This window comes from Cimex lectularius, unplaced genomic scaffold, assembly GCF_000648675.2.
Source record: "Cimex lectularius strain Harlan isolate CLEC.00 unplaced genomic scaffold, Clec_2.1 scaffold73, whole genome shotgun sequence".
NCBI lineage: Eukaryota > Metazoa > Arthropoda > Insecta > Hemiptera > Cimicidae > Cimex > Cimex lectularius.
The window spans coordinates 986,026-1,267,133 of NW_019392632.1; the positions used below are offsets into that span (position 1 = coordinate 986,026).

Here is a 281,108-nt window from a genome sequence, read left to right on the forward strand (position 1 = left end):
TCTCGGACGCAACCTATGACTATGATTTTCTATTTGATTTTTTTCTTTTATTTTCATCTTAACTAATAATAATTACAATTAATCTTAAATACAATCATTAAATGGTCAGTCTGGTTAATTACCTTTTTTTAATAATATATAAAGGTGAATAATTTTTCCGTATAACACACACAGACGTTGTCAGTGAGGATTATCTTTAAATGCCTTTTGCCTCATTGCACCACATGTTGTGGAACAGGAGCCAATTATTTACAGACAAGCTCACCATAAAATTACAATAAAAGCGCATTAGGCAGATGAAGACAACCCATAACGGAATAAGAAATGAAGAATGGCTAGGGGAGAATAGATAACGAAGCATTGTTTTAATATTGGATGTCCCGAAACTAGATTCCCCTGGCCAACTGTCTGCTCGGGATAATAGATAAAAAATCGTTTCTCATCTGATTAGCATTCCCTTTTGATCTGACCCCTTCTTGGGCCGAACGCCGTATTTTAAGGGGTATCAAATTACAGCGCCCTTCACGGCCCCACCCCTTTTTTCAAAAGCTAAACAAATTGCTGAATCAATAAGACAAATTAGTCATATTATTTAACACATGTTGTGCCTGGCGTGGGTTCGTGTTATTTACGCTATTTGGCACGGCACTGCATCATACGAACATCGTACGACTAACGTGCAAACCGACTGACATTAAGGCGCTAAGCTTGACAGGTACATACCACATATGCTCAGTTATTTGCATGTCTAATGGCGTTCGGAATCTCGATTCCGGCGGCACGCCATGTTTACATATTAAAACTGCTCCATTTCTACGGATAAGACCTAAATCAAACAAACGTTTAATATTGACTGCGGGAGACGTTAAAATACAGTCAAAGATAAGCAATAGTCGGCATACATTGCATTTTGCTCATTCAGAATAATTAAGACTAAATACCCAAACTTACCCAATGCCATTGTATTTAAAAAAGCACAAAAACTCTAAGTATTTCTAATTTTTCTATAATTGAATGTAACAATTTTTTCCAAACTACCCTCTCAAAATGCATCTATCAAGATACATGCAAGCGTTTATATTTTGTATATTTTGCTTTTTCCGTGTTAAAAATTATTCTACTTAGGTATTTGGCTACACCCGGTGTAGTCGTGGGATATGTTCTTCGTGTCTACAGATTGCCATCCGTCACGGTCAGTACAAAGATATTTCAAGGAAAATCCCTATCGTGCAGACATCAATAAGCTTTTAGAATGATGAAAGTTATTAATAAAAACAAAAAACTCCGAAGTGAATATTGATTTTTTTTAAATCAGTCATTTAATAACGATTAAAATATCAAAAATTAACAGCCTTATATTTAATCTATTTCAAAGATACTAGAAATAAAAAATAAAAAAATTCCGACTGCATTGGACTTGAATGGCATGAGTGAGTACAAATCTCATTAAATATATTGAAACTCAAATTGTGATATCTCCTGTATAATTTATTTTTTATCTTGATCCAATCTATTTCATAAACGGAGACAACCAAAAACACACTTTTATTTAAAATAAAGTATTTATTTAGAAAAAATATTGATTTCGGGGAGATCAATAGAAAAAATAAATTTTAATAACAACAATATTATCTGCGAATAGGCCACACTAGACTGACGCATGGTCATCTCTTGGCAAGGAAAAGTCCACGGAGATGCCCATTGTGCGGCGCACAAATAACTGTTAAACATTTACTAACCGAATGCGAACTACTGGCGCCGCACAGAACAAAGTGTGGCCTTTCCTGGAGCTTGAAAGAGGTTTTGCAACACAGCAATGACAACAGCAAGAAAGTAATCAAATATCTGAAGCAAATAAATGCATATGGTCGCCTTTAAGGCTTCTCCACACGTGGTTTCATTTTCCCTTCCGTGAGGCCGGGTGAATAACGGTGGACATACGCAAGTTTCGTGCAAATGTCACAGGTAGAAGACAGCCTCTTCTCTAAGTTCCCGCCAGGGACGTCACCACAAGCCACTACGAATCCATTCCCAGTGTAACAGGGGCTGGGTTTTGGAACATTTCTGTTACCCCGTAGTTCAGATGGTTATGCACCATCCCCCGTGTGTGCATAACCGACCCGCGGCCGACGCGAGTACAGCTTGTGCTTTAGAGAGGTTGCCAGGCCCTCTGGGCTACACCTTTATTTTGCGCCCGGACACCCCCGCTTGTCACCAAGGGTTGGGAAGGGGTCATAGGATAGAATGAAGGAACCTGGATTGAGAAAGGGACGTGGATGAAGACTCGAGGTGGGCCGTTTCGGGGTCTCGATCCTCAACCACACTACCACCCGTCGTCGCTGTAGTTCCACATTGAGAGGGCCACAACTCCCTGGGTGGGTAAAACCAAACCCTAAATCCCTAACCATCTATAACCTTCCCCAAAAATATGGGACAGCGAGTCCCTAGATGAGAAGATCAATTTGAATGCTGTGTTTACTGATGAGTCGCGATTCTGTCTGTATAGAGATAGCTGGCGCCGAGGAGTCTATTGAGAACAAGGGATGCGTACAATGCCCCAGTTCCTGCTCCCTTCAGTTTGGAGGAAGCTGTGTAATGGTCTGGGCTGGGATTTGGCTGGAGGACGAACTGGACTCAATACTGTTGAAGGCAACCTCACCGCAGTCAGTTAGGTTCAAGATAACTTTAAGAAATTATCGAGGTATACATTCCTCAAACCAGGGATCTCATTGGCGATCGATTTGCCCATTCTTTAGTAATTTCATCATTCATAGTAATTTCATTTTGATTTGTTATGTCTCCACGCAAAATACATTATTTTAAACCGTAAAATTCTACGTTTTTTCCAGTTGTTTTGCCATGTAATGTTGCATCTTATGAAGTAAATTTATGTATTAGTTATTGTCTTCTTTCAATATATTAATACTAAATATAATTGATTTAGAGAACCATTCAACATTTGGAAACCTGATCAACATAACTAAAATTGTAAAATTCAATTATGCGTTGTAACTTCTTTCGGTTTTTTTACCTTGGATATTAATTAAATTTATATAATAATCATTGTTTTCTTTCTACTAGATGATTATTTCCTACATTGACCACAAAGTTCCCTTCTTGAGAACGTGATATATAATTATAATTTAAAATTTGTTCTCTACATTGTTACATCATGTTTTTACTATAGCATATAAAGATATCGTTATTATTAGTTATTATTATATTATTGCTAAGTTTGTTCACTGTCTCCTCATAGAAAAGCTTGGCGGTCAATGATTTTAATTCGTGAAAGGTGATTCCGTCCGTGTCCGGTTTATGCCATGTTCGTTATATCGGAGGGTGTCATATCTACTTTTCGTCTGTTGCTTGTACGTGCGTGTGTGTGATAGATAAAAAAACAAGAGAGATAGAGAGAGAGAGAGAGATTGCGTGAAAGAGAATGGACTGAATGCTGAAATATGCTTTAATATGTGTAATAATTTTTGTAAAATTTTCACAATTCTGTTTTTTTCTGAATCGGCTTAGACTTATAAATGATTTAGTTTTCATAAAAGAACAACAGTTTAGGCTTGGCCCTAGTTGGAAGACCAGATGATAAATCCTACATTTTTGCCGTTCTGCTGGACCGTAGCCGATTCAGTAGCCGGCAGCTTTGCTTCATTTAAGCCCGCCCTTTGTCCGGAAAGGAAGTGAAGTCGGTCAAAGTAAGAGTGAAAGACATTAGGGCCTACGCAGCTTATTGAATGGAAAGACAATCGGTTGCCGGCTTCGTACAAAGGGAGCCCCGCGGCCACAATGCCCAGTCCAATTACCGCCAGACACGTGTCATTAGAATGCGCGTTAAATATTCACGCTTCTATGACCGCCCTGTTTCAAACAAAAGGGCCTAACCTTTTGTCGAAATACCTAACGACTAGTGTACAACAAATAACTATTTTCCACTTGTCGATATCGCCTGAGCAGTCCTGACAACTTGCAATCGAAATCTTTAATCACAACTCGTTATTTTTACGTTTGACATCATTTCCTTTGTAATGACATTCACACCAGTGTACTGGTAACATAAGAACCAACAAAGATGGTCGGCTTTTCCTCGGTTAATGCCATTTACACACGTCTGGGAAACTTTCATATTAACAAGTTGCTGAAAGGTGTTAACGCCGAGCGGGTAATGTTCCAACTTGATTTTTACAGGGTTTTTGTGGGGAAATTTTATAAATCTCGTATAAAAGTGAGGCCCTGAACGACAACTGGATTATCACCGGACTCTCTTCCTCCCAGATAACGCCCACTTCGCCAAACGAGAACGAGTCCCTTTAAGAGTGTAAACTGTCTGTGTGTGTAAAAGCCACGCTCCATTCTTGTTTTATAAGTTTTATTGTTAAGAAAAATAATTAATTCTTTAAAAACTTTTCTACCTTAAAAATTTAAAAATACCTAGTTTTTCTTTTACGGAATATAGGCTAATAAGTACATTTTGTTCTGTCTAATTTGTAGGAAGTAGCAGTTCTAACATATAGCCACTCATTTCCTTGATACACTCATCTGACATTGGTGTGCTGTGTCAATGGTACTTTATTACAACAGCAAAAAATTACTTTCCGTGATAGAGAGACATTACTCAGAAAATAAACCAAGGGGGAACCAAGTTGGTCATTACCACCAGCTGACAGTTATTCCATGGAGCATCAATAAGAAAAGCATTGCTGCATCTTTTTTTGTAATCTGATTATTTAGAAATAATCAAACCTACGAAATCATTCATCGGTCATTATATATCTCTTCATCCACTCGTTTTTTTTTCTTTTTTTACATTTGGTTTGATTACAAAAACAATCATCAAAAAAGAATCTGTCAATTTTTAAAATACAATATACAAATAACTATTTACTTTATAAATGATTCCTTCATGCGAACTAGCACAAAATTGCTATTTTAAAGCGTATTATATTTTACACTTTTTACGAAACCAAAAACTAACTATTATTGACTGTTGACTTATTAAACTGGTCCGTTCTTATTCCTTTTTTTGATAATTCACTCAATCATCATACCTCTCAATTTGTATAATGCAATATCGAAATAACGATCACTTTTCCAAGAAAAATTATTTATGTTTCCTATTGTTGATCTTATCTTCTTCCTGTAATGTCCAAAATCCGCGAAAGACTGCTTTTAAAAAGGTTAATGCCCTCCTAAATTCCCACAAAATCATTCCTCCTCAACCATTCGACATCCGTTTCCATCATTCCACGATCCTGCAAGGTTTCAAATTTATTGGCACCGCTTCCTCGAGAGAATAACGGGTCCGTTCTTGGTTTTGGCTCTGGCTTTTGATACGGTCTGTCACACAGGCATCTTTTATAAACGTAAACGATTGTTACCCACTCATTATTAGTTTTTTCTGGAATTATATTTCACTGCTGATTTAGAGTGAGGCGCGGTAAAAAGTACTAAATGTATGAGTACACGACTCGCTCAAGGGGACATGCTTACTCTCATCCTGTTACCATATACTTCTGATTTTCCTTTCCCTCCAACACCATCAACACCTACGTGGATGAAACCGCAATTTTGTTTTCAAACCAGAATCCTATCCGACCGCTAATATCCAAACACCTTGAGCGTATCGAAAACTGGTGTAAAAAATGGAGGAAAACTGAACAAGAAAAAATATACTCGGTTTACGTTTACGCTGAAAAGGCAGGTTTGCCCTCCAATGTACATCAATAACAAAATGTTCAACCGACTTCCACTCAAGTCAGATACTTAAGTATATACCTAGGTACGTTGAATCCCCACACAAAACTTAAGACACAACAACTTAACAGAAGACCTCAAAGACTTTTAGTACCAAAATTTTTTTAACCGTTAAATCTCAATTAGCTTTATATTAGGCGTTACTGGGAGCCCATTTGGGCATACAGAGTAGTCAGATTGTGCCCACTGTTTCTCTTTAATTTTCCTCTCCAAGCAATAATCAGATAAAATAGGCTATATTTTTTAAATATAACGTTGTGACAGCTATCAGCAGATTTTTGGGTGTTTAAAGTATTCTTTTACTTATTTCATGACGTAAAAACATTAAACATAAACATAACATTAAAATAAAAAATTTAAAAACATTGCATATTAAACTATACTCTTTGGTTACGACCAGTGGCGGATTCAAGGGGGGTGTAAAAGGTGTTACCCCCCCGCCGGAGCGAAGTGAAGATGTTATATGTTATTTATAATATGTCTTAGTTTAGTTTTAATTAAGAGAAGAGGCTTATATTTCAGGATTATACAAACCTTGATCTGTTACCTCTGATAAACCTTCACTAAATTAAATCAGTTTCTTCTTAACTTGTCACGCTATGGCTTTTTTGTCTCCCGGTTCGATACATCGATCACTGAATTTGATATCAAGAAACATGTATGATGATGTTAAATTTTATGTAGATTTCTTTCAAAAATCTAGCGCTCTCTAGAGGTCGCATTTTGATCACATATCAATGAAATGGGGCAGGATATAGGCGATTAAAATTAAAAAAATCATTCAAAATTTTTCTCGCGTTTTCTCCGCTTTCCAGCTTGGTTTTTTAACTTCACTTCTTCCTAGCTCCGTCCCTCATTATTGGATTTTGGCATTTTTGGTACCGTTTTTAAGCTGGATTCTTCCTATAACTTTTACGCCCGGTTTGGCTCAAATCCAAGCAGTATTTTAAAAGTTGTCATAATTTGAAAAAATGCCATTTGTAATAAGGATTTTTTCTCAAATACGGTACTTTCAACCTAAATTCTTTTGTTTAAAAGCTCAATTAATTTATTTTTTATAATAAAATGAAACCGTAGGCGTTTCTTCATTTTTCGTTACCAAATATTCCAAAATTTATTTTAAGTTAACAGAGAAATCACGGTGAAAAGCAAAAGTTCTTAAAATTATGTATATTATTATAAAAATGGTGTGGACACCACACGTCTTTTTACGTAAATCTAACATTGTTACCAAAAAGTAAAAGTGAAGTTACACAGGAAAATAATTAATTACATAGCTTAAATAATAAAATAGCTAAAATTTCAAATTATGTAGTTAACTAGTAAACCATTATTTTATTTTCATTATTTTCAGTAGTCTAGGAAAAATGGCCCGAATCTAGTTTAGTTTAACGCCAGCTGTTAATAAGAAACAAAAATATTTGGCTAATTTTTTTATCCTATTGCAATATGTTTATGATGTTACGTTTTGTTTAAAATAAATAATAATATATACCCATTGTTTTCAACTTATTCTATAATTTTTAAAGTAGCAAATTTTTAGCACCGCTGGATTAATTTCGCGAAAGAAAGAAGTCCACCTCTCACTCCTTACTGCCGTGAGGGTTTTTTTGTTCGTTTATTGTTTATGCTAAAAAATTACATTTTAGACTATGATTTTTTTCGTGATTAGACATGTCCTTCTGTTGCTCTTTTGATTTCTGCCTCTAATCTTCTTGTTCGAACTCTTGATGTGATAACCTCTAAGTTGGCGTTAAATTTTTTATATTCGTTAATATTGGTGACTAAAAACATCTAAATTGCAGACTATGACGGAAAAACACTTTGGGAACTTATGAAAATTATGTACTTTTTTGAAATTAAACTATTGAACCATTTAAATAAAGTGTTTTTCCCTTTGAATGAGGAGAAAGTGTTGCGTTCTGACGAAAAACGATGTGTAGAGTTTTCTCTCAAATTGGATGTTTTTAGTTCCCCTGCAAAAAATAAATTTGACACCCCCCTCCCCGATGACCAACCTGGATCCGCCCTTCGTTACGACATGAAGACAGTCATTGAGGCATCTCAAACTAAAATTATTATGTTAAAGGGTTGGGGGGGGACTTAATGTACATTGCTTTATTAATTTTTTTCTTCGTGTTTATTCATACATATCGGTTCCAGATATGTTTACCCTCACGTTTCATTAACACCCATGTTGTTCCTTTACCATTACAGAAATGTACGCCTATTGCAATCATATTGCTGACAATAATTGAACGATCCGTCAGAATACAAAATCGTTTTATGAATTTCGTCCGTGTTCCCTGCTCGTTCCGTTGAGTACGCTTTTGGATAAGCGTGATAATTGTGGCCGGGTTTTGGGACGTTTGTCGGTAACAGAGCTCGTTTCGGGCTTCTTGTGTACGTGGTCTGCTTGGTTATTCCGTTCATCGGTTGGTCACGTTTTATGGATTGTACAGGTTTTAATGGGAAAAAAGGGGCGGTACGTATTTATCTGCGAGCTTTTTTTTAGCGTTGCGATGTATATTTGTACATTTTCTGGAATGTGTGACTTTCGGTTGTAGAGTAATTTCGCTTCTATCGGATAAAATATGTTAATTTTTATTTTTGAATAAAGCAAGCATAATTCTCAATTATCTATTTGATCAAGTTTATGTTGTTTTTAGAGAAAGTGCATGCAATTTTTGCTTATATTTTTTTAAATCATTGAGTTTTTTTTTAAACAGTGCTTTTAAGAAATTCAAAGGCTGTTTTATTAAAAGCAAGTCATGTGAGTATCATACTCTTGGGCGCAATCTAAAAGAAGCTACTTTGAAATTGTTTATCCCAGCAGTTTATTTATTTAAAAACTAAACTTTATCGCTCAAATTTATTGTTTTTTTTTAAATTCTTTTATAATCGTCCACTAGGGAACGTTATCCACCCTAGTCCATGGATATTCGTTAATATCCGGAGTGATTTTTACACGAGAAGGATCGAATATCATTTTCCAATTAACACATCATGCGTAATTTTCTAAATGGGCCAACCGTACTCGTTCAGGAATGATTATCTGGCCGGAGTTCGCTTCATAAAAGCCCCTACCTGTCGGCCGTTCATAATGGGGGCTGTTAAGGCGTCCAAATAACAAATCTATTGCCCGAGATAAGAACTCAATCTACGAGAATCGATTTATCACCACACTCTGCTGGTTTAAAACATAGTCGATACTCGGGTACGGTTTTGGGGAAAACAGATATACACGAGGGTGAACAAAAATAAATGTCAAATCAAGCATACACGTTAGAAATTCAATCGTAAAATATCTCAATCCTTCCTAAGTTAACGCCATGTAAAAGGAACATTTATCACATCCTCTATGTTTTTATTGAAAGATTTTTTGTATTTTATTATTTTAATGAAATATTTTTCAGAAAATTCATGGTGTCCGTGTAACTTAAGGGGCGCACGAACCCCCAATTTATGAAATCACGTCTTGCCGCATTCAAACTTTTTTTTCGCCAAAAATGATTTTTCATTATTTTAATTTTATTCTGTATTTATTACTGATATTTATTTTAAAATTTTATTTAGAAAAAGTAAAAATTACAGATTATTACGGAGATCGTGAGATGCGGTCTGGTGTGACGGAGGTTTAGAAAAACATTTTCTTTATCGTGCCAACGTTTCGATCTTTATTGAGATCATCTTCAGGACCTTGTTTTGCCTGCATTTCTACAAAAAGGTTCTCTGATTGATAGCAGATGCAAGTTTCTTTTAATTGCTAGCGATGTCCTTCAGAATACTCTTTGCTTGGTGTCCATGTGTAGTTGAAATCTGTGCACAGAATCCCATGTTGTTCTTCGTTTTTCTCGTGTAGAAATGTGAGGTGTTTAATGACCGTTGATTAATGATTATTTGGATATCGTGAGATTATTAAAAATTACAGTTACGAAAGTTTAAAGAAGAACGAGGTCCAAAAACCTTGACAGTACGGTCCTTTTCAGGTACATTTTCCAGAGGGTCTATTGAAGATGTACAAAAAAAAAAATTTCCCACTTCATTTTTAAAAGTTCTTACCATATTTTGACAACTGGGTGAAATTTTGGTAAAAAATGGTTACCTTTTTAATGCTTTTCTAGAGTTGCTATATACTCGCACTTATTATATTTCATCAATACCTTCAGATTTTAATCGAAGAAAGTTTTAAAAATTAGGTCAATAGAGTGAACAGGGGAAAAATAACGAGATAATTAGAACATTCTTGTGACGTCCCTTCTAAACTTATTCAGGAGAGGTTATTAGTCTTTAATGTGAATTATTCATCTATTTTATGTAATTACTTTACCTTAATCTAATTTATAAACATATATGTAATTTTTTTTAAATTGTGATATTATTTATTATTGTGTACTTATTGGGCGAGAGATAACTTGTAATATCTACTCTTCTCAAATGTGAACACTCGGAAACTGGTTTGTCCTCATAAAAAATTTTTTGAAAGAAAATTCCTAAAACATAAGCCTTACAATATTTATATTTAAATGACCAGAAGACTGTAAGGAATTTTTGAGAATCAAAATTAATTTTTTTTTAATTTATGAGGTAAGGTCTCCTCTTGAACATGCCCGGATTTATGCCTAAATTTCTTAAATAAAAATGAAAAAGAGTACAGTTGCAATTGCACAAATCATCCAAATATAGAACACCTGTGGAAAATTGTGTGTTTTGCCTTTAAAAGGGATAGCATTCGATAACATTTCTGATTTACAATTTTGTTCATCCTGCGATAATGAGAAAAATATTTAAAATGCAAATTTTTATCCCAAATTTAGTCGAACGAATATATCATTCGGATCAATGATATTCCAAAAAACTGTTCCTCGCTTCTAGCATGTAACAAACTAGGATAATTACAAGGTAAAGGATGATGACGCTTCAGGCCTAGAACGATTGTGCTGGACTGTTTTCTGAAGAAATACTAAAATTTTGTAGGTCACTGGTAGTTAGCAACTTTTTCGAAATCGTCATTCACAAGCTATATTTATTATATTATTTATGATTTCAATTACAATATGAAACGTTTATTTTAACGTGTGAAAGGCTATTATAATTTACATTACGCTATACTGAGGTGATTAGATTGTATTTACACATGTGCATATTTTGTTTTGCATGGTTTTAAAACCGAGTCAGGCATCTTCCCTGCAAGACCAAGTTATGTGTAACCCACTTCGAAGTACAACTCGGTTTCTCAAGCTGAAATACATGTTATTAATGATTCTGCCAAATAAAATCTTAAAAAGGTAAACAAAAATGATTCAAAGATCAGATAGCTAATCGTTCTTAAAAACATTATGATGTATCACATCCAATTTAATTATTGCATACACAAAAATCAGGCAAAACAAATCTAATAATGTCGTGGCTGGCCGAGTAAAGCGAATTTTGAGTGATAGGCAAGCAGATAGACTGGCCAGAAGGGAACAAGGATCGCAAGACTATTTATAAGTCCAGAATTTATATTAAGGATAACAAGGTCAACTGCAAAACATATCCTCTTTTTCAAAGGGATTCCACATAGCATTTATTCATATCATTTATTATAATAAGAAATGGACAAACGCTAGCAGTGCAAGAAGAGTAAATTTATGGCTAAAAACTCCTCGTCAAAACTAGCATAAATAAATTTCATATACATACAAACTGTGTGTATGCATTCACAACCGCTTTGACATGCTAAAACAAAAAACTAACAATATCATGGATGTCAAGGCCCAACAAGAATTTTCGGTAGTGAACAAGCTGACAGACTGGCCAGAGCTTTCTCTGCAGACCGTTTAAATAATTAGAACTTAACTTTGAACTACTTGATCAAACATAGACTCTCCCTTCTCGGAAGGGTTTACACGAAGCAAAACTGTGTAAACTTTAGTTGTGCCGACACGGTTCCAGTTATGCAGAATAAAACTCAATTTTGAGGTTATATACTCGTCACTGGCATCTCAGAAAACACATAGAGAACATGATTCCATTTGTAGATTATGCAATGAGAAGAAAGAAGTTGCTGCCACCCATCTCATCTTCTAATGCTAAACCACTGCTTAATCGAGACATAATCGAGGTTACCAAGACGACCGGGGAAAAATAATTGCTATTGTCTAGTATGGTAAAAGAAAAGTGATAGCGCTGGACACTGGCATCAGGGAAAAGACGTAAAATGAGTCCATTTTACAATGAACATATTCGTAGGTTATGCGGAGGAGGAGGAAACTGCCATTCATCTTCGAATGTGAAGCAACTAAGCATTGGAGATATCCAATAAGGTACCAACAGGACCTAGGAAAAGAAAGAAGAATTGCAGAAATAAGGTAGCTAGCTAACCTAACTGAACAACGAAACGAGGAAAACTGCAATAACCCATATGGTTACAGTGCTTATGATAATATTTCTCGCTTGTTTTATTAGTCTGATTTCCAATTTAACCATATTTGGTAGTTTGTGCGTAAGTATAGCAGTATTATACTTCTAACTAGCATGATTGTCTTCAAATAATCTGCCTACTCTCGCTTGCTTTGACATATGCGTTTGACAGTTTGCCATCTTACAGGGTTGGTCTGCCCGTTTTTCTCTTTTTTATGAATTCGATTGGTCGGCAGAATTGTAGGTGAAACATCAACTTTTACATATAACTTGCTGGTTATCCTTGAACTGCCGATTCTTCTTGCTTTGTCAGAAACATGTCAGCATTTCTGTGCCTGTGCTATGTGGGTTTCCATGTGTGTATCTCATTTTTATAGATCCCAATGGTTGTGAAAATTATAGACGAAACATTTACCATAAGACAGTAACTTGCTAGTTATCTTGGGTCTGCCATTCGTCCTGGTTTTATGAGTCGCGTTTCAGTATATCAACCCATAAATATTGTCCGTACAATGGTAAGATTTGTCTACAATAAACCAAAAAAGCCTTAAAGCAATACAAAAAGAGGTAATTTTGAGTGGATTCGCTAGGGGGCATTTTTTTATACCCGATATCCGATGTTTCACTAAAAATTCAAACCACCAGTGGATTATATCAAGTTGTGTTTTGGAAGTTCACTTTTTTCGAATTGTCAACAATGTTTATATTTTATTATCATTCAAAATGAGAAAAATAAGATTGAAATTATCTAAATATCAAACGTTTTATTTTATACGTTCTTCCAGATGGTTGACAAAATTACGACTAATTTTCTGCTTATTAACTAACTGTGCCTTGTTATGTAGTTATTCTAAGTCCGCCGATTCTTCCTAGTTTTGTCAGACTTGTTTCACCATTTCAATCCCGTTTCCTCTTTGGGTACCGCTTTACACGATACGTTTCCAAATTGCTGAACGCGTCTGTCAGACAAAGGAGAACAGGATGATCGGCGACAATCACCTTATAAACCTTATAACTTAAGAAGTTTAATAGGGGGGTTTATAATATTTAATTTGAATTTTTTAGGAAGTTCTTTTATTTATAAATAAAGCAAATTGAATATGTTCTAAACAATGTTAGATTGTTTCCTTGGTTTGAGACAATGGATTTTGGATCACCCTCGGTTTGAACTGCTGATATTGGCGTGAGGATGTTTCCAAGTTTCTATGTAAACAAGGAACCGAGTCGGCACTTATGTGAATAAGCACTTGACAACTGCTGTGTACATCGATCCAACTAATTTGCAGTAATAACAGGTCGATTGAATTCATCTATGTTGAACTGGTTCAAAACCGTTTCTAGGTATAACGGAAGCGTACTAAATTCCCGGTACGCCTCCCCGAATCTCCGGATCGAATCGGCAGCCCGTTGGGGGCCAGGACAAACGGTTTATTTTCAATAAATGTGCGACTGATGTGCCATGACAAGCAGCCCTTCTTTTCAATTCGTCTCGCTATTTGGGGCCAGTATAAAGGTAGGAGCAGGGGAGGAAGGGATTTGGTATTTTTTGGTTTGCATTGAGCCATGAGGAAAAAGATAATCCAAGCTTTCCGACAATCCTTCTTCCAACAAAGCAAAATTACACAAAATATATATTTTTTTATTGTTTTGTACACTTAGATCCTATATTTTTAGAGCAAAATTGAATATTCTACTTATCAATATCAAAAGAATTATTGCTGTGAACATAAAGTACATTTAATCTAATTCGTCGTAAAGATAAGTCTGTATCGTTTTTTATGTAAATCTGATGAATATTTCAGGTACTTGTAAACAAATTTAATAAAGAGTATATTATCCATTTTGCTCCTCTTCCAGTTGCGGTCTTCCATGTAACTTTGTAATACCCTCCTTACAGACCTTATCAGGTTTTTGAGCGATAAGCACTGTGATGATTTTTCTGTAATCCTGAGGTGAAGTAAAGTTTTTCGCGAAAGTTAAAAATCTGAATGAGTAATATCAACTGAATACTGTGTGTAAGATAGCATATCCTAGCTAAGGATTTTCCGAATTACTGTGCTCTATAAAGTAGAATTAACGGTTTGGTTGGGAATAAAAAGCTCTTACTGAAGTCTTCTCTTCCAATTCCACCAAATGAACAATATTATTTTCTTGGGATGAAAACCTGCTTTTGGAGTTGTTAACGCTAGGTCGCTGCGTTTTCCCCAAGATTTTCTCTTTGAATATAGTTGTAAAGAAACTTGAGATGGGAAATTTCGCACTTTTTAAGGACCAGACCACCACTCACTCAGTGGAATGCATCAGTTTTTTCATGGCTCTCCGCTCGCGTTCACCGAATTTATCTTATCCATAAAGCCTTGCGTAAGCTTTGGCTGGTTTTTAAATTTCGGTTTACCAGCTCCAGTGCCAGTAGGGGATGATTGTCTGAATTTTAAACAGGGTTTTATATGAAAGAAATGACGAACTTTTCAAACTTTTTCTATTGTTGCCAATATTAAAATTCCATAAAAAAGCGAATAATTAAAAGAAGAAGGTTGAACAATTCGTCATCCTGTAGTTTTATTACCTTTTGCTTGTGAACGAGTGAATAAGACAAAAATCAAAATATTATAAACAAATGTAGCGATTAATAATGAAAATAAATATTAAAACTCGTATAATGATAATAATAATAATAATAATATCTTTATTAATGGCTTTCGCCAAAACAAAAAAATACAGATTATGTAATAAATAACAATAATTTGTTCTTAAAACTATTAAATGAATTATCGAACCAATTTATATCGTATTTATTCATGAGCCTACATGCTGTTATGATTGATGATGATGATCATGATATAAATAATTCCAGTTACAAAATGGTATAAAAATCGATAATAATTTCTGGTATCTTTTTTGTGGAACATTTAACAATACTTATTTAGAAATCGTGAGATGCGGTCTGGTGTGATGTAGGTTTCAGAAAAACATTTTCTTTATCATGCCAACGTTTCGATCTTTATTGAGATCATCTTCAGGGCTCAAAGTGTTTGTCTTCTGTGTAATTGTGCCATTCTTTGTCGTGTCGAAACGTTGGCACGATTAAAAAAATGTTTTTCTGAAACCTACATCACACCAGACCGCATCTCACGATTTCTAAATAAATATCGATTAACGGTCACTAATCACCACACATTTAACAATACTATTTTTAACAAATCTGGGCTATCTATAAGGCTATTAAGTAAATTATATAAAAAATAAAATATCGTTTATATCAATTTTTTTTAGAAAGAGAGTCAACTGACCATTCAGCTCTCAGTGCAGCATAACTTACATCTTAAGCTTTTGTAAATGATCTATATGCTAAGTATTTTAATATCATATTCTGATTTTTTTTTCAGTTTTATTTATATTTTTAAACAATACAGTGACCAGATTGGTAAAATGAATTCCAGGATAGGTCTAATAAAAGAAAGGAATTTTTATACAACCGATGTTGCTGAGTTCACTAGCATTTCATTTGAATTCTAATAATTTTAAGGCTTTGATTATAATCATGTCATTGAATGTTAATGATGAATGAAACAAAATCCCTAGGTCTTTGATAGATTTAGTTATCTCGAGTTCAGAACTGTTTCACTTTTCATATTTTTCTTTATTAACTCGTATCCACGATTTGCATTGCATGGGGTTTTTGGAAAATAGTTGGGATTAGACTAAGTGGCTTTGCTTGGGTATAGTTTGATCCTTTTACTTCTCTCCATCTTCGATCCACCTGTGTAACATATTCGGGCCCCTTCCTGAAATTTGGGACTACCTACCTTCTAAAGATCTGTATTAGCTATGATCACTTAGAAGGTCTGTCAAAGTTGACTTTTTCTCTCATTTTGTCAGGCTCCATCTCATTTATTTTAATTCTCTCGGAGAGGCTCCTCCTTATATCTGGCTTTATTTCCTTGCATCTCTGTTGGTACTCTCAAAGGCCACATTTTGTACATAAATATCTCCGGGGGAAATGTCGAGTCTATTTCAATTGCTACAGTGGTGCAGATATGCAAACCCATACCATATTTAGACACGCTAGTCATTGTAGACCCAGTCACTTGTTTCATCCACCTTGTTCAGAGTTTTTGGTCACCAAACTAGAACTCCATATGTGACCAAGGGTCTGACCGTTGAAGCGAATAACAAATTATTCCCCAGTTTTTGCTTTATAATCTCTGCCCAATGCTTAGAAGAGGTTACCTTTATGCAGAATGTTGCCTATGTATTTTCTCTATTTAAGCCTTTGGTCAAGGTACTTGGTTTATATTATATACTTTTTTTTTTTTTTTTTTTTTTTTTTGAGAAAGTTAAAGCTTCATCTTTTATAGTGCGTATGATGTAAAAGATATGAAATATTTTTTCCTACGTTTTATGTTTCAACCCATTATCTCGTGGCCAATACTGAAATAGTAAGGCAAAAAAAAAAAAAAAAAAAAAACATTTTCTTACACCATCTTCCTATAATATTTTAGGAATTTTGCATGTGATTAGACATCGAATATCCTTTTTATGATTGTTACTAGGTGATCTGCCTAATCTATGGGATGGTATCCTAGTCGTAAATACATAGGTGTGCTGTTGTTTGTACATTACATCCACAATAATAAGTGAATCAATTAAACTTCTACAAAATTTAACTTAAAGAAAGCTAAAGAACAATAATTATAATATTAATGATTTGATTTATGGAAGATAAGATTCAAAACTCTAAGCGTAACTTCTTTTACATTATAATTTTGTAGTCGACTGGATTGTTAGTTTTAATAAATTTTCTTTGTGTCTGCCACCAAGAATGCCTTTAATAAATATTAATTAATAAATGAGATTTCATTATTTTATTCATACTCATGAAGACGAGCCGGAAGCATACATACATTCAATGTTGCCGCATGAGGCGTTTCAAGGAAATGTTCCGTGCACAAATTACCATAATTACACAACTTTCATTCTTAATCTTCCTAATGCTTTTACTCAAGAGATTCAATATTGATTTTTTATTTTAGTTTTGAAGTAAATTCCGATAATCTGTTTGGACAAACGTTCTTCAAAAATAATCTGCATGAACGGTTCGAAATATTGAAACAGTATCAATAATTAAACGATTTTTTTTTTAATGTTCAATATACATCAATGCCAGTTAAATTAGCATGATGTGATAGAACATGTTTTTTTGTGTTTTATGTCGTTACCATGCCTAATTGTTTCATATGCATAAAATTATACGAATTACAAACCAATTATCAAATATGTTCTGCCATAATGATCAAAGAGATTTAATATTAAAATGTCTCTCATTCTAATAAATTATAAATGAATAATTATATATCTCTACCGACTTAACATATTTATAAATAAAATCTTTTGAACTGTAAGGCCTGAAATTGGTTTGTACAAATATATTTATTTAAACATCGATAACAATATTTATTTTTTGAATTTGTGATTTTAATATTGCAAAATTAACGTCGACCATAATTATAAATAGTATTAATGTTTAAATTCTAGAAGTACACATTAAAATTACTATTTTATTGTTTTTTTAATCATGTCACAAATATATGTGATATACTGTTAGTGAGATTCAATGGTGTGAGTAAATGTGTGGCGTAAGTAAAAGGAATCAACCCACTTCACATATTTCCAATATCAAGAAATGTGTTGTGAGTAAAAAGTAGGGAATTATCGATAACGATACCAAATACTGGCTATAGGTAAAAACGTCGTATCGGCATTTTTCCGTTTGTTTACTGATACTTTATACGGATACCCGACTAAAAGAAGAAAGCGTATATTCGTCCGACTTACCAGTTCCCCGTCCGATAAAACACAGAACAATTTATATTTATAAGTATTAGTAAAAAAAAATCCGTTTAAAAACCCAAATTTATAACGAATTTCCTTAAAATTATTTTGTTTCGAAAGGCCCCTAGCTACAGCTCCTGTTTGATTTTTATTGAAAAAATCCCTCCAATATGAGAAACGTATTTTCCTTCTGGAATTGTTTAATTTTTAGAGAGATTTAGTGTAAAGAACTAATGAGTTGGTGGGCTAGAAGTTAGATTGTATTAAGAAAACATTGAAACTAATCATAACTAAATCATATTCATAAAAAAATCTATTGAAATGACACATCACTTGACAAAAGTTCGCATGAAAGGCCAAGGGCAAAAACGTTTCTGGAGTCTATAGATTGTAATTCAGAACCCTATTTGCTTTGCAGGTCGAAAAGAATATTGCCGATATTCAAGATATCGGACAAAAACGTGCACCCAGAGCCAAACACAAAACCCTATGGGACCTCAAGGAGAGGCTTAAATTTATTAACGCCTAACTTAGTAATTTAATTAACTTATTTAATTAACTTACTTATTTTAATATATTTATTTTCTTTGTGTGTATATAATTTATTTATTCATGTATTTATGTATATATTTATTACTACCTATTTATTCTAAGTTTTGTTATAAAAATATGTAGGTATGTATTGTATATATATATGTGTGTGTATGTATGTGTGCATATGTATTTGTACGTATTTATATTTATTTTATATGTATTTATATTTATTATTGATTTAATTAATTAAATACACTAGGTACGTATCACAATAAATATTAGTCGTAGGGTTTTTTTTTAATTTTTCCCCAGCAGTGTATATAGATAACTACCAATGACAACAAAGTTGGCAATAAATTGCGTGGAGAATAAAGGTATTGTGCTGGGGTCACTATGCATACAGTTGTATTTGTTTCTTAAAATAAAATAAAATTAAAAAAAAAAAAAAAAGAATATTGCAGGGTGTTGTTTCATCCAAAAATTCGTTATTCTCCTTAACCTCAAGGATGTAAGTCATTCCTCGGAAAAGGTACACTGAACTTGCAACTTAAGTTGTATCATCAAAGATACATTTTTTCTGCATACCATAACGCAATCCAAAACTCATGGAAGTGGGTTTGTCCATTCAATTGCCAGATTCTACTTAAACCAGATGATTTTTGCTTTGCAGGTCGGTGAATGTTCAGCATTCTTTCAGTCGAGTACCGGAAGGATCATCGGCGGACGCAACGGTATATTTCTGTAAGGTAAAAGTGCTGGGTTCGAATACAGTGGCCGTGCATTCTTACCCGACATACTTACAAATGAGCTTCTTTTTTTCCAAAAAAACCTGTACCCCAAGGGATCATATAACCTTGTACCTGGTAAAAAAACATAACGTATAGATGGTTTTAATATAAACCTGATTCCATCTAATACAGACCGGGTTTGCTTTGCAGGTAGAATATGATATAAAAGGGTTGTAGAAACCAATATTCTTCCTTTCATTTCATTCACATCAATTCATAAAAGGCTTTTATTCCTTATACTAATCCTCAAAAGGATGTGAGTCATGGTTTGGAAGAGGTGGTAGGGTGAAGGTGCGAGGTAAATGACTATACAGCGGCTGTGGTACAAACCTGATACCATTTAATTCAGAACGTATTTACTTTGATAGTAAGAAATTATACAGGAAAGGTTGTCTCGTAGAAACTAAACGTATTTTGTGCATCTAAGTTTTTACTTTAATAAACCTCAAGGAAGTGGGTCATGTCTTGGAAGACGTATTGTAGGTGCCAGTAAATGACTGCAGGGTGGTTGCGGAACAACCTAGTTACTTTGCATAGTCAAAAATAGTAGATTGTTGCAATCTTTCGTTGGGTGAACACTTTCCATCTATAGAGCCTGCTATCGAATCAAGAAGCACAAGCTTAATTGAAAGTCCTTCAGGAACAAGCTCGCCGTTTTCTATAGCAAATTGACTCGACAAAATGTCATGTTCATCACTTTTATTAGGACAAAACATCATTCCAAACAAGTTGATTTGTCATGATCAACAAGCTTAAAAATTGAGGATTTGTGGAAATTCTCCGGTTATTAGGTTTTATTATGCATTTAATTAAAAACAATTCATCAAATCACAAAAAAATATTAGGCGTGTTCAAGCCAAATCCAAAATGCTAACAATTATTCAACAACTTACTGATAGCAATCACCGTTAGCTAATTACTAGCCCCTTGCTACAAATTAACGTGATTACATAATTTCTTAGCGTTTAAAAATCTAATGATTATTCAATTAACCTGGTTGGATTTTCGGATTATACTTTCTGTGGCTTGGGAAGCTTCATCCATCAAGCAATCCTCTGTCTAAAACAATTAGTAATAAAGACCTAAGATGGTCAATTTTACCAATTGATTGGGGATCCGGGGGAAAAGCACCTGAATAATTCACGTTGAACCTTTTCCAATTCTTCCAGTTATCCCAGCGGCCGAATTTCACTCGCGTAAAGGGCCGTAGCCGCAATTATTGTTTCCAACAGTCGAACTTTGGTATCGCACGAGTCGGACTTTCCTTTTCCGAGGATTTTCCTTTCTTTCTAAAGCCTCTTTACGATATTTCTAAGTTTCATTGAATTTCCCGATGGTTGCTGCTGTTCATATAAAATAACTTTAAGTTCAACTAAAAGCAAATCTTTTTTTCATCCGTGTTCTTCTTCTGGAACAAACGAACAAATGAGTTGTAATTTTTGTTCCTGTTAAAATTTAATTTCATCTCCAGCAACCCCCGAATCATATTTTACGATCCAAAGTAAACTCACTCAGTAAGCTCAAAATCACGTGATTATCGTCAAATATGTTATAGGTTGATTGTTCTGACAGCTTTTAATTATACATTTTATTCCTTTTTTATTGCTTCCGATTTCCACCTCAAAATTAATAAAATACCTCAAAATTAGGTTAAATAAAAAGAAACAAAAAGAAAAAGTTAATTTTAAAAACAATAGTTGCTTTGAATTAGCGGTAATAATGTTTACAGTCCGCCACATGCAAAAATTATCTTTCACATACCATTCATTATCATTCACATACATTTTATTATGCTGGCAATTATATATTATTAATAATATTGGTTCTCCGTCGTTTCCACTACGTCTGAAAGGAAGAAAATAAATTGGGGTGTAGGAGACAAGGTTTACGTAGTTGGTTAATGTTTACTCTGACGCTTTGGGGTGTAATAACAGACCAATCATCATTTACAGAAGAGAAACTAAATTTGGCGAAATGAAAATAAAACTGTCTTGGCTATTATTTAACTGTATCCATTTGCCTGGTTAGTTTAGTAAGGTCTGTATTTTAGCTTTCTCATAGATACTATTGGAACTAAACCCGTATCCGTAGGCGACACCTGAGAAATTAGTGGTTGGAAGTAATCGGGCCATCGCAGTTTGGCATCGTTTTGCTTTAGACGTTTCATTTATGCAATGGCAGCCGTTCAGATCTACATATTAACCTTTGGTGATCGATGATGCTGAAAATAACCCAGGATTTGAACGGTAAAATGAGCTAACTTGATGGCATAAACGCTTATGTTTTATTAAGCAATTCAAAATATCACTTTGAATGATCACCTCAAGCGATGAAAATCGGATATTTTACAAAGAAAAAACCATATCATGGATATCGATTCTCTTGACGTAAGATATGGGTTGAAAGTGATTGATTTGGCCATTGAGCGTTTTTCATCATACTGTCTCCCTGTTGCTTTGAACACACGAGGAACGCATAGTTATCGTAACTCTCATAACTTGGGGATGAGTAAGTTGGATCTTTCTGAACATATTGGTACTGGAAACACTTATGGATTTCTTCTAAATTGGATAAAAGGCAATCAAACACTGCTCAGCTGAAGTTCAGTTCTCACATAAATTCGCATTTCTACTTGTTCTATGTAAGTGTTATAACTTTAAACACCCTCCAGGACAATGGTCGAATAAGCTTTCTAAAAACGTCGAACACATACACATACGAGCTCAGGCTCATAAATAGGGTACCGTGTGTCAACCTCAAATTGTCAGAATTTCATAGAAACCACACTGGTAAGCAATACTTTCTATATGATGGTTTTCACCACTTTTTCCTTTTCGTCCAAACGCAAATATACGGAGTTAAGAACAATCAAGCCCAAGATTGGAAAGCTGTTGTACATGAGGATTAGATATTTTGTAAAAGGAATATTTAGGTTTTTATAGATGTTGTGGTTGTAAACATAGAATGGGACATTAACACTGGTTCCAATCGTTTCGTGATTGTAAAGTCTGGATTATGTAGAGATTGGAAGGTTTGGTTGAATCCCATAGTTATGTCCACATTGTTTTCAGTAAATTCACTAATTTCGTGGTCCGCTTGACCAATTAATATATTACAATTAATTAAGGCTTTTAGTTGAGATAAAAAAGTCAATGGCACGAGCGGGATTCGAACCAACGATCTTCGGCTAGATACGCGGCTGCTCTACCACTTGAGCTATCGTGACCTCGATCCACTCGGACACTAACTTCCCATCTCAACCCCACCTTATGAGTTTTCCCTCCTTTTGCCATTTTTCAAATGTCGTGTAATCGGATTGGATTCTCGAGGACAAATGAAATGGCCACGGAGAGCTTTAGTGAAGTATACTTCATTTTAAATCATTAAATTCACTAATTTCGTTGTCCGCTTGACCAATTAATTGTTTTCAGTGTTGAGCTGTGTCTGAGTATATGTTGTGTTTCCATGAAAGAATTTACACTTTATAGCAATCGTATCGCCGGTTCAGTTCTGTCCTTCATGTTGTTCCTAGTAGAATGTGAAGAGGATATAATAGATGTATAATAGAGGTAGCTTAGTAAAGGGTCAATGTTATTTTTGAGACTTTATGGTGTAAAGTTTGATTCGCCATTTTTTGAACCAAGGGTAATTGGAATTTAGGTATGTCTGGACAGTTCGGTAAGGTATAACGGTGGAGCTGTACTGCGTGAAGCAATATGTACTGAGTACAGTCAAGGGGTGAGAATACTACTCAAAGTGTCGCCCGCGTCCGCCATTTACAAAAGAGAATGAGAGGATACGTCCTAACTCTAAAGTTAAGAGGGTAGAATATCTTGAGTTTACGAAGTAAACCGTGGTTCCAGACTCGAGCGCAAGCCTGTTCTCCATAGAAAAAGACCCCAGAGCTTCATTCGAGTGAAGACGGACTCATGAATGCGGTTCAGCATGAGTTCACCGACTCGGAAACCTACACCCAGCATCAACTCCAATGAATGATCTGTTGTCTGGGCCCCAAGAACATAGGATTGGAGGGAAACGAAGAGTGTGACAGACCAGTTCCAGTAGGATCCTACCATATGAAATATAGATTGTTGAATGGAACAACAAGGCCGAGGCAGGCAATAGTTTTTAAATAAAAACCTACAGACATACTCAAAAAGCAGTTCTTGGGAATCTAAATTCTAAAAATCCCTTTCATTACAGCCTAAACCCTTTAAGCTTAACATCCGGTACAAACCTCAATAATCCTCACGTGATGTAAGAACGGCAATCGCCTAGTGACCTTAGGGCAGTGAAACCTACTCGTTATTAGAAGGTTCACTAGTGGGTGATTCTTCGCACCATAATGCCAGATTATTTTTTGTTAGTTACTTAAAGCATATAAAAACAAATACTGTTGTACAATAAAAATAAATACAGATACAATCCGCTAGATAGACAGTGAGCTGTAATGACGAAATGTGCAATAGCCCAGATTGATTGATGCAGTGCATAATACTTTTTATCCACATCAAACAAATTTATCTGTATTATTTGGAGATAGTGAGGTGCGGTCTGATGTGACGTAGGTTTAGAAAAACATTTTCATCAGGATTCAATAAAGATCGAAACTTTGGCACGATAAAGAAAATGTTTTCTAAACCTACGTCACACCAGACCGCATCTCACGATCTCCAAATAATCATTAATTAACGGTTACTAAATACCACACACATCTATCTGCATTGATACATGAGCTCTGGTAGGGACTATTGTCCTGTTCACAAGTGTCTTCTGAGGATCGATCAGATTTTAATGCATTTTGCTAATTTTGTGGCAGTCCGACGTGAGCAGATTAATTCTTCCCTAGGTAGAAAAGGAAAATGAACATTCATCAATACTAAATCCATTATGTTTAGTGGTCTGATTGACCAAATTACTTCTTATAATTATTTATTCTTTTTATAAGGTCTTGGTTGCAATGGAAAAGTTAATAATAATATTCATTAGTATCTCAAGATTACATTTCAGTATACTTGATTTCCTAATATATTTTTCGTCTACGTAATTTAAAAAAAGTAAATTTCATGTCTTTCTTATTTATTTGAAGAATTATTTTTTATGCGGCAAGTTATGTTATAAACAAAATTTTAGTAGATGGCGTGGTAAATTTTAGAAGGTCAGACTAATTAGTTTGTTAATTAGGTATAACAACTTTACAAAGACCCGTCAAGTTTTATAAGTTTCTCCAACTAAGGCGTATAAGGCACGGAAGAACATGGCCCTCTCTTGATACTTTTGTTTAGAAAAAATTAGAATTTTTTTATCGTTCGGAACAGTGCTTACTCAATTTTCCTAAACGGCCTTCTAGCGAAGTCCGAAGATGGCAGGATAAAAGCACCGGGCGTACTTTGTGCTTGGGCCACGCGCCTTGGCGTCCGTCCCCACTCGGCGGGCCGACCGCAACGCTCGGGGCGCCCTTCAGTCCCAATCAGACCTTCGCCCTGTTCGCACCCCGATCGGTCCGTTTCAGTCAGTTTTCGAATACGCAAGCTCCGAAATCTTCTTGCCGGAGGAAAAAGGCAGGATTTTTGTTTTTTAAGAGCAAAGTAAGTGGAACAGAAAAAAACAAAATTGCTGTATTCTGGCAAAAAAATAATATTGTTTTTTGCGAAATTAAAAGCACAAAATCAATAAAATTATTCAAAACAAAACCGTACATTTTAATTTTAATCAAATAGCTTTTAGTTTACATTGTACACTATGTTACGTTATATCAAAGCTCAATATTTTTTTTTTAAATAGAAGCTCGAAAATAGAAAAGGAACAGAAAATTCTTCTGTGCTGTTTCTAAATTATAATATATCCACACACTACTAATTAGTTTTATAAATAAATTAGTTTACAGTTTAACTTGCAAAAGTCATGTTTTTTTAATAAGAAATTTAATACAATCTTAAATTTTTTTTTTAATTTATAAGACAAAATGAAAATATTAAGGGACTTGTTTGGTGCAATATATAAAATTTACATTTGTGAATTTTTTTCAAACTCGTATTATCTCTAGTTATAATGTGTTCCCGATATTTTTTAACAAAATATAAACAATACCCATGTCAGATTTTTTGAATAGTGACCAAATGAAAAGATCAAATTTGTTCAAATCAAAATTGTAAAAGAGTAAAATAAATGGTACCAATAAGTAGCCCAAAATCGTATTTTTCAAAAGATTAATAATTGGAAATTTTTAAATATATATATTTTTGACTTAATGATTTAATTTAATATTCTTGGGTCACAATTATTTTACCGTTGGTGTTTCGAGAGAAATAACTAAATTGGGGCATTCTAGCAATTTTTTAGTCCAGAAATATCGAATTTTTTAAAAGATTAATTACGCAATGTTTTTCAATTTATAATATTTTTCCATTTATTAAATAATTTTACATAATAACATTAAATAATAATTTTAATAAGTGTTTTAATTTGATTTTTTTTAAATACACATTTTTGTATTTAAAAATATAACCAAAGAAATATTGTTGTTTTTGCATAAAAATATAAAAATATATCCATTATCGACAATGTTTATTAATTACTGGTTTGCAATTGTTTTACCGTGTGTTTCGACTGAAACTAAAAAAAGCACAACTAATTCTAGTAATTTATTCTCCAATATCTAACTAAAATTTATATCAAATGAGGGTTTCTGTGTTGTTTCGATAGTCTTTAACGAATTCGCACACACAGTTTTTTAATTATGACTAAATGAAAATTACAAACTGCCAGACCTAGATATTATATATGAATAAATTGTTTGCGAATTTTTATTTCGACCTCGTATTATTCCAGTTTTTGGGTTTTTAATAACTGCCAACACACATGACAGACTTGTTGAATTGTGACCAAAGGAAAAGTATTTTACCCTGATTTGTTACTTAATAATATATGTAAATAGAACCAAAAAATTAAAACTGGGTAATCTGACACCAAAAATATATGCTTTTTCTTGCAGAATTAAAAATACAGAATAAATAGTAAAATGTTTCAAAACAAGACAATATATTTTTATTTCATTCATCTAACTTCGGATTGACATATTACAATATATTGTATCGAACCATAACTAATATTTATTTACAGGAAGTATAAATTACAAAAAATATTTATGAATTATTGATATACAATTGTTTTGTCGTGTGTGTGTGTCTCGAGTGAAGCTGACAACGGCACAAAAATTCTAGCAAATATTTTCCAATAGCTAATAATAAAAAGTTATATTATGGCAACCATATGGCATTACATATGGCAATTAAAATACTTTATGGCAAACATGTTATGAACGTTACAAAATATAATTAATATTTAGTTTCAATTTATGTTGCAACCGTGTATTTTTTCAATTTTCTGTTTTGTTCCGAAAATATATGATGACAAACGTTGAATTTATTTTACAGTTCAATAAATTCAATGTGTGTCAGTATATATTTTCGGAAAAACACAATAGAAAATATTAAATTGCTAAACTAAATTCAAAATTAAATTATATTGTTCGAATATTTGAATTTTAAAAGTGTATTTTTCAAATGGTCCTTGTTTTCCTATAGTTCTTAACGAATGACAAACAAGTCTATAACAACAATAAAACTACTTAGGAATAGAGTTAACAATTCTCGCAGATTTTGGCAAAAAAATTAACTCATTTTCCCAAACCCTTCAGTTGTTTTCATTCAATCTTTATTTTCATTTTAATCTTTAGTGTTCAGTTTTTCATGTAATTTTGTTATCAATACGAATCAAATGGTACTAATTTTTTTCTACCACACTCCTTTAAGAAAGAATGTACTCATCCAACCACGCATACCATTCGAAAGCTTATTAAATTAAGCAATGCTTTGAAGTTTGCAAATCTGTAGGATATTTGGTAAAGGCGTAATGAATTTTTGAAATTCTTCAAATATATTCCAATGTTTAAACCTAAATGTTTGTTTAATTTTTAAAATTAAATGTTTGTGCCAGTGGAACGTGTATCAACTGAATTGAAAAGGCTCCGTGGAAGACATATTCTTTAGGCAGTTTAACGTGGATTTTAAAAAAGACCTCAACTTTGGTGAAAAATCATAGGTAACGAAGAAAAAGAATTTATCGGGACAAGTTCGTTTTTTCAGAGAAAATTAAATTAAAAGTCGAATCTTATTTGCCATTTATACGACATTTTCCTTCATTTACAGAACTAAACTTGTCGAATTTTATTTTATTTATATTATTCGAATTTTATTCAAGAATCAAACGTTACTGTTTGTGAATTAATGTTAGATGTGTTTGACACTATGGCTTAACATTTTCGAGAAAGACAGATAGATTTTAACAAATTTATTGGACAATGATTATATATATATATATATATATATTATATTATTATTATTAAGTTATTGTAAATTATTGAAGATGCCATTCTTGTTTTCAATTTATTATGAATGCATTTTAGGTTATACCATACCATGCTATCAGCAATAAACAAATACCACCAAAAATGTTTGTGCAAAGTAAAGGCACGGAACTAACAATAGAATGATACAAAATATAGCGTTAATTTTAATTTCAATCAACTAACGTTGATTTTACATTTTCCGTACTATTATAGTTTATCTCACAAGCTGAAAAGATAGAGAGAGACAGTGAGAAAACAGAAAATATTTCTATGCGGTTTCTAGATTATAATACATATATCAATATACTATTAACTAATTGGATAAATAAATTCATCTATTGTTAATAATATATTTTATTAATATATATTAATATTGTTAATATATATTTTAAATTTAAACACTACAGAAAATTATTACGCAAATTAACTCAAAATTGAGAGATTATTCAGAAATCGTGAGATGCGATCTGGTGTGATGTAGGTTTCAGAAAAACATTTTCTTTATCGTGCCAACGTTTCGAGATCATCTTCAGGACCTGGGATTTACAAACATTGTTTAAATTTAACAAATACATGTAGTATATGGAAAAAACATGTATTTGTTAAATTAAAACAATGTTTGTAAATCCCAGGCCCTGAAGATGATCTCAATAAAGATCGAAACGTTGCACGATAAAGAAAATATTTTTCTGAAACCTACATCACACCACCGCATCTCACAATTTCCGAATAATCATCGATTAACAGTCACTAGTCACCACACATTTCAAAATTGAGTTTTGCAAAAAAATTACAAGGTCATGTTATTTCAATTGGAAATTAAAAAAAAAATTACGAATAACCTTTGCAGTATGAGAAACACTGTCTAATTAACCAAATCAAGGGGAGAGAGAAAGTGAGAGTGAGTGAGAGAGAGAGTGAGAGAGAGAGGGAGAGTGAGTGAGCATGAAATTCTTCTTTTTTTTCAAAACTCAACATATCTACCTACTCCTAACTAATTTTACATAAATATTTTTTTTAAATTTTAGAACGCACTTAAAATTTCTTTAAATTTGACCAAAAGCGAAATGCCAAATACAATGTATGAATTTTTTTTTTCAAATTTATATTTCAAAAGGTTATTTTTATTAACCAAATCATGGTGAGAAAAAAACTGAGATAAACAAAATCATAAACAAAGAGCCGAATTTTAATCAGTTAACACCGATTTTTTTGGTAAATTAGTAAGGAATGAAAATTGTGAAACTTTATTGTACTTTCGATGGCTAAACTTAGTGTTTCGTATCAATACTTTCCAACAAATATCAAACAATTGAAGTGAAATTAATGGACTAACGTGTATGAATTATTAGTTGACCAGAGTTTTAATATCGTGTTCCTACATCTGGGACTAGGTCGAAACGTAAACAAAACAGGTCCAATTTTTGTCTCATTGCCTTCGACATCGACAGGAGTAATATTAATTATTCATAAGGGCTTTTACAAAATTATATTTGAACACATCTCGTCCCTACACTTTTGAAAAGACTAGATGAAAAATGTTTGTCTAATATGATTACAGAATGTAATCAGAGGAATAGCCGAGTTAATCGATTTTAGACGAATATTTTTAAAATGTGGCAACCGGTTTATAAAACTCATTGGCTTGATGGTAAAGCCACTTTAGAACCACCATCACTACTTTATATGAATACATGCTCATAAAATTAACGAAAATGGTTTAGTTTAAAAAAAATATTTAAAAAAACATTTTTAAAATCTTCTTTGTGTGCCTGAAATATATATATTAAATGAACTCTTAAGCCTCCAACAAATTTAAACTCGCCAATTAAAAAAAAATTAAATTTTTATTAAGAAAACGTACTCTAATAGGCCCTTCTTTTATTTTCTTTATAACAGAAAGAAGTCGAATCGTTTAAAAAATTTAAAATTCCATTTTAGTTGCAAAAATTTGTGTTTAGATAAAACTAAAAATTTTGCAAAAATTTAATTACTAATGCGCTTATCAAATGTTTACTCATGTTTGCGATTACAGCTTAAATTGGATGAGAAATTTAAGCAAGAATGTGAAAAAAGGCTAGGCATCGTGGGAAAGGTTCGGAGGGTTTGGATCAACTGGTAATCCACAAGCCCTCACAATCCTTTTAAAATTTCAATTCATTAACCTAGCGACAAAGGAAAGCGGAATCCTTTGTTTTTCTTCCTTTTCGATTTCTTTCTCGGTGCCTATAATACGAGCACGTTCCCTCAGTCCATTTAAATGTACCTAGTTTGTCCAATTTCATGAACAGCCTTTGGATTGTTGTATTTAAACCGATGTCTCAAACTACACGTATTTCTTGTTCTTTCCTTGAAAAAAAAAGAAACTTTTGCGTTCTATTTTGTGTGAGGAAACACCTCCTGATGTTTGCCGCATTATTCATGAATCACCTTGAATATATCTCTTCAATATATTTTACATATTTTTTAAACCACCAATTTCACTTTTGTTTGCATACATGTTTACAAATTAATACCCAGAAGAATTTATCATATATACAGAATAACAATTATAAAAGGAAAATAGTTAAAACAGTTTATAAGTTTTATTTTAATACCACAAGTTGTAATAAAAAAAATATTTATAAGCATTTTTCACAGTATCACTCTTCGTCCGGTTTGATCAACGGTCGAAATCGGTCACTTGGTATAAATAATTCACTATTTTTTGTGGTCCGCTTGACCAATTAATAACATTCAATTAATTAAGGTTTTAAGTTGAGATAAAAAGTCAGTGTCACGAGCGGGATTCGAACCCACGACCTTCGGCTTGATACGCCGTTACTCTACCACTTGAGCTATCATGACTTCGATCCCCTCGGGCACTAACTTCCCATCTCAACCCCACCTTTTGAATTTTCCCTCCTTTTTGCTATTTTTCAAATGTCGTGTAATCGGATTGGATTCTCGACAACAAATGAAATGGGTTCGAATACCGCCCGTGACACTGACTTTTTTATCCTTAATAAACCTTACTTAATTGAATGGTATAAATAATGCTTAAAAATTGTTATTATAATGCAGATTTAAAATTTAATTATTAATACAGTACTTGCAAACCGAACATATTGTAGTTAAACTTTTTCAACATTCGATATCAATATAAACCAAACTGCGATTTTGAAGTTTGATTTGACTTTTAAGCCAGTTTTCTGATCTTTCAGGATCTGATCGTGTATCTTTGATTGTGTTAATTTGTTAAAGTCATGAGGAGCGGTCAAGAATGAGGTGGTTTAGAAAATCACCTTTTTAATTTCTTTTGCCGGCGTTTCAACCTTTATTCGGGTCATCTTCAGGGCCTGGGTAAATTACAAAACATATGTTGGTTGGAGAAAATACAATTTAAGATGTAAATATAAATTTTGAACCGAGTATTTCATACATAAAGTACGGTCCTATTCGTGTGGTGTCATATTGGTTGATGAACGTGAAACGTGAATTTCACACAAAACCAATATGACACACCACAAAAAAATAGCATCGTACTTTATGTGAGTAAAATATTTGGTTCAAAATTTATATTTATAACTTAAATTCTATTTTTCTAATCAACATTTACATTGTAATTGATCCAGGCACTGAAGACGACCAGAATAAAGGTCGAAACGCCGGCGAAAGAAATGAAAAACGTGTTTTTCTAAATTACCTCATTCTTGACCGATCCTCACTATTCCAACAAACTATGAAACAACAGATCAGTCAAGAAACACACATTTGATTTTTTTATTCATTCGATTTTCATTATTTTTATTTTGCACTTCAAAAAAGACAATAAATAACAATATGCAGTAGAAATTAGAGTTGATGCTAGGAGTTGTCTATGTGTCCGGTGAACTCAGAGTGCTTATTGAACTTAAGGAATTCCTCTCTGAAGATGGCGCAATCCGAAACGCGTTTGTTTAGTACAAACGCGCGTGAAGACGGCCCCAATAAGTGACCCTTAGTCTGTTCATCGCAGTAGAAATTTAACTTATAGAACCAAGGGACTTAAAACTTGCTTTTTATAATGTACATAACTCTTATTAACATAGAAATGAAAGTAATGTATAAGGTTTAAGAATAAACACAAACAAACCAAAAACTGATCAATAAATTTATANATATATATATATGTTTACAAACTTCCGAAAAAATAACAATACATGTCACATTATTGTGTAAAAAAATAGGAATTCCTTTGTTTAACTTTTTGTAAATAAAAGAATTTTTCAATTTCATGCCAAGTTGATTGACATTTTCTAATCGACTCCTTCGCAAAATCATTATTGCAACCCAAAGATTTATTAATAATTTCAGCGCTGTAACTACTTCTTTTATACTTGGGAAAGAAAATTTGTTAGAATGATTTTCACTGGCATTCTCGTCAACGTTATTTTCTCTGCCGGAAACATTTCAACAATTCCTTCATCCGTTACATTCCCATGAGTTGTATGATTCAAGTCTATGTTTTCGAATCGCAGAACATCCTGCCCAGTTGGCAAAGCTCGAGCACAGTCTTGTAGCGATTTTTCACTAACGTCATGAATTTGAGTGGAAGGATTTGACAATCCTGAATCGAGCATTGAAGGCATAACATAAGCCAAGCCTTTTCTTCACATCCCTCTTTTTCATTGTCGTCATTTACATTTTAAAACTAAATGTTTATGAAATTGATTTTCAATGATTTTATCACTCCTTGGTCCTTAGGTTGTAACACACAGTTCGAACAGTCCTGAGCCCACAATCCTTGTTTAAATTACTTTTTTGGAAACAATCAGTGTTACAACATTACTACAACGAACTATTTAGACATTTATATGAAAATGGGTAGAGAATTAGCAATCACGTTCTTTTAAACGATGTATTTTTACAATCGAAGTTCTAAACGATTTCTACTGTAACTGTTTTTTGTCTATAAATATCAACAGATAAATAAAATCCAATTAGTTGAATGAAAAACCTAACCCCTTTTATAATTTTCATTTTCTATTTTATCAGATGTTTCCACATTTTCACTTTTAGTAAATTAATACTCCAGAGGGGGTTTTCTCGTGGACTATATCGTCTATTAAAATCTACATACTCCCTGCGTACGCATTAAACGTATACAGGCAGCATGTCCTAATGCGTTACATGTCCGTACATAATTCATGTGCTATTAGTTATTATTTAAACAACAGTTCGTTGTTAAGCCTTTAAAAATAGATATTTTAAAACAAAGCTTTTTCAACAGTTTTGAATTGTTAATGCACCTTGTAATTTTTATTTTTCAATCAGTTAAAAAGAGGTATCGCCTTCATTCGTTTTAAATATTGATTTAAATTAAATATTCCTACATAGGAGTTGATTCTATATGTTTATTTTTATTCATTTATTTTGTAAAATCAATACCGATGCATTAGAAAAATAAAAGTTTTTGATGTTGAACTGGGCCCGGGGTACCCTGTATAATTTGTCTTCAAAAAAAGGTAAACATTTGAAACTAGACTAAAAAATATTAAACAGGTATTTTTTGTTTCTCCGATAGGGTCATTGGTTCAAGAGAAATTCAGAATTTAAAAAAAATATATATGTATATATATGTATGTATGTATGTATATATAAATTCATAAATAAATTCATTTGCAGAAATGCAAATATAATATGTTATGTTACTTAAACTATTGTTGTAATTACATTCATTTTACGTTTAAACGGTTCAAGGAACAAACAGATGCATTTACACGATAAAAAAAGGTGGTCCTAGTAAGTTGAGGTATTTGTAACATTTTTCAAATTTACTGGTTAGCTGTTTTCTGAGAAGTTAATACTCTTTATTAAAGGACGTTTAATCGGAAAATAAAGCCAAATCCCAGTTTGACTCTAGTTTATACAGGTAATTTATAAAGTTGTTAAACAAGATAGGACACAACATTGACCCTTGGGGACATTTACATTCCACAGTCAGGATATAAACGTATTTATTTTGAAAAATGTTTTCCTGTTAGACAGACAATATTGATATAATAAATATTTAGGAAATTTGTTGAAGAATTACAAGATTATTCACTTTGCCAAATATAATCGAATGCCCTTTATACATTAATAAGCACCATCCCCACATGCTTTTTCATATTAAAATTATGACCAATCATGTCTGCAACTATGATAAGAAGTAAGATGGTGAAATCTTGGGCTTAAAACATTCGTGCCATTATTATGTTATTTACATTTAAAAACTTTCTTATTCTAGTCAAAATTGCTTTCTCTGCAACTTTGGAGAGGCTACTAAGGTGCGAGATAGGGCGGTAGTTACAATACTTTATTGTATTTGGGAACTGAAACAACTTTAGCTTCTTTTAAAATAGGCAAGATAAACGTATGATTCAATAAAATAGTGAAATAAATTAAAGCTTTCCTTGAGAGGATTTGAGCAATAATGTGAGCAATGTTATTATCTCCGGGGGTTTGTTTTTAATTTTTAGATTTTTAATTGTTTTTGAAATTTATTATTTCTTTATGGGACTTTTTTTGTAAAATAAAATACACAGTGGTTTTTATTCATAGAGTGAACTTCTTCAAAATTTCAAGCAGGACATCTGCCTGTTTGGAATGGTCTTTTGCTAAACTGTTAAGTTAATCTGAGCTTATTACGATAGAATGAATTCTTTCATAGCACTTATTTTGTGGATTTGATGGTTTTATAGAGTATTGGGTCTCCAACTGATAAAGAAACCGGAAGCTTACTTTATTTACGTATTGGAAATTGGTGTGAGTATTTAGTGTAAATTCATTAAAATTTTAAATATTTTATAAGACCTTTTTTTGTTTGGTTTTAAGGAGAATCATTAGCTTGCAATAGCACTTGTTGAAATGTTCTGTCACCACTAGGTCCACTTATCGCGAGGAGGGGGATCTTGGAGATCAAGTGTTTTGGCTCATTAACGTCCACAGGAAAAATGCCTAGAGCGGTTGTGTCTAAAAACTTTTCAATTTTTTTCTCAAACATTTTCCCGAAACAAAGAAAAAGTGGCTACTCCGACTCCACTGATTCAGAGGAATCCTCAGAGTCACAATTTTTTGGGAGTACGAGGTATACTTACGTTTGGGAAAATTTGTCCTGCGTCAAAGCTACTACCATTCAAAAATATATTAATAATCCATTATATTTCGTGATCCGATTTACCAAACAACTTCTTTCAATTAATTAATCTTTGTGTAAGGTATTGGTTGAAATGAAAAAGCTAGTGTTACGAGCGAGATTCGAACCCACGACATTCGGCTCAATACACCGCTGCTCTAACTACTTATGCTATCGTAACTTCGATCCACTCGGACACCAACTCCCTATCTCAGCCTAACTTTCTTATTTTACCTCCTTTTTTTGGCATTTTTCAAATGTGTAATCAGGATTCGATTCTCGCCGACAAATGAAATGGCCACGGAGAGCTCTTAGTGAAGATACACTTCGTTTACGTATTAAATCCATTATATTTCGTGGTCCGATTGACCAAACAACTTCTTTTAATTAACTTATCTTTATATAAGGTATTGGTTGAAATTGAAAAATAGCAAAAAGGATGGAAAATTCGAAATGTAGGTTGAGATGTAATACCTTACATAAAGATTATTATTAATAATGTTAAACCTAGATTAAAGCAACAATCAATACAGAAATCAATTGACACGTTAGGCATTTAACGTTTCTTTAGGAATGCTTAATCATCAGGGTGTACAATGCCGAGTTACGGGTTAAATATTCACATGAACACAGAAAATACAGAGGTAATTATAAAGAGCCAAATTTTGCCAGATTTTTACTTGTGTCATTTTTTTTCTGAATTTTTCAAAATGTTTACTGTTTCTTTTGCAGGGAATTTTTCGATCGCCAATAGATATCCACAAGATGTCACAGAAAGAACAAACTTGTTTGTCTAAGGCGATTCATCAATTAGGGTGAAGCTAATCCGAAGTTTTTTGTTTTTTTTACTTTTTCCTCGGATGGACAAAATTTGTATAGTAATTTGTCAATATTCACCAAATCTGATCCGTACATTCTTGCGGTTTGAAAAGCTCAAGAAACGTCAGTCGGATTAAAGCCGTCATCATTTTCGCGAGGTTTCCTCGTCTGATTCCTTTACAAAACGGAAAGCACCACAATGGCAGAAATTGTGGCTCATTTTCGTAAAACAAGCGGATGCTAAATCTCTCACTGTTGATATTGTATCAATTATTGATTTTTATCATAATCTTCTAATTTATGCGCATAGAACTGTATTTGTTTTGAAAATTATTTTATTAAGTTGATCATAACAAGACTAATCTTTTAATTAAAAGAAATGGAATTAGTACAGTTTTTGTTTTTAATTTAGTCAATTAAAAGGTTGGGTAATTTATCAATAAATTTATGAGTTGCTGTCTCAGGCGGTGAAACTATTAAACACATTTGCTGTAACAGATTGAGGGTTTTTTCATAAAGAAAAAATATCTATTATCAGTATTTTGTAAATCTAACACTCTTTTGAAATGACCTTTATGCTTTTAAATATAATCTTTCATATTTATTAATTTTACGAATATATCATTCCAAGACATGAAAAAATAGATTAACGTTATGACTTGAAGAATTATTGATGTTTTCTCACTATAGGCAAAATAAATTATTGCAATTGTTGCTAAAATAGTTAGAAAAATGTGAATGTTCTCTCGAAATCTTTTGTATACAAGTTTAACTTAATTGCTAAATCGACCTGAGAGGAAGTAACTGTTAAAGAATTTCTTTCATTTTCACCAAATTATTTTAATAACATTTTGATTAGGAAAGTACTTTTAAGTGATTTTTCTAAATTTATTTATTCTTTTTACCTCGAATCTGCTTTTTCGTTGGGAAATTTCAGTCAATTCTGAAAGGTACTAATGTTTTTGGGAAATTTTAAAAAATCGTTCCCCTCAATGCACAGGTTGTTAGGGAAGACGGGCATCGTCCGACAGAGCTTTAACCTAGAATCGAATGTGGGTGTGCCAGAGGTGTTTTGCCAACTTCAGAACAGATTTTTCACTGGGAGCCAAAGAGCTTAGTATGGCCCGCATAAAGCTTTTAAAACACTTACTATATGCTATACACATAAACCTTAAAGAAAGAAGTTCAATTTATATGAAAGTGTAATTTTACATTTACGAACAAAAAGAAAGTGATTTACTTTCGATTATTTTAAACCTTGGAGTGTGTTGTTATTTAAAAACAACTTATTCAGAATAAATTTTGAAGTAGAATAAATTTTTAGTGAGAAGAAAGTCAAGTGCTGGACTTATAGCGATCGAGTTATCACATATTCAGAGTGTGTAGCCAACTTACAGGTTGTGAACAACACACATAGAACTATTAACTAGTCTGGAAATGCCTAAATGGCCGAATGGCCCCAGAAACCATAACAAGGTATGGAAGGAAATAACAGGTTGACCACTAGCCAATAAAAGGCAGCCTTCTTACCATAGCACCAAAACCAACATCTAGGTGCACCGGTGTGTGCTTAAACTGGAGCGGGAAAAATGAATTGAGAAAGAAAAACCTAAACACTGGACAAAATCACCGAATATGAGACAAGCTAATAGATATATAAAACTCTCAAAATAAAAGGAAGAAAATGAAGTTCTTTCATACTCTAAGCTGGCAAGATTTGAGAAATATGCCTCTATGCCGGCACCCGGAAAGGGTCGTAATGCCAGGAAGAAAATAAATCCAGCCACTGCCTCATTAATTACCTCTAAAGAATATGGTCAAAGCAGAGAATGAACAACCATTCAGTGAAACTCTTCTGTCATTATTGATCATTAAATATTTTTGGTTCTGAAAAATTAAGCATACGTCGTAATCAAGAAATGGTGCTAACTCGTTTTAGTTGCTACACCTCCAACCATTATAACCTATAATTGGGACATACACGTGGATACGCACAAACCATTAAGTCAAAACTAGGGAGAATGGGCGGACACGACATCAACAAATCATAAATTTTTTACTATGTTTATTTTATGGTTTACTTTCTGAAATGTGGTATGTATTATTTATGGGCCCACAAACATCAAGGGGTCATCGGCTGCCCTTTGCACTTTAAACCGCATATTTCTCAATGTCTTTTGTCTTTTGTTTTCTTAACTTGCAAAACTCTCGAAGATACCTCATGTTGTCAAATTACTATTAAAAGAACAACAAAGCACAATCACATAACATAAACATTTTCACGCTTCCCACCTTTCCGGCTAGGAAGCCCTGCTCCCTGGCTGAAACAGCCTGGACAGGGCGTAGAAAACGCCCAGCAATTTTCCTGTGAAAATCTGGAAGCCAATCCGCAGATTCTGATGATTCCGATGACCGTAATAACCTTTCTCCTCCCATAACAGGATATGTCTGGTCACATTCACTCCTCCAGAGTATTCGATATGCCTCAAGGCGGGTTTAAACCGTCCATTCACGCTGATAAATTATTTTCACTCCTTATACAACACACTCTATTCCATATAATCCCACACATCACACTGCTTCTGTATCCACCTGGCTCGATCTTATGGTTGTGGATTCCGCCGATAAAATTCTATCCTCCTCCCAACACCCTATTTCCTTTCTCTTCTCCCACGACTTGATCCAAATCACATATAATATTATTGCCCCACGTCCCGCACCCAAAACCATAAGGTTCCGTCAACTTAATACCCTTTCATTCGAGGTTTTGAGGCCAGATCTGGAGTCGGTCGACTGGGCCAACGTTTACCTTGGCTCATTCATCGATTCTATGGTCGGCTTCCTGACCTCCAATCTCCTCAATATCCTTAACAAACATGCCCCCCTAAAAACCCACACTATCCGTCGTCCTCCTGCTCCCTGGTTAAACGACGAAATTAGAGCCCTAATTAAAAGTCGGGAAGCGGCAAGAGGGCGCTTTCGTCGAACCAAACTTACTGAAGACCACTCTTCATTCCGAGCCCTTCGCAATAAAACCCAATCCTATAGCCGTCGGGCCAAAGCCCTTCATTGCCAAGAGGCACTCTCCACCACTCCTGATCCTAGAGCAAAATGGATACTCCTTCGTAACATTGGCATATGTCGCCCACCCAACTCACCATCTTCCTATCCTGTCTCCCCTGAAGAATTAAACACCCACTTTGTCTCGCCCAACTCTTCTTCATCAATGCCTGGCGCCCTGCCCGCTCTCCCTGCGCCCTCATTCAGTTCGTCTAACTTCTTTCTCCTATTTAACCCCTGCCGAACTCCTCGAGGCCATAACCAAATCCCACTCCAATGCCATTGGAGTTGATGGCATCCCTATCCATTTGCTTAAACTCTGCCTCCCAATATTACTAGCTGTTCTACTTCACATCTATAACTACTCACTCCAAAACTCTGTTTTTCCGACAGCCTGGCAAAACGACCTTGTCCACCCTGTCAATAAAAACACCCAATCCATCAATACTTGACTACCGTCTCATATCCATCCTCTCAAACCTGTCCAAGCCACTAGAAAGATTAGTCCAAGCACAAGTCTCTAGGCACCTTGAACTGTCCCATCTTCTCAACCCCCTCCGCTTCCGCCAAGGTTATTCCACCCAATCAGCACTAATAAAAATCACCAGTGACCTCCACGTAGCAATGGACCAACGGAAAGTTACTATACTTGTCCTTCTTGATTGTTCCAAAGTCTTCGATTCTGACCCTCACTCTTCTCTCCTCTCTAAACTCGAATCTTTTTCCTTCTTCGCCAGCACCATCGTTGGTACCAATCGCCACCAAGCTGTCTCCCTTTCCAATGGCCTTACTTCCTCCTTCCTCCCTCTAAAATCTTGGGTGCCCCAAGGCTCTAGCATCTCTCCTATCCTTTTTTCCATTTTTCTCAATGACCTGCCCGACTCCATCCAGTACTGTAACTATCACCTATATGCCGATGACCAAATATACATATCCTTCCACCATTCTCAAGATCCAAAAAAACCTAAACTCCATCAACGAATGGGCCCATAAAAATTCCGTAGTTCTCAATCAGTTCAAATCCACCGCCATAATTATCGGGTCCAGGCAACTCCTCAATTCCCTCCCTAGCATCCCACCTCTCATGCTAAATAACCATCCCATCCCCTTCTGCTCTTCGGTTAAAAACCTAGGAGTAGTCTTTGACCAAAACCTTTCCTGGCATCCACACATTTCCCAAATTTCCCGCCATTCCATTGCCTCCCGCAGCCTGTTTCATCGGTCCTGGCTTCTCTTACCTTTCTCCACCCGCAAACTCCTTGTATCTTCCCTTATATTTCCCTTCTTCGATTATAGCTGTTTGGCATACGGTAGCCTCTCGGACGGGGAGAACGCGGGATTGAAGAGTATTATGAATTGTTGCGCAAGATTTGTTTACGGCACCCGACGGGGATCCCAGGTGTCGGGGTTGTTTTCCCAACTTTCCTGGCTATTCCCCTCCTTCCGTGCACAGTATTTCCTAGGTTGCTTTTCCAGTCCATTCCCACTCGTCGTCCTCTTTACATCATCCAATCCCTCCAATTCAACTCCTCACATCTCACTCGTAAGACCCGCTCATCCCCAGTCGACCTTATCCTTCCGCAACATACAACCCATACCTTCGAAAGAACCTTTCTGATCCGAGCCCCTAAACACTGGAACTCCCTTCCCCTTTCTATTCGTCACGCTGCCTCCTTTTCCTCCTTTAAATCGCACCTGTATTATCACCTCCTCTCCCTCCAAGCAGAGACCTCACGTTAACATTTGTTATTTTTGTTTAATATTCTCGTAATTTTCACTTCTGGCCTGCCTTACTGGTATACATTGTGCCAAGATTTCTATTTTTTTTACTTTTAACTTCATAGGAGGAACTTCCTTTATTTATTTCATGTAAGTTATTCTTATGGGACACCAGTCCCAGAATAAAGTTATTTTTCTTCTTCTTCTTCTCACTCTCACCTAAGAATACTCGATATTCCTCGGGGTGAGGATAATTTCCTCATTCACGATAATAATTTACATTCACAATAACTCATAACACACAACACATAAACACATACTATTTAATAAAAATTTCTAGAGTCCTGAGGTGATCTGTGCCCGTTGCCTTTCACTATTGGTCTGCATGACCTCCATAGCTAATCTTGCATGCTTGTACTTTTCTTCATTGTAAAATATGCACAATGCTTAATTCTTTCTGAAAATATTTAAAATTTGGTCTTAAAATTTCAAAATCGGACTGCGTGAACAAATTAAATCGAGCTAACTACCAGACTTAGCTAATAGAGACGTTGGAATCTAATAAAACCATCCTGAATTATTTCGCGAATAAGAAAGAAATTTCCAAGAAGGAAAGTAATTATATTTTTGAAATATTAAACATAAATGTCGATTTTAAAATTGCTAAGTGAAAATTATTCTTTTTTTTATATTAAGCGGGAATATTTTCATCCTTTACTGTAGCACTATGAAAAAGAGGTCTACTGTTAAAATCTCCTTTAACCTTTAAAATCTCTACTTTCATTTCAACAATTTGTACACGTTTCTCGCGTGTTTCGTTTAAATTTAAAAATAAAAATATTCATTTTTAAATAATTATTAAAAAGGAGTGGCTGGAAATAAAAATAAAACGATTTAAAGTTTTCAGTTAGTTCGCCCTTTTGGAAATGCTTTGAAAGTTTCTCTTTCATGATGGAAGACGGGATCGAGTCTGACGTCATCACCGCTACAAAATTTTGATACCGAATAATGCTAAATATATTCAGAAGATTCGATATGTTTCAAGCTGTCAAGTTGGGAAAAATCCCTTTTGTCCCCGGGACAATGGCCTTAAAAAGGCCGTTCAAAAAGATGTCTCATTGAAAGCTATGCGGGCCCATTAGAGCCTTATTGTCGAAGAGGGATAAAAAAGAGTTTTGAAATTTTATGTTGAGAAAAAATCTATTCTCGGATTTATATTTTTGATTGTTAATCAATTGCACATAGTCCGTTTATAGTGCTGAGGTTAAAGCTATTTTTAGGTTTATAGATTCAATGCCTCGCAAACCTCACCAGAACAACTTTTGGTTTAATTTAATGTGTAATTTTGCTTTATAAGGTAAGATGTATAAAAAAAGACGAGTATAAATTTCTGTTAAATTTTTAATCAATCTCAAGCAAAATATTTTTCCTTAGGCCAAGAAGTTTTATCTGTTTTTTTTTTTTTTTTTCTGAAGACTAAATGTCCGTTAGGAACCTTCTCAAAGTGAATAACACAGTCAGAATTTGTTCAGATGTCCGTTTTGCCAAACCTTTGATTCGAGGAAGAACTTCCATGGCGGTATCTACTGTTTAGTAGGTTGATTAAATAAAGTTTTCGTTTTATCTTTCATTCTATTTGTCGAAGTTCAACACACTGCTTCCAGAACATTATTGTTAATCCAATTAATTATTCTTTTTATCTAAAGTTTTTGGTTGAGATGAAAAATTTTGTCAGGAGCGGGATTCGAACCAACGACCTTCGGCTCAATTCGCCCCTGCTCTAACCACTTGAGCTATCGTGATTTCGATCCCTCGGACACCAACTTCCCATCTCTAATTAGAATGGTCAATTATGACCTCTAAACAAATATGGATTGTTGTTAAACCAAACTAATCGTAGATAGTCATGTTACATTTTTCTAACTTAAACAAATCCGTCAAGAATCAACAAAAATGGGCCAAAAAATAAATACTGGTTATTTATATTTTGTTTTAAATAATACGTACAACTTTGTTGTCTTTGAAATTTTATGTTATAACTATATCAGGTTGGAGAAGAAATTCATTAAATTTGCTCCTATCCCAGCACTTCACTTTATTTTGAGTCTGTCGGCAAATGTTTGAAGGATTTTGAACTGAAGTTGGATTTTTCAACCACACAATTTGGTTCCGTACGTCCAGCTTGGTTATAATGATGTATATTTGTTATAAGTTGTTGTAAGTTTTGGTCTGTTGTCGAGCAATCTTTTGAGTACTACTGTTAAGTTCTAGTCTTTTAAGTAGAGTGTGGGCTTTGCAATAAGTCTTTTTTCGATGTAACGTTCTAAAAATCAAACGACATTGGTTACTGGACCAAGAGTTAGAGATTGGAGTAATGGTGAAGGTTAATTGCTAGGATTGATTTGCTATGATTGAGTCTGATCCTCCATTTCTTGAACTATTCTTCCAAATAGAAAAAACGGTCCTGGATTATGAAGTAAACCGAAAATATTTTTTTTAATATTAGAATGTGAAAAATCTGATTTTAAACTTGTAGTTATATTTTAACCATTTTCTTTATTTCATTTTCTAATTATCTAATATTTTCTAATGTATGCATGCTAATACAATCTTTACTTTTTTTTACTTTCAAAATTTCGATAGTTTAAATAATAATATGCTTGGTGGCATAGATGGTAATCTGAAAGGACTGGAGGCAACAGGAGGTACCTCGGCTATCTTTATTTGTATCTCTCACGATAAATATTGTATATATTACATTAACATACACACTGCATTTTGTTTTTGATTAAAATTTTAATTTTCTAATTTAAAAAATATATTTTTTGAATCATGTTGTCCCTTTGATTGAACACTTCGCTATGAAAGGGACAGATTTTGCCGACAGGTTAGAATATCACCATTTAACAAAATAAAATGTAGATAAAAATATATCTTTTTATTGGATATTATTTCTGTATTAATTTTAAATAAAATAGGAAGGAAAAAATAGCTTTTTAACCCAAGGTAAGAAGAACAATTATTCATTTATTACATAGTTTTAAAGAGGGACGCAGCCGCAAAATAGAAGTGTCAAAATATAACCGTAATAATAATAATAATAACCGTAATAATAACATTAAGTAAAAACAGTTTATAAAACATAAACAAACATGACAACAGTCGAAAACACATATGTAAATAGAAAGTCCGAAAATCAAAGATTAAATTTCACAGCAGTTCAAGAGTAACAACCACATTATTCCTTAAAAACTCAAATATCTCTTCTTTTAAAGTCTTGACGGTGAACAAATGGATCTTTGCATGGCATATTCAAAGAACGGGAAATTCTAAAAACACATTTCGTGGATGAGAGATTGGTTCTCCAAGAGGAAATGTAAAACGGTCACTCGTAAACTCCGGGTGGGCTGAGTTAGCATCAATGAAGCCATTGAAAATCTTCCATCCGAATAGCGAAAAAGTAGCACGACGACGAGTGACCAAGGAGTCTATTTCCAATGCCTTTAAAGTCGCGGATTAAGTAGTGAAGTTAAGACCAGATGTAAACATTAGGTATTTAGTAGCTTTGTAATAAATAATTTGGTTTACAAATCACCCCAACCAAATACTGATACAATATTTTTAATTATAAACACTTGTAAAGTTAGACGTCATACGTTTAATGAAACCCAAGTTTCTGTATGCCCTATTGATCATGTACAAATAATGATCCTCAAAGTACACTTCTTATTAGTGACCACCCCTAAATCAGTAATCAAGTAGACCTCCTTAAAAGGGACATCACCAATGGATACTGATACAGAATACTGTTCTAAGAAAGGAATATTTTTTGCAGAAAAAGAAATGTAATGGCATTTAAGTAGATTAATCAAAAGCCTGTTGAGAGTGCACCAGTCATGATAAGCAAAAATATCTTTTTGTAACAACAAACAATCATTAAACGAAGAGTTGCATTTCTAGGGTCTTAGGTCTTCATTCAATAAAGACACTTTAGACAATTTAATTGAACTAGTAAATCCATTAAAGAAAATATTAAACAAGATTTACCCCGAATGTTATCCCTGAGGGACTTCCGACCCATTGGATAACTCTTCGCGATCAACCAAACAGAAAAGGACGGATCCACTCAACACTGATTCACTTCAACCCCGGATAACTTGTGAATAAAAAAAAAAACAATTTTGCCTATTGTTTTATTCAATTTATAGCAGTTGAATTACAACTCTCTGTTTAAAATTTAGCATTGATTATTCAATTTAATAAGATAAAAATATAAAAAGCGGATAATAATTTTTTTTGTCGCCTTGTGATCAAATAAAATGACTTAAGAAGATTAACAAACTCATAAAATTCAAGGAATGAACAATCCAATGGAACTAATCAAGCTAACAATTTATGTATTTAGAAATCGTGAGATGCGGTCTGGTGTGATGTAGGTTTCAGAAAAACATTTTCTTTATCGTGCCAACGTTTCGATCTTTATTGAGATCATCTTCAGGGCCTGGGATTGATAAACATTGTTTAAATTTAACAAATACATGTAGGATATGGAAAAAAGTGAATTTATACAATGCAAAATATATTTTTTTTATATATTAAATCAAAGTATTTCTACTCACTTATCACCACACATTTCTAACAATTTATCCTCGCTTTTTATATCTAACCGTTTAAAAATAAATATTTTGTTTAACGATGATTTGCAACAGCAGAAGTTATATCAACCCTCGGGGTGCCGGTGTTTTTGAACAAAAGTTCATTTGTAAGTATGTCGGGTTCGAATGCAGGGCCGCTGGATTCGAACTCGGGACCGTTATCTTATGAGCGACGTCTCAACGGCTAAACCGTTGCGGCCGCCGACGCCCCCTAAAAATAAATATTCCTCTAGTGAAATTTATGAATTGTAAGAAGCCGAAATCGTCTAGTCGTACTTTCGGCATGAAACAACTGTTACAGATGTTTGTCAGGGAGCGCACCTCAAACTAAGAGGGCACAAATCTTTCTCAAAGGTGGTTGGTTCAAACAGTTCAAACACTATTAAAACCAGAACATAACATCAAAAGAAAAGACAATGATGAAGCCCACAAACCGAAAGGAACAAACACATACAATACAACAAATATACTGTGAAATAAAATCGGGGCTTGCAAGGATAGGCTACGAAAGTGGGATCACCGATTTGGATGCAACTTTTGTTTTGCGAAATGGGCCTTAATAGCCGAGAAAACAATATTTTCAATAATTTTATCGACATATTTTTTTTAAATATCATTGTTTTTGTTGTGCATTATTTCAGTGTATTTGGTGTTTACCTATGGTAAGAAATTAATGGACGGGATCATTCAAAATAAGATTTAGTTGTTGCAAAAGAAATAAAAATGAAAAATCTCTTATAGAAAAGTACACCAAAACATCGTTTCTAAAAAAAAAGGAACTCGATTTCTATTTAAGCACCCTTTAAAACCCTTAAATTCGAGTTTTTATACCAAAGAAAAATATAAATTTTTGGGCTGGATCAGCTGGGGACATTTTTTTCTCTGATGACCTCTTTTGCGCTTAAATATTCATAACCCCTCTTGATTTTATCAAATGTCCAAGGTATTACAACCGTTTGAAAGCAGCATTGTTCTTTTTTTCTGCCACTGTAAGCGAGAAAATATGAATGAAATGAACCAAAAACTCTCTAAAGTATTATTTTATATCTCCAGTTCAGATTTATTTACAGAGGCCACATTTGTGCCACTACGTTTGGCATAATACAAAAATATTTATTTAGAAATTGTGAGATGCGGTCTGGTGTGATGTAGGTTTCAGAAAAACATTTTTTTTATCGTGCCAACATTTCGATCTTTATTGAGCCCTGAAGCTGATCTCAATAAAGATCGAAACGTTGGCACGATGAAGAAAATGTTTTTACTTATGTTATTTTTGTTTTGGGGGTGTAAATTTATTATGTAAGAGACAATCAAGGGAAATTTAAAAAACTTCTCAAATATTTTATTTTATTTCTCGGTTCTAACTTATTTACAGAGGCGATGTTTGGGTGGTTACGTGTAATTTATAAGGTTCTTTGGGCTTGTGAAGTCCTCCTCCAGGAATGTTAGATCAGTGGAGACGTATCAAAATTAAACCCCATTATTGAGGTTTTGGAAAAAATCGGAGTTATTTGGAAGACGACATTTTTATGTAAAACAAATTATTTATTTTACCAAAAAAAAGTGCAGCTCGATTAAAATTATTTCGTACATTTCACAGCTTCCCATAACATTGTTAGTATCATACAAAATTTGGGAGAAAAATATTTTAACAAATTTTGCGCTTTCCAAACGCCTCCGAATCATGGCAACTTTGAAACGACTCCCCTTATCAACGGGAAACAATAGGTGGTTTAGAATCTTACAATGTACACGTAATATTGGGTTGTCCGGAAAATAATGCAGGATTTTAAGTTTTCATTAAAAAAAATCTATATAAAATATTCTGTTTACGTTTACAGGATTACTCATTTGTATGNGATTAAAGAACATTGCTTTAAAGTAACTAGTTTCTTTTTTTTTGTTTAATACCAAAATCCTGCATTATTTTCCGGACAACCCAATAGCTTAAACCGGCGGGATGAAAAAATAAAACGTTTGGCATGTTTATGTTGATTTCATTCTTATTGTTCTTATTTAGAATGTTATAATGTAGTTGTTGATATAGGCTGAAAGTAGAACAATCCAGTGGTTGTCATAACGTTGAATTTTGATCAAATCAGGAGTTATGAATTTTTAAGTGGAACCACAGGACACCTGATCAAAAAATGGCTCGGGCTAATCCAGCGCAAAAACGTCTACTTTTTGCCATAAAAAGTGGGCTTAAAGGATGGTTAAAATGAATCAATGTAGGCTTCAAAAAATATTTCTTTGATATACATTACAGGTAGCGTCTTTTTGTTTTTGTAACGTTTTATGTATTTAATCTCGCTAAATACGACCTTTATTTTCTTATCTTACGTAAAAAACCAAATGATATAATCTTGAGATACATACATTGTTAGCTAATAAAATTATAGGCTCTTAGGGCCCATTGATAAGAAGTTTGGACAAGTGTATAAAATTTTTTAATGTATTATCACCAAAAAAATTTCACTAAAACCGGTGAATACACGACAAGTAGGCTCTCCTTTTAAGTAGTTAATTTTTGCACCAAACGGAGACTGTTTATAATAATTAAATTTAACTTGTATTTTGTTTGTCGGTTGGTACAAATTGTCGTTTTTGAATTGAATTTTTAGTCTGTCTGGTAAAATTCCTACGCGTCTTGTATTAAGTATGTAATATAAACATCGATTAAACTTTTGTTATTTGTTTGTTCTTAATCAGTTTTATGAAAATTGAAGGTTTAGTGTATTATATGTGATATCAAGGAAGAATTGAATAACGGAAAGACAAACAAGCCCATTCAGCCGGTATAAATTACACCCTTCTTCTGTTGCCCGGGAGAAATTTAGTGCAAACCCCTCCCTCTCCAAAAAATCCCCTTTCCCAAAATGACAACTTAATAAAGTTGGGAAAAAAAGAAAAATATTGCTTTCCTGCGCCTGGCCCGGTGAGGCTATAGTGGAAAGATACGGCCGTACCCCTTGCAATCCATCTCCGGAAAGCCGTGCAGAACAAAAAGAGAAAAAAAAACAGTTTCCACCAACTTTTATATATAGAATTTTTCGGTATTTTTAGGTGTGTCGCTTTTGAATGACCGGTTCCGGTCACAGCCTGGGGCAATAGTAGATTACTGTGTTTAGGCCGGTCTTCGCGCTCTCCTTAGTGACCCTTGGGCGGTACACGCTTCGGATACAAATTCGTAAAAAATAAGCCATTCCGAATGTTCACATGTAAATCTCTGACGACGCGGGGGATGAAGTATCGTGAGTCGAAGGGGGTAAATCACGCAAGCCGGGGTGGCCGACTGAAGCCAAATTAGGATAAATCACCGCTCGCCATTAAACGTCAATTTTTTTCGTTCCTATTATATATTTAAATATATTTATCTTCCTTAAAAGCCCTTTCAAATTTATTATTAACAATTCATAATACATTACATTCGTTTGCATAATTATATAGAAGTTACTTTTCATTCAACTTCAATATTTCATTTATCCTTTAAATCTGATTTATACAGTTTTATAATTTTTTAATAAATATATAACAAAATAAGTTTTCTTTCTTTATTTAATTGGTNATATATATATACACGTGTACAGGAATGGAATTTTATACATACTACTCGTGGATATTAGTAAAATTTAAAAGAAATTTTCTGTAATCTAGAAATCAAAATTTCAGTTTACCAACTTTTCTCAAAATAATTAAAAGATTATTTATGCGAATTAAAACTTAAATATTAAATAATGAATTATTGTTATATCAAAAACAGCAATTCCTACTTTCATCAACAACAAAAAAACTACAACACCCAATTTATTATTCAAAAGCAAGCTATGCCTCGAAAAATGAGAAGGAACATGAAATATTCACGCCATGGGTAAATTTCAAGGGCTGTTATTTCGCATTCATGTCTGTGCCGGTAGGAATTATCCGACTAATGCACCTAGCGACAACCCCTTCTCTCAAGTATCCTTCCCCCCACGAAGCCTTTCGCCTCAATTTTCCCTTCACCGCATTCGACTTTCAAATGTTTACAATGTTGCCAAAATAATATTTTTTTTTTTTTCTTACAAAGACTCACCGAAATCGACATATGCGTCTGATGTTGAAATTTCATGTCCTTTCGTTATTTGAACAAATCCCAAAAGTATTTTGTCCCACACGGCAAGTTTAACAATTTTTATTGCACTCAAAAATATTAAAAATTTAGAGTTATTCATTTCGCACTATTCCGACACGATGTGGAATACAAAACCCCCGCTTCTTATCCAATATTTCTCTAGTATTTATCATCATCATCATAGCAGTAAATACAGTCAATTACGTACTTCTTCTTAAAAGAATGTTGGAGTCAATTGAGATAGAAACTTGCGAAAGGAGGAACTGCTATACGAATTAAAGGCTCGGAGTCTATAATCAGTATAACAAGATCAAACATAGAATTCTATATCTCAGAATGGATAACACTAAACGAAAGCAAAAGGGGCAAATTCTAATGGCTTCAGACATAGACATCCTACTTTAATGGACTCTCGTCAAAAGGGCAAAAGGGGCTAGCAAGCACATTGCTACAGTTAATTATTAGTTATGCAGTCACTATGAAGAAGCACCGTGTTATCTTCGAATGAGAAGCTACCTTTTAAAGGAGACATAATCTAGGGTAACAAGATGACCAGGAATAAGAATTTCAGAAACGACAGTCAAAGAATTCGACTTCGTAAAAGAAGAATCGAGTCAATTGAACTAAACTTAAAATCTTACAATTAATTAAGGTTTTCAGTTGAGATAAAAAAGTCAATGGCACGAGCGGGATTCGAACCCAAGATCTTCGGCTTGATACGCTACCACTTGAGCTATCGTAACCTCGATCCACTCGGACACCAACCTCCCATCTCAACCACACCTTTTGAATTTTCCATCCTTTTTGCCATTTTCCAAATGTCGAGTAATCAATTTGATTCTCGGCGACAAATTAAATGGCCACGGAGAGGTTTAGTGAAGTATACTTATACGTATACGTCTCCGAATCTTGTGCTTACCGCTTGTTTTGACTATTAGACGGGTGTCGACGTTGTGCCACTTTACTGATGGGTCTGACCATTTGCCGTATGTATCTCGTTTTTATAGATTCCAATGGTTGGCGGAGTTAGGTCAAACAGCTACTTCTGACCAGCTTTCTAATAATCCTGGTTCTGCCAATTTTCCTTGTTTCCTCTGACGCTTTGGAGCATTTCAACATCTCCAGTGTTCTGTGGGTATCACCATGTGTATCTCGGTTTAATAGATCCCAATGGTTGAAAAAATTATAGATTAAACATCTACTTCTAACTGTAACTTGCTAGTTATCCTGGTTCTGCCAATTTGAGCATTTCAATATATTCAGTGGTCTGTGCGTTTCCCCGTGTGGATCTCGTGACTGTAACTTGCTAGTTTTCCTGAGTATGCTGATTCTTCCAAAACGGTTCAATTCAGCATCAACACTTTGATAACATACAGAAAATCTTTTGTTAGTTTCATTTATTGATTGTAAAAATAAAGATGCTTATGTTCTTATTTTTGATAGTTTTTACAATAGTAAAATTATAGTTTGGTGAAACAGTAAAACGCAGACATTTAGACGGAAATATTTGTTGGTCAGTATTGAAAGGCGAAACTTGTTCCCTATTTATTAGTGTAAGTCGGCCACAACAAGATACAGGGAAATGTTTAGGGGAGGTACAAGGGGTAGTATTGTCTCGGAGAAAGGGAAGGAAACACGGGTTGGAGGATACACAGTTTACCCAACTATCATTACATTCAACTAAATTTTATTCAAATACTATATTGAAAATTTACCCACACAATCATAGTAAAATTATATCTAAATTAATCCGGCCGGTAATTTAGTTCTCTAAGCTTAGGCAAACTCCAGGCACTTACCTGTATACAGCATCAACATCGTACTCTCGTTCGTCCTTCTTACGTTTCTTATGACGTTCCCAACACGACTGTCCTCAAAAAATTCATTGTTTTTAAAATATAAATCTCCGTCGCTGGGAACGGGGGGAAACGGCCCCTCTGTCAGCAGAAAGACGGCCGTAGCCCAGACCCCGAGCCTACTGAATTTGTTTAAACCTATTTACATATTTCGTACTGCCTGTCTGGAGGCGTTTGGAAAGCGCAAAATTTTTTAAAATATTTTTTCCCTAAATTTTATACGATAGCCATCCCTAACCATGTTATGGGAAGCTGTCATATGTACAATATAATCTTTTCAATTAATTAATCTTTATGAAAGGTAGTAAATACACCGCTGCTCTACCACTTGAGCTATCGTGGTAGGGCAGCTGCGTATTTAGCCGAAGGTCGTGGGTTCAAATCCCGCTCGTGACACTGACTTTTTTATCTCAACCAATACCTTTCATAAAGATTAATTAATTGAAAAGAAGTTATTTGGAAAATCGGACCACGAACTCTAATGACTACAATATCGAATTTTAATCGAGATGCACTTTATTTTTGTAATTTTAATAAATAATTTGTTTGTTTAACGACGTCTTCCTAATAACTCCGATTTTTTCCAAAACCTCAATAGTGGAGTTAATTATTACACGACTCCAGTGATCTAATTTACCATGAGGGGGACTTCACGGCGCTAAGAACCTTATAAATTACACGTAACCACCCAAACATCTTTTTTAAAATTTCCCCCTTGTTTGTCTCATATATAATAAGTTTAAACATACCCTAAAAGTAAAAATAATCTGCGTTATAGCTTTTACTTCGGATAAAACTCAGAGGAGTTATGGTTTTAAAGTCGTAAGTATGTATGTATGTCGTATGTAAGTAAAACATCGGACATACGGGAGAAAAAAATTATCTTCTGCCAATCCAGTCTAAAAATGTGTACTTATTTCATTGCTATGAAAACGCTTATTCAAATTATATTGCGCTGGATTAGCCCGTGCCATTTTTTGATCAGGTGTCCTGTGGTTCCACTTAAAAATTCATAACTCCTCCCGTTTTGATCAAAATTCAACGTTATGACAACCACTGGAAAGCTGGATTGTTCTACTTTCAGCCTATATCAACAACGACATTATAACATTCTAAATAAGAACAATAAGGATGGAATCAACATAAACATGCCAAAAGTTTTATTTTTTCATCCCGCCGGTTTAAGCTATTACGTGTACATTGTAAGATTCTAAACCACCTATTGTTTCCCGTTGATAAGGGGAGTCGTTTCAAAGTTGCCACGATTGTTCTGATTTTCGAAAAAAAAATCGGAGGCGTTTGGAAAGCGCAAAATTTGTTAAAATATTTTTCCCCTAAATTTTGTATGGTACTAACAATGTTATGGGAAGCTGTGAAATGTACGATATAATTTTAATCGAGCTGCACTTTTCTTTTTGTAAAATAAATAATTCGTTTTACATAAAAATGTCGTCTTCCAAATAACTCCGAGTTTTTCCAAAACCTCAATAATGGGGTTAATTTTGATACGTCTCCACTGATCTAACATTCCTGGAGGAGGACTTCATAGGCCCGAAGAACCTTATTCTTCTTTGTACATTGTAAGAATATAAATTGCACGTAACCACCCAAACATCGCCTCTGTAAATAAATTAGAACCGAGAAATAAAATAAAATATTTGAGAGGTTTTTTTAAATTTCCCTTGATTGTCTCTTATATAATAAGTTTACACATACCCTAAAAGTAAAAATAATCTGCTTTATAGCTTTTACTTTTGATAAAATTCAGACGAGTTATGGGTTTAAAGTAAAACATCGGACATATGGGAGAAAAAATTATCTTCGGCCAATCCAGTCCAAAAATGTGTACTTATTTCATTGCTATGAAAATGCTTATTCTAATTACAAAAAGGTAATTTAAAAAAAGGGTTTTGAATTTTACTGGTGACGTACTTAATACGTAATAAATCTGAACTGGAGATATAAAATAAAACTTCAGAGAGTTTTTGTTCATTTCATTAATATTTTTTCGCTTAAAGTGGCAGAAAAAAAGAACAATGCAGCTTTCGAATGGTTGTAACACCTTGGACATTCGATAAAATCCAGAGGGGTTATGAATATTTAAGAGGAACAGAGGACATCAGAGAAAAACATTCCCCCACCTGATCCAGCCCAAAAATTTCTATTTTTCTTAGCTGTTAAAACTCGAATATAATGGCTTTAAAGGGTGCTTAAATAGAAACCGAATGCTTTTTTCGAGAAACAATGTTTTGGTATACTTTTCTATAACAGATTTCTCATTTTTGTTTTGATACAACTATATCTGATTTTATATGATCCTGTCCATTAATTTCTTACCATAGGTAAAAACCAAATACATTGAAATAATGCACAACAAAGGCAATAATATTTTTAAAAAAATTATCTTGATAAAATTTTTGAAAATATTGTTTTCTCGGCTATTAAGGCCCATTTTTCAACCAAGTTTGGCCAAAATAAAACGTGCATCCAAATCGGTGATCCCACGTCGGTAGCCTCCTCTTATAAGCCTAGGCCAATCCGTACATTAGTTTAAATTTATTGTGCTGGCTTTCGACCAAAGATAAATATTCAAGTACATATGTTAAATTAACCTAGCGTGAAATGAACTGAATCGTGTGTTGTAGAGTCAATGTTGTTGGACTAACTGGTTTTCAACACTTGTAATTTATAGCTTACTGGTTGTAAGGCCGTTATGGTTTAGTACACGTAGATTTCCCTGAGAAATTACAATCCTATTAACGGATGAGCGGTCGGAGCACACACCCGCACGACTTGCATGCACACACGAGCCTGTTAAAACGTGTGGACGAGTCCATCGGAATGGCAAAAATGTCAATATGTTTTACTTCTCCTAGGGGGGTCGCAAACATGATTTATATTCCCCCTGCCGCTTTGTTCTCCCGCTTCTACATTCATTTCGAAACCGGTCGTCCGGGCTTCGCTTCTTTGTTTCTCTTCCAACGCAAACACCGATCTCATTTTCAGAGTGTTATTGCTTCTCTATTTGTCCCTGTCTCGAATTCAATTGATTCCTTTGAGTGAAACGCGGAGTTCAAAAGTGGCTCCGAAAAGTGAAGAGTCTTAAACTGGGCGGAATGCAATTTAGACGGAGCGTGATCGAATTGACTCAAGGCCGGCAAACGGAGAACACCGATGAAAGCTCGTCTTCAAGAAATGAATTCCCTAGCCAGAAGAAAACCCAAAACAATGTCAATATTAGGCCTATGCAACAGGAACTGGAGACAGACCGGTTGAAATATTCAAAAACACTTTCGGTCCTAATAAATTTTCCGTTTCTCCTCCCAGCTGATATTGAATTTCGTCTTGTAAAAAAAGGAAAAGAAAATTCTTTGGAAGTTCGAGGGAGGGGTTTTTAAAATCGCGAAGTGTTGTTCTCCGAGACCCATTATTTATGTTATTAAGAAAAGCTAATAAAAGCCCTTAGAGGGTAATAGAAAGGCCGCCCCTAAGGAAACACATCCCCACCATGAAAATACTTCTCTTTAACCGAGTTTTTTGGGGCCCACCAAGTTTAATTAATTTTAAAGCTTGAGAGCTTCGGGGTCGCTTATAAAACTTGGCGCGTTTTTAAAGGTACTTTATTAAAAGCTTAGTCTTGACCACGTACTACCAGCCCATAAAGCTGTAAAAAAACTGTACGCGTATTCATTTTTTTTATTTTCCACCTGATTAAAAGACAAGCCCTATCTCAATAATAATTTTATTAATGGAAAAATCCTTTCAGACAAAAATGTACTATTTTTTACTATTACAAGTAATTGGCGATAAATGAGCAACATAGATGTTTTAATACTGACAACTTATCACTGATTTATATAACCTCAAATCTGCACATACACGTGCACACATACATGGTTTAGATGAGGTCATGTACAAACGAGATTTGTAGGTCGTATGGCTAGTATGATTTGAAATATAAAAGTCCATTTATAATTTTAATGGAAAATATTAGATTGCATTGATTGAAGACGTTGGGAATTGGAATTTTTGGTTGAGGCTTCACACCACTTCACGACCGTACTCCTTGAGGGTTTGATCATTGTCTTGTATATTAAAAAATTGTTTTCAATATCCAATTTTGATCGTGTGTCAAGTAGTCTTTATAATAGTTTATAACGTCGGCCATTTCTCGATGAAAAGCCCAAGATAACGCAATAGGTCGGTGGTAGGTAATGGGATTCCATTTATACTCAACTGAGGAACCGATACTTTTATACAGGGTAAAATTCATCTCTGCGGTGTTGTTTTTTCGTTTGGTTTATTTTAATTCTCCACTTTGTGAACATACTGATAATTTATTTTCGTTTTGTAAATGTTGAGAGTTGTTGACCGAATTACGTGTAAAATCGCTGTATCATCAGCGAATGTATGTGTGTACATTAAAAATAGAAATGGGCCAAGTATGCACTCCTGAGAAACACACGCTTTAATGCATACATCAGGTCAAAAACAGTTCCCTGCCTGGCTCAATAATGCTTATGATAAACTTTGAATAAAACGTATTTATTAGAGTTTTCATTTGTATCTTGCAATTTGATGCGTTTTGTGCTAAACATGATACATAACACTGGCAATCCGAAGCAAAAGACAAACGCCTTAATTTTGCAATAATAAATCCAGCAATATTTATTCTAAAGGCCTTAATGTTTATAACCTACTACTGTAAGTCAACGTGAAGCTCATGTTTGTTTGTTAATTATTTTATAAACACAAAAGTAAAACAACAAGCGTAGGGTAAAAGTTGAACAAGAAACAGTCAACTGACATGTTTACATATTTCAAGTCATGTTTCAACTTAAAAGTAATAATTCATTTGACTGGTTCAAACTTAAGTTGACCGAAAATTCTCAAGGTAGATTTTGTTGAATTTTGGTCGTTGAACAACAAAAGTTGATCGCGAGAATTTCTTAAGACTTTTGATGACGTGATAATTTTTGCCCTGTTTCTACAAGTACAATTTGATACGACAGTTGGCATAAAAGTTACTCGAAAATATATTTCAATAATAATAATAAATGTGTTTATGGAATAAATATATTATTACAAAATTAATTTATTAAACTAAAAGCAGTCCGACAATACTCTTGGCCCGTAATCCACCTGAGGAGTTTTCCGTGTTATTTTTAATATTATACTTTATTATACTACGTAAACCGAATTAAAAAATTTTCTAAAAACATAAATACACCTTTGATTCACTTTGAACCACTGTTTAAAAACAAAAACTTTTTTATTATTAAATTCTATAATTACTAGTTTATTAATAGTTTAATAGTTAAATAAATTATAAATTAATAGTTTATAAAGTTTGTCCGATACTTGCCGTCAAAATAATTTTAAAAATCCAATTCGCTTAACGTCTTCTTAATGGAATATCTAAGATTGAATTCTTAAAAATTAGAGCAAACCGCTATAACATGTAAACCATTTTCCACTCTATTTTCCAAATAACACAAAGATCACAGTTCAATTTCATTATGGAAAGTGTATTTATTAAGACAGAACCTCTAGCCCTGAGAAATCAGCTAATTGACTTACAGTTATACAGAAATTAATCTCGTATATGGGGTTCGAGGTGGCCATTGGTAAGGGTTTCCGATTCGTATTTGCCCCGATTTCGGTTCTGGGTTCGAATGGTGGCTATTAATTGGTAATGATATGAAAAATGAATTTTAAAGTGGTTTGACCCATCATCCTCGACATCCAACCGTTAGTGGACGTTAAGCCCTCCTGTTTGATAGGAATTATTTTATTTACTTAAGCTCGTAAAGAACAAATTTTTTGTTAGCAAACTGAAGCTGTGAAATGAGTCTTAATTGGTTAATATGAATATTTAATATTAAATTTCATTTAAATTAAAGTTATAAAAAAACGATAAGCATTAATAAGTAAATGATAATTATAATTGATAATTAGTATTATACCGGATTTTAGGACAGACTCTACATCTAGACTAATTTTTTAATATCAAGCAATCGAATTTTCATAATTTTCCTCCTGTTCATGTCCAGTATGTAAGATATAATCTCTGAGTTTCTTACGCACTTGTAAGAGATATCATTGTTATCTGTTAAGCCAAAAAGTTTTCGATAACGTTATTGGTTAAGTGTTGGCTCGGTCTTATAAAAATTGTCTGCGAACAACCAAGTATTCTTTTAAATACCTTCAATTTGGAATGAATCCTTCCACGTGGCGGGAATATTCCTTGGAAATGTTAAATTTGTTAAAGAACTTGAGGTTTTCAATTTCGTTAGTGGATTTCTGTGTCCAAATCCCCGGGGTGTTCGGTAGCACACTTTCCTACATAGAGTTTGTATCCCACTTTTACTCTAGTTTAATAATCCCACGACTAACTGGATCGCTATACTATTTTTCCTTAAAAAATGTAAACTGGCTTGTGAAAATTTAGTTAACGTAGAAAACACAATACCCATGTAATAAAAAAAATTATAAAAACAACCATTTCCATACACAAAACTTTTTTTTTTAACAGAGTGCCCAGATTTAATGAACTCCGTCGAAAATGAACTAGTCAGAGTCTTACCACACCTTGCTTATACCCTGACATCATACTAAGCTTTTTCCAGGTCAATGGCACATTTTTTGAAACTGGGATCATCTAGCCTTAAAATATCAGGAGTGGTACGATAGTATTATTAAAATTAAGGCTGAACAATTAGCGAAAATTATAGTTCTGGGTTTCACAAAACTGTGGTCCGCGGCGAACTTCGTGAATAATTAATAATTACAAAACTAAACGTTCTTTTAGTTCAAATTTGCGTTTTCCCTGATTTTTTAAGTAAAAAAGTAATAATGTACTTAATGCTATACCCGCTCCATATCATTCCACCCCTTGTTTGAAATTCTTTCGAAACAATTTTAAAAAACAGCAAAAAATAATAAATAATAAAATACTATAAATAATTCCATTAGAGTTCGTGGTCCGATTGACGAAATAACTTCTTTTCAATTAATTAATCTTTATGTAAGGTATTGGTTGAGTCTACCGTCTCTTGCAGCGGCGTATTTAGCCGAAATTCGTGAGTTCGAATCCCGCTCGTGACGCTAACTTTTTTATCTCAACCAATACTTTACATAAAGATTAATCAATCTATAAATAATAATTATTTATTTAATGTTACGCCAATTTCTTTTTTCTGTCTAAAAGTCTTTTGAAATAGTACATATATTTTGGTTTAATCAGGTTTTCATGACTAAAATTAACATAACTGAACTAATTCACACTTAATGAAATAAAACTTTATTATGATTGTTATGATTGACTTGAAGTACACTTAAGTGTGTCAAAAAGTCTATATTTCGATATATTTTTCTAACGATGGACGAAAGTACTTAGTGTTTTTCTTTTCTTTCAAATTTGCCTTAACCCTGATTATTTTTTATTACAAAATAATAATTTATTTAATGATTCACCTATTTCTCTTCGTGCTGAAATTCTTGCAAACTATTACATGTATTTGTTTTTCATCGTGTTTTCTCAACTAACATTAATTTAACTGGTAGAAATGATAAATGATGGAGTGAGTGTGGTGTTCAATCCTTTTTAAAAAGATAGGTCCTACTCACAGTAAGTTGTTTTGCAACGATCCGGATTTCGAGCCTNGAGACGTGGTTGTAGAAGTCCTTCAACCTGATGATGAGCTAAAAGGCTCGAAATCCGGATCGTTGCAAAACAACTTACGATGAGTTGGAACTATCTTTTTAAAAAGGTTTAAAAAGGATTATTTTAACTGTACCAGTTTAGACTTAATTCAATAGTATTTTATGATATCGTCAGACATTTTAACTACATATTAAATAAATAAAACCAATTTAAGAAAATCAAACTCTTTCGAGTAAAGTTAATTGTCTTTTCATTCAAATCGGACGAGACCCAGACAATTTCTGTTAACGATTCGCCAAAACTCCAGTCTCGAAGGGGCAAAAAGTTTCTTCGGGCGAAAAAACTCGGCCTGGATAAAAAGGGTACGCCCTTGCCAAAAGTTCATTAATTAATCCCTGACCTAATCAGTTTCGATAACATTGAGCGCAATTCGCAGGGAAAAATTAAAAAAACATTTTACGGTATCGCAGAAGCTCAAAGTGTATAACTAATTAATGCGTCTTCGATTTAAAACGGATCCAACCGAACGACCTGATCGTTACTTTTTATCACACGTTAATCATTGACTGTCCTATTTGCAATTTGTTTCATTTACACGTGAATTGGTCACGCGAACATTTAATCGCCTATAATTTGTTAAGTCTGACACGAGATTTATTCATTTATTACCAGAAGTCGAGCTACAAAGCCATTTCATATATAAAACAAGCATCTGACAACAAACAAGGTGCGATGATAAGTGAACAAGGGGAAAAATTTGTAAATAGATCTCACTATAATACAATCGTTAGATGCTCATAACCTCCCAGAACTTTAGTTTTGCTGTGTTCATCAAGAGCATGTGCGGAGTAGGATAAGATGATGACGATACAAGGAATTGGGATATTAGTACCATAAGTACCTCAGCTTTTTAGGGTCCTATACTGTTCCTAGTTCCTTAGTTCAGTTCTATTCTTCTGTTAACCAGGAAACGGTCGTTGATTATTTTGAGTACAGTTTTTTCTAGTAGGTCTTCTTGGTACAGTAGGTCATCTCTCCATTGCGCAGATGCTTCTCATTTGAAAATAATATCAGTAGCAGTTTCTTACTCCTATGTTTGATCTTGTTGCCTCGATTAATAGGCTCTGGGCTATGTTGGTCTAGCTGATTCTTCTCTGATCCGTTTGACATCTCAATTGAATCGATCTGTCTTTAAAGTAGTAGGTCATTGACTGTTATTGCTGCCATGGTGACGATGATGATAAGGGAAATACTAGAAAGCGGGGATTTGTGTTCCACAAGGCGCGGGCTGCAGAAACGTCTGGCTTATTGTATTTTTCTTTCTCTTCCTTCTGTTAAGAAGTAGTAGGTCATTGCTGTAATTCTTTTTCCGAGGTCTTCTTGGTACCGAGGTAATATCTCTATTGATATGTTGCTTTAAATTCGAAAATGGAATGGGTAACAAGGAGCTTCCTCCTTCTCATCGCATAACTTATAAATTGGGTCATAATACCCCTTACGTTGTGAATATGTTTTCACAGATATCAGTGACCGCTATATCCATAAGTTGAGTTTGACTATGTCTAACTGTTCCAATGTTGTCAGTTTTGGTTAGCGTTCTTTAATAATGACATTACTTTGTCTGGCAATTCTGGAGTTCGGCCACTTTAGTTTCTGTTGGATCCAGTTTTAGGTTTTTGAATGAGAGTTTTTGAAATACAGGGGTTTGTTTGATCTTAAATAGTGGTTCTGGATTCTCTTTTAGTCAGTTTATTAGCTCGTTCATTACCCAAAATTATTTTTGTGCCCTGGCACTCAGATATTGTTAGGTTCGTGTTGAATAGGCACACGGCCACTGTCTGTTTTTTTGTATGAGTTATTCAAACCGTTTCGGCATTGCGCCATCCTAGGAACTCCTGAAGGTTACTCACTGAAGATGTCGCAATGGCAAAACGCGTGTGCTGAGTTCACCCCGACACGCAGACCAAAACACATCATCTACCATATTGTTAGGTTGTTAAGATGTCTCATATTAAATGGTTATGGATGGATTTGCCGACTATTTTTTAATATTTGCTAGTTTTGATGACCTATAAATGGTCTTGCACATCTTGTCTAATAAGTCCCTTGTGCCTGGCACGCGTGGTATCATTTGACTATTGTTTCGCCATATTTTTGTAAGATGCATTCACTAGTGTTCATGCGATTTCTTTACGTGCTAATGCTCTTAAGGCTAACAACCCCTTTTCCGATTTGCTACGCACCACCATCTTGAAATGTGGGCTTCAGAAGTGAGTTTAATTGCTGATAATTAATACTGCTTGCTCATTAATTTCCTAAATTAATATTCCCTTGTGCCCATATGTACCTTGCACGTAAGTATTAACGAGTATTCGCGATGTCTGCCATTGATGTGGGCCAGGTGATAAACCAGTATTTAGGTCGTTCCATATCATTTTGGTCCGAATTTTGAAAAATATTTTATTGTTTTATTCGTTGTATAAACCCAACAGTGAAAAGCCTATACAGCTTAGATTGGCGGAACAAAATGATGTGTTACCACAGTGTACCAGGAATAATCAAGTTAAAAACTGTTAATGAGGGTGCGAACTGAGACGGGTTGCTTAATTGATGGGTTCGTTTAATAAGGTCGCATTTCAGAAACAGTTACGGCGATTTAGTCGGAACACCCGACACCACGGTAAACAGGAAGCTGTTCAACTATTAAGCTGGATGTCTGGCACAGTAAGTGTCTTGTTTCTCAGTTGTAGGGGATACGGGCGGACCCTTTGAGAGTTTCGCTGCTAATTCCCTCAGTGGCAGAATCCGGCCGCGATTCAAATATTCAGAGGGTCTGCAATTATATTAAGAGACCTATTAAACGTCGAGGGAATGGAATGAATAAGCGCAGACAGATGAACAACTTTATCTCATGGCCTTGTTTCAACAATACCGTGAATAAAAGACGGATAAGTGGATTTTCCTATATTAATTTCGAAAGTTTACGAACTTCTTGTTTAAAAGTTACTTTTTAAAATTTAATTTTCTAACATTCAAAGCAAGTACGACGTGCTACATACTCAACTAAGTGCTATGTAGAGTTAATTTTTTTCCGTTGCAATTTAATCAGTTTAATTTTTTTAAAAGTGACATTTTATCTTAAGAAATCGTGAGATGCGGTCTGGTGTGATGTAGGTTTCAGAAAAACATTTTCTTTATCGTGCCAACGTTTCGATCTTTATTGAGATCATCTTCAAGGCCTCGGATTTACAAACATTGTTTACATTTAACAAATACATTTAGGATGTGAAAAAGTGAATTTATACAAGGCAAAATATATTTTTTATATTCAATCAAAGTATTTCTACTCACTCAAAGTGTTTGTCTTCTGTGTAATTGTGCCATTGTTGCGTGTCGTGTTGAGAGTGCCAGTGAGACTTGTTGTTGTTTCTGAAACCTACATCACACCAGACCGCATCTCACGATTTCTGAATAATTATCGATTAACGGTCACTAATCACCACACATTTTATCTTACGATCGTGTTCAGGCACTTTGCCACCTTTACTGTTAGTCCATTTACGTTTTAGTGGTCAATTGAACAAGTTACTTCTTTCAATTAATTATTCTTTCTGTGTAAGGTCTTGGTTGAGATAAAAAAGTCAGTGTCACGCGCGGGATTCGAACCCACGACCTTCGGCTAAATACGCCGCAACGCTACCGCTTGAGCTATCGTGACCTCGATCCACTCGGACAAAAACTTCCCATCTCGCCCTACAACTGTTCGAATTTTCCCTCTTTTTGCCATTTTCGAAGTCGTGTAAGCAGGGTTGGATTCTCAGCGACTTATGAATTCGCTTCTTTACTTTTAGTTATGTGCATTTATTTACCGTTTGTACGCCCAGAGCAAAGCCGGTGATGATTGAAACAAATTGTTTTTGGAAGGTTTTAAACAATTTGAAGAGGTTCATCAGATTATTTGTTATACGTTTGATGTTAATTTAGGTGAATAATACGGAAGAATGGCTTAACAAGTGCTGGGAAGTAGTAGTTTTATTGCTGTCTTATTTTAAGTTCTAAAACCCAGATGAGATTTGCTTTTGTAATCGATTTGATCCTTCTGTTAATAGGTTACCGATAATAGGTTTACGCTGGTGGTTCATACGCACAGATAATACGCAATAAAAGAGCCCAGAGCGTGTCAATCCGAGTACTCACGAAAACCTGGTTTGTGTTTGGATTAAATCAAAGGGATATCTGCGTGCCAGTACCTTGACATTGCCCGAATCGCGTGCCTAAAACCCCCATTCAATAAATCCCTCCCCCCCACCTAAATAGCAAACAACAATACTAAACGAGTCCTATTTCCGAACTCGGATTCCTTTGATAGTTTACCGATCCGTCAAAAGTATAGCCGCGGTTTTAAACTTCGATTGATATCGCATCTGCGCTTTTATCAAATTCGATAACGTTATATTTCGGCTAGGTACATACATTTCCGACGAAACTTTTCCGCAAAGCAAATCGAACTTTTAAATTGGGTCACGGAACCTCAGTTCAAAACTTCTTTTTCGTGATCATTGAGATTTTTTTAACCGTTGGAATAAAACAAACCCGCGTTACTCGCTGAACTGAAAACTTTAACCAGACCGTAGATCATCAGTTCATCACGATTCTATACTCCATGCGATTATTTACTTTTTTCGCGTAACTTTTATCCCCTGGACATACCGCAGGGATTTGATCGGATATACCACGAGGGCTTGCTGCAGAACCCTTCAACCTTATTTCTTGAATCTTCAAATTAACTCTCAAAAAATAATACTTCCAGGTCGTCCAAGGTACCTATTCCTCTTCCACTCACGAAAATTTTACATGGCCAGCTCTAAAAAAACATAATAGCTCTTTTATACTAAAAAATTTACATATCTACATTCCAACATATTAACATTCACAAATGCTGACGAGGCACTTCAATCCCTCCGAACCCTTCAAATCTTCATGTCTTAGAACCGACAATTGAGAATCAGTGAACCTACAAGAAAGAAAGAACAGAAATTTACATACATATATACATTGAACACAATAGTGTAGTAGAAAATTCCCTACAGTTGGTTAAGTTACAATAAAATTACTGTTATGTCATATTATGTATCTTTGGGGAAAATATTAGACCAAACACCCCAGCTATCTTTATTCTCCTCTGCACGTATTTTTAATCTAAACTATAGTTATTTAGTTGGCAACAGATTGTACTGGTACTGGCCTCGCATTGCATAAAAAATATAATGTTTACTCTCTCTGAGTATCTGGTGTGTTCCAAGATGCAACTCCTTCTTTTCTTTCGGTTGTTATAGAATTCATCATGTGAAAGATCTATTTATTGAACTTTACAACCTCTGTCTTACTTTTATTGCGTATTTCAGGACCGCTGCCGTCCGTCCAGGCCGTTTCAATGCTCGGAACATAGTATCTGGCTCTGTGGTATATCCCAGCATCATCAAAGTGTTTGTCATACTGTCCAGCTGTTGATGCGTACGTCATATCAAGGCAAGCCTGGCACAAGCCTAATAAACTTGTTCTGTACAACTTGCTACCTGCTGACATTAGTCCTTCATGTGAGATTCCAGGAGGGCACGGATATAGAAGCTTTCGATCTGACCACCTCCTTGTACAGAAGAAGTTTGACAGATGACAGAGTTGAATTCATGCCGCAGTGGCAAATTTGTATGTTGCCGGTTAAATCGACCCACCAGATATATATATACATACAATATTTGTATATTTCGTTGTTTAATTACTCTTGCTTTTGTGTAAAAGAACACTCGGTTACAAAAGGTTCATCCATTTTCGTGGCTGTTTTTGATCTTATTTCATGATTTTAACGCTCAGAGTCAGTGATTCCTAGTATGGTAATGATTGTCGCCTCTGTTAGATTTAATCCTCGATAAAATGAGAGATAAAAGAGCTGTTAACTGTTAACCCAATGCGAGGGCCCTGTATGCCAACAAATTAAAGATAGCGACAAGCGCGCTTCATGAATTTCAGGAACTTTGCTCTCAGCGTCCCGGGAGTGTTTCTTATGCAAATCGTCTTCCTTCCCTCGGGATGTGAACAATACGTAGAAGACTGGAATTCATAAAGGTTGATTTTCTCAACGAGAAAAAGGGATTGGGCGTTCGGAGGATTATTCTGTTTTCCGCCCGTATAGATTTATACTCGAAATGAACGAAATTTCATCGGAGAGAAAAGAAGCGGAACGGTTTTTCAATAACAGGAGGCTATCATAAAAGAGGATGCATTAAACGAACAGAAGGTGGAGCAAAACGGTAAAACAGTTTTAAAAGAACGAAGGGGAATTTCTCTCTTATTTAGAATAGGGTTCGTTCCTTTTTGCGGTCGACTTTTGATCTGGAATTAATTAGGTTTTCTCCCTTTTTGGACCCTCGTGGGTAACAATATTTCTAGAAAACCATTTTAAACTTGCTACTTAACCAATAAGTACAGACCGTTTTCTGTCTCTACAACATAGCAACCACAATTCCGATTCTTATTCATTCTTCCAAAATCCTTCCAACTAAATTTAACATTTATTTCTCTCTTTTACAATTTGATTCACCTATTATAGTTTCTCGAAAATAAAATAACCACATAATCCCTAAGTTTTAATCCCTTGTTAGTACTTTATTATTTATTTATTTTAGAATTAATTACGATAACAGGTAAATGCCCAAACGGTAATACAAAACAATATAATATAAATATAAACACATCAACTCATAATTACAAATAAAACATAGAAAACAATATATTATAAATATAAACATATTAACTTATTTTTTAGAATATCAAATACCTACTATTCAGAACCCTACTACTACGGATATTATTAATATCATTGGAACCATTAAATGAATTCATTACCGGCAACTTTTTTTTTTTTTTTTTTTTTATAGTACATTACAACTACCTTCCTTCAAGTAGGTAACAAATAACAATGAGCAAGGTAATATATACAAAATTAAAAACAAGAGTCGAAAAAATAACATACGGTGTCACACGTGTTGGAGTGGTGTCGCAGCTTGGCCCAGTATAAACTAAATGGAATACCGCCGGACTATAGAAGAATGGCAGCGAGGTTAAAGAATTTTTTTTAGGTTTTTGAGAGATATTGAGTTTATGTTAGAGTAGGGGTGCTGCATATCATCTCAAGGCTCCACCGCTGCTCCGCCGGGTCGGGGTGGAATATCCAGTAACCCCCGACCCGGATTCTAGACAGAGGATATGCAAGTGTGATTGGGTTTTATATAGGAAAATAAATGTATGTATTTATTGTATAAGTGAGTGTGGGAATGACTAGTTTTAGGAACATAAGGGCGCCGAAATGACCAAAGAAGTCGATGGCACCCCATCAGAGCCCAACCTCGGAGTCTCTCAGGCACCAAGGTGGGTGACTCCCCCTGATCCATCCTAGGATGTCCTCCTATTTCCTCGTAATTCTAATTGTGGAGAAAATATCTATCGGTATTACTCCAATGTTACTAAAATATTGTCTGTTTAATTGATACTTGCGTCATTATTACTTTCGATATAATCACCATCACATCCTAGGAGATTTCGCGGCCATTGTCTCTTCAGTGGGCGGGGAGGATTTGAGGGGATTCGTGGGATGCGATGTTTCTGAAGTGTTGATTTACAATAGTTGGGAGGGTTTTGTGAACTTTGCGGTCACGGGAACGGATTTAATCCTGAACGAAGGATCTGTATGTGTAGTTAGGTTCGATATATATAAAATGGAGCATATAGTATTTTTCGTAGGATTAAGGATTGGGCAGTTTACATGCGGCGAATGTTGGAATGCTTGGCTGAATCACGCACATCCAGTCCGCAAATTCATACCGGCTTAACTATGGTGTTGTAAAGCATTCTTTTATTTTTGAGAGGTAAATTAGAAAGTTTGTCAAGAAGTCGTACAATAAGCTCTACATCGTACCATAATCTCCTGACGTTTCACTCGTGTGTGAGGATTCCACATCAGGCGTTTGTCGATGTACAGTCCGAGGCACCGCACCTTGTCCGCAGTTGGGAGAAGGATATTATGTAAGAAAACAGGAGGGGATTTGTCTTTGTTAAATTGTATCGTTTTTTTACACCAAGACTCTGGTAGGTGTTGTTGGACGTTTCGAGGGGAAATGACAAGATCGGAGTAGCTAGAGGGAAGTGCTGTATCGTCTGCAAATGTGAATGGTTTCGGGATGTGACGGCATGTCAGCAGTGAACAATTGGCGTAGTGTGGGGCCAGAACGCTACCCTAAGGAACACCAGCATGGATATGCAGATGACTTGGAAAAATCGGTCAATGAGTAACTGTGCAGTATGATATAGTATGTGGATGGAAGGATGTCCCTGAGCATAACAGCAAGCCCGGGTACCAAACTCGATCAAAAGCTTGGCTTACGCCTGTACTGACAACAAACGTGAGAAAGAAATCTTCATTACATAAGTTGTTCTATGGAAGGGTAACTCACTACTTGCTTTTGTTCGTGTTTATTGTTAGGTATGCGATATCCAATTAAACCTAGTAAATCCGGACAATATGATTGTGATTATGGAACAGTTTCCAAGTAAAGATATCTACAAATAGTTTCATCTTGGATTCAGGAGTAACAGAGAGAAATGGAATGGAAATGGTTTTTTTCTAATAATTCATTTTCTTTCTATTATAAGGGTGTCTCTAATGTTTCGGTATTAATTCGGGTGTTCCACATGACTCATGCCCCGGATCTTATTTTAGATCTTTTTTTAGTAATGTCACGAGGGTTATCAAAAGTAGTGATATAACGCTGCTTGCTGAAGATTTGAAGAATATGAAAAGGTGGACTGTGTGAGTGAGTGTGGTCTTCATGCGGATCTGACTGCATTTGAAAGCTGGGGCTGTTTAAATGGGTTCTCACCATTGTGAGAGCGACTTTAAATTTTTTTCTCATACGTTTCATTTATCGTTGATCTATATTTGATACCCAAACCATTAAATGTCCTTCGTTATATATGGTTCTGCCTAAATTTTGTTTTCCAATCAGTCAAATAGTAATTCAGGCCATTTCCATTTCTTTAATAATTGATCTCAACGCATTTTCTAATGGATATTTATTTATATTCATAGGACGTGTCATCATTAGGCCTTGGGCTTCAAAAATCATAAATTTCGACTACTTTTGTGCCAAAGACGTAGCATTGCCTGGTAGTCCGAGGCAAAAGGCAAACGTCTTAATTTTGCAATAATAAGTCAAGCAATTTTCATTTCTTTGACAATAGACCCAAAGCATTTTTCTCTACCATGTATTTTTTGTATATAAGTCGGTGATCTAACAGGAAGTAATTATTATGATGTGCGGTTATAAAATTGGCCATAATTTTCGTGTCAAAGACACTTCACAGCATTGTCTGTATTAGAGATCGGGCTCCGCCTGCGAGTTGATCAAAAGAGTTACTTTACTGAGCGAGCGATGAACCGGCCTGAAAAAAAAAGGTGGTAGCTCTTAAAATCCCTACCAACCCTTCACCGATTGCCAGTCAATTTCGATTGTATTTACCTTATTTAACTTGACAAGTAACTTCACCCCGTTTGCCACCAGCTCCAGGCGCTTTTAACTCCAGCCGCTCTTCGCTCACCAGATTCATATCTCCCGACTGTCCGCAGTCCTGAGCTCTGAACAACTCTTAAAAAATACGTGTTAAATTCTTTTTGTTTTATGTTTAATAAAAATGTTTTCAATTAATTAATCTATATATAAGGTATTGGTTGAGATAAAAAAGTCGTGTCACGAGCGAGAATTTAATAAATTTATTGTGAATTTAATAAAAATATTTATTTGTTGTTCTTTATATTACTATTAATTTTTTTTAAAGGTTAATAAAATTAAACGTTCTTAATTGTTATGTGAACAAAATGACGAACTGTTAAACCTTCTTCTTTTTCTACTTGTAGTAGTGAGGTGCTTTCAGGAATGATGTATTTTAGATTAACACCTTTTTCATTTTTTTCCGACGTTTGGACCTTTATTCGGGTCATCTTCAGGGCCTAGGTGAACCACAAAACATGTTGACTAAAAAAATAATTATAAAATACTGATGTAAATAAATTTTGAACCAAGAATTTCATACTCACATAAAGGTGCCTTTTTACACTCACACTCTTATGGTGTCATGTTTGTTTCGTGTGATAATGTTGATAAACATCTTTCACTTTGGAAAAATGTGTGTTTGAAAAAAAAAAAAACAGAAAACAGTACAAACACCTTTCTCTTTCCTTCGTTATCGTCCATCACAATTAACTAATTATTCAGAAATCGTGAGATACAGTCTGGTGTGATGTAGGTTTCAGAAAAACATTTTCTTTATCGTGCCAACGTTTCGATCTTTGTTGAGATCATCTTCAGGGCCTGGGATTTACAAACATTGTTTACATTTCACAAATACATTTAGGATGTGGAAAATGCAAAATATATTTATTGCTAAGTTTCGCTGTGCTGTCGGATGGTGTTGCTGATGAGGAAATCAACGCAAAATATATTTTTTTATATTCAATCAAAGTATTTCTACTCACTCAGTGTCACGATTTCTGAATAATTATCGATTAACGGTCACTAATCACCACACATCATAATTAATTTTCTTTTCAGTATTCGTAACAGTGCTGATTGAATAAATCCCGAATCACAAATCCAATCAGGAAAATCCCCATTCTCGACTTCCTTTGAGTTACAAAAACCGCCTATGATCAAAGAAATTTTCCCAGATTTACCGCGTTCCTCACCCTGTCACAATTAAATAAAAACAGCAGAATACTACTCGTTTTATGTTGATTGCAAAAAAATAATTATACAATACGTTAAATAATATAAATTTTGAACCAAGTATTTCATGCTCATATAACATGTGGTGCTATTCTTGTGTGTCATGTTGGTTTCGTGTTGCAAACAATTGCAATGAAACGTGAATTTCGATTCATTTCACTGAGTGAGCGGTGTTGATCCGATCCTTAAAAACAGCGGTTTTTCTATCTTCAAAACTTATTTTTAATTTTAATTTAATTTGCAATAATAAATCCGGTAATGCCAGGCGTAATACTTACGATAAAATTCTAATAATTTTAGCATCACACTCTAAACTTGAGGCTCATTTTCGTTTTTTATTATAATATAAAAAAAAAAAGTCAAACCACACGCACGATACAAAATTGAACAAGTAACGGTCAACTGAGGTGTTCACATATTTCAAATCATGTTTCCACTTGAAAGGAATGATACGGAGTTTTGAGTCTTTATTTGAACGACAAAATTAATTGATCAACCGTAGTTAAACAACAAAAGTTGAATTGTGAGAACATGCAAAATGATATACGAGATACGATATTTTGAATTTTAGATGTTAATGGTGTAAAGCATAACTCTATCTTCTCCAACCGTAGAGCTGCAGTTCCAGTATTGCTAAGTTTCGCTGTGCTGTTGGATGGTGTTGCTGATGAGGAAGTCAAAAATATTTCCGATCTTAAGATTATTTTTTAATCCAACTGCGATTTTCGAAATCAATTTGATGCCATAACGAAAAAGCCAACGGGACCTCGGTCTTACTTAGCTAAGGACTTCAATATTCCGTTCGCAATCACACTACTTTATCACCTGGTTAGAAGTCAGTGTATGCATCCAAAATCTCCAAAACCTGGGGAAACACAACAACCTGATGATATCTTGGGTGCCAGGGCACAGAGGAATTTTGGGTAACGAGAAAGCAGACAGACTGGCCAGAGGAGGATCCACAAAACCATACATAGGCCCCGAACCTATACTTGGGATAAAAACAACAAATATACAATCCTCCATCCCAGAATGGATCAAAACAAAACAAAAGGAGAAATGTCACCCTCACAAAGACTGGCAAAATCACTGCTGCAACTGGAGAGGGCTAAACTCAGAGCAGTGGTAGGGCTACTAACCGGTCACTGGTATCTGAGAAAACATCTACCCAACATGGGCATATACAACGATGATCCCATCTACAGATTATTAATGAAGAGGAGGAAACAGCTACCCATATCATCTTCGATACGAAGCAACAGCTCAACTGAGATTTAACCTAACTAATTATTCCGAAATCGTGAGATGCGGTCTGGTGTGATGTAGGTTTCAGAAAAACATTTTCTTTATCGTGCCAACGTTTCGATCTTTATTGAGAGCATCTTCAGGGCCTGGGATTTAAAAACATTGTTTACATTTAACAAATACATGTAGGATGTGGAAAAAAGTGAATTTATACAATGCAAAATATATATTTTTTTTTTATATTCAATCAAAGTATTTCTACTCACTCAAAGTGAGTAGAAATACAAAATACTACTACTAAATTATTACAATTAATTAAGGTTTTTAGTTGAGATGAAAAAAAGTTAATGGCACGAGCGGGACTACTACTAAATAAATATCGCACTGGCACTCTCAACACGACACGCAAGAATGGCACAATTACACAGAAGACAAACCCTTTGAGTGAATAGAAATACTTTGATTGAATTTTTAAAAAAATATATATTTTGCATTGTATAAATTCACTTTTTTCCACATCTTAAATGTATTTTTTAAATGTAAACAATGTTTGTAAATCTCAGGCTCTGAAGATGATCTCAATAAAGATCGAAACGTTGGCACGATAAAGAAAATGTTTTTCTGAAACCTACATCACTCCAGACCGCATCTCACGATATCGGAATAATTACTGATTAACGGTCACTAGTAATCACCACACATTTAACCTAACATAAAAAAACTTAAGGAATGAAGTTGTAGCAGCGACAGTCAATGACCTAATATTTCTGAGGAGAAGGATTGAGTCTATTGCACTGAACTAAGGAACTAGTTAGGTACAATAAGCCAGAAGGCCTACAGTACCTGGTATACCATAGCATACCATACCTGGTTAGAAGCCATTTGGAGTCAACCAGTGTTGATTAGTTTCTTGTCGATGAGTGTGATGTGAATAGACATGAAAGTGTACAACCATAAGAAGTGCAATACTTGATGCTCAAGTGCGGTTATCGTCATCGCAAAACATAAAGCCGTAGACCTGGTGAAACTTCACACACAGTTGCTAGTATTTCATATTTTGTGGCCACTTTTTTTTGCCAAATTTCAATTTCTTCCATCTATGTTCAAGTGATGAATTTAGAAAATCTCGTTTATCATAGAAATTACAATTGGGTTTATTTATAAAGTTGTCCTATCTTTATTTATTTTCAATTCATCAATTTTTTTATTAATTAAGAAAACACAGTGCATGTAAATTTTATGCAAATTAACTTAAAAAATGCACTAAACAATCGATTTAATGTGTCAAAATAAATTTTGTACACCCTAGATTACAATGGTAATAATAATGAAGACATGGCAATACACATTTTACTTTTGTTAGACCTTCTTTTTATTTCATCTTATACTTTATATTAATATTACTTATTGTTATATATTATTTATACTTTTTTTCTGAAAGATATAAACATAAAATTACAAACCAAAACTAGAGGGAAACATAAAACATAAATGTTATATAAAGTTGTATAAACCTCCTATTATTTTTATGCGATTTTAAAACAGAAACTTGAGTCTGGGTTATTCCCTTTATCCTCAAACATTGGCATTTTATTATGAGATATTATGCTATTGTCTGCCTGGTGATAAATCTGATGCTTCATCGTTTCCAATGACCCTGTATATACTGACAGTACTCGATATTTCAGCAGCATTCTTAAAAAAGGACCTACACGTGGGGAAATGCACAGACCAACCATTTCAAATGGCGAAATGCATATCGCAGACAAAACTAGATACACTGGATTGATTGAGGGTGATCGGAAACGATCACGTTATATATTTGATTGGTATCATTTTGAGAATAAACATCGCCAGACCTGTAAGAAAAAATCAATAATGTATCAATCTTTCAGTTTTATTTAATGCAAATCGGATAAATATTTGTGATAAAAGCGATTTAGTTACCCGCCGGTTTTATGTGAAGAATATAGCTCTTTTTTCGTTAAGTATCAGGCATGAGGACTGCAAAAAGAAAAACATATTGACGACTTGTAAGGTTTTTGGTTGTAAATAATGATTTCCTCAAGTCTTTGCATTCAAAATTTGTTGTTGAAACAATGTAGCACCTCGATAAGTTAAGTTAGCCCAAAAGTTCCGGTTGTCTTTTTGGTTAATTAACTTCGTGTTGGTAGGCTCAGGTTGGTGTTGTAATTTTGATTTTATGCGGCCGAATGTGCAATTTAATTAAACAAGGGTGATATTGCAATATCTAAACACCCTCATCGCTCTTGTAACGCAGTGTTTACAATTTTCTCATGGATACCGCCAGATTGTAAGGAGGCGTTTGGTAGATATTACGGTGTTTACATGTTATTCTTATTCATTTATGCTGAACCGTGTTTTAAAGTCATCGATCTCGACAGTAGTGTTCTTTATACAAAAAATTGAATCGAAGCGACCGCCGAGTGTTGAAAAAGGTAATTACAAAGTCTGTGATAATTCGCGTTTCTTTTAAATTAAAGTTCTCTTGTCCATCTCTTTTCGAGGTTTTCCAATCTCAATATTGCCATATATTGAACCGTAGAAGGAAAAAGAGCACCAGGGTGCAAAACAGAAATCGTGTGTTTATATCTTAGATAAGGCCGGTAAAGCAGTTGTCTGAATACGCCACTCTATACCCTCGTTTGGTAGCTTTACCGATTTAATTTCTTTTTTATTCGTCCGAGTCGAAGTCTTTTATGACCGATAAAAATGAAAGCATAGCCGTTTTGTTCTGCTATTCCCCTTTACTTTTAAAAATACTGCAGTTTTAAGTCTCTCTTGCTATTTGCACACTGCGCACTTATTCACCGTTAATTCAATAATTCTCATAAGATCGATATCAAGAATGAAGCAAAATTCCAACACAAAGTAATGACTCCTTCAAAATATTTTGTTGAACTATTTCTAATCAAACTGCAAACCAACTAATCACCATTACTACCTCAGGATAGACAAACCATAATAATTATGAGCGTCTATTACCATGTTCATATGATCTTCATTATCTGTTGTATAAAATCCATCTTAATCTTTTACTTTCGTCTGTACAACTATTTTACAAGAAAGTTTTAATTGGTAATGATATGGTTGGACGATAAGCCTTCCCTTATGACAGAAATTACTTTACTTACCTTACTATTACCGTCTTATTATTGAATCTATAAGTTCTTAGATTATATTCAACGATATTCGCATATAAATATTTAACTACTGTACACTTCTATTTTATCAAAAAGTGAGTTGAGGTGGTGTGACATTTCACAGTCTTAAACCAGTAGAAATCACCAGTTTTTTGAATAATTTTGAAAATTGTAAAATATTTATGTAAGGTTTTGGTTGAAATGAAAAAGTTAGTGTCACGAGCCTTCTCTGCTCGCTAGCCGCTGCTCTAACCACTTGAGCTATCGTGACTTCGATCCACTCGGACACCAAGTCCCATCTCAACCACACCTTTTGAATTTTCCCTCTTTTTGCCATTTTTCAAATGCCGTGTAATTAGATTTCGATTCTCGGCGACAAATGAAATGGCCACGGAGAGCTTTACTGAAGACATACTTCGTTTTAATTATTTAATCCATTATATTTCGTGGTCCGATTGACCAAATAACTTCTTTTAATTAATTAATCTTTACGTAAGGTATTGGTTGAAATAAAAAAGCCAGTGTCACGAGCGGTATTCGAACCCACGACCTCCGGCTAAATACACCGCTGCTCTACCACTTGAACTATCGTGACTTCGATCGAAAATCGTGGGTTCGAACCTCGCTCATGACACTGGATTTTTTATTTAAACCAATACCTTACATAAAGATTAATTAATTGACACAAGTTAATAAGGATTTACTGCTGCTCTATTAATTAATTTAATTATATTAAATTGGCTTTATGGGTTATGTTGGCTGATATAAAATGATTATTTAACAAAATTGACAAGAAAGAAAATTTTTTTGGACATACTTCCCCTCTAACACAATTCCTTATTTTTCCTGTTTTTTTTTCTTAACACGAGTTCTAAGAGTAATAGGAATTAAAAATTCGATTAGCAGTAAATAATCTAATTTGATTATTATGTAGTGCGTTAAAAATCAAATGTGAAACCATGCGATGATTTTTATAAATATTTGTACCTGCATCTAGACAAGCAACAAACAGATGCTTGATGGTGATCTAAAATTGATTTATAATGCGGTTTTTAATACTTTCATTATGTATTACAATTATATTTCAATCCCCATTACTTGTTGAACAATATTTTCTGTAGATTTTACAAGAGGACCTCACGAAACTTCCCAACAAATACGCCCAGCGGATCTCAAGTTATTAATTTCAAATACAATAAAAGAAGAATGGTAAAACCGCTGGGCTCGGCAAAATAGGAATAACCCTGCCAGACTGTGGCAGGTTAAGAAAGACGTCGGTCCCTGGTCCACGGAAAATGGGTCAAAAGGGAAAAGGTCATACTGACAAGACTACGCATAGGTCATACAAGGATTACACACGGGCACATTCTAGCAGGAAAGCGACCGCAAAGGTGCCCATTATGCAAAGATAGAGTAACAGTCGAGCACCTTTTCAACTGTAGAAGGCTCGACGTTTATAGGCAATATTTTGGAATATCATCGGACCTGTGCGTAGTCTTGGGGCACGGCAGCGGGCACAAATCGCTACACCGGTACCTCAGGGCTATAGGGATCTTCAAATGTATATAGTTTATGTGTGTTTGTGCTGTGCTTGTGTTGTGTCCGAAGTGTTTGTGTGGTGTTTCACCCCAATGCTTTCGAACTTTTATGGTCAACTCCCAAAAACCCCATGAAGAGTCACTTGTTGGTAATTACAGGGCAGTGCATACTTGTCTCATAACAGGGATGGAAACTGAATTCGAAGTCTAACACAGTTATGTACAAAAGATGGCTTTCGACAGAGCTAACAGATTCTTCCATCTAAGGAGAAGCCGTCACAAAATTCTTGAGAAAATTTAAAAGTCTATAAAAGTACCTGAAAATGAGAAGAACATCCAACTTTGATGCCAATTGTGTTTGCTGTTCAGAGCTGCTTATGCGTGATTTGTTAAATAACTTACTTATTTGGTACGTTTCCATATATGTTTTGTGCTTTATTTTTATATGGTTTTGTTTCCTATTTTCTTGATTTTTTTTATTGTAACCGTTGTTGTTTGCTGATTTTATTGTATTCAATTTATTTTTTGTTCTCTGTTAGTTGTACTTTTTTCGTCTGTAAGTCATGTACTTTAATGCGACCATTTTGTGTCGCCGAGGGTCATCAGTTGCCGGTGGTTTTCTGTATTGCCAGTTTTTGTGACAGAAAGTTCATTTCGTTGTTGTTTTTTAGTTTTTCAGAGAATATTAGTTTTTGTAAGAAGTTCTTATATAATATGATGGAACTTCCATGCCAAAAAACCCGTACTTGACAGACTATTCGCCAAGTCCATAGTCGTCGACATCCACTTCTGAACTTATAAGAATGTAGAAAACCGTCAAACCATTTCATATAAAAACAAGTCATTGAAGATGCTCTATATTAGACCGAAACGCGTCTGATGTAATAAATGCCTATTGTGGAAAAGACATTTTATTTCCTGCCCATAATTTTATTACGGAGTTCTACAAAATCAAGCTGACACCATAAAAAAATTGAGTTCGTATATGCTAATATTCGTTTTATGTTGTAGTTGTTTACTATGGTCCATAAATTCGTGGAAATATTTTTTTTTTTAACCTTGAACAATTTATGGGCTTCTAAACATTTTATAATTCAGTGATCAGGTTTGTAAAAAATGGAACAATAACAGCAAGCTTTCTTACATATATCGAACATATTTAGTTAAAGTTGGTGAAAGTGAACGCTGAAGAGGTGATGTGTGAGCCCCGAAATATAATCCTTATATGCACAAAGGAGCTGGATATTATTGTTCCATGATTTAACAAACCTGACCGCTGATTACATGAACAACCAGGTAAAAAATGGATAAATTTGTTTTTAGTGAAATAAATGACTTATAATACTGTTTTAAATATTAATTTTAGTCCCCGGCAACAGAATAGCTTTTAGGGTCGACTGATGTACTGGTAGTAATTACTAATCCAGAGAGTTTAAACAAATACTCCGTCGGCAGAGGGGTAATGCCTGGTGTAACAAAGAGACTGTCAGTAGAGCGGATCCAGATTGATTTAAATTGCTAACTCTAATCCTTCATCAGAGCCGAGAGCCCCCTAAATACTGTCAAATATAACAACTCCTCTGATCCCCTCGTTTCTCAAGGGGTTACGATATGGACTCGCTTTAATTGCTCGCTCTCTTTGACAATTCTGCCCTAATATAGGTAGGGTCGGTTACTAATAAGGGCTGTAGTGTTTACTTGTGGGACAATTGTTCAGTAATACGTTGTAAATATATATACAGGGTGAATTGCTACTCGTGCTACAAACTTCTCCAGTAGATTCTTCACCCTAAAATGAACAAAAAAGTTCATATTGTCCATGGTCCGATTCTCAACCATTTCAGAGTAATTTCGCTTTTTATCGATTTTGAAAGATATCACGTCCTGGCGTCGGAAAATCGTGATATCTTTTAATCTAAACATTTCTCTGAAAATNTCTTTTAGATCGTCTAAGGTTTCTTCTAGTTCAGCCATCGTTATTGGTCGGTTGTACTCTTCCTCGTTTTCGCTAGTAAAGTCCAGTACAAGCTGGTCATCGCCGGCCCTCCGCGTGTATTCCTTCTCTTTCCTGTCTTTCTCGCGTATTTTGTATTGAACTGCAGCCATTTGAGCATCTCGATCTCGTTACTGACTCTCTGCTTTTACTTGTATATTACGTCGTTATTTTAAAAAGCTAGCCTCATGTCAGTACCTCAAGTTGTCAATTTAAGAATAGATACACAACATACAATACATAACATATATATCGCCACAAACATAGAAGTCTGGCCACATTCACTCCCCCAGAGTACTCGATATTCCTCGGGGCGGGGTTGAACCCACTCCACTCGCGCTAATAACTTACTTTTACTCTCCAGGCGTCACACACTCACCCCAGAGTACTTGATATTCCTCGGGGCGGGTTGAATAACCCCTTCCTTTCACGCAGATAAATTACATTCATTCTAATTAATTATAAATCATCAAACATCATTAGAAAAACGTCGATATTTTTATATGAAATAAGGATAGTCACATTTATTCAGCAAGAACTGGGCCAGCTATTTTATTGGTGAATTATCATCTTCCTAATCATCCTTCACTTGATCATTTTTTGGGAGCTGTTGAAATGGGCGATAACCATCGATGATCGATGGTACTGGGCAGATCGACATCCAATGTTCGATAGTATTGACACATCTAGCTTTTATATAAATTATGTAAAATTTAGTTACGGAAGTAACTGACCGAGCGACTTTACTGGCCTGCTGGAAGGTGTTCATTGACTATACTATAGCTCCTAGATTGAGTGGCTTGGTACACAAATTATCATTGTTTGATTGTTTTTGTTTGATTTCTTTTTAGGAGATATTTAATTGATATTTGATAATCGATACTCGATAAAGTCCATGTTTGACATCGATTGTCATCATTGAACATCAACAGCATGTTGGAAACTAACCAAAACAATTGCCATCTTTAGTTCCTATTTTTTTTCTCCTTATTTCTTTCTATAAGTTAATCACTTCATAACTTTTTCTGGTAGCCGGTAATGAAGATATCAAAGTCGACGTTGTAATTTTATGACGCATACTTTCGGAAGAGAGTGATTAGGCATGGGGTTCAAGTCCGCTCACGCTCTCTTATCGATTTATGTCAATACTATTATTACTATGTAATTACATTTCCACAATAACCACTTGAAACTTTTTAATCGCTCTTTGATAGGTTTCTGAAAATCAGGCACATTGTGTTATTAATTACATCCCACTAAATAAATTTAGATAAATTCCGTATGAATGTTAATCAAGAACTAATGGATCGTTGTTGATTAAATTAGGTAACGTTATAGCTTTGTAGTTGGGAAAGTTTAAATGAATATAATCACTGTTCACTAAGTCTTGTAAACAGAAGCTTCTAATAGGGAGTCTTGATAGTTACGTAGTTTACTTATCAGCCCAGATCTAAATAATTGCAATGGTAAATCAAGCAGCGGAGCGGGGTTTTTTAAAGGATATTAAATCCATTATATTTCGTGGTCCGATTGACCAAATAACTTCTTTCAATTGATTAATCTTTATATGGAAGGTATTGGTTGAAATGAAAAAGCTAGTGTCACGAGGGGAATTCGAACGCACGATTTTCGGCTCAATACGCCATTGCTCTAACCAATTGAGCTATCGTGACTTCGATCCGCTCGGACACCAACTCTCCATCTCAACTTACCTTTCGAATTTTCCCTCCTTTTTGCCATTTTATTTCAACCAATACCTTACATAAAAATTCAAAAGGTCGGTTGGGATGGGGAGTTGGTGTCCGAGTGGATCGAAGTCACGATAGCTCAAGTGGTGGCGCAGCGGCGTATTTAGCCGAAGGTCGTGGGTTCGAATCCCGCTCGTGACACTAACTTATTCATTTCAAACAATACCTTACATAAATATTAAATAATTAAAGGATATTATTATTTTAACTCACATTGGTAGTTATAACAAAAAATACAACACCCTCAGGCAGCAAAATGCCGCTTTTTACCTCCCTGGCGTTGTATGGAATCGAATCAAATAGAAAACGCAATTTTTCGAAAAAGGCGATTAAACGGGCAGAAGGACGGTCTTAAATAGCAAAAGGGATGGCCGCAATCCGGATCTTAATTAAGAATCGGGTCAGAAAAACGTGTTTTATTCCAGGTGTTATTAAACCAGTAGTGGGATTTAAAAATAAAAAAACAAAAAACCGTCGAGTTGGGATAGGGGCTTTGGTGAAGGCGTGGCATAAATAAAATTGACAATAGGATCGTCCATACAGAATTCTTTCTACTATCTCTTTACTTCATTTTTTCTCTAAAGTATTACTCTTTTGGAAGGAATTGTTATACATCGGCGTTGCAATTGTGGTTAATTTAAGAGGGTTAGAACTATAAATAAATTTCAATGAATTATTAATTTTTGGAGTTTAGGGGTACTAGAAAACCTTTCTGTACGCTATTTTTAAGGCATAAAACGTAGATGAAAGTTTTTTGCATTAAATCGAAAAAATTCGGTAACTTTTTAAAATTCTCTTGAATGACGCGCAACATCTAAATCATATTTAAAATTCTTTGCCGAAAGGTTCGATATACAATTAAAGTTGGGCGGTTAGAAATAACATATTTTTAAACGAAATATAACAATGAGAATTACTGTTGTACAAGCTTATTCAACGAGACCAAAAGCTACACTTCAATAGCGCCTGTAACTTACAGAAAAATAACTTTATCGTTGTATGAACCATTAAACAATTGTTACAACACTAAAAAAAAAGCATTCAATAAGAAACGATTGATGAAAGGTTTACGAATCCGGGTCACACCTATTTTTCGTAAAAATACATTTTATGGATTTTCTACTGCCAATTTTTACTTGATTGCCAATGAAGAGCAATGCCTAATGTCTTTTGAAGTAGCTATAAAATTTGTTATGTACCGGTTTGACCCTACTTTATGGTCAGTTGGAGCTTAAACTCCTGTTTATTTTATCGAGCCTTAAAATAGCACCTCACTTTGCTTGGAATAAATGTACAATAGTGCCGACAAAACTGTTACAATTGGTCGTTAGAAAAGCCTTGGATTTATTATTTACAAAAGTAGAAACAATTTGAGAGTCAGTTTTACAGAAACGAATCCGATTTACGTCCTGTTTCGCAATATTATGCTAGTAGATATTCGATTATTTATATTTTTTAATCAAACTGTTTTGATTTGTTGGAGATAAAAGATTGTCGCCCAGTTGAAATATTATACTATAGAACTTATTGATGATTTGTTTAAATTTGCTCCTGTACTATGTCTTCTAAAGCATTATTTGCAATGATTATTCGGAGATTGTGAGATGCGGTTTGGTGTGACGTAGGTTTTAGAAAAACATTTTCTTTATCGTACCAACGTTTCGATTTTTATTGAGATCATCTTCAGGGCTTAAACTGTTTGTTTTCTGTGTAGGTGTGTCATTACTGTGTGTCGTTCATTCTCAACACGACAAGCAATAATGATACATCTGCGCAAAAAACAAACACTTTGAGCCCTGAAGATGATATCAATAAAGATCGAAAGTTGACACGATAAAGAAAATGTTTTTCTAAAACCTGCGTCACACCAGACCGCATCTCACGATCTCCGAATAATCATTGACTAACGCTCACTAAACACCACACATTAAACATAAAGAAAAAACGTCTCCATTAAGTAAATTTTACCTAAAACAAAAATGTTATAATAAATATACTCAGTGCAGTGTACTGACTTGGGATCAACGATTGTAATGGATCAAACGTTTGGTTATCCTACTTCGAAAAATATTATACAGAAATAAAATGTATTAAATAATTCAAATATTATTCTTTAATATCAACTGTGTCGTTGATGTGCAAGTATATCAAGATTATATGAATGGATGTGGAATAAGAAAATGATGTGTGTTATCGTAATATTTTGCTTAATAATACTAATATTTGGCTAAACTAATAATTATTTCTTAATTATCTATATGCACTATTAAATGAGATTAGATAATATATAAATTGTTACTAAAACTAAAAGACTAATGAAAAAGTTCAGATTCGTTAAATGTCGTTAAAGTACTATTATAACACTGGTCACTAAACATCACACATTATTTGCAATTATTAAATTTTTACGTATAATTAATTATTACTTATTCGTTATCAGTATCTAGGAAAACCAGTAAGTTTGTTTGGTTGTTTTTTCGTTCATATTCTGTTATTTGTCACGTTATAAATAATGGTATTTTGTTCGACAAATTCAGTGTTTGGTCAATGCGTTTTTCTATTTATATTAAGAGCAAAAACGTGTAATCGGAGTAACCGCGAGAATAGGCGACCAGGATGATCAATGATTTTGTCCACCTTGCTAACTTCGTTTTACAAAAGGTGATAAACTTTGGGATCCGTAATTTGGTCCTTGCCGATCATCTTGGTCTGCTTATCTCTCTGGGTATGACAGACCAAATGACGGGCTCATAAACCCGCAGACCACAGGAGAAAATCTCACGATTTACTTTTGAAGTCTACAAAAATAGCAAAATCTGACAAAGCATCCACTATTTCCCATCAAAATTTAATATTTATATTTAGCCAGAATATTATAAACAGTAGAGTGAATTTAATCTACATGGTTTATAGCTGACGATCAAACAATTGGATTCCCATGTAAACATAGCCGGAATTATCATAATACGTCAGACAAATCTTAAACCATGAAATTTCCGCCGCTATAAATTGATGATAGGCACTAAAAGGGACCGTTGATATCGATTATAGCAGTTGTGAAACACGCGGAGGGGCTGTAAGACTTAGTTGTGCAGGAAATGAATAGGAAATGACGCACACCCCACCCTTTCAGAGGAAATTAACCTGATGCAATATTTAAATTAAAAGTTTATAGATTTTCTTTTTGATCCGTTTCGTAATTTACAAATCCCGAATCTCAATAAATCCGTGGGTGATTGGTTAATGAAGGGACTTGGACAACGTCGTCGTGTGGTTGAAGGGGACGAGAGGTACTTTGTATTCATGGCATAAGCCGTATGATTGGCCATAAGGCTCCTCCCCGAAATAGATACCTTATACACGCGCAAATACACAAACTATGTTATTGCATCAACAGTCTAGAAACTATTTACGTGTCCCAAGTTTTGATTGAATAAACGGATGGCATCGTGAACTACCGAAACTTCAACGTAGTTCAGCCGAAAGCTTACCCCCTCCGATGAAAATTATTCACTCTGATTTATGCATCTTCATTATTTACAATGATCAATGGACAAGAACGCATACAAAGGATGGGGAATTTGAGTTTAAGGGAAGCCGAAGACTCCTAAAGCCCCAATTTACCCTAGAGGAAGTCGTTAAATTCAAACTTAGTTTATTATGTATGAATAGCACACCGATATAAAATTATTATTGTTCCGATGAAGTTGAATGTGCAAACACTTGTTAACGGACAAGTCTTATCACGGGATAAAACGCAAAAAAAAAAGTAAAAATCTCTCGTAAAATATCAATACAATGTCACTTTTAAATAAAACCGAGGTTTTGGTATTCAAATATTTTTATTCGATTAACTTCCACTTCAAAAGTGCATAGGCAGGGATTGAATTTCCAACATTCAATTTTGCGTTGAAAGCAAATTAAAACTGACATAAATTTAACAGCTCCACCTTTAAATAAACGTTCCGAATATTCCCAGAGTTTATATGATCCTTCCAATGGGAGAAGTGGATTTCCTTATACAAAATGTATTCCCCCTGCTCTTATTTTTCTTTCTCATTCCATTCCCATAAAGTGGCACCGCGTAGATTTTTAAAGGCTGTCAACGTCAATCCGTCACGCCGGAAAAAACCTACTTTTCACGTTGCCGCATAACCATAAGTCAATGGGGTTGGATGGCATATGGAAAATACCAACAGCTTTGTTAACAACTATTCTCAAACGGATTTATGTTTAAGCTTTTTTTATACTACTAAAATAATCATTATTACAAGCTCTTGTCCTGCCTATTCTTGCTAATTTCCTTTCACTACTCACAAGGAATTTTGCTATCATCGCAAGCTCATCGCGTTTTCATCGTGTATCCCCTATCTATATTTTTTTACACGTAAAAATATGTAACATCATATCGTCACCGTCAAATGGCAAATAATTTTATTTACTTGTTAAAATAAATCTAAAGAAAACAGTACGCTTACAAGCTCGAAGTCAATAGGTTCACAGTTCACTGAATACAGCAAAAAGCTAAAAATATAACAAAACTAATTATTAAAGAAGAAGGTTAATAAAATTAAATTATAAAAAGATATAGATGATCCAAGGATGCTGGAATGCGTATTTTCAGTCGGTTTGTTTCTCAAATTCCGTACAGCATTTTGCCTTAATAGGTCTGTGCGCTGTTCTCTCTGTGTTTGTCCTTTTTTTTAGCTTCTGGGGGTTAGAAAAAGGCTAAACGTACTTGTCAGGCAAAACCAATTAGAAAATGAAATCAGGAAAGTCGGAGATTAATTCATAGTTGAAAAATGTTGCCTTAAGGAGAACCCCCTTTAAAGCTGCCCCTTTTCGAAGTTTTCTTGGTGGCCGGTTTCAACTGCTCCTAAATTATCAAGCCCATTATGGTCCTTTTTTTAAGAGATTGCCAATTTTAATTATTTTATGTTTTATAAATACCCATTTTTGAAAAAATGTTGAGTATAAACTTAAGAAATTTTGTGCGCTTCGAAAAATTTTTAGGAACTTTTTTCCAAAAGTTGTCCATACATTTTTATTTTTATTTAGTCATATACTTAATAATACAGATATACTCTTAATTTTATAAATGATAGTTAAAATAGTCCTTTATGAAGTATACATTTTGTGCTGAGGTCTGAGGTTGCTAAATAATAATTAAATTATCAAAAGATAAAAAATAGTAGATTTGTGCCTTTCATCCAAAGTTTTAGCCAAAAATAATAATAGAATATAATTTTTTTTAAAATTTTATATATATTACCACCTGTAATATTTTTAAATAAAATTATCTTTTAAAATAATGTTTGAAATGGATTTTTTAAATTTGTGGAGATTAGGAAGTTTTTAAGCTAATCTCAATGCAGCAATTGATGATTGATTAAAATAATGCGCAATTCTAAATTTAAGTATAATCAAATTCCAACATTTGTACATTATTTGATGTGATAAATTTCAGTTTCTCTTGTGATGTGTGAAAAGGAATGTTTAAAACATGTTTTGTCGTTTTGGTTTATTGGTCAAATGTTTGAACAATTTTTGTCATCTTGTGAAATAAAAGGTCTTTTTTTGAGATTTCAAAAAAGATTCCCACAGAATACAAATGTATTAAAACGAATAAGATATTACTCAATTGGTCTTTTCAGAATTGTAATAAAAATATTTGAAGTAAATTTGTTGCATAATGCCTGAGAAAAATGTTCCTAAAGATCAAACCACGCAACTTTACAGAGAGTGATTCTCTTTTCTGGACCTCAGAACATCGTTTTCCTTACAAGATTGAGCTTTAACGTCTGTCAATTTCCTAGTTTCTATTTAATTTCTAGTCTTTTGTTCACGTTTTAACACTGTATATCGAGTTTTCCCGTCAGCCTGACCTGAAGAACTCTACCCTATTTTCCGAGTTCTTTCTCGCTCGAAAATTAAAACCAACTAATTATACTAATTAAAAATAATTAAACTTAAACTAATTAAAAAATAATGATCGATCCCGACACAGCGGGAAATAACTACTTCAAGGAAAACGGTTTTATATGTGCTCATACCTTCTTTATTCATATTTCTACCTAATAACCCAAGTATCTCAGATTGTTTATTATAAAACATTTTTTAAATGGACTTTGTGAATTTCAACCTTCGTATATATCAAAATTATTAGGATGAGTTTTAGGTTGTTTTAAGCAGACAAGTATGTACAGCAATATGGAATTCCATGAGACTTTGTACCACGACGTAGAAAAATATGACAAGACAAAACTACTCCTAGGACTCTCTAATTTAACCCATGACATACCACAAGTGGGTATCTCAGGAAAAATGCCTGCTCGTCGAACCTAACTAAAAATTTGATCACCAATCCAGTGGTGAACAAGAACAACTAAGCAGGGCAGAAACCCCAGGCTTACACGGTGTGTTAAGTAAAAAAGACGTGTCGGGCTGGCTTTTGATCTCCTAATCTCTGTAAAAAAATTTGGCTTAACGACGACTAGCTGGCTCAAAATTATCAAGAATTTGATTCCGATAAATATCATGCTACTTCCTGTACGTATGCTCTGCAATGGGGAATCTCTTGTACTATCACATAAAAGAATAGGAGAGACTGCTAGAACTTTCCGATTTAAATCATGGCCTACTGTACAACTGGGTATTACAGCTAAAACGGCTGTCCGTCGAACCTAACAATGACCCAATGGCGAATATTGAACAGGGCAGAAAGATTCTTTTGCCTAATTTTGAAAGTATGTTGCGTAAAGAAGACATGCTTCGGGCTCCTACTTCTTTCACACAGTCTGTCATGGCTGATCAATACTCCTTCTACCTGGCATTCTCGGGAATGAGAAAAAGGTTTTGGTTACATAAAATGTCATGCTACTTCCCGTACAGGTATGCTCTGCAATATGGAAACCTCTGACACCCTATACCATTACGTATTGGAATACGACAGACTGGTAGAACTCTTCAATTGGTCAACGTATGTTCTATGACATATTTCACAAATAAGTATCACAGCTAAACGGATAGCTTTTCAAACATAACTGTAGAAATAAATCTCTGGTCAAATGGCGAACTTTTCAATCAAAAGGACGGCAAACGCAACTACTCTTCTGCACATCTAGGCATTTTGAAATAATTCAATGCAGCAAATATTTCCCGAAATTTACTACCAGTTTTTATATATTGTATTTACATAACTGATGATTATTTTCTTTGGTGATTGATCAGCCTTCTCAGTTTAAATATACTTTCCTAAAGGTAGATTGGGGATGAGGCCAGGAAGACAGAAACAACATTTATTTTCTTGTCGAGCTTTCGGCAGAATATATCGCCTTCATCAATCTGTATTAACAAATTAACATAAGTAAATTTACAATTATACAATTTTTAAATTTTCCTTAATTACTAACTCGAAAAAAATCGTTATATTATATGAACAGGTACATGTGTGTGGATGACGGATAGCCGGTAGAGCCCACCTTCGATAAACGAAGGTAATAAATATTTCTAACGCGACAGTATTGCCAACAGGCTCAATCTTCAATCTATAAAATATTTCCTAACATTTTGGTTTCAAATATCACAAATCAGGCGATATATTCTGCCTAAAGTTCGACAAGAAAATAAATGTTGTTTCTGTCTTCCTGGCCTCATCCCCAATCTACCTTTAGGAAAGTATATAACTGATGAAGTTTTTTATTACTTAAATTTCCTTGGTAAACAAAATCCTGATTTCTGATAGACTCATTCAATTATCTTGTAGTGTCTAACAGTGTGTACATACTGTCAACCTAAACTTTCTTGTCAATGTTTAAATAGGACAGCAATTACTGAAATTAGTCGGCTAGTGTTAGTATAACTTGCTTATAAGATAATTCTAATATTTTTCTTTCAGGACTCATTTAAAATATAGTAACTTTTTTTACTTTGTTGACTATGACGGTGTTGTTTGTTAAATTCATCTCGGAATCTAGTTAAAGTTTGTTGCGGATGAAGGGGGAAATACAGGGACGTCAAGAAGTGTAAGAAACTGCTTTAAATTCATATTACACACTCTCATCTAGAATAATCTTTTCTTTTTAAATTTACCCCCTTTTTTCCTTTTCGTTTCCGTGGTAATTCTGAAAGGCGGACGGCATTTCCCTCCCTTTGAGAAGAAAACTAAATGAATTTTTCCAGTTTATTTTACATATTTTTTATTAAAGTTTTTCATGCCGTCAATTTTCCCTCGAGTAATCAGCGTGCATTTGTAGAACTTTGAATTTATTCTTTCACTTCGTATAATGTTTTTCTGGTTTTGTTTTGAAATCAATTTTCGACAGCGGTTTTGACCTGACCAAATCTTTCGTTTTATAAATCCCTGTGAAACTAGAGATAAAAACTTTCGATAGAGCAATAGCGAGAGACCCGGAAATGACCCAATTTAGATCAATTTGCTATCAACCATTCGCCTATTCGCAGATCAAACATGCAACTCCTTATTAATTCAAATGATTAATTATCATGTCGTGGGAAATCGTTTAAAGCCAAGAGCAGCAATCAAAATTGAAAAACAGTTTTGTAAACGCCCTTAAACGTATACTTGATTAAGGCGATAAGACAATGCGCGATTTTACTATTGATCAGAGTCGACTGAGGAAAGATAGCAGCAACTATAAATTAAATCCCTCCATTAATATTGCTATCTATTCCTAACGTTGTTTAACCTTTAACGGCTCTTTTTATCAGAAAAAAGGATTCGAAATATATAAGCTAGAACAAATAATCGTAAAGAAGAGGTATAATTAAGATAAAAGTTCGTTTTTTCTTTAAAACTAATGTAAAAACAAACCTAAAATGGTAATTTAAATTAAGGATTGTACTGTTTCAAAAGGAATCCAAGGTTTCGATATTACAATTCACGCTTATCTAAAAGACTTATTGTCATTACAACAATGCAAATTCAAAATAGAAACGGGTATTGTTATAAGGGTAATAAGTCTTTGGAACCCCTCCATTTATTCTGTTAATGTTTTGAGACTGCATGATAATGGTTTAATTAAACGTTCATGTAGATCATGAATCATGATTTGGAGCGAGATGATTGATGGGCCAGGACGCGATCCGTCATAACACCTGCTCGCAGCCGGGAAGATTTAATTTGGCTTGGTGGAAAAAGCTAAAAGGAAAGCTTTAACGAGGGTCTGTTGCCAATCTGAAAAAACGCCTGGATAGGTTTGTGTGTGTGGGTCTTCCGTGTTCTTTAAACTTTAATAGTAACGTTTCAAGAATTAGAGGCACTAAGATATCGTTTAGACTTGAAAGTTGTATTTTAAAGGAAATCGTTGTGATTAGCAGTGCATTAAGATACAATAAGACAGATAATTAAACCCGTCTTTGTACACATTGGTTTTCCTAATCAAAAATAAAGTAATATCTGCAATAGGACGTTTAATCAGTTAGCACGCTGTGTCAAGATGACCAGGTACTTTTTTCTTGAACAGTGAAAGTTGTAAATAGCATGGTGGGTTACAATGTGGCCATTCTGACCGAAAGCCGACAACAATGGCCAGGATTTACCACCGTACAGCTTTAATCTCTACTGACACCGTTAATTCACGACGGTGACGAAAAAAATTTCCAGGGTTTGAAAACTATTTCACCTATCTAGCTTTTAAGCCCTGCTAAATTACCATGGCGCTGGAAATACTAACTTCATTAACGGTTCTACAAAAATAAAAAGTTTACATTCTCCGTTCAGGGCTATCGCGTGCCTCGCACACCTTTGGGAGGCTCAAGTAGTTGTTATTAACACAGTGCTGACTCACCCGGAGATTCCGTGATCCGAACTCTAAATTAAGTACCTTAGTTTAATCTCCCTCCCCTGTCATGCTATCTCTAATGAATTAGCTCTGACGACAGTATAACAAAGACCACTCTTCATAGGCCATTACCCATGCTTTATAATATAATTCGGGTCCCACCCTTCCAAATAAAACAAAAAACAAGCTCAATAAACATAAAGAGCACTTACCAATCTCACCCTCTCTCTCTCTCTTTCTCTCTCCCTGTCACTCACTTCATTGTGTGTATAGGTGTATTCGCTATATCTGTAATCTACACTATTATTCCGAAATATTATAATTTATCCATTTTAAAATTTGACGATTTGTCAAAATAAAAATTTTCACTATTTTCCATGACATAATAACACACCAAAACCATTATCCTAATTGACATTGTTTCTCATTTTAAAGTTTAAAAAAACCTACTTTTACATTCTCAAACTGCATTTAAAATGCCGTTGTGTCGAACACACTGTTTTCATAGTTCATTCATTCCATAAAAGCTTAAGATAATTTGCCAATGTTATAGAATCATAGAAACCTAACCATACTTATAAGCAACTTCTAAAAGCCGTTTTCTCTCATTAGATTATGTTCAACCATACGCTGTTCAACACCAGTAATATTTTTTCAATTAATTAATCTGCACGTTAGTTATTGGTTGAGATAAAAAGTCAGTGTGACGAGCAGGATTCGAACTCAAGACCTTCGGCTAAATACGCCGCTGCTCTTCCACTTGAGCTATCATGGCTTCGATCCACACGGTCACCAACTTACATAAAGATTAATTAATTGCAAAAAGTTATTCGGTCAATCGGACCACGAACTCGAATGGATTTAATCAATAAAATGAAGTATATCTTCACTAAAGCTATCCGAGGTCATTTCATTTGTCGCCGAGAATCGAATAGATTACACGACATTTGAAAAATGGAAAATAGGAGGGAAAATTCGAAAGGTGGGAAGTTGGCGTCCGAGTGGATCGAAGTGATAGCTCAATTGGTAGAGCAGCGGTGTATTTAGCCGAAGGTCGTGGGTTCGAATCTCGCTCGTGACACTGACGTGAACCAATACCTTACATAAAAATTAATTAATTGCAAAAAGTTATTCAATCGGTCAATCGGACCATGAACTCTAATGGATTTAATCGATTTAATCAGTAATATTTAAAAATATATGTAGACAGAAAAAAAATTTGTATTATACTTGTTTTGTATTTTGAATAATGTAAATTTTATTTGTACGTTCATATATTCATTCATTCTCTCTCTCTCTCTCTCTCTCTCTCTCTCCCTCTCTCTCTCTCTCTCTCTCTCTCTCTCTCTCTCTTTCTCTCTCTCAAAATCGAATCTCGAAATAATAGAACTAATGCTAAGCGATTACGTGATGCAAACCAATTCCCATAACATTTGACAGGTAGAAAATAACTAATTCGACAGGTAGGAAAACCCATATTAACTTTAAACCACTCAACGAGGATCAAAATAATTATAATAAATTCAAATCTCATAACTACCGAAAAGCAGGATAGATATAGAATAGATTTCACTTAAATCAGTACGGTCGGAAAGAGCAGATTTACTGCTAAGTGAGAACCAATATGGTATAATTGCACTAGAAAGAATAAATTCCAGCCGATAATTACTAATCTATTTAACATACAGAATTATATGGTATGAACCAATCGTTATTACTCCTGAGGAGTGAGCAACAATGTTTCCGCAAATAAACCATTGTGAGGTAAAAAATATAGTTTTTTTTGCAGTAGTAAGTAGTTGCCTAAACCAATCAAGTAGGAAGAAAAATAATTGTAAAATTGTAAAAATAAAAAATATGTTAATTTGTTTTTAATTATCAGGGGAACACTAAGAGAGTGAAATGATCGATTTTAATTAAATCATTTTTGGCGATACCAGGTCAAAAAAATAGATAATTTTTCTAGCGTTCTTGCCAATGGGCCCTAGTAGCCGAGGAAATATTTTAAATAATTTTTAAAAAATATGATTTTCTGCATTTGTTGAAAAGTTATTTCAAGTATATTACCGATATGTCATTCCATTTTTTAACCCAGGATAAAAAATAATAACAATTTTTATGTGAGGTGATTAGTGACCGTTAATCGATATTTATTTAGAAATCGTGAGGTGCGGTCTGGTGTGATGTAGGTTTCAGAAAAACATTTTCTTTATCGTGCCAACGTTTCGATCTTTATTGAGATCATCTTCAGGACCTGGGATTTACAAACATTGTTTACATATTACAATTATTGTTACAATTGTTATTACGTTTTTCTGAAACCTACATCACACCAGACCGCATCTCACGATTTCTAAATAAACAATTTTTATGATAAACTAGAAATAAACAATTCTTGGTTTTTTCATTCAGCATTCTGTTATTGAACACAAAAATCTTCTCTGGATGTTATACAAATTAAACATTTGTACAACCATTGAAAAGCAGAATGTTTCTTCTTTCGGGCAGGGTCGACCACGTTTTGATTGTAAAAGTTTTTTTAAATAACTAGAACTATCAACCCAAAAAAATGTCTATTCCCTTCATTTGTACTAAAAAATCGTATTTATGATTTTTTCATTTTTTAACGTTTTTTGTTTTTTTGAAACTTTTTATATATCTAATCTCGTTTAGTAAAATGTAGCATACAACTATTATCTTACGTAAAAATGATATCCTTGAAATGAATGCACAGCAAAGACAAAAAAACTTATTTTATAAACTGTGTAAATTATTTTAATTCTTTTTTTTTAATTTCAGCACCAGGGGCCCCATACACAGGAATATTTTGTTCATTTCAGCTTTATTTTTCTGACTTATAATGACAGACAAACTGAACGTTGTTAATTTAACCTGAAAGAAGGGGACTTTTTGTATCTAACTGTTGTATAAATGCTCAATTTGAATAAAATCCAGAGGAGTTATACAATTTTATGTTGAACTAGTGACACTGAGAAAAAATTCGCGCTCTCCACCTAAAACCTGTCTAGTTTTAGTTAATCAGAAAATTCGTTTTTATGTTCTTGAAAGGGTGTATTTTTAGCCTACTTTTTTGAAAGACTTAGTAACTTTTATATATTTATTTTCATTTCATCCTGCATAATAATTTCTTATCCTAAGTAAAAAAAAGACCGCTTGATATATCATAGCCTTAAAATCCAGAAAAACAAATTTTAAAATTCAAAATAGTGATAAATATTTATTTTTTAACATTGGTATTTCAACTAGGAGGTTGTATGAACTCTCGTGGTGCCGGTGTTTTTGAAAAAAAACAGCCCATTTCTGAGTATATCGGCTTCGAATTCCGAAAGCCGCTGAATTCGAACACGGGACTTTTACCTTACAGTGAAGAAGCGCCGTGTCAATGCCTGAACTTTTGCAGCTACCGACGCCCCTTTATTTAAGTTAAGTAATAAAAATGAATAAATATTTTTAAAAAATTCGATCTGGTGTCACCAAAAAATATCTCCTTCTAAGTATGGGCTGGAACCACTTCCACTTTTAGGTTTATCACTTTCCTATCTTTAACATTTTTTTCCCTTGAGCTTTATATATTTATGTTTAATTTTTCTTGTCAACAGGTGGATGTGATGGGTCGATACTTGCTCCTCACTGTGGTGTCGTGTGTCGTCCTGGCCACCCCAGGCCTAAGCCGCTATGAAGACAGGAGGAGGCCGAGGACAGAGCATTCTACCAGTGAAGGTGAACTGAACGTCTGCAACCTTCTTTCTGAACAGCAGATCAACATGTTTTGTTACTGTGAGAATCAAGACATGGCAGGTAACGCGACGAGCGCCAACTGCTGGCTGTTCAACACCGGCGAGCCGGAGAACTCCAGCGTCTGGACGGCGTTTAAGTCTCAAAGGTCACTTACCAAGCTCACATTCCACATCCGGGCTGTGAGCAGTCTGCCGTACGTCCCGACCCGCGCGTTCAAACACTTGCCGAAGCTGAAAGCCATCGAAATAGTCTACGCCAACATCGAAACTGTCGAGCCGTTCGCCTTCGCCAATTTGACCCTTCTCCAGGATCTCGCTCTTATCAGGAACAAAATCGTCAATCTCAAAAAGTTCAGCATATCATTCTTACCCGATCTCAAAGTGATTACATTAGGGGAGAACAGGATAAGCGAGTTGAACCGAGAGGTCTTCGTGTCGTTGCCATCACTAAGAAAACTTTACATTGATCGTAATAACCTCAGCTTGATACACGAAGGAGCTTTCGCGTCGCTTTATTCTCTAGAAGAACTGGAACTCCACGGCAACCAGCTCACTGTCGTCACGAGAGACACTTTCCGCGGATTGACCCGGCTTCGTCGGTTGGACCTCAGCTTAAACATGCTCACTTACATCGCAGAAGGTACCTTCGGAGAAATGACAGCCCTTGAAGAACTTCTGCTCGAAAGGAACTCGATCGAAGCTCTAGACCCGGGTGCACTAATAGACCTTCAGTTTCTTGGCAAAGTTTACTTGGCCCGAAACAACCTGAGGACCCTGCCACCTGGATTATTCGAAGACACGACCTCTCTCAGATTTCTCAACGTGCGCAACAATTCCCTCCACACTCTTAACTTCCAGGTCTTCGCCCCTATCATGCACAACTTGGTCAACCAGACAGCCTATCTGATAATTGAAGGTAAGCACGTTTCACATGGTAATTAGAACATTACTTTTTTCTATAAACAAATAAATAGTCAACAATTCAAGACCTTTTGAGGTTAATTTGATGACTGTATGTCATTAATGAAAGACATATTGAAGTCTTGATCGTTTGGGCATCGTCATTATCCCGACTTAGAATCTTTTCTTGAATATACATCGCAGGCAGTCATTTTCACAACAGCGGTTCTGGGCCGTAATTCAGCATTGTTACTAAAATTTTCTTTTAGGATTTTCACTAAAGAATCATTTGAAAAAAGCATAGTAAAGAGGCAAAGTGGACGAGAAACGAGTTAATGAGTAGTTTGTGCGTAAAGACGTCCTGTATGACAAAAATATCATTACTTTATGTGCTATGCACAGAAGCATCAGACAGCAGAGATATGATTTACTACTTTCTATTTTTTCAAATCTTCAAGTGTCTATTTCTCTCCAGCCCTTTTATAAGCAGGTACGATAAAATACAGACACGACAGAATGTAGCAGAAAATTAAATCACTAGTTATCAGCTCTCCCTATTCCGACGAGTTGCTAGTGGTTTAATTAAAGTCGAATAATTAAAGAGTATTGTCCCCCACGGAGTCGAAAGGCTAGGCAGTTAATTAATTTCCGGTTTATTGAAAGACAGTCTTTTTCGCCTTGAGCACGATAGTAGTCATTTGTCACGGACTGGTTCAATTCTCAGATTAGTTTTTGAACATAATTTCTCAAGGGCTTGTCAAATAATCCTAATACAATCCGGTAGATTGAGAATAGAAAATTGTTAAATGAGCCGTTACCGGTTTGGGCCCTTTTGCGAATCGTTTTCGGTATTAAATGATCCATTTCGATTTATTGTATTATAAACTATAGAACTTTAAGCCTCTGTTCCTTTTCCTAATTGCACATAGTTTATGACGAAAATTTTACTGATTTATATAGGTTTGCTCATTGGTAAAATTTATTTTAGTACATATTAGTTTGCAGTGAGTAATATGGGATGATACTCTTGAGTGTCCTTTCATCTTCTTATGGAGAAAGTTTCCTCAAAGGTCCAAGTATATTTTACGTCTCTTGTAACTTCGTTGGTATTTTCAGTATTTTATTTTCATCTACACATCAAACAGGTAGTCCTTTCACCAGCCAACAATAACATATAAAAATATTTAAGACTAAAATATATTTTGTAAAAATCTTGAAAGTTAACAAAAAAAAATAGAAATATTCAATTGTCATCGATTTGATTTAAATATTGATTGAATAAGTTCATTTTTTAAAACCGGCCCGTTTCAAATATTGAATAGCGAGATCTACATGCGAAATATAAAATGGGGCAATTAGTGAAAAATTGACTCGGCGTTGATTAAGAGATGTAAATTGCTTTTCCTCGTTAAATATAAATGGAAACAATTTGGAGGGAAAAGAGTTATACACAATAAAAAAAATCCTATATTGCAGGTTTACGATTTACATTTAAAATGGTTGTTTATCCAATAAAAGTCGTTTCTGGCCTTGTTAAATTTCTATTAGCGGCTCACGTTAGAGGACAAAATATCCAGGTGTATGAGTACCCCGTCATAGAGAAGAGCAAACAGACATTTTGCATAATTTATAAATGTAAATCCGGCTTTGTATAATTGTAAAACATAGTAAATCATTGTTGTACGAATTAGGAAAAAGCTAATATTTACAAAAAAAATTTATGCAACACATCAACAAAATGTGCAAAAAAATTGTCATACATCATTTATTTATTAGAAAAATTGGGATTTGAAAAATGGCTTTTGTAAAGAGAAAAACATAATCCATTATGTGTGGTGATTAGTGACCGTTAATCGATAATTATTTAGAAATCGTGAGATGCGGTCTGGTACAACGTTTCGATCTTTATTGAGATCATCTTCAGGTCTCAAAGTGTTTGTCTTCTGTGTAATTGTGCCATTCTTGCGTGTCGTGTTGAGAGTGCCACCAGACCGCATTTCACGATTTATGATTAATAATCCATTATATTTCGTGGTCCGATTGACCAAATAACTTCTTTCAATTAATTAATCTATATGTAATGTATTGCTTGAAATAAAGAAGCTAGTGTCATAAGCGGGATTCGAACCCACGACCTTCGGCTAAATACGCCGCTGCTCTACCACTTGAGCTATCGTGACTTAGATCCACTGATTACACGACATTTGAAAAATGGCAAAAAGGAGGGAAAATTCGAAAGGTAGGTTGAGATGGGAAGTTGGAGTCCAAGTGGATCGTAGTCACGATAGCTCAAGTGGTAGAGCAGCGGCGTATTTAGCGGAAGGTTGTAGGTTCGAATCCCTCTCGTGACACTGACTTTTTTTATCTCAATCAATACCTTACATAAATAATATATAAATATAGTTAACATAATAATTATGCTAACGGTGGCCGGAACGGTTTGCGCCTTGACACGTCGACTCATAAGACTGTTGGAATCTCAGCACCCATTTATTTTTTTAATGCCTGGATCCCTGAAATTGTTATGATCTTTGTAGTTGCGAACCCTCGTAGAACAAAATGAGCTAACAAAGCATTATTTGAAATTATATTAAACAATAAATTACATTGAACTTGCATTTGTCATGCTAGTCAGGGTTCAATTCCCAGCACAGCCCTTGGAATTTTAATCAGTAATAAATATTTAAAAGACATTATAAAGTGGTGTAAACCCATCGTCCATAACATCCAACAGGTTAAACGTTAACTCTCTGCATGGCAGGAATTACTTTTACTGTTATTTTATTATTATTGAATTGATCAGGTCTTCAATTATATCGAACGGTCATAGATATCTAACTCCTTTAGCCCTCAATTTTGTCAAAATGTGCAATATTGTGTTTTGACATTTCACCATCATAAATCAACTATTTTCGGAATAGTTTATAAAATTGGGAAATGTTATGTTATGAACCCCCATCATTTCCAATTATTAGAACTGCAGAAAGGGCATAGTTTTCTATTGAAATGATCAGGGATGTGGCCAGTTGAAAAGAAAACTTTTTTTTTTGTTCCTTCGTGGAGTTGCTGAAACCTCCGTAGATTTTGGAATTTTAAGTTAATACTTTAAAAAGGCAACAAATATAAAAATCTATTACTACATTTATAGCCTATGGAAAAATTCTAGTCTTCAGTCATTTTCGATAGTTTTGGTTTGTATATCCTTGCTTTTTTGGTCTGTCAGTCGAGTTTTGGGTGGTCCGTGCTCTTATCAGTGTCCCTTTTAACGGGTGACTGACCAAAATGGCTCTTACGATATACTTGCATCTGGTATCTAAGCTCAGGAAAAACAAGGTAACTAAATATTAGGTAGCGCGCAAACTATGCTAAACAGGGACAATGGCAACAACCTTTAGCTTTTGAAATGATAAGCTTTAGAAATGATATTAAACTGGCATCCATTGAAAATAATTAACCAAGAAGCTCATATAGATTCCGATAAATAGATGAAGACTAAATATTTCGGGCATTCCAAATAACACTTAAAATAAGACTTGTAAATCTTGTAAATGATTGCATTTATATTTATTTAATCTGTCAGTTCTTCAATTCTATTGAACGATTATTATAATTCTTCAACTTCTTTGCTTATATATAACGTCCCATATATTAGAACTGCGGAAAGGGCATAGTTTTCCATTAAAAAATCATCAGCGATAAGGCCAATTGTAAACAAAGCACTTAGTTTCTTCGTTAGAGAATTTGAGGAATACACCCTCTTCAAAACTTGATTTTGAAACTTTGATTAATAATGTGAAAAGTTAACAAATGCAAAGATTTAATAATAAATTTGAGAGATATGTGTATTATGGTACGTTGGTCATTTCCGAAAGTGTTAGTTTGCGTATCCTTTCTGTTTTGATCTGACAGACTTTATTATATGGTATACATATGAATCCAAACCCAGTAAGGGTCCCGGGTTAGGAATTTTGTTGGGTAAGACCAAATTATGAGCATTCAAACTAGTTTGGGAAGCACACTTAGGGTTTTCAAGCTGAAATTAATGCTATTGATAATTGGGCCTTTGAAAATCTTAAAAGACCAGCAGGCATGGAGAAGGAATCTCGTTATAATCTCAATACTAATATTCTCTTTTTTACTCTCCTTCAGGGCGTTTACAAAAAATCTTTAATTAAACTAAAACTAAACTATAACAATTACTAGATGGATGCCAGGGCGCTTTGAAATTCTGGGTAATGAACATACAAATCGAATTATCAGCAATTGAACTCACATGATATTAATTTTATTGCTGTTATAAGTACACCTTGGTTTTTCAAGCTAAAATAAATGCTATTAATGTTTGTGCATAGAAAATCCTAGACGAGTTTCCATTGGCAAAAAATCCTCATAAGAACAGGTAGCCAATCATGAGGGCGTAAAAACACCATGTGTAATTTTCTATTGTAGAAATGTGTGATGTTTAGTGGCCATTAATTAATGATTATTTGGAGATCGTGAGTTGCGGTCTGGTGTGACGTTGGTGTAGAAAAAAATTTATCGTACCAACGTTTCGATTTTTATTGAGATCATCTTCAGGGCATAAACTGTTCGTTTTCTGTGTAGGTGGGTCATTACTGTGTGTCGTTCATTCTCAACACGACAAGCAATAATGATACATCTGCGCAAAAAACAAACACTTTGAGCCCTGAAGATGATATCAATAAAGATCGAAACGTTCGGTAAGAAAACGTTTTTCTAAACCTACGTCACACCAGACGCATCTTACGATCTCCAAATAATCATAATTTTCTATGGTGAATTTACGGTAGGGTAGTCATTCTCGAAAGGTTGTTTGCAGATCGAGTCGTTTTGGTCTATCAGACAGGATTTAGCTTTTCGTTGTCTTGTGGTTGGTCTGTGTGTTTACCAATGTGTACGTGTGTTTGAACATTCGATAAGCATGTCACAATATCTGGAGAATTGCTAACTTCTTAACATGAATTCAAGTTATATACAAACAATAAACTCTTTACTGTTTTCTTCTCGATATAATAGAATTTTTAAAAAATACTACTCTAGGAGGATATATTTGTAGTGGACTTCAGTGTTTGAGTGGTTAAAATAGCCGACGCGTATTTGCTATGCTGCATTTCTTGGTTTGAATCTTAGCGTAGTGCATGATTTTTTATTGATAATTACGTGATAAAAGAACTGTAAATCGGTTTGACCCAACTTCCACGACAATTCGGGTGGATGGATGTTAAGCTCTCTAGTAAAAAAAAAAAAATAATAATAACATAAAATGGTCAGAGATATAAAAAAGTGGTTAATATTTTACATCCTTATTAAAGTCAATTTTTAGTAGCGAAGAGATGAAAAGTACGTTTTATTACAACTGCTAATAAGTGCTTGGAGAAGCACACTGCCCTGGCTAAATGACTAATTAAACGTAGTGCATATTATAGGCGAATTTAGTAGTCTCTTTGCTCCAGTTGGAACAGTGTTTTCGTGAAAGATGAGTAGAGATTCTACCAAAAGGAAAATTGGAAGGACATTAATTTAAAAGAGCTAAATGTCCGGGAATAAACAAGCAGTTAATAAATAATGACACGAAAGCTTTATACTGCTCATAATGAACATGTCTTACTAGCTAAATATTAGATTAATATGATTATCGTTAGAAATTGGCTTCAAGTTTAAAGAAATAATGAAATAGTTTTGGGATTAAATTTTGTTAGGTAAGATTTAAAAACAATCGGATAGTAACATATAAAGTTTAAATCTTTAAACCACAAACAAGCAAAAAATACTCGGTTTTGCCTCCAGAATGGAATTTTGGCCGGACGATGGATTGTTAATTGTTCGTTTTATGAAACAATTACGATGCCACAGTAAGATAACAATAGAGCTGTTCAAACCCGTCTATATACCTTACATACTTCTGAAAGGTAGGCCACTATGAACTACGACCATACCGTAATAGACCAATCCATTTCATATATTTCCAGGAAGAACATAATTGCTGCTAAACCACCACGCCCAGTTCTGATTCATATATGCGTAACAGTCCAAAATTGGTATAAACAATTTTAGAAAAAGTAGAACTAAATAGAATTAGAACTAACCCACAATATGGTACATATGGTATATTCTAATTTTCATGCTACTTGACAGGTCTGTGTATGTGGTATTTTTCCTTGGTCCTTCTGACAAGTTGAAAATAACAGATTGCCTTATAAACATTTATATTCATCCAGTCAGATAGCAAACTATATGAACATTTTTCAATACCATTATGTTGTATAACCCAATTATAATATATTACTACAGTATGACACAATAAACCTTCTAGTAATCCATAACATGTGATGTTAGTTATTATGTCTACAGGCATGTAGAAAAGAAACCTCATCTAAACCATTATGTGGTATAGCCCACTTTCACAAATTAAACCTGCTCACAGGAAGAAAACCTACCTCAAAACTATGGTTAAACTAATGCTCATACCTCTCCACGAGTTGAAAATTACAGACAAAAACATAGTTATATCTAATAATTTTGTGGCATGAACAACATCCATAATACATCATCAGAGGAAGAAAACCGGCCGAATGTGGTTAAAACAATGTTCATACCTTTTCACAACTTGAAAACGACAGGCTGCCTTCTAAAGCTTTACGTGGCATAAACCGTTTTCTATTGATCCAGCCAGATAGAAAACAGTACAAACAGTACTCTACCTTTATGTAGTATATACCTATTTGGATATATTTTGACATGTACGAAACAATGAAACATCTGGTAATCCATAACATGCCATAACTAATTTGTCTGTCTCCTGACAGGTAGATATGAGTAGAGGTATACCTAGACCATTGTGTGGTATAACCACTTCCATAAATTATACACTCTGACAGTAAGAAAACCTAACTCTATACTGCTAACTCAGACAATGGAATATCTTACGATGCCTTCTGAAACACTTCATTCTCGTAGGTCGATACTAATCTCATTCTATACCATTATGTGATATAATTCTCCTATCAAGTAGAATTCTACGCAATAATTTAAATACCATTATCTGATGTAAACCAATTTTCGTGGATTATTTTTTGAGAATGTGGCACAATGAAACTACTACTAAACCAAAATATGGTATAGCTCAATTGTCTTGCGATTTGTCAGGGATACAACTGCCTTTGTACCTACTGTACTAATAAAATAATAAAACTTTATAATTCATAACACGGTATAACCAAATCCTTATTCCTCCTGAAAGATAGAAAAGACTGGTTACTTATAGTTGTTTAAACCGCTATTTCTTTCTGATAGGTTGGGAAAACAAATCTCTATTCAATCCATTATGTGGTATTATTTTCCAGTCATCCAACCATTTTGGAAACGTCAGGACTGTTCAAAACCATTGTTCTTTATTAAACAATTCTCATATAATTTGCCTGTAGTTAACCATTAAACTATTCTATATCATAATGAGCTGTCATTACAAGTTAGTATTGGCAAAACCTCTCGAAATAAAGCAGGATGTAGCACGCGCTTGAAAGAGAAAGAGAGAGAGAGTGTGTGTGTGAGAGAGAGAGAGAGTGTGTGTGTGAGAGAGAGAGAGAGAAAGAGAGAGAGTGAGTGAGGGAGGGAGGGAGAAAAAAGTGAGTGAGTGAGAGAGAAAGAAAGAGTTTATAATAACCAATTATTCTCCTATTTTGATAGTTTGACAGCTGTAGCCATTGAAATTTATGAGTTCATGAACATTGGCCGAGTACGCCTCCTAATTAAGCCGGCACCTGAAAAAAGGATTTAAAGCGAGAACAGTTTGATAGCGGAAACGTCGTGGAGGAATGTGACGTTTAATTTGTCAAAGTTGGATGCTGCGAAAGACAAAAGGCAACTTTCTTTTATATTTTTCTTCCTGACATTTTAATTAAGTTTCAAATTGTGGGTAACTCGGAGCAGTTTCATGCTCGAAGCAAGCAGTTTTTCCTGTTGTAAAATCTTCCGAGGAACTTTTAAGGGAAAAGTATTTTCACTGTTTTTAACATCCATTCCATGAAACCGAGATGGTTTGTTATTTCTAAAAGTAATATTTGCATTTTGAAGTATGTTATAAATATACCGAGTTGATCATGAATTATGGGGATATTCTAAAAGTTGTGAGTAGATGACCCTCTTTGTAGAATTTGAAGAAAATGAAGGACAAATTTGGTTAGCTTGGAAGGTTTAAACATGCGTCTTTCTAATTTGTTCACTTTGCCGTAGTGCGTTGTACGTCGTTTCCAAAGTTGCGTCTTAAATGAATGAACCAATTTGCTTTCAAAGGTTAGACACACGAAAATCTATTCACGTCCATGACAAGAGAACGGGTATTGTTCACATTAAATACATTTGCATAGTAATGAACCGCTGAATGGTGCTAATCTGTGTGTTTCTGCTGAGTAACAGACGCGAAAAATAAATCTTAATAGTCGAATACGTTTTCAAAGTAATTTTTTAACGAACCAAGATAGACGAGAATTGACTCTCACCGTTTAACGAAAGACGCCCCTTGGGATGGGAGAATCGACCGACTAATTATCCCCATTGGTCCTGGATTTCATTTTGGCCAAACGAATGTGAATCCGTCTGCCATTCATCAGGGATTATACGAATATAGTTCTCCTTTTAATGTTTCAAAGTTCAATTTTCGGCCCTTGAATTATTTCCCAACGACTCCGTTTTTCCTTTTCGTCCTAGAACTGTTTAAAATTAAAGCTGTAATTGAAATCCTTCGTTTCATCTTACATTCCTCTCGTTTTATCCGTGTCTTAATATTACATTGTGTTTTACTCAAGTTTGTGATTTCGTCTTAAATTGTGGGGAAAATTAAACAAGAATATGAAAAAGTTGACAGTGATTTGGGATTAACTACTGATCCCAGCCATTCTGAACGTGTGGAAGAAGGATAAAGTTTCAGTGAAAAAAGGAAAAAGATTTATATTGAACTGATATTGTAATATACAATTTTTTATTGTCATTTTGCCATATTTATGTGTAAAACTTTCGAGCCTTGAATTATACCAAGAAAATTGCTCATTTCAGTTTTCAACATCCATAATTTTATTAAGAAAATAATCACATAAACAATTTAATTATTTTAATAGGAACGGTTTGGAAAAGTGAGTTGGAGCTGTTTGGAATTGTAGCCGGCGTTTGATGAAGAGGCGATGCCTCCAGCCAGCTAGGATCCATCCTGATTGAATTATTCGTGAACAGCTCTTGTCCAGTCGAGACCGCTCTGTTTATCTTTTCATCGCCAATTTGCTAAATGGTTACAGTTGGCAAACATCAACCGCTGCTCTGGGGTTGGCTTGGCTAATTCCTCTTAATCCTTGAGCCCGACTAGGGTTTCACTATTCATGCGAAACCTATGTTTCCTCTCCCCTTCCACTAATTACGGCAGAAGTCCTATTACTCATTCTCGCTGTTATGTCAGCTCGCGAAGTGGTTAATGCGTCTGAACCAGCCTACAAATGAGATCAAACCTTGTTCAAAAATTGAACCAACAACATTGGTAGACCCGGTAGTTGAGAGGTACTCAGTCAAATAAGATGTGAAGTAGGTTACCAACTTTGATTTTTAACCTGTTCCTTTGTGGAGTTCTCTTTCTGCATGAATAGTGTAATGATTATCGATATGAGGGTTTATTTTTCCTCCTATTAAAAGTTGGCTAAGAATACACACTTTCCAACCATTTTTGAACTTATCAACAAAATAACCCTCAGACAATAGTTATTAATTAAAACAATGCACCGTGGGATTCTACAAAAAGAGCATAAACACGGGGTACGGTCCAAACAAATCAATGAATTCTGAAACATTTCTGACAGATCGAAGCACCCCAATGATCAAACTACTCTATTTGTACCTGTACCTTAATCTTCTCCGATTTTTTTTCCTGTCTATTCTAGACTTGGCCGGCTTAGATTAGAGACAACAATAAGTCTACGGTCACGAGTACAGACGGATCCCTGAATATGGCACAATACTAAAACTCATCGTACAGACAAAACGTGCCAAAAAGTCAGACCAGAGGGCCGAAAATTATTCATTTTTGCAAATTGCCAAATATAAAACAAATCTTTAAATATAAATATTTATTGCATAAATTATTAATGTAGATAATTACTGGAAATAGTCATTGTTCAAAGTGATCATCTTGGTATAAGTAACGAGTAAAGGTTGTACCAGAGCTCATGGAAATACCAGATATAATGAAGTATGATATGTGGTGAACAAGTATCTCGATCGAGAAACATTGAAATCTTTAAAAAGGAAAAAGGACAGACACATGAGTAAACGCACAGACCAACCGATGAAGATAATTGCCAAAACTAATTTTACAGGTACATAACTGAGATTTAAAAAAAAACCTCAACTCAATATTTCAAGATTTTTTTTTAAGTAGAATTTTATTTATAATTGACTTGGTTTAGGACTTGAACGGTCTTAAATGGGCCTTGGCTGAAATTGGCTTTAATGTGCCATTATATTTAGTGGTCTATTGATCAAATTACTTGTTTCAATTACTTAATCTTTTTACGTAAGGTTTTGGTTGAAATGAAAAAGATAGTGTCACGAGCGGAATTCGAACCCACGGCCTTCGGCTAAATACGCCGCTGCTCTAACCACTTGAGTATCGTGACGTGAAAAATGGCAAAAAGATGGAAAATTCGAATGTAGGTTGAGATGGGGAGTTGGTGTCCGAGTGGATCGAAGTCACGATAGCTCAAGTGGTAGAGCAGCGGCGGATTTAACCGAAGGTCGTGGGTTCGAATCCCGCTCGTGACACTAATTTTTTCATTTCAACTTTAAAACTTACATAAAAAGATTAAAAGTAATTGAAAGAAATTTTATTAAAGTCGATCATAAGGTGTAAATGATGACAAACGTGTTTGTTCCTTCTTTAAAAATCATCCAGGAACAGGAGAATGCTTATTAAATAACCCAGAAAGTTAATACTCATGTTTGCTTGTTATATGAATTCACCTAAAAAAATTCTAATCTTAGTTAATCAGATTGAGTAATAGACTATTCAAAGTTTATTTATTTTAATATACAAAAAACCCAAACGAAGAATTAATTATACCTGGCAAAGGAAACAAGGGAAAGTCTAAATGTGCCTCAATATTTCGACCAAGGCTATAAAATTTATATTTATACTGCTTTGAAATAGCGTGCGCATTAGACATATGAATACAATAAGACAGTGGTAATAGAACAATAAAAAATTTTCAACTGAGGCGGAAACTGGCCGTGATAGTTTTGGATGTCGGATAATAAAAAAGTTTCCATTCAAAAGGGCTGAAGAGTTTAAACAAGATGTGTGCTTTGTACATTCCTTCCTTTAAAGTTAAAAAAGAAGTATGGAACGAAGCACGTCTGTTTGCCAATGTAGCGTCGATATCCATTACACGTGTTTGTTGCATTAGCGAAGCAACAAGGCGACGCCGGTTAAACCCCGCTGAAAGGATTAAATCCAAGGAGTGGATTAAACGAGACTGAAATCCCGGGGTGGGATGATAACGTCGAAACCGGTCGAGTCTACACCCCACACCCGATACCTCGTGAAACGCGGTTTGTATAAAACCGCACCGACCAGATTTTTTCAACCACTCCTTGGGTTGAATGACTAGAAGTAAACATCTGCAGTGATTGAATTGAAGTATTGACACGACGGGGAGGGTTGAATTAACCCTCGATCCCCTTTTTGTTGACGATGCGCCACGAGTGTTTGTTCACCTCGGACAGGGGGATTAAGGTATAGAAGAGATTAAGCCAAAGAATGGCAACAATAAAGGCCGAAAATTTTATTATTTTCACAAGAGAGAAAAGTATATTGATTGAATTAATACATGAGCGACATGTATTAATTCTTTAAAAATCTGACAAAAAAGCTGACAAAAAAATCGGCTAATCGATTTCAATTAAATATTAATTGAATCACCCGCAATTTCCTGTCAGGTACGAAACGTGTCATTATTCATGAGGTATGGAATTTAAAGATTTTTCAAAAGGTTAATGAACTTATAAATGCAAAAATCATTACTAAGTCCATATAAATTCCAGGGTCCTTGGTGAGTGAGATATAGAGAGTGAGAAAAAAGAAAATCATAAAGAAAAATAGTACCAGGAGAAAGAGAAAGATAGAGATAGATAGATAGTTCAGTGGTTGGTTTAGTCATTTCTCTGTGTGTTTGTCCTGGCGAAATGTTCTGACCGTTAAAACCGGAGTTTCTGGATTTTTAAATGTCACCCTGTTCACTGAGACGTCGATCTAATAAGTTAATTAATTCCAAGCCTTTTTCTCTTAATAATAAACATGGTAATATCACATGTTCAATTTACATAAAATTCGCTAATATTGTACACACATACAACTATAATTTATCCGATGTAATTGTGTGATTTTACCCTAATACAATATTAGCAATGGCTCAAGAAACCGTCTGCGCCTGAATCCAGATTGTAAATATTAATTGTCACTTTTTGAGTAATGAATTAAACATGAGTAATTAGAAGATTAACCAAGATATACATGCATTTACCGACCACGGCAGACCGCACCATGAACAAACAAATATATATTTTATAATATAAATATACAAAGAGCTACAATATAAGATATAAATAATTGCAATTATTACTTTGCTAATTGAATTATGAACCACTAGAGCTGTTCTGTAAGCCCAGGAGAGCTTATTGTGGAAAACGTTTTTCTTCTTTTTCAACAACTTAATTTTTTTGTTCTTATTATTTATTATGTTCAATAGGCATGCTTTGGTCTTTGCATATAAATTTGGATTATGCGCCAAGCAACAATCGATTTTAAGCAAACCTGTAGAAATTTTGTAGGTCATATATCACCCATCTTACATTTATGCCACGTACGACCGGAATATTCGATAGACAAGTATTCTGCAAAAGAGGGTAGTACAAACAAGGATGTTATTAGTACAAAAGTGGTACTTATACGCACTTATTCAATTAACATTAAAAAAGAATTGAAACAAATTTCTTAACAGCAAGGATGTACTATCAAACGTGGTGATCTAAATTCAGCCAAAGTCAATCATTCAGCGACTGAATGAAAATCTTCTGCCGGCATGTTACAGAGACAGCATAGATTTGAGTGGGGATATGGTTTTATAGTTAAAATAGTAGGAAAGCTGTTTTATTGTACCCTAAGGCTTCACAATAACCTAATACGTGTTCTTATGTCTTCTACTTTGACAAAGCGGCCAATTTTCTGTCTCAGCTTTAATTTTCTGAAATTATGTTTCAATGGTTTATGCGCCTTCTTCTGCTTTTCTCTCTGAAGCGCGAGTGCTTCTTTAGCGATGAAGCCTCAGAATTTACAGAATCCTAAAGATTTTTTGGGGTTCTCCTTGAGTGTTTTTGCTTCTATCATTGGAGATACGTTAAGCACATAACTAGAAGCTAAATGAATGGATTATCTAAGCACCTTTAATTCACTTTTAGGAGGCTGAGTTCAACTTTAATGACGATTGATGGAATAGTCCCGGGAGTTAGGGAGAAATTTAGCTATTTTAACCCAGATCCCTTCAGGGTTTCTTGTTTATTCATTCCTTTTAAATTAATGACTTTGGTTCTTCCAGAAATATCAGGATTCCAGTACGGTTTTCAAATGTTCTGTCAACGTTAATGTATTTCATAAACTAGATTGAGTTATTGAAGATTATTAAACCGACTGTTGGAATTTCAGTGTTTTTTTAAGAAGATATAATAGAACTGTTTTTACCGAATGCCCACTATGACGCTAAAATCATATGTTAAATAAAATCTTTTTTTATATTCTGATATGATTGAAACAAAAAATGCAACTCGTCGAGCATTTTCCAAAGCATAATTGGAATTCCAAGAGGAGAAAAAAGGGAGGGATGTTTGTTTAATAAATGTAATACGGAATGCAAACGTTGCCAGGAGGAATGTCTTATTAAGTTCATTCGAAAAACCTAAATGTCCATTGTCTTTAAAAACGAAACATGACTAAATATCAAATGAACAAACGTTCACGATCAACAGACCTGTACAAAATAACAAAAACGTGTTGTCTCAAAGAAAATAGGATATCTTACAATAATTTCATCCTTCCCGCATTTATTACAAAGTAATTTTTAAAAAAGTGGTATTCTGTTTCATTTTACAAATATTCTTTCGGTGTTTAAAGAAAATGATATTACAAGTACGTTTAAAATTCAATTTTTTTCTGATTTTGTTTTGGTGTTTTCGTTATTAGCATTGTGTAAATAGGCAATTAGATCCTGCCAGGGGATTTTCTATTCGGGGATTTGTGAATATGGTACTTTACTTCAGAAGGATGAAAAGGGTTGAGAGGGTGATGAAGAGGAAGTGGTATACTAATGATATGCATTACCTATTGTGCGCGAGGGGCATCATTTATGTCTTGATGAAGAGTAAAAGTGGATTCTAAATGGGTTGCGAATAGGTTACCTCGAATAAGAAAATAATTTGCAGGATCGTATTAAATGAGATTACAGATATGAAAAGTTTAAAAACTACAAGTAAAATTTCTAGTAAAGTAGTTTTTTAACAAAATAAAAACTAATCGGATTGGTTTTAAGCACTTTTTAAAGCCTTTACATTTTTTACCAAACTATATGTTTTTATGCAAGATTCGCCGGGGGAATTTTTTTCTACGATGACTGATGGTCCGATAAAAAAATTTTCACCATATAAAGCTTGTAAGGCAGCATTTCATCTCTTTGACCCTATGTCAACAATATGTACGTTTTAGGAATAATAAAATTAAGGGAAAAATCATCAGAAACTTTCCAAACGGTTTATTTCATACCTTCGAGTCTGATTTATTTACAGAGGCTAAGTTTATGCCATTATGTTAATTCTTTTAAACTGATCAACAGTTTTGAGATTATTGTGGAAAAACATTATTTAAATTTCAATTAATTATTTTTTTTATGTAAGGTTGACATAAAAAAGTCAGTGTCACGAGCGAGATTCGAACCCATGACCTTCGGCTAAATACGTCGCTACTCTAACCACTTGCGCTATCGTGATTTCGATCCTCTCGGGCACCAACTCTCCATCTCAACGTACAACCGTTCGAACTTTCCCGCTTTTCCATTTTCAAATGTCGTGTAATCAGGATTCGATTCTCAGCGTCTTATGAAGTGGCCACGGGGAGCTGTTTGTGAAGAGATTTTTATCTTAACAAAGACCTTACATAAAAAGAATAATTAATTGAAAGAAGTAACTTGGTCAATTGACCACTAAAACATAAAAGGATTATTATTTAAATTTTTTATAGTGATTAAAAGCACTACAGACAACAAGCCAAAGAAATGGCATAATATCGCCTTCCGTAAATAACATAAAAACTAAACTTTCTCGATTTAAAGAAGAAATGCAGCTTTACAACAGTCATAATACCATGAACATTGGTTGCCATAGAAGTTATGAATTTTTAAGTGGAACACCAAACACTGGAGAAAAAATTCCCCTTGCTGATCCTGCCCAAAAAAGTTTATTTTGAGTTGTACAATTCATATTTAAGGGGTTTAAGGAATGTTTAAAACAAAAAGACTGATATTAACAACCTGGAACTAATATGCTGCTACACATAAAAAAAATGTTAGAAAATTATTTACATTACCTAAAATATTTTTTTCTCGGCTTCTGGGAGCGTTGGCAAGAAAGCTCGGACAAATGTTTGATATTTCTTAACCTAGTATTACGAAAAAAAGTTTAACCGAAATTGGTGCCCAGGTAGCCTCCCAAATACCGAATATCAAAGACCGAACGACTTGGCAAAGTAGGTTAACACATTTGTTAGAAAGAAACAAAATTAATATTAGTTTTTACCATCCAAAAATTCTTAGTTTAGTACAACCGCACAGTTGAACTTAATCAATGGTGATCGTCGGAATATGGGCCAATTTTATATTTTTAAATGTGCCAATTTGAGCTCATTGAGTTTAATTCTCCAAACTTTTTGACAAATTTTTTGGAAGAAGGTTGATACTCAGCCCTAGCGATTTACCGCAATTTTGACGCTAACAATCAATCGCTCCTATTTTGGAAGTAAAATATTGTAACATGTGTGCTCCCGTGGGGTATTCTCGGAATAATAAATATTTTTCTTAGCTCTCAGCATTGATCTTCTTGTGACTGTAAATGTCTGTGGGTTAAGTTGGAAGTTATAATATCTACATATTGCTTTGGTAGCATCCCTTCTAGTTTATAAGTCCTTCATGGCAGACCTTGTCGAAATCAAGGAAGTTTTTTTATTACTCGATGAATTTAGTCTATTATTGAATTTTTGATTAGAATCTATTAATGATCTTGAATAGTTTTCTTTTTCTTCTACGATGGATTTTATCATTTTCGAAACGCTTAGAGATTGTCGATAGTAGCAATATGGGATTGATAAGATTTGGCCTGGTTTGGCTTTTTCCCGATTCGTGAAGATTTCTGGAAACTTCCAGATATTGGCTACATATTTTATTCTGATTGCAACATTAAATAGACAGTTTAGTTTAATTAACCCCTTTTTAGATCACATTCGTATATATTTTTTCAATGATAATGTCATATCCTGGAGTTTTTTTAACAGGTCTGTTATCGATTTCTTGCGCTATTTTTTTGTAAGCTTTATATTTTCTTCTTCCAAAATTGTCGTTATTTCTTAAACCCTGCTACTAATGTTTTCTATTTGTTTGAAAATTATTACAAATTGACTGACGAAAACGTTGATTTTTTTCTCTGCTATCTTTTGTTTGTGTACCGTCCTCATATTTTCATTCAGAAATATTGGGTAATTTTCCTGTTTTTTAATTTTTGTGTGCCTTCCATAAGAGGTAATCAGTGGCTTCTACTGGTTTAGATCTTTTAGTTAATGTGATCTAGTCTTCCCGTGGTTTGTTTTGCTCTTTTAAGGTGTTGAGCCATATTGTTAAATACATTTATGTTTAGTGGTCTAATTGACCAATTTAATTATTTCAATTAGTTATTCTTTTTATGTAAGGGCTTGGTTGAGATGAAAAAGTTAGTGTCATGAGCTGGATTCGAACCCACGCCTTTCGGCTCACCAATCTCATGATAGCTCAAGTGGTAGAGCAGTGGTGTATTGAGCTGAAGGTCGTGGTTTCGAATCCCGCTCGTGACACTAACTTTTTATCTCGACCAAGACCTTACATAAAAAGAATAATTACCTGAAATTGTTAAATGCATTGAACATTTACACATCACAATAATAAAATGTTGGTAGAAAGATTTTGTGAATCGCAATGCCTCTGTTTCTGTTTTATCATTAATTCCCTATCATTTTTATTAAATTGAAATGTTGAAAATAATACGAAGATTAAAATTTGAAAAGGAAAGTTTGCTAATCTTACATAATTTTTTTAAAATATAAAAATCGTTATCACCGTTTTCTTTGCTATCACGTCAAATCCTATTTTCAGGCAAATTGATGAGACCCCTTATCTAATTTAATTTGGAAAATAGCTGGGCGTATTAGATTTTCCCCGGAGGAAAGAGTTTGGTTTTAAGGTGGCCAGAGCCGAAATAGGGTTACAGTAGGTTACGAGACAGTTTCCAATAAAGGGCATTCCTCAGCTAAGGGTGAAGGATAAAAAAAGCGAACAAGAAGACAGGTATCACTCGTTCAGAATTCCCAGGCGGCGTTTATTACATTACGCCTTTTCTTCAGGCGATTCCATTAAGAAAGAATAAACAGTCGCAAGAGCCGGTCACATGTGATTGTAGGGTCGGCAGTTAATATGATTGCTGTCTTCTTGTTTGTTCCATTGACCTCGAGATGAACACGCACGTCTTCCGTTCACAACCGTTATCAAAGCACGCACCGGTTATGTTTCTACCCGACGATTGAGTGTACGAATTTACTATCTTCCTGCTGTAGAATTTAATCCTACCAATCCAAAGAAAGCGCTCTCCCCTAAGAAATTTGGGCACTTTTCTACGTACCGCTTCAAAAATTACATTGGTACTTTTATTGCCTTTCTAAAGATGCTTTTTCTTGTTAATTAAGCAAATTCTTCAGCATACTCATGGTTTTAAGATGGCAATTTAGGAGACAACGGCCATTTAAATTCCATCGAAATTTCTGCATGTTGAAGAGCTAATTTGAGCAATAACTATGTTCATTTGCGATTATCTTTTTTCTCTAGCCATTTGTTTCAGTCATTCCTTAAGCATATAAGGGCTTATAAGGCATGCTTGGTTTTAGTTCTATTCGGAGAGCGCATGAATGCAGCAGTGCTTTATACCAATTGGTCGGCTTACCTACTTTCGTTTTCCGCATCATTGCAGATTGTCACTTCCAGTACACCTTGGAGCTGAAAATGTACGAAGATAAAGTTCTGCCTGAGCAGTTCTTGTCAATTAAATGGACCCCAGGTTAGAAAACTGGTAGGTTTCTTTTTCGGGGCCACTGGGGTCGCAAAGTCTTTTAACATTGAGGTTCTTTAGCGTGCGCACCAGTCAGGCCTTATCACAAGTTTAGCTTCTCAAGTTAGGAGCGAGACTCACCTCCGCGCACGGAAAATCTGCTTCTTCCGTGAGGTTCGGTGTAAAAGCCCTCAAATCCACAAATTAATCGACAGACATGCTGACTTATCCCGGTTGCCCCTTCCGAGGAGGTGGGATAACGTTGTGCACTTAACCAGTGCCGCGCGTAAAGGATACCCAAAAAGTGGTCGAAATGCATCGGCCAAGTCTCCTCCCACGCACTCACTAAATAGAGACAACTCTATCTCCCTGGGTGTAGGGGCTCCGCTAGCGTCGAAACCTCCGGATGCGCTCCGGCCGCGGTTTCGATTTTAGTGGAATCTCTAACCACCCCCTAGAGGAGTCCATGCCTACGATAAAGGCAGCCCAGACAGCCGTCACCGACAAGTACCCGCTACCGTCCACCATTCCTCACGCATTCGAGGGACGCCGTCAGCGTAGTCATAGCTCCTCGCTGGCTATACGCTCTCGGCAATCCGATTCATCCGATTCCCACGAGGTCGGGAGGTATTTCGGTGGTCATACGCAAGTACTACGGTCCACGGCCACGAATGAAACACAGCCTGTTCTCTAGGTACCTGCCAGGGGTCTCACCACTCAGCCACTGCGAGTCCTTACCCTTGCAGCTGGGCTTGAACTTGAAACGAAAATACGCTGCCCCGCAGTTCAGAATCTTTTCGGGTCCATCAGTTTGTTCCTCCGGAAGTTAGTGCGTACTTTAGAAGAGGCAGTGAAAATTAAGCTCAAGTAAACGTTTTTTTGTTTGAAGTAAATATGTACTTTTAGACTGTTAGATTTCCTGCTGCAGTCTGAGGGGTAAAGAACCTGTAATTTGTGCCTTACCGATCATCTTGGTCTATTTATCTTCGCTGGATCGTCTGTCAGAAGAATTTCGACGCACTGAAGACGGCGATATGACGAAATGCATCTAGCAGAGCAAAACGGTGAAGATAGACAAACTAAGATGATCAACAAGGGTTGTTTTAAGCCTAGTATTTGTTTTTAGCGTCAGAGTTTTTCCCCTCCACCTATTTGTTTTCTAGTACACTCCGCGGTGTGCTTGATTGTGGTTCTGCTACACCTTTTTATTTTCTTGTCATGCCCAGACGGTCACGCTAGTGACTTTGTTTTTTCCATCTTCTCAAGCTAAAAATAAATAAGAATAATGATTTTTAAGCTGCTGCCTATCTGTCTGCATAGTTCTGCATTGATGGTTCACTTGTTACTTAGAGAAAGAAGACGTGACGTAGAGGCTATGCCAGGTAGCATCCGAGGTATGCTTAATTTTATCGGACCAGGGCGATAGACATGAAGTTTATGTACTGGTATACCTTTGATTCGCCTTATTCTTTTCCCAGTCATTGTATTACTCGCAGTCCAGCTTGTAACTAAAAAGATATGAGCGTGATGCTTTCATGGAATATAAGAGAGTACATTTTTTCGTTCCTGTTTGAGCAATTCTTGTGAACGGAATTCAATCATATGGATGCCAGGTTTGAAGACTGAGTTTGGGCTCTTTTTTTCCTAGGTGATTTTTAGGAACAATCAGTTTGTTACTTTCGAAAATTATTGGATATTTTAGAAGAGGTAGTCTAATTGAGCGTCTTAAGTGTTGAAGCAGTTACGTACTTTTTAATGGTGAGATTTCCTCCTCCTCAATATAATCCTTGACGATCATCTTGGTCTTTCTATTGACCTGTCAGCGAAGATATGCAAACCAAGGTAATTGGCAAGGATTAAATTTTATTCCAACAGTTCAAGCTTGCGGTAAACTTATCTTATTGTTTGAAATAGTTCTGTACGAAACATAGGGATTGTTTAACCTTCTTGGCCTGACAGTCTGCAGAACTCTACAAACATTCATGATGCACCTCAGTTTCATAGATAGAGAAAACGTGTCTTAAAGGTTTTGCCAGAGAGCAATTTAATCCTTTTACCCTTGATTCCACCCCTTTTAAGACCCCCCCTTTTAAATTTATGAGTTCAGTGTTTATATTATCCTTTTTATTACTGTCCTTATGTTTCATTTACCCATAGCATAACTCTGCAAATACATAATGGCATAAGCGCCACTCTCAGAATGTTACTAACTGCTAATTGTAATATTGCTTCTGTGAGCGCATTTTCTCTGTGATATTGAAAAAGGCTAATCCTTATAGTTTGCCCGTTCCTTACTGAATATGCCGTAAAGCCGAAACGCGTTGGAAAAAATCTAAACCCGCGAGAAAGTACACAAGTGTCAATCAATTTTCCTTTAATTTCCCCTGTCAATAGTACAAATAAAAACCCTGGAATTGCTATCCTGCATGTCTATTTGAATATTCATTGGTTTAACAACAGTATTATTACTACATTCTAGTCTTTTGTTTTTTATTTATGACATTCTTTATTTTTTATATCGATGGTTGACGCATTTGCCGATTGAATATAAAAGACTTTGCCGGGTTTTCTTATTTTTTAAAGTTGGAAATTTGTAATGTTATTGTCGCTAATGTTAATTTGATAGGTTCTAGACGACAGCAGTCTCATTATGTATGCACATAGCAAACGTATTTTATTGTTTCTCTGATCGTACTGTCAGTCTGGATGACAGTTATCAAGTCAGCATATTCGCCCTTGTTGAACTAACTAAGCAGACTTCCTGACATTTGAGAAAGTTTGTAACAGCTAAGATGTAAATCTTTATTATAAACAAAAAATTCATAAGGTGTCAGGGTCATCGTTAACTGATTGACCCAATAATCCCCTGACATTCTCCCTTATCATTGAGGCCTGCCCACGGATTGTTCTAGGAAAAATAAATAAGGAGAGTAAGCTGGACATCCGTGTAGGAAGGTGGTCTCTTTTTTCAGATTAAGGATAGGGTGAGAGAAATTATTTTATTAACCCTCTAATTTTTCATACGGCCTCGAATAGTTTACCTCCTTATAAAATTTTAATTAGTTTTAATCAATGGTTAATTTTGCTCAATAAACTTTTAAAAAAAAAGAAGAATTGATTTGAGTTTATTTTTATTTTTAAAAAACCTGGTTTAAACAGGGAACCTTGTTACAAAGGTCTTTCTAAAACTTAACGAAATTTAAAATTTAAAAAAGTATTTGTGGTAAAAAGTCGTTGTAGATATCAAATCCCACGAATTTTCCGGCAACAATCTAAATACAACAATCTAACTTTATGTAGTTTAAAAAAAACAAAAAACAGATTTAATAATAATAATTTTGGTTATAAAAGAAGCTATACAAAATTGCAGCCTTTGGGTTCATCAGATCGATTAAGAAATTATAATTCTGAAACATCTACTTATGAAAACCGTTCACTAAAAATTTCAAATATTAGCTACAATGTCCCTTATTGATTTTCAAACATATTTTCAAGAGCGATTCTATCAGAATCAGATATATCGTTCCCAAAGGGGAAATGTTACTGATATTCAATTTACAAATGCACAGCACCACTTCTTAGTTATGAATGATTCCTTTTATATAAAATCTCAGAAGGTTTAGGTTTCAGTGATCCAGATAGATGTAGAGGGGTGAATATTTATTATCCATGTACACTGATGAATGATCTATTCGGTTGTTTCGGAAATCTGGTTGCCAACTTGGTCGATAGCTACACATGGTTTGACATTTATCAGAATCTACATTAAAATCTTGAATTTACGTCTGTTATATTAAAAAATAGTGACTTAAAGTGGTCAATTATTTTAAGTTACAAACAAAGAAAATTGGCACAAAATGTGGTCTCCATATTATCTTTGTTTTAATAATGTGGACAATGAAAGTTTTGCAGTTTCAAGTTTTGTTTTATTAAGGGGAGTTAGTGTTTTAACCCAGCTTTTCCCATAATTCTCGTTCTGTTTTAGCAGTGGTTAATAGCTAGAGATGCGTGATATTTACTATTTAAAACTTTTTAACTAAACGTGTTTAAACAAATCATTTCTAGAGGAAACTGTTGGTTTTTATTTATTTTTTTGTTTTAATGTGATTTAATTGAAGTCAAACCTCAAAATTTGAATCGACCTATGTGACTGACCGCAAATACGGTGAGAATTCGATGAAAACGTTTACGGCACTAATCCAGCAAGGAAGGGGTTCGGATGTGTGGTTGATGCGACATCCAACAAATTCCCTTTACAATGCCGACCCGGCCACAAGCAAGGGTCGCCTGGGGATGGGCAAGAGTTCTGCCCCTGGCATTGCGAAAAACAGAGTTCAATTCAAGTCTGGAAGAGCCTTTTAAGAAAGCTTAAAACGAATCCAAAATTGTCTGTCCGAAGACAATTTTTTTTGATAGGCCAACAAGTAGTACTCGAACCCACTTTTAGGGTTTATAACTTTGTCACGTCGTATCTCATTTATTACAATCGTTATTCATGAGTTTATTTTGTACTTATTGTACTTATTTTCTTGTAGTATCTTGAAATTCATGCATAAAAATGACAGAAACCCATATAAAATTTAAATTACTTAATTTTTTATCGGTTTTTAGGGATGATTAGGGTAGGTTTTTGGCCCATTGACCAGAACGTGTGTAATATTTTTCGGCCTAGTATGTTGTTTATTACAATCAGTGATCCCACTTTCATCGCCTTCACTCGTAGTGATAGTGATAGAGATGGACACTAGGAAGTGGGGATTTGTGCTCTCCAAGTCCTGCAGCCTTATGGCTTGTAATTTTCCTAGTTCCTTATTTCAGTCCAACTAACTCGATCCTTCTCTTAAAACGTATTAAATCATTGAGTGTCATTGCTGCAGGTCTTTTCCCAGGGGACTTCTTGATATGCTAAGTTATGTCTCCGTTGAGCTGTTGCTTCAGATTCAAAGAAAATATGGGAGATAGTTTTGTCCTCATCTTTGTATAACCTACAAATGTGGTTATCTATAAATTTACCTATGATGTATAAATGTTTTCACAGATTCCTGGGATAGGTATATAGTCTTATCACAGCACTGAGATTTACCCTCTACAGCTTCCTAACACTCACAGTTACCCTAAACCATAATGACTTTATTTCTTCATTAAAAACTTACCTCTTCAAATACTAGGATAATAAGAAAAATGCCTACCTCGAAATGAAATAGCAAGACAATAGTTTTTTAAAAGTTCTCCTAAGGGCTGCTGGGAGATAAACCTGTAGTTTGGTTGTTCCTTATTATTTTTGTTCTCAGGGCTCACATAGGCTAATGGTGAGGAAAAAGTCTCAATAATTCATCTGTACTTCGCCATTCACTACTAGCTCTTGTATCATAGCTACAAATGAAGTGAACGTCTGAATATAGCCATCTTCCATGAGAACCTGAAATTGCCTAGGGGGGTCAGAGTGTACCGTGAAGAATCATCTTCTAGCCAACAAAACTTAATCCAAAGTGGAGAATTATGTTTTGAACAGTTTGGTAATTTTCCGAACATCGGCGTGACAGGCTGTCTTCTATGTTGGAGCAATAGTGTCATTCTGTAACTTTAAAAGTCAATTTGATAATAACAGGCTTTCGTGTTCCGCCTGTAGGAAAGTAAGTGATCTAAGGAAGTCAATAAGCACAGGGTAGATTCGTTGCGCAGTTTGTGCATTTAGCAGATTTTTGCCCCATAGAACGTAAGATAAACATGTACATCATTTTCTGCTAATACAACATTTATAGTTAGAGCAAAAGAAAGTCAACAACTTCCTCTGTGATATCCATTAGAGCCGAAGTCCCTAAAGGCTGATACTTAAGACTATAAAACTCATGCATGTAGATGATTCCACTGTGAGACCAAAATGATGCAAATCAACATTTCTTAATAGTGGAAACAGCCCTGCAAAATTTCTATTTTTTTAATACATAAACATGAATGGATTGACACCACGAACGACTTTTAGAACCAATATATGTAGTAATAAAAGCTACTCAAAGCCACCTGAGTCTCATGTCTCTCCGTTGTGGTAGAAGTTAGCACTTTAATTTATCTACATACAGTTCAATTTTAAAAAAGCTTAATTAATCTTAAATGTGATATTCAAATGTACCTGAACTGAAAAAAAGTAATTTAAAAAAAAGAGGCATGTACTTATATGTATATTTTAACCTTAAGCTTCACCTCATTTTAAATAAATCACTATTTTCGTGGTTCGCTTGACCAATTAATACTTTACAATTAATTAAGGTTTTTAGTTGAGATGAAAAAAAGTTAATGGCACGAGAGGGATTCGAACCCACGACCTTCGGNTCAATAAAAGATCGAAACGTTGGCACGATAAAGAAAATGTTTTTCTGAAACCTACATCACACCCGACCGCATCTCACGATATCTGAATAATTAACACTTACGTTTAAATGACCCAATCTATGTCATTCAGAGACCAGTAGACTAGTGCTGCAGAATTGAAATTTTCAGTTCGCCCTGGGAAAAGTTAAGCCGACTCTAAAAGGAAATTTTTGTTTCTTGTCATGTCAAAATGCATGGTCTTAGGCAGTGGAAGGAGCGTAGCAAGTGTTTTGATTCAATTTGGCACAGGTGAGACCATGTACGAGGATAATGAAGAACGCGTAGAGGGGCCTTGTTTACTCATAATAGGAGGCCTGGGTGTGATTAACTCAAACAGGAATAAAATATGGCCCTTGGGGTGAAATCGGCTAACCTTTGAAACTGCGTGAAGCACATTTGCTCCATTAGTGTATCCCTTGTTATTCAAATTCCACTGCGACGTACGAACGTCACATTATTTACAATTAATACCATCCAAATGGGGGAGCTTATCTTTGTCTTTGGTTATACATTATTTTTACTGTTGTTAAATATGCCTCGCAATTTATCTTCGTTTTGGGCTTTAATTAGCTGCTTTTATCTTCTTAACAACTTTACTCGAATTTATTACCACGGCAGTGACAATTTGATTTAATTACTATTTACCTTATTAAAACCGTTGTTCTTAATATGTTGGTTTAATCCGCTAAATAAACTCTCAATGTTTATAACAGAAATGAATTTTAAAAAATTCCCTTTTAACAATTAATTGCTTGTTTGTATCAAGTTTGGTTTTGCTCGGAACAAAAGTGGTCCTTCGCGTTTATACGTTTTCACTTTAATTTTTATCTGTTTGGCCAAATAGTAATTAGGGGGCTTTCAGAGTACCGTTTGTTAAAAAGTATCGGACTGTATTTCATGTTGTGCCACAGAGGAATGAAAATGTATTAAGGCTTTACGCTAAATTTATTTTTAATTTTATTTAATTATTTTCGTTTGTTATGGGAGAAAGAAGCATTTGGTGGTTATTTCCAACAGACGGGCATATCGGAGAATGAAATATGTGGTTCACATCAAGTTTATCACAGTTACTTTTTTAGTGCTTGATTGAAATATTTCAAAAATTTAAAAGGTTAAAATGTAATTTAAAATATTTTACATGGCGTGTTTGTGTTATTTTCCCCTCAACGCAATACACCCTCCTCTAACCCAATTTATTATCCACGCTCCAATATAAAATTAAAATAAATTAAACGTATTATTTCCAATCAAATCAAAATTCTTATTCTGAATAAGTCTGAAAACTATATATTACAGTTCTTTACAAGCAAGAAGACCATTTTCCACCGGTTAAGACCTTTCTTTACCTCACGAACACAGGGCAGTCATGTAGTCTAGCAAAAAGTCCTATTCAAAACGTAGATCATTTCCAGGCCGAAGCTATGAACATAGACAGAATTTTTTTCCATGAACTGTCATTATTTGAGTTTCTTTACATACGGAAAAACATGCCTTAACAAATTAAAGCTAGAAAAATCTGCTGTATATTCCTGTGTTTTCTAACTGTTCTTGTTGTGCTGACTTCACACTCTGATGTGTTTGACCATGGATACCAAATAAAAATGAGCCTATGACAGAATAAATTGTGTTTTTTAAATCACAACACAGGAATGAACCTATAATTTGGTCATTCTGATATGGAAAAAACCGGTCACTTTTTTTTAAAAGGTCCTCCGAACAACATTTGTATAGAGTAAAATGTGCGAAAACATGACGGTTCGAAATTTATGCATTCTTGAAAATCGGGAGAGTGATCTGTTTTTTCAACGAGTACTTAAAAAAGCATGTTTTTGTCCAAAAATCGCGAATAACTCGAAAACGGTTGAGAAATCGGGGAAAGTGGAAGGTGAAGCTTATTAAAATTTCCTATCGGTTGCTAAAGGACGTAGCTCCAGATTTCCTGGCCCACAGCTCAATTTGAAGTTTTCGTAAAATATGCAAAAATTAACACGTTCCCGAATGTTTGAAATTAGTGATGAATGACTGAAGCTGGGAATACATTTAAAAAGCAACTTTGTTCAGCGCGAAATTTTATAAAAAATTAGACCTAGGTCGGTGACATCTGAGAAAATATGTATTTCAAAAGTTGGCCATTTTTTCGTACAAAAACCATGTGTCTGTTTTCCCCCTTTGACGGACACTTGTTGCTTTTAAGAAAATGCGAAATTTTTGAGCCTTCCGGAAGCGCAATCCGAAAAGGTGGGTACCGTTAGAAAATAATTGAATGGAGAACTTTATGGTAATTTGCAAAGCTACAAGAGTTTATAGTTATTAACAGTTACCATTCCAACATTTTCAAAAACTTCCCAATTTAAACATATTTGGTTTTTCCGAATTTTGCGTGCATCGTTATAAGAAAATTTTATCTTGACGGAACACAATTGTGAACATTCCACATGGAAAACAATCTGGCTCGCAAGCCCCAAAACGGAGGACTAATCCATTTACAGCTTTTAAATTTGTCAAGAGACAATCTACTGGCGGGGTTTCTAAAGCGGATCCGTTCAAGAACTGATTTACCACCAGAATAACAGGATTTGAACTTCTATGAAAAGAACTGTTTATAAGAGTCTAAACAAAACCTGTTTATAAGAGATAGGACGCTGAACTAAACACTTATCTCTGAAGAAAGTTTAACGCGGGAGAGCCATATTGTGACTTTATAGACCGCTTAAAACAGATTAACAAATAAAAATTTTCACGTTTTTTTTCATTTTCTTTTTATATATTAGACTGTACTTCTGACCATAACTTAGGTATTCATGAAACCGTTGTATGTATCCTACTTGATTTTTGTGTCACCATCATTACTCACGAACACTCTGGATCAAGGAGGTATAGTCTTGAAGAAGAAAGCAAATTCATTTCTTACTGCCAAGATATCGTCCTATTTTAAGGTCATCATCAGGGCAAAATAATCTTACATATGTCTATAGATTGACATATTTAAGTTTTTTGCAATCCTGTTGCTCCTTGGCAATGTTGAGACTGAGTCGGTATTCAAGGATATTTGAGATCGTCTTTAAAAAAATCTCCAATGATTCAGAGTGTATATACAATATATTAATATTAATTGCAACAATATATTTTAAGGCCATCATCAGGGCAAAACATTCATAAATATGCCTGCAGATTGACATATTTAAGTTTTTTACAGGCAATCTCAAATATCCTCGGAGACCGATTCAGTCTTAACATTGCCAAGGACAGCAACAGGATTGCAAAAAATTTAAATAAATCGATCTGTAGAACATTTAAGAATGTTTTGCCCTGATGATGGCCTTAAAATATATTGTTGGCAGTAACAAGTGAATCTTTTTCAAGACCAGACATGATCCAGAGGATGCTGAGTGAAAAAGTGGTATAATACTGAAAATCACCATTACTAGTTACATCTTACGTCTGAACGTTTTTGTTTAAACATTTTAAGTCTCTTCCCCACAGATTATGCACAACGAACTATTTTTAATTCGATCGTCATCTATTAAATCTATTAAACTTAATCTATAAATCTCTTAAACGTAATCTATTAAAAAACTTTATATACAGTGCTATTAATATTTTTGAACGCCCTTATTGAGATTTTCTTCTTTTAATTTCTTGTCCGTGATTAAATACGATTAATTCATTTTTGTTATCCCATAGATAATTAAAAAGGCAGAGCTGATGGATTATCAGTTTAAAAGTTCCGTGAAGTTCGCTCGATGAAATTAATTTTCATTAAATCCGCCTTTCTCTTTTTTGTCTCAACTTGTTTCATCCTTTCTGATTCTTTTGTAAACACTTCCATTATAAGCCTTATCTTAAAAAAGCCGAGAAAATAGCACGAGTTAACTGACCCCAGATTGCTATGGTCAGGCCTATTTGTTCCAAAATAGAACATTTACGTCACAACACCTCCAGACTATAATGCACACTATGCCTGATTACCCCTATTTTGTACTATTAACAAAGATTTAAAATAAAACGATTTACAAACCTCAAGAGATAAAGACTTACTTTTAACATGATTTTTTTTTGTTTTTTTTAAGTTGAGAGAATTTGCAAGTTCAAATGCTCACTTTTAAATACTTATACGCTCGAAGTTTTTCTTTAATAATGGACGTTTTAATGCTTATAAAATTTAAAATTTTTATTGGATGTCGCATTTTGTACAAACCTCAAGAGATAAAGACTTACTTTTCTACGTGACTTATTTTTTTAAGTTAAGAGAATTTGCAAGTCCAAATGCTCACTTTTAAAAACTTATACGCTCAAGGTTTTATTTAATAATTGTAGTTTTAATGCTTATACAATTTAATTTTTTTTATTGGATGTCGCATTTTTTACAAATCTCAAGAGATAAAGAATTACTATTGTACGTGATTTTTTTTTGTTTTTGGTTTTTTTTCAGTTGAGAGAATTTGCGAATCCAAATGGTCACTTTTAAATCCTGATATGCTCAAAGTTTTTATTTAATAATTGTAGTTTTAATGCTTATACAATTTAAATTTTTTTATTGGATTTTGCCTTTTGTGCAAACGTCAAGAGATAAAGAATTACTTTTATACGAGATTTTTTTTTTTAAGTTATTTGCAAGACCAAATGCTTACTTTTAAATACTTACACGCTCAAGGTTTTATTTAATAATTGTAGTTTTAATGCTTATACTAATTAAATGTTTTACTGGATGTCGCATTTTGTACAAATCTCAAGAGATAAAGAATTACTTTTGTACGTGATTTTTTTTTCAGTTCAGAGAATTTGCAAGTCCAATTGCTCACTTTTAACTACTTATACGCTCAAGGTTTTATTTAATAATTGTAGTTTTAATGCTTACACAATTTAAATTTTTTTATTGGATGTCGCATTTTGTACAAATCTCAAGAGATAAAGAATTACTTTTGTACGTGATTTTTTTTTCAGTTCAGAGAATTTCCAAGTCCAATTGCTCACTTTTAAATACTTATACGCTCAAGGTTTTATTTAATAATTGTAGTTTTAATGCTTATACAATTTAATTTTTTTTACTGGATGTCGCATTTTTTACAAATCTCAAGAGATAAAGAATTACTTTTGTACGTGATTTTTTTTCAGTTCAGAGAATTTGCAAGTCCAATTGCTCACTTTTAAATACTTATACGCTCAAGGTTTTATTTAATAATTGTAGTTTTAATGCTTATACAATTTAATTTTTTTATTGGATGTCGCATTTTTTACAAATCTCAAGAGATAAAGAATTACTTTTATACGAGATTTTTTTAAAAGTTATTTGCAAGACCAAATGCTTACTTTTAAATACTTATACGCTCAAATTTTTTCTTTAATAATTGTAGTTTTAATGCTTATACTAATTAAATTTTTTACTGGATGTCGCATTTTGTACATATCTCAAGAGATAAAGAATTACTTTTGTACGTGATTTTTTTTAAAGTTATTTGCAAGACCAAATGCTTACTTTTAAATACTTATACGATCAAATTTTTTCTTTAATAATTGTATTTTAAATGCTTATACTAATTAAATTTTTTATCGGATGTCGCATTTTGAATTAATAAAATGACAAGGTGGTTGAAAGGTCAATTTTGTTACTTTACAAAGTTCTGTACAATAATGCCCTTACAGTACAGGTACAGATAAGAAAAAGGAAAGGAACGTCAAACCTGAAAAAATTTCATGAAATTGTTATTCCTTGGTAGAGAAACCACTGTAATAACTTCCAATCGATTTATCACCTGCGTTATTCCGAAGCCATCCGTCGGATTTAAGGCGAGCTAGACGTCTAACGTACACTATTAAAATGCGATTCGTGTCTCAGTTTTGATTGGACCGGCATCAATCTTCCGATTTCTCGTCTCTATTGGAGGAGAACAATACCCCAAGGGGCGAAAACACGTTTCTCATCAACTCGGAAACGTTATTTCTATTGTTGCAATTTTAAAATGCCCGTTCGGAAACGATTTTATTCGACGGATTTGTCTGCCTCGAGTTGTTGGTCTTTCTTGCGAACTCATATCTTATCGCAGTCGGAATAAGGTCATAGTAACATCCGTTTCTTATTTTAACTTTGTAACATACCAACATCTTAAAATATTTGCCCAATTATTTACTTTGTACGTTACCAGATATTTTCCCCAACGTGATATACATTGCACATTAATATTGTCCGAAAAAAATTTCCGTAGTTCCGTAGTGTTACAACCGTTTTTATCAGTTAATTGTCCTAACACTAATTAACCGTTGGATCGATAAATCAATAACTTTATTCGTTACTATTACCTGACACTTAGTGTAATATTTCGGTTTTAAATGTTTTATGCATAGCTGAACTGATACAATTATTCAGTGTGAACTCAATAATAGCAAATATATACTTTATTAAGTGGTTGGTCCCAACTGGAAATGTTTAAAATATAAAGCTTCACACGGCCTCTTTCTATTGAGTATAGCTGGTCATACTCGATTTCTAATTTCAACTGGTCATTTCCCTAGTTAAATTAGTTATTCCCTACATTAAATTTACTTTATTTACGTCTTAATGTATGAAACTTTTTTTCATTAAGGTAGACTACCATTTCTCGGAAGAATTGGTAGTCTGAAGGGACCAGAATAATAGGGTGTCTTCGGTAAAACCGATAACACTTATTGAAAGGTTTTTTTCTTTGCAATTCGGGAAATGTAGTTCATTAATCATATCCTAGTTTCAACTGTTCATTATTGTAAAGAAAGGCTGTGGCTCGTAAGATGGTGCAGTGTAAAGGAGTAGGGTCAGTACTATAGGGAACTGTGCGGAGTAGTAGTAACTCAATTTACTCTTTCTATCAAGGAAAGCCTGGTAATCCACTTAAAAATCCCTAATGAAATATGCCTTTGGTCAGAAGAGATGATAGGATCGAGACGTTAAATACTCTAATTACGGCAAAAATTCGATTCCATTCATTCCCCAAATGTTTTTCATGTTCATCATCAGACTCCAATACAATCGTTCCGAAAAGGAGAGTATAATTTACCATTAGTCTAATATCGTCTTCAGAAAACCTTAGGAGCTGAGACTAAAGAAGGGTGGCGGTGGCGAAAGTTATAACAAGATTTTCTTCCTGCTCACCACCCCTAGTTGTCCCTTTTTATAAGTCCCCTTATAATCCGACCGGTGTAGTATCGGAAGAAGAGACAGTCTGAAGTCAAAAGGTCATAACTACAGCAAGGATTATAGGGAATTCATGGTTAATGCCAAAATTTTCTTCCTACTCTCCCGACACTGATATATCTTGTTAAATGCCTTAAAAATGTTGGAAAGAGATGTAGTTTGAAGTAGAAAGGTAAAGAATATAGTAACGGTAGAATCGCGATGTTATCTGTATACATATGTTTTTGGTGTGTATTTTTGGAAATTCACTAATGTATTTAACCTAGACTACGACGTTATTCAAAACATAAGACTTAATGGTAAGAGGAGTGATGATCTTTATTATTAGTCTACTATCATCTCCTCCATATCAGAAAGATGAGGTAGTGCGGTGGTCATGGTAAAAGTTGAACAACATTTTCTTCTCTCTCCCCTTTATCTCACCAAAGCTTAGTAGTCAGTGTCACGAGCGGGACACACTGACTTTTTTATCTCAACTAAAATCTTAATTAATTGAAACATATTAATTGGCCAAGCGGACCACGAAAACTAATGAATTTAATAAGTTAAAATGAAGTATACCTTCACTAAAGCTCTCCGTGGCCATTTCATTTGTCGCCGGGAATCAAATAGATTACACGACATTTGAAATAGCCGAAGATCGTGGGTTCGAATCCCTCTCGTGACACGGACTTTTTTATATATTTATTACCTTTCTTTTATTTATGTGTTCCCTGGGAACTATTCACCGCGTATTTCTCCAAATTTACTGATTTGTTCTAAATAAAAGACAATGTTAAGAAGAGAGGTGGTATCTTAGCTTAGCTTGGTATCTTCTATACAAAATCTTAAGTCCACACTTGTCTGAAGGAGAATGGTGATGATTATAGGGGGATCAAGCTAAACGTTCAACAAAACTGTATTTCTTACTCACTAAAACCTGATATCCTTTTCTAAATACGTACCATCAATATAAAGAGATAGTCTATAGCAAAGCAATATTTTGTATATGTATGCTTGAACCATTCACAGAGTAGTTCTCCAAAATTAAAAAGTTGTTCTAAATAAAGATAAAAGTCGGTATTTTAGCATTAGCCTGTTATTTATCCAAAACCTAAAGATCCATTGGTCTGAAAGAGCATGGTCATGACAATTTGGTAAAAGTAAAAGGCATGGTAAAAGGTTAACCATATGTGTGTGGTGATTAGTGACCGTTAATCGATAATTATTCAGAAATCGTGAGATGCGGTCTGGTGTGATAGGTTTCAGAAAAACATTTTCTTTATCGTGCCAACGTTTCGATCTTTATTGAGATAATCTTCAGGGCCTTGTGTTGTCTGCATTTCAGCAAAAAAGTTCTCTGGTTGATAGACGATGCGAGTTTCTTCTCATTGTTGGCGATGTCCTTCAGAATACTTTTAGCTGCGCGTCCATATGTAATTGAAATTTGTTCATAGAATCCCATGTTCATCGTTCTTCTCGTGTAGAAATGTGTGGTGATTAGTCACCGTTAATCGATAATTATTCAGAAATCCCCTGAAGATGATCTCAATAAAGATCGAAACGTTGGCACGATAAAGAAAATGTTTTTCTGAAACGTATCACACCAGACTGCACGAGTTCTGAATAATTGTTCAACCATACATTGTTCTTTCGGTTGGAATAGGTTATAGATTAAAGAGAGAAGGTCAGGACTGAAATATGTGTGCAATAGAGAAGTTCAATACCATCACTTCCAGAATGTTTTTGCTTTATATTAGACAAGTCAGTGGCTGATCGTTGCCAATCCTTGTAACTAACTAAACTTTCATCATATTCAACTACTATCTCCTTTACTAAAATCCTAAGAAAGAATTCCATCGGTCGGAAGCAGTAGGCTGCAGTATCACCGTCGGGTTTGCAGGTCTATTATAGTCAAAATTTCATCAATTTCCGAATGTTTTTGGTGTAGATGTGTAGACTCTCACGAACAACATGGTTATTCCAAATAGAAGTCAGAATTAACCGAACGTTCTGCTAAAAGAAGGTCATAGTCCATAACTATTTCAAATTACCTTGCACAAAAAACAAGAAGAAAGTATTGCCTTATTTTTCCTGTATAGGAAGAAGACCTGAGTAAAGATTATGCCTATTTTGGAGAATGGTATTTCTTTGGATATATTATTCGTAGCTAGTATTTCAAATGAGGATCTGATGACCTTTAGGCTGCTGAGGAGAAAGTTCATGTAAAAAATGAACATACCCAATGTACTTTTCTTAACTTGTTTTTATGTTCTAAGTTTGGCTGTAAGAAACTTGATATTTTGATAGTTGACTAGTGCTTTTTGTGTTATCTGCAACAACTGCAACAAGTGGCTCAATTTGTAATGCAAGGTTGTTCGTTACAGGCTTCCGTGCACTTTACACCCTTTTCAAGCTTGTATCGCAAAAACTGAGCAAAAATAGTGTCATTATCTTTACTAAAATATTCAATATAGTAAAGCATAGCAGCATAAATAACAATAAGAGCGGAAAAACGTAGGGAACGAATTGAACGAACCATTAGAAAAGTCGAAAACGTTCATTCCTTTAACCCTACAAAAAAAATTCAAATATTCATAAAATTGACTCAAGACTCGATCTTATGATACTTGATATTTCCGTTAGGAACAACTTTATTTCTTTACCGGCTTACAGATCGTTTGAAGAAGGTTTACTATCGTCTCGAGTAGGATGGACCTCCTTAAATTAAACCCTCGAGAAAATAAAACGATACAGATCGCGTTTCTCTCAATTTACACTATGTTATTTCTTAAACAGGTCTATTTGAACAATCACTAAAATTTAAAGATTATTAATCAAAACTATGGATACTCCCGGCTATTGTATTTGTACGCTTATTTACTTCAAGGGTACATTCGTGTCTGAAGTTTGTTTTCTGTTGTCCTGGTCCGCTTATTCCCGTGTACATTACAGGCAAAACAAACTTTAGTTGTCTGTTGTTGAAGAGAAATGCCGCAACGCGTTTAACAAATGTTTACAATTTTAGACCGTAGAGTTTCTTGATAAGTTTGCAGGTGAAAAAAAATTCAACTTGGCAACGTGTTAGATCGCTTTCAATTTTACAGAATGTTTCTTTCTGTAAGAGAAACTAACTGGTCGACGGAGATTATTTCTAAGGACGGTCTTCCCCCTTGGGACATGACAAAGCAAGATATGAAACCATTTTGTCGACATGTTGAAAATTGTTGCACATATATTTATTAAAAATCAAATTCCGCTCTTCAAATGTTAAATTGTTTAAATATTAAGTAAAAACTTATATTTTTAAATGTAAATTAAACATGTAACTAATTGGTTGAACGTAGCATATATAAGATGCAAAATATCATTTTCAAAAGTTTTCTGAAGTGGCGAGGATAATGAACTCAACCTTTTCTTTTATTTTCCTCTTATTTTTTCCTTTATAAACAACTCCAACTCAACTATTTTCTAAAATGTTCAAGAAAGTGTGACATTGTTCGGAAAATATGGTAGTTTACTATGTTTTCTAGAATACTTGAAAAACCTTTGTATATATAGTAGTATGAAGGCAAGGTCAGATTCAAAAATCTGTGGATGCAGATAATCTGTGTACAGAATCCATATACCACCATTTCGGCCATATTGCGCTTTTGAAACACGTAAAAAGTGACTTCATATTGACTTTTGTTAAAACGTTTTATTAAACAAATTAGGACCACTAAAAACCTTCCGAAGTTGTAGTAAGAAAGAGCAAGGAGGTGGATGTGCAAGAAACAGTGGCCAGGTCCAAATAATACGTTTAGTACTTTGAAGTACTAAGTTTAGTAAAAATTCTAGAAAACAGGTTGGACGATCTCGATTTCATCCGTTTCTGGATATTGTTGCAAGTCTGTCAAGGGCTGAACTTTATTGATAACCTGACAAAAATTGTTTTTATGTGAAATTTATTGCAGATCAAAAGGTTTTATTTACTTTTAAATTTAAAATTTTTAGAACTTACAGGACAAAATCCGCAGAAATTCGTTTAAATATAACAGCTTTCACGCTGAAAAGATAAGTAAAAACTGTTTGAGTATTTAACAATATAAATTTTTATAATATTATTTGAAAGTAGGCACGAAGTTGATATTGGCATTATTTATAGTTTCATGTATTAATATGACTGATTCAATCACATCATTTTTTAACTGTTGCTTGTATGAAAAAGCGTTTTTAAGATAAATGAAAACAATTTGTGTCAAGTCTCTCCCCAGAGAGAAATGGAAATATCAAAATTGTGGGAAAAGGAGTCGACTGCACGGTGGTACATTAATTATTATTTTACGTAATCCGCTTTCACGCTTTCGAGCCTGCCAACGAAAATGAGAGGATGAGTTTATTACAGCAGGGTTTAATCTAACAGGAAATTCACTGGACTTAAATAAAACAACCAGAAGCGTGAAAATTTGTAAATTGCCTTTAATGGGTATGGAGTTAGTGCTGTTGGTTCAAGCTAAAAACTTCACTTAGAATTGGAAGGGAAAACAAAGGATAAAAAATATAATAATTTGATGTAGATAAATGGCAATATGTCATTTTGATCAATTGCCTTTAGAATAAATGATACAAAAGGGGTTGAAATGGAGTTTGCGGGTATGTCCTGTTGCACAGATTTGAAGCCACCATTCGACCATTGTGCTCCGCCCGGACCTGCCATTTTGCCGGTTGGATCGCTTGGAGAACAATAGAATGCTATTCACTTTGCTCAAATGAGGACAGTCGAGTGATGTATGTTCTTCACGGTTTGGGTGTTAAAATTCACATTTTAACAGCGATCCGTAACTTTATACGTTTCTCATTCTTTTACGGGCAAAATTAACCTTGCCCAAAGTACAAAAGTGACGTCTCTCCTTCTTAAAACTCCATCAGGTTATTGGCTCGGGGTCGATGAGGATCAAATCCATTCAAGACAAGTCATCCTTAGGTTCGGTGACACTTTGCCTGATGAGCCGATGTGCAAACTCCGAACTCCCATTTTCCTGATTGTTAGCCGGATCGGCAGGACAACTTTCGCTTAATTTGGGTCATACTGGATATAAATTATTAAGCTGACATAATGCCTCATCGAAATAGTATTGTTCGATAGCTGGAATTGGCCCGTTTGTAACTGGTCTGCTTATTCTTGTTTGCTTGTTGACGGACGAGTTTCCCATCATTTGGTGATATTCATTGGTAAAACCTTCATTTTAACGTAAAGACAAAACTAAGAATGTGCAAAAGTTTAGTCTAACATGAAAAATTGGCGCGAATGGCCTGATCAGGAGTTCCAGATACGATCAATCTTCGATAATACAAAAATGAAGACTAGCGCACAGTTTTCTTTTTTCCCCGTTTATCTTTGACGAGTCGTTGAATCTGGAGTTTTTCCATAATCTGGCCATTTATGGTTTTCATCGGTTTTCTTTTCATTTTAAATGTAATGTTTTTTTATGTTTGAATTGTTCTTCAGTAAGGTAACATCGGTATTGTCTTGTATATTATATAAGTCATGTTATATAATGTAACAATTTCACACAAAACCAATAATAGTACGATACTTAATGCCCTGAAGATGACACGAATAAAGGTCGAAACGACGGCAAAAAAGGAAAAAGGTGTTTTTCTAAACTACCTCATTCTTGACCGCTCCTCAACACGACTTCAACAAAATATTACCTATATAACTTTGCATTGCGTTGGCTAGGTAGAGGCCCGTGAGTTATGTTAAGTTAGGTAGTGTTAGATTAAGTAAGGTTATGTTAGGGTTTAGGCCAAGGTTAGCGTTAGAGTTATGATTAGGGAAAGGTAGGTCAGAAAGATTTAGTGTTAGAGCGAGGCAAGGGATAGGTTAGGGTTAGGTCAGATTAAGGATATTGGGGATAGGTTAGGTATATTTAGGGTAAATTAAGGGAAGAGAAAGATAAGGAAAAACGAAAAAATATTGAACAATGCTATACAGTTATGCCTTTTTTTGTGTAAGAGTAAAATAAACATTACGGCATTGCATAGCCATCTCCCCAAGTGTTCTTTCTAAATTCATTAAGGACCGAGCAGATGGAAAATAATTAACGTTGTCCTCTTCTTATTCGTTTGCACATCCGAGCACTTTACCTGCATGTCTCTATCATACGTTTTGGCGTTTAAATTTAAGGCTGCCCTCAAGCCGAAGATCCCACCAAGTTGAGATCTACTCCCGCAACGTTTTCTAGACTTGCACACCTGGTTAGGGTTAAGGACGGGTTAGGTTAAATATACACATTTCAAAGTTTTTCCGAGAAGTAGAGAAAATAAATGCCTGCAAATGGCGTGCTTTAAAAGTCCGAAGTCATCCCCAATGTCGCCGAAGATTTTTTTCCCCCAACAAGATTATTGTTAGGCTCTGTTGTGTCCCATCTCTACGTGGAGTTTTCTAAAAGAGTGTGGCAATTTCCATAGAGCAACTTGTATGAATTGTTGAAGATTCACTTTCTGTGCCAGGTTAGACTCCAAGACTGTCCCACACTGATCTGATATATTCCTTACTATTTTTGATGTTCTCTCATTTATTAATCTTTCTGTCCTTGCAGTTAATTATACCCGGTTTAAAACAAAAGGTTAATCGTCAATAATTTGTCTCGGCGTAGTACTTTTTTTATTTATGTGAATGTATTCATTTAATGTCTACTTCTATGTTGTTTTGTTTCATTGCATGTCCAGGTACCTATTCATGTACACTGATAATCAAAAAATTCCGCCCACTTGTAATATAATTTTGATTTGTACATATATTTTTATATATTAATCCAAGTTTCACGTTTTTTTACGTTTAATAATTGAATCTTTGTCTAAAAAAGAAAACAAAAATTGCTAAGGAAAATGAAAAATTAAAAAAAGACGGACAGTTAAAATTTATTTTAATGTTGTTTTACATTTTTAATTAACATTTCAATATCGCGTATTTCCTCCTCTTGCCTTAATTACATCTCGAAGACGCCACTGCATACTTTCTAACAGTTTGGAAATGTGTCTTCTCGGAGAGTTCATTCAAGATCGTCGAGTGTATCAGGAAGTGATGGACGTGCTCTTGTTCGTCTTTTGAGGTTATTCCATAAATGCTTGATGGGATTCAAGTCTGGAGAACGGGATGGCCAGGTTAAGACCCTGATGTCATGATGTTGAAGGTACGTTTGTACTATGTGAGCGACATGTGGACGGTCATTATCGTGCATTAGGATTGTCGCTGATTTCATCGAGGATAGGCAACGCATGATGTTCCAAAATTGCAGCCACATAGAGAGTGGCCGTCAAAGACCCTCCCCGAACGACAACCGACTCTGTGCGACTCTCCATTGAAATTCCCGTTCACACTATCACTGAGGTACGTAGAAAAGGTTGGCTCTGGAAAAAGTTACAGGATTTGTACCTTTCATTTCTCCTTCTCTACACTCTTACACGACCATGTGGAGATCGTAGAGCAAATTTACAATCATCTAAAAAGCACAGCAGACCAAACGTTTTAAGATCAATGGCTCTGTTCTCGAGCAAATGGGAGCCGTGCAACTCTGTGAGTTCTGGTCGATTCTGGTCCTCTTACGGGACGAAAACCCATCAGTCCATACTGATTTAATCTTCTTCGAGCAGTGCGTTCAAAAATTTGGACACCTCGAACTTCCTGGAACTGATGAATCGCTTGAACAACAGTAAGGTGCAGTTTCGCAAAAATCTCAAAGTCAAAAAACGGCCATCCTGTGGTTCTGTTTCCCTAGAGCGACCAGACCCGGGCCCTCTATGGTGGGACCCAGTTTCTCGAAAAGTTCTCCCAGAATTTCGCAGGGGTCTCCGATGGCAATAGCCGCATAACTGATGGAACGTCCATCATCAATAAGGCCACACCACGCGCATCATCCTCAGCACTAACTGGCATTTTTAAGTTTAAAAATTGAAACTAAGACAACAAAGATAAAACCTAAACAGCTTATTACTTCAAAATTCAAATGAGACTGAATAAACATGTTAAATTACGTAAAAATTAAATATAGAGAAATCCTATATCCTTGTTTTGGATTAAGGATTAAGTGTGTTTACGTCTAATTGATATCCCAATTTAAAATTTAGCATAAACAAATATTGATTGATAAAAACAATGAGACAAATTAAGGGCAGAATTTTCTTTTATCGAGAAAACGAAAAAATCAGTTGGGTGGAATTTTTTGCCTGCCAGTGTATTGTTGTCATTGTAAGTTTTTTTTCCAATTTAAACAAAGTACAAATAAGATTTTATTGTGTGATAGTTCAATGAGGTCGCAGAAGCGAGAGACTTCGAACTGAGAATTCTTTCATGAATAAAGAAATGGATTCTACAGAATCCCTAGAATTTATACAGATAGGAACAAAAACGTTTGTGTATGTAATGTAGATTTCTCTCTCGTGGAAAAACGTTCAATATTGAAAGGAGTGCATAGTTGATGTCGGTGTATTTGTTCTTAAAACAAACAGAAGCAATTGTTTGAGTTGGGCCACATTGTTCGCGATGTCTGTTGAAATCTTCTGGGGCTCGAGACGATCCGCTGGCTCAGAGGTGGACCAGGGGTCTTGAAATATTCAATCGGTCTGGTCTGGTCTCTTGCCGACGGTCCATAGATCTTACGACGTTCACGCGGATCCTGAGCAATGGCTCTCCCCCGTGGACCGACTATGGCGGTGGAGAGAAAAAAAACCAGGACCGACATCGCGCTATAATCCTTCATTATTTCACAATCCCCTCGTCGGGGCATTTCTTTCAAAAAGTCAACCTCGAAATATAAATCCCGCGACGAATGGTGCTCGGTCGGGTCCTGAGGGACTCTAGATGACGGCGTCGGTTGCGAACCTAACAATTTATTACCCCACTAGGTCTCGAGCTAGCTTTTTCCTCAAGACGAGGTTCATAGTGTAAAATTTAAAGAATTAAAACAAAAACCATATCAAAAACTAACACAAAACCTAAAAATATCACTAAACTTAAGATTCATAATTAAATTTCTGATCTTTCAAGATTAATGTGGAGACATAATCTTAGGCAATTATTGTTTGGCCAAGGGAATTTAATTTGGATGAATGTTAGTCTCATTCATTGAAAAACTGATGCTAATGATGGGCAAAAGTTGCAATAACGGCTTTGCAACTAAGTTTTGAATTCATTTGCCGTTTATGCCCATCGCCCCCAACTATGAAGTACTGTTCCTTTAGAGTGTACTTAAATATTATTAGTGTTAAATGTAGAAATTTCATTGTTTTGTTGAAGTATTTGCTTAAATGTCTAGTAATGCTAATTGAGTTGTACCTCCGGGGAACTGAGAAGTTTGTGACCGCTATGTTTGAAACAAAGGGTTATGGCTTTCAGCGTTTTAACTAGGTGCGAGTTCAATGGTTGTTAAGACATAAGTTGCCCTGATATAGTTGATTAGAAAAAAANTATATATATATAAAACCTCATGTTGAGTACTACATATTATGGTGAATTCACTAAACCGCTTTGAAAGCAAATAAATTCATCTAACTAGAAAAAAAATCCTTCCTATTGTATATTTAATAATCCTGGAAATATAATGTTAATTGTTAGTTTTTGTAGTTCATATTTTACCCTTTTGGGTTATCAGTACGTAACAAACGCGTTATGCTTTCTAGACATTATGCGGTAGGCTTAATAAGTTTTTACGCCCCTTTGAACAAATCTAACCAGTTATATTTCTGCCAGATATATATTTTACGCGGGCTTTGTCTCCGAAGTTAGCCGAGGCGTGAATATCGTCTGAGACGTGAATCCTTTACGGTAGCGTTAAAGCAAATATGACTTAACTACTTAACTGTCCAATAATAAAAAATAAAAAAGGGACTTATTTTACAGGAAAGAGTTTATTACGACGATAATTCAAACCGCCAAACGAGGTTAATAAAGCGCACACTAAGGTGTAAACGTTAAATTTAAATTGTCGGTTTTATTTGGTCCCCATGTAAATATATAACAAGTGAAGTAATATTACCTGTTTCTAAAAGTATGCGTTCATTATTATAGATTCGAATTATCAAAGAAAATTGTAAAGAACTTAATTCGTCTCAAACACACAGTTCAGAGCACACAAGCATAAGCATTTAAACATAGTCACAATATTAAGCACATTTCTCTTGTCCGATAACTTCAAAAATGATAAAACAATTGAAACACTTTTTTCCAAAATTAAAGATCCCACACCAATAACAAATAAATCTGACGTAATCTACAAGATCAACTGTTTAAACTGTCCGGCAACTTACATCGGTCTTACATCCCAATATCTGGACAAGAGAGTAAAGCAACATATCTATGATTGCAAAAAACCTAAGCAAAATCCTACAGCACTCGCTACCCACCATCTTGAACACCAACACAATTTCGACTTCAAAAATCCAAAAGTATTACACACAGAACAAAACAAACATAAACGTAATTTCTTAGAAATGGTTTATATCAACAGAGATAAACACAGCATCAATTACAGAACAGATACATGTAAACTCAGTCGCAGCTACGCCAATATCATTAATCAAATTCAATACAGATAACATACCTATATAATCACATTACATTCCACACATCAAATATTTTTCACATAGTCTAATTTTCCAACAATTTAGCTTTCCTTTTCCTATTTATCCCTTTCTATATAATCCTGAAAGGATAATCTGGCCGAACCATTACCAACACATTTTTTCCCTTCGTCGGCTCCTTTCACCTCAAAGAAGCCGACGCCTTATACAAAAATGTCTTTTCTATACCGACATCCATCCCCACCCCTTCAAAATCCAACGTATATAAACACAAAATAGCAAAATCTCACTGGCACTCTCGACACGACACCCAGGAATGGCACAAATACACAGAAGACAAACACTTTGAGTGAGTAGAAATACTTTGATTTAATATATAAATTGCATTGTATAAATTCACTTTTTTCCACATCCTACACGCATTTGTTAAATGTAAACAATGTTTGTAAATCCCAGGCCCTGAAGATGATCTCAATAAAGACCGAAACGTTGGCACGATAAAGAAAATGTTTTTCTGAAACCTACATCACACCAGACCGCATCTCACGATTTCTAAATAAATAAAAGTCACTAAGGAATATCCTAATGCTCTAAGCACAAAGAAACCAACAAGTGAACAAAAGCAAAGTAAGAAGTTGTGAGTAATAAAAGCATAGCTTTTTAAACCTTTTATGTTTTGGACAAGAGTTGTTTTCTTAAAAAATTGTTAGTAGTATTAAAAGTAACATAAATTAATGTTCAAGACAACTAAAAAACTGACAGGTATACGTTCAAGACTTACTTATTCACACCTACAATATTTTACACCGCTCTACTAGCTCCTATTTGGACTTACTGGAAATGTACGGAACTGCTAAAATATCAAAGAGGATACAATTCCTTCAATCAAAAATACTCAAATTTTACCAAATTCCGATACATCAAATTATCCCTTCATTCTAGATTATTTCGGTAGGGCTAGGGTAAGGTTAGAGTTAGGTCAGGTTAGAAATAAGGCTAGGAAAGGTTAAGTTAGGTAGATTTTGCTTAGGGACAGGTAAGATTAGGGTTAGACTTTGACACGTCATTCATGTTTCCTTGTAACCTATCTCCTTATTGCATAAGCTTTTGTAAATTAACAATAAAATCAGGAAAAAGTAATATTGTTGTCACACGCCCAGTAGGGCCTAAATCACATTATCACGGCGTAAATAGGGGTGCCGAGGTGCGAGAGAGATTCCGAGAAATGAGGACTGCGTAAAAGGATTACATTTTTAAATTAATACATTTATTTTATTTTATCGTTGGTGGAGTTTTTCTTGATACTGTTTTATTGCCAATTTTATTCTGTTTTAAAATTTTGTTGAAAAGTTATTTATTTAAAATCCATGGAGGAACATTTTCTTTTTTAAATCTTTTTATCTTGACCCGACCTGACAATTAATTGCTTGTGAACTTTGTTACAAATTTAGAACTAGTGGTTACAAAACTGGTACCAGAGAAATAGTCTTTTTCATAGAGAAGTTCCCAATCCGGTAAATTTTCTTCAGAAAGAAAACCGATCCACAAGAAAACGTATTTTCATTCGTTTCGTATCTAATAACAAAATTTTTGATTTAATTTAATATATTTCAATTAAATCATTGAATGTTGAACACGGGTATTACATTTGTATTTATACCTACATTACGCGTTTTTTATCCGTATTTTAAACCATCGGTCCATTTCCTTTGATTTCCAGCATAGTATACGACTAACGCCATTTTTATGTTCCTTAAACACCTTTCGGCTTTACTGGGGTTGGGGTAATGCCTGATTAAGTAATGAGGATTAACTCCATGCTCAAACAGAGATTCGTTGTTTTTTTTCCTAAATGAAAAGTAAGCGCGTTATCTGAATAACTTTCAACCAGTATCCCACATTTACAAAAATATCCTGCAATTTAGTTATAACCGAATCTGCAATCGCCTATTTAAGTGGGCCTAGAATCATAAACTGTAAAAAATCGACCGCTGTAATAAAAATGTACCGAAAACCTTTGCTAAGTGGCAATGGACCGGCCAAGTCAATAAATCGCCTCTTTGCGGGTCTTTCGGCTTCATGTTTAACCACCCTCCAGGTAAAGTTTTAACTAATTTTGCTTTTGAACATGATAAACACTTTTTCACATTTTCAATAAATAGACGTTTCACGTTAGGAAAATAAAATGAAAAAATTCGAATTTTGTTTATCGTTGTGCTAAGATGGCCTCTGTCAAACCAAGTATGATAATATTTAAAAATTATATCCCACAATGATTGCCCCCGATATTTATTTTTCCTGCATTGTTCAATAAATATTTTATTTTTTAAATCAAAATGTTTCTTTTGCCACACCTTGTTTTGTTTTATTTATTATAACACTTAAGTCCGGGTCCTTTTGTTGTTCCAGCTTAAACAAGTTCTTAAAGGTTTTGGGGGTTACACAAATATAAACCTTCTAGTTGTATTTGGAGATCGTGAGATGCTGTCTTGTGTGATGTAGGTTTAGAAAAGTATTTTCTTTGTGTGTGTTAACGTTTCGATCTTTATTTAGACCATCTTCAGAGTTCAAAGTGCCTGTTTTCTTGGTAGGTGTATCACGGTTGTGTTCACTGTCCTAGGAGTCTTCGTAGTTGTCCAAGTCTTCTGCTAAGTTGTCTTTGAGGGGCGTCGGTGGCCGCAACGGTTTAGGCGTTCACACGGTGTTCATCACTGAACGGTAAAGGTCAGCAGAGGCTACTGTTGCGACAAAAAAAAGAGTTGTCTTTTAAGTGTAAGTCGGTACTTCAAGTTACATAAAATCTATGTGATTTTTAACATTGATTCCATTAGGATTCAATGCATATGAGAAATCCACTATTGATCACAAATTTCAAACTAAATATTACAATTTACTGTACGCCCTCCATATTCATCTCTCTATATCAAGACAGTTGAGGTAATGAACCTGAATATCATTACATCCAAAAAGGGGCATTAATCCGGGATGTCGTTATCCTGGTAATTGGTTCAAAGCAAATTTGCGGTATAAAATGCGTGCGAGCAACAAAGGGAGACCGCCCTAATGCCCCACAGACGTGGCAACGTTTAAGGGATTAACGTCGTCATCACTAGGCCGTTTGATGTGGAGAAATTCAGAGAAGAAGCATCTGCCAGATTTTGACAAATGTTTGAATTCAATTCCATTCAAAGCACGCCGGATAAAATTAAAAAAAAAGCGATGGGAGTATATTATTTATCCATCCGGGACTGAATGTTTACTTTTTTAAATTTTTAATAAAGGTCAGAAGCCCCTGGAGGTTTCTTAAAAAATAATTTCTCTCTTGCTTTCTATTCATGTAATTATTGCTTTAACAAAGGAAAATCTTGTCGCCCTTAATACTCTTTCCTCTCTGAGTTTATAATACAGGGTGTACCAAGTTAAAAGCAAAACTGTTTTCTCGGACAAACAAAACAAACAAATTTATTTAAACGACGTTTTGTCCCAATTAACAAAAAAACTCGGATTTTTAAATAAAACTCCATAAAAATCTGAGGAATATAAAAAACATTTGTGGGGTTTTTCTGCTGAAGACACTAGCAGTGCTGAAGTGACTTTACTGACAGATAAGTTTTCGGATATCGGATCATTGGAGTTTCCGCGATACTTCAGATAAGAAATGCCGAAGAAACTTAAAGTTAATGCTTTTGCTATCAGATAAAGGGTTAGAAGGGTAGAAATAGAGCAGACCCTCGTACTCTTTGAGTTAACAATGAAATAAAAAAAGAAAAGAAGTTATTTCTCGGAACAAGGTGCTACTTTTACGAGGTATGGAAATGTTGATGGCGCTCTCAAATAAAACTGTACATGCACACGAAATGCAAACTGTAACCCTTTGCGAGAAAGTAGAATTATTTTACCTAAAAGAATGAGTAGAAAAATAAAAACGGTATATTTAAAATTCTCCCAGATAAGATTATTTTAAATTTAAAAGACTTTTTTAACTACATACTTAAATATTGTTTTTAATTGAAGTCCGTTCGTGAAATATAGCCAATCTTAAACTAAGATTAATTACCCACTCTGAGGTTACTTTAATATTAATAGCGTTAATTAATTAGTTAGCCCTCCTTGGATTTTAATAGAAAAACGTTGTCTACTACAGTTAGCTATTGATCGGAAGAGGTGGTAGTCTGAAGATGCAAGGTCAGAACTGTAGGGCCGATCGGTAGCTGAATCCATTGTTGAAAGTTTGTGGCTTCTATGATGGGAACTGCGTTGCCTTAAATATTCACTAAAGCCTGGAATTCACTTCATATTGCTCGGGAGGGATTTCGGGTATAGGTTACAGGTTCAATCTGATAAAGTTTGTCTTTTGTATGATGGGAACTGTGTAGCTTAAAAAACTGAAAATGAGAGTATAGTCATTTTAAACGATCATTAAATACCTTCTTAGAGGTTTGTACAGTTATCTGACGTTAGAACTCTGGATTTTAACCGAAAAACGTTGTCTACTCCAGTTAGCTATTGAACGGAATGGGTGGTAGTCTGAAGATGCAAGGTCAGAACTGTAGGGCTGATTCGGTAGCTGAATCCATTGTTGAAAGTTTTTGGTTTCTATGGTGGGAACTGTGTTGCCTTGAATATTCACTAAAGCCTGGAATCCACTTCATATTGCTCGGAAAGGATAGTATTCTAGGTATAGGTTACAGAATCCATCTAGGAAAGTTGTCTTTTTATGACGGGAACTGTGCAGCTTTGAAATTGCTCGGATAAAGTATCTCAGGGGGCAATATTAAGACTAAACAGTAAATAAAATAAAGACGAGAACTTTGGAAGCGAGGCTTCGTTGCAGCAAAACAATGGTCTTCCTATTGACCAAATCCCGGTATTGCCAGTACAAAGCCATCATATATCGGATTCACTTAATTCATTGCCTCACTTTTTTAAATGATTTTATAGACGTTATTGACATCAAGCTTTGATGAATAGGAAGAGAAATTTGCCTCGACAAAACGTCGCCTGGCCGTAAATTGCTGTGAAAGCAGACTGATTTATTTAAACAATTTGAAACCGAGGAAGTACATTTTGATCTCTAATAAATTATTTGTAACAGTTTTGGCCAATCTCAACTCTCGAAAGAGAATTAATACAATAAGTATAAATTACAAATATCCCTATTCAGTTTTGAGCAGTTTGGAATAGGTTGTACTTAGACTTATATTAATTTATTTTAATTTAACGGCTTTTTAAGGCCAGAACTTTTTTATTGCAGAGTTATACGAAATACAATGTAAATATACAAACACATTTTTTTCAGAACATGAATCAGTAATGACTGTTCTAAAATGTTTTGAAGGCAGTTGTGCTACAGCATGATATATTTTACAGCATGGATATATATGGTGGATGAAGGGCCTTAATTTGTTTAGCTTTTTTATTTAGCGAAATGTTTTCTGAGAGAGAAAACCTAGAGATTGAATTTGTGAAAAATGACCCGGTGGTAGTCGTTGCGGCGTGTAGGAGAAGGGCATGGCGGTGTATTTCTTTATCGGGCTACGTTCGGTCCCGGGGCCGGGAGAGGGCGGAGGCAAGCTAGACTAATGTCCGGGCAAAGCTTCTAAACCCCGGTGAACTCCAGGCTAAACTGAAGTAAAAGGCCCTAAACGGCATTAGAAGGAGATTTATACGTTTTTCTCCCCCACTCAAACCTCTTAACTCCACTTCCAGAATGCTCGGCAATCCTTTATTTATGTGATATCGAGAGAGGGCCAACGGTCTGAAGAGAACTGTCATCAAGGGCCGTTTGACATTATTCAGTATATAATGGCAGTTTTAATAAATGGGAAATTAATTATTTGGTCAACTTATTTTGACAAACACACTTCTCAAAGACCACGACATAAAAACAAAGACCTGATGAATTTTTTCAATAGATGGCGTGCAGAGATCAAGGCCCATCTCTTCATTTCGACATTCTTGTACTTACTTAATATAAATTTCTTAAAATAACCTCACCCTATTGCGTGTTAACATTTTAAAAATAATTTATGTACATGCAATTCACGCGGGGTTCCTTTTGGCTATTTCGTAACAGTTTAGTAGAACGGCCGATCCAAGATCTGGTTCGATAACCATTGACACACCGGTTGGTGCAAAATTAACGCAGGTTTTGAAAAATGTTTTATTTTCGCAGGTGCTTGTTATGTAAACAAAGCTAAATCCTCAAATCTAAATAATCATTAATTAACGGTCACTAGATACAACGCATTTTCGGATTATGAATACTTTTAACAGTTATCTTTTATACAAAACATTTTAGTTCATATTGAATTGTATAAGAGTGAGGTCCTGCGAAATTAAATTAGCCCCAAACTAGATTTTCGTCAAATTTATTTGTACGAATTTAAACTAGGGCGAATTGCGATCCAAACCGCGCGTCATCAAAGCGGTTTGGGCGGAGGGAAGCGTTAACGAATGCACGGGGCTGCAATGGTTTCAGACATTTCGTCTTGAGATTTCGATCATGAAGACAGTGAAGGTCGCGGTAAGCCTTCCGTTGTGGACGACGATCGGCTTAAATCATTAACTAAATAATACAGAAGACAACACGGGAAATTGAGGAAGAGCTTAGTATTGGCCACTCAACAACTGGAGCAAGTTGGTAAAGTAAAGAAGCTCGACAAGCACCGCAAGAACTAATCGAAGCCCGAAGAAAAAGACGTTTTGAAATTTGCATTTAAACTGGGGCGAAGTGCGACCCAAACCGCACGTCTGTTGCACCACCAAAATGATCCATTCATCAAGTGCGATGAGCAATGGATTCTGCACCATAACAGATCAGTGGTTGGACAAGGATGAAGAGCCAAAACATTTCCCGAAACCCAATCTGCACCCAAAAAAAAGGTTGTGGTGACTGTATGGTGGCGTACTGCTGGGGTTGTTTATTATAATTTCCTGAATTATGGTGAAACTAACACAGCAGAGAATTATAGCCAAGAAATTAACAAAATGCACGAGATATGGCAACGTCTTTGTCCAGCAGCCGTAAGAGGCCCATTCTTCTTCATGATAACCCCAGGTCACATGTCAATGCCAACCCTGCGGAAACATAGACTTCGGATATGAAACCTTACCGCAAACTACATATTCACCCGACCTCTCGCCTGCAGACTTCCACTTTTTTACGTATTTTGATCACTTCTTGAGAGAAAATTTTTAAAGAACGGGTGAAGCTGAAAACGCTTTGCAAAACTTTAATATGATTTGAAATTTTCATCATTCAATTTCAAAATTCAAAATTTCGATTTACTGGTTAGTGGAATGAAAGCGCTTATTACACGTTGAAAAAGATGTATAGATTGTGATGGAAAATATTTCGATTAAATTTTCTTTATTTTATCAAAATTAAAAATAATTTTAACAGCCTTTTCAAAACCTGCATTATTTTTGCACCAGACCAATAGAACCATTTATAAAAATAATTTATCTCTCAAAGACCAAATTGGCACGAATTGGTCGACCAGGATAATCAGTAACGACCAAACTTCATTAAGTTCATCACCGGCCTAGTCTTATATTAGCATACACGATTACATTCATAAGTATTTTGGGTTATTAATGTTATATTAACAGTTCAAAATGTTGTTGTGCTATGAAAAATATACTAATATACGTGAAAGACTTTTCGAGATTTTCATCTGCTAAACGTGCTCTACAGGATGTTTATTCATTGATTTTCAGATACGTTGTGGTACTTCTGGTTCGTGATTCATGAAAAATTAATTTTCTTTATAAATGGTTGACATAAGTAAAATTTTGGCCATTTTTTATCTTTCCTTTCCCGATCTGATTTATTTATTAATTTATGATTATTTTGTGACTTCCATTATAAATAATTAACTCGTGGCTTAACCTTAAAGGCTCTTGTTTTTAATTGAAGTCCGTTCATAGAGCTTTTTTAAACAATGATTAACTACACAGTTAGAGGTTTCTTTAAATATCTGACGTTAGCACACTTTGGATTTTGATCGAAAAACGTTGTCTTCTCCAGTTAGCTATTGAACGGAAGGGGTGGTAGTCTGAAGATGCAAGGACAGAACTGTAGGGCCGATTCGGTAGCCGGACCCATTGTTGAAAGTTTGTGGTTTCTATGATGGGAACTGCGTTGCCTTAAATATTCACTAAAGCCTGGAATTCACGTAATATTGCTCGGGAGGGATTTCGGGTATAGATTACAGGCTCCATCTGATAAAGTTTGTCTTTTGTTTGATGGGAACTGTAGCTTAAAAAACTGAAAATGAGAGTGTAGTCATTTTAAACGATGAGTAAATACCTTCTTAGAGGTTCGTTCAGTTATCTGACGTTAGAACTCTGGATTTTAATCGAAAAACGTTGTCTACTCCAGTTAGTAGTTGGTCGGAAGGGGTGGTATTCAAAATCTTTATGTTTAGATTCCGGCATGTTGAAAGTTTGGGTTTTATATGATGGGAAGTGTGTAGCCTAGAATATTCACTAAAGCCTGGAATCCAATTCAAAAATCCTGAACAGCCGTTGATGAAACTGTAGTCTGTGTTGGAGCAAAAGAGATGGAAAATAAATTACCTACTACAAAAAAATCCTTGTTTTTCTTAGATATATACATCCCCCAGGTACATTAATATTTTTTTTGTTTTTCGTTACTTTTCATTCAAATTTAATTATTAGTTCTACTGGTATATAATGTTGTTAGTTAATTTCAATTATTGTTTTCTCTGGGTTGTTAGAAGTTTAACACACCACAAATCAGGAGGGGGTTGTAAGTGGGATTTTACGTCTATTTCTATTCCAAAGGAATATATAAGAAAGCCGTACCCAGAGAGTATTTATTGCAATGACATCCTGGTTCGAAGCTCCTTTAAAGGACCCTGGGGGATCCTGTACCCGCTGAAGACGTACTAGGAAGGGACGGAAGCTGTTTTCTGTAAAAAATTGCGACCACGCCTGCGATCTTGGATCATCCACCCGGACCTTTTTGTCATCTACCTTTGAATCAGGTCGGACGTAAACATTATTCTTGCTTCGCGGAGGGAATAAGAATAATGTTTATGGCCCCGTTGATACGAAGGTGGCGAAGGGAGAGAAAGACAAGGATAATCAGGGGCTAAGTCCCATATGCTCAGGGCCAGTGCAACCCTCATTTTCTAACGGCGAAATCTTACACCCTAGAAAATTGGGTTTGTGTCTATACGGAATAGAAGACCTACCAAGCAATATTTGGTCACCATTAACATATTGTTTTATTTTATTAGAATGATGTTATAAAAGTAACCTGTTGTAACCAGCCACAAATTGAGCAAGTACAGTGTTAACACTATGTAAACTGCTCGAAAACGAATACGGACATTTTTGTAGTATTTACTTTCCCTATTGTTTGATTACAAATTTCATTAAAATTTATTAGAAGTTATTATGGTTTTTTAATGAAGGAAAATTTAATTAAAGGATTTTGAAAAATAATAAATGAAAGTGTGTGGTGATTAGTGACCATCAGACGATGATTATTCGGAAATCGTGAGATGCGGTCTGGTGTGATGTAAGTTTCAGAAAAACATTTTCTTTATCGTGCCAACGTTTCGATCTTTATTGAGATCATCTTCAGGGCCTGGGATTTACAAACATTGTTTAAATTTAACAAATGCGTGTAGGATGTGGAAAAAAGTGAATTTATACAACGCAAAAAATATTTTTTATATTCAATCAAAGTATTTTTTAGCAGAAAACAAACACTGAGTGAGTAGAAATATTTTAATTGAATATAAAATATATGTTTTGCATTGTATAAATTCACTTTTTTCCACATCCTACATGTAACTGTTAAATTTAAACAATGTTTGCAAATCCCAGACCCTGAAGATGATCTCAATAAAGATCGAAACGTTGGCACGATAAAGAAAATGTTTTGCTAAAAACATCACACCAGACCGCATGTCTCGATTTCCGAATAATAAATTAAAAGGTTTTAATTCCATAATTTTGTTTATGGGAACCTCTTCGATATTATATGGTATAACAACGGTTTATTACAGCAAAACATCATATGTTTCTGATGACAGTGAAGGAAGAAGTCGCCATAGATTTTCCATACTGTCAAAAAATCGATTTTTTCCATCGATGTTTGTACATTGATGTCAAATTGCTAGATACTACTTGGCCGTAGATATTCAAATACTACCAAAACATCGAAATCTTTCTGTCGATATTTGTCCACCGATTTCAATTGCTTGATAGTATAGATGAATATCAATATTCGATACTAGCAAAACATCGATCTTTTTCTGTTGGTATTTGTCTATTGATATTAAATTGGTTAATACTAGTTGATTTTTAGTTTACTTACTAGGCGATTGACTATTGCTGTTGCATGACCATCGTGTCAAGGTACCCTATACCACGGATGGCCTTTGGATTTTTTTTTTCTGTTGATGTTTAATGTTTGTCAGTCGTTAACCAGATGTCCTAATTAAAGATGGTATTGATGTTTGGTGGTATCGAAACGGTGTTTGGTTGTGCAATTGTGATCAGATTCTCGTGGGTTTGGATGACACTCAAACGCGTTTCAGTTTGCGCCATCGTCAGTGAGTGTCTATAAAAATGGAGGCAGACTGAACAACCGCCAACTTTAATTTTGATAAGCTGTTTGATCATAAGCATATCTATTTTTTTAGTGTATAGATAAATCGTATTTTGCTTGTCCATTAGCGTTAAATTAATAAACGTTAGTTGTTTTTTATTTGATGTTTATTCACTCATTTCAAACTGCCCGACATCAAAACATCCATGTTCTGCTATTGAAATTTGTTATTTTGCTGATGTGTCGATGAACCAACGATGTTAAGTCGGCCGATATAAGGATCGAATCCATTGCACTGAACTAAGGAGCAAGGAAGGTACAACTGCCATTTGTTAACTGCTATCGAAACAAACATGTTTTTCTGTTGTTTTGTTCATCAATGTCGAACTGCACTCTACTATAAAAGCATAGAGGTTTTGCGGTAGAAGTTGGTTATTCGTCGATTGAAGCATCGATTTCAAGCCTCCCGTTGTTGTAATCAATATTTTGAATTAAGGCAAAAATTTGATTACCATCTCCCCTATTGCTCTAAAATACTTAATACACGTGGTTCTCAACGACCGGCAACGTCACGACTTTTATTTGAAGAGGGCGGAAGGACAGAGTGAACACAAATAGGGAAGATAGACCCTATGGCGAGGAATCGTTAATCGGCTTACTTGATGTGAGGAGGGGTGAGCATTATTCTCGCTAGCACGAGAAAAGGGAACTGACAGGCCCTGTCACTTGACCGGCCTCTGTTGTTAACATCTGCTCATTCTGTAAACATTACAAAACCGTTCATGCGTATCTGCCTTACACGGCTTTTCCCTCCGTGTTGTCGTCTAATTTGAAACACCATTAATGTTACTTAGTTAATTTTGACACGACATTGTTGTTGGTTTTTATTATTGTTATTTATGTAAATTAGTGTTTGTCTTCATGTCAACAAACCTGTCGCGCATTGAACAATAAAATTGTAAAATTTCAATAATTAACAAAGATGAATCAATTACTACAGTGGAATTACTACAAGTGGAACCGGGGACTTAAAGCAAACCCTCCAAAGCGAGGTGCGAAGCTGACCTAGTACATCTTAGAAGAAGGATCGAATCAATTGCACTGAACTAAGGAGCAAAGAAGGTGCGATTAGCCAGAAGGCTGCACTGCCTGGAGAGCACAAACTCCCCTTTGTAGTAACCATCACTATCATCATACGTGCTGGCGACGGATGTAGTATCACCGATTGTTATAAAAACATTTTGGTGATACTAGGTCGAAAAATAAACTCACGTTCTAGCCAAAGGCACCAGGAACCGATAAAAAAAATTTAAATATTTTTTACAGGTTTCTGTCATTGTTCTGCAAGAATTTGAAGATAGTACAAGAACTATAAGCACTGTAATTAAATAATGTGCATGAATAATGATCGTAATAAATAAGATTAGATGTGTATATTCAAAGTTATCAACACCTTATGTCCGTTCCAGTAAAGCCTGCGAAAAAAAATTTTCTTTGCAGAAAACATTTTGGATTCGTTTTAAGGTTTCTTTAAAGCTCTTAAATGCGAGAATGAAGGAAAAGAAATTTTTATGAGAAACAAATATTTGGGCAGGATTACCTGTGTTCATTTTTTTCTCTCTAGTGTTCCCCACACAAAGATTTATAACACGTCTTAATTTTATTCATTGACCAGGGGATTTCAGTTAATGGATTGTATTGACTTATTTTCATTGAGCTTATGACAACAAGATTTCTTTTGTTATTATAAATGAGAAAGATATGAATTAAATCAACAAAAACACCTCAAATATTTTAAGTTGAGTTTATTTACGGAGACCATGTTTGCACCCTTGCCTACAGTTAGTGTATCGGATTTTAATACCCTATTTTTAGTGGATCAGTAGTGTTGTTTTAAAGCTATTACAACATTTGTGATTTTCTAAAAAAAATTACAGGCTTTTATTTGAAAGGCTAAAAATTTTACTTTCCCAAAAATGTAAACCCAGGGGTTTTTCGAGTGAAAAGAAACTAAAATCAACTTTGTTTCATATTTTTAAAAAGCAATTTACAGCTACGTCGCTCGGTCAGAAATTATGTATGTGCATATTTCAATATCTACGATATCCATTCAATGGCTAGTTGCCAAAACCATTTTTACGCATTGACAGAGTGGATGTATATAACTGAAAAATATTCACTACAGGGACAGAAAACTACATTTACAAGGCTACTTCAAATATTTGTGTAATGTTGATTTCTTCTTTATTTTTTCCACTCATGATGACATAAAATCTAAACCTCGATGTAGGCTGAAAGAAAGGATATGTAGCTTTCCATCAATTTTAATCCCCAGGTTTTTTTTATTGGGCCTACTTTAGAGGAAGCGTCTATTGATGTTTATAAATTTTAATATATCTAATCTCATTTAATATTATCCTGCATATTATTGTTTAATTGTTGTGTAAAAAAAAATATCCTCTCTAGTTTATGTCAGCTAATTCTGGTAAAAGACGGGATCTAAAACGCTGCGAAACTCCAGGTTTTATAGGATGCTATGGATGTAAAATAATGCCAGGGACCAGACGTGTTTTTTACTAAAAAATTATATTTTAAAAAATTAGAACACGCGAAACTCACTGATGAATCTAGTATATATCGTCAAAAGAAAACAGAATAACGAAACCCATAAGCCGACAGGGGCAAACGTAGTGGAACGTACAATATAAACAAACATACTCCGGAAAAAACCTAGACTTTCAAGGGAAAGCTACGGACTTGGGATTACCGATTTTATGAAACTTTTTGTGGGGATACTAGGTCGAAAAATATTGGACATGTGTCCCAACGTTATTGCCATTGGGCCTAGAATCCGAGAAAAATATTTTAAATAATTTTATCGACATATGTAATTTATTTAAATATCGTTGCCTTTATCGTGCATTTATTTCCTTGTTTTTATATTATAGTCGATTTGTTTGTTACCTAGGATAAAGGAAATATATGCAGGATCGTATTGAATCAGATTAAATATATAAAAGTTACAAAAACGAAAAAACGCTTCCAGTAAAGTAGGCCCAATATTTTTGTTAACAAAAATATAAAACAATTCGGTTTTGTTTTAAACACCTTTTAAAACAATTGTTGGCCCTCTGGGACCATCGGAAAGAATTGCTCACATGTCTCATATTTTTCGTAGTATCACTCAAAAAAAGCTTCATTAAAATCGGTGATCCCACGTCCGTAGCCTCCCCTTTTTAATCTGCATTATATAAACATGTCGAAAGACTATAAAAGAACACATGTCCAAATAATGCAAATATGAACTATTGAAGATGACGGGTTTCGAGTAGGTAGCTTTTATCAAACAAAACCATTTGCACCAGAGTGTCTAATGACGCTCAACTTATTAAAACAAATTAAATTATATTTCCCTCAATTAAAAATGGTTTATTCACTAATACTACCCCAACGTTTTGTACGATTGATGGCCTTTCTTAAGGATTTTTTTTTAAATAATTGACTTCATTCCGGCCATGATGTCATGAACCTAATTGAATTTCTCTTTCGGACACCCGGAAGGCTTTGAAAGTAGTTAGGGAGTGGGCGTTTAAAAAGGAGCCGGATGCCGGAGAGGGAACGTCATCAAGATCAGAATGGAACTGTCTGGAGCATGGCCAATTTGATAATTACACTATTCGACGTGATAAATTACAACGTGATATTTAATTACAAACCGTCTGAATTCAAAACGTATCCTTAAGATAAGTTTAATAGTTTTGTTAATGAGAGAAACGACGTAAGTACAAGCTGGTAAGCAATTATAACTAACTTAACAAAAATTTTAATCTGAAGCCCTATTACGCATTTATTTCAACTTTGGATTATTTCAAATTATACTTTTGAGTATTAAAAGGTATGGCATATTGAGCTCATTTAAAAAGCAGAAAACAGTATTATAAAAATTATTTTTTGATATGATAAAATTAGTATCAGTAAAAATATGTTTATGAGGCAGGCTGGATATAATATTCCCGTTTTATAGGGTGTAACACCTATCATAAAGGAAAGTGGTCGTATGAGAGATCTTGAAAGTTTAATCCAAGTACAGGGGACCATATTTTTGAAAAGTTTAATCCTGGTTTTCTAGGAAAAGTACAGGGTCGCCCGTATACCTTTAGTGTGTATTTATTTTAAGTGTTTTTTACAAAATGGAAACCTAATTGGAAAGATGTATTTGTAAAAAGGTTATTGTTGTTTATCTTTCATTGGGACATATATTTTTCAAGGTGTACAATGAAAACAGGGCCGGCGGAATTCCGAGGTTTATTTAAAAGCGAAATCTTGGTAATTTATGGTCTGAATTTGTGTTTTACAGGATGTCTTCAGAGTTCCACAGGCAGCCGGCAAGATCAACAAGAGTGGAACACTGTAAAAACCGGTCGTAAATCAGTCGTGGGCAAATGGGATTATCCCTGAAAATAGACTTTTTTCAAGAGAGAATCGGGATGTTAGAGGGGGGAAAAAAGGAAAGAACTCTTACCAACATGTAAATCCGTACCGGTTGCGAATGTTTTCGAATTAATGTCATTCGTGGGAAGACAGTTATTCCAATGGTTCGGAAATACGGGGATTGGAACGATATCCACTTTGATGTAGCGCCCTCTTTGCGCCGACCTTTTTGGAAAATCTCCAGCTAAGTTCAGAGTGATTGAATTACAACAGCGTTTCCTTACTCTTTTCCTCATTTTCTTTGTAAAAATTAAGTGTAATTTAATCGGTCGGCTAAAGGCCCTTGAAGGGGTGAAAGGGCTTTGAAAGATAATTTTAAACTCACGTTAAATTGAAAACATTTTTTTTTCTGTATTTTATTTTGTAATTCACAAATCGCGGGAAATTGAACCGTTTAAACAGTAATAATTTTCAACCACCCCACAATAAAAGGTTTATGGTGAGTGAAAAATTGTCGGTTTCCTCCTAATATTCGCGTCCAGCCTGTCATTATCAGTAGATCTATTTGCGATATTGCCCAATGTTCCGAATGTAACGGTTTTGTTTGATGAAACCGCTAAAATTCATTATATCTGCGTGAGAAAGCAGAATTATGAAAATGATTCTGACAAAAAAATCAATAAAAGCCGTGATTTGCAATTGGACAATTACAATACATTGTTTAATTAAGACAAAAATTATACATTAAAAAAATAATAATCCAACGTTAATACTTAGTAATGTGTGGTGTATAGTGACCGTTAGTTAATGATTATTTGGAGATCATGAGATGCGTTCTGGTGTGAAGTAGGTTTTAGAAAAACATTTTCTTTATCGTGCCAACTTTCGGTCTTTTTTGAGATCATCTTCAGGGCTCAATGTGTTTGTTTTCCGTGTAGATGTGTCATTCGTTTGTGTCGTGTTTAGAGGATCTACACGGAAAACAAACACTTTGAGCCCTGAAGATGCTCTCAATAAAGATCAAAACGTTTGCACGATAAAGAAAATGTTTTTCTAAAACCTACGTCACACCAGACCGCATCTCACGATCTCCAAGCAATCATAAATACTTACTAATTTGAGTTTAGAAGAAACGAAAATAAGAGGATTTACGGCTATTCAGCAAAGCATAATGACAGACATTCAAACATTGCAAAACGTAGTCGGGAAACAATCATTTCAATCGTGGCACAAAGATTCTACTGTTCATCATCTCTCTTATCAGATACCGAGTTCAACTATAAGTTATTACATACGTTACAACAATGTTTATGCACATGTATAGTGGCTTTAACTTTAGTGCCCCTTCAAGTTTTAACAAAAACTACTCAACATAGAAAAACATATTTAACAGTTTTTTTTTCTAAAAAAGTTAAAAAATTAAATTTTGTTTTCCAAGGTAACTTGCATTTTCATTTGCGGAATGATCGAGTCAATTCGATTTAATGAAAAATGGCGAAACTATTTAAAAATCTGTTCATAAAAATCTTAGACATACATGGTGCCTACTTACTAGTACCCCCTGGTTTTCTCAAAAACTTCTCAACCTAGAAAAAAAGTTTGACGTTTTATTATAATAAACTCAACTTTCTAACCTTGCAATAATCTAAGTTTTTTCATTTCTTTAATATAGCGAAAAAATGCAATTATTAGATCAAGTTATACTGTAGATAGAAGTTCATAAATGGAACCTGTTCATAAATTTTATTCTCATATTTGAACTATCCATTCAATAGTGCAAACTGTAGCTTGAATGTTTTCTAAAGCTAGATCAGATATCAGTGATATTTTCTAATTATTTTTTTTCTTTTTTTTAATATGTAGAGTATTTTCATTTCTTAAATATTACAAAAAACAATGCAATTATTACATTTACTAACACTGAAGATAGAAGTTCATAAATGGAACCTGTTCATAAATTTAATTCTCATATTTGAACTATCCATTCAATAGCGCAAACTATAGCTTGAATGTTTTCTATGCTAGATCAGATATCAGCGATATTTTCTATTAATTTTTTCTTCTTTTTAATATGTAGAATATTTTCATTTCTTAAATATTTCAAAAAAATGCAATTATTAAATAAACTGATACGGTAGATAGAAGTTCTTAAAGGAACCTGTTCATAAATTTTTTTCCTCATATTTAAACTATCCATTACAAATAGTAGCTTGAGAGTTTTCTAAAACTATATCAGATATCAATGATATTTCCCAATTAATTTTTCTTCTTTTTAATATGAAGGATATTTTCATTTTTTAAATATTGCAAAAAAATGCAATTATTAGATCAACTGATACGGTAGAAAAAGTTCATAAAAGGAACCTGTTCATAAATTTTATCCTCATATTTCTATGCATTACAAACTGTAGCTTGAAGGTTTTCTAAAACTGGATCAGATATCAATGATATTTTCTTATTAATTTTTTCTTCTTTTTAACATTTAGGATATTTTCATTTCTTAAATATTGCAAAAAAATGCAATTATTAGATCAACTGATACAGTAGAAAAAAAGTTCATAAAAGGAACCTGTTCATAACTTTTGTCCTCATATTTGCAACATCCATTACAAACTGTAGCTTGAAGGTTTTCTAAAACTAGATCAGATGTCAATATTTTCTTCTTTTTTTGTAATATGAAGGTTATTTGTGACTCATGTTATAGTTAATTAGTTATTTTTCGTTAAATGAAGATCATTTTTTTTTATATTGTCATTTTTGTATTGTCACATTTTTGTTTGTATCAAGCTTGTAAATGGAGTTTTTTTTATGAATTTTGATTGTGCTATACCTCGGGAGTTGATACATGAAAATAAAGGTCTATCTTGAGAAATCTTCTTTGTGAAAGTTTGGTATTCAGTATGTTCTTGGAGCTGTAGCATTATGTATTTTCATTTGCCGTTAATTTCTTGCGATTTTTCTGTAATTGGCAATCAGGTTTTCCCAGCCAAAAAAGATGTTAATCCATGATAAATTGGTTAGATGGTGTAGAAAACGTTTAGAAATCACGGCTCACATTCCAAAAATTCGCCAAAATCATCACAAACATGTAATTTACAACGCTAAGCTGGTAATGCTGGTGTTCGTTATAAATGATAAAGTGTATAAACGAAACAACATGTGTCACATTATAAATCTTTGTAAAATATTAACAATTTCTTTTATCCTTGACGTCCTTTTCTACACTTTTGTGTTCGTGTGCGTTTACATTACACAGGAAAACCGTCATGGTTTCGTGCTGTAAAAGGTTGTCATGTTCTCGCAGACATTGATACCTTCGCAAGCAGAAGTAATTCTTGCAGAATTGATTCGATTCTGGAGAAAACGTTTGAAAACGTCGTCTCACATTCCAGAGAATCGACAAATTGACTCGTGTTGCAATAATTTCAGTCGCACCTTTCTACTGATACATTTATTGTCCAACATCAACTATCAAATCGAAATATATTAATATTCAGGGTTAATCAATTATATTATTTTATTAAATAACATATTATTAATTATTCGATTTTTCTAGACGGTTTGTGTTAATGCTACCTGAAAAAATACCAAATAAACAAGGTGTCAAAAAGTTCTGTAAGATGTTGTCAGGTTGTCCAGGTGTTTGTATCCTTGCAAGCTGAGGTAATCCCTGCTGAATCCAATATCGTTAATAACGACGATTCGATTGGGTAACAAGCGTTGAACTCGCAGCGCTAAAGTTCTCCTGCTACAGTCCTACAATTATAAACCATCAAGTCTAAAAGCTTAAGTTGGGCGTAATTAGATTTTTTTTATTGTTAATGTAAAACCGCATCAATTTATGCAATAAGCTGATAAGATACTTGACAAATAAAAGGCTTGTTAAAATGTGAATGCGGCTACCCATCGATGACCAATATAAGTTAGTCTCTCTTTTATGATCCTGTCATTTTTATTGTTTCATCGACTTACATAATAGACGACATAGGTCCGCATGGTTTTTCTTGAGCAAAAGGCTTTTACATACCTTACAACTTAACCTAACCTCTAAGGAGAGTTAGTAAGTGATAGTGGAATGAATCAAATTCTAAAGAAATATGCAAAACCATCTAAAATTTTATTATGTATTTGATTTTTTTTATTGCTTCTAACTTATTGAATTGTATTTGCTGATATTCCGTAAGACAAATATTCTCGACATTTGTGGTGGTTAATGACCGTTAATCGATAATTATTCAGAAATCGTGAGATGCGGTCTGGTGTGATGTAGGTTTCAGAAAAACATTTTCTTTATCGTGCCAACGTTTCGATCTTTATTGAGGTCATCTTCAGGGCCTGGGATTTACAAACATTGATTACATTTAACAAATACATGTAGGATGTGGAAAAGAACAATTTAGCTTTCCTTTTCCTAATTATCCCCTTCTATATAATCCTGAAAGGATAATATTGCGTTTTTTCCCTTCGTCAGCTCTTTTCATCTCAAAGAAGCCGACGCCTTATACAAAAATGTCTTTTCTATACCGACTTCCTTCCCCACCCCTTTAAAATCCAAAATATCTAAACATAAAACAGCAAAATCTCACTGGCACTGATTGTCAATTGGTGTGATTGAATATAAAAAATATATTCTCTAATTTCGTGGTCCGCTTGACCAATTAATACATACAGATAAACATTTTCTTTATCGTGCCAACGTTTCGATCTTTATTGAGGGCACTCTATACACGACACTCAAGAATGGCACAATTACACAGAAGACAAACACTTTGAGTCCTGAAGATGACCTCAATAAAGATCGAAACGTTGGCACTATAAAGAAAATGTTTTTCTGAAACCTACATCACACCAGACCGCATCTCACGATTTCTGAATAATTCTCGACATTAGCAAATCCCACTATGATAAAAATTTTTGAAAGCTAGAGTTTATAAATAAAATTATAATTACTAACTTTTCTTGTTTAATTTGTATGCTCTGTAAGCTAGTAGAGTTGATAGATTCTGCAGGAAACGTGGGATAATCTGTACAAGATGTACAAGTCATTTTGTCAATTTGAGGACGAAAAGCGCTGCTAATAAGGACTCTTGTCCGAAGGAAAGAACTTCATAATTTATTTGGTTCATTACTGCTCGGTGAGCTAAGGATGATTCTCGTTAGTTGCGGTGAGGTTCGCTATAATGGATTCGGGACGTCAAGGGCTGTTGAATCTATTAGGTTCCAAACCAAGAAACCGGGCTGAGGTAAACCAGGGCAATTCTAATTTCAAAACGAGTACCAAATTGAATTTTCTTACCTCGACACCGTTTAACCCCTGAATTTATTTATTCATATGTCTAACACTCGTCTCTTCCGTATTTAAAAAATGTATTTTTTATACATAAAGCCAAATAATGAACTTTTCCATCTTTAGAGATTGGTGATTCTTCCTGAAACTTGCAGTATCTAAATATTCCTTTGCTTTCGGCAGATTTCTAGGGCAATGCCGAGAATAGAATATTCGTACGAAACAAGCAAGAATGCTGTTTGTTAAGAATGTTAACGCAGATTCTACGTCGATCAAGATTAATCGAAAGCTTTTAGAAAAACACGCATGTTGATCTGAGAATTTACAGAAGATGTTGAGATTTGACAGATCGGGAAAGACAAGGGTCAAGATTCTTGTCAACATGTTAGTTCCACCATGTTATCTGAAACTTTTATAACATTTCTGATGTAAAATCTAATTCATTGAAAAACATCCTACATAAATATATTCGTTTCGGATCAACCTGCGTCAACAGAATTTTTCGTTAAAATTGCCGTGAAACCTTCGACAATATCTTTCTTAAAACCTTATTACATTCTGTTGGTGCAAGGGTTGGCTATTTTGTACAGTCAGGACGTGCTCACTGAAGTTGTTATCATTAGGAAGGGTATTGTGAAATTATTTATTACCCCACCAGTTAGGATTATGCCCACACAATAGTATCAATACTTGTTTACACGCCTCCTACCTCTACACTTATACTAATACTGCTCGATAACAAGTATATTCCATTATAATTCAAATATTCAAACTACAGTCCTCTCTCTCTTTCTATCTATCTATCTATCTATCTCTATCTATTTATCTACCTCTTTCTTTCTTTTTTTTTCTCTTTCTTTGTCTCGACCTATCTATTTTCTCTTGTCTTTTCTCTCTGTCTTGTTTTATATGTAGGAGTCTTGAATGATCAATAAATAAATCATTCATTCTCTCTCTATTTGACTTTCTTTCATCTGCTTTATTTTCTCTCTCTCTTTCTTTTCTTTCTCTCTCTCTCTTCCGACCTATCTATTTTCTCTTGTCTTTTCTCTCTAATTTCTTACTCTCTCCTTCTCCAAATTGAAAATGTTATTAATTTTAAAAACAAATTCGAAATAAAATCAAATTTCTTGCAATGTTGGGCTTGAAACCGTTTCTGTCAACTGGCTTAATTTTGAGTTTTCTTTCGAAACCAATATAGATTTGTAGAACTTTTGTTCAATTGTACGAATTTGAGAAAAATTTAAAACAGACAAAATGAAAGGCTTGATCTTATCACTCATGTAAAATGGGGTTGAAATCGAAATACGTCTTTTGGCCAGGGATGGAACTACAAATTTTTGATTATCCGGATAAATATATTCTTATATTTATTATATATGTTATTCTTATATATTTTTTCATTCTTGTTTAACCAAAATCCTTCAAATTAAGCCATTTTACTGTTTAAAACGTGATTTTAAAATATGTTTTTTGATGGCTATTATTACCTACTTTTTCTTTGGTAATGTCATAAAATAATTTATAGGTTTACATTATGGTTCTTATAGTTATATATCCTTCTATTATATATGTAACTTTTTTTGGCCAGTAAGTCTTGGCAGATGAACGTACACTATTGTAAATATTTGCATAATGCGTTCTTTGAAGAGAAACTTCTTTGAAAAGGTGGGATTTTTTTTTAAGGATAAATATTTATTCAAAAGTGACCAAGAGTTTAATTTATCTTAACATCGGATAATCAAATGCCGCTTTTCACACATTAAAGAGGATGGACTCGAAAAAAACTTTTTACACAATTCAATATACTTTTAGAAAATCTCTAGTTAATACTTTTTGATGACGAAATGGTGATTTCCTTTGTTAATTTGGGCTTTTGGATCTTCCAGGAAAACTCTATTACCGGCGTTAATCCAGAAGCGCTATCTCTCTCACTCCCGCCGGGCCCAAGTCGCAACTTTGCTGTTTTTCTTTGACGCCTCCAACTCCTCTCGACCCCACCCCCGGAGAAACACATACACTAGTCCTCCCAGCCGCCCCCAGTCGACAACCGACGCCCGTTCTATCTCCCAGATTAGAAACTTTGTGGCCGTCCCCAGGGGCTTCTCCGGCAACCCTTTCTACCTCTCACTCAAATCCACTAATCCCTCTACAACAACAAACTTCCTACAGCTCTCATACCCGGTTCACAAACCTTCTCTCTCTTAACAGTGTTAACTATCACGAAACGCTGATTTCGAATTCAAAATAAAACGGTCCAAGATTCCGTTTATTCACCTTGCAAGTATAAACTATTACAATATTTGAAAATTCAATGTACATTGCTTTTCCCAAATATCTTTATTAATGCATCAGCCAGATTTTCCACCCCTTCTTTTACATTTTTTTTCCAGTTAGGATTCTAAATGGTTTCTATATTTATCTGCCATTCTGCAAACTAGAGCAAAAGATCAGCTCATGGTTAGGGCATCCACGTCCTAAAAGCATTGTGTCTGACCAGTCTAGTTTTTAATGCATCTTCATTTCTTTTGCCATATAAATCTTACCTCCCCAACAATACCATCTGCACTCTTGTCCAGCATGTTTTACCTCTTCATTTCAATCCTAGTATGCAAAACAACTTCTATCTTTGCTTGGTTTTCAACTTCTAGCTATTCCATATCAAAGTTATTACTTTCCTTTCTTTAAGAGCCTTAAAAATAAATTTACAGAATACCTAATCTCTTTGTAGGTTTATCTGCCATTCTGTATACAAGAGGCATGATATGCCAAATTCCAACACCAATAAGTTTTTCCTCAATTTAGATTCTACTCCTACTGAACTATTTTCGTCATCTAGCTTATACCGCATCCAATCAAGAAGTCTACTCCTTTCCAGAAGCCTATCTGTATTTTGTTCATTAGGTTATCCTCTTATTTTTAATCCAAGGTAGATCTTTGGGGGGGGTTTTCAAGCTCTAGCTAATCCATACCAAAGTTATTACTTTCCTTTCTTTAAGAGCCTTAGAAATAATTTTACATTTTTAATAATTAAGAAGTCTACTCCTTTCCAAAAGCCTGTCTGAACTCTTGTTTATTGTATTATCTGCTTTTTAATCCAAGTATACAAATCTGGGTAGATCTTTGGGTGGTTTTCAGTCTCTAGCTAATCCATATCTATGTTTTTGCTTTTTCCTAAGTTTAAGAGCCTTGCAAATCCAATCTTTTGTATGTTTGTCTGCCATTCTCCTGACCCATAAACCCTGTTTTCGCCTCTTTTTGTCATCTAGCTTTTTCAGTTCCCAATTAAAAAGACAAACTATCCCCTGATCTCAAATAATGACTATTAACTTCTGCCAGTCTATCTAAACAGTTTGGGTTCCATATTCACAATCCAGATCTTCCTTATCCAGATTCATATTTTTACCTTAACTTGACATCAACAGACTTACGTTTACAACATGTACGATCTTTTTGTGATTTCGCTTTTTCGTTTTCTTCCTAATGGCTTTTACAAACGTTCTTTTTTTCTCGGTTTGGAGGGTTTCACACTCACATTCTGGTCTGCCCATTTACGGGATCTCATCTGAACTAATTTTATCCATTCGATTTTGTCTTTTCCTTTCAGCCCTAGTATCCAAAGCCCCATGGGCCCTCGGGTGGTTTTCAGTCTCTATCTAAAACTCAGTTCATCCGTGTCTTAAAGATATAGCGTGGTTGAATTACCAGTATGTTTTCTTGTCTTTAAAGAGTTTATCAAAGATTCTACTCCAACTACAGTTGTTTGGACATCTCGAGTATACTGTTTTCTTCCCAATGACTTCCGCTGTTTGTTTTTTGTTTGGGTTGCCGTAGGTCAGCACATAACCAAAATTCCACAAGAACTCTTTTTCTCCCATACGCTCCAGCCCTTTTTTCAATTCAAGTTTTCAAGACAATCAGGATCTTTGGCAAGCTTTCATCTTCTTGTCAATAAGTTTTAATGGCACAGTATTTGTGACAGAGTATGTTCCTTCTGTTCATTCTTTAGAAAATTTAAAATACTTAAAAAACATTTAGCCAATACCGTTTTCTTTACAATGACTTCGTAGTTTATATGCTATTCTGCAGGTCAATGACTTTTCTATCTCCAGGATCTGCACTCTTTTTGTCTACTCGGTTCTGTCTGTTCTTGTCACTCCGAATCTTTTTTAAGATACCTTCCGCTCTTAAACTGGAGATTTTTTGACTTTTCTAAACAAAAACATTGCTGAGCCTGCACTCTTCTTGTTTAGCAGCCTTTTTATTTATTTTTTATTTACGGAATCAACTTAAAAGTATTGAGTACTGTGCCCTTGACAGTAGTGAAGAGTGCATCTCTCTATTTAACACTTTTCTAGATTTCGAAAGTAGCCATTTTTGTACAACACAGTACTTGCTAAATCGTCGAGCTGTTTTACATCGATATTCAAACTTCCTAAATCTACAGGAAAACATCAAAATTTTGAAGCCGCTAACGTCGATATTGCCATCGATGTTCGATAGTACCACTACCACGAATGCAAAATAAATTGTTATTTATAACACCGGTTCATTGTTTATTGACTGTTTGAGTGCACGAATGTTTGATATTTTAGAAAAAACTTGTTATTCAACCGGTCGCTGGTTTACTAGGGTGTGTTTTTTCTCTTTTTTTCCTGTCCAACTCTGGTAAACCTGCATTCTGTTTATGTATGTTGTTTTCTCGTCACAAACACCGCTCGGCATTAATCTCCGAGTATAGCATTAATCACTTTTTGTCAAAGTTTAAACAAAGATGTTCTGTCTGTGACTGACGTTTGTTAATGGTATCTCTCTTAAAGAAATTTAATTATATTTATTTACCTTAATTACAGAACCAATTTTTTTTTTTTTTTAAATAAAGCAGGCGTCATCCGATAAAAAGTAATTCTGTTTTATAAAGGCATTAATCAGTGGTATAATTTAGCGAGTAAATACCGAGATTATATTTATTTTCAAGAGCAGTTTCTTTCTTTCATTTAATAAGGGGAAATAAGTTACTTTTAAAGGAGCGCCGGAACCAGGACCAAATAAACCATTTGTCTTTCTGGCCCGGCTAAGGAACAATTCATAGAAAATATATTCGCCCGATCCTCTACTTCGCTTAGCTTTATTACTTTCCTCGAAAACTCTCTCGAACAAATTTGTAAGGAGGATCGGAAGGATTGTCTGGAAGCCAACGACTCGACAAGGCCCAATTCAATCATAACGTGTCAACAAAGGAAAGCTCAAAATTACTTCGAATTATAATAATTTCCTGGGAAAGAAAAGACCTAACGGCCCATTTTTAATGAGAAACTCTCCCTTTTAAGCCATCTATCGAATTAAGAATTACAAGTTATATAATTAGATTGAGAAGAAGCAACAAATTACCATCCATGTTTTGTTTTTGTTTTTTTAAGAAGAAGTTTTATTTCAATTAAAATAAAACCTTCTTCAATTTGATTTTTGTAATGTTGTAATTACCATAATACATCGCTATTACATGTCTATCTTCAAAATTACATTTTACAAAAACTACATACACATATTCTTTTAACTTCGTTGAAGTAAATGAAACACCTTTTAAACCACAAATAAACTCCAGTACATGCATAACGAAGTTTAAACTAAAATTTTTACACTTTTATTCTCAGACTCTTTGGTTTAATTTTGCTCGTTAATCTCACTATATGTTAGTGAGAGATGAGTCACATTGACTAAAACGATTGATCAATTGATTCTTGGATCAGGATATGGACGGTCAATTACATCTTATTTGTCCAACAGGTCCAACTTGCTGAAATTATTTCCTTGATGAGACTCTTATTATATAAAGTGGAAGGTTTATGGGCCGACAAACAGCTGAGGTCATCGCCGGNGTCTTTCTTAACCTGCCACAGTTTGGCAGGGTTATTCCTATTTTGCCGAGCCCAGCGGTTTTTCCATTCTTCTTTTAATGTATTTGAAATTAATAACTTGAGATCCGCTGGGCGTATTTGTTGGGAAGCGTCGTGGGGTCCTCTGGCTGCTTCTTTGGCCGCCCTTTTGGTCGTATTGGTGTGGGTTCCCGGCCACATAGGGATAGCCGGGAACGAAGCAGCAGAGACTCTTATTATTATGGATATTTTATATATTAAAGGAAACAAGGTTTTCTCAGGCTTTTTCTCGGTCAATTTTACGTTTTAACTTGTTTTTAAACTTTATACGAAATAATTGTTTTTAAACAACAAAAGTGAGTTTTAATAAATTAATAATTTATAATATATTCTCTTAATTTATAATATATTACTTAAGGGAAAACGGGATTTTTTTTCAGCTTTTTTTTCCACAGCTGGTCGGAGCTCGTCGTTCTTAGTGTTCACGTTTTTAATTATATATTTAAATTAAATACCGTTTGAATAATTTGATATAACTTCTTTCAATTTATTAATCTTTTTATGTAAGGTCTTGGTTGAAATGAAAAGTCAGTGACACGAGCGGGATTCAAACCTTCGGCTAAATACGCAGCTATATACCGATCCACTCGGACACCAACTCCCCATCTCAACCTACAGTCTTTCGAATTTTCCCTCCTTTTTGCCATTTTCCAAATGCCGTGTAATCAGGATTCGATTACCTTACATAAAAAGATTAATTGATTGAAAGAAGTTATGTGGTCAATCGGACCACGAAATATAATGTATTTGATATAACATTGGAAGGTGGCGCGTTTCGTTAAAAGTGAAAAAGGTTTCGAGCAATAAAATGATCCGGTAAAACGGGTTTAAACCCTGCATTCACGCTAATAAATTATTTTCACTATCCAGATTACACAATTTCACCCCAAAATACTCGAAATTCCTTGGGAAGGGATAATCCCCTCATTCATGCTAATAATTTACATTCACACCAAGACATAAAACCCAACACATAAACAAGCACTATATACATTTAAAAACTCTTTTAGCCCTGAAGTACTGAAACAGCGATACGTGCCCCCTGCCGTGCAATAGTGCCACGCATGGGTCAGCAGGAACTCCGTATCATATCCAGCAGGCTTCTAGTTTTCTACATTGTAAAATATGTTCAACGCTTAATCTTTCGGTGCGTAATGGGACCAACGCGGTCTCGTTAACCTGATCAATGTGGCTCTTTCCCTTCCCGACCCGGCCTCCGTGGACGAGGGGCACGTGTTATTCTTTATCTGCAGTAATTTGACAGAAGCCTGTGCTTTTTTCCTATTTATCTTTTACGTTATTCTTCATTATTCTTAACACATCTGCTGGGAGGACAGGATGGGGTGGTCCGTGCATTGGCGCGGGCCCCTAAACGCTTTGGATGCTTCTTCAGTCCCGGCTATCCCTTTATGTCCAGGAATCCAGACCTGTACGATCTTCTTCCCATCGTAGGGGTTTTTGAAGAAAAATTTTTAGGCTGATCATCGCCACTGATTATCATGGCCCGCTTGTTCTCGCTATGTTGTAATTATCCTTTGCTTTATTGCGTTAAAGAAAAATCATTCGGGCAAATCTGGAAAGAGTACTGGATTTTCATTGAACATTTGAGGGTTTTATTCCAAGATTTGAAAACAATATCTTACATTTTTCCTTAAACCTCGTTGTATTCAACATTGAACATTGAAATGTTGAAGAAACAACGTCACTTTCTATTATTATGGTTCTAGATTGGAAAAAAATGGAATAGAATGGAAAAGTGTTTTACTATTACATATCAAAAAATTTTCTTATAAAATAAAGATAATTGTTAAACTAAGAAACGTAAAAATCAATTAACATGAGCAGTGAACGTCAGCTGAGTTGGCTTAATATCTATGTAATAAACTATGTATGGTGAGAGTGCCCTCTCAACACGGCACGCAAGAATGGCACAATTACGCAGAAAACAAACACTTTGAGCCCTGAAGATGATCTCAATAAAAATCGAAACTTTGGCACGATAAAGAAAATGTTTTTCTGAAACCTACATCACACCAGACCGCATCTCACGAATCCTAGTAATAAACTATCCTATTTTAACAATTTTATTATTTCTGTAGGGACATTATATGCATAAAAGTTTTTTTATAAATATAAATTTAAGTAAGGTTTTTTGTTTAGATAAAAAAGTTGGTGTCACGAGCGGGATTCGAACCCACGACCTTCGGCTAGATACGCCGCTGCGCCACCACTTGAGCTATCGTGACAACGGTGGTAGAGTAGCGGCGTATCTAGCGGAAGGTCGTGAGTTCGAATCCCGCTCGTGACACTGACTTTTTTATCTCAACTAAAAACCTTAATTAATTGAAAAATATTAATCGATCAAGCGGACCACGAAAACTAGTGAATTTAAATATATCATAAGTGTGCGGTGATTAGTGTGGTGATTAGTGACCGTTAATTGAGTGCCCTCTCAACACGAAACGCAAGAATGGCACAATTACACAGAAGACAAACACTTTGAGTGAGTAGAAATACTTTGATCGAATATAAAAAATATATTTTGCATTGTATAAATTCACTTTTCCACATCCTAAATGCATTTGTTAAATGTAAACAATGTTTGTAAATCCCAGGCCCTGAAGATGATCTCAATAAAGATCGAAACGTCGGCACGATAAAGAAAATGTTTTTCTGAAACCTATCACACCAGACCGCATCTCACGATTTCTAAATAATATATCATAAGTAATATCAACAAAGGTGACAATAAATCTTAAGACAAATTATAACACAACTGAAAAATATCCAATATACTATCTTAATTTAAAAATTTTATAATTTGGTATAGAAACTGTATTTGCACATAAGTTATAAATAAAACAATAAATTTTTAACAGGGTTTTGAACAAGGCTTCAAAATTCAATTGTATTCCTTGAACTCCCATAAAAACGATTTAAATGATTCAGAAAAATAAAACAAGAATTGAAAATGACTAAATTAATAAATACAATACATCCTTTGTAAATTTCTACTTCCCTCCGAGTTGTTTTTACACTTGGCAACAAAACGTAATTGCCCCATCCCACTAAACAATTTGCCCAACAAAGTTTCATCGGTCGGTCTACTAGTGTTTGAACCTTTGTTTGATCATCATCCCAATTGGTCTGCATCTTGTTGGGCTTGCATCTGACACTGTAATTTGTTATATACACGTACACAACTTATAATTTGATTGGGCTTCCAGGAATTAAATAATATAAACAAGTTGTACTATATTAATAGTCTATTTATTATTTGAAATTGCGCTAATGAACGAATATATCTTGTCCTATCGGAAATTATCTTGTCAATTGAACACAATATAATTCAGCTAGATTATTTCAAAAAATGATTTTTTTTGTACGAATATTAATTTCTTTACATACTTTCTATGTATGTCTGTTTGTTATATGTATTGTATATAAGATAAGGGTGGATTGTATACATCAAAACAATTTTCAAGCGATTAAGTTTCAAAACTGAACGAAACTCCACTTGTCAGAGTGGACTATACCTAAATGCCGTATGATTGAACTAAAAGCTTTTATTGTAAACTGCCTCCTAAGAAGAAACAACCGAGAAACTTCGTAAAGTACAGCCTGAAAAGGCGTACGTGTTGGTAAATAGAAACAGAGTTCTGAATTTTCCGCTGTTTGCAACGTAAGGCCTCCCTCCTATATATACTTGGGCTGGCACGTGCTACCTTGCAAAAAACAATCGACAAATCATTTCTGTCGAATACTGTTTCACGCAAGTTTATAAGGAAAACAATATATTTCCTCTACTTTAAAGGGTTAAGAGCGATAAATTCAATTCAATTTTATTCTACTCGATAAATTCAATAAAGTCGGATGGCTCAAAAGAACCCGGGATATATTAACGTCCATATTAATTCATAACGATCTTTAAAGAAAGTGTTTCCATGTTTTTTGAAATATAGACGAATTTTGATTCCATTTGTATTTTGAAAAAGGATATATTAATTTCTTCTTAAGCTTAGGGGAGGAGCTTTTTATGCTCGCCTATTTCTTACGTAACACTCATTTTAGATTCGCGCCATCTACAATGAGAAACTGTTTCTTCTTATTATATCCTTTAACATATTCTACCTTCCGAAATGCGTTAGAACCTATCAATTATGATTCAATGATGTTGGGATTGATAGGTATAATAATAACTATGCGATCGACTAGCCTTTATTATGCAATAGAGACTCGTGAATTAGGCTTGTGATCAGAAAAACAACTAATGCTTTTATACCAACGCTGAGCTTTCGAATATTTCGTCTTCTTGAGAGTAGGCACGTAGTCAAAACTTACGTTGATTAATGTTAAATAACAAAAAATCTCAATCTTCGCTACTACTTTAAATGTATGAAAGTAACATAACTGTAATAATAAATATTCAGAAATCGTGCGATACGGTCTGATGTGATGTAGGTTTCACAACAACATTGCCTTTATCTTGCCAACGTTTCGATCTTTATAGAGATCATCTTCAGGGCCTGGGATTTACAAACATTGTTTACATTTAACAAATACATGTAGGATGTGGAAAAAATTGAATTTATACAATGCAAAATATATATATATATATATATATTTTTTTTTTTTTTTTCGTTATGAACTATGCATATTAGCCATGTGACAAATTCGTATATGTGTGTTCAAATTTGGGGGGTTATTGGGAAAAAAGGGCCAGGGGCAACGGTGGGAATCGAACCCATGACCGCGGCGTGAGATTCTCTCATGCTAACCACTCGGCTACCGCGGTCCCCAAGGTTTTTAGTTGAGATGAAAAAAAAAAAGTTAATGGCACGAGCGGGATTCGAACCCACCATCTTCGGCTGATCGGCACTAATCACCACACATTTCTAATAATAAATGAATACATAATAAAAACATATTATACATATATTAGACTTACGTTACTTAATACGTTAAAATAGTAGTGAAGATGGATTTTTTTGAATTTTCCATCCTTTTTGCCATTTTTCATAAGGTGGGGTTGAGACAGGAAGTTGATGTCCGAGAGGATCGAGGTCACGATAGCTCAAGTGGTAGAGCAGCGGCGTATCTAGCCGAAGATCATGGGTTCGAATCCCGCTCGTGCCATTAGCTTTTTTTCATCTCAACTAAAAACCTTAATTAATTGTAATGTATTAATTGGTCAAGCGGACCACGAAATTAGCGAATATATTTTTTATATTCAATCACACCAATTGACAATCAGTGCCAGTGAGATTTTGCTGTTTTATGTTTAGATATGTTGGATTTTAAAGGGGTGGGGAAGGAAGTCGGTATAGAAAAGACATTTTTGTATAAGGCGTCGGCTTCTTTGAGATGAAAAGAGCTGACGAAGGGAAAAAACGCAATATTATCCTTTCAGGATTATATAGAAGAGGATAATTAGGAAAAGGAAAGCTAAATTGTTCTTTTCCACATCCTACATGTATTTGTTAAATGTAATCAATGTTTGTAAATCCCAGGCCCTGAAGATGACCTCAATAAAGATCGAAACGTTGGCACGATAAAGAAAATGTTTTTCTGAAACCTACATCACACCAGACCGCATCTCACGATTTCTGAATAATTATCAAATAACGGTCACTAATCACCACACATTTCTAATAATAAATGAATACATAATAAAAACACATTATACATATATTAGACTTACGTTACTTAATACGTTAAAATAGTAGTGAAGATGGATTTTTTTATTATTGTTTAACATGTGTAAACGTTATTAAATTTTGACTACTGAAGAAAGCGAATTATATATCGAAGGCTCGGGATTGGTTCAAAAGCATTATTTGTTTTTATGACCACAACCCTAACGCGACTAATACATTGAGAAGTAAAAAAGAAGATAAATATGCGCTATTTATATACAATATTATTAATTTATAAGAAATTAAATAATTACACTGTGTATAAGATAAGTGTGGATCTAGAATTAAATAAATTACATAACAAGATGCTTAAAAAAGTATGTTAAACATTTTTGAAAATAAATAATCAAGATTTGTTCAGGTGTTGAGTTTATAGACATTTCTACATTCAACAGTTGAAGATAAAACAAAAAACCGTTGGGTGTCATCATCATATGAACAAATTTCTTCCGTACATTCACGTAAAAAAAGATCCAATGATTAAAGCTTTATTCAAAAAATCTCGCTCACTTGTATGAGCTCACAATCAAATTCACTCAAGGTTATTTGGGATCACATTCTAACATATTGTTTTTAACATGGTAACATGCATCAAACTAAAATTCGATTTAAGATGAAACATTCATTCAATTTTTTTAAATATTTCGTAAGAGTTGTCCAAGCTGGTTACACAAGACTTATTTTCTTTGGCGTTATTAATAGTAGGGACTTTAGTTTTTGTGAGGAACATCGCATGAGGGTTTATGAGTTATTTCAGGGACAAAAAGTTGTATTAACAAAATATGTTCTCGTGCAGAGAGTGAAAGAGTGGAGCGAGGGGTAAGAAGAGAGGTATTGAGCGCTATATTAAACTTTCTTTCTACAAAAGCTCCACGCAATTTTTCGAATTTATTGCTGGTTTGGAATTATTTTAATTTTATGTATTATAAGATAAAAAATTGAAACTTGATAGGGGATGCACATGTAGTTTTTATTGTTTTCGAATCGAAGGGATTTCGTCCTTATGCTTCGTTTATTGTGTCATAGTGTTTTATATTTCCAAACATCTCCAAACCATAAATTCCATTGTTTCTGTCTTCCATATGCACAATTATTGGACATCTGTAGATTGTCTCATTTTCTAAGTTGTATTTTACAAAAGTATGCTCGTAAATATACGTTTGAGAATTTTAGGACCTTTCTAAATTCCATTTTTCCCATTAGGTAGTTTTAACAAGGAGTCTTTTTGCTTGTCTCATGCCTGTCACGCTTTCCCAATATTTGTTGTGTCCTTTAGTGACCCAAGATTCCAGTTCTTTTTTAGACCCACCACGGCACCACACACTACAGACTACACACTACTTTTTGTCGGCCGACTGTTTGTTTCTTATTCAGCATTAAAGTTTTACGTGAGTGCGCACACCCAGATGCAAACAGATGGATAAGCTGCGCGATTCACTTTCAAACTGAAAAGAAAACCAACTTTGAGAGTGCGATGTAATTTATGCCGCAGAAGGGATTGGTCCTAAGTATTATTTTTCCAAGGTTCCTTTTGTGGCTAAGATACTGCAGTCTCGTTTCCTTAAATTTCCCCATAACTCTCCTGTTATCAGGCCAAATAGGTCTGTTCCTAATACCTAGGAACGACCTTAGCGTTAGGCTATTTGTAGATCCCAGCACTTCTAGCTTGTTCATCTATAATCAGTTTATCTGCCTACCCATGGTGTGTTTTTGTAACTCAGCATTTTTTCCGTGGTTGATCTGTGCGTTTTTCTTTGTTTTGACCATGTTTATAGGTTCTATTAGTTAGAGATTTCTGTGAGGCATTGAGAAATAAAATTAGCAATAACACACAATCGACTATGATCAAAATCCAACAAACTACAAAAAGACCGTTGGGATTATTGTTAATTTATTATTAATTATTAATTTTAGTTTAAAAAAACTTTTACTGTTCCAATGAACTTTGATGATAAATCAATAATCTATTAACATAAAATATTTTATTTTACCTAATGCACTTGATTTTGGACTCAATTTGGCTTATTCAAAAATAAAATAAAAACATTCATGTTGCAATGAAGAAAACGATTTGATTTTTGGTTAGCAAGTTGCCAACATATTAGTTTATTAAATTCATTAGATTTCGTGGTCCGATTGACCAAATAACACCTGTCAATTAATTAATCTTTATGTAAGATATCGGTTCAGGTAAAAAAGTCAGTGTCACGGGCGGGATGCGAACCCCCGACCTCCGGCTAAATACGCCGCTGCACTACCATATCTCCATAAAGCAGAATATCTTACATAAAGATTAATTAATTGAAATACTGTTTTATGCTTTATGGCACACAAATGGTGACGTATATCTGAAAAATAGCCCAATGAATGAGACATAAAAAAAACTGTGGATAGTGAGGTTAGATACTTAGTAAGGAGCGTTGTCAATTTACTGAAGAGTTTTGATTGGAAGGATATGATGGCATGGCGGAACTAAATAATCCCACAATTAATCGTAATTCCTTGGACTGAGTTAGTTTTGTTTTGACGGCCAAAACAGTTTTCAGTCCTAAAAGTCTTTATAGTAGTCTAAGTCTACTGTCAAGTTGTTGCCTCATGTTTTGTGTTGGATCCCACGTCTATTTATTTCTAGGTATTGTCTTAAATATCCGACTTCAGTGGAAGTAGTTGTTATTGTGTACGGTAGAGTTTAGACAGGTGAAGGCTTTCTTGGATACAGGAGGTTGCTTGGTTAGGATTTGTGTGGTAAAGCAAAATTTTGGTTTCATCCGCGTTGGTAATAATGACGGTATTTGGGTGTATTGAAGAGTCAGCAATTTAAAGGATAATAATAGGACCAAGAATGCTCCCTTGTGGAAATAATTTAATACATGGTGTAAAATAATTCAACTATATTTCCAAATTTTCATTTTTTTTTTCTTTTTAACCAGTAAAGTAAGTATTGTTATAACAGTTAAAAACGTTCGTAGAGTATTAGTTAGCCAACCATACCCACTATCCATGTTTGATGAAGTAGGGTGCGTAAAACTTAAAATAAGTCTTCTGCAGATTATTATCTCCTGCGACCTTTATTGACCTTGCTTCTTTTGTCGCCGACAAAAAATTACTTGATTTTGTGATTATCAAAAGTTTTGCAGACCTGCATAGACCATGCGACTCAGATTCCACATATTTAGACTAAAATAAAGATATTAAAACGACCTTCGAATTTTACTGGTTTATTTCATAATATTGTAATTCCAGTAACGCAGTTGTGCGTTATGGAACACACGAAACAGTTCTAACCTTTAATTACATCTATCTAACAATATTCTTCTTAAGTGGTTCACTTTTGGAAATAGTACGTCGTTAGTGCAACACGCAAGTTTTGGGCATAAAACACTTACCATCAAAATTTGTATTTTAAAAAATCCTTCGGATCTTCCTGGCTGTTGCCGTTTTATTATCCGCATCTACGACCATTTATTCACTTCACAATTTGAGAATTTTTTACTCTTCCAAAGGAAACACAAGGCGTCATTTCATATTAATTATATACTTTTATTAAAGCAAGTTGTAAAATATATTGTAATGTCCGAAAACACCCAAAATTATAATAATATAGACGATATTTTAACAAATTATGAAAAAATAATGAACACAGAAAATATTCATCAAGTTTTGGACTCAGATTAAATTAAACAGTTTGTTTCAAAAAATGTTTATAAATAATACACAACACACACTTTCTGATTTGGGCCCCAAATGTATTTAGTATTTATGAATTATGTTTTGTTCTAATTATATAAGAATTTATCTGATATCATGTTTTCAGTTTTTTGACGGTAATGAGTTCTTTCTCGAGTCGATATAGAAACCGATTTATATTTGTTGTTTCTTTTTAAAAACTTTTTTTGTATCATTGCAAAAAGTATGATCATTTATATCGAGCTTATTGTTAAAACAATTTTTTCGAACTTGCACAGCAGTTGCACAAATTTTTGTCTACAAAGTTTATGCTTGAAAGTTTTACTTTATAACCAGGGTAAGGAACTTGGAGGATAATTTGTGATATCACACACAAATAAGCAGCGAATAATTACGATTCCTTTGTATAAATTTTTTCATGTGGTATTGCAATTTCCTTTTATCCTGATATTTTTTTAACACGTTCATAACAACGGTTCGACAGTGCTGTATTAACAAAAAAAATTGTAATTACAAATAATTGATCATTGTTATTTTTCATTAATTGTAATTAGGATTTAAAAGATCAGAGGTCATCTAACAACACTAATTCTGTTTTATCGAAGACAAGTTTTTCAGATATATTATTCCACCATCAGAGCCTTATCTATTAAAATATTACATTGAAAATTAATTTGGATTAAAAAATATGGTATTGAATAATTACCAAACATAACATAAATTTTTGTACATAAAAAACAGGATGAAAGAGGGCAGGGAAAAATGAACTTCGCGTTGTTTGATGGCCTCATCTGGATTTATTCTACTTTTCTCTTAACCGAGGGTTGATCTGGTTTTGCATTACATAGCAGCATTTATACGGGATTCTAAAATTTATTAGTCATATCAAAAGCTAATGGCACATTAGGTTCCAAAAAGGTAAAATGTATGTGTGTCTCTGGTTTTTAAGTATAATTTTCCCGCCGAATTTTATTTTAATTCGCCCACCTTCATTAATATTTTTTTTATTAGCCAGTGAATCCTCTCAGCAGGAGATTAACAGGAAACATCGTATTTCTTAATCTAGTTTGTTTCGAAGGTGTGGGGGCACGACGTTTGAGGTGGAAAAGTGAAAATCGCGTAATTTCCATCCCCCTCCTGTTTTTTCCTCTTCACCCCCTTCCATCTTACATCTACCGTTTCGAGTAAATAATTAGGTTGTTTTCACGGATGAAACAGGGGTTAGAGGAAAGAGTTTTGCCGACGGCGGAGGATCATTATCGCTCACTCAGTTTTGCCCACCCGCCCGGCGGGCCGACACCTCAAGAAAATCTCAATCACACCCCCCAACGACCTCCTACCATGAAACCATCACCACAGGGCTGGAACCGCAAATTGCCTTTCGCCCTTTTCAGGGATATCGCACAATTGATTACAACTCCTGTGGAGGTGAAGGAAATACATTTGCGGGAAAAATGATTATCTACGATTTTCACCTTAGCGTCTCTAATAATTTTCTCACCCATTCTCACTTTTTTTTGTTTTATTAGTAAATATTAGTATCAAAAGTACGTAGTAGTCGTTCAAGTAGTCTTGAATTCATATTCCTAAATATTTTCATGATAAACTCATTTAAATATTGTAAAACTTATTTCTTTGTACGCGCACTTTTTTAAAAGTTCATTCGCTTCCTGATCCTCCGTATGTATATTACATTTGTATAACATTACATAGTTAACAATAATTGAAATTATGAAACCCTTTTTTAAATCATCATTGAGATGAAAATGCAGCTTAGGCGCCCCGATAGAGTGAACTATCAATACAAACAAATAAACAGTCACAAACTACAAACATTATAACTATTAAACCACAGAAACAATCAATAAACTAGTAAACATACAAAACAGACACTAAACAGATCACACACTTAAATAAAGAGAGGCACAAACCTACCAATCTATTCAACAAATTAGGCTTAGAAACTGTACTAAAAACGACTAACAAACTGAAAAACTCCTGATGAAAGACAGCGAAAAAAACGAACCCAAAACAAAAACGGCGAACACACAATAGCACGTAAATGCTGAAAAAATACGCCAGACAGAGAGGAAGAAATCCAACGAAAGTTTGACAAATAAAAAAAATATATATATATATTTTACCTTTTTTCCTCATTATTAAAAAGTTTTTTAAGACGAAGTATTTTCCAAGACACGTGGTGTTTTTAAAAAACAGGTTATTTTATTTCATATTTATCATCGACGTTTCGTGCTAATTTTTTCTGCCCATCATCAGAAAAATCCTAACAAGAAGACCTTTCGTAATTAACTTAATTATTGCGTATTTTATCATTAGCAGTTAATATTATTTTCATATTTATCCATTTTACGTTTTAGTGATCAATTGACCAAGTTAATTCTTTCAATTAATTATTCTTTCTATATAAGGTCTTGGTTGAGATAAAAAGTCAGTTTCACGAGCAGGATTCGAACCCACGATCTTCGGCTAAATACGCCGCTACTCGAAACGAAAGTCACGATAGCTCAAGTGGTAGAGTAACAGCGTATTTAGCCGAAGGTCGTGGGTTCGAATCCCGCTCATGACACTCACGTTTTTATCTCAACCAAGACCTTATATAGAAAGAATAATTATTTCATAGTTTACATTTTCATTTTTTATTTTATTGTTAAAACTATCTGTTATAACCATAAAATAAAATATGAAAATAATATTAATTGCTAATGATGAAATATGTAACAATTAACTGTCTTCTTGTTAGGATTTCCTGATGATGGGCAGAAAAAGTAGCCCGAAATTTCGAAGAAAAATATGAAATAACCTGTTGTTGTGGGAAAACACCACGTGTCGCTTGGAAAATTCCTCATCTTAAAAAACGTTTTTGGAGGGAAAAAAGTTTTAAAAAAATATATAAATTATAACTACAGACGTGGAGTCATCTAAAATAATTTAAATAAAATTTTTAAAAAAATGATGTGAAAAAGTAATAAAACTGTAATTACGATATAATATTTTGTATACTTTGTAAATATGTTTATATATTAAGAAATAAACATATCTATAAATAAACATATACTAAAGTTGTAAAAGTCATGACGAACACAATAGAAAACCTCCAGAAATTAGCCATGGAGAAGACTAACCCACTAGACATAAACCTTAAATATACCGTAACATGCGAATGCCTAGGAAATATAAGTTGGGCATACAAGAAGAAAAATAAGGTATATAGAAATAACTAATGAAAGTCATTTAGGAACGACGACGGAGAATCAAATTACGCAACTTGCCTCACTCAAAATCACCAAGAATCCTCAACAATTCAGTGAAGATTTACTACACGACGTACAAAAAAGGACGAAAAAACGGACTAAATAGAAATATACAAACAGAACATATGTAAATGCGATACACAAATCAATAGTCAGACAAGACAAAATGATTGGACAAACCAATAATTGATGCATACGAAATTGGATAAATTGTATATTGCACTAATTTGAAGAAAAATAATTAATTATTTATTAGTAGAATTGAATTTTGTTAAAGAAACTGTTATGGAAAATATTTATTAAAAAATACAAATTCAATTTTTGTTTTATCACTATTGTCGGCAACGACACCCGCATATCGGCTGGTCTTATACCGGATCATTTTATCTAAGTCAGTTTTATTACTTATTGTGAATAGGATAATCTGATCGTTTTCAAAGGGTGAATCGTCAGAGTGAATGTCTGGCTTTCAGTCTCTATTGTAAATTATCTGGTTACCTTGAGTCGAGTTTCTATGTCAGTCTCTATCTGCTTCAGCTTATGTATACAGGAAAGTTTTAAAATACTACTTAGCTTTAAACTCATGCAATCATTGCAATTTAAATGAATCTAATGTTTTTCTTAGTATTACAAGAGAATTGGATTCGTTGTTTGATTATAATTCTGTTAAATTGGTAATGTTGGGGACAGATCTATTTTAATGGAGTTTGATCACGATTTATCACCCTTTGCTCCCCTTGTCCTGTATCGTGATAATCCTATTTATACCGAAAACGAGGAAACCGCCTACAAACGTTTGATGTGATAGGAAGAGATAAACCGAGAGAGAGAGAAAGACAAAAAGGAAAATGTAGCACTTCATTTTTGATTTGATTCATTTTTTCCACTGGGGCCGGATGAATCTTCTGATTTTCAAAAGATACACTGAAAGTAATCCCATCAGGATTCCTGAATTTAAAAAACATTCTCTCACAAGAAAGTATAATACATGATATCATTATTATAATCTGAAAACTAATAAATCATCAAATGTGCTTTGAATTATTGTTCGAAAAGGCGGTATATCTCGCTGGCCAAAGCGTTTCAAAATGGCAACAGAAAATCGCCCAACACCCTTTTTCCCCGGTCTATCGAACGTTCTGTTTTCAGAGAAATAATTGGTTGTTTGCCTTCTGCCAACACAGCGATATTTTTAACGTTTTGTAATAAATTTTCAATTTGTTGTTAGTTTTTTGCCGTTGTATATGCGAATCTCGTGAATAAAAAAGTTTTTTAGAATAAAAAATTTAGTCTTTATCCTAACTCTTTTCAACTTAAGGTTATATCCATTAGATTTCGTGGTCCGATTGGCCAAATAACATATTTCAATTAATTAATCTTTACGTAAGATATTGGTTGAAATAAAAAAGTTCTGTTACGAGCGGGATTCGAACCCACGACCTTCGGCTAAATACACCGCTGCTCTACCACTTGAGCTATCGTGACTTCGATCCACTCGGGCACTAACTTCCTATCTCAACCCCTTTATCTCAACCAATATCTTATATAAAGATTAATTTACTTAAGATTATAGATTTGATGAAATCAAGCCTAGTGGGAAATAAGATATTGATAAATTTACGAGATTTCTTTTTGAGGTAAGTGAAGAGATGAACCTGTCGTTTTCAAATTTTTGGTCGACCAATCCTCGCGTTTCGGTTTTCGCCATCTTCAGTCATTAATCGGGTCCTGTCTTCGTTTTCTATGCCATTTTTAAACCGTCTAAAAATGAGCTGCAACTTAAGTTTTATTCGGTTACCCTGGACTAGTGGTTTAATAATCTTGGTTCATCCTGGATAAGTGTTTGATTGTCTTTGATCCTCCTGGATCAGCGCTTGATAATCTTCTATCGACTTGGACCAGTGGCTTGATAGTATTTCTTTATCCTGGTCCGCCTAATCTCGCTGTGATTATAAGAGGTGTTTTGGACCTTTGCCACCTTTAGTGGTTATTCTGTGCGTTCCTCCGGTTTTAAGTCGCTTAATCTTTTTATTTATTTTAATGTTCTCGCTAATATTGATTGCGGTTATCATAGGTGTTTATAGTTCCTAATTGTTATAAGTTTGTCCAAAATAAATTTAATAATTTTTGCCTTTTTCAGTTTTAGGTTACTTCAGTTTTAAGTCAGTTTTTTATATTTTTATGCTTTCTATAAAATGAACATTTAACTGAAATTGTGTGATGATGTCTGAGAGACGATTTACCAGTGGTGTGTTTCTTATTGGCTATTTTGAACCAGTGGATTCGTTGTCTTTGTTTCCTGGTCCGCGATTTCTCGCTGGTACTGAACATCGGACGCGTTTCAGATATTTGCCATCTACCATCAGTGGTTGTTAAGGAGGTTTTACAGTTAACAATTATAGGTGTCTACAAAACGAATAGAAATTTAACTGAAACGAACTAGTGAAGTCTGCAGTAGTCTAATCAGTTGTCTGATAGTTTTGGTCATCCTTGACCAGGGGCTTGATAATCTTCAGTCATCCTGGCACAGTGGCTTGATATTATTCATTCAACCTATACCAATGTCTTATTGGTCTTCATTAATCATATCACAGTGGCTTGATAAATTTCAGAAATCTTGTACCAGTGGCTGGTTTGATAATCTTCGGTCACCCTGGGACCTTTGTTATCTACCTTGGTTATCTTCAGCCATCATGGTCCAACGGCTTGCTTGGTCATCTTCCATCATCCTGGACCAATGTCTTCGTAATCTTCAGTCATACTTATCCAGACTGATTGCTTGATCACTTTCGGTCATCCTAGCCAGTACCAAGGACGACCTCGGTCCGTATATTCTTGCTGATGCCCTTTGTGGACATAAGAATTGTATTCGTGGCTGGATAATCTTCAGTTACCCTGGTGATAATTCAGTCGCGGTTTTTTACTAATTTCACTGGTTGGCGTGTGTGTTGTTTGTACCCAGATTCACTACTAAATTAAGCAAAAAGCCTAAACGCCTGTGACAGGCCAAAACCAGTGATCGTATACAGGCTAAATGAATGGAAACGACCAACTGATGATTTTGTTTCTGTCTTGGCGTAAAAAGACAAATGACCACTGCTTTCTATGAACCATTTTACCTTACAATTACACCAATAATGTCAACCTTTTAAAAGTCGAGGACAGATGAATTTTATATGTACGGCCAGGAAAAGATTTTCTTTTGCGGCCGGCTATGAAATATGCCCGGGGAAAGTAGCCGGATTTGGGAAAAGGCCCGTGATTTGTGCACCGGAGCTTACGGAAAGGCCACTTCCGGCCCGGCATCGCTTTTCAAACCGGCATGAATAAAACAAACCCAATGAACGTAAACCGCTTTGTTCAGAAAACAAACATTGTTACACTTGTTACACATCATTCTAATTCAACGTCCCTCGACATTGGCCGCGTTCAATCGCGCCCGGTAAATAATGCACGCTGAACCAACAAAGAAACCATTCTTGACACAGAATCGGTTGTTGCACATTATCGAGGAAACGTTCCACGATTCTGAGCCTTTATTCCATTCCGTTGGACTGTAACAAATCTCATCCAGCATCTAGACAATCGATAAACCGTAATTTCAATTTGGAAATAAATTAAATTGGATCTTTTCATTTAATCCGACGTGACTCACTCCCAACGTGGGAAAGGGCTGAGGGTCAGCCGCCTGTGCTGATCCGAATTTAAAAAGATTGGTTCTTCCATATCTATTTTACAATCGATTTGCCCGCTGATGAAATTAGTTTGAGAGTCGAGCATTAATTTACATTATTTGAAAAGAACATTGTACTTTTTAGAAGGTGGATGTCTTATTTTCCAATACTCTTAAATACCTTTAATGACGCTTTGCTCTTTATACTCTAAGTTCCCAAGAAAGGAGAAAGTACGATTTAACGATGAGAAGTAGTTCATTTGTTTTAAACCATCCGGCAAAAATTTAAAATTAGTGCGCTCTATGTTTTTGATTAATTATATCGTTATTTTTTCCTCACTCAGTTTGATTTCTATGTTGTGCCATCATTTCATTATTAGTCTTTCCTGATTTTGAATATTATAGATTTTCGCTGGGTACGTTACTTAAATTTATTGCACACTCAGAAAGATTCTGCGCTTGAAAAAATTAAACAAATACATAAATAATAAATTAAGCAAACACAAAAAATTTTAAATATTATATGAACACACACACACACACACACAATTCTGATAATGGAATCGTTTAAAGTGTTTAAATGTGCTTTTAATTAAAGGTAGATGGATTTGTGATTAATTTAATTAGATGTTACAATTAAATATCCAGCCTATTTATTACATTTTCTTGTGAAAATGAGCTGAACAGATAGGAATTTTGTCAAAAACATTCCAGGCCTGTGAATGAATTTGTAATAAACCAATTCATTAAAATTCAACTTCCAACAATTGCCATCGACGGTGTCCGATAATATCCCCGGTCAACGGATTGATCGAACGAAATGTCATACTTGTTGACTTCTCGAAATAAATTGGATAATCCGGCTAGGAGTGTTCATTTTTGATAGAAATATTTGAATAAAATAAGATCTACTTCAAACATTCACCTTTCACTTGATTTAATTCTGAAAATTCCACGACTGTTTCACTCTAAACAGATTTATAGTCAAGATATAATGGGTTTTTTCTCCAGCAAGACTGGAAAAGACGATACATTTATTTCTCTTTTAGTTTGAAAATTGTTCAAAATTAAGTATTTTTTATTAAATAGAACGTAAGTTGAAATAAAAATGTTTATTTATGAATATAATTATTCGTACGGGAAAGGCGATTTGATAGTTTTAAACTGCCCAATGACAGATCGTTTGACTAAACAATCAAAAGTTTTAAATGTATTTTGCATCACTTTTTTAGCCCTTTACTATTTATTTTTATGCACGTGGCTCTTCATTCTCTTCATTTCTCACTGCTGTTTCTCAACACAGTATGAAATATTCATACGTCCTTGTGAAAGTATGAAGTTGGAACTCTTCTGTAGGGTTTCAGTCAGGATCCACCTATTTTCATTTAAAATTCAGCCCCGAAGAGCTCGAACAATTCGCATTGACTTGAATATTATAGTGTGTGGTTGTTTGTCTATGAATAAATGTAATATATTATTTATTGCTCGGTTCAATGGGTAGTAAATCATTTTAAATCGTTTGGTAAGTGTTTGTTTTTAATCGTGCTGCGGATTCTAAGTTAGTAAACTTCTAATCCACAAACACTTCTAACAAGTGTAAATTCTAAATAGGTAACTTCATCGGATTGAGGTACAGGTACGTTGTAAGTATATGCCAAGTCTCACGGGGGAGTGTAAAGGTGATGTATTGTGCCATTTTTATTACCTTCGTATTCGAAGGTGGGTTCTTCTGACTCTTCGTTTTCCACACATATACCTGTTTATAAAATAAAACGATTTTTTCGAAGTCCTGATGAAGGCGATATATTCTGCCGAAAGCTCGACAAGAAGATAAATGTTGTTTCTGTCTTCCTAGCCTCATCCCCAATCTAACTAATGAAAAGAAAAATATTTAAACTGAGAAGGCTGATCAATCACCAAAGTAAATATTTATTTTACAAAGATTTCTCAATTATTTATATGTCGTTTTGTAACATAACGGAAGTTTGTGTGGAAGAGGGGTGACTTGTTAATATAGCGGTGGTATCTCCGTAAGTGGCACTAAGAGCAGTCTGATTTTTAGGTATGTAGAAGTAAAAATTATGAAGAACAGAGAAACGATTATTGACCCCTATGGCACTCCTGCAACCACTTCTTTCATCTTAGAATTCTCCACGCGAAAAATCTTCTTGAGGTATGATTGCATAATGATATACTACGCCTGGGGTAAAAAGAGTAAATTTGTTTAGTAGGCCATCTTGCTATACTTTGACGACAGCCTGAGAAGCAGCTAAAACGCCTTAGTTGCATACAGTTTCTGTTCGAGATCTGAAGCATTCTGTAACTCTGTGAAGTTGATGATGAGTAAAATGATAGTTCTAAAGCCCAATTGATGTCTGATAAAATGTTGCTGGAAATAACAATACATATAATTCTTTTCATAAAAGAGAACAGTTTTTAAATTTATATACATAGATTTGATGTTGATTGTCTCTTGTTTCGTGTTTTTTTTTCTTTTGATATGGAACTTATAAAAAGCTATCGTATGATACATACAGCTTTAACAGGTCATTTCAGCGAATTAATTTCTTCTTGATGTCTTCGTGGTGGTGAACTTGTAACTTGGTCGTTTCCATAGGTACAAACCGTCTAAAACTAACCATTAACCCATCATCGTTATAAATACATTCGCAAACTACCAACATTAAAAAGATAATTCCTCTAATCGATAAACCGGTAAACAACCACAAAAATAAGACCACATACTCATTGGGAACTAGACGCCCAAACTAACCAATCCTTATAACAAATTAGTGATAGAAACCGCATTAAGAGAAAAACATAATTGAAAAAATCCTGAGACAAAACATTTACAGGACTAATCCACTTGATGATAAAAGTCAACGCATTCCCTTTGGCACTTGTTTATAATAATCAAGTTGCATGGCTCATTAAGGCTACCACTCGTAGACAAAATCGCGCAACTCGTGTCTATAGACAAAGTTCTGCGATTATCTAGTCTATAGTATCTATAATATCCGGGAACAAATTGATTGTTCTACAACTACCTGTGAACAAAAATGGTCTATGGTCTCCCAGCTAGGATGGAAATCTTGAACATGTTCCACAACATTTCGTAGTATGGACGTGTCTGACACTACGTGTGCCCCCATGCATTTGTAGATTGTTCGTTTTGAAATGCACAACGTGGCCCTCGGGACATAATATACGTTATTATTAATTGAAGATTTTCACAGTTCACGTTGATTATGGGATGTCACATCGGAAGATTATAAAAACCGCAATAAGAAAAAAAAATTACGACCGCCTGCTGAAACGTTCCTTATCCACCAATGTTTACGATTAATTTTGCTTTTTTGATCAAAAATGAAAACTGCTCAAACAGTATCCGCAGGCCGCTATCTCACTCGTCATGTTATAGCGGAAACGAATTTAACTGAGCTGTAAAGGTGTGTGGTGGATTTGTCCCGCAACAGTCTACAGACAAAATCGGCGATTGCATATAGACATTCGCGCAATTTTGTATACGAATGTGTACTAGCCTTTAGGCGATCCATAAATCATAAATTTCGACTACTTTTATGCCAAAAACGCTTAACATTAAATGGTAATGCGAGTCAAAAAAAGAAAATGTCTTAAATTTGTAATATTAAATCCGACAACTCCAACGGTAGCAATGCTTATGATAAAATTCTACTAAGTTTAGCATCACATTTTAAGTCCACTTGAGTTTCATTTTTGTTTTGTTGTATTTTATAAACAAAAGACCAAACAATACGAATAGTGTAAAAGGTTTAAAAATAAACAGTCAACTGGATTGTTCACGTTTCATGTCAAAGTTTCAAGTCATGACTCAAACGACTGGAAATGTCGACGTGAACCAGAAAAGTTTGACTGGTTCAAATTTTATTTGAACTCTTTTGGACCGAGGGTTCTCATGGCAGATTCCGTTATTAATTATTCGACTTTCAACTCGAGTTAATCGTGAGGCCCCCCCACAGGATTTACCCTGTGCTAGACATTTATAAACAGAACGCAAAATCCATCAAAGACGACAGACAAATAGTACCACACTCGTTTCCCCATCCAGACGAGTAAATAAAAGTAACCCAACTAAGCGAGGTTAAGCAGGCTAAAATGATCGTAAGGAAAGCCGCAGGGTAATTATTATAAATAATTGTCTGGTGTCGGTTTGAGTTTGTTGTGCCTCCCTGGCGTTTCCAGGGAAAAGAGGGAGGAGCTTTTCCACCTGAGTCGCGATATTAATTTCCAGGAGCAATTTTCTGATGAAGAGTCAGCCATCTTGTCCTGAAGTCGGACTCCCCGCCCCGCGGAAGCCAATCTCATTCGGAACGCGATTATTCCCCGTGCTTGGGCCTAACCCAGTCAATTTCCACCTAAAATCATCACGGTCCAATTTGCCATCCCATTGGACGCTTTCCGCCATCTTCCACGCCAGCCGGCACGGTCAATTTCCGCAGAGTCTTCTGCGTTGGTTTACCATCGATTCCAGGAGAGATCCGTGTAAAACAGGTCATAAAGGTAATCCCACGGGCGGCGTGGAGGACGTGGAAGTGCCCTCCCTTTTCCTTTTATCGCAGCCCATTGCTCCCTTGCCGTCATCCTTTTTAGATTAATCCGGCTTTATAAATAATATTTTATTCCCACGGATCTAGGAGTGCCGGGCCCGACCGATCCCTATAAAAGGAGCTTTTTGCAATCTTTATGTACAAAGCTACAGTCCAAAATACCCAGTTCTTAACCCTTTGGGTACTCTATTGAATATCCCGAACCCATCTCCTTTCTGATGGCAGGCGAACGTCCAACAAACGTAAAGCCTCCCTGTGATCAAGTGGTGCCCTACTTTTATACACTTACCGAGTTGTCCCAAATTGAATTCTCACTGGCCGAACAGTCACTGCTTTATAGGTTTATTTTATATTTCAAGCAAAATATATAGAAATAAACCTTTATTTACCCAAGTAAATTGAAATTGAAACTTATAAATGAAAAAATAATAAAATATTATATTCATTTTAATAATTTTCCGTCCAATTGTCGTTCTATGGACTTGTTATGGAAGGAATTAGTATACACACTTTATAAATACGAATCTAAAAGAAAGTAAAATATAGAAAAACGTGACATTTCTTTTTGGGAGTCTTCGTGTTGATGGACGGTTCCGGTCATCCAGGTCTTCCTTCGTGTCTGTTGTAAGCCCGCTATCTATGACTTATCGAATCGGAATGAAATCGAAGATTTGAGCGAAAGATTGAACCGAGGGAATATCGGATAATCGGCCTCCAGGTCGCATGAAGACAGACCTGCAGTTTTTATACGGTTTTAGCTCTCCCTTGTTTTTTATTTATTTAATAAGTACAATAAAATCAAGTGAGTTGTTTGATTATAAATTAGGAGAAATAATCTTCCTCACGTGCTTGTGTGTGTGTGTGTGTGTGTGTGTGTGTGTGTGTGTGTGTGTGTGTGTGTGTGTGTGTGTGTGTGTGTGTGTGTGTGTGTGTGTGTGCGTGCGTTCTAACTGTCGTCTTTTTTTTGGGGTCAATTGCCCATCTTCAGTTTAAAACAACTATATAAAGTAATCAATCATATATTTTTATTTGGCCTAATTAACCAATGTTTTTATACCACTTTAATTATTATGCAAATTATAGTTGAGTTGAAAAATTAGTCACGAGCGGCACTCGAACCCACGACTTCGTGACTAATTTTTTTCAATTCAACCATATTACCCAATAATTAATTTATAAACAAATGTTTGTATAAGCTAAAATTTGAAACAAAGTATAATATTAACATTAACATCTATTATTACATTATTTTACGAATACAATCATAGTAAGCCGTAGTAGTATTATAGTATTGGGTTGTCCGGAAAATAATGCAGGATTTTAAGTTTTCATTAAAAAAAATCTATATAAAATATTCTGTTTACGTTTACAGGATTACTCATTTGTATGAATGTCAACACTTATTAATCCTCTTCCAAATGATATTGTTTGTTTACCTCTGTAGCATTCCGCTACTTGGAAATAATTCAGTCATCCTTATAATGTCAAAGCGAGAATTTCGTACGATTTTCTTTTACGAGTTTAAACTCGGCCGAAGCGGAGCCCAAACGGCTAGAAACATTAACCAAGTCTGGGGCGAGGGTTGTGTTAATGAGTGCACTGTGCAAAGGTGGTTTAAAAAATTTCGGGAGGGAGATTTCAGCCTTGAAGATGAAGAAGGTCGTGGAAGGCCTTCCTCTCTTAATGATGATGTTCTGCGATCAGTGGTGGAAGAAAACCCCAAAACAACTGTTCGAGAACTTGCAGAGCAACTCAAAGTCAGTAAAACGACCGTCGCTGACCACCTCAAGGCGATTGGAAAAGTGAAAAAACTCGAAAATTGGGTTCCACACTCATTAAACGATCGCCAAAAAAATCAGCGCTTTGATGTTTGTGCATCACTTCTTTGTCGAAACAAAAATGACCCATTTCTGGCCAGAATTGTTACATGTGACGAAAAGTGGATTCTCTACGATAACACTAGACGTTCTGGACAGTGGCTCGACAAAGGAGAAGCTCCAATACATTTTCCAAAGCCCCCAACTCATCAAAAAAAGGTAATGGTTACGGTATGGTGGGCTTCATTTGGTTTAATACACTACAGCTTCTTAAATCCTGGCGAAACCATCAATGCTGAATCATACTGTAACCAAATTAATACCATGCATCAGAAATTGGCAGTAATGAAGCCCTCTTTGGTCAATCGGAAAGGGCCCATTTTGTTGCATGACAACGCTCGACCACATGTGTCACGTGTAACGTCACAAAAATTATTGGAGCTTGGCTATGAAACTTTGCCTCACCCACCCTACTCTCCGGACCTCTCGCCTACTGACTACCATTTTTTAGACACCTGGACCACTACTTACAACACATAATATTCAAAAATCAAACGGAACTGGAAAATGCATTTATTGACTTTATCAATTCTAAAAATTCTGAATTCTACTCAGACGGAATTAATAAGTTACCAACACGTTGGGAGAAATGTATTGAGAGTATGGGAAATTATTTTGATTAAAGAACATTGCTTTAAAGTAACTAGTTTCTTTTTTTTTGTTTAATACCAAAATCCTGCATTATTTTCCGGACAACCCAATAGTTTATAGTTAGCCTGTAGTCTGGGATTTTTTAATAATTAATTTTAACAAACTGTTTTTGATTTTGATTTTATCTCTTTTTTCTATTTATAGTGGTTTTTGGGGTTTGTAAATTTATTTATGTTTAGTTAGACTTGCATGTGTGGATGGGGCAGAGTTGTCCTTTTTATGTTTTATGCCATTTTTGTGGGTATTTTAATCTACTGTCTAAGTTTTTGTTAGGTCTATACATATAATTTTTTTACAATTATTGGATTGTATTGATAATTGGTCAATTACTTTTTTCTTTTTTTTTAACTTTACGTTGAAAAAGTTGTATTTCTTCTTTCAATGGTGTTACCAATTCCAATAATAAACTGTACGATGTGTCTATTCTTAAATAATCAAATTAATAATTGAAAAGCTCACCAAGAAAATTGTCTTTTTTTTATATGAATTGTACAATTTGACCTGGATTGTCTTTTCTTCCGAGATTCTGTAAGGGCTATTGCAGATGGTCAAAAAAGGTTCAAAGAAATAAAAATATATAAAATAAATTCTAATTTTGCAGTGAAGTTTCCCTGAATTTGGTTCAAAGCGAAATTGTAACTGGCCTCATGTATTGTCTTTTTTCCCCACATTCTTCGGACAGAGTCCTAGACTTCCTTCATGTTTAATTTTTAAACAGATATTAAAAAATAGATACGTTTTGCACTGAAGGGTCTCGCAAGTTCAGGTTCGAAGCGAAAATTATAACTAGCTTGAAAAAGCCACGTAGGATGAAGTAAGGGCTGCAGTTTTTCTTCCCTTTCATGCTCTTCCCTGTTTTGGCTTTTATTAAGTACAATAAAACAAAAAAATTATATTATTTTAAACCTGCGATTGTGTTCTTATTTCCGATTCGGTTTCTGATTTTATTGAATTAAATTACCGTTTTCCCTGTCTCCTTGTTTTCAATTGTTGAGGAAACTTAAAATTGCTGTAAATTATTTATGGAGAAATTGCCTTTCCTATACAAGTGTTGTTTTTTGTTACCAATTCCAGTAACTGAACGAAGTAGAGTCAATTTTTAAATTTCTCTAGTCGTCAAGTGCGTTGAAAAGTTCACGAAGTAATCTATGAGAAAATTGTCCTCTTTTTGACTGATACCTTTATCTGGATTGTCCTTTTGCCCTTGGTCCATTATAAATCTTCATAGGTAAATATTAATTAGTATGTCTGTGGTAAGTTAGCTAAGTTGTAACGCCGAAACGCAAAACATGAAAAAATATCGGTTATGGGTAGATCTGCATGATCGGAAACAGCCATAGTACAGGTTTGTCGCGTTCCTCAATGATATCTCACAATGTTGAGATATCCTTTTCATCCCTTCTCAATTTCCGAACATAAAATACGCAGATAAACATAAATATATACAGATCAGGATGCCTATGAAATGTAATGAGTTCTGCGAGTTTGCCCGTCATGATCACGAAACTCCCTTGTCCGCTAATTCTTACTGGTTTCGTCTAGCTTCATTTCGGCATGGTTCTAATAATTAAACCATGGTAAAATGAGAAGCTAACCAAAGAAAATATAAACACTGCTGATATACGCTTATTTCTTGTTTGTTTTAACCGATAGGTTAAAAAAAAGAATATATGAAGTGAGACAAGTATAGAAAATTACTAATTTTGATTAGTTATATCTTATCATTAGGCATATTTCAAACAATCCATAAAATTAAACCATTTATCTGCTTATATGAAATATACGTACAAGTCGATATAATTATATTTATATTGATTTACATTTCATTGACACAGTTATCGCTTCAGAGACAGTTGGCCGATGGATGGGAAAACAACAATATTTATAACGCGATATTAAATTAATTGTAAATTTACATTTAAAACTTATTACATATCGAGTTATATTTCTATTCTATTATATAGCTATTCGTGTAAGCAGATCGCCTGTGGAGTTAGTACAATAATTATACCTGTTTTTCTTTTTTGTATTTGTCAAGGGATCAAAATAAATTAAAAATCTTTTTACAAAATTGTAACAACTTTTCGAAGTTTGCGTAGTTCTTGGCAGGATTCTTTCTAATCTCCTTCTAGCTAGAAGAATAAATATATTAACTTTTCTAATAGCTGCTTTGATATTTGCTGGAAACAAACATTTCTATGCGTAATATAGCAAATTGTGACCTTCTGGTGTTTTACATTTTTTTTAAGGATTTTAAGCATGCCTTTGCAAATGCGTTGAAAAGTAGCTTTCGGCGGCATCACTCGATTTAGCGAAAACCCGTCACTCAGAGTCAATAAAAGTTTTTCCCAGTTTTCCCGGCAGACGCGCATGAATATTTATTGCGCATGTAATATTTTATGCTGAAGAAAAAAAAAAGCTTCTTATTTATCAAAAATAACTCCTTTTATTCCATAACGACGAAAACTAAATTACTAAGTTTCGATTTTTTTTTAGATTTTTTTTTTTAATAAACTGACGAATTTCTTTCCACGCCGGTATTAGGCACAAACAAAAGACGCGTCCTGTCCTTTGTATTTACTGCGATCCCATTGATTTATCTCACATGGTTATTGTAATTTTTAAAAAATGCACAACTCGGAGTAAAAACGTACAGCGGTAATCTTTTTACCAGGATAAATATTTTAATCTCACCGGCCTTTATCAAAATTGGCTCCTTTTTTTTCTTAACGACGAAAACTAAATTACCAAGTTTCGAGGGACTACCCTCTTAATTAAGCTGACGAATCTATTTCCACGCCGGCATGAGACAGAAAGAAAAGTCAGTCGCAATTTTGCACGGGTTGTCGTTCAGAGTATAGAAGATATATCACATTTTACCTAAAAAGCTGTAAAACACATTTGTCCCCATAAAAAAAGGGAAAAGCTAAAACTATGGAAATACGGGGAGATGGGAACGAAAAGGCGCTTGAAAGGAAATTATTATCAAACCTTATTGGCAACATCAAAGATTGTTTTTTGTTAATCTTTTTTTATATCTCACATTCTAAGGAAGTGCCATCAGAGATTAATATACAACATTTGTTTATATTTCCCTTGAAAAATTACCACTAAGAAAAATTGTTATGTATTGAAAAACTGCTATTTACGAGAAATAATTTAAGTCGAATAATTTCTTAGCATCCTTAGCCAACTATTTTAATAAATGTTCTTAATCAATCAATATTAGTGTATTTTGATATTATTTTGAATTGTATTGTAAGAAAGTGTTTTACGTCTTAGTGTCAAAATAATTTGTAGGCCGGGAGAAACTCCCTAGGCTGTGGAAAAGCTCATTAAAAATCAACAGTAAGTGATAAAATCCAAACGATTGGGGGAGATTAGCAAGTATTCCTAATCCGTTTTGTACCTCTCATTCAAAGATCTTTGTCTGCGGTTCTTGTTAACATTTAGATGTCTATCCTGGGTAAAGGTTAATGGAATGGTGTTGTAAGGCGAGCAGGTTGATTTCCTGCCACAAATACAAGGTTTGAAAGGAAGACGCCATAATTAAATTCCCTTATCTCACTATTGTTGATAATTAGCACGATTCAACCTGGAATTAATATAAAGGGGTGATTGTAGCCGGATAACCTTGCCCGAAACAGACTGGATGAACACGCGGACCTAGATATTTCCTTTATTTAACTGTCGACTTTTGTACCTCAGTACACCAGCTGTTAGAAAATTGTTTACAAAAACTATCTATATCTTTTATTACTTCTGTCATCAAGGTGATAAGGGTGATTATTCAAATTGTTTCTCAACAACTATCTCGCGCGCGCGGGCGCGCGCCCGTGTGTGTGTGTCTCTCTCTTTCTCTCTCTCTCTCTCTCTCTCTCTCTCTCTCTCTCTCTCTCTCTCTCTTTAGATGTAAGAGTGGTCCTCGAGACCAAACCTTGAGAGATTATGTAAATAAAGCGATATCAATCAATCTCTCTGTCTCTCTCTCTCTCTCTCTCTCTCTCTTTCTCTCTTTCTGTATCTCTCCCTCTCTCTTTTTTTGCTCTTTAGATGCAAGAGTGATCCTCGAGACCAAATCTTGAGAGATTATGTAAATAAAGCGATATAAATCAGTCAATCTCTCTGTATCACTCTCTCTCTATCTATCTATCTATCTATCTCTATCTATCTATCTATCTATCTATCTATCTCTCTCTATCTATCTATCTCTCTCTCTCTCTCTCTCTCTCTCTCTCTCTCTCTCTCTCTCTCTCTCTCTCTCTCTCTCTGTATCTCTGTTTAATATATCATTTAAAAAGAAAGCTGTTACAGAATTAGACAAGTAAGGCCTAAAATAAAATACGCGCAAATTTTTGTCTGTATATTTTCGAAAAGGGGTTTAAACTTTGAACTACATATAACTAAATTATTTATAATAAAACTTCCCCTTTCCCATTTAATCCATTTATGTTTTGGAACTTACTCCGGCTGGGGGGTCGATAAATTAGAAGAAAAACTCTTAAACAACAAAGTTGGGGAGGAACGTGGAAGACGAATGCTCGTGCTATTAGTTTATTCTGCAGTGATAATATATTTAAGAACCGTTGAAAATAAATTATGAAGTGAGGAGGGTCGGAATGATCCACAACCCATCAGAAACGTGTTTCTGCCTTGCATCAGGGGTGATTACTACCCCGCCCTCTTATCAACCCCTGGCACCATACATATTTCAATCCGGTTTACAAGGGGGCGATCTAGGGTTTGCCGTCTTCCAAGGCGTCATCAGTTCAAGAAGATTACATCAATTATGCAGTGGCTTTCTTCTCCGCCAACCCGTACCAACAAAGCAGTCTTAATTTTCCCGGAACCCTTTTTTTTAGAGATGAGCCCAAAGATTTCTTCACCGCAATCCTATCTCTCGATGATTATGTTTAACATTAAAGAAATCATGTAAAAAGGGGTGCTTTCCTATCTAACAAAACGAATAATAAGATTTCTTAATAATTGAATGTAAGAACTACCAATTTATATTTATAATACAATGTGGCGAGGTCTGTCAGGTTATTATTATTGACAGTAAATAATAATATGGGTTCTTAGTGCACATTTTCTCTCTAGTTTTGTCTATATTTCAATATTTCACCATCTTCAGTGATTTGTATGTTGCAAATCAAAGTTTTACATTTTGCCCACTTGCCGTATTTTTATAAGTTATAGAGCTTATTTTTTAACTAACTCTAACTTTTGAATTTCATTGTGATTTTGTGTTAAATATGTTAATACAGGGTGTTCGGCTACTCGTGTTACAAACTTTGCCAGTGGATTCTACATTCAAAATGGAATCAAAAAGTCCTAATTAACTATGGTCCGAATCTCAACAGTTTCGCAGTTATTCCCCTTTTTCTGATTTTTTTAGATTTCACGAGCTTACTTCAAATAAACAATAATAGCTCCAAAACCGAAAGATTTAGGACAAATCCGTTGATACCATTCTACCATTCATTGAAAACTTCGTTAAATTTCCAGTTAGATTTTATCAATACTAAACTTGTAAACGTAGGTGAAATAAGCGTCTTAGAAGCAAGAACATGGAAAAGTATTTTTTTTCCAATGTTGAAAAACTTACTATGGTGATTCTAAACTACTATTTCCAAAACTAGAGATCAGTAAATTTAAAAAAACGTACTCTATTTCATACCCATTTTAGTGGTGTAATTTCTGTTTTAATTACTTTTTTCAAAGATGAAGAAATTGACGAAAGAAAGGAAAGAACTGTGGTTGACGGATTAATGAGGTGCAAAGATTAATAATAATAAAAATTTTTAAAAACTTAAGGAAACTTTGAATGAATTTATTAACCGTTTTTTAATTTGGGTTCGAAACCGAAATAGTGCAATTGTTTACTTATTTTCCAACACGACTGCAACTTTAATTTAATAATTATTGTATTATTATTTTACGGAATAAAAGAATTTTAAGATTCTAAACTTTTTAGATCATTCGTTCAAAATTTCCTTATAATTTTTTTATTTTTTATTATTATTAATCTTTCCACCTCACCAATCCGTCCACCACGGTTTTTTCCTTATCTTCATCAATTTCTTCATCTTTGAAAAAAGAAATTAAAAAAGCAATTACACTACTAAAAAAGATATTAAATGGAGTACGTTTTCAGAAATTTGATCTCTAGGTTTGGAAATAGTAATTCAGAATCACCATAGTAAGTTTTTCAACGTGGAAAAAAAAATTACTTTTCAATGTTCTTGCTACTAAAACGTCACCAACGTTTACAAGTTTAGTATTGATCACATCTTATTGGAATTTAACAAAGTTTTCAATTATAACGACGGATTTGTCCAAAACCATTGGAGTTATCGGCGTTTATTTGAAGTAAGGTCGTGAAACCTTAAAAAATCAGAAAAAAGGGAATAACTCCGCAACTGTTGAGATTCGAACCATACTTAATTAGGAATTTTTGATTCCATTTTGAATGTAGAATCTACTGGCAAAGTTTGTAACACGAGTAGCCGAACACCCTGTATATGTCCTGTGTCTTAGGTTTACCGTTTGTATTTATTCAGTGGTATTTATTGATTTTAATCTGTATGCCCTGTACCTATGATGCGTTTTGATAACAGATCAAGTTCGTGATGTTGTGTTCTCTTGTTTTATCATATTAAATTTCTTTAACTTTTTGCTAAAGAAATAAATAATTCATATTTCATTTAACGAGTAAAAATGTGCCCATCAATATATCCTCTTTCTTTACTTATGTCTCTTGGACTTTCTTCTTTCTATTATGGTCAATATTATCTTTATTAACTTCCCGGCTACGCAATTCTTTTCATTTTTAATATCTTTCAAAAGTTAGACTGTGTAAACTTTTCTTTTAGCCCTTCAGGGTTCACCCTTTTTTCCAATTTTACTTGCAAACTATAGAACATTTTTTAATTGTTTTAATGGATTAATCCGTATTTTTCGTAATTTTGTGAACAAATCATCTGACCGCAGGCAGTCATTTTTTTCAAACAATTCTCAAAAAGCTTGTATTTTTCTCCTTGTAAAACTTCCCCTACTTTGTGGCTAATACTTCGTCGCCCCCTTTTGTTTCTTTTTTTCTTTACTCCCAGGAGTCCCTGGTGATTTAAAAACTTCCCTGCCCATTGCGACCTGAGTAGATCAGTGGATTGACCCTACTTTATGGCCATACATTGGAAAGTGCACTTTCCTTTAATATGTGAGCACTTTCATTCGTGCCAGTTCATTCATTTATTTACGCGTAGTTATTTCCTTTCCAAAATGGCTGTTTTGAAGATACAAAATGTATTCGAATATATCTTGTTTCTTCTCGGCACAGTCGGGAAGTATCTGTCTGTTAATATTTCTATTGTAATTAATTTGGCGATTGCCTAAAGCTTATCAATTTCCTAAATCCCTGCCCACCGAAATAAAAGGCAGATTGTAGGATGATTTTTTTAAAATAATAGTTTTTGACCTAGTGTTTTAGAACAAACCGCGAGATCTCAGCTAGGAATCTAACTATTTCTAACAGATTAATTGTAGTTTGGTCCCATGTGCACATATGCTTCTCTTTCTTTTAAGAGTTAGGCAGCTAATTTCTATTAATTAATGCCCTTATTTCCGGGCACCCACATTAACGTCCTTTATTCCCAGTCATGAAAAGTCAAGTCTGTGATGTCGCGTCTCTGGTTTCGCGGAAAATCCAGCAAGTCTCTATATCTTCACCAATTTTTTTTTATAATAATAACTTTAAAATGATTTACGATTTTTTTATTACAAGGAGTTTCGTTACACTGTAATGTGCTTAATTTTAGTTGTAGTCTTGATAGAGAAGGATGTCACCTTCTTTTTTTCTAGTCATTGCAGATTTTAGATCAATCAATGGCAGTAAGTAACTAAATATAGATGTCTTTATTATAGTATGTACCATTAAAGCAACTCAAGATCTGAGACCTTTCAGCCTCTTCTTTGTTTATTTCCAGTATAGACCTTATCTAAGAATGCTTTGAGTTCGTTCGAGGTACCTTTTATATCTGCTTGTTTGATTTTAAATCGATAAGGTATACCATATGAAGGCAGAGAATTCACATTATGTGTCTGATTATTCTAAAAATTGCGAGGTTCTTAGATGATTTATAAAGGTCTGTCAAAATTAGACTTTTCGTTAGTAGCCTTTGTAGTTCTCTTGTTTGATTGTATCCTATCCGAGATTTTGTGATGGATTCATCTTAGGTATGGTTTCATTTCCACCAAACCAACAATATTACTTACGGTTTTATCCTTTAAATATTGCTCTATTTTGCGTTTACCCGCTTTCCTAAAACGCGTCTTTCGTTTGTTCCTTAATATTGAATATTGTATGTACTAATAAAATCTTGTGAGATTTTCTATTATAGTCAGCAGGGGTGAACCTGTCGATTGGTTGTTTCCGCTCAATTTGGACCTGTCTTCGTTTTTTAGCCTGTTAGGCGTTACATTACCCATTATCAGTGATTGGTCTGGAAGTTATCCTATCCATAATAACATTTTTATGTGTTCAAAAGGTCGACTAAAATTTGCATTGATTATAGTGAAACCTGGTGTGCTCTGCAACAGATAATAACAGTCAGTAGGTAATCTCAGATCAACCCGGTATGACCTGAGAGGAAATCAGTCAAAATTAAACGGAATAAACCTATTTTATAGAACATATAAAAAAGACCTGACTAAACAGAAAATTACACCCACCATTGATGACAACGAAAAACCAGGGATGATTGGATTGGATGATCGAGCTTTTCTAGCTAGGGGTTTGGATTATATTTTTATGCGTAAATAATAAAAGCTGTATTAGTCGGGGTGGGTATTATAAGCGCCCTTTTAGAGCTGTTGAGTTTGTTAGTAGGTATGTTGGTCTTTACAAAATCGTTTTACACATGTTACAGAATCTGCCGTGCTGGGTAATGCCAACATTCTTCACGTATACATTTAGTTTGCAGTGTCCTGTTAGAATTCGCAGTTTTTTCCTGCTTCCCTTAATACATTCTGTTACCTCTTTCCTTCCAAAATTTGTTAAGAGGTTCTTGGATTGTTTATGTCCAATGAGTAAGTTCCATCGTTCCATCATTTTTTTTAAATCATCTGCTGAGTACTCTTGATAGTGTGGATATATATGCCACAGAAGGGTTCGGGTCCTATCAGCGGTATAGCAGCTCGTCTTCTTGCAAGAGCGTGCGCTTTCTCGTTGCCTTCTACTCTCAAATTCCTTAAATTCAATTTCGTATACCTCAGCTTGGAAAATATTAATGTATTATCCCATGGGTTCTGAGTATTTGGTTCCAGGTCCGAATATTCCTGCCCCGAAACTTCTTGCGTTCTAGAACCGTCTGTGTCCCAGTAGATGGTGCCATTTTTAAAAGAGGTATTTTTTCTCTTTCCCATTCTTTTTTGATACCTAACCTAAAGTCATAAAGGACGTAGGTATAATTTATAATGTAAACATTTTGTAGTTTTAAACTACTAATAACTTGCGGAGGAAGAACAAGTAGTAAGTGATATTTATTTAGAAATCGTGAGATGCGGTCTGGTGTGACGTAGGTTTCAGAAAAACATTTTCTTTATCGTGCCAACGTTTCGATCTCTATTGAGATCATCTTCAGGGCTCAAAGTGTTTGTCCTCTGTGCAACTGTGCCATTCTTGCGTGTCGTGTCGAGAGTGATGTTTATTCACTACGATTCATACTAGTGTAAAGTACGTCTAACGCATCATTTGTTTTACAATTAGATATTTCGGTAGTCCCAAAATTTGCTGAGTTGTAGAGTGGCGCTACAATTTTTATATCTTGTTTGTTCCTGTCATTGTCGGGAACCGTTTTACATATAAGCTTGTTTAGAGTTTAATTAGAGCAGTGCTGAGGCGTTTAAGATTCTTTTAAAAGGGGTGAATGCGGGTGTCCAGATGTGACAGCCGTTCACTACCCACATCCCGTGAGCCCCCTCCTCAAACCACTGGACGAAATAATACGGCCAATCAAACAACCCTTACATTCAATCAGAGGGAATTGAGATAATAAATCCACAACCCTCGGTGACATTAAGTGGGACGAAAACGTTAATAGCAGGAAAGTTCAATTTTGAATAAAGCAGGTATTACGGAAAAATGTTCCCCAAACCCCCAACGGGCCACTGGCTACAGAGAGCATGTTCGATCTCTCGAATTCTATTGGAATCTTCCTTCTTCCTCCCGCAACCTTTTTCTTTCTGGAATAATTTATTGCGGGGTTGTTATTCAATCTTTATAAGGGCCAAGTCAGGAAATATTGTGTTTTCTTTCCAATCCTTTTTTCCCCTCCCGGTCTGTTGAAAACCAAGTTGGATATCGGTCAACAGAACGCACCGTCCACAAAAGCGGCCTCTTTATGCTGAAATTCAATTGAATTCAATGAGCCCACCCACCGTCACCCTCACCATCTCAAGCCCCGCTGCGCTGCCGAAGAAACCTTCCAAAAAAAGAAAAGAAAATATATACAGTCTCTTTTAATTTTACTTTTTTTATTCCAAAGAAAGATTAATTTCCGTTGAAGTTCTTCAGAGTGAATAAACGACAGGAATCAAGGAAGAAATACACTCTTATTTTGGGGAAATAAAATTAAGTTTACCAGAATTAAATGCACAAAAAGCACAGGAACTTTTATGATTTTACCCTCTTATTTTATTATAGGAAATTATTGCGTTAAAATATCCTCCAAAAAACTACGCGTGTGGATCTATATGCCTACGCGCAAAATTGACACTTAATTATTTTCACCTTAATTATTTTAACGACCTTCGGCTTCGAATCCCGCTCGTGACATTGACTTTTCTTAAAGATTAATTAATTGAAAAGAATTTACTTGGTCAATCGGACCACGAAACCTAATCGAATTAAAATTATTAACGAAAACACCCTCAATACCAAAATCTTCTACCACCTTATTTAGCGACGTGCTTACATCATCAATTTATTGCTAGTATTCGTTCAAAATGCTCACCATGCTGGAGAAAACAAGATCTACTCGTAACGAGATAGCGACACGGATCGAAATTTAATCATGAAAATATACAGCAAACATATAAAAAGGCAATATTACTCGACCCTAAAATTTATAACAAACAACAAAAAAAGTATGACACTGGTTACAAAGGAGAAGCAGTAAATGTTTTAAGTGAATGTAGCCTTGTTTCGCTTTAGGATTCGCCGTTTTTATGTTTTCGTAGTTTCATCGTTAATGATCATCTTTGGGTGGGCCTGTTTTCCCTCTTTATGGCTCCCATGTCATCTAGTGAAGATAGATTGTTAATCAATTGGCTGGAACTAGTGGAAGTGAATTGTATTATTAAACTTTTGCAAACTGGATTTGAAAAATGTATTAGTTTATACCTTTTTGAATTTTCTTTTTTGGAAATTTGCGCATGTGTTGGGTAATAACAGAAACAGAATTGATTTGTCAGTTTATAACTCTATCTTGATTAATCGTCTCTTATCAAGCTCTGCCTCGTTAAACTTTTTGAGCCTTTTTCAAATTTATTATTATTAGTCGAACGTAAGCTTCATCACCTTACAGGCCCCATAAAAAGTTTTAAAAATGATAAAACTGATGAATGCATCAGTATAACAGGGTGGTAGACATGGCTCCTCGGGTACTTTCTTAGATGTAGATTGTCCAAGCCTTCAATGCGCCACCCAACGAGGCATGGAATTTAAGAGAATGCTTACATTCACTCGTTACTTCATACTAAAATCCTATCTGGCCAATATATGCATTCAAGTTCATATATATCATCCGAAGTTGGTGTTTCGCCAGGCGACATACTTGCTCACATTCTCTGTTTAGTATACACTGCATCACTCCCGATACAGTACTCCTTGCATATGCTGACCATACCGTCATCTCTACAAATTCTAACCCAGTTGACTTCAAAAAAACCCACGACCATTCTATTTGGAAGAACGGTTGGAGGATTGGTAGATCAAGCAAAACTAAACCAAATCCCAGAAAATAACTACAACTCTATTCCTTTCCCAGTAACTAATAGCCTTACACTATTTGGGCTTTTACATCGACAAAAGGCTTACTTGGAATCCCCACTCGACTCGAAACAATAGAACAGAAAGAACGATCAAAATTACTCAAAAGACTACTTGAGAACAGATCTAAACTCACATTACAAAACAAATTCCTCGTCTGTGCATCATTTCTACAACCAATCTGGACGTACCTGGTTCCTATCTCCGACTAATCTAGCCATTCCAGTTCAACTTCCTTAGAACCTATTGAACTTTATAATCTGCACAGGCCTTCAAATCCCATTTGTCTTCGAAACATAAAGTAACACTGCTGTAACAATAATTTAAAAAAAAACTGTAAGTTATAAAAAAAGACCTACTGTTCCCGCCGAATAAAGTATATTATGGAATTTTACAGGACTAGGGTTCATTCTTAAGTTTAGTTCCAAAGCCTGAGGCACGAACGAGTCAGTGCCTTGTTTCTGCTAGCATACTGTGTACAAGTGTTGAGCCTGCTTCTGATGAGTCACAACATGCATTGTTTCTTCCATTCGTCCGTCTGTATACGACGATCTAACGCCTGATCTGAATTTTTGAAATGGGTTAGTTTGCCATCAGCTCTGCTTATCAAGCGTAAAGAAGAAACTGTAATTATATCCACACTGATCATCATGGTCTGTTTATTCTCGCTGGGTAGTCTTAACACACGCGTTTCGGTACTTCGCCATCTTCAGAGTGTCAGTAGGATACTGTTAAGTCAAGACTTTTTTACTATTAAATGTGGGGTGAACAACACGTATGGAACAAATTACAGGTCCATCACACCGCAATCCACAGGAATTCTCAAAAAATACAATGAAAATTGCCTCCCTCTTTATAATAAAATACCAGGCCGTAGGGGCAGACACCTACATTTGGAAAGGAAAGGAACATCCATTGAATGGGAATTCCTGAAGGCAAAACCAGAAAAATAATCATCGATGATCTTCCTGCAAATTCAACTTCCAGTCCGCCCCACGACATTTCACTACAATGTATGCCCATTCTATACCCGATAAAAAAGACAAACTGGGAGACGCACTGACATAACTTATAATACGGTGACCAGAATGATAAGACACAAATAATGTATAGGCACCTTTCAGATCTCAATACCTATCAATTTTATTTATGCCCGCAGCTAAATTTAATCTACAGCAGGGCTTCCCAAACTTTTTACCCAGCAGACCCCTCTCATTCAAGTATGTATTTAAAATTAGATACTTATAGTATATAGTAAATTAAAGTTTTATAAATTAGCCAGTCCATTCTTAATTATTTGATTGATTAATAAATTAGGGAATAGTGAGGCCGTTTTAGCCTGCAAATTTAAATATATTGGTTTTAATTTATGATAGCTGGAGGCGGATGTCGGATTCAGCACCTAGACAGCTTCGGTATTTTGTTATTATTTTTCAACGAGTGGTTGAAATTTATTGTTTTCTAGTCGGGGTCAAAAATGGGGGTATCGGACTCGAAAGTAGATTTCAACGTGGAGTCTGAAGTAATTTCTATCAAATATTCTTAATTACTTGAATAACTTGGTTGGCTTTGTCCCAACTGAAAACTGTTTGACTACCCTGTTATTGGTATTGTTGTATTGTATCTCGAGCTATTGGGAAGAAGTGCTTAAAGGACATGTCCAAACTTCGAACGTGTTCACCTATTTCACAAATCAACGTGCCGTCTCCAAGCTTCAGTTTTTCTTCAAAAATCGTTTAACACAGGAGAATATTCCACCTCATCCTTCTCAACAGATTTAACCCAAAACTGGATTCCTCGAAAGTTGTGATACTCTTCACTTGAAAAGTAAAACTCATTTCATTCATTTTAATGGAAATATCTGATAAATACGAAAGTATACATTGCCATTTTTCATAATTGAAAACAAATTTGACATTGTGGTCCATCAACAGATGAGACTTCAGAACGTAATTTCTGTAATCGAAGGACGTCACCTCATTTCTGTTTGGAAAAGCAGGGAAAACGAAGGCCATATCGTCACATAGTATTGTGAAAAGTCTTGAATTCAATGGCCTCGACTTCTTATATCTATTAATTTGAACAGACTCATCCAAAATTTTCTCAAAAGAGGCTGGCGTTTGGTTCGTAGCTAAAGCATGTCTGAGGAGAACACAATGACTGCTGGTGCAAAATAATTTAAAAAATCGTTTTCAGTACTCATTGTTATTAGTTTTTATTTTATTTTTTATTACTACGTTTATTTTTGTAAATATTAATGTTTCATCGAGTTCGCAGCGGACCCCCTAGTTAGGTGTTACCCAAGGACCGCAGTTGGGGAATCCCCGCGGTGGCTAGAGGTTAAACGGTTCTGGGTTCGAATCCCGGCAGAGCCCCTGGGAATTTGATTGATATTAATGACAGTATCACCCAAAGGATCGTTGAAGCCTTTTGTTCGTTGAAGCCTTTTGTGAGACAAGAATAACCTTACTTTGGTAAATTTAAATCCTATCTAAAAGCTAACGCAAATAAATCAAATAAACCCAATAAACATTTTCGGCAAGAAAACAATACGTAATGAAGATTAAAATTGGGAACAAAATAAAATACACTACCCTAAATAAACCCAGAAAAAATTATTTTTTATGAATTTCTGTCATAAATATTTTAATATTTGGTGTGATAGTTTGTCGTGAGTGAACAATTCGGGAAAGATCTGTTTAAAAATAATAGAAACAAATTATGTCCGGGGGTAGTTACTCGGCGCGGATTTCGCCCCACGGCACAGGGCACCACCCCCAATTATCCACCCTCTTCCGAAATAATTCGCCGGCGGAAAACGTTTGTGAATTACAGTCAAGTACTTTATTACTCTCCCTTTATCGACCTTTTGTAATCATAATATCTTCAAATTAGCCTTCGAGGAACCCCGTTTTGTTAATTTTCCTCCGAACCTAATTTCGGTTTCCGGCACCCATGCCATCCGGCTTTATTAGGCTCCTCCTTGAAATTTATTAACAGACCTTTACGGCCCAAAAACAGGTTTACATGCATGCCGACAGGATTATTCACTTACCATACTCTTCAACTTAGTACGACGAACACATAAGTCCAGCGCTTTCCATCCTCTGACACTTCAAAGCTTTATCTCCCGTAAAACGTGTTAAGTTATTATAAGCCTTTTTTTAGTACTTAGTAGCAGTAACGATATTCTTCATTAATCCGTTAATCATTAAGCTGGCAAACAGGCTTAATCGTGTTACGCACGACATGATAAAAACACTCTTAAAAGGATGAAAGCTTCAGCAATTTGTCGATCATTTACAAAATTATTAAAATGACATGCGTAAACACTATTAAGATCAACTTGTAAACAAGGATCTTCGTTGAGGTCACAACAGAACGACAATTCTTTTAAGTTTTTGCCAAGCTTTCGACGATTGTATCGTCATCATCAGGGCCTATTTTTATAGGAAAATATCAATTGATTTTTTTTTATCACAAAATTGATTTTTTTTTTTAAATTGTACAATATGTTCTAAATGCGATATTTTCCTATAATAAATAGGCCCTGATGTTGACGGTGTAATCGTCGAAAGCTTGGCAAAAACAAAGAATTGTCGTTCTGTTGTGACCTCACCGAAGATCCTTTTTTCCAAGTTGTTCTCTCATCTTTAACTATTAAGATCAGTTCTGAACCAAAAAAAATGCCGTAAACTATAAACTATAATTGAATTGTTAGTATTTATTATACCCAATGTATGTTATAACAGCTGTAAATGTTCAGTCCTGTGGTTTCAATGCAGACAAAATACATGCCACATCGTTACGTCCTGTCAACTAATTTTCCTGATTCATTTTATTTATAAAACAACTCATATAATGATTTTATAACTTCATTAATAATTAGTAACGGTGCAATCTTCGGTAATGCCATAATAATATGCCGGGGAAATCATTTATTGATAATTTCAAAAGTTCAACTAAGCAAAATGTATCAACGACCCGAAATCGGATTAATTTATAAAGTTTTGAACTGTTATGACCTACTAAAATGTGTAGCTTGATTGCCAACCTATAAACAGGAAATCGTGCGGACAAACTACTGAAGATTTGATTCTGACAGACAATACCAAGAAGAATAAGACAAATATCGTCGAAAATGTACAAGTAGCATTTACAAAATTTGTCATATTGTCAGCAAACTATGGGTGAAAGTATTTTTTAAAAATGAGTAGCTGTACCAGATGTGAGCTTCACTGATGAGTTAACCATTTGTCCAGCAAATTAATTTGTAAAAGATTTCAAAGCCCCATTAAAAAAAATGTCTCAACGACCTAAAATCCGAATAATTTATAAAGTTTTGAACTTTTATGAACTACTGCAATTTCTAGCTTGATTGCCGACCTATAAACAGGAAATCCATACGACTAAACGCGCACCCAAGCCACTGAAGATTTACTTCTGACGGACAATACAATCAAGAATAAGAGAAATATCGTTGAAAAAATCAAGCAACATTTACAAATTTCTTCAACTTTTAACTGGATAAAAACGAAAACGCGCGGTTTTCTCTATATTGAAAACAAACCATAATTTAAAACTTTAAAAAACTAGCAGCTTAAACGGGGGTAATCTTCAGTAATTTCGTTGATCATTTATCGATCATGGAATATTACCAGCAATTTGATAACGTTTCATTAAGTAATGATTTTTATCCCAATCATAATAAATATTAATCGCATTAGGAAATTCATTACTAACATATATTTTTCCTGCTAACCTACACGCAGACAAATTATTGAAGATGTGTTTCAGAACCAGCGAGAATAAGACAGGTATCATCGGAAATCGTTAGTTTCCATCCAACTTGGTTATTTCCTCCAATTTACCTCTTAAACTGACTTATTCTCTTTCATTTTGCATATAAAAAGTTTATAGGGAGTTCGTCTTAAATATATATTTCGTCTAGAACGGCTGTGATCGTAGTTGACGGGTTAATTTTTAGCCGGCAAATCAGTTTATATTATAGAAGAAATTGTGAAATATTATGAGAAGTATATGTGATCTTGATCGCCAACCTATAAAAGGACAAACCCACGGGTAAACGCGCAGCCAAGCCAATCAAGATGGAGACACATTTCTCCATAGAAATTATGAATGGTGGAGTGAGTGCGGTGTTCAATCCTTTTAAAAAGATAGTTCCTACTCAAAGCAGTACTTACTTCTGCTCTAAAACTATCCACTATATATTAAAATTATTGTATTTATTGAACCAACTTCATGTTATATTAATCGAATTATCAATATATATANTATATATATCAGATCATTACTTTTGAACTTCTAACACTACTGACAACTAAAAATTGAGCATGACTTCATTCATAAATTAAAACATCACTTCCCTCTTCCTAGTGCATGACGAATCTTTTGAGTCCAGTTAGGTAAAATCAATTGTTACCGTTCCACGCTAATCGGTTATTAAATTGTTTGCGTTTAAACTACTGGAAACTTTTGAACGAAAACCACCAGGAAGGAACGAAATCAGAGATAATCAAGATCGACCAAACAGTAAATTCAATTTTCAAACAACACACGCGTATACAGAGAGATAGAGTGAGAGGGGGAAGTAGAGAGGATTTCGTATAATGTCCATTTCCTCGACAATTTAAACCGGATGGTAATTTTGTCAGCTACCATCTAGAAATTTTAAATGACGGAAAGCCAAAATAAATTAATTTAGCTTAACAAAGAGGTTTTTGTTTTCATAAAAGTACCTGTCAGTAAAGTTTTAAATGGATTGGCATTTGAAACAGGAATACCCAATTAAATGAGTATTTAAATTTTTTTGAAAAGGTTTGTGTTCCGACTGTTATGATGGCATATCTCTGCTTAACCCCTTCCAAACGCCTAACACCTAATCCCTAAGGGATTCTCACCTCCGACCCCTCCTCTCCCGACAAGATTATCGACATTGTTCGAGGGTACGACTTGTGGATAGTTACCCGTCTTGGGAGACGAGTTACAAGTTTCATCCGTTGGGAGAGTGTCACGAACAACCCCTCTGGCGGATCAACCATGACGACAAGGAAACCGAGCTGGGAATTACTATTACAAGAATGAGGATTAAACACGGATAAGCTCTTACGTCGTTTAGCCTTAATTTTACCTTTATCTGCCCAGAGGCGGCCGAATTATAATTACTGCGAGCCTCAATTTTGAATTTTATGAGTAGGCAGTGTCACTCTTTCATCTTCCGTACGATGTTTGGCCTTTTAATTGCGCCCATTACTCCCTTTCTAAGGGGTCGTCCGTCAACAAAATATTTTAATCTTCTTCCTATTTATTTTTCAATTACGCCGTTTTGTTCATTTTAAATATTCTTATTAAATTTTTGTAACGCTTCGTTTGACAGAGGGATTATGTCGTCAATTGGCTTGGTTTTCTTAGTCCACCTTGGGCTATTAGCTGCATTTACATTTCGAGGAGGTTTTGTTTCACAAATAAAAAAAAATATGTTGTAAATGAATAGATTCAACATTTAGAAAGTTTGACGTTGCAAGGCATTTATTCAAGATTAGAACCTATCATAGGCCATGCACACAGTGAATAGCACAGACCAATTTCTATACAGAGCAAACTTAAAGGAAGTTTTGTAGAATACGAAGAAAATTTTGCTACTACAATTGTGTTGTAGTATTGCTTTTGAGCAAAAAATTGCCGAAATGTATCGTCCTTCTGCCCCGCTCCTTCTACAGTCCCAACTTTACACCACCAGACTACCAACTTTTCCTTCCATTGGCCGAGTTCAATATTTTACAGTATTTTTTTTAAACAATAGTCAGTTTGTAAAAAACACTATCTCGTTCTGAAGGCCTGACTTTGCTCTTCTATGCTGCAATAGCACATGTCCTTATGATTTTTTAGAAGTACCTGAGTAGCTGCGAAGAATAGGAAGCATTTGGTCTGCCCAACGCTAACCGCAATCTTCCGGCCTTTTGTGCTGACCTTGTACCTTCACATTATTAACTCTTCCAAGCAATGGTCGACTTCCTTATTGTTGTTTTTTAATGAGAACACTTGGTTAAAATTTAAATATAAACCGAAATACTATCCCCCAGATTGTAAAGAGGTATCCCAAAATGGTTCATTTCCTTAATATTTTGTAGAGGCAATACCAGGCAGTTAAAGAGAAGAGCGTTTTATCTCCCCAACGCATAATTGCAAACATCAAGCATATTACGCTTGGCGAAATAGATCAAGCAAATCCCATACATACATATCTGATCTTTTACCTCCTCCAAACTCCCACCTCCTTCGAGCAATTGTCCATTTTATAAAGGTTTTGGTTATGGGAGACAGCGCCCTGCCACACACACATAAATTACAAAGACTTTGCTAACAGCATCGTGCATCTACCGAGTACATCCTACAGTCCTGACTTTGCTTCTTCACACTACGTCCTCTTCCGACCAATAGCTTTTGTCTGAGCGAGACAGCATCCCGTCACACTCTTTCCCGCATATAATACAAGCATTTACCATTTACCCAAGGATTAATACTACTACTTTCCACCACGCCTAACCTACAGTCCTGACCTTTCTCATTCAATCAACCACCTCTTCGGATCAGTGGCCCACTTTTTATGGTTTTGGTATTGAAAGTTTTGCGTATGTTAGACATCGCGCAGCGTCAACGTTTTTGCCCTGACCTTGCTCCTTCAGACTACAATCTCTTCCAATCATTGCCCACTTTATTAAGGTATTGAAGAAGTCATGCCTTGCTTTGCTGAATACCGTGAGTAGCTGGATAAGTTTTGGACAAGTTTTTCCGATATGGATCGAGTTTCCACTGGTACCCACTCGACAGACCTGGCGTCGTTCAACCAATTTTCTTAAGGGAAAAGCATAGATAAATGATGAAAAAACTTAAAATAAGAGATTTTTTTTTCTAATGAAACCCAAGCACCACCAGAAAATGTATCCAATAGCCAATATAAAAAACAAAATTTAAATTGAATAAAAAGATTTATCTTTGATCTATAACTGAGTATTTCATATTTATTGAACTTTGTAAACCAACTAAATATTCACTTCTAATATAGTTCAGTTTGTTCCATGGTTCATAGCAGTAGAGTCGGGACGAAACGTACTTTAAATTTGTATATGAATTTTGCAATTTTTTTGTTGGGGATAAACAATATCAAGCTCTTATGAAAAATAAATACGTATATAGGTGTTATTAATTAATCGAGTTTAAGTTGACCAAAAAGTCAGTAAGGGCGTATTTGTTAGGGCGCTATCATCGGGCCGTTTGTGCATAAATTTAATCTTTGCAAAAGGCTCTTTGTTTTCAGTATGAAATTTAAAGTAAGAACTTCGGTAGGAAAAACGAGGCGAGTAACATTTCCTTGGGAAAATTTGTCGCCAAATTTACATGGAGATGGGTACCCGGAGCGAGGCCGAACTCGTTGGTTTTAATAAGTCAAGACAGTTCGAGATAAAATTATGACCGCCCTCGGCTGAGGACTCGTAACACAGGAATTATGCTAACACTTCTGTTCTTTCACCGGCACGGTAACTGTCCTTAACTCCACACAGATACAAAACACATCTTAAAGAACCCAGGTGGAAAACGCCGGGTATAACTTTCCAGAATGGTACACAAGCGAATATGTACGCAAATAATTATGACTGTTCTTAATTTATTTGTCAATTTGCATTTAGAAGTTTTTCAGGCGTTTACATACCTGACGTTATATTGTGAGGTTTGAATGTTAATTGTGTTTAAACGTGTAATGATCATAAGGCAATTTTAACAATAGTCCAAATTGTCTTTTTGCCTTTAGTAAAATAACTATTTCAGTAGATATTTTTCCATTGAGCGAGATTAGTCATGGATATGACGAAATTGTCTGTTTTTCGGGTCATTGATTACATACCGGGGTCGACATTTGTCTTCCAACCCCTCCCATTGCAGGCAGGAAAAAGTGACATTAATATCTCACTTTTACTTTCCTACCCCTGCTGTTTCCCTTTTTTTTTATAGCTGGATGACGTGGACCTTTTTAAACGTGACCGGGGGAAAAAAATAATAAAAAATACATTTTTAAAACGTCCTCCTCCGACTTAAAAGTTAAAATAATTTCCACGTTTGGATATAATTTATTGGAAATACAAACTTTGGTGGGGGAAAGGACTTGATCCTATTCAGTTTTGCTCTGCTTAATTGGTTTGCGCCTCAGGCCAAATTGATTGAAAAGGGTATCAGTTTAAGCTTTTGTTTGAAGTTCCATTGAATTCATCCGATATAAATACCATCCAGATCATTAATATTTATTTTATACAGAGAAACTAATTAAAATTATGTATTCTTCTTATCTGAAATGAAACTTGCATTTTATACAATTAATTAAGGTTTTTAGCGGAGATAAAATAGTCAATGACACGAGCGGGATTGGTCAAGCGGACAACGAAACTAGCGAACTTGCATTTTATGTTTTCATAAACAAAAAGTACATTTGGTTAACTGTCTATGTTCATTAAGTAGTTATTAAGATAGGTCTAGGGGGTTCATCATTTAAGATTATTCTTCATGAACTAATTACATTACTTTCACAAATTTTCGAAAATAAATTCATGGTTCAATTTGGCCCATATTTATGAATACATTAGTTTTTCAATTTTTACTATGTATTTGTACCTCGATCGTTTCCGATGAGTCTGATCTGCTCAATCTTCATATTTGATGCTCAATCATCTCGGATAAATCTTGCAATTTTAAGGTCTGCCTGATTATCTCTCTTCCTGATCGTGTTATTGGGGCTTAATTGCTGAGCGTGAACTTCGGATTCTTACTTTTTGTTCAATGTCTCGATCGTCTACGATGTGTGTCATCTACTGATTCTTGTTATTTGTAGCGTGATCGTTTCTGGTAAGCTTGATCTGCTAATTCTCGCGATTTGGAGCTTTATTTGCTAAATCTTTCTACTTGTAGTTCGGTAGTCTTCGATGAGCGTGATGTTCTGTTTCTTGCTACTTATTCTTACAACTTGTGGCTCGATCGACTCCGATGAGCTTGATGTACCAATTTTGGTTCTTTACAGCTCGATCATCTCCGATGAGTCTGATCTGCTCAATCTCGCTATTTGATGCTCGATCATCTCGGATGGACATGATCTCGTAAATCTTGCTATTTGAAGGTCGATCATCTCCGATGAGTCTGATCTGCTCAATCTCGCTATTTGATGCTCAATCATCTCGGATGGGCCTGATCTTCTAAATCTTGCTATTTGAAGGTCGATCTTCTCCGATGAGTCTGATCTGTTCAATCTCGCTATTTGATGCTCGATCATCTCGGATGGGCATGATCTCGTAAATCTTGCTATTTGATGCTGGGTCATCTCGGATGGGCCTGATCTCCTAAATCTTGCTATTTGAAGGTCGATCGTCTTCGATGAATCTTTCCCTGGTTTTGTCTGTCAATTTTCAGTAGTTGACCTGTGTGTTAATTTAAACTGATGTGTCTACGTCTTACATAGATTGTGAAATAAATCTATGACTTTTTAAATTTGTTGAAGTTATGAAGTGTTAGTTATATTACTATTAGTTTTCCCACGTTGAAAGTCTTTATTTAACTAAGTTTTAAAGTGTAACTGTTCATCCTTTTTGTTCGTATCGACTTATCAGAATGCAATATTAAGAAAATAAAACTCAGGAGACCTACTGACTGGCAAAATCAACAACAATAGACAGACAAGAATAATCATGAAGGATCATTCTGTAACTTAACCACGTTACATTCAACAGTTTTTCCTCTACTCTACTTTAAAACATTTTACAAAAACCCATTATTTAATGTGAATATAAAGATTGCAACAAATGCTTTCAAGATATATGTAAATCTTCTTTTGGAAATATATAAATTCTCTGTAATTGTTTTTCAATAAAACTGAGTGGTAATAGTGTAACATTAATTTTAAAAAATAGTGTTAATTAATGTTTAACATCTTTGATGATGTTGATGTGACATCTAAAATTAGACCACCCTTTCATCCCCCTTTTTTACACATTACCTCATGTTTTTTGCTTCCTCTGTTATTTTGTATAAACTCCTCTTTACACATGTTTGTATATAATATTGCATAACAGCTCTTGAGATAATGTTCATAACGGTATCATGTTATTTTAATAAAAATGTGAAATTAGTAGCAATTTGACGAAAGTAATGACGAAAAGGAACAAAACACTTTTTAATTAATTACGGCACAATCTGTATACTGTCACGTAAACGCGCTATAAAGTAAAATAAAAATGCGAAAAGTAATACTGTGAGGATGGGAACTGCCGGTTATATGTCGGATAGATACAGCCATATGGCCACATCTACCCCGAGATACACCAAGGGAAACGGCAATAACAACACGCTATAAACTTGTATTTGTATCACCAGACTGTGTTTATTTCTTAAAATGGATTAAACGCAATCAATTTCTAGGAAGAAAATTGCTCAAGAATCTCCAGTGCGCAAGGATAAAAGGGTGGGACTAATTGACCCTCGTTTCCTATAAGGGAAAGAATTTCTTTAATATTAGTTTTACCGCCTTTTCTTGATATTTAATTAATGCTAGAGTGATTTCTTTTTCCACTCGTATAGAAAAAATGTTTGCCTGGATATCACACATCTTTAGAACAGCAATAAATTTAATGGAGTGGTAGAAATAAAATGAAACCATTTTTAAGAGGGATATCATTCTATATCGTGTAGAACGAGAATAGTTGTACTATTTCCTTTTAACAGTCGTATGAGGGTTGGACTGACTCACGCTGTAGTAAAACGGCTGAGTACATTACATTAAACGGTCAATGTCAAATGCCACTTCATTTCAATTTAAAGATAAGACTTGCTTGTTAAAGTAAAGAAACCAAAATTAACCTTGTTCAGCAGCCATAATCTATTTCTAAAGTAACATTGAATATTGGTTGCGTTTTGCCAGCTTATGAAAGCCTTTAATCGGAACACATGCTGGGAAACGCAGAGACAAACCACTAAAAACGACTGTGTCTATGGAACAAATAGCCATTGAAGTGCGATGTTTTGCTGTTGATGTTTAAGGGCATTATTTTTAGCAACCAGAACTATGAATGGCCAATGGTGTTCGTTACTATTGTCTCATCGATGTTTGGTTGTTTACATAAAATTAATGTTCGACTGTCGATGTCAAGCTGCCCAATATTATCAAAACATCGATTGTTTTGCTGTTGATGACCGATGTTTGATATCGATTTTTAGCTGCCATACTGAACAATAGCCATGGATGTTCTATACTATGGTTACAACTATCTTTATCTGTTTGTATAAGTTCAAGTTTTGACCATGGATGTCAAGCTGTCCAGTAGTAACTTAGTGTTCCTAATTGGCCATTGATATTCGATAGTACCGTAATATGTATGTTTTGCTGCTGTTCGATGTTTGACCAACGATTTTAGCTGGCCTTTTGTGTTCGTTGATTTCCCATTGGGTAGTTTGATACTTCACCATCGATGGCAAGCTCCCGATACTATCATTACGTCGATTTTTCTCAATGATGACCGATGTTTAACCATCGATTTTCGTCTGTCCTAACTATGAATGGCCTGTGCTGTTTAAGTTTAATGTTTGCTCACCAATGTCAATATGCTCGATACTGTCAGAACCAAGATGATTTTTTTGATGAAGTTCGCTGCTTGACCATTATGTTTTCGCTGTTGAACTCGGATGATCGAACATCGAAGCCAATTTGACCGATACGAAATATAACCATTGATGTTCGATAGTATCGAGCGTATTGACATTGATGGTAAAACATTAAACTTGCATAGCCAAGCATTAATAAACGTTACGATAGGGTCCATGTCAATATGCTTGATACTATAAGAGCAAAGATAGCTTTTTGCTGAACTTCGATGCTTGACCACTGTTTTCGCTGTTGAATTCTGATGATCGAACATGGAAGCCAATTTGGCCGATACTAAATATAACCATTGATGTTCGATAGCATCGCTACAATGATGGTTTGCAAATATGTTCGATATTTTTCCCACGATTTTTAACTACCAGAATTAAAAACTAGGAATGTCCATTGGTGTTCTTTAGTATCCTTTCAAAGTTTGATATTTGACTATCGATGTCAAGCTGTGGGATACCATCAAAACATCGATTTTTGCCGTTGATTATCAATGTTCTAGGAAGATTTGTGACTGTTAGATCTAAATTTAACCATGGATATTTGATACTAACTTTGACATCTAGATTAATTTGCTCTTTAAATTTGATGCTTGACCATAGTTGTCAAGCTGCCCATTGCAACAAAGGACCATTGATTCGATAGTATTGTTACATCGATTTTTGCTGTTGATGTTCGTAGTCAGACCAAAGGTTTTTAGTTGTCAGAACTAAGTAACATTGATGTTCGGGGTTTTAAGCTGCGCCATTGTATCAAAACCTCGATGTTTTATCATCGAATTTTAGCTGCCAGAGTGAAACTTAGCTTGATACTATTCTCACCCCTTTCGCTGTTTACATAAATTTAATGTTTGACCATCGATGTCCAGCTGTTTAGTAGTAGGAAAGACCATTGAAGTTAGTGTAGTAAAATCGATGGTTTGCTGTTGATATAACTGAGTGGTTAGAGTGCCATATACTCGTAGACCCCAGGTCGTGGGTTCGATTTCCACTGCCCTTCCCCAATTTTCTGAACGCACAAAAATTCGATATTTTACCACTGATATCAAACAGTTAGATTATTTCTGTCGAAGATTTTATGTTTCACAATCGATGCCATGCTATCCTATACAATCCAAAAATCATTTGTTGTTGAAGTTCGATACTTGATGGACGAAGAGTTGTCAAGATCTGTCACTAGAAGTTGTTCGACAGTACAGTACCATCGATGTTTTACTAATGACTATCAAAATCAAGCAGCCCGATAGTATCAAAATATCGATTAATTTACGTTCATTTTATATGTTCTATTATCAACTCCAATCGTATATTTTTCCATATTTATGGAAATCTGTCAATATATCAATAACCTTTCTAAAAGTAATAAGTAGAATGCAAAATATGGATGTACATGCCGATTTGTGTTCTCTTTTAGCAAAAGATTTATTTATTAAAACAGGTCTTAATAGACCAACCATTAATTTTACAATAATATTATAGAATAAATAAATGTTTACATTCTTATAAACCTATTGGTACAATATGATTCACTATTCACTATTCATTTTTAACTACATAAGTTCATATGGCTTTGTTCTTTTTAATCTTCTGATAGGGTTGGGTTATGTAGAAGTTTGGTCGCTTCCACAATCTCGTGATGCCGAGGCGAAACTGGTGTTTGGCGGCAAATCTTTGTATTTCCGCCGTGACCTCAGTCCCTTATTCCTTATGTACTAAAGTGCATTGACCATGTTACGTAAGGTTTTATTTTGGAGTGTTTGTATGATTTTGATAAGTATTGGTACAACCCGATAGTTGAATACCATATGGCCACATAGGCTTTAGGACTTGTTTGTGCAATAATATTTTATTTTGTGTAGCAAAATTGGAGCACTTCTTATCAGCCTGTATAGTTGTCTACACCTTAAACCCTTTTCTGTCCTTTTTTTACGTGTGCTTTCCAGCTTTCCATCTCAGCTTGGCATCTACGGCCATTCCCAGATACAGCTGTATCGCAGTATGGTATAGTAGTTCCATCGATTGTGAGCGACGGAACATGGTCCACCTTTTTGTTTGTAAAGATTAGATGAACTGATTTATGCTGATTTAGCCTGAGTTTCCTTTTTTGTCCATTCGTTTACCTTATTGCAAGCATGAAAAATTTTGATTGAATGTTTAATAGTCGGTCCTAGTGATGTCACCGCTGTGTCATCTGCAAACGTTGCAATTTTTACTCCATCTATTTTCGGAAAATCACTGGTGTATAACAAGTAAATAAGTGGACCTAATATACTACCTTGTGGCACACCCGGATTTATTGTTTTCAATTTTGAATATTGAACTTCTTGTTTGACTCCAAACAGTCTCTCAGTTAGATAGGAACTGATAATATCGACATACCGCTTTGGTAGCGTCCCTTTTAGTTTATTATGAGTCCTTCGTGTCAGACCTTGTCAATATATTGTTATAAACAACAATTAATTAAGGTTTTTAGTTGAGATGACAAAAAGTTAATGGCACGAGAGGGATTCGAACCCACGACCTTCGGCTGCTCTACCACCTGAGCTATCGTGACCTCGATCCACTCGGACATCAACTCCCCATCTCAACCCCACCTTATGAGTTTTCCCTCCTTTTGCCATTTTTCAAATATCTCTCGTGCCATTAACTTTTTTTTCATCTCAACTAAAAACCATAATTAATTGTTATGTATTAATTGGTCAAGCGGACCACGAAAATAGTTAATTAATGAGTTATAAACAACAAATCTCTGAGTAGAACCATCTTTTACAAAGAGTGAATTTACATACTCACCCAACATTCATCATTTTTATCCATATGTGTTGGTTGAATAATTGATGTTGAGAAATGTTAACATCGATGTTTTGATTATGTTTATCCCTGGTGGTCCAGCAGCACTATAGGCCGCGGTACAAGCTCGATTCCTTCCATCTCTGGAAACCTTTTGTTCTGTAAATCTGGAAATGTTCTCCGAGCTTTGTCTCGTCGGAACAAACCCGCCATTCACCAAAGCCGGCTATAGCAGCCCAAAACCGCATGGTATAATAATTGTTCAGAATAAATCGCCGAATCTACACGGCCTAATGAACAATCACTTTTGGAATAATATCAAATGACCAATTTCAATATGCATATCGGATATAAAGAAACATTCTAAATAAACTTTCTTCGGTTAATTAATCGTTTCAACTCATAATTATTCCAGTTTTAAACGATGTTAAATAATTCAGCAATGAATAGCGGAATATTGCTGGCGCAATGATTAATTATACCAGCAATTGTAGCGGAATAAAATGATGTTAATAAAAATATGTTCATTATTAATCAAAAATAATTTATTAAAAACGTTTTTATTTCTTGGGAATACATTTTCATTTGACTATAGTTTCTGTTGTTAATTCAAGTTGGTGAAGGACGTTATAAAGACGACCAAGAGTTTAAAGTCAAATTGTTCAAGTCAAATCGTGTTTATCTTGAATTCTTTATTCATGATTATTTTAAGCAATTAGTCAACGTCTTTCAAAGGTAGAGGTTCCTTTTTGTCCCAGGATAACAAAACAATCTCTCCTTTTTTGTACTTATTTCTTTTTCTTTTTTTAAATCAAGAACTATTAAAGGGATTCGTGTTAACTACCTTCTTAAATAAGAAACCAGTTTATCGCCTGAACAAGGGGGAAGAAATAAAAACCGCGCTCCTCCCCGCATGTCCAGGGGGTTGTTCCCCCGGTTGCAAAGTCCGGGCATAAACAATTTCCCTCCGACCAGACTAATCTAAGAACAGGGTCCCGGTGGGACACTTTCATGGGTTCCTTAATAAATTAGCCCACGTTAGGGAACAACTGAGACCCCCTCTGTTTTCCTAGGTTTCCCACTCGGCCTGGGTAACAGCATTAAAAACGTCTCTGGTCTATTCCGGTGCCACGGAAAAGCAGTGGGGTCAGCGGAAACAATTCGGCCACATCTGTGACGCCTTATATCTAGAAACAAGTGCAAATAAAACGAAAATCTTTAAAAGCCTATATGGAAAAACAAAAACAACAAAAGATTCGTCTACTAAACAAATCTATAACAATTTTTTATAGCTAACTACATTTTTATTTCCACCCATTACAGCAAGAGGATGTATATACTTTTAAGGAGTTTTGGAAGATATGCTGTCAAAAAGTTGTGTCTGACGCCTAAACGCACTTGGCCAACGCAATTTACTGAAATTGATTTGACGTATAATAATAAAAAATATTTACTTATTTTCTCTCATAGCCAGGATTGGCAGTTGTAAAAATGTGCCCCCTTAACCAATTTTATGTAGTTTTTACAGCATCAAAACCTTTTACGCCCAGATATTTAATCGAGAATATTAACAGCATTGGCGACGAATAACAAAACAAATGGCAATTATTTTTCGAGTTATGCCGTCCCGAATTCTTTTTTCGACTTAAGGATACTGTCTCTACGCTGTTAATTGAAGATAGACGAGTGTAGTTAAACATTTGTACTAATTAGTTCAAGTTGAAAGAGGATATTGAAATTAAACGGGTAGGGAGAGCTTTTCATTAATCCTCGAGGCGGCTCACAAACGTTAATTCAAAACGTCAGCGAATACCGGAGAAGGTTGGTTTATATGGCTTTTCTCCTCCTTGGTTTTATAGCCCTTTGTGGCTCCAGTAAACGCGCTTCTCCCCCCCCCGCAGTAAAGGCGAATCTTAAGCCCCGCATGGCTTTAGACACAGTTTGGCAAAAACCAAATCTAAGCCGATGGAAAAATATGAAGAAAATGCACATGCAGGCGTGTAAAAAGTAGTGATTTTGAATAATTTTTTTAATGTTTAAAGTTGTTTTCAACAGTGAAAATTCATTAGTATATTGGCTAAATTAACAAGAAAAAACACAATTTTTAAGATAATGCTTTATGATAAACAGTAAAAAATTATCTTGGGGTCTGCGGGCCGATCAACCTAGGAAAGACAAACTACAGATTCATCACCCATTATCAAGAATGGCTTACGTCGTTCATCGATGTTTTTCTGTTTAAATTCGACATTTGACAAATGTTTTTAGCTGTTAGATCTAAGATCGTCCATTGGCGTTCAGTGAAATTGTGAAATTTGATTTTTGACTATCGATTGAAGCTACTTAATATCATCAAAATATTTGTTGAGGATGATCGACCTTTGAACATCGATGTTTGACTGTATAAGGTTAACGTGTAACCATTAATTTCAAATTGGCGTTGCAAGTAATGACCATTGATGCTGGAAGGTATACCACCATGTTTTGCTGTTGTAATTTTATCATCGATTTTACTAAGAATGGCCATTGATCATAGATAGTCTAGTAACATCGGTAGCTTCATGTTTGACTATTGATGACAAACAACAAAATAATATCTTAACATCCATGTTTTTTCTTTTAATCATCGATTTGAAGGACCTAATTCTTTACAAAAACCGTGGAAAGAGCCAAACTAAAGAGTTATCAGTGCCGAAAGCTTCAAAAAACACACAAAATATTTACAGTTCAAAGAAGTAAGCATTATTAGCTCAACAATTTGACTATATTTGTAGCTGCTAGAACTAAGAATGGCCATTGTTGACTGGTTTCCTCTTGTGAAGGTTGATACTATCGAATTGAAACTGAAACTGTTTTTTCGTTGATGACCGATTTGTAACCAATGATTTTTAGCTACCCGAACTAAAAATGTTCATATATTTTCGATACTATCATAACATCGATGTTGTGCTGTTTATGTTTAACCGTAATGCCAAGCTATTCGTTACAAGGAATGGCTCTGATGTCTCAACATGGATGTTTTGCCTTTTAATTTTGTTATTGGACCATCGATGTGAAGCAACCAAAACCGCGGAATGAACCGAACTTCAATTTCAACACCTAGTAGGCCTCAAGAGGAAATCTCACAAAATATGTAAGCTTTAAATCAATAATTGGCATAATTAATGATTATTTATGAAGCTATAGCTTTAATTATATTCGTGAACGTAATCTCGAGGAGCCAAAAGTCTTGAAAAAATGTAAAATGATATAAACAAAGAAAGTACGTCTTTCTGGCTAATTAATGATTATTATTAAGGTTTTTAGTTCAGATAATTGTAATATATTAATTGGTCAAGCGGACCACGAAATTGGTGAATTTAATGAATCTAATTAATAATTTCAAAAAATAATACGAATTGTTCCTATATATTCTCAAAAAAATATTAGCCATATAATTATTCAATGTATGTACCGGTTCAAAAACATTCGTAATAATTGGCCATTCCTCGTACGGAACAGCGTGACATCGACGGTCAAACATCAAACCATCGATGTTGCTCGGCTGACATCAATGGCTACTCATAGTACTGAACAGGGTGACATCGACGGTCAAATATAAACATTCAAAATCAAACCCTTGCTATAATTATTGACAGTGTAATACAATTCATTGAAGAGCAGATTCCAAACTTACGCTATTTATGTACAAGACAGATTAGATTTTTATACAAACTATTATTTTTAAACTGTTTCTTATTCAATGATTGATCAATTAACTTGATAATAAACAGTTTTTCTATTTTTATAATAAGAAAATAAGATATTTTTGTCAATATTATCAGCCGAAAACGACACCTCATTGACTATTCTTGAATCATGGTAATATCTCAGAAAAGTGAGAAATGTATTTAACACATTTCTGGTGTCTAATGTATTTTTAATTAACCCAAAGAAACAAAAATGGTGGAAAAGCATGGTACTACGTGCAACTCATTGTAGAGCAGATTCCAAATGGGATAAAACATTTTTAATTATATGTCCGTTCGATTTTTAAAATGTTTGAAACATATTTTAGATTTTATCGACATGGGTGGCTTAATAGAAGCTTTAGTAATTTAAGTTTCCTTTTCACCATGGAAGCCAGGCAGTCTCTCTATGGGAAGCAGAGAGTCTGGAAAACTGTGTCCCGTTTGGCTCACGTCCAGACATCCCATCCCTGCCGTCCTGGACAAATTAGAAACGACCCAACAAGAACAGATTAGTCGTCAGTCCTCAAGAAACCGCTCGGTCTGAACATAATGAAATTCCCACGCCTCACTCTCACGACAAATTCACTTTGATCGCGACCAGGGAAACACGTCGGGAAAACACGCTTCTTCTGAAAACCATTCGATTTGATTTATCCTACGTAGGGAACAATAAATTGAACCGAAAATAAAACGAACGTGCCGAACCAACCCCCAACACCTGGCGTTACGCTCCCGGTTAATTTTCGCAGGGGTGGAAAATGCCTATTGTATATCGGGGGATAGTTTTATAAGCGTTAATTCCGAAGGTGTTTAGTTTGTTAATAGTCGATTGTCATTCCATGACAGGCGTATTAATCGAAAGGGGGTCCGACCCTTGTTCCGTTCTGAAACAACAAAGGAAAAGGAACTGTCAAAACAACCCTCACGAATATATCTCGCATTTTACTACACGTACCAAATATCCCCCATGGCCTTGCTCGCAAGCTAATCCCGAGGATAAGCCCTGGAACTTTTCCTTGGGATTCTTACTGTTTGTTCATTCATATTTTACCGATGAAATAATAAAACCTTCAGGTCCAGTAGCCCAGAGAAAAATTTACGTGTACGAGTGCGGACCGGGATGTTATATTACCGATAAATTTCCAGTTACGAATCAGCCCGTTAATAACGTCCGAGTGAGGATCACGATAAATTTGTTTTTCCTCTTCTCATGCTGCTTTGAAGAAAGTTTGTTTGTCTGCACGACAAAAGCGAGAGGAAATATTTAAATGCAAATAATCAATCTTCTTTGATGATTGATGCCTGTTTTTTTCCCAGGGATTCTAATGATAACTTCGAAAGTTTCTCTCCGAAGAACAAACAAAAACCTGAGTCCTGAAGTTTGTTATAAGTGACAAAGAGCTTTCTTTCTCTTGAGCGGCTGAAAAACAGAAAAGGTATTTTCTTCCAATTTTTGACAAACTTGCTTATTGTGCCACGGTCTGCTAGGTGATGTTTAGTCTCCGATTTGTTTGTAATAACGTTTCGGTCTTTACCTATCTTCATCGGTTGAACTCGAAATGCTTTTCTTATAAGGTATATAAACTCGGCATTAATTTGGGGATCCAATGTTATGAACCATTAACTTGTTATTCCTGAGATCAAACTGGTTCACACACATCTTCCAGTATTTTACGGTTTTGGACATTTCACCAACTATGGTGGTTTTCTTGTCTACCTCCTTTTCTGCATGTGATAGGTATAGGTTTTATAAAACAGCCACCAGTTTAGTAAACGTAGTGGTGAGAACTTGATTGTCAGCGATCATCCTGGTTCACATACCCCACGCCTGATCTGTTGACCTGTTTAGACAATTTGCCAGTTAAGGCATTTTTCTCGAAGTCATTGTGTATAGGTTAGTCAGCGGGGTAATGAACCTACAGAGAGACTTGTTTCGGAATTGTTCCATCTTCCTCAGATATTCTTGGTAGAACTGCCATTACGCCTCTTTATGATCTCTATGAACCGTGGTGTTTGGCTTATTTGTCTCCACCACGAAGTTTATGAGGAGTTCCGAGGAGGCATACATTTTTGCTTTTGTTAGAATAGGCAGATTAGAATGATCTATCTATTTACATGTAATCTCTCTTCCGGATTTGGTCGGAACAAATATTTGTTATATTTCGCATTTTTATTTTAACCCTTCGAAAATATTTCCGTCAGCACCGCGGAGAGAAAAAAGAAAGTAAACGGCTGAATATTGATAAGGGATAGATGTAAACGTGCACTATTCCGAGCTCGGTCACGTCCCAAATCGAGAGGGGATCTTATCTGTCCCGATGACCGTAGTTAGGACTACCCCAGTATATACGCGAGAACTGCGAACGTGAGTAAACACTGAGAAAACTGAGCAAGTTAGAAGTTCTGACATCCCTGTAATCTCCCTAATCTCGTTTTCATCCTTAATCCCAGTCTTTAGTTATTGATTCTTCACTTTCTTAAGAAGCAAATGCTAAATAACACTTATAAAATATACCAGGAAAATATACATTGATAGTACAAGATTGCTATAAATTGATTATACAAAAATGCTTTCTATATTGGTTTTATTATTACAACGAATACACTTGAAAAATAATGAATCCAAGTGTAAAAGGACGTTATAATAGTCTTCACTTACAGAGTTACAGTGTCTTCCTATCCCTAATTAAAATTTCAAACTGGCCACCCTTAAATTAAACATCGAGGGAAGTAAAAAAAAATTCAATTGTTTAAAACCTCACCCTTTGCCCACAATGGAGCTATGGACGCCGGGGTGTTTTAATGAATGCAAGGGGCTGACCCTCTGTGCAGTGTAATTGTCTCGAGTGTGTTCGCATGGATCTGGGGGAATGTCATTGTAACGTGCGGTTTTATTTCGGTTTCAGCTCCTCCCCCAACGATACACTCGGTGTTGGGGTGAAACGCATACCCAATTCGCCTGCTCACCTTAACTCAAGTAAACGAAGTCAATACACGGCTATTTTTAAGCGGCAATCTTGGGAAAGACGACTTGAAAAGAAATCATGTTCAAAATTATCAATCGGAATGGTTAAAGATTTTGTTCTTTCGGAATCAAGAACATTTCCACTAGAAGTTCAACCCTACAGGCTAGGCATACAAAATCAGACAAAAAGAACTAGTACAGAGTTAATACTAACTACGAAGAATCTCTAGGAAGGTTTAAAACAGAGGAAAACTAACCTAAAGGGAAAACATCTAATTCCATTTGCTCCAAAAGAAAACTTGGGCAAGGTATTACAAAACTTTAGTACTCAAATAATCAACAAAAGAAATCTGTAATGGGGTGAAAATCAACGAAGGAAGACAAAATTTGTTCTTAAACGAACAGATCTAACTCTCAATAAGGTTAACTATTATCTTTATTATTATTATCACACGATTTAATGCAATATGTGTACAATTAAATTTCTTTCCTCCAATTTTTCAATAAAATAGTTACTGTTGTGGTAAATAAAAAATAATTTTGTAAGATGTGCACTGCCACGCCTTTGACATAACCTACTATATCATATGGAACATACTTAAGCATTTCTAACAAATAATTTAAGTTAATTATTCTTTTTATCTATGGTTTTTCGTTAAGACGAAAAATTAGTGTCCGAGTGGGATATATCTCAACCAAAAAACATATATAAAAGAAATAATGATTTGAATAAGTAATAGGGTCAATTATGACCACTAAAAACATATGAAATAATTTCAAGTTCTGCCAAGTCGATGGATAATCCTACTTTGAAAGTGTGAAGTCCACATGACCAGATCAAAACGTTTCTGCGGAATGCACACAACAGGTTTTGAAAAGAAAAGATTAAATTCTTCAGACTCAATAGACATCTGAAGAAGTTTGGTGAAGACCACAGTGGATTTAATATATGGATTGTGAAAGTCAATGGATGAACTTATTTTAAAAGCTGCCATATGAACAAATCCAAACCTGGCTTGGGAATACACACTACAAAAGTTTTCATAAGAAAATGTAAGATTCTTCAAAATCAATAGGGATCTGACGAAGTGCGATGAAGATCCCGGGATATTTGGGTTATTTGGATTCTGCAAAGTCAATGGAACAACTTCCTTTAAAAGCTGCCTTATGCTTATATAAAAGCCTATCTGGGTAATACTTCAACAAGTTTTGAAAAGAAAAGATAAGGTTCTTCAGAGTTTATAGGTGTGTGAAGAAGGTTGCTGAGGACCACAGGATATGTGGATTGTGAAATTCAATGGATGAACTTATTTTAAAAGCTGCCATATGACCATACCCAAACCTGCCTGGGGAATACACCCTGCAACAGTTTTCAGAAGAAAATGTAAGGTTCTTCAAAAACCAATAGGCATCTGAAGATGTGCGGTCAAGATCTTGGGATATATGGGTTATGTGGATTCTGCAAAGTTAATGGATCATCTTCCTTTAAAAGCTCCCATATGCTCAGATGAAAATTTTTCTGGGTAAGTCACAAAAGAGGTGTTGAAAAGGAAAGATAAGGTTCTTCAGACTCAATAGGCACCTGAAGAAGATAGGTGAATACTTCAGGATATGTGTATTGTGAAAGTCTACAGATGATCTTATTTTAAAAGCTGTCATACGACCACATCCAAACCTGCCTGGGGAATACACATTGCAAAGGTTTTGAGAAGAAAATGTAAAGATCTTCAAAATCAATGGTCACCTGAAGAAGTGCGGTGAAAATCTCGGGATATTTGGGTTAAGTGGATTCTGCAAAATCAATGGATCATCTTACTTTAAAAGGGGGATATATTCACTACAACATGTTCACTGGTTGGTAAAGATGGTTCTACCCACATACTGGTGATTGACCGGATGATTAAAATCTCTTCGTCTGACTGAAACGTACAAGCACGTTTAATGCTCGAAATCCGTATAAATACTAAAACAAGTTTGTGGGTGGAAAAATTCTTGCCAGCCGGTGAATTGACATACTCACTCCACCTAAATTATTTCTACTACAACGTTTTCAGAAGAAAATACAAAGTTCATATAAGGTTCTTCAGAGTCAATGGGCATCTGAATAACTTTGGTTAAGAACACGGGATATGTGGCTTCTGCAAAGTGAATGGCTGATCTTACTTTGCCCTACGCCAGAATAATTCAGAAAAAAATGAAATTCGAGTTAGCTAACATTAGATTATTTTGGGGGACGGTTCAAGGTGAAAAATTCCAAGGCATTCGATGGGAATTGAACCTAGGACCGTCGTTCTACGAGAGTCTGACGCGATAACCACTCGACTACCATGGACCCCAAATTTTAAGTTCAAAGTAGTAGTTTTTATGTGTAAGTTTATCCTCTTCCAGATTTTAGACCTATTTGCAGATCCCAAGAAGCCTTTGGCTAAAAAAAAATTAAGATTAAATTTGTGTCAATATTCAAAATTGTGACAAGTACATTTCGTTGAGGTTTTTAACAAACACCGTGGCTCCGAATAAAATCGTAATTTATAAATTGGTAAAAATAGAGTTGTCTCAGCTATCCACACAAATCGTTCAGCACAGGCGTCTCCTCGCCGGAGAAAAACAGTGATCACGGACTGTTTGCCTGCGGTAAACAAAGAAATTGTCGTTTTCACGAAGAAAAAAAGTTGCACAAACAAAGGACGGCAAAGGGCGTTTGAGAAAACTCGCCTAACGAACGCTTTTACTTATGATAGCTCAAACACCAACCTGAAATTGGGTCTTCTTCGCGATTCAATTTTCTCAAGTCAATTATATTGTTTACATTTAATTCAATCGTCAGTTGAGACGAGTTAATTATGAGCTATGTTCAATTATGAAATATCAATGCGGAAAGTAAAGGAAGTACTTTCCTTTGCCGGAAGTGGAGGCGTTCATTTGAAATATGGGATAAGTGCAGGGTCTACTTCTCTCAGGAGATGATTTACTGCCAGCCAAAAGGAAACACGTTCGTAATACTCACTTAGGAGGAGAGAACCCTTGGTTGCACGAAAGGGCGGCCACTGGCTCGGTTGAGATTAAACCTCTAGGACTTTTGTGTCATGACACACTGTAGGAAATAGTTGACGTCAGGTTTTTCTTTAAATGCAAATGATCTTAAATACGATTCGTGAAAATTGTACGTAATTTGCTTCCAAATTACCAAAGGTAGGGAAGCCTTGTATTCGTGCGGGAAGTCGAAAAAAATTTTATTCTCCAAAATCAAAATTTCCACTCGCATTTTGCGTTTCAGACCTACTCAAACAAATTTGGTTCCTATCTGAGATTAATTTTTTGTAAAGGCAAAACTCCGAAACCACGAGGCCAATATTATTTTCTTTAAAAAAACATATCCAGTAAACAACAAAATAAAAAACTTAAAATATATACTACGTCGATATCCTAAAATGACTAGACTCTCGTTTGTTTCTCAGGTTGTCCAATACAGAATGGAAACAAAGCATACAATAATCACCACAAACATACATGTCTGGTCAGATTCACTTCCCCAGAGTACTCGATATTCCTCGCTGCGGGAGTTGAAACCACTCCACTCTCGCTAATAAATTACTTTTACTCTCCTGACGTCACTCATTCGCCCCAGAGAACTTTATATTCCTCGGGCGGGGTTACAAGCAACCCCTTCCTTACACGCTAAAAAATTACATTCATTCCAATAAATTAACATAAAGTAAACACAGACACAATACAAACACTATATACATTGGCCCTGAGATATCGGAACAGCGATCAATGCCCGCTGCCGCGTAAAAGCTTAATTATATCAATTTGTTGACATCATAAAGATTGTTTTGCCCTGATGTACCGTACATTAGGTCGAAAGCTTGGCAGATACAATTGATACCTGGATCCAGGTTATGCGTAAGAAAGTGATCGATTCTTCCAACACTTTAAAATAAATAAATAACTATCTATCAATCTCTATAACTTTGTATATCTATCTACCTATCTCACTCCCTTCTCTCTCTCTCTCTCTCTCGCTCTCTCTCTCTCTCACTCTCTCACTCTCTCTCCTCACTCTCTCTCTCTATCGATCAATCTATCTACCTCTACTTATCTATCTAAATACATGTCTATTTATTTATGTATATAACTATCTATCTACTCTATCACACCCTCTCACTCACTTTTCTCTCTCTCTCTCTCTCTCTCTCTCTCTCTCTCTCACTCTCTCTCCTCACTCTCTCTCTCTATCGATTAATCTATCTACCTCTATTTATCTATCTAAATACATGTCTATTTATTTTTGTATATAACTATCTATCTACTCTATCACACCCTCTCACTCACTTTTCTCTCTCTCTCTCTCTCTCTCTCTCTCTCTCTCTTTCTCTTTCTCCTTCTCTTTCTCTTTCTTTCCTCTATCTCTCACCCTTTGTCTCTCTATCTATCGATCTATCTATCAACCTCTATCACACTCTCTCACTCTCTCTTTCACTTTCTCTCTCTCTCTCTCTCTCTCTCTCTCTCTCTCTCTCTCTATCACTCTCTCAACCATTATTTATCTATCTGTCACTATACTATATCTCTCAAATTATAGAGGTTTTTTAAATAAAACAATGTATATTACCTTTATCAAATCGTCGTATAAAGTAAATTTGATTTTTTGAGTTGATATCTTGAAAAGTTGTCATTAATACTGGAATATATTATACAACTTAAAATGTGAATAGTTCGGGGGCAAACGAGTTTTAATACGATTAATTCGTCTTTTAAAGGCAGAAAAATAATATTCACCTAAATGAAACAAAACGTTAATGTATTGTGTAACGTCACTAATTTCGTGGTCCGCTTGACCAATTAATATATTACAATTAATTAAGGTTCTTTATCTCAACTAAAAACCTTAATTAATTGTAATATATTAATTGGTCAAGCGGACCACGAAATTAGTGAATTTAATAAGTTTAAAAAGAAGATACCTTCACTAAAGCTCTCCGTGGCCATTTCATTTGTCGTCGAGAATCCAATCCGATTATACGACATTTGAAAAATGGCAAAAAGGAGGGAAAATTCAAAAGGTGCGGTTGAGATGGGAAGTTGGTGTCCGAGTGGATCGAGGTCACCATAGCTCAAGTGGTAGAGCAGCGGCGTATCAAGCCGAAGATCGTGGGTTCGAATCCCGCTCGCGCCATTCACTTTTTTATCTCAACTAAAAACCTTAATTAATTGTAATGTATTGTGTAACAATGAGTTCAAAATACATTAACGTTTCCAAAGTATTCAAAAGGTAAAAGTTTCTTCAATGGTCATTGGGCAAATTTGATGAATAAGTTAATCTTTAATAACAAACATTTCTTGTTTTAATTGAATGTCATTTTAATTTCAAATTTTAACCTTGTGACCCGTGACAAGAGAAATTTCCACTCGCCTCTTCGCCTCTTAAAAACAATAATTACCACCGAAATCAATGCTTCAATCTAATAATGTTGTTTCAAATTAAATTGAGGGAAGTATACATGGAGATTTAGTGTTCGTGTTTAGTAAACCAAACAGCCCTGGGGCAGTGTTTGTGTTTCTCCTTTCCCATTGTGGCCTATACATGCCTTAATTGAAAGGGGAAGGAAAATTAAAGAAAAACACGGGGCAGGAGGCTGGCTAATGATTTATGGTCAGCTTGCCAAATAATTACACGAGGGTAGGCCCGTTGTCCAAAAGGAATGTCATCTATGACCGGAGCTCTTTTTTTTTACTCGCGAATACACACATCTGGCGAAGACATTTTGCCATTTCTATCGATTGCTTTGGTAAAAGACTACGGCCATTTTTAAAATAATTATTATCGTCTTTTTCTGTAAATTCATCGGGGTTTTCTTTATATTATTTTATTAGAACAGTACAATTCTATGTCAGGTAACTTCTCTTGATCCTCCCATCATTTCCATACGAAATTAATTTCGATTATAAGACCATTTATTAAAAGTCTAGCTATAAATTAAGGTTAAGAGCAGAGGGTTGAAAGCGGAAGGGCCGGCAGTTCTTAATTCTAAAATATACGAGGGCCGAGTTAATACATTTCTCCTGTATGTTGAGAATATCCGAGTTTATGTATGACTTTTACGTGGGTCATCATTTCCACCTTTCTCACTCCTATCCAGACACATTTTCACTAAAATACGGCTTTATTGCCTCTTTATATTTTTACGCGTGCCTCTTCATTGGAAATTATATAAATCGGTTGTTTGCCAAATGCATTTATTCTTAATTGTACTATTCAAAATAATGGGGTAGTTGGCTAATTTCGTTAAAACAATTATAGATAAATTGTTTGTTTTTATTATTCTGGTAAGAGTAAAATGGTCAGTCTTAACATTCTGTCATACAGTTTAATATATTACAGTTCTAGACGTATATTTATTAGCGTGAATAAATTTGAGCGAAGTTATTGAATAAATTTAAAAGTTTAGAAGTTTTTTGTTAATGTGTAGTATTTAGAGACCGTTAATTAATGATTATTTGGAGTTCGTGAGATGCGGTCTTGTGTGATGTAGATTTAGAAAAACGATTTCTTTATTGCGCCAATGTTTCGATCTTTCTTTAGATCATCTCCAGGGCCTGGGATTTTCAGACAGTGATTACATTATAGAAATACATGTTAGATGTGAAAATGTATTTAAACAATGATTTACATAAAGTAGACATTTTAGATTTAATAAAAATATTTGTACTCACTCAAAGTGTGTGTTTTCTGTGTAGATGTGTCACAGTTTTGTGTCGTGTTGGGAGTGTTAATGAGAGATATAAATGATTTTTTGTTAATATTGACTATTTGAGAGAAGCATTTGGTTAAAATTTTACCCCTAGCCAATACAACATCCACAACTGGCAATTTTCATTATTTATTCCATTCCAAAGTGAACAATGCGACCAACCGAATCGGTAAGCAATAAAGAAAGGGGGAGACATAAGTCGCTTAGCAGTTGGTCAATTTCTGGGGGATGGTTTGATAGAGGCGGCTGATTGCCGTGCCCCCGGCATTAATGCAGACGATCTCGTCTTTACGGGGATTTCTTCACGCTAGGGAGCCTTGAGCGAAATCATATTGAGAAAAGAAAGACGGGGAGGGAAAAGTTCAAAAGGGACCGCAAACTAAAAGATAATCTACTATTCTATTTATGCTCCTTTCCGCTTCGGCAATCACCCCTCGTACCCGACGAATAACATCTGCCATTGACTTTACCCGACATTTGTAAGCTCAATCATCACTTTTACCTCATTATGAATACAATTAGCCAAAATTAATAAACTGGTTCTTTGGTCAGACGAATTGTTAACAGTAGGGGTGGTCGTAAAGACGACAGGGTCGCCTATTTGCCAGATAGTAGTCCTGGGTTCGATTCCTTAGAATTTTCAACTCGTTATTCATTAATGTTTATATTGCCGATATTTTTAAAGCCGGCAAATTATATTAGTCAACGCTTCTTCTTTTTTCTGTTCATTTATTTTCCTTCTCGCGTTTTATTCCTTTAAGAAGGCTTCCTTAGGGGTTTGGGGTGTTAGGGTAAGCAACTCTATCACAGAGGCCGTCTTATACACATAAATAATATAAATAAAAATTATATATATTTAAAATTAAGTTAGTCTAGTAAGCAATCATTCTGTCCGGAATATAATATATATTCCATATTTGGTGAAGAGGTCCCTCTATGCACGTTAACAAATTACATTCACGCCCAATTCTTCATTCACACTTGGACGCTAATAAATTCCATTCTCTCGGTACATTCGTACATGGGTATACATGTGGTAAACGGGCGGCACAATGAATGGAGATACCCAGAGCAATGGCATACAGAGGACTAACTTTGAGTACCAGCTGGCACTGCAGCTATCTCTCAAGTTGAATTGCTAGCCATAGAAACATGACATTTTATAATAATAATTAAAGTAATAAACATCTCAAAGGTGCAACGATAATAGTTCTTTCAGACACCCAGGCATCACTAAAGTGCCACTTTAGAACAAAAAAGGGACCTTCAAAACAGAGGACCAATGTCTAGAATAGACTAACTGCCCTGGTACCGCTAGGGAAAGGCTAAAAAGTAAAAACCGTTCTTGATATAATACGCCTGCGTGGAATTCTCTTCTTTATAAAAGAAACGAACATCTTCCGGAAAATATATTAGCATAGTTGTGCACGAAAGACGAAATTTTAAGTGCTAAAGGGAGAAAACCCTAAGTCACCAAAATGGGAAAAACGTTCGTACAAGTACAGATATACCAATCAGATTCATTCGCACCCGACTATCGAATCGACTCAGGAAGCAAAGAGTCTGTCCTCTCTACCCTCGCTAATAAATAACATTTGATACAGAAACGCACAAATATGTTATATATAGTTAAATATATATGTGGTCTTTTTTATTTCGACCTCAACAGTTTAACTTCTGATTTTTCCTCCTCGAAGGTGGGATAATAGGTCATATCAAAAAAACAACCAGCATTTTTTAATCCATCACGTTCGGATTTATTTTAATCCTTCCTCAGGTGAGTTAGCGCAGTGGTTAAAAAAGTGGTCGTCAGTCATTAATATAGTGTAATAATTTATTTTAAAAGAAGCCAGTATGATACACTTTTCAAGTCCTTCACATTCCGAAAACGTTTTAATATTTTGATCCAGACTAGACTCTTATCACAACCTCATGGTGCAGGTGTATGAAGGTTGTAATAAGAATCAAGTCAGGATCAAAATATTAAAACGTTTTCGTAGTCTAAAGAACTTAAAATGTGTTACTAAAAAATATTTATGACTGATTTCCACCGTTTTAACCCCTGCGCTAACTCACCTGAAGAAGGATTAAAATAAATCCGAAACGTTGTGGATTGAAAAAAGGCGGTTGTTTTTTTTTAGATGACCTATTATCCCACCTTCGAGAAGGAAAAATCAGAAGATATATGTCGTCGTTAGTTATTGGAGTGTGTCCACTACTGGTGGCCAAACGCGCGCATAGATCATGTGGCATGTCGAATTTCTTTCTTTACACAGTCCATTCTGAACAATTTATTATTTGGTTCTCTAAGAGGCTCAATTTTTCTACACAATGGGCACCGGCGTAGTCTCCCTGCCCTGTGAGCCTGGTGTGACCTGTGCGTAACCTGCAACTTTACTTTTTCCTTCTATACGCAATGTACATGTGTTTCTGTATCTGTACAAGAGTGTCTGTGTGGGAGTAAAAAGTTTGTTCCCTCGGTTTCCTGTTTATGCATTGTTGTATTTGTTGTCGCAAAAACATAAAGTTTGATGGAGCTTCACGTCGAAAAGTATTTGACAACAGCGTGGGAAATAGAATCAAAACGGATCAATTTCTTTATAAAAGTCCTACAGCCTTTGAAAAGTTTTCCTTTATTGCATTTTTATAATATGTCGATATAATAATAGAAATCACTTATGTGATGCATTCTGTCATGTAGAAGTGACATTTCTACCGAACTTTCATTCATCCCCGAAAAATGAACATAAAATTTTCTTATGTTCTTTTCTCCCCTCAATATTTTATTATAATTCTTTATAAAAAAGAAAAGTTTCTCTGAACTGGAAATACAAGTACAAATCCGCGTAGTGTCTGTATAATTTTCACGTACATTTAACATTGCAGTGGCGCCTGGAAAAATCCCCTCGTCAAACCTCGTTTTTCCACGGCCGACCCAGATATAAAACGTGTAAGAGAAGACATTCCTTTGTCACAGGTTTTTTCCACCTTCTGTATGACTAATTCAGTCGTTAGGGAGAAAATCACGTGACTTAACTCTTTCTGTCTCCCCATTTTTTGACAGTCGACCCGATTAAATTTATGCCGCATTTTTGTTTATGCACTGTTTCTGTATATTTCACGTTGTGCTGAGCAAAGTCGTAATTCTTTTAAGTCGCATTGTTACTTCTTTGACGAAAATTCGGCCTAAAACGTACTGAGAAGCGTGCTTAATTGTTAAAATTCGATGACATCCAATAGAGTAATTTCACAAAGTAAGCCCTAAAGCAAGTGTTCGGATTTTCATTTTCATTTTTATTTTAAAGAACCGTCTATTTTGTTTATTATTTACTTATTATCCTTTACCGGGAAGCCGGTCTAAAGGATTGGCCGCCCCACTCCGGCTACCACACATCAGTCGCTTTTATGACCGAGCCTGGTTCGTTTCACCACGCTCCGCTTTCCATTTTTACTATTTTTTGTGTGAACCCGCAAACGCTTTTCTACAGACCGCTTTCTGTAAAATCTCTTCTAGCATCGCTTGGAATTTTTTCTGGATTGATTTTACACCTCGCCAAAACGCCGGAGTTGCTGGTACTTGTAAGTGGGCCGTCCTCCCCAAATACCCTATTTTTCATCGCTCCTGGATCCTTCTATTTCCTGCCCACCTTTATCATTCGCCACAACATCAGCTTGGTGAGTCTTTATTATTTCATTTCTTTATTTTATATTTCAATCATTTTTTATTTTAAAACTGTTTTATTTTATTTTATATTTTTTCCCCGCCTCCCGATTACATTCGGGTGGTCCTCCGTCGGTTAAAACCGCACAGCAAGCAATATACATACTTAAAATCCCTCTCCCCATAACCTAGTCACGGTTCATAAATTCACTCGAAGGCTCATTAAAATCACACTCTATGTTCCATGTTGCGGTAACGACTATTGTTTCGAAATGGACTTATAAATTATTTACCATTAGATCCGATGAACCTTATTACGCGAGTTTCCTTAACACCAAACCTGTTTTATTATTCCTAGAACTATTTCGGACATAGACCATGGAACGGATTGATTCATCATCCAATATTAACAAAATCGAACGTCCTTAGATGTGCAAGTAGAAGAGCGGCTGAACTTCCTTGTATCCTTTGTTAAAATGTTAATTCTATCACATTTGATACAGTGATAAAAATAAACATCGGATGCCTTCAGAAATTCCATAAAACCGATTTCCAACACAATGTAAACAGAAAATTGAAGGTTCTAGTCAGAATTTCATAGGATTCGAGGACAGCCATGTCTTCAGTTATTCAACCGGCGTCGTGTGCAATAATAATAATTATTATACTATTACTAATTATATTCCTGCACCAGTCGAATACAATTTCCATATAGGACGAGCATAATGTATTATGTATGATCTTCAAATATATACCACTCAATGTCGACTCAGCGCTCCATACATTCATCGATTCTCACGCCAGGGAAAAATGCACATTTGGATACTAATTTCTGTATTTTCAGTATTAAAAAAATCTATTTGCTTCAAATGAGTTTATAAGTAAAACACAACCGTTAACGAATCGACTATAGAAAAGTAACGTAATTATTGAACATTGTTTTGTAAAAAAAAGTTCCTCTTATTAATTAAAGTTTCGCTAGGTGATCCGCATGTTGACAGCAGTTTGAAATTAATAAACTCAGGTCGGCAAGTCCGACGTGTTTCGACCATTATCGCCATCGCCGTTAGGAACAGAAGAGCATAGGCGGACCGGAGACGATCAATTTTCATCAAACCGCTGTCAAAACAAGTAATGTTGTAACTCACAATTTCACCAATGTTATAAACAATGTGGCCAGTGACATTTGGTCGGAATAGAGTGAAAACAATGTTTAATGCGCAAAATCCCGTTTGCTGTACACACATAAAAGCCCTCTTGTGATTAAATTTTAACAAATATTTGTGAAATTTCTACACGCTTTATTTACAATATGAAGCAGATTGTTTTTATCATTTTGCGTCGCTTTTATCATCACTATATAATACACAGTGTTTTAAAAACGACAAACCTTCCGATTTGAACTTTGAGTTTTTTTTTCTCCTTCTTCTAATTGTTGTTTGTATGTTTGACGGGGAAAATGTTACGGAGCGAGTACAGAAAAACGGAAAAGGTTAAATACTGGGAGGACATTTAGCCAGGGGTCTAAGCCTTTGTGTCAACCTAGAGAAGGTTGCTTCATAGAATTAGTAAATTAGTGTGCCAGACGCAAATTAGTTTAATAAACATGGACCGAGGGAGCCTTTTTATCAATAAAAAACGGAAAGGGTGCTAATTAATAACCAATGGAATATCAACTAACGTATCGGAAATTTTTTAAATAGACAGTTTCATTTTTCTATAAATATCTTTTACCAAAATATCATTTGACTATTTATATCGATTCTGTAATTTGAGAAGACTCTCGCGTCCCTCATTGAATGATCAATGATCAATTAATTCCAAGGCGTGGATCGTAAAACTTGAAACTATCATAATTCCAATTAGCTCCAACAATTCTGCCAAACAATTTATTTAAATTGAAAGCGATATATCGAATATACAATATTTATATACTTTGTTTTTGATTGATAATTTCCAGTTAAGATAATTAATTAGGGTGGTCTGTGGCGGAATATGGAGTACCCCACGGACCCACTAACCTAAGTTTTATATATATATATATTAGAGTGATTGTTGTCGAGAAACCGACATAAAACCCAGGTGTTTCCAAAATTTGTAATTTTTGCATATAACATGAAAGTTTCTAATTAGTGTGAATGTATTTATTATCGTGAATGGCCGCGGGTCATTAGCGGAATATCCATTAACCCTGAGACCCCACAACCTAGGTTAGTTTTATATATTTTTTAGTGATTATGGACGAGAAACCAGCGTAAAACCCCGGTGTTGATTACAATTGTATATATAACAGGAAGGTTTCTAGTTAGCGTGAATGTATTTATTAGCGTGAAAGGTGGCGGGTCTTCAGATAATATCCAGTACCCAAAGATTCCCACCAACCTAGGTTAGGTTTGTACATTTTTAGCGCGATTGTGGACGAGAAACCAGTGTAAAACCACGGTGCCTCCCAAATTTTAAATTGTACATATAATATGAAGGTTTCTAGTAAGTGTGAATGTATTCATTAGCTTGAATAACGGTGGGTATTCAGCGAAATATTCAGTAAGGTAGTTTTATAGATATATTTTAGAATGACAGTGGGCTAGAAACCGGCATAAAACCCCGATGCCAACCGAATTTGTGATTGTACATATTAATTATCGTGAATATATTTTTAGTGATTATGGACCAATGAAGGTTTCTAGTTAGCTTGATTGGATTTATTAGCGTGAATGGTTGCGGGCTCGTACAGTCGGTTTAGTCAATCGAATAAATAAGCAGTTCAGTGGAAAATTCAGTAAGACACTACGCTTTTGAGCAGATATTCGCAATCCTTCAGAATCAGATCGAAGTCTTGAAGACAAATGGACGTAAATGAGAACCTTCAGGCACACCTGATGTTGACGTAAGTTGGTACCAGTTTCTAGCTTATGGATCTTAGACCAGCTTCAAATATATTTTCAAGAGTTATGGAATGTTTTAAGAGGTGAAAGCTCCCATACATTGATCTTCATCCTCCTTCGATCTTCACAAGTCCATCATCTTTGTCAAGCTCAGATTCTTACCTATCCACCCCCATTCTTCCTGGATTTCTTCAAAGCTAATTTGATATTTACGATTATTCCAAGTTATCCAAACAAAATCTCCTTTCAAATCATTGACCTTAGGCAAAAAAAAACTTATAAAAGCAGTATCATCTGTTGCCTATAATCGATGTTAAAGTATCTCCATTAGCAAGTTCCTCCCTTCAAGCGAACTTCGCCGTTGTAGTAAGCGCCATTCGCCTATATTCTGCAAATTTACTCGTTGTATTATTAAACTTCTAAAGTTGTTCACGAATTCCGATACTGACCCTTCTCGTCGTATATTGTAGTTTTATCGGTGCTGATTTACTCAATTAGGACATACGCTTAATAAAACTAGGTGATATGGTATTTTTAAAAAGAGTTTGATAAGTAGAAAAGATCTTATTACTATAAACTTATTTCATACAGAAATTGCTAGCGTGAATTATCTTTTTTTTGTTGATTTAGTGTTTTTTTTGCCAAAATACCACGTTAGTTTTAAATAAACATAGTCAAATTGTATTTTTATTTACTTTCCTAAGGACTTCGTGGTTCTCCTTTTATCATTTATGGATGCTTCTATAGTACAATGGTGATAGCTAAGTGAAAAATTAGAAACTCTGAATATTTAAATTAGAATATTAAATATATTTTTTTAATCCATTTACGTTTTAGTGGTCAAATGACCAAGTATTGGGTTGTCCGGAAAATAATGCAGGATTTTAAGTTTTCATTAAAAAAAATCTATATAAAATATTCTGTTTACGTTTACAGGATTACTCATTTGTATGAATGTCAACACTTATTAATCCTCTTCCAAATGATATTGTTTGTTTACCTCTGTAGCATTCCGCTACTTGGAAATAATTCAGTCATCCTTATAATGTCAAAGCGAGAATTTCGTACGATTTTCTTTTACGAGTTTAAACTCGGCCGAAGCGGAGCCCAAACGGCTAGAAACATTAACCAAGTCTGGGGCGAGGGTTGTGTTAATGAGTGCACTGTGCAAAGGTGGTTTAAAAAATTTCGGGAGGGAGATTTCAGCCTTGAAGATGAAGAAGGTCGTGGAAGGCCTTCCTCTCTTAATGATGATGTTCTGCGATCAGTGGTGGAAGAAAACCCCAAAACAACTGTTCGAGAACTTGCAGAGCAACTCAAAGTCAGTAAAACGACCGTCGCTGACCACCTCAAGGCGATTGGAAAAGTGAAAAAACTCGAAAATTGGGTTCCACACTCATTAAACGATCGCCAAAAAAATCAGCGCTTTGATGTTTGTGCATCACTTCTTTGTCGAAACAAAAATGACCCATTTCTGGCCAGAATTGTTACATGTGACGAAAAGTGGATTCTCTACGATAACACTAGACGTTCTGGACAGTGGCTCGACAAAGGAGAAGCTCCAATACATTTTCCAAAGCCCCCAACTCATCAAAAAAAGGTAATGGTTACGGTATGGTGGGCTTCATTTGGTTTAATACACTACAGCTTCTTAAATCCTGGCGAAACCATCAATGCTGAATCATACTGTAACCAAATTAATACCATGCATCAGAAATTGGCAGTAATGAAGCCCTCTTTGGTCAATCGGAAAGGGCCCATTTTGTTGCATGACAACGCTCGACCACATGTGTCACGTGTAACGTCACAAAAATTATTGGAGCTTGGCTATGAAACTTTGCCTCACCCACCCTACTCTCCGGACCTCTCGCCTACTGACTACCATTTTTTTTAGACACCTGGACCACTACTTACAACACATAATATTCAAAAATCAAACGGAACTGGAAAATGCATTTATTGACTTTATCAATTCTAAAAATTCTGAATTCTACTCAGACGGAATTAATAAGTTACCAACACGTTGGGAGAAATGTATTGAGAGTATGGGAAATTATTTTGATTAAAGAACATTGCTTTAAAGTAACTAGTTTCTTTTTTTTTGTTTAATACCAAAATCCTGCATTATTTTCCGGACAACCCAATAACTTCATTCAATTAATTATTCTTTTTATGTAAAGTCTTGGCTGAGATAAATAAGTCAGTGTCACGAGCGGGATTCGAACCCACGACCTTCGGCTAAATACGCCGCTGCTCTACCACTTGTGCTATCGTGTCTTATGAAGTCTGTCTCTGAAGTAGACTTTATCTCATCCAAGACCTCACATAATAATACAAAAAAAATTAATATTATTTTAATATGAAATTAGAATATTAAAAACCTGCATTTTCTAATATTAATTTATTGATAAAGTACACCGACATTAGGAAATTCAATGGACCTAGGACAAAAGGTTAAAATTTGACTTCAACTCAATTGGCAAATCTGGCATGTAGCTTGGTATTGGATAAATATGAAGTTATATGAAATGCAAATGAATTTTCCATCTATGGTTTTTCAAATAAATACAATTATAAATTCTAAAATATGACAATTATTTAATTTTTGTTTTAAGTCTTCCATCCCCCCTTTCCAAGCAATTAAATACCTACTTTAATTGACGAGGCCGCTCTTTCGCTTTCGGTTAATTAAATAAATCCCTCCTGGGGTTCGGCGGAACGAGAGCCCAGATTGTGCAGGACGTCGATCGGTTAAAAGGATTATAAAAATCCTGCGGGGTGCATCCTGATGAGGACGGACTTATATTATAATCGGCTCATTCGATCCAGTGGAGCCCGCTGGGGGAGCCTTTCCTCCTTACACAAATTTTTACGTGAGCTGCATCATCAGCAGTGAAATATTTGGTCAACCAATTCCCTTTTTTTTACTGTCAGCTTATCTTGTCAAACAAAAAATTTATCAAAGAGATAGGGGCGAGGTGGAGAAATTGACCCTAGTACGAACAAACTGTCATATTGATCCATTGTTCTTTTCTTATTATTTATTGTGTACGCTCACCCTTGGATGATTTAAATCAGCATATAACGCTACTTAAACAAGAATTCCAATGAAAAATTCTGTTTGTTTTTTGGTCATTTTGATCTGTCTAGCCACGCTAATTTTATGAAAAAGTGTAAAAATATTACATGAAACTTTTTTGAAAACTTGTCTAGTCAATAGGCCTAGTTATTTGTTTTTTTTTAATTTATATTATTTTAATTTGCCTATTTATTTTCGACCAAAAGCGCGATAATTATAGGAAACGAAGTTTATTTGACTCAAGGACGTTTAAATCTTCCCTTCATGGGCTAATATTGTAATATTTTTTACCATAAGAGCTGTTTTTCTTGAGTGTTGCGAAACTGATAAAATGAAATATGAGAAGAGGGCTGAAGTACACTATAGTTTTTAAACGGGATCCAAGTGGAAAATACATCAACTTTGTTATAGCATGGCTTTCTCAGCTTGACATTCAACGAATCTATTTTCAAAAAAAAAATAACAACGAACAAAACCTGCATGTTTAAACTTTCAAATTAAACAGTTGGCTGTTTATTAAGAGGGTGTGCTTAAAAAAAAAAGTTTTTTAGTGTAATTTGAGGCCCGTTTTATACATTGATTGAATAAAGTAGTGTGTTGCAAAACCTGTCTGTTTTTAATTTAAGTTTTTTCGAGTCAATGTGATTTTTAATTAAACTTTTTCTAGGGTTTGTTTCAAATCTAACACACAAAGTGAGATTATAGTGAAAAGCTGAACATTTCATCCTCTTCCCGGTGAATTTATAATATATATCTGCCGGAGTTTCAGAAAGGTTTATTAGGTTTGGTTAAGAGATTGTAATAGATTCAAGAGGTGGTCTGGGGATGCATGCCATTAGACTGTCTAAGCGTCCGGGGCTGCCCGAAACTACCCCAACCACCGCGCAATACCCTATTTGAATAGTCTAAAGGTTTCTCTCCGAATTGGGTTTGGGAGAACAAGTTCGACTTTTCCAGTTTCTTCGACAAAACGGCCTCAATTACAGTAATTGCTTAATCTTCCGTTGCCCTGAGGCGTGGGAGGCGACGTTTCGTCACTTTTCTGGGGTGGAGCAATTCCCTTTGAGCCCAAAAGTTCGGCGAAGGAATGCCTGCTTGCAATTCAGAAATATATAAATAAACCGACATCTCAGCAAAAATAATTAACGCTATTAATTTATAATTCTCAGTTATCTCATAGCTGCTGAATGTTTTACCTTATTGACCTCCAATCTTTAAAGATTTTGGTATTTTTTAAACCAAGAAAAATATTGGTCTGTATTAAAATATCTATCATTCCTAATTATTATTTCTACTTCAACGTAATCAAGCGTCCATCATACATTTCTTCTCAAACACTTGTCAACGGTTGTCTTCGAGGGCATCACTTTGATGAAAATGAGAGAAAACGTCTAAATAAATAAAGCAAAAATGATATTTGCACTTACTATATCTTTTCAATCAGTTAATGTAGTTATTAAATTGGTCCAAATAAATATATGTTTCTTTTTCCTTTTTCTTATGTGATTTAGATAATTAGAATTAAATTTAAAATTTTCACTTGAATTGTTCATTGAAATCTTTGTTTCCATGACGATGAAAGAGTATTTTCACGTAATGCAAATCTAGTAGGACTTCCTCCATAATTAGCTAATAGGTTATCCGTAAAATTGGTTTTTAGCCATGTTTCGGTTTAATGTGAAATCTATCTTCTTGAATTCATTCAATTTTGATTTATAGCTCAATTCTACACTAACTAGTCTAATCGAAGGTCGATATGGTACTTAATATTCCGCTATGGACGCTCTGTATTACCACACTTTTTTTACGCTTATAAATACATTCTCACGAAACGATTAACACAGAAACTATTACCAAACTTTTTCTATATACAATAATAATATTAACTGCAATAGAAAAAGCTTCGTCGGGTTCGTCCACTTCATGGGCACTCCCGCGGCACTGCACCGTGTACACGGCGGAACCCTATGCGATCTGGCACGCGCTCGGGGTGATTCGAGACGATGAGGGCTCTGCCTTCCTTGTCTGTATGGACTCCCTGAGTGCAGTATCGGCAATCCAGGACATATTCGCCACGGTCCCTCTTGTCGTACTCCTTTTAGAAGGATATGCTGAGCTGGAGCGCCTGGGAAAAAGGTAGTAGTTGTCTGGGAACCCGGACACGTCGGGCTGGAGGGCAACGAACGTGCAGACGAGGCAGCGAAAGCTGGGACGTCTCGCCCTCCAGACCAGCTATCGCGATCCGGCCCGGTGACACTGTGCGAGCAGTAAAGAACGCTATGGGAAAGCGTAGGCAGCGTCAGTGGGCCGAGTCGTCCGAGAAGCTCTTGCGAGTTAAGGGCACGACTGAACGATGGCCTCATGAGAATCTGAAACGAAATGAAAGGATCGTGTTAACTCGGTTGAGGATTGGCCATACCCGTCTGACACACGGACATCTGCTTCTGGGTCAAAACCGCTTGTAGAGAAAGGTTGCTCAGTGTGTCTCATCTCGTCGAGAAGTGCCATGCCTTGGCCCCCTACAGGGAGCGAGTAGGCATGAACCCCGACATAAAAACGGTACTCGGGCGAGCAAGTAAAATGTTGAATCCCCCTTTTTTTTTTAGTTAGTTTTTTAGTAGTTTTCTTTTTAAGAGAAACGGGGGTGTTTCCTCACTTGTAAATAGTGTATAAAACGTGAATATCTGTGTTGTGTTTTATTGTGTCGTGTATTTATTTGTAAGTAATTTATTTCTTTGTTGGTTGTGTTTTATTTGTCTTTTAGACTGTAGGGCCGATGGCGGAATATTGACTACCCCATCGGCCATAACAGTGCAGTGAGAGGAGGCTGAAACGACTTTATTGTTGGAACCCCTCAGGGAGAAAAAATAAAATAAAAAATAAAATTTAAAAAATAATATAAAAAAACAAATATAAAATAAAAATAAAAATAGAAAAAGCTATTTTTATAAAAGTACCGTTTCTTCCAAAACAGTACTCCAGCATAATTCTCTAATTGAGAGGCTACTCCCTTTCTCTAGGGTCGCCAGATCATCTAGGGCCGGAAGTTCTCGGGGTGGGGGGAGGCTGGTTTCCCAGTTCGAGTAGTTTCCTGTGTCACTTCAGTCCGTCCAAGAGAGGTCGATCATGGACTTGCCTGTATGCCTGGGAGCATGTCCGCTAGCAGATGGGCCCTCTTGACCATGAAGCCGGCCATGTATCCTATGAATTCCGTGTGATACGTGTATCGTGTACTCTGTGGCTGAGTCGTACTACTAGGGCACAAAATGCATCCCATTGATTTATTTTGAACCGCACTTGAACATATTTTTTAATTAACTATACATATTTATCCTTATTTTTATGAAGTTTAGAGAAATCAAATTGATCAAACTGTACGTTGAAACTTTAATTTTTTAAGCCTGTACATAAAATTGGGCCACGGCCCCAAAAAGCTCTTTTGGTGTAGGCTATGGTTTTTTGGGTTTTTGGACACTTCTAGTGTTCGGTCTCTGTGCCGGAATCATTAAGGTTTATTTCCCTTTCAGAATTGGCTCCCTCTTTTGTTTGGCTCGTTCGATTGTCATTTTACGCCTTTGAGCACCTGAGTTTTTTACTCTTCTCATTTGAACTGACAAAAATCACAATAGAAAATTTCAAGTTTAAGGTATTAAAGGAAGGTTACATCAGTATAAGTTCTACTGTCAAAATCACACTAAATAAGGTATAATTGTAACGTATTAAAATAAGGTTACATCAGGATAATTTAAACTTTTGAAAGTGTATAAAACAAGGTATATGTTTAAGGTTTTAAAATGAGGTTACATAGAATAGTTTTTACTTTCAAAAATCATAATAGACAAGTTACAAGTTTAAAGTATTACAATAAGGTTACATCAAGGAATATAGATTTTCGAAATTGTAAAAAACAAGATACAAGGTATAGGCATAGTTTGAACTGTCAGAAATCATAATAGACATGTTGCAAGTTTCAAAAGTTCATAGTTTGAAATCACAATAAATAACAGTTACATGTGTATTTTGAACCTGACCCCTGCGCTAACTCACCTGAGGAAGGATTAAAATAAATCCGAAGGCGTGTGGATTGAAAGAAAAACTGGCTGTTGTTTTTTTGAGATGACCCAAAATTCTACCTTCGAGAAGGAAAGATCATAAGTTACATAGCAAAGTTTGTACTGTCAAAATCAAAAGACACAAGTTGCAAGGTATTAAAATGAGGTTACATTAGTATAAGTTAGGCTGTCGAAATCATAATTAGTAATGGTTAGGGTTTTACTGTGAGTATGAGCTATCTTTTTTAAAAAAGGATTGAACACCGCAACAACTCCAACATTCATCATTTCTATCATAACAGGTATGAAAATTTGGTTTTGCCAGCATAAGGTGACGGTCAAAATAAGAATGGAAAAGGTGACAAGTTTAAGGTATTTATGTTGAACTACCTATATAATATGCAAGGTACACATTTGAGGTTCTAAAATGAGGTTAAATCAGTATATATTTGACTGTCGTAATCACAATAGACATGGTAAAATTGTAAAATATTAAAATGAGGTTATATCAGTATAACTTGGACTGTCTACGTCATAATAGACAAGGTACAAGTTTAAGGTATTATAATAATGTTATATCAGTATAAGTTAGATTGCCGAACTCCCAATAGTCAAGATACAAGTGCAAAGTATTAAAATGAGGTACTTTTTGTCAAAAATGGTTTTTATTCACAGGTTTGTTGTTTACAACTGTTGTCCCAAAGAATAATCCCACGTAGCATTTCTAATAAAATGAGGTTGTACCAATATAAGTTAGAGGTAGAAAAGGTAGAGGTTTAAGAGGTTTTAAGTATTAAAAAGATTTAAGTTGTACTGTCTGCATCATAATAGAAAAGGTACTAAAATTATTAAAATGAGGTTACATCGGTATAAGATAGACTGTCATAATCACAATTACAGACGATAACAACTTTAAGTTACTAAAATGAGATCACATCAACTTAGCTGGACTGTCTACTGTTAATAGATGGGTACAAGTTTAAGGCATTAATATGAGTAAATGAATTCATGTTGGATTATTGACTTTCCTTCTTGTTTATTATAATTGAATTTACATATTTTTACTCAATTAATTTTTATTATTATTAAATTAAGTGGTGGTGTAAGTTATTCATATGCATTTTAGGAGTTAACTGTCCTGCAGTTTGGATAAAATCTACTTACAAATTATTTTTAAATTTAATATATTATTTACAGATTATATAATATTCATGATAATAAGGATATAATAACGTTATACTACCCTTTAATCCCCCTTTTAGAATACATTTATCCCTAATGACACTAGGAAAAATAGATTGTTCTAGTGAATATATTTTTGTTTTTATCTTTAAAACGTAGTCAGTTTGGACTAAATTTGTGTAGGTGTTTTCAATATAAAAACTGTAAGTAAAGTGAAGTAATTCCTGTCACATGAGGGCTTAACATCCTTAACTTTTTTTCTTCAAAATTATTATCGAATTATGCTAGCCGGGATCCGAACGTATCAAACCAATGTTTTTTTTTGTTTAAAATGTAAGCAAGTAAAGAAAATCTGATTGATTTATTTCACAAAAGCTATTTTAATTCGAAATCCAGTTCTTCGTCGCGAAAGCATGACGGATGGGATTTTGACGTGCTGCAAAATTTAATAAAACTCGAAACCACTCCCCGGAATATAGGTGTGAAATAATTGGACTTATCCACAGGCCCCAATCACACCGGGTCTCAATTGAATAATAAAAAAAAAGTATCTTTGGAGAATATTCTATTTGCGTGTTTAATATGAATGGGTTCTTTCTCGAAATAAGAAACGAAAAAGCCTCGGGCGGACTCTTCGTTACACCTCACTCTAACAGGATATCCCCCCTTCGGAAATCGGTTTTTCCTCTTCACCAAATGTACATCCTAAGGGATGTTTCCCTATCACCCCGGACCCCTTTAAACGGATCCCGATACAAATCCCGTTTATACACTTGAGGAAATTTTATTTCGAGATAACTAACATTGTTTTTTAATTTTTTTTAGGTAACCCGATGATATGCGATTGCCGTTTGGAATGGCTGCATACTCTATATAACAACACGGCCTCGACCCAGATCAAGTCGTCCATCGAAGAGCTGACCTGCCAGGAGAGCGACTTGTCGAACAGCGCCATAGACGAGCCACAGCAGATGCTGCCGATACAGCGGTCCGTGGTCTCAGACGAACCTTTCAACCACTTTCTTTCCCTGCCGAAGGAGACTCTCCCGTGTCCGCAGGAGCTGAAGGCGACTGGACTTCCGGCCGTCCAGCTGGCGACAAAACCTCTCAACTCCGGCAGTTCAACGTCCTCGGCTTCCATCCTCGTCCTCTTCGCCTTCCTGGCCTTCTTCGTCCCTTAGAACGTCGGGACTCTCACGAGAGAAACCAAGGCGAAACCGTTTTAGCGCAGGGAAACGACGATTAACGCGGTATTAATGCTGCTCAATTAAATTAATTAATCATTTGAAATCTTGTGATATGTTGAAAAGTTGTAAATAATTTTGGACGATGCGCTAAAACATCCTGTCTCAACTAGTCACACTTCCGCTCGTTTTAATTACCGGTCGAACTGTCGCAGGAAATGCAGCCATCAATCTCAAACATATTATATCTGATTTGAAAATCAATCATAAAAAATCTATAGTTTTTGTAAACATTAATCACTAAATCTAGACACATTTTTTCTGACCATAATTCAATAATCGAAGGTCCCGTCAAGCAAACTATGACCGTCTTCGCTAAAACAGTCTTTCGTTTAAAAAATAATTATTATTATTATTATAACCCTGTCAGTATATTTTCTATAAGCATCGTATTTATTTTCCTACTGTTCAACTGTAAAATTTCATTGCTATCTTAAATTGTAAAAATTCGAGTAAAAAGAGCTTTGTTAATAAACAATCCGTAGATATTCACGGACTTATAATTTATTCAGCCTTATACAAATGTAAAATTTCCTCTAATTTTCCCCCTAAATCTTGAATTTTCGTGCATACGTAAAAGTACTTACGTATATTTCGAATATTTTACTACAAGTTATTAACATTTCAACATAAAACAGACAAGAATTGTTGAGTATCGAATCGGCCAAAAGATAGAGTTAGGTAGTAAATCGGGTGCTGGTCAACTGAATAAAACAATAGCCACTTTTGCCGAGCTTTCGGAGATATATTTTCTCCTTCCTCAGGGCCTATATTTATGTACATAATTATTTCAATAAGGCATTACAATATCTCAGAAACTGTTTATTTTGTGATTCTTATCAACTATTGAAATTTAACATTTATGTTTTTGTCTTAACAATTGAGTCACTATCTAGAAATTTGTAAAAATGTAAAAATGATACTGATAACATTAATAATATTAACAATTATACTGATAACATTACTTGTATCATTTTCTCAAGTTTATTATTTAATTAATTTAACTAAAACTGTAAATAATGATATGAAAAAGATTAATTTTTGGGTAAACTCAAACATTCTACTTTTAAAGACAAAAAAATGTAATGTATTTCACTTTTCATTAAAAAAGAAAATAAATACTAACAATTTAAAATTTGTTTTTCATACTACAATGATAATGTGTGCTCTTGCTTGCCTATCCCTTTTGCTTACAGTGTTGGTGTGAAAATCGACTCAGTTTTGGGATTTAATTTACATATTGATTCTTTGGTTTCCCGTCTGAGAAATCTCTTTTATAAATTTAGAATTTACGCAACTTTACGAAAATTGAACTCTTAAGGGCAATATATTTTTCTCTGGCAAAATCCATAATAGCATAATGGTATTGTTTCCTGGGGAAATAGTAAATGCTATGCTAAGACAATGAATGTAAATATAAACTCATTCTTAAAATTATTTTAAGTAAACCGTAAATATAATACGAAAAATTATACAGTGAATTGAAAGTAATGATTCTATACCAAACCTTGCTTAAATGTTCATGTTTGTCCATATATAAAAGCAATCTTGTATCTAGTTACATCAGAGAATATAACACAAGACACAATTCATTGGCTAACTCACATTTTTACAATGTGAAAACTACGCTATATTATCATTTTTCATTAAATATGGCACCTAGATTTTTTTTATAAAGAGGAAAATTTATAATTTTAAATTGTAGTTAAGATATTTTAAAGCCAAGATTTAATTTGGTTGTTTGTTTTTTTTTCGTGCTGCACATTTATTCTGTATTATGTTTGTTTTTCATTGTGCTTTTGTAAAGATATATTCTGTTTATTTCTCTGATGATCTCCCAAACCTTCTGCTGTCTAGTACAAGCTTTGTTTTTGACAGCAGGCAGGGATGTACCAAAATATTTTTTTATTATTTTTTTTGGTAAATTTATATGTAATGTACATTCTTGCAGATAAAGGTTTATTATTATTAACAATATTAACAATAAGAAGGGGGCCTCGGTGGCCGCATCGGTTTAGGCGTTGACACGGCGCTCATCACTGTAAGGTAAAGGTCCCGGGTTCGAATCCAACTGCCCTGCACTCGAACCCGACATACAAATGGGCTTATTTTCAAAAACACCGGTTGGTTATAGGTACTAGGGGCACCGATTAGGCTAAATAATAATGTACTTAGATATAGGACCTGAGGAAGGAGAAAATTTATCTCGGAAAGCAAAGGCAAAGTGAATATTGTTTTATTCAGTTGATCAGCACCCGATTTTACTACCAGACAAGAATTGTTGTGCAAAGTCAAATTTGGTTTTCTTCCAGTAATTTATTACACTTGACTATAAAATACGTTTTGTTTTGTTAGTAAGCATACAATCCGTGTGAAATCGGCCACCCTTTAATTAATTTATGGATCGGTTTGTTTCGGATAAATAGAAAAAAATGAAAAAGTGGAGCGGAATTCCGTTATGTTTATGTTTATAGATCAATAGCTAATCGAAAATGGTTTTGCCGTAATAAATTATTAGGCATTTCTATGTCATATTTTTATCCTGACTCCAGCAAACCCCCTTCCTTAAAAAATCACTAATTAAAACAATTAAACGTTTTATTAAGCAGTGGGATAAAACCATGACATTTTACGAAACGTTTTATCGACTTGTGAAATTTTAACATTTTGAAGTGATTTCTAAGTCTTGGCGTTCCGTTCTTCCCCGAGTATTTTTTAATTAAATGTGATTGAAAATATATAAACAAAAATAATTCTAAATAGTTTCCATCTGTAACAAAACAAAAAAATGGAAAAGTCTTTTAAAAAAATTGTAAATATTTAATTGTTTTTATAATTCCTGGTTGAAATTGTATATATTCCTAACTTGTTCTTTCTGTCTGTGAGGCGAAAGTAAAAACAACACACTGAATAAACAAGTCAAAAAACAAATATGCTTGCGTATATACATCTGTCTAGACTGCGTTGTGGCGACAACCGTCACTGTTTAAATATTGAAACTCTCTCTGGGTATCCAAGAGCCAACGCCGCCGCCGTCGCAGAGGTTTGAATTTCAATTCGTATGTGTTTTAGATATTGTTCGAAAGTGATAGACGGACTACGTTCTATTGTAAAAACAAAACACAATTATTTTAACAATAATTTAATTAGAAAAAAAATTCACAAGTGTTGTGTTTACAAAACAAAAGAGCACATTATAGTTATTTCAAGACTTTTGATTATTTAAAAATAAATAACTCGAGACAACTATGAATTTGTACTGAAGACTGAAAAATCTGTTTGTCTCTGGTTAAAAAGAAAACTTATAATATATATATATAACAATGTTTTTTGCCCCTAATTCTGTAAAATAAGTGTTGTAATTTATTGGTGTAAATGTATTGGTGGATTCAAACTTTTTTTATTTCAATTTAAGCTATGTATGTTATAAATTTCACTTATTGTAAAATAATGTTTAAATCTTTTAAAAAAGAAAATCAAAAATAGTTTGTACATTAAGGCAAAAAAGGTATTCCATTTTTTGAGGTTTATGTCATGTAACAAAAAAAATCAAGAAGAAAAAATGAGCCAATTTTACAAACTTTAAATGTACATTATTTTATTAAAAACTATATTTAAAATTTAATTTGGTATTTGTTCTCATTTTTACTTTACAGCTTTGGTCGATGCAAGAATTCTACTCTAAATAATTTCTTTCGAGCAATTTCTTTCGCAATTTTGCGATTTGCAAAATGCAGCCAAATTTAAAAAAAAATGTGGGATGACAAATAAAAGAAAGAAGGACTAAATATTTTCGTTCGTTTTTCTCTGTAGTGCGTATCTAGTGCGTTTCGACGACCGTCAGCACCTGTATATAAAAAGGACATACGAGTAAAAAGTTCACAGTCGATCCTCTCAAAAGGACTTAATTACCAAAACTCTTCCAAATAGGCATTTTATCAAACATTAGTATCTGTATAAACGACATACCCACGAACAGACGGACAGACCATTCCGTCAAAATAACGTAAATGCTAAAACTCTTCTGAACAGGTATTTCGCCAGAGGTCAGAAGCTTAAAAAGGACGTACACACTAGCAAACGCTCAGACCATCCACTCGACTTAACGTAAATACAAACATTCTCTTGAACAGTAATTTTGGCCGATGTTAGTACATAAAATGACATACACATGACTAATCGCACAGACCATCCACTTGAGTTAGCGTAAACGCCAAATTTCTTATGAATTGGTGTTTCATCAAACGTCCGAACCTATAAAAAAAAAGATATGTACATGAGTAAGCGCACAGACCATCACTCAAGTCAAGATGGCGTAAAAGCCAAACTCTTCTGATGAGCATTTCGCCAATCTTTTTTTTTTTTTTGTCTAATTTGGATTCTTATAGATTTCCCCCTTTTCCACTTTAAGCATTTAACATGGAAGATTTTCGTTTCTTCAATAGAATACAGTAAGTATTATTATTTATGTCTGTCTTGCCTTTTGTAGGTACGACAGCCTTTTTCTAGCTATCCCAGGGCAGTTGCATTACAACTGCATTACGTTACATTACTTTACACCGCAACTGCACTACATCGAGATACATACGACTAAACGCCGGACCATCACCAACGCAAGATGGCATGCAGAATCTAGCCTGTAAGGTATGTATTTCTTCATCAATCAAAACGTACATAAAGGTTAAACGTACAGACCAACCACTGAAGATGTTCGTATGCTGACACGCGACGAATAAAGTAGACTAGGATAAAACATGGACGATCTTCTGAGTTTGTCACCTTGGAGTTTTCAACTCAATATATTTGCGAACTGAACAAAATTACCCACTTTTTTGACGCGTCTTTTGTTCTTGTTCGATGCCTTTTCGAGTTCTTTTGGGTGATGTTTCTATTACGACTATTGAGTCGCCTGTTGAGGCTCGACCAAATTGTACCGAAGAGGAGGCTAAAAAATGCTTTGAAATGCATATAAATAAAAAGTAAATAGATCGTAAAAGCTTAATAGAAAAATCACATCAAATCACTCTTGTTTGTTATTCAGGGCATATAGGGTAGAGTGCAGGAAGAAGAAACCGATAAATTGGAAGTGCAATTTCATACACCTATCGGTTTGAATCCTTTCGAGGCATATCAAATTGCAAATAACGCAGATCCATTAATGGGTTAAGGGTAACCATTAATTGATTGGTATTCCAGTTCAATGGCGTATGGAAAAGTATATTAAACGACTACCTAAGCCTAGGATTAGATTGATTGTAGGACTATACAGGGAGTATACCCGGCATACTCAGGAACAGCAGAAACAATGCAGATATGCCACGAAATACATGACTTCTTGGTAAGACCTATTCAGGCTGATGTACCAACTCTTGGGAGAGGACAATTTTAGACCAGATGGAGACACACAGGAGCACTTAACAAAGCTTCTGGGATCTGGTAAAAAGCCTTAAGCTTAATGAAAAGCTCTACGATCTATGAATATTGATTGGGGACTAAAGAAACCAAAGAGAAAATTTATACTTATTTGACAATGGTGAACTTGTAAAAAAATAAGTGTCTTGGTATTAAAGCAAAGGCACGTTTTAAACCAAAAAAATAGATATATTTTCTTTAAATTATTTTTTTCATATTTTGAATTAAGTTAATCAGACTACTAAGAGTATTATCGCACTCGAGCAATCGTATAAATAAATAAAGATAGATTTAGGATTCAATACGGTGATAATGTTCAATTGACCTTTATTGACCCCTTCATGAAGGGTTGCAAGGGTTCTTTTAAATACTTGAGGGAACTATTTCTTTAAAAAACGGTCAATCTCATCAAATAGTCTTCCCGGCTCTACTCCTTAAATGCACCCATCAAAGAAAAGCGGCTTGCATTATTAAGAAATTCCTTTTCCTCCGTGACAACGCAGACATTCTGTAGTAGACGCGTTACGGGGGTTGCCTCGCTGTGCACTTTGATCGTACTGGTCCGCCCATTCTCGCTGTTTCTGTACGAAAAATCCTGTAACTTCACGTCAATTTATTTCTAACATTTAGTTATATCTAGATATTTAAACAATGTTTTTTTATTAAATTTAAATTATTTTTAAATCTTTATCATCAAACTAATTTTTATTTTCATGAAATTCAAATTAGTAACGACAAAAACTACAAATCCAGAGAATATCGATGTTAATTGATGGTTTTACAGTTAAATTTCCATCTAATAATCAATGGATTTTTACCCAAAATAGAAGGGTGACAAATAATAAATATTCATTTTCTATTAAAATTCCGCATATAGCCAGCATTCAAATTAATCAAACCATGGAAAGTTTGACAAGTGATACTTGGAAAATATGGTAAATCTTGTCACATCGTGACATTGCCTGCCCTACACGGTCGTACATCGATTTGGTTTTCATGGGTCAAGGTGTAATTCCATATAATAACGCCGATATAAACCGAAACAAACTGATCTGAGTAGTTAAAACAATATAATGAATTTTTTGACTAATGGTTGTTCGCCGAATTGCACAAACATGGAAACCTATCTCACTATAAAAAGAAAACTTTTTATTTCAAGGAAAAGAACAGCTAAATAAATATCATCAGGTCATGATATTGTTGCTCTGTATGTAAATTTCCTGTTACGCTTTCCTTTGTGCACAGCCATGGCCCCGTTCTGAAGGTTGACATAGTATAATTAACTTTCCTTCTACCTCTCGGGATGTACAAGTGATCATCAGTCGATAGATAAATATAAGAGTGATTAATTATTCAAAGTTACGGTTTAATAGATGAACAGTTACTAAGTGGTGGATTAAAACACAAGTTTTTCCTCTTTTGTTAATATTTAATTTACAAATTATATGATTAGTAGTCAAAGTTTGAACTGTTCACTGAGAGTGGTGGTGCAGTGAGCCAACTTCGTTGCCAGCTCGCAACTGTTATTTTCGCTTTTCACTAAAAGAAAACAAAAAAGTATTAAAATCATAAATTGAGTTGTTTTGTATCAATTATTTCCTTTTGTAAATGGGAATCGGAAAATCTTACAAGTCGATTCATACTTATATCAAAATTAAGTTTATTACTCTAAAAGAAGATCCTTATGAAATAAAAATGACAAAATGTCCCACTGGGCAGTGGCTGATATCATAATAAAAACCTAGCCAACTATAAAATGAAGTTTTGTCATGTAGACCAATATCACTACTTCCAGTGATGTCAGAACTCTTCCAGAAACTACTACCTTCTCTCATAGAAAAAAAAGAGTCTCAACAATAGATCAAATTTACAGAATGGCTGAGATTTAGAAGAGAAACACATCAATTCAGGACTTACCTCAAGCCTTGATAAAATCTGGCATGATGACTTAATACGAAAACTTTAAAAAATTCTTCCGATCCGAAAGCTTTCCTCTTCCCACCTCTCGACTATACCGAGTATAGCGGTCGAATACTCCGAACTTTTAGAAATAGTCGCTGGTGTTCCGCAGGGGAACGTTCTAGGACCAATCCTGTATTTGCTTTAAACCATTCACCGACCACAACATAACTAACTATACCAACATTCACGACAATGCGAATCAGTTTAGGGGAAAATAGTATCGACAAGAAAACTGGAAAATATGGAGGATATTTATGGAAAATATATCAATATCGGATTGACAGGTAGGTAATCACTGAATGAAGTTTTGTCATATGGAACAATATCGGTTGATTTGACTCCCAGAAATGTCCCAGAAACCCATAACAACAAAGGCAGACAAGGATTTAAAAAATAACTAAGCAGTAGATAAATAATCGCAAGCTCTTCAGAAAATCGTATTTAAGTAAAATAAAAAAGTTAGCAAAGTTCAATGCAACTATTATTTGAACTTTTTACTGAACAAAAACTTGACAGGATTTCCCCTCATTTGCCGAGGAATGCAAGAAAGATAAAAGAAATTCCCCATTTTAAATATAATTTTGTAACAACTTGATTACAAAACGTTTACATGTGGAAAATAGGTCTTAATTTTGAGCTAATTTCCAGGGCCAGTTTCTCTATCTGCTCATAATAAACAAAAACACATCACAAAAACAATCCAGTTATTTTTTAAAACATCTACGCAATTTAAAATTAATTTAACTCGAAGAAATTCAGTTTCAGGCAGATTTTTCCCCTCTTCTTTATCCCTGCTAATCCAGAAGAGAAGCTTCAGATGGGTTGATTTAATCCAAAAATCCATAATATCATATCCCTAGGTTGATGAGAAATTCATAATGTACCGAAGCTTAATCCACTTTTACAAGCAAGTTTGCCAATTTTTTTCAAGAATTTATTATTAATTAGCCTATGTTTTTATGGTAGGTTTAAAACACTTGATAATTACGAAAATTTGCTGGATGTATGATTGGCACTTGCTTACATCCAATTTTTGAAAGACTCCAAAGTACTCTGTTAGAATGTGTTAAATTTGTAATACTTCAAGTCTCTCTTATCTCTAATTAAGGAGAATATTTTACAGAAAAATCAAAAATGTTAATATAGTTTCAAACAATATGCAAAAAGGCCATTTAAAGTTCATCTGTACAAAGCCAGCACTGATGTATGATTATTTAATTTATGTTTTAAAATATTAATTATTGTTAAATATTGGCCATATTTACCAACGGCTCCGCAGTGAGAGAGTATGTGCCTTGCATGCCCTGTCTTAACTATGTTGCCTGGGTATACATTTGCCGCTAGTCTTGATGCACCCTGAGGACTAAAACGGCCTGAAGACGTCAGCTAGAAAAAAAACACAACAAAGAAAAAACACATGCACAATGAAAAAAATTATCTTATGGATGGATTATCGGTTGGGTTTTTTACAAATAGTATTAGAAATCTCGATGGTTCATGTCCTATAGATAGTTGATAGTTCAATAATATTTTTTTATCTACTTTGGCTCCTTATTTGGAGGCGTAGGGATTTCTCTCTTTAACTTAAACTTTCGTCTATTGTGTCCAATCTCAGCTAATGGTTTCCCAGGAAGATTTTCGTGTCTTGAATGAATTACAAACTTCTCCTCAGGGGGTCCTTTAAGTGTTTTCAAATGGATTGGGCCAGTGTGAGATTTGAGGAGATTGTGTGAAGTATGGATTCGAATCCCTCCGCCAAACTGTTGAAACTCACAATAGTTTGTGAACTGGTGATAGTTCTTCATAAAACTATTTACTAGTAATGATTTTAGGACTGTAGATAGTTCATGTCCTAATGATCGATCTATATCTATTGTCTTCCTTAAAATATACAGTAATATACAAATTATAACGTTCTTGTACATGGAAAGCACAATTTTTTTACACCGGTGTTTAAATTGATTTAAGCGTTAAGAATCATAAAACGTATATCGATCGTCAAACCATGTTTGTCTTTTGCAAAGTAATATTTTGATAAATTTCTACACTGAAAAATAAAAAAAAGATTAGCCTGACATTTAAGATAATTCGAATGTTATGAACGTGAGGAGAGTCTACGTAGCCTGGATTTAAACATACAAACTAAACCAAATTTGTGGACGATCGAGTGTTTTTTTTTTATAATTTTTAAAAATTATTGACATTTTGTATATTTTTTCAATTAGCAATAGTTAATTAGTTATTTTGCTTTTGACAGTTTTTTATATTTTTTAGAATTAACTATAATTTTTGAGAGTTTTTTATGTTAAAACAAGCAATGTAAAAGTGACATTTTTATCACAAAAATGTAGGTGAAATCTGAGTTTATTCATTAGTGCAGCGAATTAATTTTCTGCAATGTTTTATACTATTTATGATTTAATATATATCACGATCGACAGTTTCAATATTCTTTTGGATTATTGGTAGTTTTGAATAGGGTTTCTGTATTCATTTGAACTAAAGATTTCAATTAAAACATGTACATTTTGTGTGTGTGTGTGTGTGTGTGTGTGTGTGTGTGTGTGTGTGTGTGTGTGTGTGTGTGTGTGTGTGTGTGTGTGTGTTAAAGGGGAGCAAACACTTGCCAATGTAAAAATGTCAATATTATTGGGAAATCGTTAGATGCGGTCTGACGGTCACGATTTCCGAATAATCATAGACTAACGGTCACTAATCACCACAAATGTCAATATTTGTATTCCGTTTCCTCAATGGATGATATTTTAAGTTGTTTTCGTTTTTTTTAATGTGAATACCCTATAACTTCGTTCTTTTTAATGGAAGATGTTTTCATTGGAATTATTGTGTCAGTTCAAATTTTAGTTTTCACACGAACAATTTTTTTTTCTTACTCCTTTTTTTATATTTTTAGTTAGACTCTGTATATCTAAAAAAACCGAAACTATTCACTTTTAGTCTATTACTTTCTAAAATGACAGAAAAACGTATAAATGTCTGAATGTTTGTGAATTTTGAGAAAAGATGTAATAAAATTCAAATTTAACAACTTTTCAGGAGAACTTTCCAGTCATGTTGTTTATTACATCAACCCCCCAACGAATTGGCCAAAAATGGCACAATTTCTGGCTTGCTTCTGGTCTCATCTATGCTAATATTGGATATGAATGAGATCGACATTAAAAAATCAACTTATAACTGATTGACAAAAGGAATACCTCGAGAAAAAAAGGGCCTGAATTATAAAACAGTGTTACCACTAATATGGCGCGCATCATGGTTTCAAGACGATCAAATATCCCTGCATCTATGCTCGACAGAAACGTAGGGAGTGATTTCCAAAGCCTACCATCACAAAATAGGAAAATCCACATTTGGAACATATGAAGATCTTAACTACATCATGCGGAGCTGTAGTAAATAACCCAACAAAGGAGGTACTTTTTAAAGGTCCTTCACCAGGTTCAGGAGAACAACATCGCCACCCTCGTACAAGGAACTGATAACACCCGAAGACAAAGAAAACATACCAAGAATTGTATAAATTTTAACCAAAATAAAGGTGAACGGGTCAATTGAAATAAATTAATCCTATTATTATTTAATAAACCTATATAATAAATTTGTCACTATTGTTTGCTATTGTTATTATGTAAGCACGTTATTATGCAGGTTGAATATAATTCGTATTGTTTGTTAAATGGCTGAATATTTATTTGGGCCAATAAAAAATAAAATAAAGCAAAAAAATTAATAAACCCTAGCCCATTTATATGTCGGGCCGAAGCCGCTGGATTCGAACCCGGTACCGCTACTTGACAGTGATGAGCGTCGTGTCAACGTCTAAGTTGTGGTCACCGACGCCCCAGATATTCCCTTGCGACATATTTTCGATCACATTTCGAACAAGAATGGTTATCAATTATCACAGAATAGTTCATAAGATAATACCAGACAGGGTTTATCTTCACAAATCTAAATAAAATTGTGCACTCATCCAAAGCATCCGTTGTTTTGTAGTTCTTTTGATCGTAAAATGAACTCGTTACAATTATTTTGTTTGTTATATAGTTTTTATTTCTCTTTGTTTATTATTTTGCATAAATCTAGCAATAATTTATAGTTTTAGTGTTTTCCAAAGGTTCAATGTTGTAAGCACAGTATTTAGCTGTAATTTTTCATATACATTTTTCAGCTTTGTTTTTTCTATAGATTTTTATTTTTTTATAAACGCACCAGATACGATTGGTGAAAATCTATGATTGTATTAAAACGCAAAAATATTTTCAGCCCAAAATTCACAAAACTAGTTATACAGGGTTTCTCATGAAAATACGTCAATGTCAATAGTTCAGAAGGCCATCTTACATGTCAAATTCGACTAAAAGTCCCTATTGATTTTTTAGAATATAAACTTTTATGAATACTATCTAAAGATTGATTTTTAAAAAATAGACATTAAGATCTTCGAACTTTTAAAATATGATATAACTATTATCAAATAATGAAAGTAATACAGAGTAAACAAAAAATACTCTTAGGTACAAAGTTGACCCTAATAAAAAAGCTTCTAAAAATTAATTAAATCTTTAAAATGTACACCTTCTCAAAGAATACAAGCCTGACAACGTTTCCTGATAGGTTTTCAGAAGGTTTTTATTTTTTCTTATGTCCAATTGTGCACCAAAGAAACGTTCTGTTTACTTTGAATTATATCCATTATTGTTTAATAAAAGGTTTAAAATCCGTTATCTTCAAAACCCTTGAGCTGTTTTCATTCTATTACGTCTCAATTTAATTTTAACCTGCCGTATTCAGTTTTTCAGGTAATAAAAAATTACTTAATTAATATGAATAAAATCTTTTCCGTCTGTTTAAACCATGATTTTCCATTCTTTTTCGATATTCCAGGAGATCTATCATGCTCTTCGAAAAAAAGAATGTACCGATCCTACCAAGCATCCGATAGTGAATTTTTGAAATGTTTTAAAGATATTGTAATATTTAAATTGTATAGGTTTACGCCAACGGAACGGCTATCCTCCGACTGAAAAGTTCAGTAGATTACTCATTCTTTGTCAAGTTTAATGTAGATTGTACAAACGACCTTAATTTCCATTGAAAAAAAGGATCGTTAACGGAGAAAATTTATTTTGTTGTGTGACAAAATGTTTTCAATCCAAAACTTTCAAGATACCTACATGTACATATGTAAAATTGCATGGGTGAGGGTAATAAAAAAAATATAGACAGAAAACCAACAAAAGATACTAAATATAAATTCAAAAGAAATAAGCGAGTAAAAGGATGGAACAGGAGTTCAAAGAAAGTAAATTGAAACTCTATAAGAGTGGTGAGTTTTGATCTTCTTATATATAGTTTTATTAATTTTAATTATAGTTTAATTGTTAATAATTAGTTCATTACTTTTGCAATTAAACTGTAAATTGTAACATACACAATAAAAATTAGACAGTATTTTTATTTTTTTCAAATATTATGAATTATCAAAAAATATTTCAATTAACTCAAAATGATGAAAAAATATTCTAGTTTAATTATGAAAAATACAAATTTTGAGAATTGTTATTTTCTAAATATCGATGTCTCCTGCACAATTGTTTGTAAAAATTAAGTTGATTTTAACTTTGCTGTAATGTTTTCTTCAACTGCGATTTTCGCGACAAAATTTCAACATTTTTGTATTAATATCGGAAACAATTGAGAATTAAATTTCAAAATATTACCAACTAGTCCTCTACTATTAATTGCTTCATAACGATAAATAAGTATTCTACCAAGATTGTACAAATGTATTTTTTAAATAAAAAACTTACCAATCCGCGAGATTCTAAATAACACGCCAGTAAGCACTGGAAAAGATACGAAAATTTCATAGTAATATAATTTTTATTGATACTACGATTTTATATAGATAGCTTACCTTTCCAGCTTCAGTTTTTGGAATTTCTTTTCTTTTAAATGAATCTATCTCTTCTAAAAAATATTTTTTATTAATAATTAGGTAATTATCAATTATATCTACTCTACCATCCTGGCTGGTTTGGTCGGAAGAAAGGCAGACCCAAAACGATCCGTAACGACCAAATTACACGTTCATCGACCCACAGAACACATGGATAATTCCCATAAATTAATAAAATCATACTTGCCTTTGTTTGGGTGTTCTCGGTTGATGCACTTGGTCAGCCTTGGGAATCGGTCAATCACACAGTCCGCCTAATATGGGAGTCGAATATTACGTTTTTATAAAAATGAATTCCGAATTATTGTAATATATATGCAAAACCTTGATTATTATAAAGACAATTAACCAATACTTGAGCATGATGTCTGAGATTTGTACGTAATTTTCGTCCACTCTGGAAAAAAAACGTTTTGGATGAGCAACTGCGTTATGGGAACTAGAAATGAATCAAAACCTCTGGAGGTCGACACCTTGGGCAGGATTGCATCCGCTTCCGCCCGTTTGGTTAAATGGAACGTGTGTTGATCGAACAATTATTAAAATTTAGGCCGTTGGAGTTGAGAAAAATACCTAAACGTCATTTGGGTGCATTAGTTCGGTATCATTTTCCACGTTTTACCTTATTCTTCGATGAGCTCAAGATGATCCTGAAATATTTGAACTGGCTTGGATGGATAGTTAGGATGTAATCGGCAGGTCATCAATAAAAATCTGCACCCTCGGGGCAAAACTGGTTTAACCAAATTATGACAAAATAAGTATTCCAGTAAGTCTTAAGGCCTGATAGATTGAGTACAATTGATAAAATAAAGAATAAAACCATTTCCGTTAATAAAATTGCTGTAATGTTCGCGTAGGTTGTAAGGATGGTATGGGGATGTATAAAGCAGTATAAATAATATATAGGATGGGATGAACAATGGTCCCTTGTGATCAGCTGGCTAGGATCGGTCTTGTCTCTGAGAACCTACTGCCGGACCCTACTTTGAAGCAACGATCTGTTAGATATGATTTTAAGAGTAGGGAATAAGGGGTTCCAGACCGTGACAAAAGCTTGAGACACTTCTAAGAACACATTGCTAATGTCTACAACCTTAAGCATTGTTGAACCGTGGAATGGCGAGGATGGAAACCGAATTGATGAGGTTTTATTAAACCTAGGTTTTTAAGTCTTTCAAGGTTTAAAGGATTATAGACATTATAGGGAGCATGTGTACGTAATAGGATGGTGTAAGTAAAGTCTGGATATTTTGACCCCATCCCTACTATCTATTAAGATTATTTAACACGTTGCTCGGCGATTCGATGAAACGTGGTTTTCACAATGTTCCAAACCTATTATGAAATGCAACATTTGTGATGGTACGTTTTCCTCTCTTTTCGCATAAACCAAGTTGAGTTTATTTTGGATCCGCCGCCGCGAAGGGCATCCTGAAAGGGGAGTTAAAACGCGAATTCCGAGTTAGACTGAGAATGAAAAATGCGCTCTAGGGGGGTATGCTAATACATAAAGCAGAATCAGAACGGCAATTGTAATTTATACAGGGGCGAAATGAAAAACTGGTAGCGATTGTATACAAGCAGGCTGAATCGTGTTTTATTTCACCGCTCTTCACCCTCCGACTATTAGATTTTTTTTAATGCAAAACATATGGAGTAGCTCCCATGGGAGAAATAAATACAAATACCATGAAAAGATTGAAAAATAATTACAATCCTCAAAGAACGTTCATCTCTTTCATCTTTTTTGATTAACTACCGTAACAAGCGATGCTGGCTAAGGGGGGAATAATTAAAATCAAAACATTCGACAACTGTATTGCTGTGTGCTGTTTTCCATTTTATAAAAAAAGTTGAATTTAAAATTAATGCAATGCGAACTACCGAAAAAAGTTAAGAGAAGCAGTGAACTAACGAATAATTCATGCGACCAAACTACAAATACATCTCCAATGTTTGCTAAAATATTGCTGACGATTGAACCGTGAATAGAATATCATCTAACTGATTGAACCATATTTTCCAAGCATCTGCCTATTACTTGTGTAAATTATGTAAGTATTTATATATATAAAAGTATATATAATTTATCTGTTAATAAGATACACAGGGCTGTCGGTGGTCGCAACGGTTTAGACGTTGACACGGCGCTCATCACTGTAAGGTAAAGGTCCCGAGTTCGAATCCAGCAGCCATTCGAACACGACATACTTACAAATGGGCAAAACACCGGCACCCCGAGAGTTGATATAACCTCTTTTGTTGCGAACCCACGTAAAAAATATATATATATTTANTGGCTAAATACGCCGCTGCTCTACCACTTGAGCTATTGTGACTTCTCATGAAATCTCAACCCCACCTTTTGAATTTTCCCTCATTTTTGCTATTTTTCAAATGTCGTATAATCTATTCGATTCTCAGCGACAAATGAAATGGCCACGGAGAGCTTTAATGAAGACATACTTCATTTTACTGATTAAATCCATTAGAGTTCGTGGTCCGATTGACCGAATAACTTTTTTTAATTAATTAATCTTTGTGTAAGATATTGATTGAGATAAAAAGATAGTGGTATTGGTTGAAAAATGGCAAAAAGGAGGGGAAATTCGAAAGGTGGGGTTGAGATGGGAAGTTGGTGCCCGAGTGGATCGAAGTCACGATAACTCAAGTGGTTAGAGCAGCTGCGTATTGAGCAGAAGGTTGTGGGTTCAAATCCCGCTCGTGACACTGACTGTTTTTATCTCAACCAATAACTTACATAAAGATTATTTAAGTATAAAATTGTATACCACTTGAGCTATCGTGACTTCAGCCGTATTTAGCTGAAGGTCGTGGGGTCGAATCCCGCTCATGACACTGACTTTTTATCTCAATCAATACCTTACATAAAGATTAATTAAATGAAAAAAGTTATTCGGTCAATCGGACCACGAATTCTAATGGATTTAAAATTAATGTATCTAAGAACTTATTTAACTATAATATTTTAATGCAAAACCAATTAAACGAGATCTGAAATTCATGAGTTTTAATTAACAAATTTAATTATGATAGTTTGAAAAAAAATTAAACAAAACACCGGACAATCATTTAGTGATATAATGAATTGCTATAATAAAAATTATAATAATATAAAGTTATAATATGTTAACTATCGCTAAATGAATTTACAGTGTTTTGCTGAAATTTATTTAAAACTATCATAATTACGTATTTTTTATTAAAACTCATGAATTTCTGATCTCGTTTAATTTAATCTACATTACAATAAATGTTGTAATTAATGCAAAGATAAATATACATGCATGTGTCAGTCATATATTTTTTTATGTCAGTTAAGATAATTCATGATTAAATCCATTAGAGCTCTTGGTCCATTGACCAAATAACTTTTTTTCAATTAATTAATCTTTATGTAAGGTATTGGTTGAGATAAAAAATTCAGTGTCACGAGCGGGATTCGAACCCACGACCTTCGGCTAAATACGGCTGAAGTCACGATAGCTCAAGTGGTATAGCAGTGGGGTATTTAGCCGAAGGTCGTGGGTTCGAATCCAGCTCGTCTCACTGACTTTTTTATCTCAACCAATACACATACATAAAGATTAATTAATAATTCATGATATTCATCCACATGTAGGGGGCCGTTGCAACTTGGTTTAAACTCAATTCAGTACTGAACCTTGTTCAACTCAAAAATTTCCGTTTTTTATTTAGACTTGAACCATGTTCAAACAATGATCCTGGTTCAAATCTGAACGGCCTTCGAACGTGGGTTAAACGGAGAACAGAGGTGATCGCGTCCATTTCATAATAATATAACCTGTACGTTGTTAAAAGTGTGATCTCACAATTCAACTTTTCGTGTGTTTTTTTACACGTTTCAATAAAAATGGATTAACTTTTGTTGTTCTTTCTTATACAATGTCCTAATTGTCTTTATTTTGTTGTTCTAATCAGGAATAAGAAGTCCGGAAATGTGTATTTCTTTTGCGCTAGAAACCGTATTTTATCTCGTATGTCTATTTATTCATTCTCATCAAGTCGTGTCATCATTAAGCCGAGACGTTCATAAAACCATAAATTTTTGCAAAAGACCTTAAGTTTGCAATAGGTAATTTGTGTTTGTGGTAATTTGTGTATTATATAAGTCGTTCACGATACCCCCCCCCCCAAATATGAACACACATACAAGAATTCATTACCATGGTTAATATGCATAGATCATAAGGCAAAAAAAAAGTCGTTGAGCGTCGTCCAAAGGAAATAATGTTTATGATAAAATTGAGAGGATCACCAAATCGGTAATCATACCTGTTGAAACCATGGTTTACACGCAAAAACTTTACCCCAAAACTAAAATTATCATATTGAAAATTGTAACAAAGTTGGATTCATTAAATAACAACTAAAAATAAAACGACAATTTATTTAAAGAAAACGATTATAGGGAAATTAAATCGTGCTCTTATGCCACATGGAGACAAACGAAATTAAAATTAAATTTAAAATGAACAATAAAACACAACAAACGCGTTGACACCCGCGAGTCTGGCCTCTACTTATCTTTGTAATTTTGGCTTTGGCTTTTTCGTCGAAAACAATAGGTCGCTACATAGGATTGCCTGGTAATCCGAGACAAAAGACAAACGTTTTGTTTTGCAGTAATAAATTAGGCAATTCAAAAGTTAAATAATATTTACGATAAAATTCTAATAATTTTAACATCAATTTCGAATCCAATTGAGCAATAACATTTTGTTTTGTTTTTTTAAACTATTTTTCAAGCAACAACTAGTTGAACTGAATCAGAACAACAAAACTTAAATCATAAGAAAGTGCCTTAAAAGAAACATGTTTGTTTGTAAAGGAAATTTCATTTGGATAGTAGATGGATACAAGAGTAATCAAATTGATGAATTTTTGAAAAAAAAATGTAGATGAACAACAGACGACAAAGATTTCCTTGAATTGGTAGGTACATATATTGGTAGATGACCAAAGCAAGGTGTTTTAGAACCAACAAGACCATTTTCATGAATGAGACAATGATGGATTCTTTAACAGATTCAGTACGTGAACAACAATTTTCACCGACATATTCGAGGAAAGAAAAATTAAGAAAAAAGTAAAAACGCAAAAATAGTAAACAAAAGTCTATGAAAAGTGGTACAACAACCAATGTAAACAATGGATGAACACTATCTCTAGCTATAACCGTACAAAGTGACTACAACCAGTTCTACCAAATAGTGGTTGAACTAGGATCAGTTGAACGGTGGTCCCTCTGAACTTGGTTCAAATTATGAACGACGTTCCAGTGAACATGGTTTTAACCATGACTGGTGCGACTGGCCCTAAAAGGGATAAACGTAAAATAATCTCCTCTTAAAGCTTATAGAAAATACTTTCCGGGCAGATATTGTTATATTTTTGTAATTTTTTTTTTAATGGGAATATATGAAAAGTCCATAGAAGACATTTTCCTATAGGGCTGTCAAATTTAAACCTGTCCCCGACGCTTTGAGCCACGTATCATTTATGCGGAAAGTTTGTTGACGTTAGATTTTCTTCCCTACTGTCCCGTCTTAATTCGGAAAATTGTGACAAAGTGGCAGAGAATTTCTAACGTCTCAAAGTTTTGCACGATTGATATTCATGGGAGTAAATTAAAAAAGTGAAGGGGAAAAATGTACCTCCGACTTTCTCATCCATCACAGGGCATAAAGTGATAATTGAAGGTTTTGTTTGCACGTAGCTCGGCTTGCCCATACTGTACGGACCTCTTCGGAAATTGATTATACATTACGGTCGTTTGTGTAATTTGCGAGCTAGATCCATGAGAGGACTATTGGTTCATTTACAATTTGAGCGGTGACCTACAATCCTACAATTACCAATTACCGATGAGCAGACTGATTTAAACCCTGACCATTGTTCGTCCGTTTGAAATATGAGACGTGTAAATGAATAAATGATATCAGGAGGATCTTAAATGCTAAATTTCCACGTTTAACAAGCCTAATATGCGCATGCAAGTTGATACTAATCGCCTATGAACAATTTTTTAAATTGTTAGTGCGCCAAACTTCTGCAATCTACAGGATTGAAGGCAAATAAAAAACCTCTTTCATGTTTATTATTATAGATATTGTAAATTTAATTTTTGTATTAGATTGTAGTTGAAAGAAAAAGGCACCTTTTTTATTCGTGGCTGTCACTTTTTGATTTGAGTTTTCCTAGGTGCCCAACATTCAATGTATTTTTTAAATCACGGCTAACCTTCCACTTTTACTTATCAGTGTATAAAATTATAAAATTATCATAATTAACATTCAAATGTTTTTGTTCATTAATAATCAATCATTTATACTTCATCATTCACTGAGATTGTCAACCTTCAAACTTTTTAACCTTGATTATCACTTTTACATATATTTTCCGAAGATTACCAACCATTATGAATGATTATTTTTATTTATTTTTTGTTTTTTCAGCGATGGTCAACCTTCGAAATTTTGTTTTTCTTCTATAGACAATCTTGCAGTTTTTTATCAGCTTAAAGAGATATTTTTCAAGTATAATCAATCGTTGATTTGTTATATTTTTCAGAGATGACCGATCTTCGATTTTTTGTTTAGATGGTGGTCAGCAATCCGAGTACTTCTTTTTATTGATAGTCAATATTCAAGGCTTTTTGTTCATAGATAATCAATCTTTGATGTTTTATATTTTTCAATGTTTTTTAAATATTAAACTTCTGTGAGTAGAACTATCTTTTCCTCAAAAGAAAAAGTAAAAAGCTTCAATTTTTTGTTACAAAGTCGTACAGTCAACCGAGTATTTTGTATTAAAGGAAAACTTTATAAGGTTTTTGTTTATCAATAATCAATCTTTAATGTTTTATATTTTTTCGACACGATTTACCATGGCCAGCCATCAAAGTAATCTTTACCATTGATCAACACTCAAAGGTTTTTGTTTGTAGATAACCAATCTTTGGTGTTTTATTTTTCTCTGAGATGGCCAGTCTTCAATGCTTTTTCATTAAAAGTCTTTTTTTCGCAGGTGAACAAGCGTTGAATGGTCACTCTTCAGAGATTTATTTCCCTTCCATAGTCATTTCTCCAGTTTTTATGTCTAAAGACAACTTGAAAAATTATTTTTCGTAGCAATCAATCTTTAATGTTTTATACTTTCCAGAGAAGACAGACCTTCAAGTTTTTATTGCGTTATGACGTACCAACCAAGTATTTTTTATTAATGGAAAACTTTATAATGTTTGTGTTCATGACCAATTAATTAAAACATTTTTAATATGTTACGATTAATTAAGGTTTTTAGTTGAGATAAAAAAGTCAATGACACGAGCGGGATTCGAACCCACGAAGGTTTTGAGGTCACGATAGCTCAAGTAGTAGAGCAGCGGCGTATCTAGCCGAAGTTCGTGGGTTCGAATCCCGATCGTGCCATTGACTTTTTTATCTCAACTAAAAACCTTAATTAATCGTAATATATTAATTGGTCAAGCGGACCACGAAATTAGTGAATTTTTAATATGTTATATTTTTCAGACACAACCGACTTTCAATTTCTTTATTTCAACTATGGTCAGCCATGAAAATAATTTTTACTAATGGTCAACATACAACGGTTTTTGTTCGTGGATGACCAATCTTTGGTGTTTTATTTTTCTTTGAGGTGACCGACCAATGTTGAATGTTTTTTATTAATGGTCATTTTTTCGTAGATGACCAACTAACTGTTGGTCCAGTTTTTGTATTTGAAAACTACTTAAAAACTACTTAAGTTAAACTACTTTTTTCATGACTATCAATTTTTAAAATTTTATAATTTTTAGTGATGAACAAGTATTATTTTATTCTTTCAATGATATACAGATATTCGAGTGGTTTTTTTTTCACGGTCAACGTTCAATTGTTTTTGCTTATAGATAACCAATCTTTGGTGTTTTACGTTTCTTTGAAATGGCGAAGCTTTCAATTTTTTCTTGTTACTTTTATATATTTTTTCATAATTGGCCGATGGTTACTTTTATATATTTTTTCATAGTTGGCTAGCCGTTAATGTATTTTTATGAAGAGAGTTTTGTGAGAGAAAGAGAGAGGGAGAATACTTTATTGTGGAACTAGAGTTTCCGAACAAATAAGGTGACAAAAAACTTTTATAAATCTGGCATTTGAATTAATCACAGTTTGACATTAACATATAGTGAAAAAAATTGACATAGACATAATAGTACCAATAATAAGAATTTAGGGAAAAATTGTAATAATAAAGCACGCTCAGTCTTGTGCGATCACAAATTGTAAACTTCTGTATCGTTCCAAGTTTATTATATGTACCGCCGAAGCGAGTAAACAAACGGTAAAACTTAAGAAAAGGATGAAAAAAAAGCTTTCTTATGTAGTAAAAGAACATAATAACATTGTGGGGGGGGGGTCGGTGGCCGCAACGGTTTAGCCGCTCATCACTGTAAGGTGAAGGTCCCGGGTTCGAAAAAAATAATAATAATAACAATAATAATAATATTGTGGCCTATGTTGGCTCTGTTTGAAGGGAGATTAGGTGTTTGTACAGGAGGGATTCAAAAGAGGTTAAGTACGCGGCTTTGCGAATTGGCAAAAGAAAAGAATTCATAACTTTAACTTATTCTTTAACTACTAAATTTTTCCATCAATGGTCAGCCATACAATTTTGTTGTTTTATTCAATGGTAAACTTTCAAGAGTTTGTATTCAATCTGGATTATAAAAACTTCGTAAGCTTTTCCAACTTTTTATTTTTTACGTAGATGCATTTTGATGCTCTTTCCGCCTCTTCCTCAGTACATTTTTCTTTTTAAATAAAAATTTTTTAAATTAAATTAAAATGTACTGAGGAGGAGGCGGAAAGAGTCTCAAAATGCATCTACGTAAAAAACAAAAAGTTGGAAAAGCTTACGAAGTCTTTATAATCCAGATTATCATCCATATCAAAGAAAAAGAAAAGCAAGAAATAATCATCAATATTTGATAGCTAATATTTTTCCATCATTGTTCAGCAATACAAATTTGTTTTGTATTATTCAATGGTAAACTTTCAATAGTTTATTTTCAAGGATAATCATCAATATTTGATGTCTAATATTTTTCAGAGGCCAACCATCGAGGTTTTTTCAGTAATGGTCACTTGAATCACTTTTTTTTTTTTTTTTAATGATAAAAGTTCAACATTTTTCCATCATTGTTCAGCCATACAATTTTCTTTTGTTTTATTCAATGGTAGACTTTCACGAGTTTGTATTCAAGGATAATCATCAATATTTGATGTCTAATATTTTTCAGAGGCCAACCATCAATATTGCATTTTTTCTGTAATAAATATGCATCAGTCACTTGTACATTGTAAACTGTAATCCAACATCTTGGATTTGTCATATTTTAACTAAATAAATACTTTTACACACTTAGTGCTTTTTCAAAACTTAATCAAATCGACACCTTCATCAGCTCAAAAATTAAATTAGATATTAATATGTAATGTTCAATATCGCTCACCAACTTGTGTAACTATAACACAATTTCATAACGCTCATTTTGAATTCAATGAAGCATACGCACATAAAGATGTTAATAATAATAATAATATATATGCCATGTCAAGTTGAAAGAAAATATAACAAAGAGAACTCTTTCAATGTCTATTTTAGAATAAATTATTAAACGTTAAAGTCAATTTTTTGGTAAATAAACCCGAAGCCGCTCGCGATATGAGTTCAGTTCGGATGAGCAGCCAGGTAGAATTGATAATATTGAACGCATCATTGAATTCTGTTCACAAAGAGTGATGGAAATGAGAAATATACTTCGTTTAGTAATCGTACTGGTATATACCAGTTCATCAGTTCCAACGTGCCGAATAATTTGCCTTTCACGTCGGCTCTTTTCTCCATGTTTGATTTTGTAACATTTTTTAGGCACTACAAATAAATAAAAATGAAATTAACTTTGCATCTTCAAAGGCTTATTATTTCAAAGGTGATTGGACGGGTATACAATTGTTTCCATGATTTCTTTTGTTGTGTTTCATAGATAAAAGATTCGATATCCTGATTAGGGAAAATCTAAAAATAACGTACCGAACTAGATACCACGAGGTTTTTTTGTATGGACTGATAAAGCTACATTAAATTCTATAAATTACAATTTTCTCTTTGGTATTTCAAGATCCTGATTAACGGTTGCTGAAAAACCTGGTCAACTTTTCTATTTCAAAGTCTTCTGGTAAATAAAAAAAAACATATTCAGAGAAATAAACAATTTCATAAAATAAAAAAGAACGAATTACTCAAGCGTTAGGGAGTGTAAATCCGGTATGCAATAGAAAAGGACTGCAAGACAAGAACTGATAAAAGTTAATTAAGAAAAACTAAATAAAGTTTAGTTGACATATATCATATCTCAATGAAAAGAGATTTTAAAAAAGAATAAAAAAGAGGTAAGATAGATAGGAACCGGATGTAAATATCAAGTAAAATATCAATCTGAGCTTAAAATAAATAATTTGTTATTATAGATGTATATTCCTTGCTGAAACATAAATTTAGTTAGTATTTCAACTTTTTTAATATAATCGTTTTCTCTATTGATAGGTTGAAAAATTCCAAGTTCTCCGTGATTGAAAACCTTTATTCAATTTAGTAAATTACAGGGACGTTTCCGGCTCCTGGCCCATCATCAGAAACTAAACATAGAGCAATTTCATGGTATAATTCCCAATCTGAAGGCACATCCATCAGTAATTTCCAATTTTTTAAATAAAAGTATTCATACCTGGACTATGCGAATGATATATATANATTTGGTAACCAATAAGGGACTAAAATAAAATATATGTTTCAATTACAGTTTTAAAACCATGTTGAAGACATTCCCCTCAACAAATAAAGGGGGTAGAAAAATAATAAATGTATTATTCGCATAGTCCAGGTATAAATACTTTTATTTAAAAAATTGGAAATTACTGATGGGTGTGCCTTCAGATTGGGAATTATACCATGAGATTTCTCTATGTTTAATTGCTGATGATGGGCCGAGAGCCCGAAACGTCCATGTAATTTACTGAATTGAATAAACGTTTTCAACCACGGAGGACTTGGAATTTTTCAACCTATCAATAGAGAAGATATAAACCGTGGAGTTGGTAATATATAAAATAAGATAATCTTTTTGTAGGATTGTGGTTGAAATGAAAACGTTAGTGTCACGAGCGGGATTCGAACCCACGACCTTCGGCATTTGGTCAATCAGACCACTAAATATAATGGGTTTTTAATATATTTGAAGGTTGATTTTCTCCGATCAACCTGGTCCATTCTCTTATGTTTGTTCAACTGATGATATGGTTTGAAAGTTTGTCTGTGTGTGTCCATGTGTACAAGTCCTTTCTATTGGTTCTAGTCAAACTTGAGATGGCCATTAACCTATATAACCAACCCGCGCTAACACGTTTTAATTCAAAATATCCGTTTTTTCATACCTATAAGAGGTAAAGGGTGGTCATGTGTAGAGTAGCTCAATATTTCATCAGATTTTTACTTTTTATATAAATTATTTTGACATTTGACAAATGACAATTGTTAAAAATGTATTTTAAACAATTTTATCCTAGTTTCCATTCATCATCACTTCATTGTCCCTTTTTGTATTGTTTGGGTTATACTATAAATCCATGTTGACAAAAGGTTGATAAATGCCGTGATTTTACAAGACGGTGTGAAATAATTTATACACAACGACCTGGACATGACCTAATTACCTCGACTATACTTCGAAACCTTCCTTCCTTACAAGGTCATAGTATTTTTAACCATACATAATGCCACCCTAGCACTCACTTTCCTTTATTATGGATGAACTGCATATTCTTTCTTATTCCTAACCTCACATACCTCCCAACCACATATCTTCCTGCAACCCATAACCTTCTTCCTGTGATGTTCAAAATCCTCGAAATACTTCTGTTAAAACGTTTCATACTAGATTATAAAAAGGATTATTACTAGATTAAATTTATTCTTTCTCACTAATATCTTCCGTCCGCACCTTTCCAAGATGCAGCAAAGTTTCAGAGTTGTTGACACCATTTCCTACTCTCAAAAATGCGAAGAGTATGGTTGGCATGGGTATGGCACCTAGGCATCTTTTATACACCTAAACGCTTTCTATTCACCATACTGACCTCTTCTTCAGAAAGAGATGCAGCATACAAATATCAGACTTCAAGGGAGCAATCTTGGTCCCATCCTATATGACTTTCCTACACGTTCCAACACCATAATTACCAGCTATGTGGATGGCACCGCTATTTTGTTCTCTAACCCGAATTCTATGTCCTCCAATGTCCAAGAACACCTTGCGCTTACCAAAAACTGATGCAAAAGATGGAGGATAAGTCTGAAAGAGAAAAACGTACAATGTAATGATTATAAAAGCAGTCTTGCCTTTCTACATAAACAACATGGAGCTATCAACTTCCAATCAAGACATTTACTTAAGATTATACCTAGACAGCAGAATGATATAGTGTTACTTACCTCTCAGGATTTAACAAAGAACTTGATGATACATGGACACGAAGATTTTAAGGACACGACATTTTTTTACATATTTACTACGACCACTCTGGACATACGGAGTGTGTCTGTGGAGTTCCACAAAGCTATCCAGTGTATCCAATCCTTTCAATTAAAAGTCCTTAGACAAATTGTCAAAGCTTGCTACGATTCCAACCTAACCATCCATAAATGACTCAACCTGTTTGTCAATTAAACTGATTCGATACCGCTTCCAGAAGTTCCCCACAAAGCTTTCGATTCATCCTAACCCTACTGCCTAAGCCTTATCTACACATTCTTATCCTGGAACCTTTTCGCCACTTAATCCTAATCTATGATAGCGTTGGCTCATTTCTCTTAACCTGTATGAAGGTTGCACTCGAATAAAGTTATTTGTTAAAACAGTAATAAACAAATCGTATAATAAAAACGATTTTTATTATACTCAATGAAAAATTAAAAGAAAAAATATTATAAACTTAACAGAAAAAATGACTAGATGGTTAAGATTGTTTGGTTTTTAGTGTTGTTGATCCCTCACTGGCGATTTTCCGTAATTGTGGTCCATCCTCCAGGTATTCGACGACCTAAAATTTGTACAATCAATTCAAAATCAATTTTGTTTTCACATCCCTTACATTCCCGATTGGTTCGTTTTGAGAACACTCCTGGGGTTGATCTGCACGGGGGAGGGGCTACCGATATATTCGACGACTACCTTTTTGTTACGTAGTGCCTCCTGAAATTTCCAAAAATTGCGTTTGAACAGGCGGAAATGGGGTTGATTTCCGGAAGCGAGTCTGGACCACGTCTGATTTTTCAATTACCTGAATTTCCGACCGGCACTGGGATTGGCGTTCGAAAACGGCGACGAACGCGCCAAAGATGCAGCTTCCGAACTCTTCGGGGTTCCCGTCTGAAATTTATATCGCAAAATTAAAATGGATGCTTACATTCCAACAAAGTGGTATATAACAAATACCGATTTTTTTAATAAATTTCTTTAAGGATTCTTCTAGCCTTAAAACTTGGCTGTGGTAGAACAGTCGGCTCCCTGAAATAAATTTTAAAAAATAAATAAATAAAAAAGATAAAATGTAAAACTGAAATAAAAACTATTTACTTTGTGTGATTTTTGGTGTATTGGAATTGTCAGTGACAGGGGAAAGTGAGGGAGGGTTGAATGAAAAATGGAACTTCTCCGTTTTCAACTGTACACTGGATTTCTCCAGGTCCTTTTGGATGATGTCTGCAAGGCAGTCGATGATTAACTCCTCGGGCACCAGTGGCCTGAAAAATGTGGTTAACCTATATTTTAAACAGTATTGGAACAATTACATTCATATTAATCATATTAATGTATGTTTAGCTGTCATAATTATTTCAATTAATTATTCATTTTATCTAAAGTCTTCGTTGAGTTGAAAAAGTTAGTGTCACGAGCAGAATTCGAACCCACGACCTTCGGGTTCGGTTAGAGCAGCGGCGTATCGAGCCGAAGGTCGTGGGTTCGAATCCCGCTCTTGACACTAACTTTTTCATCTCAACCAAGACCTTACATAAAAACAATTATAAATTGATACAATCATATTTTTTGTATCTCCCACTGTTTCTTATTTAGATAAACGATCAAGGAAAACCAAGTGTTCCGTGACGTAAAAATCTTTTATTTATGATTATTTGGAGATCGTGAGATGCGGTCTGGTGTAACGTAGGTTTAGAAAAATATTTTTTTTATCATGCCAACTTTTCAATTTGTATTGAGCTCTGAAGATGGCCTCAATAAAGATCGAAACGTTGGCACGAAAACGAACATGTTTTTCTAAACCTACGACACACCAGTCCGCATCTCACGATCTCCAAATATCATTCATTAACGGTCACTGAATACCACACTCTCTTTTATTTTATTTTATCACTAGATGTTTCGGGCTCATCAGTCAATCATCAACCGACCTTGCAAATCAATACAGTAAAAGTCAGCAGCTAATTTAATCGCTCTATATACTTAACTTTATTTGTGTATAAGTGTAACCACTTGTATCCAAATCGATAAATTATTCATAATCCAATCAACTTTGGCAAAAACCAGTTGGTTCAGAATAAATAAACGATTTTTACGCTTCGAGAAACTTGTCATGCTAATGGTCGTCTTTAGGACAAAGACTCATGACTACTTAACAAAAATAATACTGGTAAGTATCAATGGACCACATAAATCGATTTCTCGAAATGCGGCTTGCATAATTAATAAGTGGCCGAGGTCCAATACCGACCTGTCAAGTATGAAATAATTCCATCCCCTGAAATGGTTCCTATTTCAAAATTTTGCTTGGCAAAACCCGATTTAATCGAGCAAAATATGATATCTTCACGAACTTTAAATTACAAAGGCAACATTTTTCAACAGTGGATTCTTTTTGGAGCCATGGATTATGCCATGGTTTAAAAATAACAGTCCCCTCCACCCCCGAGTTTAAAAAGTCAACGAAGCTCGAAAAAATTTTAGGTCCTTAATTCGATCAAAGATCTTTGTATCGTTAATTTTTACTATGAGAGCCATGTACAACACAAAGCAGTCAGCGATGAAAAATTGTCCGTCTGTTTGGAGCTTGGATAATTTTATTCTGTCAAACAGGCCAGCCAACCGGGATTCCCAAGAAAAAACATTGTTCAAAAACTCTGAAAAGTCAGAACGATTCCGTTTGAAAGAAATTCACTGCTTGAACCACCAGTGTATATATATATATATATATATATATATATTCTCTCAGTGATTTTTGGTCCGGCAACGATTTTTGGTCTGTATTTTCAAATAGTATTTTACTTGAAGCTAGAGGTTATATAAAATTTTCGTTTCTAAAGCTGAAATTTAGTTGGAAATGATTTCACATAATTGCTATATAACAGTATAAAATATATGTTAGGCAGATTCTCTTACTCATAGAGACAGAAAGGCAGGATTTTTGCTTTTCTGCTTCGACATTCCCGACATATTTGTTCTATATATGATTACATTAATTTGTATATAAGAGTATAAAACATGTATTAGGTCATATTATGTTTTTACTGTTGACTAAGAAAGGCAAGATTTAGCCCTGCCCTGCTTCGAGATACTCTGAGATCCAGTCTCCATGTCCTAGTAAAAGTATTTGCACTGTATATGATTCCATATTATTACAATTAATAGCATAAAAATATATATAGACAGTATATATATTTTATACCCCTGACAATCACTAAGGCAAATTCTTCTCTTACTCAAAGAATAAGAAAGGCAGGATTTAAGCTTAACCTGCAACGAGATACTCTGAGATGTCTCCCAGCCCTAGGAGGTTAGTAATTAAAATTAATTCGTACTGTATATGATGCCATATAATTACTATTTAATAATATAAAATGTATATAGGCGAATTGTTATCCTTACTCATAGAGTATGAAAGGCAGTATTTATGCGTTTCCTGCTTCGAGATTCCCTGAGATAGTATCTCACAGCCCTAGGATGTCAGCAATTAGAAGTATTTGTACTATATATGATTCTACATAATTACTACTTAACAGCGGGCATCTTACTCAGAGAATATGAAACTGTTTCGAGATTCTCTGAGATCTTAATGTCTCCTTGCCCTAGGAGGTCGTATGTAGAAGCATTTGTACTATATATGGCGATAACGCAAGAATAACTGAAATTAACCCTTTTTTTAGTTTCATACCTGGTATAACATAGAATTTTTTAATAATTTGGAGTAACTTAAGGGCCGTGTTTTTCCCAGGCGAAATGAGTGTCGAATCAGTTGAGCTTTTTTACATTCCAAAAGCTTGCACTGAAAAATCAAACCTCATACATTGAGGAATATATTCCGAAACACTGCAGGAATACTCAACATGGGCCGTACCCTGGCAGATTCTTAGTCGGAAGTAGATAGGTAATTCCAGTTGTTTTTTTTTTGTTGGTTTTTTTTTTGGGGGGGGGGGGATTGTGACAAAAAACTTTTTCTGCAGCCTTTACGTTAGATCTATATGCTGCGTCCTACTCCTCATTTTGTCAAGAAGAGCAAAATGTTCTTAACTTTTGATTTTAGAACTTTAACGTACGTTAGTCCAAAGGACTCCGATGCCTTTTGTAGTTCCTCGTCAGCATCTTCATTGCCTGTGATACCTATAAGAATCAAAATAGGCTTTTCCGCCGTATTGAAGGATTACACAAATTTTTCCTTATTTGGTCGATTAAACTTTCATGATTGTGTTGATTTGCAATGAAATTTGGCTGTCGGTTTTAAATATAATTTCTTAATAAACCCTTCGTGCTTTCCTTTCTCTCAACTATCTTCGCCTTCCTTTCCTTACCTGAATAACTTATAAATATCTTAGCTTCTTTCATAGCTGATGCTTTTGTCAATGCCTGAATTCTTTCTCCAATCATTTTTCCACTTCCAACTTGCTGCTCCTTTTTTCTAGTTGGTCAGCCTTTTCATTTCCTTCTATACCTCAACCCAGCTTAAAATTACCTTGTGTTTTCCTAGGGCCATTAGGCAACTTAGGCATTTCCCTATGACTTTGGCTAAAAACATGTGTTTATCGCCTCCTTTGATATTCTTCTTTATTAATTAATTTGCACAGTGTTGGATTACAAGGGCCTAATCTTGGAAGATTGTTGGGTACAGTCCAAGGGGTTTTGCTATGGTGTAATTCGGTTCTTTTAACACTAAACCTACTAGGACCACTTTCTGAAACTTTGAGAATAACCTTGCTTCCAAAGATCTCTGTTATCTATTCCACTTTGAAGGGGACCTACCGTTATACTCATCTCATTCATTCTCTCAAAAATTTTCTGACGAATTCGCCTTAGATCTGATTTTTCCCCTAATTATTAAATAAAAATATAAACTCTTTCCGGCCTCTGCCGGTGTTCCTATCCTATAGTGCGGGCTCTCCTATTCCATCCTACTTTGCCCACACCTCAGGTCCAAATTTTGTGATGACCTTCTTAGATCCGATTTCCTTGTATCTCCGGAATCTGTTGATGTGTCTGATATCATTCGATCATTTTAACCCTACCTGGTCGATCGTACTCATCAATACTTTTTAGTTGTCCTGTCCGCCCTTCCCTCGAGGCCTTATAAAAATGTTTTCCGATTCTATTTTTATTGACGATTGCGCATGCAGCTTCCAGCGTTATAGACCGATATCCTTTTATCATCTTCAGAGATATTAGTAGGCGTTTCGCTAATTTTATTTGGCTGCACCTCTTGTCAGATTGGAGAAGCATATACCACTTCAGGTATTTCGGCTTTTTCACATATTGCTCTCAGTATTTATTGACCAATACCCCAGTAGACCTTTCATTCCTGGAAAGAATATTTATCACTTTCATTGACTGATCAGTAATGTGTTCAATCTTAACTTTACATTGAAAGTTAAGCCGAGGTATTTCATTGCGCGAATTTCTTCTTCCCATGCCTTATATTGAGATCTTTTTTGTTTGCCTTTCCATTTGAAATTCGAGCTTTCTAAATAAATCGTTTGGAAAGCTTGATTGGCTACACCCAAGTAAGTTTTCCATTGAGCTACCAATGTGTAGTCATCAGCAAAGCAGAGCTACAATATGCCCCAGATCCTTTGTCCACAACATGAGCCCTGTGGAAATTCTTTCAAAGTACTTGGCTCGTAACTGCTGCTCTTCCTGAAAAATAATTTCTCGCTATTCAAATAAATTTCTAGCAGTGCAGCATTGAAAGTTCTATGACGTTCAATGAAATGAACCTCTTTGATTCAAGCCCAGATTTAAAAAAAATTTACTGCCGATGGTTCCATTTTTCTAAGTGAGCATTGCATTATTCGTGGAATTTAATAATGGTTGTAGTAATTTAAACACGAGGGCAATAACTTTTACCAATTTTTTGCCTTTTTTTATTTACCAATTTAATTTAATTTTCACTAAGAAAATTTTCAATTTTTTTATATTTACACTAGATTTTGTTAATATTATAGTTATTCAGATGTCGTGAGATGCGGTCGGGTGTGATGTAGGTTTCAGAAAAACATTTTCTTTATCGTGCCAACGTTTCGATTTTTTATTGAGATAATTTCAGGGCTCAAAGCGTTTGTCTTTTGTGTAATTGTGCCATCCTTGCGTGTCGTGATGAGAGTGCCAGTGAGATTTTGTGAGATTTAAAATCTTACTGGCACTCTCAACACGACACGCAAGGATGGCACAATTACACAGAAGACAAACACTTTGAGCCCTGAAGATGATCTCAATAAAAGATCGAAACGTTGGCATGATAAAGAAAATGTTTTTCTGAAACGTACATCACACCCGACCGCATCTCACGACATCTGAATAACTATCGATTAACGGTCACTAATCTCTACACGTTAAAATTATAACTAAATCATCTTGATTATAATAGACAATCTATGTCGTCCAATTTCTTTGTACATATAAGAAAATTCTTTGTATAAGCTTCGGACATTTGATCTATGAAATGTTATCTAGTTCTGTCATTAGTTCCATGTAATTTTTGAATAACACACTTGGCCGAGGATAAGAGGAAACGAATGACAAAACACATTTTATCAAAACAGTAATAATCAACGATAATTGTCATTTTGATTAATCTAAAAAGACACGTATCTAAGTATCTTGACTCCTGAAAAAGGGAAAGTGCATGCTAGTAAATGTTAATTTTTAGCTGAAAATTTATCTTCGGGTCTTAATCCATACACAAAAAATAAAATTAATCTTTTAATAACAGTTGTTATAAAAGTGATATTTAAACATATGCTTTGGTCATGAGTCAAAATACGATGAAATTTCTAAACTCTTAAAACCGATGAAACCTTGCCATTAATTCCATGTAATTATGGACTGTCAAACGTGGCAGTTGAATGCAAGGATTGGAGAAACACTTTTTATCGAAGGATCAATGATGAGTGGTAATTTGTGGTCTTATATTCCCAGCAAGGGTTTTGACTACTGTTTCGGGGTTTGGTGAACATATTTCGAAGCAAAAATAGGCTGTTTTTTATTTATTTAGCTTTTTTGTTCAAGAGTGCAATTTTGATCTAGGGAAAAAACCAACAGGCTAGTGTTTTGTTTAGGGCAAGGCTTTGGGCTAGTAAAAAAGCCGGTCGGTCGCCGCCTCTAGACCTAACGCGCTTTATAAATCTTTAAAATAACTCTCAAAATACCTGGCTTTTAGCAAGTTGATACGCCTCTGCATGTCGCAAACCCTTTTCAAATATTTGCCTTTTTTGGTCTCTCGCCTCGAGAGGGCCTGAAGCCCGGCGACCATTTCCGACAGTTTTTTCGAGTCGAAAGTAGTCACGAAACAGTCCATGGCGGCTTGAAGGATCGGGAGGAAATTCGATTTAAACCGGTACAAAACGGCCAAATTTGGCCCACTGACGGTGAACAGAAGGGAAATGAGCCATTATAAATATTCTATTAGAATTAAATAGGCTTAAGAAAACTTATTTTCAATCTGGCGATCGAGATGGCAGTCGCCTTTTCAAAAGACAAAACGAATACATTTCCATTACAACAAGTCTTATGCTATACTAACTTACTATATCATCTTACTATATTTTAACTCTTTCCAGGATTTTTATTTTATTTTGGTCAGGGGAAAGTCGTTGGACGCTACCCCTAACAGCTCGCACCTGGCTTAAAAGCCTTCTGACGAGAAATCCTACCGGTGATGAGTTAATCAGCCATAAACAGACATCATCTGTGGGCACTTCCTCTCTCCAAATTGTGGATCGTAACGTGGATCCCCCTCTACAGAAAATATCAATTGAATACGACGCATCCTCGTCAGGGTGCACATCCTCCTCAAAGGACCGGAGAGTTTATTCCCTTGATTGTACAATCAATTAAGCCGTCTTATTATGATGGGGGCATTTAAAATTTTCATTGCCATTTCATGTTCTGACTTATGTACAAGTGATAATTCCATCCGAAAATTCCTTTGTCTTCACTCCCTCATCGTTATTCTTCCCATCATTCAATCAAAACTGAAAAAGGACAGACCTGTTACTTTACAAAACCAAAAACGACTGCACATAAAGTGTAAATGACAGAAATGTCTTCTAACGCGCAGTACTCAATTAACGAAAAAAATTCGCAACAATACATTAATTTTATTGTTATAAATTTTCATTCATTAGTCAGATCACCTGATTTTTACCCCCAATGGAATTCGTTTTAAATTGGTTTTATTATGAAGGAATTTTATTGCATGAAATTTTTCATTTACAGTATTTATTTACATAGTTGTGTTCAGTGGCTCCAGGGCCGTTATTGCACCTTTTTCACGTACTCTGTAAGAAGCATTTTATCTTAAATTATGCATTAAACATAAAATAGTTTAGGAAAAAAATATATTTAAAAAAACCCAGGCATTACCCAAAACAATAAAGGTATTAAATTCAACATTACCTGCAAGTACATGAGGTCAAGAAATAAATAAGACAATAAGAATATTCAAGTACATACTACACGCAACAAATCAAACTAATAATCAGAAATTTTAAAAAGATTTTTAATCTGTACAAATGAGCTATTTATGAATTGATTATAAAAATTTACAATTGCTCTATAGATGTGGGTTGTTAAGCTGGTTATGTTTAGGGTTACACTCTTGAAGTCTATCAGTGTTCAATATGGAATCCCTCCAATAATTCTTAGAGCAGAATTTTGGACTACCTGAATCTTACCAAAATTGGATTTAGACATATTTCCCCAAATGAGAGCACCGCAAGTTACATAATGGACGTATGTATAGTTCATAAATACGTTTTTTCTTTTTTCTTTTTACTGTCCATTCATGAGCTTATTAAAGACCGGGTAAAAGCTTCTTAAGATGGTCCATGGCAAAACATCACAAATGTGAGACTACTTTATCAACCACTTAGATTTTAATAAATTATAAAAATCCGAAACAATATTACACACAAAAATAAATTAAATTACAAATTAAAATCAATAATCATAAATTAAAAATAAACAAATCCAATTCTATTCAATTCCAACATTCCGACTTGACAACATAGAACGATCCATTCTGTAAAATAATTAAATACCTAACATCGTTAAATACTTGTTTACATAGTACAATTGTGTCACATCGCTATATAGTCAAACACAATTTTTTTTTTAAATAAATGAAAAATTTGTCGAGTCCGTAAAGCTTATCCCAATTAAAGCATTGTCGGTGTCGGAGAGGTTAGGACAAATTCGTCCTTGTCTCTTCCCTTAGGATCGAACAGGCCGTTTTAAGTCCTGGATGTGAACTGAGAGTTGATCATACTGGGTGAGTTGCAAAGTTGCTGATGAACTACCAAGGATCACCGGTTTTTGGGGTAACTTATCAAAGCCCTTCCTCAGAGGAAATCTAACCGAACTTCTATTGAAGGAATTGAATTTTTACTGTATTAACTTTCTTTCTCTTCAACATCCATCGGCTCACTTTCTTCGCTTTCTCTGTTTTACTTCCTTCATTACTATCCTCGCTATCATGGACTCCCAATGTCCAATTCCAAACGAGCTTTTTACGCTGTTTATCTTAACCATTATTTGAAATAGCATTTATTTCCTTCCCCTTGAGTATTCTAAGTGCTCCTATTGTGATTTTGTTTTACATTTTTAGTATGAAACTTTTATGACCGGTTTTCATGACTTGATCAAGAGGTGTGCCAGGCGGAAAATCATGATTGGCATTCTCAATAAAGTCTGAAGTCACGATTACTCAAGTGGTTAGAGCAGCGTCTTCAGGAGCTGAAGGTCATGGGTTCGAATCCTGCTCGTGACACCAACTTTTTTATTTCAATCAAGACCTTACATAAAAAGAATAATTAATTGAAAGAAGTAATTTCGTAAATCAGATCAGGGTTCGACTTTTGGCTGTAGTTCATGATTGGACAGTCAGACCGTTCATATCGGAATTTCTTCGAGGAACTCGAAACAGACAAGGTCTGGTGCTTCCCCGCAAAGTTCTCCTTCTTACCACTTTCTTCGAACTGCCTTTCTAATATTACACTTTGGGTGTACACTTAAGAAGACAGCTGCTTTTAAAGAGTGATGACTTTCACAAGCAAACCAGAAAATATTTGGAATGTCTAGAATCTTCTATGAATTCGATCGGCCCAAAGAGACATAAGCTGAAACTCAGGAAAAAAAATTGCAAAGAAAAATTATAACTATTATAGGCTCAAGACTACACTCGACAAGTCAGACGAATAGTACTGACAAACTATAGTATATTTCATTATTCATCATTGGTATTTTATCTGCACACATATTTCTCATTGATTTCATCCTCCAATATAATTTATTCTTCTATTAATCTATTATTTTCTATTACATTTTATCAATTTTTTCGTGTTATTTTATTGCTTTATAGTTGATTATGTCATTTTTCAAGATATTTTTTAACATTGCTATTATAGTAATAATTTTTATTTGTATTGTACAAGTAAAAGCTTAAATGGACTTATATGAATAAATAAAGTTAGTGAAATTTTTTCTCAACAAATTATTAAGAATAATTAATTTACAAAATTAACAAGATTTGTTATTTTTTCTCATACAAAACTGAAATATTTAAACAACCTTGCATTAGGCAAGGTCAATACCCCATCATATTCTTTGTACCTACTTTTTTTTAATTGGTATGAGTTAATATTAATTCGAGGTTGAAAGTTGTTGGAACCTATTGATCAGTGGTTAGTATCGGCACCGACGGAGGTTTAAACCCGCCAGAGCTCTGATTTGTCTCAGACTTCCCTAGCTGAAGTACAGTAGGTCATTTCCGACACATACTTCGCCAGGCTGTCCTTTTTTGCCTGGGTAAAGCTGTGTCTATCCCTTGCTCTTTTCATTTTAAAATCAGCCAGGTTCTCTTCCGTCGGATGCCTTCTGAAGCTCCGGAACGCCAGCTACTTCGTGGGCACGTCTAGAACCATCACTCCACCAAGGAACTCGGGGTCTACAAGAAGATCCTCCGGTCCTGGGGATCGCTCTGGATGCAGCGTCGTTGATCTCCCTCTCAAAGAGAAGGAGATCGGTGTCGACATTCCCCGTTAATTCGGGTGCCGACACCCTCGCGGAGAAAAGCTCCCAATCCGCACGCTTCAGACCCCACTTCTCGGGAGCACGATATATCCCTCTCGAGATGGAAGTGCTCAACACTATCGAGAAGTGGTCACTCTGATGGGGATCTCCAAATGGAGCCCACTCTACACAATTAGCCAGGGATGGCCAGGCTAAAGAAAGGTCGATCGCGCTAAGGTTACCTGTGCTAAAATCTACGTGCGTAGCATGATCTGTGTTTAGGATGACCGGATTGGATTCACCAATTGTTGTGCGAATTAAAATCACCCAATAACATCACCGGTGCAAGTATTATTATTTTATTAAGCCAAAAAAGCCTATGGGAAATGTTTAAATTATGGAACAAAAATTCGAAATTCTAATTAAAGAACATGAATAAATTTTATATGTAATTTAAAATAGGACTTTTGCATGCAACTTAAGAATTTTAAAAAGATGAATTCAAGCTTTGGATGGCAATAGGATAAATTAGTTTATAAGTGAATGTTTGGAGTCAGAGCTTTAGAGCACACAGCTAACCTAAGATAGGTTTGGATGTTAGGGCGTGAAATGGCTTTAGCCGTTCAAACGCCCTTAAAAATTAANTACGAGTGAATGTTTGGAGTCAGAGCTTTATAGCACTCAGAAGGGATATAGCTAACCTAAGATAGAAGGTTTGGATGTTAGGGCGTGAAATGACCTTAGCCGTTAAAACGCCCTTAAAAATTAATATTAATAATAATAATAATAATAACAAAAAATTGTACGCAAATAATACCAGTTTGGGGTAAAAATTGTAAAAAACTACATATTGATCACATTTGCAATAGAGCTTATCAGTTGCTCAGATTTATAAAGAGGACGAGCACAGTTTTTCCGGGTCATTCAATAGTGAAAAGACCCTTATTTTCAGAGGACTATTTTAGTTTAGTCACCATATAATTCCTTCTCCCAAAAAAAATTGAAAAAGGACAACGGAAATAA

At 34.7% G+C, this 281,108-nt stretch overlaps 3 protein-coding genes across 4 annotated transcripts; 1 reads left to right on the forward strand and 2 right to left on the reverse strand.

Moving 5' to 3' along the window:
- Positions 1-24,796: 24,796 nt before the first annotated feature.
- LOC106662684 (connectin-like) lies at positions 24,797-243,533 on the forward strand. Its single transcript, XM_014386920.2, has 3 exons — positions 24,797-24,907; positions 92,700-93,753; positions 242,627-243,533. The coding sequence occupies exons 2-3, from the start codon at positions 92,709-92,711 to the stop codon at positions 242,980-242,982; spliced, it is 1,401 nt and encodes a 466-aa protein (XP_014242406.2). The 5' UTR covers positions 24,797-24,907; positions 92,700-92,708; the 3' UTR covers positions 242,983-243,533.
- A 6,346-nt stretch (positions 243,534-249,879) lies between these two features.
- On the reverse strand, positions 249,880-256,899 carry LOC106662719. Its single transcript, XM_014386958.2, has 7 exons — positions 256,863-256,899; positions 256,730-256,802; positions 256,593-256,659; positions 256,364-256,416; positions 256,257-256,292; positions 251,685-251,805; positions 249,880-249,996 (listed from the first exon to the last, which is right to left on the reverse strand). Exons 2-7 carry the CDS (start codon positions 256,766-256,768, stop codon positions 249,914-249,916), a joined length of 399 nt encoding a protein of 132 aa, XP_014242444.1. The 5' UTR covers positions 256,769-256,802; positions 256,863-256,899; the 3' UTR covers positions 249,880-249,913.
- Positions 256,900-269,465: 12,566 nt separating this feature from the next.
- Positions 269,466-276,485, reverse strand: LOC106662710. 2 transcript variants are annotated; one of them, XM_014386949.2, is made up of 6 exons: positions 276,224-276,485; positions 270,153-270,319; positions 270,012-270,083; positions 269,857-269,945; positions 269,668-269,768; positions 269,466-269,598 (listed from the first exon to the last, which is right to left on the reverse strand). In XM_014386949.2, the coding sequence occupies exons 1-6, from the start codon at positions 276,370-276,372 to the stop codon at positions 269,550-269,552; spliced, it is 627 nt and encodes a 208-aa protein (XP_014242435.1). In that variant the 5' UTR covers positions 276,373-276,485; the 3' UTR covers positions 269,466-269,549. The 2 variants fall into 2 exon arrangements, with proteins under 2 accessions (XP_014242435.1, XP_014242434.1); XM_014386948.2 differs by having other exon boundaries at positions 269,466-269,616.
- Positions 276,486-281,108: the final 4,623 nt, after the last annotated feature.

What these genes read in the sequence shown, in the direction of transcription:
- LOC106662684 (XM_014386920.2), top strand. Translation starts at nt 92,709, where the DNA reads ATGGGTCGATACTTGCTCCTCACTGTGGTGTCGTGTGTCGTCCTGGCC. An exon ending in AGCCTATCTGATAATTGAAG is followed by an intron (nt 93,754 to 242,626) that starts GTAAGCACGTTT and finishes AATTTTTTTTAG; the next exon opens with GTAACCCGATGATATGCGAT.
- LOC106662719 (XM_014386958.2), bottom strand. Translation starts at nt 256,768, where the DNA reads ATGCTCAAGTATTGGTTAATTGTCTTTATAATAATCAAG. An exon ending in TTGTCTTTATAATAATCAAG is followed by an intron (nt 256,660 to 256,729) that starts GTTTTGCATATA and finishes CTCCCATATTAG; the next exon opens with GCGGACTGTGTGATTGACCG. An exon ending in CAAAAACTGAAGCTGGAAAG is followed by an intron (nt 256,293 to 256,363) that starts GTAAGCTATCTA and finishes TATCTTTTCCAG; the next exon opens with TGCTTACTGGCGTGTTATTT.
- LOC106662710 (XM_014386948.2), bottom strand. Translation starts at nt 276,372, where the DNA reads ATGGACTGTTTCGTGACTACTTTCGACTCGAAAAAACTGTCGGAAATG. An exon ending in TACACCAAAAATCACACAAA is followed by an intron (nt 270,084 to 270,152) that starts GTAAATAGTTTT and finishes AATTTATTTCAG; the next exon opens with GGAGCCGACTGTTCTACCAC. An exon ending in GAAATTTATTAAAAAAATCG is followed by an intron (nt 269,946 to 270,011) that starts GTATTTGTTATA and finishes TATAAATTTCAG; the next exon opens with ACGGGAACCCCGAAGAGTTC.